The 288,358-nt window shown below is 37.4% G+C and overlaps 13 protein-coding genes across 23 annotated transcripts in view; 5 read left to right on the plus strand and 8 right to left on the minus strand.

The window, feature by feature from the left end:
* LOC112051963 (neurofibromin) overlaps positions 1 to 37,925 on the plus strand; it is a gene marked incomplete in the record, with an annotated part of 66,650 nt that extends 28,725 nt beyond the window's left edge. Inside the window, 43 exon segments of the mRNA XM_052882967.1 lie at positions 4,929 to 5,083; positions 5,513 to 5,670; positions 6,353 to 6,505; positions 6,839 to 7,017; positions 7,868 to 8,003; positions 8,507 to 8,597; positions 9,383 to 9,557; positions 10,037 to 10,223; positions 10,622 to 10,674; positions 10,816 to 11,016; positions 11,559 to 11,681; positions 12,567 to 12,705; positions 14,005 to 14,169; positions 14,590 to 14,691; positions 15,515 to 15,652; positions 16,487 to 16,667; positions 17,312 to 17,418; positions 17,488 to 17,564; positions 18,071 to 18,264; positions 19,223 to 19,326; positions 19,887 to 19,937; positions 20,502 to 20,588; positions 21,077 to 21,248; positions 22,183 to 22,330; positions 23,030 to 23,242; positions 23,769 to 23,848; positions 24,210 to 24,343; positions 25,092 to 25,232; positions 25,365 to 25,444; positions 26,098 to 26,273; positions 26,809 to 26,921; positions 27,581 to 27,686; positions 28,601 to 28,671; positions 30,409 to 30,486; positions 31,690 to 31,773; positions 32,357 to 32,452; positions 33,057 to 33,186; positions 33,783 to 33,858; positions 34,737 to 34,824; positions 35,399 to 35,497; positions 35,588 to 35,741; positions 36,432 to 36,484; positions 36,863 to 37,925. Coding sequence (XP_052738927.1) covers positions 4,929 to 5,083; positions 5,513 to 5,670; positions 6,353 to 6,505; positions 6,839 to 7,017; positions 7,868 to 8,003; positions 8,507 to 8,597; positions 9,383 to 9,557; positions 10,037 to 10,223; positions 10,622 to 10,674; positions 10,816 to 11,016; positions 11,559 to 11,681; positions 12,567 to 12,705; positions 14,005 to 14,169; positions 14,590 to 14,691; positions 15,515 to 15,652; positions 16,487 to 16,667; positions 17,312 to 17,418; positions 17,488 to 17,564; positions 18,071 to 18,264; positions 19,223 to 19,326; positions 19,887 to 19,937; positions 20,502 to 20,588; positions 21,077 to 21,248; positions 22,183 to 22,330; positions 23,030 to 23,242; positions 23,769 to 23,848; positions 24,210 to 24,343; positions 25,092 to 25,232; positions 25,365 to 25,444; positions 26,098 to 26,273; positions 26,809 to 26,921; positions 27,581 to 27,686; positions 28,601 to 28,671; positions 30,409 to 30,486; positions 31,690 to 31,773; positions 32,357 to 32,452; positions 33,057 to 33,186; positions 33,783 to 33,858; positions 34,737 to 34,824; positions 35,399 to 35,497; positions 35,588 to 35,741; positions 36,432 to 36,472 — 5,236 coding nt within the window.
* Positions 37,926 to 50,493: 12,568 nt separating this feature from the next.
* LOC112051964 (uncharacterized) lies at positions 50,494 to 56,228 on the minus strand. 2 transcript variants are annotated; one of them, XM_024090826.2, is made up of 6 exons: positions 55,883 to 56,228; positions 55,184 to 55,265; positions 54,223 to 54,338; positions 52,928 to 53,040; positions 51,535 to 51,619; positions 50,494 to 50,862 (listed from the first exon to the last, which is right to left on the minus strand). In XM_024090826.2, the coding sequence occupies exons 1-5, from the start codon at positions 56,004 to 56,006 to the stop codon at positions 51,560 to 51,562; spliced, it is 495 nt and encodes a 164-aa protein (XP_023946594.2). In that variant the 5' UTR covers positions 56,007 to 56,228; the 3' UTR covers positions 50,494 to 50,862; positions 51,535 to 51,559. The 2 variants fall into 2 exon arrangements, with proteins under 2 accessions (XP_023946594.2, XP_023946595.2); XM_024090827.2 differs by having other exon boundaries at positions 50,495 to 50,862; positions 51,535 to 51,608; positions 55,883 to 56,227.
* A 468-nt stretch (positions 56,229 to 56,696) lies between these two features.
* Positions 56,697 to 101,737, plus strand: LOC112051969 (kinesin-related protein 4). 2 transcript variants are annotated; one of them, XM_052882962.1, is made up of 34 exons: positions 56,697 to 59,840; positions 60,261 to 60,433; positions 60,785 to 60,850; positions 61,519 to 61,627; positions 61,759 to 61,863; positions 62,286 to 62,446; positions 66,269 to 66,353; positions 67,235 to 67,434; positions 68,512 to 68,666; positions 69,302 to 69,417; positions 70,356 to 70,495; positions 72,454 to 72,486; positions 72,696 to 72,725; positions 73,604 to 73,729; positions 74,807 to 74,851; positions 76,437 to 76,610; positions 77,691 to 77,811; positions 80,203 to 80,299; positions 81,199 to 81,398; positions 82,038 to 82,222; positions 83,989 to 84,069; positions 84,936 to 85,046; positions 87,166 to 87,311; positions 88,322 to 88,517; positions 91,157 to 91,324; positions 93,734 to 93,867; positions 94,703 to 94,766; positions 95,092 to 95,205; positions 95,895 to 96,011; positions 96,216 to 96,358; positions 96,886 to 97,001; positions 97,602 to 97,665; positions 99,445 to 99,529; positions 100,175 to 101,737. In XM_052882962.1, the coding sequence occupies exons 1-34, from the start codon at positions 56,927 to 56,929 to the stop codon at positions 100,379 to 100,381; spliced, it is 6,981 nt and encodes a 2,326-aa protein (XP_052738922.1). In that variant the 5' UTR covers positions 56,697 to 56,926; the 3' UTR covers positions 100,382 to 101,737. The 2 variants fall into 2 exon arrangements, with proteins under 2 accessions (XP_052738922.1, XP_052738923.1); XM_052882963.1 differs by having other exon boundaries at positions 67,238 to 67,434.
* Positions 101,738 to 102,891: 1,154 nt separating this feature from the next.
* LOC112051966 (HMG box-containing protein 4) lies at positions 102,892 to 110,165 on the minus strand. 2 transcript variants are annotated; one of them, XM_024090828.2, is made up of 8 exons: positions 110,057 to 110,165; positions 109,723 to 109,966; positions 108,580 to 108,725; positions 107,816 to 107,937; positions 107,460 to 107,565; positions 106,989 to 107,083; positions 106,278 to 106,421; positions 102,892 to 104,664 (listed from the first exon to the last, which is right to left on the minus strand). In XM_024090828.2, the coding sequence occupies exons 1-8, from the start codon at positions 110,064 to 110,066 to the stop codon at positions 104,500 to 104,502; spliced, it is 1,032 nt and encodes a 343-aa protein (XP_023946596.1). In that variant the 5' UTR covers positions 110,067 to 110,165; the 3' UTR covers positions 102,892 to 104,499. The 2 variants fall into 2 exon arrangements, with proteins under 2 accessions (XP_023946596.1, XP_052738926.1); XM_052882966.1 differs by having other exon boundaries at positions 104,641 to 104,769.
* An 802-nt stretch (positions 110,166 to 110,967) lies between these two features.
* On the minus strand, positions 110,968 to 123,052 carry LOC112052029 (uncharacterized). Its single transcript, XM_024090916.2, has 6 exons — positions 122,686 to 123,052; positions 121,817 to 121,966; positions 120,418 to 120,580; positions 115,094 to 115,272; positions 113,784 to 113,859; positions 110,968 to 112,993 (listed from the first exon to the last, which is right to left on the minus strand). The coding sequence occupies exons 1-6, from the start codon at positions 122,938 to 122,940 to the stop codon at positions 112,713 to 112,715; spliced, it is 1,104 nt and encodes a 367-aa protein (XP_023946684.1). The 5' UTR covers positions 122,941 to 123,052; the 3' UTR covers positions 110,968 to 112,712.
* A 2,973-nt stretch (positions 123,053 to 126,025) lies between these two features.
* Positions 126,026 to 159,929, plus strand: LOC112052027 (lysosome membrane protein 2). The gene is made up of 12 exons (XM_024090913.2): positions 126,026 to 126,293; positions 137,321 to 137,545; positions 146,671 to 146,781; positions 147,307 to 147,451; positions 150,872 to 151,013; positions 154,222 to 154,422; positions 155,165 to 155,284; positions 155,629 to 155,749; positions 157,009 to 157,152; positions 157,593 to 157,711; positions 158,156 to 158,287; positions 159,258 to 159,929. The coding sequence occupies exons 2-12, from the start codon at positions 137,329 to 137,331 to the stop codon at positions 159,519 to 159,521; spliced, it is 1,716 nt and encodes a 571-aa protein (XP_023946681.2). The 5' UTR covers positions 126,026 to 126,293; positions 137,321 to 137,328; the 3' UTR covers positions 159,522 to 159,929.
* A 2,360-nt stretch (positions 159,930 to 162,289) lies between these two features.
* On the minus strand, positions 162,290 to 166,756 carry LOC112052028 (coatomer subunit gamma). The gene is made up of 2 exons (XM_024090915.2): positions 166,131 to 166,756; positions 162,290 to 164,696 (listed from the first exon to the last, which is right to left on the minus strand). Exons 1-2 carry the CDS (start codon positions 166,674 to 166,676, stop codon positions 162,645 to 162,647), a joined length of 2,598 nt encoding a protein of 865 aa, XP_023946683.2. The 5' UTR covers positions 166,677 to 166,756; the 3' UTR covers positions 162,290 to 162,644.
* Positions 166,757 to 172,517: 5,761 nt separating this feature from the next.
* Positions 172,518 to 184,872, minus strand: LOC112052019 (transcriptional repressor protein YY1). Of its 6 annotated transcripts, none has more exons than XM_024090900.2 (12): positions 184,417 to 184,872; positions 182,994 to 183,111; positions 181,893 to 181,992; positions 180,742 to 180,847; positions 179,974 to 180,041; positions 179,600 to 179,731; positions 178,760 to 178,846; positions 177,596 to 177,712; positions 176,616 to 176,717; positions 175,641 to 175,761; positions 174,789 to 174,908; positions 172,518 to 173,724 (listed from the first exon to the last, which is right to left on the minus strand). In XM_024090900.2, the coding sequence occupies exons 2-12, from the start codon at positions 183,081 to 183,083 to the stop codon at positions 173,595 to 173,597; spliced, it is 1,173 nt and encodes a 390-aa protein (XP_023946668.2). In that variant the 5' UTR covers positions 183,084 to 183,111; positions 184,417 to 184,872; the 3' UTR covers positions 172,518 to 173,594. The 6 variants fall into 6 exon arrangements, with proteins under 6 accessions (XP_023946668.2, XP_023946669.2, XP_023946664.2 ...); XM_024090901.2 differs by having other exon boundaries at positions 177,596 to 177,697; positions 184,417 to 184,871; XM_024090896.2 differs by having other exon boundaries at positions 180,742 to 180,862; positions 184,417 to 184,864.
* A 2,853-nt stretch (positions 184,873 to 187,725) lies between these two features.
* On the plus strand, positions 187,726 to 197,346 carry LOC112052021 (isocitrate dehydrogenase [NAD] subunit gamma, mitochondrial). Its single transcript, XM_052882965.1, has 9 exons — positions 187,726 to 188,040; positions 189,053 to 189,167; positions 189,715 to 189,866; positions 190,313 to 190,457; positions 191,533 to 191,678; positions 192,250 to 192,401; positions 192,978 to 193,117; positions 193,763 to 193,823; positions 197,284 to 197,346. Exons 1-9 carry the CDS (start codon positions 187,811 to 187,813, stop codon positions 197,310 to 197,312), a joined length of 1,170 nt encoding a protein of 389 aa, XP_052738925.1. The 5' UTR covers positions 187,726 to 187,810; the 3' UTR covers positions 197,313 to 197,346.
* Positions 197,347 to 201,325: 3,979 nt separating this feature from the next.
* LOC112052037 (CUE domain-containing protein 2) lies at positions 201,326 to 212,262 on the minus strand. 2 transcript variants are annotated; one of them, XM_024090927.2, is made up of 8 exons: positions 212,137 to 212,262; positions 211,823 to 211,993; positions 210,132 to 210,263; positions 209,556 to 209,637; positions 207,678 to 207,807; positions 205,163 to 205,326; positions 203,843 to 203,972; positions 201,326 to 203,017 (listed from the first exon to the last, which is right to left on the minus strand). In XM_024090927.2, exons 2-8 carry the CDS (start codon positions 211,986 to 211,988, stop codon positions 202,955 to 202,957), a joined length of 867 nt encoding a protein of 288 aa, XP_023946695.1. In that variant the 5' UTR covers positions 211,989 to 211,993; positions 212,137 to 212,262; the 3' UTR covers positions 201,326 to 202,954. The 2 variants fall into 2 exon arrangements, with proteins under 2 accessions (XP_023946695.1, XP_023946697.1); XM_024090929.2 differs by having other exon boundaries at positions 212,131 to 212,250.
* A 631-nt stretch (positions 212,263 to 212,893) lies between these two features.
* On the minus strand, positions 212,894 to 227,989 carry LOC112052034 (43 kDa receptor-associated protein of the synapse homolog). Its single transcript, XM_052883146.1, has 14 exons — positions 227,800 to 227,989; positions 225,664 to 225,744; positions 224,015 to 224,129; positions 223,531 to 223,613; positions 222,971 to 223,128; positions 222,579 to 222,730; positions 221,885 to 222,007; positions 221,522 to 221,705; positions 220,569 to 220,769; positions 220,087 to 220,196; positions 219,332 to 219,512; positions 218,193 to 218,383; positions 217,308 to 217,440; positions 212,894 to 215,740 (listed from the first exon to the last, which is right to left on the minus strand). Exons 3-14 carry the CDS (start codon positions 224,050 to 224,052, stop codon positions 215,645 to 215,647), a joined length of 1,650 nt encoding a protein of 549 aa, XP_052739106.1. The 5' UTR covers positions 224,053 to 224,129; positions 225,664 to 225,744; positions 227,800 to 227,989; the 3' UTR covers positions 212,894 to 215,644.
* A 2,648-nt stretch (positions 227,990 to 230,637) lies between these two features.
* Positions 230,638 to 247,657, plus strand: LOC112052032 (transcription factor SUM-1). Of its 2 annotated transcripts, none has more exons than XM_052883150.1 (4): positions 230,638 to 230,943; positions 237,507 to 237,638; positions 246,579 to 246,681; positions 247,504 to 247,657. In XM_052883150.1, the coding sequence occupies exons 1-4, from the start codon at positions 230,707 to 230,709 to the stop codon at positions 247,581 to 247,583; spliced, it is 552 nt and encodes a 183-aa protein (XP_052739110.1). In that variant the 5' UTR covers positions 230,638 to 230,706; the 3' UTR covers positions 247,584 to 247,657. The 2 variants fall into 2 exon arrangements, 1 of the variants encoding a protein (XP_052739110.1); XR_008251053.1 differs by having other exon boundaries at positions 230,639 to 230,943; positions 237,507 to 237,760.
* Positions 247,658 to 257,691: 10,034 nt separating this feature from the next.
* The window catches only part of LOC112052023 (protein diaphanous), a 46,460-nt gene continuing 15,793 nt past the window's right edge, over positions 257,692 to 288,358 (minus strand). Inside the window, exons 3-27 of the mRNA XM_052882847.1 lie at positions 281,618 to 281,791; positions 281,078 to 281,179; positions 280,417 to 280,613; positions 279,370 to 279,535; positions 278,142 to 278,282; positions 277,340 to 277,448; positions 276,841 to 276,952; positions 275,959 to 276,087; positions 274,949 to 275,079; positions 273,787 to 273,968; positions 272,978 to 273,032; positions 271,718 to 271,759; positions 271,211 to 271,377; positions 270,586 to 270,714; positions 270,153 to 270,256; positions 268,773 to 268,950; positions 267,398 to 267,574; positions 266,398 to 266,550; positions 265,553 to 265,671; positions 264,460 to 264,595; positions 263,452 to 263,616; positions 262,778 to 262,935; positions 262,025 to 262,104; positions 258,597 to 258,675; positions 257,692 to 257,908 (exon numbers count right to left, since the gene is read on the minus strand). Of these exons, the coding sequence (XP_052738807.1) occupies positions 257,887 to 257,908; positions 258,597 to 258,675; positions 262,025 to 262,104; positions 262,778 to 262,935; positions 263,452 to 263,616; positions 264,460 to 264,595; positions 265,553 to 265,671; positions 266,398 to 266,550; positions 267,398 to 267,574; positions 268,773 to 268,950; positions 270,153 to 270,256; positions 270,586 to 270,714; positions 271,211 to 271,377; positions 271,718 to 271,759; positions 272,978 to 273,032; positions 273,787 to 273,968; positions 274,949 to 275,079; positions 275,959 to 276,087; positions 276,841 to 276,952; positions 277,340 to 277,448; positions 278,142 to 278,282; positions 279,370 to 279,535; positions 280,417 to 280,613; positions 281,078 to 281,179; positions 281,618 to 281,791 (3,207 nt within the window). The 3' untranslated portion in view covers positions 257,692 to 257,886. The remainder of the gene's footprint in view (positions 257,909 to 258,596; positions 258,676 to 262,024; positions 262,105 to 262,777; positions 262,936 to 263,451; positions 263,617 to 264,459; positions 264,596 to 265,552; positions 265,672 to 266,397; positions 266,551 to 267,397; positions 267,575 to 268,772; positions 268,951 to 270,152; positions 270,257 to 270,585; positions 270,715 to 271,210; positions 271,378 to 271,717; positions 271,760 to 272,977; positions 273,033 to 273,786; positions 273,969 to 274,948; positions 275,080 to 275,958; positions 276,088 to 276,840; positions 276,953 to 277,339; positions 277,449 to 278,141; positions 278,283 to 279,369; positions 279,536 to 280,416; positions 280,614 to 281,077; positions 281,180 to 281,617; positions 281,792 to 288,358) is intronic.

A 288,358-nucleotide genomic window follows, 5' to 3' on the forward strand; every position in this document is an offset into this window, starting at 1 on the left:
TTTGTAACGATGAGCAACGATTGATTAAATCTTCTAATAACAGAGGTTCTTTTTCTTCATTGGTTTGTGTTTTATCAGCAAATAAGGTGACCGACTTTCGCGCCTCCGTGTTAATTATGGCTCCTTCATGAGGAGATGGTGTACTTAAGCTTGAGGGCCAAGTGTCACGTTTCTTTGATAACCATTGTGGCCCCGCCCACCATAACGAATTATTTAATAGTTCATTCGGAAGTTGTCCACGGGAACAAATATCTGCAGGATTGTCGACTGACGAGACGTGCTGCCAACATTTTATAGGTGTGATGTCCTGTATGTGGCTAACGCGATTTGCAACAAATGTCGTCCATCGAGTGGAAGGAGAACGTAACCATGAAAGGACGACGGTTGAGTCTGACCAAAAATAAACTGCATCAAATGAAATGCGAGACAGATATGTATCACGAACCAGTGTGTATAAGTCTGATAAAAGTACTGCAGCACATAGTTCTAATCGAGGTAATGAGATGCGCTTTAGAGGCGCTACTCTAGCTTTTGAGCAAACTATGGATATCTGAACTTGATCTTTGTCGTCCGTGGCCCGCAAATAGATTACAGCACCATATGCTATTTCGGAGCTATCTGCAAACCCATGTAGTTCATATGATTTAACTTTTGCACATTTAAACTGCCGTGGAATTCGAAGTTTAGACAATTGCGATAGTTGAGTTTGATTTGCGTTCCAAAGACGAACTATATCATCAGGTGGTGGTTGGTCCCATTCAATACCGAGTATCCACAGTTTTTGGATGAACGATTTGGCCTGAATTGTTACCGGTGACAAAAAACCGAGAGGGTCGAAGATTCTTGCTAATTCGCTCAAAATTGTTCGTTTTGTACAAGTTAAATTCATAGATTTTATTTCAAAAAGAAATGTATCAGATATTGGATCCCATTTTAATCCAAGTACTTTCAAGATTGTTGAATCTGCCTCATCAAGTGACACGGGATCCGTCAAACAATCTTCCGATCGAAGGTCGGACAACAGTTCAGAATAGTTGCTAACCCATTTTCTGAGCTGGAAACCTCCTCTATTACAGAGAGCGATGACCTGTGTCTTTGCTTGTTGTGCGCTTTCAAACGAATCACATCCGGTTACAACATCGTCGACATAAACATCGGATGAAATGATCTGTTTCGCAATTGGATAGGAATCTCCTTCATCTTCAGCAAGCTGTTGCAAAGAACGACAAGCAAGAAAAGGAGATGAAGCGACACCATACGTAACTGTGTTTAAGCGATATTCCTTAATCGATTCGTTTGGTGAAGCTTTCCAAAAGATACGTTGATAGTCGCGATGCTCCGAAGCAATTGAAATTTGTCGGTACATTTGACGGACGTCAGCCATGAATACTATATTGTGTTCACGAAAGCGCAAAAGTATTTCGAATATATTGGACTGCAGTTTTGGACCAATGAGTTGTGTGTCATTTAACGAACGCCCATTATAATCCTTGGCCGATGCGTCAAAAACTACGCGCAGGCGTGTACTTTTAGATTCCGGGCGTAAAACACAGTGATGAGGGATATAGTATTTTCCCATTTCCATTTCGTCTGTGGGAACTAGTGACATATGTCCACTTTTTATGTAATCTGACATGAACTCGGCATATTGCTTGTGTAAATCAGGATCTTTTGAAAGTCTACGTTCTATTGAGTGAAATCTTCGAAGTGCAATGTCTCGCGACCCAACAAAAGAGGGTTCCAAATCCTTAAAGGGCAGACGAACTATGTATCGCCCATTGTTATCACGCGTGTGATCTGACATGAACTTTTGTTCACACAATTTTTCATCTGGGGTCATAAGCACTGCTTTGGGCAAATTTTCTATTTCCCAAAAACGCTGTACGAGTGAATTTAGTTTCGCATCTGTTTCTAAGGAAGAATGTAGCATTGTGGTAGATGCCAACCTTGTTTTTCCCAACAGCAGCCAACCAAAAATAGAATTCAGAGCTGTGGGTTGATTTGGACCTCCTGTAATACGTTGATTGAGTAAGGACTCAGCGAATACGTCAGCGGCAAATAAAAGATCAATAGGACCCGGAATGTCGAAACCAGGATCAGCTAAGTTTAATGATTTAATATGGGACCATCCAGATGTATTCAAGCTCGCAATAGGTTGATCACCGCATATTTTTGGTAATACGTGTAAATCTAGCACAAACGCTGTTTTGTTATGAGTTCCAATCTTACAAGTAACGTCCCCTAATATGGAAGTTGCTGTTTCTCCAAGTCCACTAACGCTGGCATTGGTATGAGACCATTTTAAATTTAAGCGATCTACTGCTGTTTGGGTGATGAAATTGCTTTGGCTACCTGTGTCAAATAAAGCACGAAAAGAATGCATTGTTCCTGAAATATCCTGAACTTGCACAATAGCAGTTGCCAGCAGCACAGTTGTATTGACCTGTGACCTTGAAACTAAAGTTGCTGTAGATTGATTAGTTTCAACAGGTGCTTCACGGTGAAGTAAGGAATGATGTTTCCGTTTACAAGTTCGACAACAAAAAATGCTTGTGCAGTGCTTGAGCTGATGGGAACTCTTTAAACAGTTGAAGCACCAGTTTTTGTCAGTGGCAATTTTCATACGTTCGTCGACTGTTTTATTCAAAAATTCTGGACAAGATGAGATGGTATGGGAATCATTACAGAAGGGGCAGATAGCCGGGCGTGGAATTGTAACACTGCTGGCTACTGGGTGCTTTTCTTTAGACGCTATTAGGGTATGGGCGTTAGTCACGTGCTTAGGTTGGACAGGGTTAAAGGACACTTTGTGGAATGACTTGTTTTGTTTGACTTCGAAACTTCGAGACTCCGAAAAATGAGTATCTCGTAACAACGCTTCACATTTAGAGTGCAAAAAATCCTTTAATTGCGCATACGTGGGTAGTTCGGTATTCGAATGTTTTTCCTCGAAATCTCGTCGTATAGTTGTATCTAATTTCGATAAAATATGATAAACTAATATGAAGTCCCACTGATTTACCGGTAAATTCACAGATTTTAAAATACATAAATTTTCATCAAATAAGTCAAGGGACTTACGAAATTCGTGAGCATTTTTAAAATTAAAATTTATATTTAAAATGTCCTTCCAGCAAGTAAAGGCCAAATCACGTTTACCTTTATAACGTGTAACAAGAGCGTCGTATGCATCGCGGTAGTATTCGCTGCTTAACGGAAAAGTTTTTACTACCGTCAATGCATCGCCGCTAAGTGAGGACACCAAATAATGAAATTTCTCAGTATTATTAAGAAATGTGGAATTGTGAATTAATGCATTAAAAGTGTCTAAATATTCAGGAAAACGCTTAAGATCACCAGCAAAGTTAGGTAGCTGTATTTTGGGTAATCGTACATTTGAAAATCCGCTACATTGTGAATGAGAAACAGGTGACTCACTACTGTTTAAGCTACGATAAATCGCTATAATCTTATAATAAATCTCATCGAAACGCTCTTGAAGCTCACAATCATCGCTGTCTGAGTCGTCTAAAATTTCTAAAATCATAAAATGTGCGCTTTCGAAATCAGACGAAATTTTTTTTATATCCTGGTGGTAGGAATAAAAAATGTCTTTTTGAGATGGATCGCTAGTCGCCGCGAGACCGATCTCCAATGTTTTACATATCCGCTTATAAGCAATCGTTCGTTGTCTGCGTAAAGATGGCAAGTCCTGGGATGTGTATCCGATATCGACAGACCTTGAACGCGATTTCTTAGAGGTGCTTCCCTTCCGAGCTGAATGTTTTGTTAAAAGAGACATTTTTGTACGTTGGATTGTGTTATGATTTTAACTCAAGCTACAATTTATATCTAATTCGAATATAAAACAAAATAATATTAAATATGCTCGCAAAGGGTGTTTGTGTTTGTTAGTGTTTGCATTCAAATGAACAGTACACCACACAAGTTTTGCTTCATTTGTATGAACAATGTAATTGATTTAGGGACAAACCTTGTGGTGAACTGTACTTACCAGAATAACTGAGACACGTATATAACCGCTATGTTATACACCGTAAGGTTGAATTTCGGCCTATTTAGTGATGAACGATAACGGTATAGACAGGCGGTTCACTACAACGCAACAACAACTTACCCGATGTTTTTAGTAAAATTAATTTCGGCTAAATACCTATGGCGCGTTACCGTGAATTATTATTACGTAAAGTGACTATTATGTTGAAGTTATGTGCCAATTATCGACTAATTACATTAAGATACTGAAAGTTTGATAAAATTAATTATGAATTTTCTTATTGTGACGATTCTGTTTTAGCTTTATGTGAAATATAAATATATCCCTGTTCGATTGCGTTAATTTATGTAGGTACCATCGACGTTTATAGAAACTGAATGGAACAATGTGAGATACGCTTAGCAGAAAATACCATACACAAACTTTGATAGTGGAGGTCCCGGGTTTCGGCACCATATAATGTAGCAACTCGCATTAGATGGCCTGCTACTACATTGGGAAAATTCAAACTCCGCCTTGGGTGTTTGACGATATCGATGTTTTGCTGAGTTCTGTACAACAACAATTATAATGCACGTACGTACCTTTAATTGTGATGTACTCGTTGACTTCCACTACGCGTAGGGACAGGGAAATTTCGTAGTATAATTTGTAGTCTCGGTGATTGATGGTGATTTTCAAAGTTCAAAAAAGGTCCACGCGACGCGGTCGATCCTTTTCGGCGGTTGATTTCGTTGACAGTATCTGTCACTGCGTTGAGTACCGTTCTTTCAAAAAACTTGAATACGACGCGCATGACAGCTGATTTAAGCTGCGTGTTGCCATTGTACAAAATCAGTGCCAACATCGATCATCGAATTGAGCGGAGATTGAATTTATTCTGACGTAACGAAACACTGTTTATTTCCAGATATTTCACCCTGTTCATGAATCTCCTGAATGACTGCAACGAAGTGGAACTAACCGAAGGCCCCGGCCGCCTGGAGGCGTTAAGAAATGCTACAATACAAGCCATGTCCAATTTGCTCTCGGCTAACATCGACTCTGGATTGATGCATAGTATTGGTAAGTTTTTAAATACACTTGCAAATGGGTGAATGTTCTTATGTTAACGAATTTTTGAAATTGTTTTTTATTTTGACAATTTATCTGTAGTAGGTTGACTGTTCAAATAACAGGCAATCATAATTTGATTTTATTTCCCATTCATCAACATGTCTTAACCAAGGAAATTCTTCCTATAGGAGTATTTATTATATAGTTATCAATTGTCAAGAGAATTAGGATCGACTATTAGATCTTTCGGTTAAGCCTGGATTCAATTAATCCACGCTTAACCGAGAAGATACTAAGTTTTCAGCCATTAGCTCATCATAATCAGTCTATTTGAAAGGCCACTACTATCTCCTTACGAGAGAAGAGATATGGATCTTAGACCTTCCAAGCCACTTGTATTGGGATACCCATAGCATCAGCAAGTCCATTTGTCCACAGATCTAGGCTATCATCGTGACCTGCAAACCCGCGCCGCGTTCATGGAGGTTCTGACCAAGATCCTGCAGCAAGGCACGGAGTTCGATACCTTGGCAGAGACTGTGTTGGCTGATCGCTTCGAACAACTTGTGCAACTTGTTACCATGATATCTGATAAGGTTAGTGAGTGTTGCTTGAAATTATTGTGGTCGATCAAACTAGAGGAATGCCAGGCTAACATTGTCGAAGTTGTTCTTTGTTTTTTAACTTTTTGAATTGTTGGATCATGCCTTTTTGGACGTTTGGAATTTATTAAAAATGTTATTCAGGGCACATCACGGGTACTCTATTTTGTATAATAGTTAATATATTTCTTAATTATCATCATCATCATCTACTGTCGTTGTTTTTTAGTATTGGAACGGTATTTGGTTTTGGAGTATTTGGTTTTAAGTCCAATTAAGAAAATAATTTTTGCCAAATCTTTTAGGTATGACCAATGTGCATTTTCCCCTCCAATTAAACGTTTTTAAATTAAAGAGTCTCTGACTCTCCAATTAAAGAGTATTTTAGGATTGGATGCAACAATAGTTCAATGGGCGTGTAGCGAACCTATGACCTCAATTTCATTGAGTCCGACCCCATAACTGTGGAGCTATTGGCAGTTGGGACATTTTCACAAGCTTCTGATTAGTATACGATAGTTTTGTCCAATTGATATTAAGGTGACAAAAGTCAAGTTAATTGGAACTTAACTTGACTTATCTGAAGAAGTGGTGAACCAGTCCAAAATTAATTAAACTACGTTCATTATATATTCCTTATCTAAAATCTTCGTAATCTTATGTCTTTGGTTCCCAGGGTGAGTTGCCAATAGCTATGGCATTGGCCCACGTGGTTGGATCAGCTCAGATGGACGAGCTAGCGCGCGTGCTTGTCTCCTTGTTCGACGCCAAGCACTTGTTAGCGCCGCTACTGTGGAATATATTTTACCGAGAAGTTGAGGTTTGTGCGGTGAGTAATTGTGAACTATTTAATATAATGTACTAGAAATATGCAAGATATAATTTACTTATTCGTTATGAGTTTATAATTTGAATTTCAATGGTAATCCTAATACATTTTTAAGTTTTTGAAGCGTTTATTAGCATTTTCAGAAAGAGAAATAACGTGTAACTTGGGTAACGACCAAGGTTTGCTAAATATATTATAATAGAGTAAGAAAGGGAAAATGACGTCAAAATTATCGATGCTCCATGGCGAACAATATTTTTGTATCTACTTTAATATAAATACGAAGAATATGTACAAAATATGGAAAATAAAACAATTATTTCTCTTACATAGGTATCGGATTGTATGCAGACGCTTTTCCGTGGCAACTCTTTGGGCAGTAAAATCATGGCATTTTGTTTCAAGATATACGGTTATGGCTATCTGCACAACTTGTTAGAACCGTTAATAAGTGCGCTGCTGGATCAGACTGATTGTAATCCCAGTTTGAGCTTCGAGGTAGATCCGGCTAGGTGAGTGCTTACTATATTGATTCTTCATTTTGTTTTAATGTAATTCCGTGCCATACATTCAAAACTATTAAAATTAAATTTGCATTTCTACAAAGCAAAAAATTAAAAAGCCTAGTCAAAAACAAGAACAAGAAAAGCGATGGTCAATTATTATATCATTGGTCGGAAAAGCAAGTATAGATTATAAGGTTATCATGGCAAGGCACCTACCCCCTCTAGATAAATAATGTATATAGTATGTAACGTTAATGACGGACAAGAGTTAATCTTAAAATGCCCAGCTTGTTTCCAATTGAAGTACCTAGGCGTAGACCTCAGAGATAGAAAGATTGTGATTACACCACATCGCGCCACAGACAACCAATTGTAATCGCTAATATTTAATACTGATCATTATCGACCGCAAACCTGTATTAGTTGACATCTACTATATAAAAATAAGTCGGGTTTTTCTTCCTGACGCTATAACTCCAGAACGCACGAACCGATTTCCACGGTTTTGCATTCGTTGGAAAGGTCTCAGGCTCCGTGAGGTTTATAGCAAAGAAAATTCAGGAAAAATTTCAACGTAAGGTAGAGGTAGGGTAGGGTAGGGGTAGGGTAGGGGTAGGGTAGGTGTAGGGTAGAGGTAGGGTAGGGGTAGGGTAGGGGTAGGGTAGGGTAGGGGTAGGGTAGAGGTAGGGTAGGGTAGGGGTAGGGTGGGGGTAGGGTAGAGGTATTTGAAAGTTTACATCGAGTTTCACGCGAACGAAGTCGCGGGCATCCGCTAGTACACTTCTAAATACCTCTTCGTTTAAGGAGAGGAAAATACGTGGTGGGCAAATCAAATAAATTAATCAAATGGTTTTAGATTGGACCCTGGTCAAGACATAGAAATAAACAGGAACAACCTCAGGGACCTCACGCGAGAGGTGTTCGACCGCATCGTCAGCTCAGCGGACAAGTTTCCCTCGCAGCTACGGAGCATGTGCCACTGCTTGTATCAGGTAAGCGTGCTCTTGCGAGTAAGTCGCTTCTGTCTCCGAGAGCCTGTGATGACCAGCACATCTAGCATGCGTCAATGACAGATCTCGTTACAAGTACAAGACATATATCAGCCATATATGTACATATATATTTTTTTTATTGGGAAATAATACAATAAGAATCTTCTTATCCTAATAACTATACACATTATGGCAAACAGCCAGGCTGATACTTTGCGCAAAAAAATGAGTCAACCCTTCTGTCACCAGTCGAGGCAACTAGTCGCGGTAAAATGATTCGGTGAATTTTTTTGGCATTGTGACTCCATGACCCAAAAATCTCCAGCGGAATCGAAAATATATCTCTCCTTTCAGTAGGTCTAACATGCGCAGCACGATATATCTCGAGACTAGAGATAGACAAATGTCGACTGAAGCTGAAGCTTAATCGAAAATCGTTTGGTGCCAAAAAATCTTTTAAACTTAACAAGAAATACACATTAAATAATAATAATTTGTTGTAGGTACTCAGCAAAAGGTTCGTGCAGTTCCCACAAACAAGTGTTGGTGCGGTAGGAACCGTTCTGTTCCTACGATACATTAATCCAGCTATAGGTAAGTAGAGTTAATAAATGCATTTGACACAAGTTCTTCTAGGTGAGTGTCGGAGAGTTTAGCCATAGGTTTTGTCACTTTTTTGAGCCACTTCGTCGACGTGAAATTCACAATTGGAAACAAGCTAGGCATTTTAAGATTAACTCTTGTCCGTCATCAAAGTTATATACTACATTATTTATCTCACTAGAAGGGGTAGGTGCTGACCCATTGCCCTGATAAACTTACTTGTAACTTGAGATTTTACATTAGAAAGCAAGCTTTTCCGACTGTGGGAATCATGGATTTTTCCAGGTTAAAAAGTCTATGTTGCTTAATAACCTCTGTCTACCATTTAAAGTTTGAATTGGTTCAGCCTTTCCAGAGATTAGCCCAGACAAACAAACTGACAGAAATTTTATACAGGTTCAGGATCGTGTAACACATAATATAATATAAGCACTTAAAAAATAATTATTTTGAAATCACAAAGAGACACTTCAATTTTATTTATATGTATTGATGACAAAGACAACTGCTTTAGAACAATAATCAGAACGTGGAATGTGAATTTCACAGAACAAAGCTAAAGTTGTGATGAAACCTAAGCCTTCATGAAGTAAACTAAAAAACTGATTGTGTTTTAGTATCGTGGTAATCACAGATATACACTTCAATCTTATTTATATGTAGTGATGAGAAAGACAAAACTTGTGAATAAGCTATCCGACATTTAAAAAAAGGGTGGTGAAACCGTCCTCAAAACTACTAGAAATGTACTATATTTGTGTTTTATATGCATGTAGTGTCCCCTCAAGAAATGGGCATAGTGAGCCGTCCCATACCGCCGCACATAAAGCGCGGGCTGATGCTCATGTCCAAGATCCTGCAAAACATCGCCAACCACGTGGAGTTCTCGAAGGAACAGCACATGTTGCCGTTCAATGACTTCCTGAGGGAACATTTTGAGGCTGGACGAAAGTGAGTATCTTCTTCTTTCTTCAGGGCCTTTTCAACACTTGGCCAAGTGATTGGCAGTGTGTTATGATACAGTAGGTAAATAATCGATTTCCACAAAGTGATTTCCAAAATTTCCATCACTAATTTATCGTGTTTTCAAAGTCAAAGTCAAAATTCATTTATTTCAAATAGGCTTAGTTTACAAGCTCTTTCGAAACGTCAGGTAATTTAAGTTGAGTGTGTGTAAATTGATGAAAATTGTTCTACATCCTAGGAATGTTCAATTTGTACAATATTCCCGATTAAAATGTGCAAAAAAACGTATGAAAAAAAAGTAAATGCTTCATTCTATCGATTGGCCTCAGCAAAATTCTATACAAGAATTTACATAGTGTTATTTCATGAAGACTCGTGTCAGCCATTAGATCGACTTCAGAGCGGCAAACATTTAAAGCGAACTGTTCTCTGTATCTCTTAATAAATAGTTCTTCTGCTTACAGATTCTTCATAGAAATAGCTTCAGATTGCGAAACAGCCGACCAAACGTCCGCACACAACTTATCCTTCATTAGCGACGCGAACGTGCTCGCGTTGCACAGGCTGCTCTGGAACCATCAGGAGAAGATCGGCGACTATCTGTCATGCAGTCGGGACCATAAGGCTGTTGGCAGACGACCCTTTGATAAGGTATGTCGCGAAGTCATAAGCCTTGTACTTCGGCATATCGCCGAAAAGTTGGCTGTTTTTGGTTTTTTTATAAGATATATTTCGGATAAAGTACTCAGGAATAGTTCCTTCCTGTTCTAATACCTGCCTCACCGCGCTAAAATACAACTGCCAGACATCTGGAATGTTGCTTCGTAGATATCCCTTGTACGCTTACTAAACGGTTTGGGTTCTCACTCCTTATACTCATTGCAAAGTTTTGACAGGCCTTGCCTGCTTCTATTTTCTTACCACCTACAATTTGGGACTTTATAGACATGATCAAGGCAAGCGCGGTATTTTCACAATAGGCGGCTTATTTTTTTTTAATACATAATTCAAGTTTTGGTACATTATATAACTTAACAACTCGATTACAGATGGCAACACTTCTTGCATACTTAGGTCCGCCTGAACACAAGCCGGTTGAATCGTGAGTAAACTAACTATTTGAATAACTATTTGAATATTTTCTAACTAAGAATTTTCTAAGAATTTATACAGAAGAAGGATGTGGAATTCGTTTAAGAGAATCATCAAGTTATAGAACTTTGTTCTGTATAAAAAATTTCAGAGCATCAAGTCTCCTCTTCTCCTCATACGCCCGTTGGTCGTCCATCGACATGTCCTCAACCAACTTCGAGGAGTTCATCGTTAAGCATAACATGCATCAGAAAGAAGAGTTTAAGAGCATCAAGAGTCTGAATATCTTCTATCAGGCCGGTACAAGTAAAATTGGCAATCCCGTGTTCTATTTTATTTCTAGGAGATACAAGTGAGTGATTTTTTGGTAATTTTAGATTTCTTGAGAGTGTATTGTATACTTTATACCTTTTCCGTTTAGCTAGGGTATATTTCTCTTTCAACCTTAAAATGCAGGACCAGTTGCATTTCTACAAGATTCATCAATCAATTACGAATAGTGTAACAAAAGATAAATGGCCGTTTTACCAAACCAAATGTTACTTTTTCATCAGAAGAGTATTTAGTAACATAGCGTGCTTTGTCAGTGATACGGCTACTTTAATTTTTACTTATTCCAGTAATAATTCTTCCTCTAATTCTGTAGGCAGTAGTGATTCACGACTGTCAAATACAAGTTCGTCAATATTATGACATTAAACACGACGTAACAAATGAAAATATATTTTAATTTTCAATTGATGCATTCATATACACAAAATAGGAGAAAACATACATCAAGAAACCGGAAGTAATTGAAGTCAGTGTACCTAAACTTTTCACTTTACTTTTTAGACTTTCCTCTCTCGTATCTATGTCCAAGACGAGTGTAATAAGTTGTCTGTCTTATTTCAGGATAAGTGAAGTGAACGCTGATTTACTGATATACCATGTTATTCTAACACTCAAGCCGTTTTGCCAGCAAGCGTTCGAATTGGTGGTCGATTTCACGCACACAAATTCTGATAACCGTTTTAGGTAAGTTTAGTTTTCCTACTACTTTCAAATAGATAATTTATAACAGTGTGCCGTTAATAGTTTAGTAAAAGTGAAATCCAAAAATGAATTGATCAATATTCTCAACAATGCAATTCTTTTCATTTGTCATGATAGATGATAGAGATTTTAGGTGAACGCACTTACTTATCGGACCCGACCGCTGAAACTTAAATAACGTTAGTAAGTTAAGTAGCGTTTAGTAGCGCCATCTCTTGGGCTATGTCGTAGTTTAGCAGTGTTACTACAGATGGCACTTTGTCACACATATCATCCACCGTGACACAGGACGCCCTCCGTGGAGGAGTTCGTCCGAGGTCTAGCGCGCTGAATGTTTGCACGAGCGGATAACGCATAGATGATACATTATATATGGATAACGGACCGCACATTCATCACCATGGTATCGCACCGCACTGCGAAAGACCACCAAACGGGCGTCCTCTTCCTCGTGAGCTTCTACAAATGGCCATCTCTGAAGGCGTAGGCACCGGAGGCAACGGATACGACTATATCAATGACGCAAGCACCAGACAAGACATCGCCGCGCTGAGGGACAATAATAAATAAAAAAAAGACAAAATTCAACTCATAGGCCATGCCTCAGCCCCGAAAGGGGCTGGAAGAAATCACCTGGGGAGCAAGTTCTCCTGCGTCTTACTCGGGCAAGAGGCCAAGCCTCGGGGGCCTCGACACTCTCGGGGAGGGAGATGACCCAACTGCTGATGGCACTTTGTATGTCATTTTGATTAAATTTTGTGTAACACAATCACCAGATTACTCCCGAAGTTCAGTGTGCGTAAAGAAGTTTTGTAAAAAAAAAATGGCCGATAATAATGAATTTTGTAACTTGAGTGTGCTTCTCAGGACGGATTTCCTCCAGAAGTGGTTCAGCGTACTCCCAGAAGTGGCCTACAGCAACGTTCACGCGTGCTACATATACAACTGCAACAGTTGGGTGCGCGAGTACACCAAGTTCCACGAGGCCATACTGACTCCGTTGCGGGTAGATTTATTAATTATTCTTTTTAACACCTTTGTCCATTATTTTTTTTTTAAATAACCCGCGATTTCTCCAAGATCCCAGCATCAGGTTCTGACATTATGACAATGAGACCTTAGGAGTATACCCTTATAATCAACAAAAGAATTATCCAAATCAGTTTAGGCCTCATCAAGTAATTGCGTAACATCTGCCGTAAGGGTTATTTTTAGTAGAGCTTTAGTGTCTGACAAAAGTTCTGGCAAATGAAAAGTGTCTGACACTTTTGATACTGCTTCAGAATAATGTTCTTCAAAATATATATACCTACCGCTACCCTACCCCTACCCTACCCCTACCCTACCCCTACCCTACCCCTACCCTACCCCTACCCTACCCCTACCCTACCCCTACCCTACCCCTACCCTACCCCTACCCTACCCCTACCCTACCCCTACCCTACCCCTACCCTACCCCTACCCTACCCCTACCCTACCCCTACCCTACCCCTACCCTACCCCTACCCTACCCCTACCCTACCCCTACCCTACCCCTACCCCTACCCTACCCCTACCCCTACCCTACCCCTACCCTACCTCTACCCTACTCCTACCCAACCCTACCCCTACCCTACCCCTACCCCGTTTTCTAATTATTATTAATATGAACTTTATACAATAACAATAAAGCTCAAATTGACTACGTTTTAGTTACAAATCATTTGTATGTATAGTTTTTAATTAACAAATAAAATATAAGGGTTGATCGTAGAGGGGTGAAAATTTAGGGTTGTATGTATTTTTGTATGCTGTGTCATAAAAAAATCAAAACAAAAAATTTTGCCTAAAAAATAAAAAAAAAATTTAGGGGTGGACTACCCTTAACATTTAGGGGTTTGAAAAATAGATGTTGGCCGATTCTCAGACCTACTAAATATGCACAAAAAATTTCATCAAAATCGGTCGAGCCGTTTCGGAGGAGTTCAATGTCGAACACCGCGACACGAGAATTTTATATATTAGATATCAGCTATTGTGAATTTAAGCTTTGTAATATTTTTTTTTAGTTAACGTTTTCATCTAGCAATCAGTATCAGCAAGTCATCAGGTATTAAAAGCACATAAGACGCTACTGAAGACCTAAGGTTTTATCTTTCTGTTGATGAAAATAAGCTGTGTCAAATCGCTCTGGGATCTTTGTCTATTTCTTTAAGGAAACTTTAGTTTACACACAGATGCCCTTGGTACCACTACATGCAAAATCAAACGTACTTCCCAAAATAGATTGACTATAGTTACTAAAACAACGCTTTAACTTTTGTAGGGTAACAGAAAAATAGTGTTCATAGACACAAACTGTCGACTCAGCGATTTCATCGACCCCGAACAGCAAAAGCTTCCTGGAGCGACTTTGTCCCTCGAAGAGGACCTCAAAGTATTTAACAATGCTCTCAAATTGTCGCATAAGGATACCAAAGTTGCCATAAAGGTAAAATTCTTCTCCTATCCGAGATCATTGAAACTCCATAATAGGCTAGGCATTATTTTGAAAATAGTGCTTAATTGATAATTAGCGTTCTACAAAATTGAAAAAAAAAAACAATTATATTTTTGAGACATGTATGAAATTTCAGTTTTTAAATATGTTATTAAACAACAAGAGCCAAAACGCTGTCCTTAACCAAAGATTTTAATGTTTGGAATTTGAAATCCTTAACTTTTATTAATTGATATTGATATAATATATTCTGACCCTTATTCCATATACTCGTATTACAGGACATTTAAATTGTTTATATTGTGTTTTAATATGAGTCAACGGCCTACAAGTCATTTTATACCATCTTTTTCTAATTAACTATGTTTTTTATTGAACCCTTTCAAAAATTTGATTTTTGATTTTTTGTAGGTTGGACCAACAGCCCTTCAAATAACGTCTATAGAGAAAAGCAAAGTTTTGGGCTTACCAGTGCTATTAAATGATGTTTATTATGCTTCAGAAATCGACGAGGTAAGTTAATTATTTTTATTTCGACTAATTTAACTAAATTCAATATAATTTTCTATTAAAAATTACTTGATTGGTTTAATTTTTACTCTCATGTTATAATATAAAACCTTAATTATTAATTAAAGAAAAATTTTATAATGACATTACATAAGTATTTTATTAGTAATTCGTAATTAATTTAAATATTTTTTTTCTTAACAAATAGTGCTACAAAACAACTCTTTTGCTATTATAGTATAGTTAGAGTTCCATAGACGCATGGTTTTTTAAAGAAATTTTGCAGTATTTATGCACAATACAATCTTATACTTTGGCACACGACTTAAATTCTGAAAGCATATGCATGTGCGACACGCCATTTTGAAATTAGAGTTTCGTCACCGTTGGAATTTTGCTCAAGTTTTTTAATTAATTATTAAAATTTTTTCCTGCATGAAATTAGATTAAACGGCATATAAATTGTTTAAAGTATAATTTACGAAACAATTTCATAAAAAACTTACTAATTTAATGTAAACATTCGAATGAAATGATACGCTGTTTACCATCTTAGCATTATCACTTATCATCAGGTGAGATTCTAGTCAAGGGCTAACTTGTAAAGAATAAGAAAATAAAATAAAATCGCCCGTTACTTCATCTCCGTCGAATGCAGTTATTGGATAACTTGTTCTTACAATACAACTAATGAAACAAAGCGTATCAATCTAAATATATGTTGCTCCAGATGTCCCAGGTAAGCGAAGTAGTCAAGATCGCCTGCTAGCGTATAATAATAATAGTTGGCAAGAGGAGAGTTTTAATGAATCAAGAATATTTTTAGGTGTGTCTAGTAGATGACAATCAATTTTCTTTGTCAATAATCAACGAACCGACGCCTCTGAGTTTCATACACAACGACTGCGACAATATTGTGCAGTCCATCATACACATTCGGAACCGATGGGAGCTGAGCCAACCTGTAAGTGTTTGCGCTTTTACTAACATTCCACAACTTTTTCTATCTTGTCTGTTCTACATTCAAAACTAGAGAAGTAAGTAAGAAAGAAATAAATCGAAATTACGCCACACATCACAATTTCTCCAGTACAACAGGTCATCTAGGACAATACCCTGCGATGTGTGGCATAACCCAGAAAATGGCCCAGCTCAGCATAATGCTACATTACCATTTGAATTAGGACATGTAGCGCTGAAAGTACACAGTATCTCTTGATTTTGTTACTAACAGGCCCTCCGCGGGTTTTACCCGCGTAGTTCTTGTTTCTGTAAGAAAATATAGCTTATGACTCTCACAAATAACGTGGTTTTCTATTGGCAAAAACAATTTCAAAATCCGTTCAGTAGTTTCAGAGATAAACCCCTACAATTTCACAAATTTTACCTGTATGATTATTAGAATTCAAGGTAATTATTTATAAGCACTTACAACTTTTTCTGCAATCATTGTTCTACTCGTGATATTTGAATAAAGATCTCTTAATCACACTAATATTATAAAGGCGAAAGTGTGTGTGTAAGTGTGTATGTTTGTATCAGAGAATACGTTTCCAAGTGCCTCTTTGGGAAGGCTAATCTTTAAATTTCCCTTTCGAAATCTGGTCTTCTTTTCTGATAACATTTTACAAATCACAATATAGTTTAAATAGTACTTTGCTAATAAAACAAAGTTTTGGGATTGTAAAATGAGAACTGGACCAAAAAATATTGCATACCAACCTTAGAATACTTGAAATAATAATTAATGTATCATAATAACATTTTATTATTGTACCTTTAGAAATTATTTTTTAAGGATTCCGTGACTGTACATCAAAAAATTAGACCGAAAGACGTACCCGGAACACTTCTCAACATGGCTTTACTGAATCTTGGGTCGTGTGACCCCACTCTGCGCACTGCGGCCTACAACCAACTCTGTGCGCTAACGGCGACTTTCCATTTGAAGATTGAGGGAACCCTATTAGAAACTTCTGGTAAGTTCCCTTGATAAAGTAATCACATGATAAAGTTTGTTTCACTATAAAAAATAGCACCCCCACCATTTAGTAAAAAAAATTAAATAAAAAATTAAAAAGTAAGGTAATGTTTAAAATAAGTTATATAACAAATATAGAATGGATGGAATAATAAGTTAGAAATATAGAACCTATTAGTTTGATAGCTGTCTAACTTTGCTACTTTTGAAACTCATTCTATGTATTAGGATTTTGCCGCAAAAAATTGCAGACTTTTACATAATTCTGTGGCTGCCAAATAATTAGGTTATACTTTCGGAAACCTGATTGGGTTTATGCTGGCCAGTGAAAACGAGTGCTATACGGACTAATGCTCCGGAAAAAAATGATGAGAGGGGAAGAAAAGGAAAAGGAAGAAAATAAAAGAAAAAAAATAATAATCTAGAGGCACTTAGCACGAACTTTGAACTAAAATAAGTAATGACGTTATAGCATCGTCGTATTTAATTATTTTTCTGCATAAAACATACCAGTATGTAGAGTTTTTGACAAATGTTAATTGCTTTTTAATTAACATTTGTCTAACTTTTAACCAAAATTATTTATGAACTAGAGTTTATATCACACATTAATGAGATTAAACTATTGTACTAATTCCACAGGCCTATGTATACCGTCCAATAACACTATCTTCATCAAATCTGTGAGCGAAAAGTTGGCTCACAATGAACCACATTTGACACTGGAATTTTTGGAAGAATCTATTCAGGTAATGATAGTAAAAAATATATATTTTGGAAATTTTCAAATCGTTTAACCGAACATATTTATTTTACAGGGATTCAAAGTTTCAACCATAGAACTCAAACATTTATGCTTGGAATATATGACACCGTGGTTGGCGAATTTAGTGAGGTGCGTAAAATAACAACACTAACTTATCGAGATCAAGTTGCTATTAAGTGTTTTCTGGATAGAAAATCTCTATAAATAACTTTTACCCGGCAGACCTAATAATGTTCGGATTTTAGGGCATTGGTGTTTTCTTAATAGGAAAATCTATAGATTAGTTTTTACTCAAGACATCAAAAAATCCAACCAAAAACTAAGTTCCTATTAATCATTCCATTTAATAAAATTGAAGTGTCTGTCTGTGATTTTAAATCAAACTATGTTAAGTGCTTATAGTTATTTACACGATACCAAAACATACAATCAAGCTTATTTAAAATTTTTGTCTGTCTCTGTGTCGGTCTGCCGGGCTTTGAAAGACTGGACCGAATTTTGTGGGAATCTCAGTGGAAGATAGCGGAGGTTATTGAACAATATATAGACTATTTTTATCCCAGAAATTTCATGGTTCTCGCGTTTGAAGTAGCGGACGTCGGGTAGTTACTAATACAAGTGCATATATTTCAAAGGTTCTGCAGACCCTCAGAAGAATCCCGCCGCAAAAATCAAGTAGCACAAATTCTAGAGAAGTTGATAACCCTTACCATCGAGGAGACGGAGATGTACCCATCAGTGCAAGCCAAGATCTGGGGCTCCATAGGGCAGGTGCCGGAACTGATTGATATGGTGCTGGACAGCTTTATACACAGAAGCGTTAATTCTGGTAATTAATTTATCATCACAAGTCTATTTAAACGGCCTACCACAAGGCCAGCTGGCCTATTCACTAATTTGCTCTTTATTAACAATCTATTAAAATAAACATCAAATCAACTGAAAAACGTCATCTACCTACTGTATGATATTCACAAAGAGTTGTTAGTAGGCACCAGATGAAATTTGTTTACACATAATATCAATTTTTTATGTCAACTAACATAGGTCATAGTAATTGAATTAGCCTGCTGGTTTCCCTCCGTATAGGAGAGGGCATATAGGGCTTAGATCCACCATGCAGCTTGGTGAGATTAGGTTGGTAATGTAAAATTAACAGCTACTAACTATTGAATATTGACTATTGACTATCCAACTCCGGGCTGAAATTTTTTGCTGTATATCTCTTTGAAGAAAGAAATACTTAATAGGTATTCTGTGACCTGATCCAAGATCCTAAGCCACATAGGTTAATCACTGAACCAACAAAGTAGTTAAGTTAATTTATCCTTAAAAAGTCATCCATAATAAGTTATCATTGACAATATTGAAAATGATATATTAATATTTTTTTTCGACATGTTTACACCCAAGTTCAACTATTTCCTTTACGGATTTGTCTCGAATTCATGTAGTTGTTAGTGACTGCAATAATATCAACTATCAAATTTTCCGTTCCTGATCTTGGTTAAATTAACTGAAAGTTATAAAACGTTAACATTGATATCAAAAGCTTAGTTACTTGCAGGGTCTTTTTGAGGTAAAGACACAGTCACTTCAAGTATTTACAAAAGACAAGTATTTACGAAAGCCTACACTAGAAATAAATAATTTTGATTTCATTTATTCATTGACTCTAACAATTTCACACAAATCACATACATATAATTTACAACAATGACAACATCTAGAAGCCTCTCTGAAAAAATAATGTGACAGATTTTTTGTATCGGCAATGATGTATACAGGTCTCGGATCGCCAATGATCGAGATAATGGCCGACACAGCGGTAGCGCTCGCGTCTGCCAACGTGCAGCTCGTCTCTAAGAAAGTTATTGGAAGAATGTGCAGAGTAAGTAAAACTTTTACCAGGGGGGAGTGAAAGGAGCCTTTTTAACCCTTCTAGTGTCTTGACATTCGACCTTTATAGTCTGTGCAATGTGCATGTATCTCTTGCTCGAAACGGCACTCGGGCGGACTGGCAGAAGTTAACTATTTAAAATATTTATTGGTGGCCCGAAAAGCTTTTTAAATTAATACGAGACCTGGTGCATTTAACTTGCACTTTAATCCTTGACATAATAAGTACCTAATTTAGATCCCGTTTCACCACTTTCTGTCTAAACGTACCTAAATTTTGACACTTTCATACTTTTTGTCAACTGACAAAGACAAAACTTGTGAATCTAGCACTTATCAAAAAGTGGTGTAAACCAGACTTTAGACTAGGTCGACGATACTATGCACATTGCATAGTTATTGATGAGTTTCAGGAACCAGTCCATTATAAATCCCTATTTTATGAGTTTTGTAACATCAAAATATTTTGTATAGCTATTATACGATCTCATTTTAAAGCATTATGTTATTTTTATGTTTGAGTTTTTTTTTCTTTATTTTTATTTTCTGCAGGCGCTATCTAAACTGCCTAGTAATGTTTTGGGTCCCGTAACAGCGGCATCTGTAAGTTATGTAATATTTTATTTGTTTTTTATGTTATTTGTATTTTGTATTACTATAGGTCTAGGATGGGCACCACGAGACATTTCGTTACTAAAGTGTTATATTATCGACAAATAGCGACGAAATCTGAAATATCTCTCTTTCGTTACGTTAGGATGAAAGAGAGACTTATATTTTCAGTTCCGCTGCTATTGGTCGGTTCTTTCTCTCGTCAAGAGTATGTTGTTGGCATCCTAGGCCTACAGGTATATTTACTTTTATTTTCTTTCTTCTTTGGTTTAAAACTGTTAAATTATTCAATATTAAAAATTACTCGACACAAGAGGAGAGGAAGTCCAAAATAAAAGATGTTGTGTTTAAAAGAGGAAATATGTGTAAAAGTAGTAGATGATAAGTTGACAAATGATAAAAGCGAGTGGAAGAGATTGATTTATTATCGACTCCACTTAATTGGCACAAGAAAAAGGAGATGATGATGATTACTCATCATTAAGTCTATACTTAAGTACTCATTTAAAAGAAAGTACTCATTAAGTTACTAAATTATAACTTTTAAATTGATAGGTGGTGGACAAAACGTGCCATTCGCCGACAGCTATGCTCGAGCAACACATGATGTGGGATGACATCGCGATACTCGCTAGATACTTGGTAAGTCTCAACCGGGGAAGTACTACCACCAGGAATATTACTGCTGCGAAACAGCATTGCTGTTATAGGGTCTAAAGGGCATAGGTTCCGGTGTAATTGCAGACTCTTAACACCTACGATTATGTCTCTAAACTAGGCTTGATGGACGCAGGACGGCACTTCGTAGGACGCGTTCTTTGCTTGCCCTGCGAAGTGTTTATCTGCTTATAGACAATGGTTTTTACCACCAGGTGGGCCATCTGTTTCGTTCATTAATTTTTGCTATAAAAATCTAAATAGAAAAAGTTTCCTTTGTCCTAATTGCACTAATAATCTCGGTTTTTTTCAAAACGGTTATCACGTAAAATTATCGTACGTAAACCGACTTTTTTAGACAACCAATTTTTTTGTCTAAACGTTATGTTAAATGTGTTGACAGTTTTATTACATATATTACTTATATTTATATTACTTATAGACGTTAATTAACTGTAATATTTGTTTGACAGTTGATGCTTTCATTCAACAACTGTCTCGACGTGACTCGTCACCTCCCGTACTTGTTCCACACGGTCACGTTCCTGGTATGCTCCGGTACGGTGTCGATGCGCGCCGCCACCCACGGCCTGGTCATAAACATCATTCATTCCTTGTGTACGTGCAGCTCGCCTACATTCGCTGGTAAGTCATTTAGCAAATAAATTGTATCCTACAAGCTCGCCTACATTTACTGGTAAGATATTATCACCAAAGTAATAATTGTATCCTGCCAGCCTAAGATGCACAACAAGATATAGACAATTTTGACGACATATTGCTCTCCCTTTCGTCATATAGCAAATTTGAGCCTCAATAGTATAACAGTAAGAGCGGTCGGACACATCACCGAGGGTTGGTGGTTCGATCCCCTTTCCGTTGGTATATTGTCGTACCCACTCCTAATACAGTCTTTCTCGACTAGTTCGAGGGGAATGGAAATATTGGTCATATTTAAAAAAGATATCAATTGTTGGCTTGAGGCCAAAATTATCACGATATCTTTTGGCACGCATCTTAAGTTTGCTGGTAATTCTTTTGCATGGTTGTATGGAATTGTGAAAATTTTGACGCTTTCGTTTTTAAAAATTTAAAATACCCAAACCCAAATTTTCTTGATAAATTGACGTAACTGGGTGATACAAAAACTTTTAGTCGCTTAGAAAAAATATCTTATTTTTACACGTTTACACTTTATTGGTAAAGCCAATTGTCCAAGTTTTTAGCATCTAATCAACAGCGTTTTAAGTTATGTCTTCATAGATTACTCAACCAGATCAAGGAATCAAATCAAAAAGGAAGACTTAATAGTGAACAAAATAAGGGGAGAATAATTGACTTCTGATTTTAAACTTATTTCGTGGTTGTTCATAATGAATATTATTTAAACAGGTACATACCACGATAAAAAGACGAGATTTTTAATGTCGATATTTCGACCCAGTTGCATGAATCGTGGTCACGACGGGACTGAAAAATCTCATCTTTTTATCGTGGTACCCGTTTAAATAACATTCATAATTAACTTTACTGTTTTGCAAACAACTAACGTGTTTCATTAATGTCGGGTGTTAAAAAGGTTTCACAGAGGAGACGCAACGATTACTGATGCTATCACTCGATGAATTCGCTCTGCCCAAGTTCTACCAAATGTTCGGAATATCGAAGGTCAAGTCGGCCGCGGTCACTGCTTTCAGGAGCCCTTACAACCGGCATACAGCTGACTGGTAAGTTCTTAATGAATAGTACGAAACATTGGATAATTTGCCTAGATTTAGCGAGTTCACGAATAAAAATGAACTAATACTTTTACATTAGATTAACAAAACTAGTTAACAACTAGTTAAGTTTAAAACAATAAAAAAGGTTTTTACTACGCATAGATTATCTTCACTTGTAACTATGTATGTAAGAAAATCCAATCTTGGAATCTGACCCACTTCCCGGTCTTCGATTAGGATGAAATATTGAGTTCTGATGACAATACATGACTAACTAACATTACATCCAATATGGCGGCCTCTCCACAATGGCGGACTGGCTGTTTGAAATCCACCCCCATGATATGGATATCCAATGAAAGGGTTTGCTGTCAGGAATACGAAAAAAATAATCACGTGACTTAAATTCAATATTTGTAATTTTTAGTGGGTGCTAAAATGCGTGTCTTTTTTAGTTTTTATGCCGGCATTAAATAAATTTAAATCAGCTTAATTAAAACTAAAACTTTGGACGTGTTTTGCATATTTTGCTTTACATTTGTCTTCTTTTAATTCTTGTATTTTGGAAGAGTAGTCCTATTTTTATGTTGTGTGGAATTTTTTATAATTACCGAATACAGTAATAACTCATTAGGGATGCGTAAAGAGCTGCTCAAATAACCATATCTCTTTGAACAAATAACAAGAGATCCGTGGTCCTACCAGGTACATAGACTCGTACAACTGTTCGGAGACCAGCGTCGGGCCCAACGGTGCGCCCAGTAGCTCTGGAGTGAGTCACATCAGCCTGGCGCCGGGCTCGCAGTCCGACCGTGAGCGTCTGCCCTTGCAGTCGCTGGAGATCATCGTGGACGCGTTGCTTGAGATCATGGAGGCGTGTATGCGTGACGTGCCGACTTGTGATTGGCTGGAAACATGGTGACTGCACTTTATTTCTTTCGTTTACTTAAACTTTCAAATGGCGTACCTGGGTACATTTGTTTCTGATTGGGCTTTTGTTGTTCTGAAGCTTCTTAAGAAGACAGCTTAACGGGCGTTATTAGGACCGCAGTAGCTTTTCAGAGAGAGGAGGGTTTAGGTGTACCAGCCCGACTGCTGAAAGAACGCAGGGAGACGTTTTTTAGGGGGTGTCCTCTGTGACCTTGGCTTAAAGGAAAGTTTGAGCCGATGTGGTTTGTGGAAGAGCAGACCCGACGTCCCAGTAACCATGGGCTTTTAACGACAGTGACCTAAGAAATTGCCGACCGAAAATAACAACGTTAAGATAAAACGTTAATGAAGAATGTGATTTTTTCACTGATGATACTAATCCAGGAAATCCGAAGGAGATTAAAATAAATAAAACATATAATATTGATATCTCTAACGATTGAAATTCTGTGTTATATTTTTTTAATGTTGGTTCAAAATTTGGTTTTACTATTATTTTGGCGTCAATTTCCAGGACTTCGTTGGCAAAGAGTTTCGCATTTTGCTTCAACCCAGCTCTGCAACCACGAGCACTCATAGTGTTTGGGTGCATAAGTAAGTTACTATTACTTATTTCATTAGCAAAAAATGGACTAAATTAATGCATTTCCTTAAATCTACCATCCAAAACGCATAAACTTTTTCTTTTACATTTGGAGTTTTGAATGAACTTGCACATTATTCAAAACTAAACTGCAAAGTTGGTATACTTTTTGAAGAAAATGAATTTTTACTTAAATCAATGATATTTTTTTTCATTTGTCTATCTAAAAAAGAGATGAACAAAAAATTGCATAATATCTACCCAACAAAATAAAACATGCTCTCTCGTTCATTGCAATGGTAAGGTCAGGTTTAAAATAAAAATCGTAACACAATACCTTGATGAAACCTGTCTCTTCCTGTTACTCTATAGGTAAAAACGTAACAGACGATGACATGAAACAGCTCCTGCGCATACTAGTAAAGGCGTTGGAATCATTGAACGATCTGGCACTATTGGAAGCTATTATCATGTGCTTGACCAGGCTTCAGCCGCTATTGTATCCCGTAAGTATTCTTACATAAGTTAAGAAATATAAAAGTAACAAAGACAAAACAAGTTATTTAACGAACGCGGCGAACTCTAGTATCAGAAATAAGTTATGGTTTTGTCATGAGACTCTGTAAATAAAAATACGAGTAACACAACCTCAAAACGACAACGCTTCACTTAAACCGCACAATATGCATTACGGTTCTCACTCACCGTAACTAATCTTTGATTTTAACTGTGTTTTATCGAGTAGTGTGTATTTTTTGGATGTAGAATGTAGATTATAGTTATGCAGGTTGTAGCTGTTTTACTAAGTAGTTTACTAATTACCAATTTTCTGCATTGTCTCCTGCTATTTCAACAAGAATTATGTATTTGTGTTAAAATACTCTGTTATTTAAAGGCCACTTTGAACTCTTTCGTGTAAAAAATCGGTGGAAAATGAGACTCATATCTTAGCATACTATGGATTCATCGTGCGGGCGCCGGGTCTATAGTGCGAGAGAGAAAATTTAAGAAGAGCACGGGATTTGTGACCCAGGTGCAAGTTACTTTATGACATGTCAGCACTCGACTTTTTTGCTCGTGTAGTTCTTTCTGTCGAGCCTAATTTGTTAGGATCCTACTAGAGCAGCTTTGGATACCCGTTCTAACACAGAACATGCTGTAACTGTAATAAGGCCAATAAAATAATTTATGTTACGACATATTCTGTGCGTCTGTACGAAAATGCATATTTTTATTAGACATTTGTGTTTATAGGAATCTCCAATCCATAAAGCTTTATTCTGGGTTGCATTGTCAGTACTGCAATTGGATGAGCCAACCTTATATGCGGCTGGTCTAGCTTTGATGGAACAAAACTTGCATACGTTGGATTCGCAAGGGGCTTTCGATGATAAGGTTAGTGCATATATAATATTGTGAATGTTGTGACTATTGTGTTGGTTCCGAGCGGTCTTTGTATTAAATAGATACCAGAATTTATTGGTTTTGTGGATTGAAAGTCTAAAAGTTAGATTTATCTATTTTCAGCCTTTTGAGCAAGTAATGTTGGAAACTAGAGAACCTTTGGAGTGGCATTTTAAGCAAATGGATCATGCTGTTGGTCTAAGGTACGGTTAACTTTGTATTACTAATTTATGTTACGTTAATTAGGTTATTCATTTTAATAACTTAAGCAAAAAAAATTGATGTAGTAAATTTTGGTGGGTAGTACTCGTAGTAGTACCGATACTAGAAGAATTGGTTTTAAATTTAACCATTTGCGAATATTTGCTTAATTCGTTAATTTGTGACTAAAATAAACACGAACAAGCCCAGAATATATATTTTTTGTTGTGGACCACCACAAAAAACACTTAAAGTATTTCGTGTATACCGGTCATTAGCCTGGAAGATTTTCACCCTAAATCCTCTAATCCGCATTGGAACAACGTGGACCTCTTTTTCATATCTCTTCCTCACCTATATAAAGGTAGCCTACCTTGTAGCAGACTGTTAAAATAGACATTAAATAATACAAGTATCATCATTATCGATGATACTTAAAGAAACTAGTAGTCATAATATTAGGGACACTTTACTTGCTAAAAATATTCCGAAATTTTCATACCTTTTAATAAAATAACAAATAAAAATAAGTTGTCGGTTCTTTGAATTTGTAAGATTTTAAAAAAAGCTATTGCAAACAATCCTGACTGGCTAATTTACAAGATACGACCATCAATAAATCAAGCGGATGATGATGATGATGATCACCTACCAGTTTCCGGTCCAACTTCCACTTCGCGCTGGTGGGGCACCTGCTGAAGGGCTTCCGGCACCCGGCGCCGGGCACGGTGTCGCGCACGTGTCGCGTGCTGGCGGCGCTGCTGTCGCTGGCGGCGCGCCCGCACCGCGACAAGTTCCAGCCCACCCCGCGCACTGTCGCCTATCTCACCGGTACTGTTTGACAAATATCATTTTTACACTCATCGGTGTGAAGTGTAAAAGGTGTGAAAAGTAAAGCTTGATCAACCTTCACTTTGACTTATATGCACTTACTTCTTCCCTGCCCCAACTCTGCTGCTCTGCTATTTCCTACCCAACCCCTACCCTATCCTTACTCTACCCCTAATCTACCCCTACCCTACTCCTAACCTATCCTATCTTTCAAGTTGGATCAAACTGCACACAGTGTGAAAATTTAATTAAGTAAGTTAAGTAGTTTAGGTGTCATTAAGGACAAACAATGTGACATATAATTGATATTATATTAAGATTTGCCCGCGTTTTAACTTTCTTTGGTTCTAACTTTCTACTTTGGTTGTAAGGGAAGGGAGGACTCCCAATGGAACGATACTGAATTTTCGGTCCTACCTTGTAGTAGGTATAAACTTCAGTCATGTCATGTTTTAATTGAGTCCATTAAATAGTTGCAACGTGATGCGCTGCCAACAGAAATACATACAACTTGTAAAACGCAACATGCTTACAGCGCTCGTGTGTGTCAGCGAGGAGGTCCGTTCCCGTTGCCACGTCAAACATTCCTTGCCAAAATGGCTGCCTGACGACTGCGATCACTACTGCCCCGCTGTTGAACATCACCAGGTAATTGTTTCTTCTGATAAAGAGTTTAATTTTACTATACCATTTATTAAGAGATTTAGACGAGTGTCAGAACTGTCAAAGTCAAGCCCAAGGGATGGTAGAATGTGAGAGACAGAAGACTCTGAGTGCATCTTCTGTGAGACTCGGTCTTTGGCTTAAGAAGACGTTCAGATGGGATAGAAAAGGCATTCATTTCTGGAATTGAGGGAGATCAGTCTCGACACCCCCGTGATCGTAGAATCCATGATCAGTAGGGCTACGATGCGCGCCACGACATTTTTCGTGAAGACAAATCGATTTATTAGCGCTGAACCGGAAATACAGCTCTTTCTTTTGTTGCATTGGGACGTAAGAGAGGGCGACATTCCCGATTCAGATATTTCCGGTTCTGTTCGTTCATCGGGGATGACGTATGAAATTGGGGATAATCATTAGATTTATAAAGATCTTACCACGCATTGAATTTAACATGTTTGTTGTCACATTCTTGCTCATGACAGAATGGTCGCGGTTGTCAGATCATAAGACAGTTGAAAATGAACTGTGTTTTCAGATGAATATATTATTTGATTATACAACAATAATTTTTGGCATCAATTTTTAAATATTATGCTTATTAGACATTGATCAAATAGACATGGTTATGGCTTCGTTTTCAGTCGTCGATGCTTATCCACCCGCAGTCATCACATTCATCGTGTCAGAGTCGACGACAGAAATCGTGGGACATTCTAGACCAATCTGCGTTGTCTTCAATGCACGGCGGTAAGTACTTGCTTACAAAGTATCATCATCATCTCCTTACCCTTATCCCACTTAAGTGGGATCGGAAAAATATGGCAATCTTTTCCTTTCGTCTCTATTACTCGTCAACTCATCATCCACTCCTTTTACACACATGTCCTCTTTCACACAATCCAACCATCTCTTCTTTGGCTTTCCTCTCCTCTTATGTCCTTCCACTTGCACATTGAACATTTTTCTAGTAATATGACTTTCCTCCCTACGCATTACATGTCCATACCAAGCTAACCATACTTGCTAACAAAGTATATAGTCTGTTTACTTTTAGAATTGGGGGGAATCCGTCGTGTAGTGGAGTCACAGCCCTAGAAGGGGGAGAGTGCGAAGAGTAAATAACTTGTAGGGAGCTAAGCATGCGGTCCGGGGAAAAACACGCAAAGAACCGGGCTCGCCCTTCCTTGTTTCGGCTCGAATGACTGTTGAGGACAGGGCATGGGAGGTTGTCTACTTTTTCTTCTGAATTTTTCTTCGGAATTCTGTTTGGCATTAAATGTAGTAGCAATGTATACAGAAAAGCGTTTGATAGACAGTGCTTTAACGAAACGAAACTTCAGAATAAAGGTGCAAACGCGATTGATCTGTCCTCTTACCACTATATGCAAAGCCAAATGTACTTCCTAAAATAGATCGAATATAATAAGTTATAGATTATCATTATATAGATTAACATCTCTGATTGATCAGTCTGTTAACTTGGTGAATCTAACCTCTAAATCCCCTGCTATAAAATAAATCAGACCCTACAGGATTTCACCACCCTTTGATGAGTTCTTACTTTATGTCAACAAACAAATGACAAAGACAAAACTTGTCAATAAGCTATCCGAGACTTGTCAAACTTTCCTTTAATGTCATGTACATACATAATTCCGTAGGTAAATCTCCAACGTCGCAACAATCGAGTAGCGGAGGCCACAGTCCGCATCTGATGAGCATTCCCCACCAGGTAACACCGACATACGCAGTAGCATACACTCGTAATATTTGTGATCGGTAATATTCGAATAATTGGTGTTTAGTTTGACTTCAAAAGTATGTATTTTTTATGCGGTGGAAAGACTATCTAAAATTTTCTTCAAATACATATTACATTTATATTTTTTTTGTGATTTACATGTCGCTATAACAAAAATATGTATTTAGTTTGATCAAACACTGAGGGATTTGATGAAACTACAAAGGGCATTAAAATGTGACTCTTGGGATCATTTCCTTAACAGAAATAAATGGATATAATCAAATGTATAAGCCATTTTACTGAAATAATAATGGACACGTTTATCACATACAGACGATCTAGCCATCTGAATTGTTTTGTATTAACATAACCTAACTTGGCTTAAGTTTATCGCAAGACTTGGTAAATTCTAAAAATTTGTACAGATTTATTTAAAAAAAATGGTGTAAATTTTTTTCGTGATTTCATCAAATACTTCTATTAGATTTGATCAAATACCTGTTTTGTGATTTTCTTGCGACATTAACGCGTTAACCGTTGAAGTCTTGAGAAATAAATTCGGTATTATCATTTAAATTTAATACGGCATTTAATCGGTATTTTTTAACACTTTCTTCATAAATTACGATATACGTCTTTCCTCCGCATTGTAAGAAGATTTGGCAAAGAAAATTGGCTTGTTGACGCCTTATTTTGAACAGTATACAAGTAACTAAGTAAAGCTTATGTGTTGGTACATTGATTGGAATCATGTATTCTCATTATTATTAAGCATATATGTACAGCCAAACGTTTCTTATATATAATCACACAGTACCTATTGAATTCCTATACTAAGAAATTGCATTGAAAGATATGTCTAAATTTATTTAACAATTGGCTGTACATTTAATTTTGGTTTATAGTTAGCAAGTGTTCTATAAAACTATTTGTGGTATTTCATCTGTATTCTTTATGGTTTATGGAAGAATGAAAACTTTATGTACTACTACCATGCTATAACTCGCTATTATGTATAGACAATACATATGTGAATAGTCTGCGCCTACTTTAATTCTCGTGAAGAGAAAAAACATGACCAATAGGGACCGAATAAATATCGCTCTCTTTCGTCCCAACATAATGAAAGAGAGCGATATATTCGATGCCGCTCCTATAGGTCGACATTTGTCTTTCTCTTGTCTCGAAAATTATTAAGGCCTACAGGTAACAATAGATATATAGGCCACAATCTTCCATAAATCATCACAATCTATAACTGTCTTTCTATTTTCAGTAAAGTAACTAACCATTCTGTCATGTTCTTTCATGCGACTTGTATGGACTTGTGCAATCGTTGCGTTCGTATGTTTGTCTCTCTCACACAATCACACATATTCGTTTCGTTCCACACGTAACGTATTTCCCGACGAAATAACTGTTATCGTTTAATAACGTTTTTATCGTTATTCATCTTCGCGCTTTGTGCATCGAGTAATTTCTCTTTTTTTCCATAAATAAAAACATTTCATTAAAAATGTAATTTTTCATGTAAAACATAATTTAATACTATTTAATAATAAATTTTAATAATTTACATTAATACACGATTAAAAATATATTATTATAATAAATTGTATATTTTCAAAAACGAATATGTATTCACTCCATCACACACGTACATGATGATAATCTCAATGGTTTGTGCATGAATGTAAAACCGCTTTGCACTGTGCTTCTAATTAGACCTCGGCCAGAATGCGGTTTAAGACCCAAAGGTCCTTTTCAGTGCCAACTTCTAAGGACACTATTGGACCACCTAGGGTAAAATATGTTATATATTTTTTCTAACCAGCATTATAATATTAACATAACTTTATATAAAACAGCAAATAAAATCTGCAAATGGAATAAAAAAGTATTAGTGAAAATATGTCAGCTAAATATTTTTTTTGATAGTTCTAGCTGATAATAATGAATACTGTATTTTATTGTTGAGGGTAAAATTTAACGGTAAAATGACTTAAAATATTCATCTTGACTCAACTACCTTTTTGACAAATTCAGAAATTCAGGTCAGGACGAAAATTATGTATGTATATAAATTCGTCACTAGCGGCGTGCACTCCATACTCGCATCAAAACCCTGCCTACGCCTTTTACCCCTATTGGTGTGATTTGTCTACCTTTTATAGTGTACCCCTGATTAGTACCTGCCCTGGTTAAAAAAAGATTATGCACGTCGCTGTTATTTAAGGTCTATTTTTCGAAAAGTCGGGTAAAAATGTTCTTAATGCTGAATACAAATGTGTTATCACCCCTAACCTATCACTGGGTGTGCCTAAAATAGATCATACATCAGATAAATACTGCTTTTCCCCTTGCATTGGCATAGTATAATTATTTAAAGACTAACTTACCTAATCTACTACTGAGATGACAACAATCCTAGGCATCCCTGCAGTAAAACACCCTTAAAACTATTTTTTCCCTCGCTAGCGTTATCCTACATGTATACATTAGCGTGGATCCAGATAATTTAATTGCTGCCGATAATTTCAGTAACGTAAAAAACTTTTGAGATTTATACGATTCGATTATCCATATCAGATCTATAAAATTCTTGGCATTCATTTAACTTTTTTGTTTTTATTATATTGCACGATGAAACATAAATTAAAGACGCGCGTGCCTGTACTGCGCAGGGGAGGATTGAGTTAAGCAGTTTGCCTACAGTAAATTTCTTTATTTAGTCCAGCAAAGGCCCACTTGTTAAAGACTGTCAAACTATGATAACGTAAAAAATTTCAAGTTTGTGTAAATAAAAAAATAACGTTAATTAATAATTTAAAACTATTACATTGCACCAAAAATTTAAAAAGATGTGTGAAATTGACGAATGAAGTTTTCCGTATACACTATATGTACGCACTTTGTAAATTCTGGATCTACACTTGTACGAGTAGAACACACGTAAATTGAAAAGATTTCATTATTTATGGTAACTTTGTGTCAAATGTAACACAGGACAGTGAGGGGCGCGCTCACAGCGTGCAACACGGCTCGGCCGGGGACGCGGCTCGGGACCTGGACTTGGACAGCGTTGTGGATGTACGTAATGTAATGATAGTCTACAATCTAGATTTTAGAAATAGACGTTATCTTGAATTTTTTTGGAGCCAATTATATTGGCTTTTGAATAAAAAAATTTACAAATGGATTCCCGTAATGAAGCTACGTACTCAAATGTGTATCAAACCCTAGGTGGGCGAATACGACTTGTACTTCTCCGATTTTTTAACATAAAGGCTATATATTTATCACTATCTGTGCATCATTGCACCGACGCACGGAAGAAAGGCACGGGGGTCATCGCCTCCACTCGGCATCACACTGTTGCAGTGGGCCCCTTTTTCTTTATTCGATATACATACAGTCTGTCTGTCAGTAAAGTGTTTCATTTATAATATTATTATCAAAAAAGCGTCAAGACGCCAATTGTGGTCCTTCGAGCCGGATTACTATACCATTACCACTGGATAAACTTTTACCATAAACGTGTAATTTATATTAAAATTAATAAACTAGTTCAGGAGATTTAAAAGAAAGAAAGAAAAATTAGAAAAAGAAAAAAGAACAGAAGTAAGAAGAAGTCGTTAAAAGAAATATTGAAATCTCTATTTTTTTTTAACAGAGCATAGATGACGAGGAAAAGGCCTCTTCCGGCAGTGTGGATGAAAGTGAACGACCTGCTTCCAAGTTGGTTGACTATCCTGATCACGCCACCAAGGTTAGTGTAGCACTGTATAAGACTCATCACAGTTATCCTTCTCTGTCAGTAGTAGATTTTAAGTTTGAGGAAAAAACCTGGAAGAACAAAGATCATGCTCTCATGTCCTGGACGTGGTCCTGCAGGACATGACAGCATGACGTTTGTCCTTATGATGTTACGCAATCTTGTCCTGTTATAGCTATTAGTAGTCCTTATGTTTAAGGAACATCGTATACACAACTCGAGTGTGGTGCGCATCTTGTCAGACCAATGTATCTGGTTCGCTCCCGTGAATGTTTCCCTACTATTTTTCCAGTTACAGATAGTTTTTCAAAAATAGCTCCGTCTTTTCTAGAAACTAAATATACTTGAAGCGGGTGGTAGAGAGCCCTGTTTTGATCCTAACTGGGCAAGTATAGATAAGTTGGTTGTCACCGAAATGCATTTTAATATTGTATCACCAATATTTTTTAGCCTAAATTGGTGTATGTGTTTGTTGTGTGTATGTTTATTACCCCTATTCGCCGCAAACTTGAAATAGAAGTAGATTAACACATGGGCTTTTATCCTGCAAAAAGTGTAAGGATGTTTGGTACAATCCCTTACAAGTTATAATTCCTAGCAAAACTCAACGGACAAGGAGACGAACAGTCCTGAATGCAACACACTGTTGGAGCCGTCGGTTCTGGTTGACTTCACGACGCAAGCCCTCGTGCTCACCGTGTTGGCCACTTTAGTCAAATATACTACAGGTAAACCCTCTGAGCTAAAAAATCATATTATACTAAATAGATCATAGATTAAACGAATCATTTTAAAAGAAAACAATTATGGAATCAAAATAAAGAAATATACAAATCCAAAAACTATAAACAAAGAGTAAAGGTCCGTTTATATCTACAGACAGTGCGTCACAGACAAGTAGCGTGGCAGACACCCATAGACACCGTCTATTCACACTGCCTACAGGTAGATAGAGATACTTAAAGTCCTTTTCATGAAAGAAGTCCCCCAGACGCGGCACTAATGCCTTAATGGCGCTCATTGTCATTTGGTAATGGTCTTATTGTCATTTGTTTAAGGCGCTGTCAATTTTAGTTCAGGTTTCATGAAACAGACTCTAGAGACATGAACCGTACAGACAAAATATTCGTTACGCTTGGTTACGATAGTTATAAATACGTTAATAAACACTGTATAGAAGAATATTATTTTGTCTGCCACGGCACGTGTCTGGCACGCTAAATGTCTGTAGATATAAACGAACCTTAAACGCTTGTGATATTTCATTCATATTGGTTAAGAGTGTTAATATTTAATTATTAAATTCATTTAATTCCATTTATAGATGAAGATGAAATCAGGATACTTTATCAGTACCTGGCTGAAGGATCGGTCGTGTTTCCGAGAGTGTTTCCGGTTATGTAAGTACACACTGTAATAGTCATATTTATAAACATGGTATGAGATTTAAACCTACATTTTCTGCTAAGTAAAGTGGACCTAATCACTATTTTTTAAAGTTCACTTTAAATTGTACGTAAAAGTTATGTTACTGTGGTTACTATGGATATATTCGTAGATATAGGTGTATAACTAGTTTCTAGACACCGCTCATAGTCGCACTAAGAATTGCATGTTTGATGCACTATCCTAAATCTTCAGTACAATTATTTGGACATGAGATTGCGGAAATAGAGAATACAGACAGTATGTAAATACAAGACAGTGAGCGTCCATTAATTTCAACAAATTTCTACATAGCTATTTGGACTAGTGGTGTATAACCAAGGTACGATATAATATTCCTGAGTTCTATCCCGGGTAACATTAGAAAAGCATTTTAGTCTTTATTTTTCGTTTTATGGAAAAAAAAAATCAAAACTGCGGACTGTAATTCAAAAATGTTTCGTTGCGGAAATAGTGTTGCTGCTCTGTCCAATGTTTTCGTGTATGTAGATTCACTTTTACTCCTTGGAGTATAGAGGTTCATGCTTGTGCATTCTCTTGGTCCTCTGGACTTGGAGGTTCGAAGTTACACTCCTTGTCCGGGTTAAACGCGAGTGATCTATGTATTACCGAGGAAGAAATATCTCCTGAAGCTCCTGCTGAAGCCGAAAGACAAGAAAAAGCACAGAAAGTGCTTGAAAGTATATTCTTCTTCTTGAATACTTTTATGTCTTGTACTAAATGTCTAAAATGGGGATTGTCCCCAAAAGTATTACGTATTAATGTAATACCCTCTAAGTGTCCCTTAATAAAGAGCCTTCCGATGTATTATTATGTACAATTTGCATTACAGTCACAGTCTGTTGGACATGAAAATAAACCACGTGTTGCTGCACTGCCACGACCAGGTCATACTGAGCGCCGTGCAGAGTATTATTCAGGTAAACAATTAATCCAGAAGACTGCAATATTGCCATTCTAAGATAATGCATTTTTTTAACCCTTATCTAAATAAGTACAATTTTTAGCAGTCAGAATTGGTTACAAAAATGAGAAAACTAATGTCGAACAAAGGTTATGATTCACAACATTTGTCAGGACAACTTAATTAGATAGGGTCTTATTTTGGCTACAGTTTGAATCAGAATGACCTTGAGTGAAGTCAAGCACTTGTGAACGTTGAGTGTAGGGTTAAAGGCGCCTTTGACAGATATCTAACACTCCCCTTTTCCACTCAAGTCACTCTCTTCGGCTATCCCAAGTAACCCATAAAGAATTACACAACAAGAGATGTGGACAGCTCGAACGTCACGAGCACACTGAAGCCGTCCATACCGCAAGTCGTTGCCACGCGGCGATAACACAATATTCATCACCAGTATTTAATTTTCAGCAAAATTGCCAACGACACCATTTGCTTTTAATGAATATATCTAAAATATCTAAAAGATACGAGTATACCAGTTTTAAAATAACTCTGGAACAAAATAATAAGTTCCAAATGATTGTGTACAGAATATGATAGCGTCAGAGGACGCGAGCCAGCAGCAGCTACACTACATGCAGAGCTGCGGCTTCGGTGGACTTTGGCGTTTCGCGGGGCCCTTTACTAAGGTGCGATTTATTTTAATGTTAAGGATTTTTTTCGGCAGGCCTTAATAGGCTCTCATAATATGAATTGACATAAAATATCATTTGTAATAGAACCAGTGCACAGCGGAGAGCAGCGAGCTGTTCGTGAACTGCCTGGAGGCGATGGTGGAGACGTGCCTGCCGGGCGGAGACCGCGCGCGCCCCCCGCCGCCCGACCCCGACCGGCCCGAGCGCGACCTGCACGAGCTCGACCACCTCTACTCCGGTACTCACTGTACACAGCCTGGAGCTGTTCGTGAACTGCTGCAGGCGATGGTGGAGACGTGCCTGCCGGGCGGAGACTGAGGACTGCCTCAAAAAGCCAAGAGAGAACTGAAGCCTTTGATGCGCATCACAACTATGACACGAAAAAGAGAGAAAATAATTCCGCTGCAATTGGTCGACATCACAGACCGAGGTCGACATATTTGTTTTTCTCTCGTTTTGAGATATGTCGTGGTGCGCATCATAGGCCAACTTGGGGCGATGACAATTATAACTTTCGGCGACATATTTCACATTCAACAACATTCGGTGCGGATAAAGGCTAAAAAATGGCACACGAATGATGTGCTTAGCGTCCTCTACTGCGAGTACGCAATATTAGACTACATTGCGCCTGTGCAGGTCATTGTAATACAGTTGACTCATGTCTTACTGAGCATTACCAAACGAATCTTAAAAACATAGTTTTGTGTTACGGTTTTAGGTTTTCTATTGAGGAAATTACAAAATGAGATTAGGATGATTACATGATGACAGTAATACTAAATTATAATTAGAGCTCTGGGTACATAGCTTTGAAAAAGATTTCCTTTTTGTTTTCACTCAATTAGACACTTTGGAACTTTGATTATTATCGTACATTGGAGGGAAAACAAAAACAAATTGTTTTACGTGACTTCAATTGTTTCAGGCGTTCACCGTCAGCCAACGATATATTGCGCGGATCCCTAGCAAAACCCTGAGGTATGTATAAACATTTCGAGGGTGACTTGAGTGGAAAAGGGAAGTGTTAGTTAACTGTCAAGGGCGTCCTTAACCCTACACACAACGTTCACGAGTGTGTTACTCCACTCAAGGTCATTCTCTGCCATTCTAGGGTATTATTTTGGTTACGGTTTGATTTGTTAACTGTGTTTTCCTGAAATGTTCTAAATCATAACCTTTCTTGGACATGTGACATTCTTATTTTTGCTACTTCATTCCTATAAAGAATCTATGGTTAAAAGAGGATTTTAGCTATCAATTTTAACAGTCAAAATACATACAAAATAATACTTAAAAAAGAATAAAACACGTTAGGTATATATTATTTTGCGTTTTAATGTTTTTTTTTTGTTCTAGCACATGACTGTTGCGTGCTGTCAAACTTGGTAGCACGAGATCTAGGCCAGCAGTCGCTGACAAAGAGTGTCAGCCAATGGTAGAAACACACTAGTAACACGCCACGCGTGTTTAGTATAGCGGAATTCCTAATTTAATTTTATTGAACACATTAGAAAAAAATATGCATTTTAATTAAGCGCTGAGAATAGAATGGATTGCGTTATACGGAATTAAAAAAAAAAAAATAGTAATTGGTGTAATATGGTCACTATTTTTTTCCCATTTAGTGTATCTTTGATAGCCTAGTGGTGTGACTTTTGAAGTTTAATATATGCTATTTATAGTACAGCTAGTGAAATTAATAAATAAGGGTTATTACACTCGTATCACAATCCATTCTACGCTTGAAGGCCTAAGATTATCGCACAACGTAATATATGTATAAGTATTTTTAACTAAAGTAATAATATAGTACTTGGGTCCAGGAACGAAATATTTATCAATGACCATACTGGTATTTTTCATATTCACTTTCACGGCAAGTTGGGCAAAACGTCCAATACCAAATATGCCTTAAAAAATCATTTAAATTGTAACTTTATAAGGCATACAGTGCTCGCCACGGACCTTTTTTGATTGTGAAGTTAGCTGCATTCGTTTAGACGCGAACACTCTCTGCCCGCGCCGTTTGTACCGTTATTGACTCATTGCGCAGTCATTTGTTGCTAACTTCACAAACACAATATCTTGTGACGGGCACTGTACCTACTAGCGGAAACGTCAAGCTTCCCTTTGACTTATGTGTACTTACTTCTTCTCTACCCCTATCCTAACCTTATGTGTACTTACTTCTTCTGTACCCGTATCCTACCCTACCCTACCCTACACTACCCTACATACACCAAAGTCTGGTAAATGTCTTGAAAGGCTCAAAAACGCTCCACCACAATGGTTTGCCTCGTTCATAGTTTTGTCCGACACACACATACACTAGTTTGAACAGTGTGGTCATGGATGAATATTCTGTTCCTGGGCGCGTATACTATTATTATTCTTTGATGATAATGGATCACATGTCTTTGTACTTATTAATTTTTCCACGTTCTTGTGTAGGATATAAAATATAAATTAATATTCACATAGTATGGCATATTGAATATTTTTACCTTGCCTTAACAAACTAAAAAACAATCTTTATTCAGTGAGATATTGGGATCATTTTGAATCGTCATTATACATTTGTTATTGATTTTTAAAAAAAATAATGTAATGGTGATAAGTAAAGTCGACATATTCAAACACTTTAAAATTTTAGTATTGTCTGAAACAAAATATATATTATATTATATCAAAATTAACATATATTGTAGATTTATACATATATGATATATAATTTATAGACTACGCAAATAGTGTGATGTTTTTGTCATGGGAAAAAAATAGATATACCTAAGTAGTATGTGACATGAAAATATGTATATTAATATACAGAAGATAAATCGTAATGTTTATGTTATAATAATTATATTAATTATCATGCCAAATTAAAATTTATAACAGAGAGATATCTTTTGTGATGTACAATTTTGAAATAAAATGAATAAATATGTATCGAAAACTAGCAATACACATTTGGATGCCACTAAATATTATTAATAGTACATTATGATATAAATGCGGTAAGTTGAAAATTACAGCCGATATTGCAGCTCGAGCCCAAGGCGAGAGATATAGTAAGGAAGCAGAGGCTGTAATTATCAAAGCGCATGTATGTCATACGACGTTTTATAACACATTTGCGAAGAAAAATCACTTTGAACACACTTCTGAACTTTCACACTTGCCAAGATTTAAAAAAGTACCGTTCGTTTTTAGACGGATGACAAAGGTTTTATATTACATTGTGTGGGCAAACTGTGGGTGCACGGGCCCATCAGACGGCGCTGCACCGCGAATCGAGAGCCTTCTAGTATTGGTCAGATCGTTAGGTAATGAACTACTTACGGGCAAAAGGTCGAGAGTTGACCTAGGTTGGTTGACCCTAGCTGGCGGGCTATATGAAGAGTAGGTTATGTGTCTAGTGAAAGTCGAGAATGGTATGTACTATGTATTACTCGCATTACACTGTGCACTTTAACACCACACCGCACTTTTACTCCGTACGCTGCCGGGCGGAGATTGACGTAAACATGCATTACGGCACATGTGCGTAATGAAATACTTTACGATATTGAAATTGGTGAAATAAGCGATACTTTACGAGCAAATGTGTCATAAAAATAAAAAATAAATGTTGTGATATTATGCCATGGTGTTAGCTAAACAATACCAGCAGGCTTATTCACTATCTTTGACTTATGCTAGTTGTCATATACGAAATTGAGATTCTATGTAACAAATGTCATCTGGTGCTTACTGGTGGATACTTTTTTATTTATTATATGTCAAGTATTTTTTGAAATATTTTATGCAGAATACCAAACCCTCTTTTATTTATTTAGTCTTATAATGTTAGTAATTTTCGCAAACGGAACTTGATTTTGTTCAAAAACGGTCATATTGATTCCATATTTTTTCGTGACTGCTAAAAAGACAGTTGCTCACTAAATCAAATAGCCATCTGGCCTATTCACTATTTGGTATTTATTATCAACCTATTGAAATCAACATCACATCAATTGACATCTGCCTACTGTGTGATATCCACCAATGAGCACCGGATGAAATTTGTTACTTGGAATCTCAATTTCTTATCTATATGTCAACTAGCATACCTCAAAGATAGTGAGCCTGCTGGATTTGGTTTGGCCGCAGTTTAGTATGGCTGTATGAATTTATGAAAAAAATAATCCTTATAGGATTAATTTTACATTTTATTCGTGCAACTGGAATGTCATCATCTTGACATGTGATTCATTGATTGTGAACGTATTAAACTTAAATGAGCACAAAATTTTGCTATCATATATTTATGTGTCGTGTTTTAGTGGGCTAGATATATAACTTTACGTCCATAATGTGCGATTAAGGCTACCTTCCACTAAACGATCACGCTCACGGCAGGGGCGTAGCTACCGCCTCGCCGTATCAATGATACGGGGTTTTTTACACGTATAAAATTAGTAAACTGTAGTCAACAATCTCACTTAATTCCTTGCTTTAAGCCTGCGCCTAAAAGTTGAAAACATGCGAGCGTCGCAAACTTAAAGTGAAATAGAATATAGAGCGTTATGAGCGTTGATGCTAGTAATACAGAATGGCAAGTATATAATAAAAGTATAAGCAAAACACTATTAAACTTAAATAAACCTTATGTTTATAAACTTTATGGTATGACGTTATTAATTTACCATCAAAGTACAGAAGGGCAGCAGTAGAATTTTGGATGTTCTAACCGCATAGTGGAAGGTAGCCTTAAGCTCAAAACTCATATCGTCGCGGACACGTAACGGCTACGTATCGCCTCGACGTCCATTGGGCGACCCTGCGTTTACTGCGAGAGCTGGTGGATATTTTTGAGTAGATATTTGAGTCTTGTTAAAAAGTTGTACTGTACCTCCTATCTCCTGTTTTCACACAGACTTCGAAACGTGACTGGAGAGTTCAAAAACATCATCATCATTTTAATCATCATTAAAGTCATCACCAATCGAGTCATTTTAATTTCGTGCAAAAAATATTTTTGAGACAATCTGATATATTTATAATATTATTAAATTTAATATTTTGTAATGACCTGGCAAAGTCAAAAGATCCGACTAATCTGAATTTATTTTTTTGCTATTTAAATGTACTTAAACTTAAACTACAGATTGCTTGAACAATATTTTCGAAACAAAATCCGCAATAATATTTTTTCCGAAAAATAATTCCCTCATATTTTCCCCAAGTTTCTGTTTCAGTGTTTATATTTCTGTGTTAGCTTAGCATAGTTACAGGAGAAGGTTTAACTTCAACTCAATAATACGAGCCAAAACTCTCCACCAGCTCTCAAACATCCGAAGTGATGTAAGCGCGTTGCCGGCGAGCGGTTGTCGAGGTGATACATTTCCGTTATGTGTCCGAGGCGTAATAATGAGCGAGACCTATAGTGAGATGTATATTATACGTATAGATTTTAGACTTTAAACTACAAGTACCTATCGTGATTGTTATTCATTTCATTCATTCAATTGTAATAATGAAATATAAAACACGGCTAAAACTCACGTGAGTAGGTCGTCACTCGAGTAGTAGGTATTGTCGAATATTGTCGAAATATACCCGACTATTTTCGTGTTCTTGCTGGGCCCTTAGTCATGAAGTTGTATATGCAACACGACTTGCGCCATTTGTTATATTTCATCATTATATTATGATTTATTATATATGATAGTATATTATTGCAATTGATTCATATTGCAGCTAAAATATGGAATGCTATTACCATTTCTATCACAAGTTTTGGGATTTACTGGAGGGGCAAGCGGAATATTTCTTTTTTAATTTTCAATGTATGAAAGTTATACCACTGGTATATACTACTTTAAACAACAGTTAACGGGCATCAAATTACAAACTTACACCGTTGTTTAAAATTACAAAAAGTTTCTAAGTACCTCTATACCTACCTAAAAATTAAATACGATAATAAGGTATTTAAATTTTATAACTAGTAATAGTCAACCAATGTGTCATGTAACTTTTCTGATTACGATGTGTAATTTTATTTTCTAATTGCGTATTTACCTACTGTATTTTTTCGAAGGAGCCGATAAAATCTCTGAAGCTCTGCCAGAGTCCGAGGCATAAAAGACAGTGGGTTAAAAAAGTCACAGGAGAAATTAATGTTAAATAATTAGGCCCCTAACGCACTACCTTCGGGTGCCCGATTATTTCATTCACTCATTACAGGAAACTTAGTATTGAAAATACGAAGCACAATGATGTTATTTATATAATTATGTGATGAAGTATTTTGCTAGTAAATTATTAGATATATTACTATATAAGAACGTACTTGAGTATGTTATAAGATGTACCTACACTAAAAATAACAATATGTTGTTTTTTGTCCGTAATTCTTACTTGCAGCTCAAGCAGGCAAACTGTCAAAATTACGTCAAAAACTGTTTAGTAGGCCTAGCAAGTAGCACGCGTCCATAACATATCTCGTGAGGAGAAATAGACAAATATTTACCAACTAGCGGACGCCCGCGACTTCGTCCGCGTGGAATTTAGTTTTTTAAAAATCCCTCGGGAACCATGGATTTTCCGGGATAAAAAGTAGCCCACGCTATAATATATCTCAATACCAAAGGACATGTCCCAAAATGGGCCTTATTATAATTTATAAGCAGGTCGATGGTATTTTTTACGGATACAAGATACAAATTGCTGTTGAGAAAATAGTTTTCAGGATTTTAGAAACCCGCATTAATTAAATAAATATTTTTTTTTGTGTCGCTTCCTTGTCTACAAATGAAACATAATACAGTAAGTATTCAAAACAGCTAATAAAAACACCTGGAATTAAATTCATATGCGGTGTAAGCTGTCAATATCATTGTCAATATTGTCAAATGTCAATTAGACACAAGTTAAAAGAAACATTAAATCGTAGACAGAGAAGCATTAAACAAAAAAAAATCCTTAAATTGCTTTCTACGATCTATAAGGGTGTGAGTTACAAGCGTGTTGCCATTATAGAAATTCTTAATTAATGTTGTTAATGAAAAAGTTGCTAATGAAAAAAATACATTATATTTCTTAAATAAAACGCGGGTTCCAATTTTTTTTTTAGTTTTAGCCCTATATTTTATGTTCTTTTAAGATGAAAACATTTTGCTCTACTTAGTTGAATAAAGGCTCAGCCGCAAAAACTTGGAACATGTCCTTTCAGCTAATTCGGTTCAGTAGTCGAGACGTTAAAGAGTAACAAACATCCAATCATCCATACAAACTCTCGCGTTTATAATATTAGTAGGATAGGATAGAGGCGGAGTTGTCCCAGTTCCAGTGTTCTTTCGTCACAACGCAATGTGAGAGAGGGATATTTCCTTTTGTACCGCTATTGGTCGACATTCATTTTCTCATCACGACATATGTAGTGGTGCATATCTTGGCCCTGTTTTTATTGCGTTATGCCGTGTAAAACAGAGAACTAAGCCTAATTTTATTTTTGATAGATATGTTTACCTACTAAGTGTGGCAGCTAAATATTATGTAATCTTATTACGTAATATTAGATTTTTCGGAGCCCAAAATGTTGTTATGACAATATTTGTTTAAGATATAGTAATCTCATAGTTCGGTTAAAGACCGTTTTCACTTTTAGTTCAGGCAAAATCTCAGATGCAAATCATTTAGCATGAAACTAAGCACAACATGAAAATGGGAACGGGCCTTTACAGTTTTTAATTTAACTTTATATCTATTACTTTCTATCGTGTTACAAAAATAGTGCCTATTTTACTTCCTATATATTTTAAGAAAGTACAGATTAATTAATTATTACATTCATATATCCGAGGGAAAAATTTGGCAAACCTCGAATCGTTTACTTAGTACATGCTGGATCAAATCAAATTTTGTATAAATACCTACTTGGTATTTTGCAGTTTGCACGCACAGTTTAAGACACATATTTTAAGTAGATAAAGTTGTGACGTGATATTGGATAGTTGTTCATCATTTTTTCTCGGCTCTCTTTTCTCAAGAGGCTACGCATATCATGGTCCAGTGTTTAAATGTCGCGTCAGCCCGTCAGGCAAACAAAATAAAGAGACGTCGGGTCTTCTACGACACGTGTAGCACGGGGCGGGGGTACGGGCCTCGAGGCAATGTCGCGGGGATCTTTCTCCCCCGGTGTTTTCTTTCAACCCCTCCCGGTGTTGAGGTCAATTGGCCTAAAGGTTTAGTGCTTCTTCAGCTACAAAAAATAATAAATTACTTCAAGATAATTGAGTTTTTTTTCAACAGCTGTCGTTGATGATACATCTCTTTAAAGTATCTATATATATATAGCTGTTGGTTCTACATAGTTCTCGATTTTCAACATCACCCGGGCGTCAATTTCATCTACGTTCACGGGGGCTTCAGGACTGATATACTCAAGCCAAATCTACGTTCAAGCTTAAACACTCTTCCCGAACGGTCTATCGAATCACAGAGGAGACGCCCTTAAAGAGTCGTTCCATCTCTTCTGCTTCTGCCTTCGACGATGGTTGCGCGCCACGGTGATGCCGCTGACGTTCCATTAAGGAATCTACAGTAGTCCGAGAGAAAAACCTTTACAGTGACTAAGTGCACTTATATTTGTTCAAAATATGCTTGTGCACTAAAATTTCTCCCGCATTGATGAGTTTAAAAATATTATTGTATTATATTTAATATAATCTTGAAAAATACAAAAATTTGATTTGATAAGTCAAGGCTTTATCGTTCCGCTGTGTATTATAGGTTGATTATTATCCTTTTACCCGCGTCTATGACATGCCTAGGCCGAAAACGAAAACAAAAGACATATTGTCGACCAATAGCCGCGGATCGAAAATATCGCTCTTATTCACGTCCCAACGCAACGAAAAAGAGAGTGATGTTTTTGAATCGGCTGCTATTGGTTGACAATATGCATTTTTCTCCTCGCGATAAGTATAGGTAGGTATGTCGTTGACAAAACTTAGACCAACTGGTATCTTCTTTAAGTGTAGGTATTAATGCTTTAAACTATTTAATAGGAATTGCAATAATAGTAGGTGCGTTGATATTGTATATCGTCGGCCTTTTTTATATATTTTAGGGTTAACATCAATATGTTATACTTGTAATATGCCAGGCCACTTGTGACATGCATGTTCAGTCAAACTGTACCTATAATGCCACGAACTTATATGACCCGGTGGCCAAAACTGGAACTAACGCAAAGATCCGTTTGGGCTGTAAGACCTGGTAAAGAAATGCCACCTACATACGCTTAAAAACCTTTACCCTCCCACCCTCCTTCTGACGTAGTCGGATAGGAGGGTGGACATTTTGACGCGGCGGTCGACATTTTGAAAAACATTATACTATAGCTTGGCAAGTTCGTTGATGACACTCCCATGATATGCGGGTGACAGGGGCGAAATGATAGCGCGGGTATGAAGTCGTGCGCGCGGTGAATCGCTACACCGGGAGTGTCACGAACGAATTTGCTATACAAACTCAATAGCGACACAGGGCCAGATAAGTTTGTAGCACTATAGGTACAGTTTGACTGAACATGCATGTCACAGTGGCCTGGCATATTACACTAATAACTAGTTTAGAGGCCTAATTAATGTGCGAATCTAGTATAGGTGCCACGCATTGTTAAATTATAATGAATACTATAATTTATAAACATGTTTCTGCATTGCTAACGTTCTTATTTCTCTTACGTAAATATTTCTGTCTGTACAACTTAAGGTAGCCTTCCGTTCTTGGTGACCGCGCGACCCACTGCTTAATATTAATCAATATGGACCACTAAACAAAGCCCAACACCGCGTCGCCCGACCACTTTTGTTTAGTGCTCCATATAAATTCATACTAAACAGTTGGTCGTGCGACCCTATCGCGGTCGCTAAGATCGGAATGCTACCGTTACTATTACAACCACACCGGAAATTCAATTAAATAATTGCAGCCCGCATCTCTTTCGTCATACCCGAACTTCTGTACGGCCGAGGTCTCATTTATTATGTCGATTGTCTATGTATGCCTGAAGTAAACATAAACAATCTTGGTAAAAACATTTTATTTGTAATAGGTATTCACATTAATCACTTCTTCGGGAACATTTTATTTTTAAGTGCAAAAGTATATGTATCTATAAAATAATAATCAATCAATCAATAACAATATTCAATATTATGTAATAGTGTAGGATACCAGTATATAAGACGAATTGAAATGTTTAAAGAAACGAATGTGTTGTAGAACACACCACTGAAGTAAAACTTCTTTCAAACATAAAAAACAAAACGCCATCTATGAGCCTCAGGCATAACTTCATCTCAACAATAATCTGAAAAGTGTTCAAAAGGGATTGTTTCAAAGTTCTCTCAGAACGCCATCTACCGGTAGTTTAAAATAACGAACGCTTTTTAAACGTTTCATTAGGCCTGTAAAAAAATAATGGCGGCACGCATCGTCTGATTACAATTTTCGTAACCAAATTGCTTCTCAAGTCGAGTCTGCTTTAAAGAAGTTTTACTTGAAAAAAATTATACTTACGTCTTATATTGGGATCCTCTGCTATGAGTTCCCACCGCTACTGCCTCAAATAGTTTATTAAGTATTTTGAATTACTGCCCTAAGAAATTGTAAAATGTTATAAAATTATAAAAAATATCTTAAATCTAGTCAAAAATCAACCATAAAACATGTCCACCTATCAAGATGCTTTCAACGCTCTATGGTTGGTTTTTTGCTATTATTTTTTTATATATGGTTTATTTATTAGGTATAAATCGCTTGCATAAATATAGAAAATAATAGTATTAAATATTTAGCTAATCGAATAAAACTTCATTTTTATAAATGCACTTTTAAGGCCAACTCCACCACATTCTGATGAGTTTGGATAGCTTATTCACAAGTTTATTTTTTTGTCATTCGACAAATTAGAAAGTGACAAAACTTATGTTTTAATAGACTACCCAACTCATCAGAAAGTGGTAAAAGCCCTAGTGTTTTATTTTTATGGATGTAAAGGTCAGTAACGTTAATAAATCTCATGTTTAAATCAACAATAGTGTTTTCTTTTAATTCGCTGGGAGTTGGGACGGGCAATAATAATAAGTAGGAAACAGAATGATGAGCTTATTTATAGAACGCCGAGTTGGATCACTGTAAAAAAATTGGTTCTATAATCTTTTAAACAAAAATATTGAACCGATTTCAAAGAAGTACGTATTTCAGTTATTTTGTAATTACTATACCTATTTTCATAAAAATTAAATAAGACCAATCTATACCTACTCTTTCAAACAGAAAAATGATTTTCAAAATTGGTTAATAAATGATGAAGTTATGAGGTAACAACTAAGACCATTAATGGTCTAAGGGTAACAAACATAACAAAATAATACATACGCATCGAAATGAGAACCTCCCGTTTTTTTTGAGTCGATTGAAAACTACATACATATACAGTTACTTATAATTATTAAGTTTTGGCCACGGATTTGCATGCGTAGGTAGTACCTTATACTTACCTAAATTGTATGCTCAAAACATCAGATAAGTACCTACCTATATTTTTTAAACTGAAGGTTGTAAAATTATTGTTTGCGACAACAGCATATTGAATACCGAGTAAGGATTTAAAGGGTCAAAAGTACAATCTACCCTGCTAACATATTTTTAACAACCTACACAAGTACATCGATCAATGTTTTAAGGAACAGTAGGTACCTATATGTCGATCAAGCATTCAATCCCAACCCATTAAAATGTCTATTCACAAAAGATCAATACAAAATAGAGTGGCTATATACGAAAATGGGATTCATAAAAAAACAACATATTAAAGAAAAGATTTATTTATTAACAAAATATAACCAACATGTTATTGTTCCAGCCTAATATTCCCAGAATATTTCTAAAAGATCATTTATATCAAGTTAAACTAAATATACTTCATATTTATACATAAAACATATTGATACATTTATTATGATGAACATTTGTTAACGAGAAAAAGAATCCCTACTAATTTGATTGAATTATATACAACATATCCGTCCAATATCATAATTTATTTTAATTCATTGTACACAATGTAATACAAAATTCGACATTAAATTCTACAGATTAAGGCAATTTTTGACTCGAGACTATAAATACTTATTAATTTAACATCTATGTTATTCAATAGATGTTAATTATTATTTATTATCATACAACCTTTTGTCACAAATTAAATAAAACATTTACAATCAATAAGCGAAAAAATATTTATAAAAGATATTTACCACCTATTTAACAAAATAATACACAATCTATTTTTTGAGCATACGTATATTAATATAAGATTATACAATACAATGTCATTTTGAAAAATATAGTAATAATCCAACACATTAGGTATGTCTAAAGGACGGCTATTGATAGTTAAAAAAAAATTGCTGATATTAAAAGAAAATATATAGAAATATGTCAACATTTAATTAAATATAAAGAAGTATAGTGGAAGGAAATTATGGACAAACCAAATGCCCATATAATTAGATGGCTAATAAAATATATATACACTATAAAGTTATACAATAACCAACTATTTAAGAAAAATATTAATCTATTTAATTAGCAACCACCTGTTAAAACTAGTACTAGATTCAGTATCAAGTCAAGATAATAAAACTGAGGAACTAAGTTACATGAGTTTACTTTTTTTTTTCTTTTTCTTTATTCTTTCCTGTATGGAAAAGGCAAAGGTACCGTACAGTCATGTCTTAAGTATCATGAGTTTACTATTTTATGTACGATACAATGGATACAGATCATAAATGCAGATCATTCAAATATTGTTAATTTATTTTAATCTGTTACATAAAACATCAAATTAATTTGGTATATCAGTTGTCAATTTGTGGTAATTAGTAGCATAAATAAATATAGAATATACAAGTAAATTCTAGCTTGCTTGAATGCCGTATTAAATATCCAAAAGGATCTCAATCAATCAAAAGCAAAAAATTCGAAACCGATTTAGTCCAATTTAATTGAAAATAACATATAACGGTATATTAAAATTCACACAATTAAATGTCATTTAAATACTATAAAATCTAGGATAAAATATTTTTATTGGCACAATAGTATGTACAACGAACAATTTTTTTTATTTAGATATATATTTTAATTAAAAAGAATATTAAAAAATACTTTAGAAATGCCGTGAAAATAAATGTTATATGAATTTATTACACATACATAAAAAGTGCTGGAAATTTGTGAAGAATCATAAAAGTTTCTTTGGAATCAACAACTTGTAAAGGTCTAATTTTAATAAAAAAAAAAAGAAATGACCGTTAAAAAGGTAATTTCGTATTATCTAAATACGTTAATAATTGGTGGGAAGAGATTTAATGTTCCAAGAGAATATATTTCATTAACTACATTATTCTTGATTATTACCTAAGCATACTCATTACTCATGTTACCATTATACAACAAGTATACAACTAGTGTGCCCTTCGTAAGTATCATAAGGAATGCACAATTATTAATAGACTCAGTACGTGACCACAAAAATTTTAATCGCAGACAAGTCCAAAAGACTAGAAAAAAAATTATAAAAAAAATGTATTTCAATTAACCCTCAAATACACTACTCGCTTCGACGAAGTCCTGAAGTAGCGAGACGCTTCGAGTCCATTGATAAGGCAGCCAACCGTCCCGTGTTCTGCGGGACCGTCCCGTAATGCTAGATGCAATCCCGCTTTGAAATAATTAGTAAAATAGTCCCGTAAAACGTTGGATGCGTCCCGCATTTCATACACAACACCCATATGCGCGCAAGAACTTCTCTCTACAGAACACTCGGGCGAGGCGCGCGCGCGACTGATTGAATAGTTTTGACTTTTAGAATTAATACAGAGGCATTTGACTTTTGTACCTAATTTTGGTAGGTATAGTATACCTACTAAACTTTTAAACCCCCCCCCCCCAACCCAACCTATCCACAAAAAGTCTTGCATTAAATTTTCAGAAAGTTGGCCTCCTTACCATTGACTCGGAACAAAAGCCGTCAATAATAATCGGATATGCATTATTTTTTTTCTATTTACCAAACACGCAGAAGCAAGAAATATAAAATAGAAGGCCTCCACGATTAAAATTTTTGCGTTCAATTCTCTTGAACCGCAAACAACATCGCATTACGAAAATCGTTCCAGGTATATCTTTTTGACAATCATCAAGTAATGCATTTATATATGAACCATTACTGTATATGGGGTTAAGCCTCATCTGCTAATGATTTTAGTAATGCTAAGTACCGAAGCGAATGCATATATCCAGGGTTAAGTTACACAAGGAGAGTGTGCCGAATGGAGTGCCAAGTACCATACAATTCTCGCATGGTTTTCTTTGTGACAAAAACTCGTACTTAACTATCAAACAATATATAGACGAGATTCATCTTTCCTTCAATGTACCTACTGTACATGCAGATGCAGTATAAGTCGTGTACGAATTCTAGATTTGTATAAACAATCCTCGAAGGACATTCGAACATATTCTGTAACGTTATCTTGTATCAAAAACAAAAATGTTTTTGTATCAAGACACGAGTGAGATTCACTATTCATATCTCTCTATCTATAGTATTGTGTGAGATAGACATAGATTATTTCGAGACACATCGGTGAATTACTTAGTTAACTCTTAATTGTTTCAAGGAGAACTTTCATTCGATAAACCTCCTTGTGTAACTTAGCCTTATAGATGCATTCAAATTGGTCACAATGTGCTTTTAACTATGATGCGAATAAATAACATACAATATTAAAAATACAAATATGAACGAATTATCATCATAATTACTTTCTCCATCGTTTATTTTTTTGAAGTAAAATTTCTACATGCACACTTGATTTGGAGAGTAAGCCGGTAAATACGTTACGAAAAATGTAATCGGGCGAGGCGAACAGATGTTCAGAGAGAGAGCGAAAGAAGTTTTACTTCCCTCACGCGGTCTAAAGCAAATAATTTTCTTTTCAAATATTTTTTTGTTTAGTTACTACTTTTTATTCAAATCTATTTTTATCTACACTCTTATCTGACTACCAAAAAAGGTAGGCATTAAATTGCATCTATTTGTGCAGTAAATTATTAAAACAAACATACAGCTTAGCACATTGTGACTCCGGTATCCATTATTCAAAAACCTTAACTACAAATCCGTATGTGAAATAATTAACGAGATACATACAGATATACATTAGCTACTAAGACCCTAAAACCTACATCTACCCGCACCCAGCTATAACCCAGTGTGACGTGTGTATCTGAAAATTTAAAGATTTTTTCATGAATTAATGATTATTAATGATTTTTATACACTAAAGATTATATAAATGACTAGCAGACGCCCGCGACTTCGTCCGTGTGAAACTCGATGTAAACTTTCAACCTACCCCTACCCTACCCCCTTACTCCTACCCCTACCCTACACCTACCTTTCTGGTTGATTTTTTACACCTTGTGTCCGAAAAACCCAAATATCGTACGAAACCCTATTTTTTCCAAAATAAAATTAAGCCCATGTTATAATATAGCTTTCGAATGGTGAAAGAATTTTTAAAATCGGTCCAGTAGTTTTTGAGCCTATTCATTACAAACACACATACAAACAAAGTTTTCCTCTTTATAATATTAGTATAGATAAAAAGTTTGGTGTTGAACTGCACTATATGACTGTGTACTTAATTCTAGATAAGTTTGTAAAATTGTACATTTATTTAAAAATGTGTATTTAAATATACAAAACGAATTAATAGTTTCGTGAGAAAACTATAGATATACAACCATATATTTATTAGATACGCCAACAATACATATTTTTAAGTTGGTTAAAAAAATATTTATATGCGAGGTAAACGACGATACAATTTATTTTAATAATGACGTTCTGCCTCTTTAGACCTTGAAAGTATTATAGGATAATAAAATATACTTACGTACGGATACAAGTGCGTGCCGTCTTCAGCTACGTGCTGCCGTCCTTCTCCGGTACATCGGAGTTTGACGAGTTCTGAAAGAGAACTATGAAACTTATCATAACGTATACAATTAATGTACGTACGTATACGTTCAGTACAAACAAACATGACGATACGGACGCTGGTATCTTCAGTAGGTTGCAACGCCAGCTATGCTCCAATACCCTGGTTTCCGCGACCTACCAAAGGCATATGCTCGCTCAGCACTCTACATCATACCCTACTAATATTGTAAGCGCGAAAGTTTGGATGAATGTTTGGATGCTTGTTTGGATGTTTGTTACTCTTTAACGCCCCTACTATTGAAGCGATTTGGCTGAAATTTGGAATGGAAATAGATTTTACTCTGGATTAACACCTAGGGTTTTTTTATACCGGAAAATCCATGATTCCCGCGGGATTCGTAAAAAACTAAATTTCACGCGAAGTCGCGGGCGTCCGCTAGTACATCGATAACTATACCTATGTGGAGTCACTTTATTTATATTTTGACGGCATCCGTGGCGCACTAGTGTGCGCGGTGGATTTACAAGACGAAGGTCCTGAGTTTGATCTCCAGCTGGGCTGATTGAGGTTTTCTTAATTGGTCTGGCTGGTGGTAGACTTCAGCCGTGGCTAGTTATCAACCTACCGGCAAAGACGTACCGCCAAGCGATTTAGTGTTCCGGTACGATGCCGTGTAGAAATCACAAGGGGTGTGGATTTTCATTCTCCTCCTAACAAGTTAGCCCGCTTCCTTCTTAGATTACATCATCACTTACCATCAGGTTAGATTGTAGTCAAGGGCTAACTTGTAAAGAATAAATAAAAAAAAAGTAAAAGCTTCGTTTGTGATGATCTCTGGATCTACTGAACTGATTTTGGAAATTCTTTTACCACTACAAAGCCACGCGTAGCCATAGACTATATTTTATTCCAGCATTTTATATATATTACGCAGGTAAATAAAACCACAGGGTATAGGCTAGTAATAAATATTACGTAACAATTTGAATTAAATTTATACAAATCTTTATATACATTTTTGTATGCTGCTGATCGAACTGCTGTGAATTGCTGTTCGACTGTTCATTAGTCTCGCTAAAACTCGAGAATGAATAATGTTCGTGGAAGTATAGGGTTAAAATGTAAAAATTAGAATAATTGCCGGGAAAAACATAAAAACTAGCCTTTTCTATTTCCCATACAAACGTTTAAGAGTCAAGGGGTAGGGGTAGGGTAGGGTAGGGTAGGGTAGGGGTAGGCTTAGGGTAGAGAAGTGCAGAGTATGGTTAGGGAAGAAGTGCACATAAGTCAAAGTGAAGCTTGACCGGGTCCGCTAGTTTATAATAATTAAATGAAACCTACTAACCTGATCGGCAGGTAAAGCCGCGTGGCCGTTGTGTAGCGGCTCTCGCAGCGTGTCGTCTTCCTCGTCTGAAGGCACGTCGTAGAACTCCTCGCTGTCCATTTCTATGTCTGTACCTACAACAGTAAAGCAGACATTTATTTTATACTAGCGGACGCCCGCGACTTCGTCCGCGTGAAACTCAATGTAAACTTTCAACTACCCCTATCCCATTTTCTAATTATTATTATAAATATGAACTTTATACAATACCAATAAAGCTCAAATTGACTACGTTTTAGCACAGTAGATATGTGGTTTTAGTTAGTAAGATTTGTATGGGAAAAAGAAAAGGGCTATTTTTATGGTTTCTCCGGCGAATTTTCCCTTTTTTCTCGCCATAAAAACCATCCCAGTACTTCAACGAACATTTAAAAAAAGAATTGGCCAAATTGGTCCAGGCGTTGTTGAGTTATGCGCTTACCAACGCATTTTGCGATTCATTTTTATATTTATTATCATTGAGTATAATGTCAATTAATGCATTATAAGTCGTGTAACAATACAACAATAGTAATTAAGGTATAATAATAGTAACTTTATTTACAACTAGCCGCCGCCCGCAACTTCATCCGCGTGAAATTTTCAAAAATCCCACAGGAATCATGGATTTTTGCGGTACAAAAAGTAGCTTATGTATGTCTCAATAATTTTCTGTGTCTTCCTGTGAAAGTCCCATTAAAGTCCGTCTAGCTGTTCCAAAAATTAACCTAGATAAACAGACTGTATGTCAGTTTGTTTAAGACAAAAAAGTTTAATTGTGTTTTAGTATTGTGTAAATAAAACGCATATGAAAAACACAGTTGTTTTTGAAAAACAGACAAGCACTTCAATTTATTTATATATAATGTAATTACTACTAATACATAATTATACACTAAATAATATTTTTCTGAGGTTTCTTAGGTCACAGTCAGTTAGATTCGTCAGTTTTTATATAGAATATTAAAAATATTAAATTTAGATTTAGATTATACTTTTCCACAGTTTAGGAAGAACGGGCCTTGAAATACTGAACTAGTCCTTAATTGAAAGTCCCAGACTAATCAGTTATGTAAACTTTGTAGAACAATTTTTAATTTCATCGTAATATATAAATGCGAAAAGTCAGTCATCACTAAATCACAAAAACCGCATGACATATAAAAATTAAATTTGGCAGGGAGGTAGTTTATTGATAGTAGAGGTCCACTAAGGGCAAATTTTGCGAGAGGGTCGGATTAAGGAGGTCTTAACGGGCGTCCGCTAGTTTAACATACCCACTAAGGACTGGCAGTCGGTAAAGTACTCAGAGTCGGTGGCGTCGCCTGCGGGCGCTGCTAGTGCCGGCGCCTCACGTCTCACTCTAGGCTTCTGTCGGGCTCGGCGAAGGTTTCTATAACACAATCACGAATTACAATATACAATCATCACCATCATATCAGCCGATGGACGTCCACTGCAAGACATAGGCCTTTTGTAGTGACTTCCAAACATCACGATACTGAGCCGCAACAATATACAAAAGTTACAATGAATCTACATATAAAAGGTCTACTTGTAATGTGTGCACCACAACATATCTCAAGATGAGAGAAAAACAAATTAGAGATTTGTCTTTTTTTTTATACTGTACTAGTTAGCCCTTCACTACGATCTAACCTGATTGTAAGTTATGATGCAGTCTAAGATGGAAGCGAGCTAAATAGGAGAAGGATGCAATTTACACCACTTTTCTACACAACATAATCCCAGAAAACTAAATTGCTTGGTGGTACACCTTTGCTGGTAGAGTGGTAACTAGCCACGGCCGTAGCGCTCCACCAGCCAGACCTGGACCAATTAAGAAAATCTCAATCAGCTCAGCCAGGGATCTAATCCAGGACCTGCACCTTCTAAAACCACAACTTGCATACCTTACACAACCTACCTTACATAACTTCACACAACTAACTTAATTTGTGAAGTTTTGTATTTTTTCATTACAAGTCAGAGTTAGATAAACATCACGACTACTTTACTATTGTGCTTAAAAACATTTTGAATTCATTTTAACTTTCCAATTGACTTTCAATTTGGACAACTGTATTTGCCATAAGTTTATGCCACAATTTGAAGAAGTTGTAACCTCCTCCTGACATCCTGACAATTGAAATTATGCTACTTACTTTGTAAGAATCATGCAAAATTGTGGCATTAAAATAAAATTCTGTGTCTGAATGAACAAAGCAAGTAACTTACGTTTCTTTCTGTAACTCTCTCAGTGCTTCTAGCTCAGATCTCATTGAGGCTACTTGTCTGTCCAATCGTGCAACTTCACTAACTGAAATCAATTTCAAAATATTTATAGTCACACTAATAGACTGCAAGCCCGTGAACAAAAATTACATGTGAAATGACCCAACGTGAATAACGCTTAGAAGGCTGTTACTGTATAAAAAAATAACTCTGAACACTGTGGCCTGCTTCTGTTTGCATGGGAACATAGGGATAACTTCCATTAACACTCAGTAGAGATATAGCTTACTATTGGTAAAATAATTTTCAAAATTGGTTCTGTAGGTTGAGATTTTACTCCCTGAAACCCCACTGAATTAATGGTTCTGAAACAGTTGCACTGTAACCTGACATTAAATTAATGAATTGAAATGAGAAATTAGATACAAGATCAACATATGTGTGTAGTCTGTTCCTTTACAAGGTAACAAATAATGTCAGAAACAATTTGCATAAACGTTTCAAATAAGAACTGCTGAGATTTGGAATGCCATTCCGGCGGGTGTTTCTTGACACATACAATTTTAGCATCTTAAAGGCAAGAATGAATAGGCATCTTCTAGGCAAGCGCGCTTCATTTTAGACCTCATCATTGCTCACCATCAGGCATGATTTTAGTCAAGCGCAAGCATAAACATGAAAAATAAAAAATAGAAATCTTACCCAACATGGCTCTCCTCTTCTCGGCGTACACCTGTTCGTAAATAAATACGCCAGCAGCGCCTACGAGCCCCACTATAGCGGCCCCGACCATTAGACGAGGTGATAAGTAACTGTTTACGTTCATTTTATATCCACCAAGTTTGTCTGGATGACACAAATAGTAGTCAAATGTTATGACGAATGAGACTAAGACTATTTAATGATTATGAATGAATTAATGCAAAAAGAATTTCAGAGTGTTCGATTTAAGCATAGTCTCTATAAATATGAAAAATTATAAAACAATCGAAATATATCGACACTTTTTATATGATATTTCGATACACTGAATTCTGTAAAATTCTTTGCCGATAACGTAATAAAACAACTTTTGTCAATTTGTTACAACTATTATTATTTAATAGTTAATTTTTCTGCAGATTTCCAAAATATTTTGCAACAAATCCATAAAAATTCTGTCAAGTTACACTGTCAAGTGTCAACATGTCATTGTCAAAAATGTCAATCACTGTCCATTTTTTTATAAGGCTTTACGGCTTTGATTCTAGCCTTTTTGAGTCCAATCCCTGTCCAATACACACATAATCACAGTGGACGCTACAATATTTTACAGCTTAGCATGATGATCGTTGTTGATTTAAGGTAAAATTCTGTGATATCTAATTCCTCTATGTAAAGACCAGTGATTTCAGATTGTGGACTATTCAGGATTATGGATTAACCGGTAAAATCGAAAGAAACCCTGACGATATTTTTTTTATCAATGTCAACCGTGAACCGTCATGTGCATGTGTCACTGTCAGTGTCATTCAAATTTCGGGTCGGACGCTGCTATTCAATTACTTCTGTTTTTGCGGTATTTATATTGAAAAAACGCCGTTTTGGATATTTTAGAGAGTGTAAAATAAGTTTAATTAAATAAGACATCAGAAGAATTAGCTGTAAATAGATTACAGAATATTGATAACTCGGTTCCCACAATTTACAAGTGTAAAATATTCAAATGAAAATATTATTTGTGAGGATCTGTTTTGAACGAAAAATATGAGTTTTTTACAAAGTACTCTAATTGAAAATGATAAATGTAGTCTAGACCAAGTTAGTTCGGAAGCAAAAGAAAGTGAGTCTATTTCAATGAAAATAACCCAATCTCCCAAAAGTGAATGTGCGAATAATGAGCAAACTGATTTAAGTGTATTAGAGGACTCCTTAGGTAAGAAAGAAGATATACCGGCATATGATGACGAAGATGATGACTTAGTGTTAAGATATGATGATGACGATGATTTAGACATTGTTGGTGGTGAAATACTAAATGAGGATGCTCTTCTGGAAGACAATACAGAGCTGGCAAAAGTACAACAGCATAAAACATGCAACTCTACTCAAATTCAAGAAGTCAATCTTGTGGAAGATGACACAGATTATGTTGAGTGTACTGAACCACAAACTAATATTCCTAAAAATAAAATAGAGTTAGAAAATCAATGTAATGAAAATTTAGCTATAGAACAAAGTCAAATCTGTGTGAAAAGTGACATGAATCCGAATGAAAATAAGAAAGGAGGTGTTGAACATGGTTTAAATAAACCAGATGTGATGTTAATAATACCATCACATGAATTAATTGAGTTTAGTGATGAAGATGATCAGGAATTAGATACCAGTCCTAAAATGTCTCCAGATATTGAAGATGTTATTGATTTAGATGAAAACAATATTGATAATTGTGTAGAAATGGATGAAGATATGATTGAGCAATCAAATGAAAATTTAAAAATTTCTAGTGAAATAGTTACTGTAGCGAATGCTGAAGATAGTACTATTGTGATGCAGCAAGTTGATATTCATGATTTTCCCAAAGATGTAGATGTGAATTTACCAGAAAATATTCAAACGAATATTACAACCAATGCATTAAGCCATGAAGCTGAGATAGCAGCTGCTATTATAACAAATGAAATGAATTATGTGGAAGATGAACCAACTTTTGTCAAAAACATGGAAATCTTTCAAGATAAAAGTGAATTGATAAATGTTTCATCTGAAAGTATAGAAGACGAAGAGGAAGAAGAAGAAGTTCATGATAAATTAGACGAAGATATTATAGAATTGTCTGATGAAGAGGAACCAAAACAAGTTGCCATGAAAACTTCTAAAATTGAAAATATAAAAGAAATGACAGACCTAGATAAAGATATATTGAACGATATAGATGAAATCGATAACATTATATTATCAAACAAAATGACTAAGACCAAATTAAAGAAAAATACTGTAAGAAAAAGTGAAGACAATGCTACAAAATTTGCTAAATCAAAACCAAAAATTATAAAAGTTCATGAAACTACTTTTGGTAATACAAATACTGATTTATTACAGGAACAAGATATTTCTACTGAAAGTACAAGACTCATAATTTCACCAAATAATATGCAAATATCACCACCTGAAATATTAACATCACAGCAAAATATAGTCAACCAGGATTTTTCTCTGCAGTCTAATATTGAATCATCATTAAACAGCAATTTAAAATCAGCACAGGAGAAACTTTGTGGACCAAATATGGCTGACTTAATACCAGCTCATTCTAAAATTGATGACCATAATATAATTTCTGAAGGTGAACCAGGAATATCCGAAACTTCAGAACCAGATCAGACTTCAAGTATACCTACATCATCAATATTAAATCTAGAGTCATCAGAAACTAAGACCATAGTAGTAACATCAGAAATAAATGCATTAAGAACTTCTAATGAAAGTTCACATGAGTCTAATCTTAAATTAACAAAGAACTCTGAACCCTCTACATGTAAAGATATACTAGAGACATCAGATAAGAATACAACAAAGGAATCGGTATTAAAAACTGCAATGAAATCCAATGAAGGAGGTGATCAACAACTATCTACGCCAGTAATTCAACCTAAAACATCTGACTTGGTTGAACCAGAACCGTCTACATCAAAGATTGAGCCCCAGCCAGAGATTGAAAATGAAACATCAGATATATATACACCACAATCACCAACATCAATGACTGAATCGAAAATAGCAGATATTGAACTACAAGCATCTTCATCAAAGACGGAACCCGATACATCAGATATTATTGAACCACAACCATCTTTATCAGACACTAAAACCAAAACATCAGATATTATTGAACTGCAACCATCTTCACCAAAGACAGATACCAAAACATCAGTCATTACTGAACTACAAGTATCTTCATCAAATACAGAACCAAAAACATCAGATAATATTGAACTACAACCATCTTCATCAAAGACTGAAACCAAAGCCCCAGATATTATTGAACCACAGCCATCTTTATCAAAGACTGAAACCATAATTTCAGATATTATTGAACCACAACCATCTTTATCAAAGACTGAAACCAAAACATCAGATATTATTGAACCACAACCAACTTTATTAAAGACTGAAACCAAAATATCAGATATTATTGAACCACAACCATCTTCATCAAATACAGAACCTGGAAAATCGGATATTATTGAACCACAATCACCTTTATCAAAGACTGAAACCAAAAGATCAAAAATAATTGAACCACAACCATCTTCATCAAAAACTAAAACCAAAACATCAGATGTAATTGAACCACAACCATCTTCATCAAAGATGGAACCTCAAACATCAGATATTTTTGAACCACAACCATCATCATCAATCACAGAACCCAAAACAGTTGATCCTAAACCATCTACATCAAAATGTGACTCAGAAAAATTGGACTCAAAACCAAACAGTCCAAAAATTCAGTCAGCATTTGATTCTTTAGTTCAGGATTCATCATCAAATGATGTTCCAGAAATGACAGATAGTTTAGGACTTCTAGCTGAGTGTTCAAGAGTGATGGAGGATGATGAAGAACATGATGACGATGATTATGGAGATGAAGAAGACGATTTTGATCCTGATGATGGTATGTTTAGTTTATTTTTAATTTTATGTATATCAAATCTAATATTTATAATATAAAATTCTAATAGAATAAAAATAAAATTCACGAGTGACAGTGTGTGTTACCAAACTCCTCCGAAACGGCTGGGGCAATTTTATAAAAGTATGTGTGTATTGGGTAGGTCTGAATATCGGTCGACAATTATTTTTCGTTATAAGCTTTAAGAGAGATCCAACTCGATTTTTTTTATTCCCTAGAGATAATTTATAAGGCTCAGCTGGTGGGTTCATAAAATTTTCAGTTTTGTTTTTACATACCTATTATTATTATTATTCACTGCTGAGCTCGAGTCTCCTCACAGAATTAGCCAGTAATCCACCACTCTGGCCCAATGCGATTTGCAACTGAAGATATGGTGTCTATAGAAGATAACTCTTTCAGAAAGCAGCAATCAGATGACAGCAGAACATTCTGAAGACTCAAACGCTCACCATTCAGAGTCAGATGGCCAGAAGGATCCAGAAACACCAACAACTGAAAAAGAGGAGATGGTCTTCCATATCACTGAAAGTAGCAATAAATACAAAGAACCAGAGAAGATGGAATGTGATGAGGTAATAGAACATATGCATATCAGTTATAAGTGTAGCATTTATTTTTACAATGTTATATACCTAAACATGATAAATGTTAATAAATAAATATGTACATAGTTAACCTGATAAGATGTTTGTTACCACTATGTCTTTCGTAGAATAAATAAATTTGTTATTAGTATTCTTATTGATACAAAAAAATATTTTGCAGTAAATGTTTAATGAAAAACCATTCAATGTCAAAAAGTTTAATGTTTTGAGGCTTTCCTTTTCTGAAAGTTTGATTAGCACTAATAGGCAAGTGGACTAAAATGGAATAGTTATTCAATGCAAACTGTGAGTTAAACAAACTGTTTTTTGTAATTTTAGGAAAAAATAGAAGAAGCAACCAAAGAAACAGAGAAAGAAGTAGAAGATGGTGCAGTTGATAAAACTGTATGTATAATAAATATTAAAACTTTTTTAAAGTAAGCCTAAGCCCTTCTAATTTTTGGTCACAACAGGAATCACATTTGAGTTTATCATGTACCTGCCTAATCAATTATAGTTTTCTTTTGCTAAAAAGATAGTTTGCTTTAAGCTAATGGCATGATTAGCTTTTTAAAATACTAGTACATTTTATAAAATGAATGAAGTGAGTTATGATTATCTCTCTACTTTATTAGATAAAGTCCCAAATCATACTCGTTTCTGACTTTACTTTATCAGAGTGTGAAAGGTGTATAATTTGGGATTAAAATAATCGTAACTCACTTCATTCATTTTCATCAAAAATCAATGCCACTTTTTGTTGTAATTTTATAACTCAACCGGCAAACCAAAGGCTTTGTTCGGACTATTTAGTAACTGGTTTATGTGAAGTTTGCATAAAATCGGTCGAGCGGTTCTTCATTTATCACATTTTTGTATCAAATGAATTCAGGGGTAGGAAAGAAGTACACATGAGTTAAAGCGATAAATATATAAATAAATAAAATTCACTCATATTTTAATAACTCATATTATGTAACAGTATCATAATCTAATACTTTATGTTCTTTTGTTTTTGTCATAGAACCTCAATATTTTTTTAATAGTTTCATAAGTTTCATGATTGTTTGCAGAAATCCGCAAGTGAAACAGATGCAATAGATGATGAAACTGTGAAACTTTCAGACACGGAAGACAATGAGAAAAATAAGAAAAAAGAAGAGGAAGAAAAAGATTTTGATAGTAAGTTACCATTGGTCGATTTATTTAAATCATTTTCTACTATTATGAGTTATAAACACTTTGTTGAAATTTCGTGGAAAATAGCAAAACTAATAATAATGCTTTTTATTATTCTTTTATTCGACATATAGAAACAGCAAATGACTTTGAACATGATTCAAGTATCCAGACGACAACAGCCGTTCGACAGAGTATAATGAGTTTTGTGGACTTAGAAGAAAGCTCTTCAGATGAAGGTGAAGTAATGTTCAAATTACAGCAGCTTAATGGACTTGGCAGCTTTATGTTACAATGTGGCCAGGACTGGCCTTGCCCATTCATATTACGCCAGCCACAGACAATCAAGTATACAGTCAAGTCTAGAGCGCGCTTAAGGATGTGGGCTGGGAAAAGAATATCATAACCATACACATAACCATATTTAGATATTTTTTTCAACTACCCACATTTCTAAACGTGCACCATACTTGACAGTATATTTGACCGTGTGTGGCTGCCGTTACACCGAGAGACCCACGGCACGTAAGAGCTTTATTCTAGTATGCTGAAAAAAACAATTACTATTTTTCTTTTTTGGCTGACTTAACCTTTAACCTAACCCCGAAAGCCATTGCATAACGATGAATATTTCTAATATCTTGTTATTTTTGCGTATCAGATAAAAACCAGCAGCAAACGGATGCAAGTGTTGAGACGAGCGAGCCGCAAGCAAACTTGCCCGCGGACACATCCAGCGATGTACCTCAGCCGACTGTGGACAGTGGGAAGAATAACAACGCTGTTAGAAGTGTCTCTCCCAATCCTGTGCCTGAGAAAAAGGTATGTAGTTCTTTTTAGTATATAGATAAACTAGCTGACGCCACGCGGTTTCGCCCGCGTGATTACAGTTCCCGTAGGAATACGGGGATAATATATAGCCTATAGCCTTCGTCGATAAATGGGTTATCTAACACTAAAATAATTTTTCAAATCGGACCAGTAGTTCCTGGGATTAGCGGGTTCAACCAAACAAACAAAATATTATTTGCATAGAAACATGTGTGTGTTCAAGATGTCAACAAATAAACGAAATCGTCTATACAACGTGTCCCAAAATTCAACGATAAGCGGGCGCCAAAAGATTGACCTGCTCATGAGCACTTAAGGAAAAATAATAAAAAAAATATACCTAAATTTTTTTTTTAGTTACAAAATAAATTTTAAAATTCTTTGAAAATTTACACCTTGTATGATATTTTGAACTACCGCAGCTACAATTTCTTAAATATGCTTAAGATTTTTTTTGTATCGGAACCTAAGTAGTACTACTATTCACCACAACTCTTAAAAACACCACAATGCCCGCAGTTTTTACACAAAAAAATATCAAAATATTTTTTTTCCCTCAAATTTTTAAAGATTTTTACTTTCAGTCTACTTTGACTCATGGTCTTGCAAAAAAAAGTATGAACACCGCTATGGCAAGTTATTTTCAAAGTTGACGCAACTAATCAAGATTTCAAAATAGTATAATACCCTAGGATAACTAGTCACAAAAAAAAATATGCGTACCATTTGTAAACAAGAACCAAATTTCTTAATTGTTCTTGTTGTTAGTAATAAATTTTACTATGTTCCAAAAATGTGTTTGTTATTTTAATTACACAACATTAAAGTAAATGTTCGAATTGTTTTCCACCGGCATTAATACAGGCACGACATCGCCTTAAAAACGACCGTTTTATTTTTCGCGCATATCTTCTAGCATTGATATGTGCCGCAGCCTGAGTGATTTTTTGCCGAAGCTCGTCCAATGTCGTAATCGGTTTTGCGTAGATCCTGTCTTTGAGACAACCCCAATAAAAGAAATCCAGGGGGTTTAGGTCGGGTGATCGGGGTGGCCATAGGATAGGACCAAGTCGCCCGATCCAACGCCCCGGATACTCGTGGTCTAGGTATTGTCTCACAGGACGAGCGTAGTGAGCTGGGCAACCATCATTTTGATACCACATATTTTGAAGGTCGCTTAGGGGGACGTCTTCTAGTAATTCTTGCAAATCATTTTGTAAAAAGTTCAAATAACTGTCCCCATCTAAGTTTCCTTGTAATTCAAAAGGCCCAATCACTTTTCCATTTAAAATGCCCGTCCATAAGTTGACCTTAAATTGATATTGGGATTTGTCTTCTCTCATCAGGTGCGGATTCTCATTGCTCCAGCTGTGTAGGTTGTGAAGATTTAAATAGCCATCTTTCTTGCAGGTTGTTTCATCCGACCATAGTACTTTATCCAAGAACTGAGGATCTTCCCGATGCTTTTGAAGCATCACTCGGCAAAATGCGATCCGCAGTGGATAGTCCCGTGATAGTAACGTTTGTACACGTCTGTAATGATATGGGTGTAGCCGATGACGTTTTAGTATTCGATGTGCTGAACTTTTTGGGATTCCCGTAGCTGCTTCTATGGCACGCACTGAGGTAGTTGAATCAATGTTTATTTCATTGAGAACTTCTTCATCGCATTCCGATCTAGGTCTTCCAGCGTTTCTTCTAGCTGACGGCAAACGACCCTCCGAAAACGCTTGATGCACATTCATAAATACCCGATAATCTGGATATCTTTGAGCGTTTGGGTACCTTTCTCGATACAATCTGCTAGCAGCGTTAGCATTGCACCGACATTCTCCATAAATGAGATGCATGTTAGCGTATTCCATCGGCGTGTATGGTTGCGGCATGATAACGCTAAACAGTCCAAAATACACCAAAAGTCCAATTCACAAAACACAGGCACAGTCCAAAATAATGCCAGGTCAGTTCAGTTTGCAGATCACTTAAGTCCAGTCCAAAATGCAAAGCCAAAAGTCGTTAGTACGAGAGCCACGTCAATTGAATACGGAAAGTTGCGCAGTAAACAAAGGAGCAGAGCGTACTGACTTGCTGGGAACAGGATTTTCTTTACCTGCATCATTGTCATTCAACAAAGAACATCTGTCTATCCCTCTCTAACGTATACTTATCGCTATCTTTCTCTCTCTCTCTCTCTCTTATTTTTAAATGTTATCGTTCGTTCCATTAAAATTCTAGGAAATTGCAACGTATGACTCACATCATTTTGTGCATAAAGTAAAAGTGATTTCTAGGAGCAAAAACATTTTAGAAATTTAGTTCTTGTTTACAAATGGTACGCATATTTTTTTTTTGCGACTAGTTATCTTAGGGTATTATACTATTTTGAAATCTTGATTAGTTGCGTCAACTTTGAAAATAACTTGCCATAGCGGTGTTCATACTTTTTTTTGCAAGACCATGAGTCAAAGTAGACTGAAAGTAAAAATCTTTAAAAATTTGAGGGAAAAAAAATATTTTGATATTTTTTTGTGTAAAAACTGCGGGCATTGTGGTGTTTTTAAGAGTTGTGGTGAATAGTAGTACTACTTAGGTTCCGATACAAAAAAAATCTTAAGCATATTTAAGAAATTGTAGCTGCGGTAGTTCAAAATATCATACAAGGTGTAAATTTTCAAAGAATTTTAAAATTTATTTTGTAACTAAAAAAAAAATTTAGGTATATTTTTTTTATTATTTTTCCTTAAGTGCTCATGAGCAGGTCAATCTTTTGGCGCCCGCTTATCGTTGAATTTTGGGACACGTTGTATATTTATTATATACTAGCGGACACCCGCGACTTCGTCCGCGTGATATTCAGTTTTTCACAAATCCGGCGGGAACAATATTTTTTCCGGAATTAAAATCTATTTCCATCCAAATCGCTTCAGTAACTGCAGCACAAAAGAGGAATAAACATACACACAAACTTTCGCTTTTATAATTATTTTAGTGTGATTAATTACTATGGGCCTCATAAGAAGGCTCAGAATCATGCAGCGGGCGATGGAACGAGCTATGCTCGGAGTATCTCTGATTGATCGAATCAGAAATGAGGAGATCCGCAGAAGGACCAACGACAAGACATAGCTTAACAAGTCGCGAAGCTGAAGTGGCAATGGGCGGGGCATATAGTTCTAAGAGCCGAAGGACGTCCGGGTCCCAAGGTGCTGGAATGGCGACCCCGCACTAGAGAGCGCAGAGTTGGTCGACCAGGTCCAGGTGGACTGACGACATCAAGGAGTCGCAGGGATTCGCTAGGTGCAGGCGGCTCAGGATCGTGATGTTTGGAAGTCCCTACAAAAAGTCTATGTCCTGCAGTGGACGTACATCGGCTGATATGATGATGATGATTATGTATATCTATCTCGATCTTTTATGCATATTTTAGTTTAAGATCGAAGAAGTATCAAATATTAGTTTAAGATTCGCGTAAGAACCGTGGTAGCCCAGTGGATGTGAGGGCGTGGATTCGAATCTGGTCGCGGCATTAACCTCGTGAAGATACCTGCATACCAGACAATTTTCTTAATTCTCCATGTGTGTTTTGAGTGGGCTGTCAGCTTAACCCCTCTCATTCTGAGAGGTGACTCGTGCTTAGCAGTGAGCCGAATATGGGTTGTTAATAATAGTATAATATCGAATTAGGAACCTTCGCTCATCTGGTCAAGCTATTAGCTATTATAATAACTATGGGTTTTATTATCCTTTTTTAATTAATTATTATTATGGATTTAAAATAACAAGTGACAATCAAAAAAGGAAATATATTTTCAGGCCCGCTTTCCCATGGGACTGGAAGTTTTTACTCTTGATTCTGATGAAGAAGATTCATCTGAGAAGCAACCCACTGATAGTACAGGTTAGTTTTAATTTCAAAAATATCTCTTAGTCTATCTTTTTCTTTATAATTTTTTCCATGTTTTTGTTATGTTGCATCTCCCCTTAACATCAGTGGGCGTAATATACGCACTACGAAATATCTTGATGACAGATAAGCAAATGCCAACCAATAGCAATCGACTCGAAAATATCGAGAAGTCATAAGTGAGATCCACTTCGCCGCCATTGGTCGACAATATGTCCTTTTCTCTTCAGGTGAGATCGCATTCAGAGGCTAACTTGTCATTGTAAAAATAATTACTCGATGTACTGTTTACCAACAAACAAATTAGAAATTAAGGTAGAAAACGTATGTCATTTCATAACTTATTCATTTTATTTTTTTTATAAAATGTTATTCAAAACAAACGGACGCCCGCGATTTCGTCCGCTCTTAAACCTCTTTAATTCAACCCTTACCTTTAGTGGTATCGCTGTAAAAACTTTCCCTTTTTCCCAACATTTTCCTTCACTGCTCTGCTAATATTGATTGTAGCGTGATGAAAAGTATACAATAACCTGCCTAAGAGTTTGATGAATAATTGTACCAAGTCTCATTAAAATCCGTCGAGTAGTTTTCGTTTCTATTACGAACATACAGACTCACAGACAAAAATTTTACTGATTGCATTTTTGGCATCAGTATCAATCACTAAGCACCCCCTGACAGTTATTTGGGAAATATATTTCATGTAGAGAATTGACCTCTCTACAGATTATAGATATAGTACTTAACTATATAGAAAAAATTGTTTTCAATAGATACCCTCTCTTACAAAGAAGATGCCTGACCTCGTAGTAGACCATTAGTCTGATGATGATAATAATGATTGTTAAATAACCATCTAAAATGAAACACAGCAGTGCCTATAGAGCCAGCTCCAGAGCCGGCCAAAAAGCGCAAACGCATCAAGTGCATCAACAAATCGTGCAACAGCAAAGACGTGGACATGACGTACTATGTAGCGGACGCGCGCACCGAGAAGTTCTTCGAGGTGGACTCCAAGAAACGCGCATACGTGTGCCAGAAGTGCGTAGATATCGTCGAGGCAAGGAGTCTGGTAAGACAATTTTTGATATGTAATCTTATTTCCCTTTCCTTTTAGGGTCATTTTAAAACAGGGTCCTATTACTGAGACTCCGCTGATCGTCCGTCCGCACCAGGTAACTCATGAACCGTGATAGCTAGACAGTTGAAATTTTCACTGATAATGTATTTTTGTTGCCGCTATAACAACATATACTGAAACAGAATGAAATAAATGTTTAAGGGAACTCCCATACAACAAACGATATACATTTTGTGATCATTTGATATGGTTGTACCCACAGAACAGACAACGCTAAAAGCTATTGCTTTTAGCTATAGAAGTAGCAAGGGGGCGTGGCCCGCGTACACCCGTGTGTGCGGAACAACGCAAGTGTGTACTAGCAGTCTTGTTTTGTACTGTGACAAAAGGAATAAATAATATTCAACTCTAAAAGAAGGGTGTCATATTTAATTTTTCACTAAATATTAAACGGCCATTAAGGCCACGCCCCTGGGTACGCTGGTTTCAATACAAAGAATTGATACTTTATAAATCTAGTTACCTTTTATATCTGTGGTTGTGTCAATGAAATGACATCAATAAGTCATCTATACTAGTAGTATATAGAGGAAAGATTTTGAATTAAATAGACTCTAAAACTACTCAACCATTTCTTTCACCATTAGAATCCTACATTATCCTAAATGAACATAGGCTATATTTTATCCCCATATTTCCACGGGAACGGAAACGACGCGAGTGAAGCGGCTGCTAGATAACATAAAATGGCAGTTATTATTAATTGCGAATATTATCGGACATGGTTGTTTCAACAAAATGGCGTTAAAAAAACACCGTAAATTAAAATGTATTATAAAGAGTTTAGTTTCCGTTCAGTTACAAATAACACACAACTACATTAGAAGTGTTGTTGTATCACCATGAAATAGGATAACTAATTGACTACTTTTATACTATGTAGTGATTAATAAATATATTATTTTTCACCCCTTCTTTAGTCGCCGAAAGGTCAATGTACGTTATTGCCAGCTCTTTTGATACGGAGTATAAGGAGTATTTGTTCTGAATACACTTTTTCGTTTTTAGGAGATCGTAGATAGGTTCAAGAACTTCATACCTCTGTTCCAACTGCACTCCGGTCGAGACCCTGAAGAGCTGGTGGAGATCTTCGACTCAGATTCCGATGAGGAACTGGAACCCGTACCCGTTCAGTTGCAGAATATTGGGCAAAAAGGAGCTGAGTAAGTGCACAATGCAAAATGTAACCTGTTATTGCCCAATTTGCACTGTTTGGTTTTAACCCAAATGCACAAACAAGGGTTATAAGTTGGTTGTGTGTGGAACTCTATTTGTCTGTCTACGTGCCTTCATAGCTGTCGATCTGATGAACTGATTTTCATTTAGTTGCTTTTGTTTAAAATATTTCTGTTTTAGGCTATGTTCAATGAAAATTGATTCAGCCGTTTAATAGTTATAGGAGAGTGGGTAAGTGAATGATAGTCAGCAAATATAACGAAATGGGGGCAAACCAATCAAATAAAAGGGTTTTATTTGTGTATTACAAAAATAGCTGTTTGTAGAGGTAGTTTTTGGGAAGGGATTGGATTTACTGAATTTAGCCGACATACTTGAGAGGGGTATGCATAATAAAAGGATTTGATTTGTAAATAAAAATAAATAAGTAAATAATTGTCTTTGATTCAGTTTGAATACTTCAATACCATTTAAAATTTTCTTTTTTATGGTGGAAAGAATTTGTCATGAAATTCGTTATTTTAGTTAAAAACCTTCGAGGGATTTCCAAAATTTTTAATTTCAAATTGTTATTTACAAATTTACTAATATTATTTTATAATTTTTCTATTCTGCTTTTTAGAATGCTGGAAGACAAATTGGAGGCCATGTTGAATGAGACGTGGGAGAAGTATCGCTTGGACGATCGCATCGTGGAAGCTCAGAAAGAGTTTCAGAAAGAAATTCAGAAAGTACGTGGTAAGTATCCACAATCTACGTCATCCAACCTATATCCTTAGCGCTTACTAACGCTTTTTGTACTACTGAATCGATTTTTTTTGATTACTGAAAATTTATTGGACCAATCTGGAATGCATTTTCCATCAAAAAAGAACTTCTTCAAAGTTGTTAAAAAAATGTACGGCGTTAAACAATCTCGGGAAACCACGGATTTTTTCGTGACAAAGTAATCGAGGGTATTATCTATTTAAATTTCAGCCAAATCGTTACAAACTCACGGCCTCCGTGGTGCAGTGGTATGCGTGGTGGATTTATAAAATGGAGGTCCTGGGTTTGATCCCAGGTCCAGGTCCAGGTCTAGGTTTGGCTGGTGGGAGGCGTCGGCCGTGGCTAGTTACCACCCTACCGACAAAGACGTACCGCCAAGTGATTTAGCGTTTCTGTACGATGTCGTGTAGAAACCGAAAAGGGGTGTGGATTTTCATCCTCCTAACAAGTTAGCCCGCTTCCATGACTGCATCATCTCTTACCATCTGGTGACAATGTAGTCAATAACTTGTAAAGAATAAAAAAAAACTTACGTTCATATAGTATTAGTTTATTATTAATTATTAATTATATACTCACGTTTATATTTGACGGCCGCGTGGCGCAGTGGGTGACCCTGCTTGTGTGATGAGCATGGGTGTTTTCCAGTGTCTGTGTGTATTTATACATTATATAAGTATTTAAGTATTTATATGTAGTATATAAATGTATATTAATATTATAATATCAACTATCTTAGTACCCATAACACCCATTAACATTACTCTGTATGCTTACTTTAGTTAGGGCTAGATAGTGATGTGTATTGTTTAAGTATATTTATTATTATTATTATTAGTAGAATCTAAGAACATGATGATTTTTACCAGTTCAAAGAACTTCGTTCTATCGATTATGTAAACTTCCAGAGGAGAAGGAAAGGATCGACGCCATGTTCAAGGAGTGCCAGGCGGCGACGGACAAGTTGCGCAACTCGCTGTACCTCACCTTCGAGCCCGAGACGCATGAGAAGCCCGCCATCATCGTGTATGACACGCCCACTTGCTCGGTGAGTCTTTTTTTCTTTACAAGTTAGCCCTTGACTAATCCGTCCGTGGTTTAGCTCAAAGACTATTAATACCTTGTCGTCATCAACCCATATTCGGCTCACTGCTGAGCTCGAGTCTCCTCTCAGAATGAGACGGGTAAGGCCAATAGTCCACCACGCTGGCCCAATGCGGATTGGCAGACTTCACACACGCAGAGAGTTAAGATAATTCTCTGGTATGCAGGTTTCCTCACGATGTTTTCCTTCACCGATTGAGACACGTGATATTTAATTTCTTAAAATGCACACAACTGAAATGATGGAGGTGCATGCCCCGGACCGGATTCGAACCCACACCCTAGAGTAGGTATCAATCCACTGGGCTATGAGCCGTGATAGCCCAGTGGATTAATACCTACTAGAACTATATTAATACTACACTATAAAAAAATGCGTGCGTACAAAGTACACATGTCAGAAGTGAAACTTCTTTGGCGAACTAATTTATAAATCTTTTTTATATTTATACAAATTTAAAACTTTAGATTTCCGAGACTAAGAGGAAGGGAAAAAGGAAGATAGGTTAGGAATTTAATTGTCATTAAAATACAATAAATAGATGAAAAATCTGCGTTTACTGCAAATGACTCTATGCGACAGAAATGCCATCTAAAGTTCTAATAATTAACTAGTAAACGAATACACAACCAATATGGCGTGTATTATTTCTCGATATCTCGTATTCTCTCTCTCATTCAATCTTTCTCACTATAGCTCTCTCCCACCTCTCACTCCATAGCACTGTGCGTGATACGACGTTCGCTCTGACTCACTTTTCCTCTCAATCTTTCTCACTTGCTTGCTCCCTACTCTCACTCCACGGCTAGTTGCTTCATGCTACGTTCGCCCTGTCTTACTCTCTCTCTCAATCGGTCTCGTTCGCTCTCTCTCTCTTTTTCGACACTTCCGTTGCATACCGGCGTGACGTTACATTTGTATTTTACCCTTAATTTTACCCTCATGCGCCTAAAGAAGTTTCACTTCAAAAATGACGAAAAATCTAATAAAATGTTAATTAATACTTTTTTAGTGGAGATATATTTTTTTACTTTTCATTTTTTTTCTGAGGTTTGAACTTGGAGCCAACAATGTTCCTAATACGCCTTTCGGCATTCGGGAAAGTGATTTATTTTTTATTATTTTATTGTACTAATAACTAATTTAATAAAGCGTTTTTTGAGGATGGTGAATTTATGAATTTATAAGTATGCTGATTATTATTATTATATTTATTAGGGACAGTTACACAAACATTTAGTAGGGGAAGTTTTCAAAAAATTGTTTGTCAATTATTTATTTACTGACCCTCACTTAGTCATCACAAAATGTCATTTGAACTGGCACAATTACATAAAAACTAGTATTTTATTACTTTCTAAACCGTTTAGATGTAAAACATAAAATTTGTTTGTTGTTGTAAAAAAACAAGCTTGTTGTTAGGTAAGGTTGTAGTGATAATATGACAGACCAAGAACGTTTTAGTAAAATACCTGTATTAGAAATGTTCTTCACTCATCTGTTTATTGCATGAAAAGTGTTTTATATCAACATTAGTATGCTATCTATGATCCGTATTAGAAACGACTTTCATCTAACTGTTTAATGGATAAAAAGTGACATTAATGATAGTTATTAATTGTTAATAATAGTTTGGGTAGGAAATTTTAAGGCAACCTGCTCACAATATATTTTTTTAACCTACTAAATTTGATATAAAACACTTCGTCATATAGACAGATGGGTGAGAACGTTTTTATTAAGGATCTTCTACTATTTGTGTGTATATCACAGTGGACACACATACAGACAATATTACAAATACAACCAAAGCTAAATGGAATTCCTGACTACATAAGTTTTAATACTTACAGTTCATCTTGACTGCTCGCTTTTATTTATATATTTCTTTTATTTTTCAGTATTCTTGCTTGGAATCGGCAGCTCCTCCAATTGTAAGTAAATTTATGCATTCAAGTTTAAAAAAAAAATGTATTTTTTTCAAATTTACACCAAACCATAAACGTTCACCTGTATAACATTAGTGTGATTTATGTGAACAAAATCAAAATTTTCGAGTTTGTCATAAAGAGTTACGTATTTTTTTTTAATTTATAAAAAATAAGACGATGTCAATAAATGAAAAACATATTTTTCTTTTCAGATAACTCAGGTGGAACCACCTTCAAGCACGGTAAGATAACTTTTATGTATCCAGTAGTTCCTGAGCCTATTCTTGACAAACATGAAAAAATAAAATATTACCTTTTTACAATGTTACTTTAGACAGAGGATAGTTACTTTAGAGGTTGGTTCGATATCCGCCCGCTGGATTATTTTCGCTGTGACAATTTTCGCTGCGACTATTGGACGCTGTGACAATTTTCGCTGCGACTATTGACGCTGTGACAATTTTCGCTGCGACTATTGACGCTGTGACAATTTTCGCTGCGACTATTGACGCTGTGACAATTTTCGCTGCGACTATTGACGCTGTGACAATTTTCGCTGCGACTATTGACGCTGTGACAATTTTCGCTGTGACTATTGACGCTGTGACAATTTTCGCTGTGACTATTGTCACTGTGACTATTGTCACTGTGACTATTGTCGCTGTGACTAGTGTCAATGTGACTATTGCCGACTATAATAATAATAATAATACTATTGCCGACTATTTTCAATAAAATAACATCCTAATCTGACCCAAGCTAGAAATCGAACTCTTTGTTAAGATCCACAGCACGACCAACTGCGTCAAAGAGTTTGTGAAAAAAAGGAATATTTACGAGCACTAACTTTTTTTTATTTTTAATTGTTTACAAGTTAGCCCTTGACTACAATCTCACTTGATGGTAAGTGATGCAATGAAGTGGTGCAATCTAAGATGCAAGCGGGCTAACTTGTTTGGAGGAGCATGAAAATCCACACCCCTTTCGGTTTCTTTACGACATCGTACTGGAACGCTAAATCGATGGCAATTAAGAAAACCTCAAACGGCCCAGCTTGGGATCGAACCCAGGACTTCCATCTTGTAAATCCTTCAAAAACTAAAAGCATTTTTTGTCCCAGAGTCGCCAGAACAAGCGTCGTCTATCGTCGCCCAAGGACAGTGGCGAGTCACCCGCGAAGAAGAACGCACCACCCACCCCCTTACCGGCTCCGGTACCACCCGCGCCGGAGGTTGTTGTTGAACAAGTTAGTATCCCATACCCATGGTCTCCTTCCTATTGCGTAGTTGCCGTTCCTGAGATAATCATCATCATCATATAAGCCGATGAACGTCCACTGCAGGACATGGGCCTTTTGTAGGGACTTCCAAACGTCACGACACCGAGCCGCCTGCATCCAGCGAATGCCTGCGACTCGCTTGATTTCGTCAGTCCTGGTGGGGGGTCGGTCAACACTGCGCTTACTAGTGCGGGGTCGCCATTCCAGCACTTTGGGACCCCAGCGTCCATCGGCTCTTCGAACTATGTGCCCCGCCCATTGCCACTTCAGCTTCGCAATTCGTTGAGCTATGTCGGTGACTTTGGTTCTTCTGCGGATCTCCTAATTTCTGATTCGATCACGCAGAGATACTCCTAACATAGCTCGTTCCATCGCCCGCTGTGTGACTCTGAGCCTTCTCATGAGGTTAGTATACCATACCCAATCCATACCCATAATCTCCTTCTATCTGGCGTAGTTTCCATTCCTGTGCTAATACTGGACTAAAATATAGCCTACTAGCATAAGTCCGCGACTTCGTCCGTCCTTAAACCTCCCTAAACTAGCCCTGTCGTAAAATCTGTTCTCAGAGGACGAGTACTAAATTAGAACTACGTCCCTGCCACGATGATTGAACAATCAAATTAACCAACATGATAAAAAAAGGGTTGACCCAGAATAACTAACAGTTCGCTTTTTGCTGTGTCTGCCTCGGAGAGCACGTGCCATTGACATCTGATAGTGATCTTTATGAAGTTGATAATTATCACGAAACTCGCTAAACTGAATTTGTGCAGTTCCAATTACTCTCTATTAGGATCTAGAGGAAATCAACCTTGCAGTATAATTTTAATTTTTATAGCTATTATGATAAGTTAGCTAAAGTTTGTTATTGTATTCCTTATAATGTATTTTAATTTCCGCAAAAAAAAAATATATTAATTTCTTATTCCATGTATTTAAACAGGTGTATGTATAAGACGAGTGACATAAGTGACAATTGAGTAATTTCACAGAGAAGCCGTATAGAAGTATACTCGTATGTAAAAGTTGTAATTTTTTCAGGAACCGAAGGCGTACCCGACAACTGTGGAGAGAATTGATGACGATGTGAGTGATTTAATGTTTCTTCATATGTGTTTAAGATAATAAGATTGTGTTTACGTGTATTAGATCAATCATGAGTGTATGGACCCTAGTTCTTAATGTAATAGAAGCAAATCACTGGCTCATCCCTACACTCGTATCGCAAGCAGCGAGAGCTCGAGTCTCCTGTCAGAATGAAAGGGGTTAGGTCAATAGTCCACCTCGCTGGCTCAATGCGGATTGGCAGACTTCACACACGCAGAGAATTAACAAAATTCTCAGGTATGCAGGTTTCCTCACGATGTTTTGTCCTTCACCGTTTGAGACACGTCATATTTAATTTCTTAAAATGCACACAACTGCAAACTTGGAGGTGAATTCCCCGGACCGGATTCGAACCCACACCCTCAGGAATCGGAGGCAGAGGTCATATCCACTGGGCTATCACGACTCTATGGTATCTATTTATTAGACACAAACACTACAATGAGTATTTTAAATGTACTGGCTGTAATAGAAACTTTCTAATCGTCTGCGAGAATACTAGGAGGTTTCGTTGACCGTAGAAAATGTTAGATTACTGGCAGAACCTCACAGTTTCACCGGCGTAGATCCCATCCTCTTGTAAATACGGGGATACAATATCCAGTTTTATAGCCTCAATAGCTCAACGGTAAGCGCGTTCGGACTCATCTTCGAAGGGTGGTGGTTCGATCCCCGCCGCGTTGGTCTATTGTCGTACCCACTCCTAGCACATTCTTTCCCTACTAGTTGGAGGAGAATGAATATATTGGTTATATTAAAAAAAACATGGCATATATTCTTTATATAATGTACCTACTCGTATTTATTTCGCTTTGTTTTGATGAAAGAATTTTTCAAATCGATATAGTTTATTTATTACATAGACACATACAACTAATTCATATTTATAATATGAGCAGGTTACCAGGCGTATCGAATTTTAAATTAAAATTAAATGTCCCGCTCGGGACAGGCTCAGTCCCACTTTTCGGAAATAGCGTACTGTGAAAGGGCGGGCGGTTGGCACACTTACTTAGCAGACTATTGTGTTATGTTGTTTGTACGACATATTTTTCTAATCAATAAAACTTTTTGATTTTGTTTACTTACTGTTTTTTTTTAAACGAATAAGACTCAACTATTTAACAGGGTAAATCTGATTTAAAATACATATCAGATTTTTATTATAATACATTTATACATTCCATGGATCTATTGTCACGAAAACGTAATTTGAACTCTTAAATTCAAATTATTCTAATAATAAATTATTCTAAAATTATAAAATCATAATTATTTAAAAAGTTTTGGTCATACACGTTTCTTTACGATGTCCCGCTTTCGACGTAAGAATCTCGTTTTCTAAATCCTGACTTATTTTGGCGCTTTTTGAGTCCCTAAATAAGTTAGGATTTAGGGATTTTTTGAGTGAAATAACCATAAAAAAGTTGTTGACTTGACTGACTTGGCAAAAAAAAAATCAAGCAACGCTGGTATTAACTTTTTTTTTTTAATAATAAGCTTTACGGCTCTGGGTTCTAGCCCTTTTGAGCCCCGCTGGTATTAACTGACAGTTTGTCGACAGAACACCGACATATCGGTGGTGCAGCTGTCGGTGGAGGCGGCGCCCGCGGACCTGCCGCCGCCGGGCGAGCTCACGCACCCGCCCGTCAAAGTCGGCATGACGGTGTACGCCATGAAGAACGCCTTCGGCACGTGGCTCAAGGCGAAGGTCGTGGAGATCACGCCCAAGGCGCATGTGAGTAGTTCACACCATGGAATCAAAATCAAAGTTCATTCACTTTAAGCCATAAATTAAAGAATATTAGGGAGATAGAGCGCACGGAACACGTCGGTTGTGTTTAGTATCCAAATACAAAAACGAATATATTCTAGAGTCAGTACGACACGAAGCGTCACATCAGTAACTTTCAATTATATTCAAGAAAATAGGGGTCTTATGTTTTTAAATATTTTAAAAACTTTTTACAAAAACTAAAAAAATAAGTTGGAGTATTTTTTTTTGGTAATTATTGAAATCTATTATGATATCAATATATCTAATTGTTGTTAGTGTTAAATCTTAAAAAACAAATTATGAAAACAGTTTCTATGTGCGGATGTTAAGGAGACGCGTGACTTTTGTTTTTTATGGGTTTCACCTGCTTTACCACGCTGCTTGTAAAGACTCATTCTGGATCATTCTTTATTCTGGGTTTCAAGAACTATTTAAAGAGCTAAATATTTACATCAAAACGTTTACTTAGTCGAAGTTCTTACACCATTGATGAACTCCTCGATGATAAAGGTGCTTGGAGACCATTGGATCAGCTTCCACCTTCACTTCTTTTTCTTCTTCTTTCCTGAACCTTTCCGCACTTGGCCACAAAATGACAAAAATGGTACGATTTGTTTGAAAGAGCAACTATTGAGTTTATTTACCGGCTCTTCTCAGCAGAACCTGCCTTCCGAACCGGTGGTAGAGTATGTACAAATAGTCGAAGTTGTCGTTTAAAAATGCTTATAAATTTAGCTTACTTGAAATAAATGTTTTTTTTTTTACTTGAACAAAATTCTGCCGAACTTTAAGTAACAACTTTATGGTATTACTAACTGACGCCGCGGGGTTTCACCCGCGTGTTTTCTTTCCCGTATGAATACTGGGATAATATACTTATAGCCTATAGCCTACCCCCGATAAATGGGCTATCTAACAGTGAAAGAATTTTTCAAATCGGACCATTAGTTCCTGAGATTAGCGCGTTCAAGCAAACAAACGAACTCTTCAGCTTTATAATATTAGTAGGTATAGATCATTATGAAATTGATCAAATTACAGAACAGACCGTTCACGATGGTGCGCGTAAGGTTCGAGCACAAAGTGACCAAGAATCCCTTCAAGACGTTACCAGCGCGCTGCATCGCTTACTTCGAGCCTTCGGAAGTTAGAATGACCATAGGTGAGCGTCCTGTTAAGTCTGGCAATTTCGTGGACGACACTCCCATGATATGCGGGCGACAAGGGGAAAGAGTGCGGGGAAGTGAAGTGCTTTGGTCGTGGGTTTTTCATTTATCGCTACACGTCCCCGGCCCGCTCTGCATCGGGAGTGTTACGAACAAAGTTGCCAAGCTATACATACTGCTATACGTACCTATTCTACAGCCTTTCTTGATGAGTACTGTTTACCAACAAACAAATTAAAAATGAGGGTATAAATCACTAGTCATTTCACACCTTATAATAATTACAATTAACTTGTTCTTAAATTTTTTTTTTTTTTTTTTTTTTTTTTTTTTTTTTATTGTAGGAGGAAATCCTCATGGATGACATCCAGGTACCCTGGATGACGATGTCCGACTTCACCGTTGGTATCGGCGCCCTACGGACTAAAACCTCCTACATTCGCAGACCGTCCTTCCCGGTACCGTTGGAAACATTACTTCGGGAAGGGGTTGTCTTTTTAGGCATCAATCCTTCTTTGTCGCTCCCATTCGTCCTGCACCCGTCTGCCTATAATGCAATGGATCATTTCTGCGGCCTTTCTCCACCCCTCTTCGCTCGCCAGCATATATGGCACCAAGTTATATTTTGACAGGAGTTCATTACTTCCGAGGACTCTACTTCTTAAGTTTTTAAACTCTACGCACTCAAAAATGGCGTGGTTCGGTGTGTCTTCTTCTCCGCAATAACAACAATCTTCGCTAGCTGCTTTACCTATAGCATAGAGGTAAGTATTAAAAACCCCATGCCCGCTCAGTGCCTGTGTTATTAGCTTGTCGACTTCACCATGCTTCCTGTTCAGCCATTTAGGGAGATCTTGAATGAGGTCTCGGGTCCATTGTCCTTTTCCTTTTTCGCTCCACTCTTTGCTCCATTCTAGTATTGTCCTTTGCCTTAGTTCTTTTGCAGTTATTTGGTCGACACTTTCGTATTGCCTAGTACGTTCTATAGCTAGCAAATCTAAGGGTATTATGCCCGCTATAACCAGGACAGCTTCTCTAGATATAGTTCGGTACGCGCCACAGATTTGGATAGCTAGGCGCCGCTGTATTTTGCCAAACATGTCACTGTATTTAGCCATTTTAAGAGCTTGGCTCCAGATCGGGGCCCCATACAGAATGACCGAGTGTGCAACTGATGCTAGGACTCTTCTTTTGCTAGCTCTTGGTCCTCCTTTCCTGGGCATTAGTTGGCTAAGTGCAGTTGTTAGTTTTTTCCTTAAATTAATGAAAATAAATTTGTGAAAATAATAAATTAATGAAAATAATGAAAATAAAAAAAAAAAAAAAAAAAAAATTTGACAAGCTTTTGCCCGCGACTTCGTTCGCGTGGACTTCAGGTTCGTCCCGTCTAGTCTAGGACACAACCGTCAACGTCGTCTGCCCTCACGCGTCTACCCGCGTTCGGGTCGCGCACTCAGCGATGAGCCACTTCTTCCCCACCGCACCTACCCCGCTCCCCCCACGCCCCGTTCGCCTGGCACCGCTGCCGGTATTTATCACCGAAACGGTATTTATCGCCGAAATTGCTATGACTCTGCATTTTAAATCTGTGATATCTTCGAAAATATTTATTTAATTTACATGCTGTAAAAAGCCATATTGATCTTTATTAAATGCACAATGTATTTAAGATACTTAATTGGATAAGGATTAATACTGTATTGCTTAAAATCGCTTCGTAAATAAGCCATTATTTCTCGTACAAAGTAAAGGATAAAAAACATATACCATCACGGACTTTTTTGTAGACCTTTTTAAGTTGTACAATACTGTAGTACATTGTTTTGATCTATCTTGTAGGATTCAGTCAGCGTTTGCAATGTAAGCGCAAAAAATGTGTTTTTTACGACCTCACATTCGAAACCTCAAAAATTGTAGCCTATGTGTTATTCTGATGTATAAGCTATAGCCTATGTGTTATTCTGATGTATAAGCTATATTGTGGTAAAGTTTCATTCAAATCCATTCAGTAGTTTTTACGTGAAAGAGTAACAAACATCCATACATCCATACTTACAAACTTTCGCCTTTATAATAGTAGTAGGATTAATAAGCTTAGAACAATTCGATATTTTAAATATATTTTATGTAACATTTATAAACAAACCATACATAATTTTAAATCAATAAGTTTTGAAATGACATGCGTTATTTATTTGTTGGTTAACAGTATTCATTAAGAAAGGCTGTATAGAAAGGAAATTCCCTGTACCTTGAGGACTCAATACGAAACTCTATTGGTGAAGTCATTTTCCATTTTGTATAATAAATGCATAAAGTGGCAAGTGTATACCCCACTTTTTAACCTTGTACACACCATTGGTCACCACTCACCACGTCATGTGTAGGTACTCGTGTGATAGCGCTGTTCAAGGACATCACTTCGCGCCAGGCGTACTACTCCGGCGTCGTCGCAGAGATACCTAATCCTGTCAATAACTATCGGTAAGAGAATACATTGATTATATTACTGTTATTTTTTTAATAATGCTATAGTTTTACGTTTCTTATTGTTGTGAATCTTTCTGGGGCAGAGTTATGACCAAGTTCATTAGATCGCTTTGACTTGGATCATCCATTTATAGCCTGGCAAAAAAGAATAAAAATTAATAGGGGCGCCATAATCGTTAATATGGCAACACGAATACAAAAAACGTAAACGTAACAATAACAACATAACCTTCAAAGCCAACAGAATAATCAGGAAAACACTTAAAAGCTTCAAAAATATGTAAATATTGTAAAATACTTCAGATCACAACATTTATAGTACTCTAAAATAAACATTGTCCAGATCCGACAACAACGTTTTAGCTACGAATTATGACAGACATCTCATATAAATCTATACTAATAATATAAAGTTGAAGAGTTTGTTTGTTTGATAGAACGCGCTAATCTCAGGAACTAGTTGACAGATTTGAAAAATTCTTTCAGTGTTAGATAACCCATTTATCGATGAAGGCTATATATTATTCTCGTATTTCTACGGGAACGGGAACAACGTGGGTGAAACCGCGCGACGTCAGATTGTGTGATATATAGCTTGGACAATGCCACTACGGATTGTCATATTCATCTTGTGCCACAATAATATTGGGTTACTGCCGATAATTTCCCACAATCGTATTAATAAAATATTAATTTCGTAAATAATCCTGAGCCTTTTGACAGATATACACTAACAACTGACAAGTTGAATTGTGTTCTGAGAGGGAAAAAATGTACACATTTTTGCCAAGCTGTATATGAATTTTTCTAAAATTACTTCCAAGTCAAATCAAGTTAACCGATATACGAAGGTATAACAAAATGTGTAAATACCTTCCGCTGGTATGACACAGGTACCTGATATTTTTCGACGACGGCTACGCACAGTACGCGCCGCACTCGCAGACGCGGCTGGTGTGCGAGTTCTCGTCGCTGGTGTGGGAGGAGGTGCACCCTTACTCGCGCGAGTTCGTGCGCGGCTACTTGCTCGCCTACCCCGAGCGGCCCATGGTGCGTTTGCACGCGGGACAGAACTTGAAGACCGAATGGAGAAGTAAGTCATTTAACTTGAGGAATTAAATGGTGAAGTAAATCATGACTTACTTCACAACTTATTCCTCATATATTGAATGAGGTAATAAATATTGCTCGCTTGCAAAATTAATGGTGAAGTAAGTCATAATTTGAAACTGAAAGAAAAAGTAAGTACTATATCAGTATATAAAATACATGTCGAAGTAAGTTATATAAGTTGCAGAATGAATGGAGAAGTAATGTATGTAACTTGAAGTCTTAACGGTGAAATAAGTCATATAAATTGTGTAATGAACGCAAAAGTAAGTCATATAACTTAAGGAATTAAAGGAGTAGTATGTCATATGACTTGAAGTATAAATGGAGAAGTAAATCATATAATTTTAAGACTACATTGCGAAGTAAGTCATATTATTTACTTGCAACTGAACAAAGAAGTAAATCATATAACTTAAACTCAACACTGAAAGGAGAAGTAAGTCATTTAACTTGAAGACTAAATGGAGAAGTTATATAACCTGAAAACAATATGTTTAAGTAAGTCATATAACTAAAGCTTTTGAATGGTGAAAAACTTAGTGATATAACCTGAAGACTGAATGGAGAACTGCGTCACATAGCTGAATGGCTAACTTAATGATTTTTTCTGTGTCGTTAGGCAAGTGGTGGTCCTCGCGAGTCATCAACGTAGACGCGTCGCTGGTGGAGGTCCAGTTCCTGCGCTGCGACCGGCGCGAGTGGATCTACCGCGGCTCCACGCGCCTGGCGCCGCTGTTCCTCGAGCTGCAGGCCGCGGGCCGCCACCGGCCGCGCGCGATGCCCCGCACGCAGCCGCAGGCCAGGGTGAGTGCACAACTCTCAGACTAAATACATAAGGACTAGTATCGCACCCAAATTCACGAACAAAATTTTCTGTCATTTTCTAAGGAAAACGAGCTTAGATTTCATACATATCTTATACTAAACTAACAGTTTTTGTTCGTTTTTTACACCATTTAACTACACAAGAAGGTATTTTTACGAAGGTTTTTACCGACGGACACGATTGTAAACTATGAAACATCGATTCTATACGGACAGTGTTTTATAATCGCATAAGATCGTTGATCATATACTTTGACAGAAAAATAATGTCTTGCGAGGCAAGTCTTTATCTAATTAGTCTGAGGCACAACTGCACAGTCCCAGGCAAACTTTGTGACGTCTCGGAAATTAGCACATCCTGCTGCCTGGAAGTTATCGTCCAATCACGCTGCTGTCAACCACCTCGAAGATCTTCGAGAAATTGCTCCTGCTGCCCATCACGCCCCATCTCCAGCCACGCGACGAACAGTTCGGATTCCGTGCCGAACATTCCATGACACTCCAAGTGACGAGAGTACTGCACCACCTCGCTGCCGCCTTTAACAAGCGAGAGCACTCCATCGCAGTATTCCTCGACATGGAGAAAGCGTTCGACCGCGTCTTGCACACCGGATTAGTGTACAAGCTGTCCACGTCTACTACTCCACGCCGAGTAGTTAAGACCGTGGCCACCTTCCTACAAAACAGACGTTTTCAAGTGGCGGTTGAAGACGTCTTATCCACAGTACGGCCCATTCGTGCCGGTGTGCCCCAGGGAAGCTGCCTGTCGCCCGTCTGCTATAGCAGATATACAGACGACATTCCAGTTGCTGGCGGCGCCTTACTCGCGCTGTACGCCGACGACGCCGCATTTATTACTTCTGCGTCTGCGTGGATGATCTCTCGTCTGAAATTAAAAAAGTACATAAAATTTATATAACACTAGCGGACGCCCGCGACTTCGTTCGCGTGTATTTCAGTTTTTCACAAATCCCGCGGGAACCATGGACTTTACCGCGATAAAAAACAGCCTATGTGTTAATCCATGCCATAATATATCTCAATACCAAATTTCAGCTAATTCGTTTAAGTAGTCGAGGCGTGAAAGAGTAACAAACATTCATATCATAAGAATCATCAATTTTCGCAAATCTCGGGAAACCATGGATTTTTCTGGGATAAAAAGTAGCCTATGTGTTAATCCAGAGTAAAATCCATTTCCATTCCAAATTTTAGCCAAATCGCTTTAGTAGTAGCGGCGTTAAAGAGTAACAAACATCCTAACATCCATACAAACATTCGCGTTTATAATATTAGTAGGATATAACGTAAAATGGAAAATTTTTAAAAACCCCCGAATGTCATGAAATTATTAATTACACTCACGATCAAGTCGTCAATATTCTCTTTCAGTGCGCTTTCATTTGAGACCCCACTCGAGTATATTTGCAGACATTCAGTTATTCTTCCCCATTTTCAACCCCCACAACTTTTAAACCCAACAGGCTCAACCGATTTTCATCAAATATATCTAAGAACACTCACCCGTAAGTCACCTTTGATACAAAAAAAACTAAATTGAAATCGCTTCATCCGTTCAGGAGCTGTGATGCTACAGACAGACCGACAGACCAAACCAAAAAGGGGTGTGGATTTCATCCTCCTCCTAACAAGTTAGCCTGCTTCCATCTTATGCTACATCATCACTTACCTGAGATTGTAGTCAAGGGCTAACTTGTAAATAATAAAAAAAAAACTTGTTCCAGGTAAACATGCCGTATGTGGAGTACACGAGATCAGACGAGCAAGCGAACAAACAACAGCAAATGCGCCAACAGCAGATTGAGGTACGTGACTTCCACAATACTTACATAATATAGCGCATCGTTGTATGTATTAATGACCAGTAGACGCCGCGCGGTTTCGCCCGCGTGGTTTCCGTTCCTGCAGGAATACGGGGATAAAATATAGCCTATAGCGTTCTTCGATAAATGGGCTGGATAATGGACACTGAAAGAATTTTTCAAATCGGACCAGTAGTTCCTGAGATTACCGCGTTCAATCAAACAAACAAACTCTTCAGCTGTATAATATTAGTATAGATTTTTGAAGTAAAACTTCTTTATGCACGCTTGACTTGATGAGTAAGTTGGTGAATGCGTTATGAAAGTGTAATCGAGGCTTTCAAGATGCGTGCTGCCATCTACTGACACAGTAAAACAGTGTTTGTTATATTTTTGAACTACCAGTAGATGGCGTTGTTAGAAAACTTTGAAACAAACCCATTTTCTACACATCACAATGCAGTTATGATTAAAGCTCATGAATTCAAAGAAATTTTTGACTTGTTTATTCAAAATTTCGATTCGTATCGAAATCAATGCCAACACAGTGATGCATTAACTAAAGCTGATTAAATCATAAACTTTTAGGGCTTAAAGACAGTTCTTTCCCGTGGTTCTTTCAAAAACGGCTTTAATTAATACGTCACTGGCTTGGCACAGCCTTCAAAGTGATCAGAAGGTAGCACATACGATGTTATTTTTCGCTTTTTAGTTTATTTTTGTGATTTTGAAGTCGGTTCAATACTTCGTAATGAGTGTTTTGCTGTTGTATATTATATAGAAGAAGAAGAGATAGAGATAAAAATGTAGAATAATATAGATATAATTTAACACCATGCTTTGAGCATCACACTTATCTGTCTTCGCAGGAAACCCGCCGACAGCGCGCGGTGGCCAAGAAGTCGACGACTCCAGCACAAGCAGCGCCGCAGGCGCCCAGCAGCGCTGCCAACCTCGACAATGTCACCAGCAGAGTTGTTGTGAGTATTGTGTATTTTGAATATTATTTAAACGGGTACATACCACGATAAAACGACGAGATTTTTTAATGTCGATATTTCGACCCAGTTGCATGGATCGTGGTCACGACGGGACTGAAGTTGCGAGATGCGTAGTTGACATCAGCTGTTAGGGGCAGAATCGATCTACCCTCTTTCTAGTTCTTTTTCTTTTTTTAACAACCTTGCGTTTTTGTTAAAAATCTCGTCGTTTTATCGTGGTATGTATCGGTTTAAATAATATTCATAATGAACAACCACGAAATAAGTCGATTCATATATTTAAACGTAGTCTTAAAGACTACTTTTTATCACAGTAATATATTTAGGTATGTAATATCAATTTAAGTAAGTTTATTTTATTGTATATATATACATATATATTATTAATGTTAATATTGGTATTTATGTATTTTAATTTTCTTAGTTTATGTAAGTATATTTCATTTATTTTTTATTGTACAGTATTTTAAGTCGATATTTGCGCACCAACCACTTCTCTTTGTAATCGTGAACTCCTCATAATAACGGTTGCCTGGAAGATATCACTTTAGAGATAAGGCCGCCGTTACACCATTGTTTGTATTTTACTTGGTTTGTTTTTGTAAAATTTCGTTATTTTGTTTTTGGTGTAATAAAGTGTTTTTTTATTATTATTATTATTAAGTTTAAAATCATTAGTACTGTGTATTTTTAACCGACTTCATAAAAGGAGGAAGTCCTCAATTCGACACGTATTCCGTAATTTCGTAGTAATTTTTTAATAATTCTACTAATTATTTGATGGCTAATTATACTATCATTTCTATTGTATCCTAGCATCCTAGCACTAATCCCTCGGGAACCATGTATTGTTCTGAATGAACAGGCAGCATATATGTTGTAAAATTCTTCAGTCCCATTAAAGTTGGTTCAGCCGTTACAGAGATTAGCCCAGAAAGACAGACAGACAAAAATTTTAAAAAGCTTGATTAGGTTTTAGTGTCGTATATATATATTGATAAAAGATAATCTTTTATTGGTTCACACTAGTGATTTATTTAGTTAGTTAGTGTAGTATGTCCCATACCATGGGTATAACTATCACTCCATTGACACCTTCACTATGCAGACATCTGTATCCGCCGCTCTTTTTTTCGACTTTTTAAAAGTGCTTGTAAACTAAGTATAATTGAAATAAATGAATTTTTATATATGTATTTATATCCATGACAATGTGGGTAGATCACAGACACTACATGTATTGTGAGGGTATTTGTAAAATAAATAAGTGATGTATGATGACAGTTGAGATAAAGTTAGTACAAGCTCAATGCGGATATGTGAGTTTTATATTGTTTTTTTTACTTTAAGTTTTTATATGGACCCCCTAAAGGCTTCCTCCTATGTTTTCCACTTTTCCTTATCTTTAGCTTGCCATTTTACACCCGTTGTCGCCTCTATTTCATCTGCTCATCTAGCAACCGGGCGGTCTCTCGCTCTTGTGTCTATTAGACCTACCCATTTCAGCACTCCTTCGGTCTATCTTCTATCGGTACATCTGGGCAGGTGAACTGTCTATTTCCTTTAAGGCGTCGGTTACTTTTGTTTCATTACTGATGTCCTCATTTCTCATTCGGTCAGTCAACAGTATGCCCAAGTAACTTCTTTCCATTTTTTTAATCTCATCATCATCATATCAGCCGATGGACGTCCACTGCTTGGACATAGGCCTTTTGTAGGGACTTTCAAACATCACGATACTGAGTCACCTACATCCAGCGAATCCCTGCGACTCACCTGATGTCGTCAGTCCACCTGGTGGGGGGTCGTCATTCCAGCACTTTGGGACCCGAACGTCCATCGGCTCTTCGAACTATGTGCCCCGCCCATTGTCACTTCAACTAGTTGAGCTATGTCGGTGACTTTGGTTCTTCTGCGGATCTCCTCATTTCTGATTCGATCACGCAGAGGTACTCCTAACATAGCTCGTTCCATCGCCTGCTGTGTGACTGAACCTTCTTATGAGGCCCATAGTTAGCGGCCTATATTATAGACAGGCAAAGTTTGTGAGGTTCTTGAGGTTAAACCTATTTTGAAAATTCCAATAACTGTGTCCCAGTACTACACGCCCAAGAACGCGGTGAAGCCGTACAAAATGCGGACCCACACTTGTTCGCCGACCTGCAAGCGGACCGACGTGCTGGCGCTCAAAGACCTGCGCACATACAACCCCCTGGCGAAACCCTTACTGAGTGGATGGGAAAGGTAAGCTTGCAATTTACTTCATGGACAAAATGTCAGTATCATCCATCATCATCATTATCAGCCGATCGACGTCCATTGATATACAGTCTATTTTTTCATGACGTTGGGGTCACAAGGTGCTGGAATGGTGACCCCGCACCGGAAAGCGCAGTGTTGGTCGACCCCCCACTAGTTCAACCAAGGATATCAAGCGGGTCGCAGGGAGCCGCTGAGTGCTGGCGGCTCGAGACCATTCTCTGCCAGTGGCTGGATGTCGTTGGTCTTTAGTGGAGAAGTCGACCAAAACCGCGGTTTTCGGTGTGGGTCCAGCGCCTTTATACCCCCAACGTCATAATGAAAAAAGTACATATTATTGTACAAGAGAGACAAATATCTTAGCATTCGATGGATTAACCGTGCGGGTGCCGGGTCCATCGCGTGATAGAGAAAACTCCGAGCAGTGGTCTGAACTTGTGACTACAGGATGTAGGGTTAAGGAATTCCTTGACGATCGATCAATACTCCCCGTTGTCTGTTCCATGAAATAAGTTTATAAAATAACTTAATATATAAAGGTCAAAATATTATTTTGTAAGTAGGTACATAAGTACTAGGTCGCAGGACTAATGACCTGACGTGTAGGTTTAAGGGATCCGTTTAGAATGCATCGACACTCACCTCCCCACCCGTTGCCATGATGATGTTCTTCGTGCCCACATTAAACATTTTATGATCAATAATTACAACATAAAACATTATCAATAATTACAACACATTATTAATAATTGCAACAAAACATTATTGCACAAAATCATTATAACGACTAGCAGCGTGACGGTGTTCACGCTGCCCAACAAAAACTGAGCTCAAATCATCAAATACCCTCTTATTTATACCATCACTGTTGCAACAACTTCGTACAAATACCTCCCCTCCAAGATATAAAACACTTTTGTAATGTTGATATAATACATTTTTTATTGAATATACATATGGGTGAAGGTCGTTTCTAATACGTATATTCTATACAGACAGGTGGCGCGCGGGCGCAGCGGCAAGGTGGTGCTGTACGTGGCGCCGTGCGGCCGTCGCCTGCGCAGCATGCGAGAGCTGCACCGCTACCTGCGCACCACCGACTCCGACATGCCCGTCGACCTGTTCGACTTCTCCGTCAGCACGCACTGCCTCGCCGAGTTCGTGCTCAACAAGTGCTTCGTGGGCAAGAAGGTGACTTGATCCACTGACTATACCTCGGACCAGGGTTTCTCAAAGTGGGGTACGCAAAACCTAGGCTTCGCCATTTGACGGCAGGCGGTTCGCGACAAGATTTACGTAATGGTGGCTAGATAACTGGTACCGAGTCAAAATTAAGATTAAAATTGTTCAAAAATATTCCTAACATTGAATCCATTTGCGACAAAAAACAAACGCACCCATCATATTAATATTACAAAGACATTTCTTTTGGTACTTTATGTGATAACTTTTATTCAAATTGGAAATTTTAATAGGGGTTCGTAGAGTGGAAAGTTTGAGAAACCCTACCTCAGACCAATTACCTTCAGGATCTGCCTCGCTAGAGGTTACCCGTCTATCAAAACTATGATCATGATCTAACATGCTCACACAGACTGACGTCTGTAGAATCGATGTTTCACTGTGTTGAAATTACGTGTGTAATTTATAGTTGTGTGTAGTGTAATAACACAGGTTATATTTATTGGTGTTAAATATTTTCGATGTGTGGGTGTACCTCTTCCCCCTCATAAAACGACAGATAATTTTGTTGGTGAGTTTGAGTGCGATGCAAGTCCATTAGAAGGTAATTTGGTCTAAGATCTACACAAATAATAACACCTGACGCCGCTGAGGTACCATTAAGGAGCCTACAGCACTACATCATCATCGTAATCATCATTACCAGCCGATGGATGTCCACTGCTGGACATAGGCCTCTTGCATGGACTACCAGGTCTCGAGCCGCTAGCATCCAGCAGTTCCCTGCAACCCGCTTGATGTCCTCGGTCCACCTAGTGGGTCGACCAACACTGCGCTTTTCAACATAAAGTACTTGCACAATCAGAATATAAAGGACGTCAGCAACTTCGTCCGACAATAGTTTTTCTACTTTTTTTCCCTTAAACTGGCAAGAACTTTTAGACCTCTTTAATCCGGCCCTGACATAAAATCCCTTCTAAGCGGACGTCTATAGATATCAAGCGGGTTTGCCGAAATTCCTCCCAGAGGACATTGTAGTTATGGATAAAACGCAAATGGGAGATACACCACCTAATTATCTAAAACTAATTTGAATAGTTTTCCAAAAATCCCTAGAGTGACAAAGTTATATTTTTACTTTGAATTTTTCAAAATTTTTTATTTTGAACATACTCTTGATCACCCTAGGGATTATTGATATTATTTTTGAGATAATTAAGTACTGTATCTAACATTTGCGTTTTATCTATTAATTTAGGTATTACCTGTATCAATATTATAATAGAATACGAGCAACAAACTGGCAATTCATATATAAAAAAAAAGTTATTGATTAGCTATTGATAATGATCTCTTTTCAATTGTATATAGATAAGAGGAGTCCGACTAAAAGACTAACCTAAAAATACTAGTAAGTTTGTGGATGTTATACTCTTGCATAGGAAACATTGATTTGTCCTGTTCGGTATAAATGTCATAAGTGCGATTTTTTCCACTTCTCTTTCTTTGCACACGGAGTTCCGAGATATGACCAGGGTAAGAATTATGTTTAAATAGATTTAATTAATTTGTTATTTAAAAGTGGAGTCACTTCAAAGTTATTTCTCCATTGCGCAGAACACACGTTGGCGTTCTAATTCCTGTACATTTCTATGTACATCACAGAATTAGAAGAATGTCAAATGAAGCATGTTAAATGATGTAATGAATTGAAAGTTAATAAGAGATTATCTCATGACACTCTCTGTCTCTAAATATCGGTAGATTTAGAATGGGAATATGTTTTTAAATTAGGAGACACAACAGTTTTGAAACGAAAGTTTTATGCTGTTATAAGTAACAGTGAAATTGAGTAAAAGTAAACAATTACAAATTTTCTCAATCACTTAAACGAAATTCTAGTGGTGTTGTAACTAAAACTTAGGTATATTAATTATTATTTATTAACTGCATCTGCAAATGGATTATTTGATCAAGTTACACATAAATTCTCTTTCTCTCGCATCGAAATCTTGAAAATGTATGGTGATGATGTTTGTTAATAGGTCACGTGATCAACCGATTAGAGCTTGCAAAAAGAAATTTATCTTTTGATATTGATCTCCTATTAAAAAGTGGATGCACAATAAGCGACCAAAAAACGTCCCTACTCAATGAGTGCCAAACACAACTTTTTGGCACTCAATTCAAGTAGTCGCATTTGCAAATTTAACGTTAAACTCAATCCTTATGGTTGAATTTGCTCTGAATTTGGGATTTTATTGAATATTGGACTATATTTAAAGGCCTATAGGTATAATTTTCTTTACCAATAATTCTAAAACTGTCAAAGCAAAATTGGCCAGTTTTTAAGTGACGTTCTGGTCAAAGAAAAAAAAATTATACACTGTTTCAATCACAGAGTAGAGGTCGTAAAACAAAGAAATGCGTTTCTTCAAAAGTGGATGCTATAGCTTGTCAAATTCGTTCGTAACACTTCCGATGGTCTGCGCGAGCGGTCTGTCCCCGCTCACACGACTTTATACCCGCACAGTCTTTCCCATCGTCGCCCGCATATCATGGAAGTGTCAACAACGGACTTGCCAAGCTATAGTAAGGTACAGTGTCACGGCACGGCAGCGAGTGGTGCAAAGGGCGCTTTGTTGCAGGACCTGTCGCACGGCAAGGAGGTGGTGCCGGTGCCGTGCGTCAACTACTACGACGACTCGCTGCCCGAGTTCTGCTCGTACAACACGGAGCGCACGCCCACCGCTGGCGTGCCGCTCAACCTGGACCCCGAGTTCCTGTGCGGCTGCGACTGTGAGGACGACTGCGAGGTGAACCTTTTGTCTGTAATCATCGTCATCGTCGTCATTGTCGTCATCGTCGCGTCACTATCATCATCACACACCGCTGGCGTGTCGCTCAACCTGGACCCCGAGTTCCTGTGCGGCTGCGACTGTGAGGACGACTGCGAGGTGAACCTTTTGTCTGTAATCATCGTCATCGTCGTCATTGTCGTCATCGTCGCGTCACTATCATCATCACACACCGCTGGCGTGCCGCTCAACCTGGACCCCGAGTTCCTGTGCGGCTGCGACTGTGAGGACGACTGCGAGGTGAGCCTTTTGTCTGTAATCATCATCATCATCACACACCGCTGGCGTGCCGCTCAACTTGGACCCCGAGTTCCTGTGCGGCTGCGACTGTAAGGACGACTGCGAGGTGAACCTTTTGTCTGTAATCATCATCATCATCACACACCGCTGGCGTGCCGCTCAACCTGGACCCCGAGTTCCTGTGCGGCTGCGACTGTGAGGACGACTGCGAGGTGAGCCTTTTGTCTGTAATCATCATCATCATCACACACCGCTGGCGTGCCGCTCAACCTGGACCCCGAGTTCCTGTGCGGCTGCGACTGTGAGGACGACTGCGAGGTGAGCCTTTTGTCTGTAATCATCATCATCATCACACACCGCTGGCGTGCCGCTCAACCTGGACCCCGAGTTCCTGTGCGGCTGCGACTGTGAGGACGACTGCGAGGTGAACCTTTTGTCTGTAATCATCGTCATCGTCGTCATTGTCGTCATCGTCGCGTCACTATCATCATCACACACCGCTGGCGTGCCGCTCAACCTGGACCCCGAGTTCCTGTGCGGCTGCGACTGTAAGGACGACTGCGAGGTGAACCTTTTGTCTGTAATCATCATCATCATCACACACCGCTGGCGTGCCGCTCAACCTGGACCCCGAGTTCCTGTGCGGCTGCGACTGTGAGGACGACTGCGAGGTGAGCCTTTTGTCTGTAATCATCATCATCATCACACACCGCTGGCGTGCCGCTCAACTTGGACCCCGAGTTCCTGTGCGGCTGCGACTGTAAGGACGACTGCGAGGTGAACCTTTTGTCTGTAATCATCATCATCATCACACACCGCTGGCGTGCCGCTCAACCTGGACCCCGAGTTCCTGTGCGGCTGCGACTGTGAGGACGACTGCGAGGTGAGCCTTTTGTCTGTAATCATCATCATCATCACACACCGCTGGCGTGCCGCTCAACCTGGACCCCGAGTTCCTGTGCGGCTGCGACTGTGAGGACGACTGCGAGGTGAGCCTTTTGCCTATAATCATCGTCATCGTCGTCATAGTTGTCGTCGTCGTTGTCATCGTCGCGTCACTATCATCATCACACACCGCTGGAGTGCTGCTCAACCTGGACCCCGAGTTTCTGTGCGGCTGCGACTGTGAGGACGACTGCGAGGTGAATATTTGTTCTATAGGGGAGACTGGGTATAGTTACCGTCAATAATTTTGCTTGTATAGCAGAAAAAAATATTTTTATAGTAAAGAGTACATCGTCCTACGTATTAATACTGAAATTGTATTCCTAAGTATAACGCTTTGAAAAAAAAGCACAGTAACAAGTTTGAAAAAAAAAATATTAAATCACAACTGACCAAATACCGGGAGCGGTTGAGGCTGTACATGGGTTAGAAAAATGTGTAAAATCGTATAATCAAACATAACATCAGCTTGAGACAATATAAATTTTTTGACGGCCTCCGTGGCGCAGTGGTATGCGCGGTGGATTTACAAAACGGAGGTCCTGGGTTCGATTCCCAGATGGGCAGATTGAGATTTTCTTAATTGGTCCAGATCTGGCTGGTGGGAGGCTTCGGCCGTGGCTAGTTACCACCCTACCGGCAAAGACGTACCGCCAAGCGATTTAGCGTTCCGGTACGATGTCGTGTAGAAACCGAAAGGAGTGTGGATTTTCATCCTCCTCCTAACAAGTTAGCCCGCTTCCATCTTAGACTGCATCATCACTTACCATCAGGTGAGATTGTAGTCAAGGGCTAACTTGTCAAGAATTTAAAAGAAAAAAAAATATTTTATAAACAACTAGCTGACGCCGCGCGTTTTCACCCGCGTGGTTCTCGTTCCCGTAGGAATATGGTGATAATATAAAGCCTATAATAGCCTTCCTCGATAAATGGGCTATCTAACACTGAGAGAATTTTTCAAATCTGACCAGTAATTTCTGAGATTAGCGCGTTCAATCAAACAAACAAACAAACAAACAAACAAACAAACAAACTCTTCAGCTTTATAATATTAGTATAGATAAAAAACAATACATACTATAAATAAGTTATAAAATGACGTGCATTATCTACCTTTATTTCTATTTTTTTTTTTGTTGTACATCGAGTACGGCTTTAGTATAATCAGTGTATTGGTCTCAGGACAAGGCGAAGTGCGCGTGTTGGAGGATGACGCTAGAGGGCGCGCGCACTATCGGCTGCGAGGGCGACGTGGGGTACGTCTACCGGCGCCTGCCTGAGGCGGTGCTCTCCGGCATCTACGAGTGCAACTCGCGGTGAGGACCGACATGCCTATAGTCTGGCAAGTTCGTTGATAACACTCCCATGATATGCGGGCGACAGGGGAAATACTGCGCGGGTGTGAAATCGTGTGTGTGGGGAAGTGACGTGGATCAGTCGTGGGTTTTCATTCATCGCTACACGGCCCTCGTCCCGCGCGCAACATCGAGAGTGTTACGACCGAAGTTTCCAAGCTATAACATACACGCCAATAACAATTATCTTTTCATATTGGTCGTGATAACCATTATGATATGACCTCTGACTTTAGTTCGGAGGGTGTAAGTTCGAATCCGGTGTATTTTTATTATTTTATGACAAATTAACAAACTGTGATAGCTCAGTGGATATGACCTCTGCTTTCGATTCCGGAGGGTGTGGGTTCGAATCCGTTCCAGGGCATGCACTTCCAACTTTTCAGTTGTGTGCATTTTAAGAAAATTAAATATCACGTGTCTCAAACGGTGAAGGAAAAACATCGTGAGGAAACCTGCACACCAGGGAATTTTCTTAATTATCTGCATTTGTAAAGTCTGCCAATCCGCATTGGGCCAGCGTGGTGGACTATAAGCCTAACCCCTCTCATTGAAAATGAGCTGAAAATGGTTTATATGGTATAAGGTTTACACGCGCGTTTGGTGAGAATTCTTTATTACTGTTTATTCTTGGAAGACAGAAAAGATATTGAGCATAACTACAGATAAACAGTTATAACAGACCCACATACCCCTTTCTATAGGAGATTGGGGCATTGATAAATTTTGTTTCTCTTTTAATGTATATATCTGTAGTAGTAAGTAATTTGTTAACAACAAACAAATATTTTTTCAGATGTAAATGTAAACAGACATGCTTAAACCGCGTCGTGCAACATCCTCTGCAGCTAAAGTTACAAGTGAGTGTTTGTAGTAAAACTTCTTAACGTACGCTTGACTTGGGGAGTAAGCTGGTGAATGAGTTACGAAAAGTGTAATAGAAATTACCGTATAGTTAAGTTTTAAAAGTGCTACTTACTCTCATAACTTACGTACTTCTCATAAATCTCATCATTGCATGATTATGTAAGTAGATTATGAATATGGAAAATACTCCCGAGCACCCTGTATAGTACTCATAGCTAATGCGTAAAAACAAAACAAACAAACGCACACTTTTAACGTTAATGACGCAGTACCTTTCGACTTTTGGCCCATTTGCAACGAAAGTTTTTTAATCTGTAGGTGTTCAAGACAATAAACCGCGGCTGGGGCATCCGCGCGCTGAACGACGTGCCGAAGGGCGCCTTCCTGTGCGTGTACGCCGGCAACCTGCTCACGGACGCCACGGCTAATTTGGTGAGGCTTTTACTTGTTTGTTCTATATTAACTGGTGCCCCACCGTTTCACCCGCGTGGTTCCAGTTCCCGTAGGAATACGGCGATAATATATATAGCTTCCCAACAGTGAAATAATTTTTCAAATCGGTTTATTAGTTTCGGAGCTTCAATATCCTTATTTAAACATCAGTAAGAACCCTTGTCCTTACTGTAATAGAAATAAATGACTGGCTCATCAACACAGTAGTATTTATTTATTTAATAAGGATAACCAACAGCTGATACAATGTCACATGTCAATAATTTATATTAATATACTAAGGTATTGCACAGCTAATTATAGGTTATCACAGCATTCACTAATCAAAATTACTTATGCCAAAACTACAGTTGTCAGCAATGAATCAATGTCAAAATATACAATGCAAAATAATATCTAAAAAATGGCGGACTACAATAAACTAATAAAATAAAAAATAAGTCACGTAAAATTTAATGAAAAAAAAAACAAGTAAATTTTATCTAAAAATTACAATACATTATTGAAGAAGTTTGGCATATAAGCAGCGCACGTCCGCTCTCGACCAACGACACTCACAGACTGTCCGCTTCTCCCCACTACCAGTATACATGAGACAATGTATATAGGTATTCCCCTTTGTATGTTAAGCCGCGTATATACAATACAATCTGTGAAACTGTTGTCAGGACGGTCTCACCGAAGGCGACGAGTACCTCGCCGAGCTGGACTACATCGAGGTGGTGGAACAGTTGAAGGAGGGCTACGAAGAAGACATCCCGGAGAACACTAAATCTAAAAACAAGGTATGTGGGTTCGAGTCCTGGATTGGACTATGAAGTAGTGGTTTTTCTTTCTAAGAAATTTTAAGTATAATTTCTCAGGCCGGAGTTGGTTAAGCCCGATCGCTGTCGTTACTTATCATGTCACTCTTTCTCAAGTTACTCTTTCTCTGTTTGGATTGAAGTTTACCCATCTCTCTACTCTCAATCTCACGTTAAATATTCTAGCCACAGTCACAGAAAAAAGACGAGGAAGAAGAAGAAGAAGAGGATGAGGAATCATCGGAAGAAGAGACCAACACTGACAAGAACGAGGAGAATGATGGCGATTTCGAGCCGGGCTACATAGCACATGGAGTTACTGAGTTCAGGTTAGTTAAATAAGAAAAGAAAGAAAAAAAAATTCATATCTAAAAGTTACAGACAATCAATACCCTATCCTTATGACAGCATGTCTGTCTGTAACCCTTTAAAAGAAAGGGTGTACAGCTCAGCATATGCCATGCACTACATACATATATTATGCATATGCTGAGCTGATTTTCAGCCGAGACCCGTGTGACGTCACAGCTAATATAATTATATGAATACATTCAAATAAACTAAATTAAAATTAAAATGAGCTGCACATATTTGAAATATCAGATCCATACAGGGTGCTCGGAAGTAATTCCCACAACTATAGGTTGGAACCTATGAATAGGTTCCGATACTACTGAACCGATTTGCAAAAATTCTTTCACTGTTGGGAAGCTACACTATCCCTGGGTGCTATAGGCTTCTTTATCCCCGTATTCCTACGGGAACGGGAACTACGCGGGTGCGCCTGTTAGTTTATTATAAAAATAAAAAATGGCTATTCTCAAATATTTACGTAGATACCTATGTTTTGTTTCAGCAAACGTTTAAGACGAAGGAACTCTAAAAAGGAAGAAGCCAAAAACGAAGTGAAGCAACAGGCGAAGGACACGAACGCTGAAGACGATTGCATCACCATCAGTGATGATGAAGAAAGTATGATGATTTTGATTTATGTCGATTGTCGTTGCATGTTTGTTAATATCGTTTTTTGCCTAATAATTCTCGCATTATTTATAAAAATAAAATTATGATCTGAATGCACGCAATATCTGTTGAATTTGTTAATTATTCTTAGTATTTTTTTTCTTAACTAGATTTTTAGAATGATATTTTTTGAATACCAGTGTAATAATTGAGTTATGATAATATGTATATCTATACTAATACTAGCGGACCCGGTCAAGCTTCGCTTTGACTAATGTGCGCTTCTTCCCTACCTCTCCCTACTCCAATCCTACCCTATCCCTACCCTAAACATACTCTAACCTTTCCCTACCGTACCCTACCCCTACCCCACCGTACCCTACCCCTACCCCTACCCAATCATACAATCCTGTGACAAACATATTAGTATATTAAATTATGCAATGCTAACTAAAAAACCCCGTTATCCGTGTTATATTATTTTAGATAAGTTAGAGAATTTAAAAGTACATAATTTATTGTAGTCATCTCGTGTTTTATTATGTAACTATTTCATAATCTACTAATATGAATTGACTGGTGTTTATGAATATGTGCAAACGTTCGCAGTACGCGAGCCGTCGTGTTTCACCGCCGCCGCCGGGATGGGCAAGAATCCAATCTCCAAATATAGGTAAATTCTCTTCTATATACGTTCTATTTATTTTAAATTATAAATATACATCGTTACCAATATTATAAATGCGAAAGTAAGCTTGTCTGTCTGCCTGACCTTTTCACGGCTAAATGGCTGAACCGATTAAGATGAATTTTGGTATAAAGGTAAATGGGACCTTAGAACACAACAAAGGGTACGTTTGACTGGCAATAAAAATAGAAGGGTGAAATAGAGGTTGAAAGTTTGTATGGAAAGTCCATTTGTTATAAACTTTGTTTTTTTTATTTAATTGTACGTTACACACTAAAATTGATAAAAACAAACTACTATAATTAACCTCGATATGGAATGTTTAACAACACACAAATAAAAAGTGAAGGTAGAAAACGCTTGTCATTTCATACCTAATTTATATAAAATTATGTATTAGTTTTTTATACATATAATGTTATTCCAAAGGTAATTTTTTTAACTTTATCTGATTTTTCCAAGCTTATTGATCAAATATTATTGTTGGTTATTTAAGAACAAGAGAATTAAAACAATTTTAATAAAAAAAATTTAACCGACTTCCAACTCAAAAATTAACCTAAACTAAAAAGCGAAAAATAACATCTTACCTATGTGCTACCTTCTGATCAGTTTGAAGGCGGTGCCAAGCCAGTGATGTTTTAATTCAAGCCGTTTAAATTACACAATTTCTGTGGTTCTTTCAGAAACGGCTAACACAAGGTAGCTACTGTGAACCGTTGAGTAGTTCTCTTAACTGCCCTTCGTCTTCATCATCAGACCCTTAATACAGTCACAACCCATCTAGGTGGAAAGTTCTCATCAATACAAATTTATCAAGTCCAAGCACAAGGTAGCCTCTGTGAACCGTTGAGGAGTTCTCTTAACTGTCCTTCGTCTTCATCATCAGACCCCTAATACAGTCACAACCCATCTAGGTGGAAAGTTCTCATCAATACAAATAAATCAAGCCCAAACAAAAGGTACCTGCTGTAAATCGTTGACGAGTTCCATCGTCTGTGTTTTGGCTCTATCATCAGACCAACTCCAGACCTTCATAAAGTTGTAGTGGTTTTAAATGCCTTATGGAAACACTAACAAACGCACTAGCCGTCCCTACGATTTTCGAAAGTTCCCCTCGATTTCTCCAGGATGCCATCATCAGATCCTGACATAAAAAAAATAGGACCACCCTGAAATCAAACCCTTCAAAACAAAAAAAGAATTTTCAAAATCGGTCCACAAATGACGGAATTATCGCTGGACATACATAAAAAAAAAAAAAAAAAACATACAGCCGAACGTAGAACCTCCTCCTTTTTGGAAGTCGGTTAAAAAGTACACCTAATAGTAGGTGTAAAAAGACGACCGATTTATACCCTATTTTTTTATTTTGTTTATTGATAAACATTCTACATCGAAATTGGCTTTAGTATATTTGGTTTATTGATGCAAAATAACATACCTATACTACAGCCTTTCTTAATGAGTACTGTTTACCAACAAACAAATTAAAAATAAGGGTATACATCACTAGTCATTTCACACTTAATAATTAACTTGTTCTTAAATTAATGAAAATAAATTTAAATAATAGCCTAGAACAATTAGTATGGTTAATATATTTTATAAACAAAGCATACAGAATTTAAAATAAATAAGTTATGAAATGACAAGCGTTTTCTACCTTCATTTCTAATTTCATTGTTTGTAAACAGTACTCATCAAGAAAGGCTGTAGCATACTTGATGTGATGTGATTGAATCAAACATGGTTGTTGTACAGATCGGTCCGCACGCTGTTCGGTGAGGACGAGGCGTGCTACATCATGGACGCTAAGGTTCAGGGCAACATTGGACGATATCTCAATGTGAGTGCTACTTGCAACTTTTGTTGCTAATGATCTAACAACAATAACAAACGTTGAATTATTTATTCAACTAGATTTACTTGTTCCAATTACTGTGTGATCCTGTGTACTTTCCCCGCCTGGGCCGATTGAAGTCTTATTAACTGGTCCAAGTCTGGCTGGTGGGAGGCCTCGACCGTACCTAGTTACCACCGTACCGGCAACGACGTACCGCCAAGCGATGTTGCGTTCCGATATGATGTCGTGTCGACGCAGGCAGAAATAACTAACATATGCCCGTGTCTAGTAAGACGGGGGTTTAAATCTCCTTTTCGTTTGTACAAATTAATATTTTGTCTTACATAGACTATACTGTTATATATACATTGACAGGCTACTGTTAGTATACCTATTTGTTTAAACTTTTGACGAAGGGACTCGCGTGAGTTTAATTGATATATTGCTCGAATTGCTCTTTTTGAAGTACAAATATAGATTGTATATCGGCAGCCTTGCCCCACAATGAAATACCATATATCCGATAATTTGGTACCTAAATAACAACTGTAATATAACACTAATTATAAAATTTAAAAAAAAATGAGATGTGGAAGCATCCAGTTGCCACCACACCTCCCCAACATCAGTTCGAGCGATTTGTTGCAGCACTCGTGCACGCCCAACGTGTTCGTGCAGAACGTGTTCGTAGACACGCACGACCCGCGCTTCCCGTGGGTGGCGTTCTTCGCGCTCAACCACATCCGCGCCGGCACCGAGCTCACGTGGAACTACAACTACGACGTGGGCTCTGTGCCCGGCAAGGTGCTGTACTGCTTCTGCGGCGCGCAGAACTGCAGGGGCCGGCTGCTGTGAGCGTTATACGTCATAGCAATGTCGCAAGGATATGATATAAACCTATGTATAAAGATAGCCTTCCGTATTTGGCGACCGCGACCTGCGACCGTGTCAGGGTCGCACGACCCACTTGTTATTATTATACGTATTAATTCATATGGAGCACTAAACAAAACTGGTCGCGCGATGCGATAAAATCATGGAACTAATTTTGTACACAGGTTTTGTTTTTGTAGCTACCTTGGGCTTTCCAACCATTTTCATGCCCTTAGGCTATTGACCTCTTATAATAACAGGACGCACAATCATATAAAAAAAATCACTTGAAAACTGGCCAATTTTACTTTAACAGTTAATTATTGGTAAAGAAAATCATACCTAAAGGCCTTTAAATATAGTCCAATATTCAACTAAGTCCAAATACAGAGCAAATTCAACCTTAAGGATGGTGTTTAAGGTTGAATTTGCAAATGCTACTACTTGAATTGAGTGCCAAGAAGTTATGTTTGGCACTCATTGAGTGTGGACGTTTTTTGGTCGCTGATTGTACATCTACTTTTTAATAGGAGATCGATGCCTTAGGCTCATTATTATTTTTGTTCTATCTGGAAAGATCTCAATCTATGTAATCTCATAGTATTTTGCTTAACTGGTAGCTTTTATATGATAGACTGCAAAAAACACGTCCCGTTGCGTTGAACCTTTTCGAACACGATAGTACGAAACGTCGTCAAAGAACGGAATATTTCTTATATATAAATTGACTAGCGGACGCCCGCTAGTTAATTTATTTGCGTGACTTTTTTTTTATTTGTTGTGTTATTCGAGGCGGAGACATTTGACAAAACAAAAATCATAAATCATACAGCTAACATAGAACCTCCTTATTTATTGGAATTTATTGAGCTATAAACTGTATAACTAGTCCAACTTTGTTTTATATAGATATTTGACATGACTTAGCCCCCATTCGCACGAGAGCTTTTTTAACGGACGTTAAAAAAACGTTCAAATATAGTATGAAGTTAAATGAAGGTCTATTTCGAACGCCCAAAATTGAAAATGCTGCTCGAAAAAAAACTCTCGTGCGAATAGGAGCTAATTCTTGTGATGTGACAATGTGAAATATAAAACAGACAAAAATCATATTAAATTACTTTCTAACTGATACTTACTTGGTAGAAATACGTAGGTAAGAAAATTTTGTAATTATTATGTAGTACATAACAGACTTGTTGACAAACTATTAATCTTACTTTAAATGTAGTAAATCAAACTAATTAATAAATTGGCTGTTTTTCCATTTTGTGTAATTCTTTTTTTTTACATTTGTGGATATTTGTGCTTGGACAGAATAAATGATTTTCGAATGTTGTTAAAGTTTTATTTCATATTCCTTAATTCCTGAATATCATGTGCCTAAACGCTTTAGTTTTTTTTACGCCACGTCGCATGAACAAAGTTATGATGAAGAAGCCCGAAGAAAGAAATTCAGGTGCTGATATCTATTTCATGATTATGCATACCACACGTTAGTTTGAATTTTCATTTGAAACTCTTGTTTGTTAAAAAATAACACTATTCTTACAAAATGTACTTCAGTTTTTATATGACTACCACGAGTATTTTACTTAATTTTACTCCTTTAGTACAGAAGCATTAAGTATATTACAAAATATGTTCAGTGTTTATTTATATTATTATTAATAGAAGGTAAAGTTTATGAAGAAACGTGATAGACCTCTGCCTTCGATTAAGTGGGCGTAGGTTCGAATCCCGTCCGGGCAGGCACCTCCAGCTTTTCAGTTATATGCATTTTAAGAAATTGAAGAAATTACGGAAAAAGAAAAACTAGATGTTTTTACTTGATTCTCCCAGCGTGGTGAACAAAGGCCTAACCTCTCCCATTCTGAGTGGAGACTCGTGAACAATAGTGAGCCGAACATGGAACCTCACTAACTTTCATCTATATATATAAAAATGAATTGCTGTTCGTTAGTCTCGCTAAAACTCGAGAACGGCTTAACGGATTTATCTTATCTTGCTCTTGAAATGTTCGTGAAGGTATAGAGAAGGTTTAAAAGGTGAGAAAATATCAAATAATTTCCGGGAAAACCCTAAAAGCTGCCCTTTTCTATTTCCCATACAAACGTTTAAGAGTCAAGCGGTAGGGGTAGGGTAGGGTAGGGGTAGGGGTAGGGTAGGGTAGGGGTAGGGGTAGGGTAGAGGTATAGAGGAAGAGTAGGGATAGAGAATAAGTGCACTTATGTCAAAACGAAGCTTGACCGGGTCTGCTAGTCATTAATAAATGATGAAAGTTAGTGAGGTTATAGGGAGTAATCTTTGGATCTACAGAACCGATTTTGATAACTCTTTCACCAATAGAAAGCCAGTGAAAATTTGCGAGTGTCAAAGGCTTATATGTTGCCATATGAAGGGGAATTCTGCTGAAACTTCAAAGTTTTGTCTAATGTCCAGGTGTAATACAAGATTTGTATCGGGTTTGGTTTAAATTAAAAACTTGTAAATTAAACATATTATTTAATTTATTGAGAAAAAACAACTAAGTAGGTTTATTTCTAGTTAGCTTAAAAATATTCTATATTGGTGCAAACTACAGTTCGGGCATTACAAATGTATCATAAATGTTACAATTAATTTTAGTGAAACTTTTTTCGTTATTCTATCCAATGTCGCTTGTCGAATTACAGCCGAGTAGAGGTAGGTGAAAAGGGCTCGGCATAGCAGCCCAGGCAAATATGGTGGCATACTTGCATCGTGGTTTCATAGAACCACACAATGTTTTTTATTAATAGTAGCTTGTATGGGGAAATTCTACCGTTATACTTCTGCCATAGCCGCAATAATATATTCCTATCTAAAGGATTATACATAAGGGTGACGTGTGTTCTTGATTAGGCTGCCTGTCCACTAGAACGGAACGAGGGAGCGTAGCCGAGAAACGGACTAATGCGGAGAGTTGTAGACTATGTTAAATAAATAAATGTTTTTAATTTATTTAACCCCGCTCCGATTCCCCACTCCGCTTACCGGTTTTATATTTTTTTTGAATAAATATACTTAAACAATACACATCACTATCTAGCCCCAAAGTAAGCATACAGAGTAGCTTGTGTTATGGGTACAAGATAGTTGATATTATAATATTCATATACATTTATATACTACATATAAATACTTATATAATGTATAAATACACACACTGGAAAAAGCCCATGCTCATCACACGAATATTTTCCAGTTGTGGGAATCGAAGCCACGGCCGTGGATGCAGAATGCAAAGTCACTACCCACTGCGCGGTTTTATATGAATTTTTAAAGTAGCGCGCAAGTCCCTGACTTCTTAAGAGGAGCGGAGGTTTTGTGCAATCCTATTGGTTAATATTACTCCGCTCCGCTGCCTCACTCCGCTTCGATGGACTGGCAGACATAGTTAGATGAGCGCTTTGTACTCAACGAGTGTTGTTGAATCTCTGTTATAGACGATGGGATTCCTTTACTCCGTTAACTATAACTATAAAAATAGCAATATTAAAGGCTGATTCTATATTTAAACTATTTAAGTGAATTCTCTCTTCTTCACTTCTACACTAATTATAATTACACAGAGGAAATATTTGTATTTTTGTACACAACGAATAAATTCAAAAACTACTATACTGATTTGAAAATCCTTTCACCAACAGGACATATATATAGATATATTCAAAAGCATTCTACATTTAACCCTGTTAAGCGAGTCCTCGCCTGCGCGGTACAGCAGTGCAACAAACGCATTAATTCGTTTCATTCTTAGAAATACGAATACCATAGCTTGACAAGTTTGTTGATTTGCAGGCGACGGGGGGGAAGGACTGCGCGGGACACCGCTACTCCCCACCCGGCCCGACCATTGGGAGTGTTGTTTGAATTACCATACCACCATTCTACGGATTCACCGTGCGCGTGCCGGGTCCATCGTGTGGCATAGAGAAAAACTCCGAGCAGGTCCCCCGGACTTGTGACCGATGCACTAGGGTTAACGACATCCTTGACAGTTGTAAGAAGTGTTGCTATCCGTAAGTCATCCCTTCACCCCTGTACCGTGCGGACGAGGAGTCCATCACACGGTGCACCTACAGGCCGGGCATGATGTAGGCGATGTTGTGCAGCGTGTCCTGCAGCAGGCGCTGCGGCGGCGCGATGGCGGGCACGGCGCGCGTCACCGACAGCAGCGGCACCAGCGAGCACAGCAGCGTGTCCAGCAGCACCGACACCGAGCCCGACACCGCGATCTGACCCTGACCAACAGATACATCTATCTAAATTATAGACAGCAGCGGCACCAGCGAGCACAGCAGCGTGTCCAGCAGCACCGACACCGAGCCCGACACCGCGATCTGACCCTGACCAACAGATACATCTATCTAAATTATAGACAGCAGCGGCACCGGCGAGCACAGCAGCGTTGTAGTATAAAAGCGAAATGGTGTCAGGGAGGTATTTTTTAGTGTTACGGAGAACCCTATTACTACAGACATTGGGTTCATAATCGCTCGCCCATGTCGGGTTGTTTACCATTTGAGTTAAGAAGTTTTATTGCCTTGACGCACCAGGCTGTTAACTTCGGAACGAAGTGGAGTGAACATTGAAGTGTTACCAGCGATACAAGTGAACAATAGTGAACACGGCTACGATTTTGGACAGCGATTTGCCTACGTTTGGAAGTGTATACTCGGCTTAAGGAGTGGAATAAATTAAAAAGTGGAATTCCAAATCCTCGGGCCCTAGTTCGTAACAATAGTTAATATAGGTCCGTTAAGTCTTTGTGAGAGGTGGTTAAGGGCAGATGAAAATCGTATTACTTGATAATGAAATTTGCTAGATATTGCTTAACCAGAAAAATTGCACACGAGTCCTGATAACAACGAGCGTAACGCATTAAAGGACATGAGACGAATATCTTAGCATTTCATGGATTCAACGTGCAGGTGCCGGGTCCATCGCGTGATAGAGAAAAACACCAAGCAAAATCCAGGACTTGTGACTACTGGATGTACGGTTAAGGAATTCCTTGACGATCGATCAACACTCCCCTTCTCTGCTCGTGTTGTTCCATGAGTTCCCTACCTATCCAAATTTAGTAAAAACCTGCAAACAGAGAAAAGCTGCAAACAGAGATACATGGAAAAGCCTAGGGGAGGTCTATGCCAAAAGGCAAATTGATAATTCTGATACCAATGTCGAAGAGTAGAATAAATTGATTTATAAAATAACTATGTAAAATAATATTAATAACATCAAAAGTAAATGCATGAAATAAGTATTAATTACATTATGGGTATTACTTTGCTAAATTATAAATTATGAATTATGAAATGATGATTATAATGAAATGTAAAAATGTAAAATAAACAGCAATAATTTACATAAACCTGTTTGTATTGTAATTCATGTGTAGATTAAGATGAAATGTAAATTATAAGATTGTTAATAAAGGCTTTATTATTATTATTATCTTATAATATAAAAATGAATCGCAAAATGCGTTGGTAAGCGCATAACTCAACAACGCCTGGACCAATTTAGCCAAATCTTTTTTTTAAATGTTCGTTGAAGTACTGGGATGGTTTTTATGGCGAGAAAAATTGGAATAAATGCCGGAAAAACCATAAGAATAGCCCTTTTCTTTTTCCCATACAAATGTTACTAACTAAAACGTAGTAAATTTGAGCTTTATTGTTATTATATAAAGTTCATATTTATAATAATAATTAGAAAACGGGATAGGGGTAGGGTAGGGTAGGGGTAGTTGAAAGTTTACATTGAGTTTCACGCGGACGAAGTCGCGGGCGTCTGCTAGTTATTAATATTAATTCACTTTTAAACTGCAACTCTATGGCACAAGTCTTACCTCGTGCTCCTTGAGACGCTCGCCGATGATGGCCAGGCTCTCACCCAGCAGGCGCAGGTGCGCCGCCACCTCCACCGACCCGCAGCCCGTCACGCGGTACATGCCCGCCCCGCTGCTGGCCGCGGGGGTGGCGCTCGACACCGGCTACAATACGAAAATCAGTCAGTTAAAGACAAGGTCCGTGCGTCAAGGAACCAAAGTAACTGACATAGCTCAGCGAGTCGCAAAGCTGAAGTGGCAATGGACAGGCCACATAGTTCGAAAAGCCGATGGAAAGAGCAGTGTTGGTCGACCCCCTTTTATATCTTTGGTGGACTGAGGATATTAAGCAAGTTGCAGGGAGCCGCTGGATACTGGCGGCTCGAGACTGTTGTGCTTGGAGGTCCATGCAAGAGGCCTATGTCCAGCAGTGGACGTCTATCGACTGATGACGTGGATGATCTACGTGGCTTGGTCGCTAAATATAACCCTCATAAGAAGGCTTCACTCAGCGAGCAATGGAGCGAGCTATACTCAGAGTATCTCTGAGTGCGTACGTACTTGCGTGTGCGTGTATGAGCGCGTATGTGCGTGCAAACGTCCACTTGTGTCTGTGTTTGTGTTGATACCACACATTTGTTGAACACAACATGACTTACAAACGAAAGTCTTTGAATTATTATATAGCGACAATGAAACTTGACACAACACAAGGTTGATGCAGATACATACGACGAGTGCTTGCTGCGGCGGCGTGGTGGGCGCAGGCTTGGGCGGCGCGCGGTTGGCGGGCGGGCGGCCCGGGCCCGCGTGCGTGGGTCGGATACCTGACAACAGACAAATCGTCATCATTATTCCATTTCCAGATATTGGATATGACCTCTGGCTCAGATTACGGGTGTGGGTATGAATCCGGTCTGGGTCATTCAACTTTTCAGTTGTTTTTTAAGAAATTAAATATCACGTGTCTCAAACGGTGAAGGAAAACATACACACACTGAGCCAGTTTTACATATCAGCACACCTGACAATTGTTTCTGTACACCTACCATTACATCAAAAGCCAAACAGGCTTTGTGTAATAGATTGACTATAGTTGTTATACCATTACACATTATTATTATTTTTACACTTATAGAAGTAGGGGTAGGGGGTAGGGGTAGAGAAGAAGTGCACTAGTTTGCTAGTCAGGTGTATACTCACTAGGGTTGGAGATGATCTTGTTGACGGTGGGCTGGTTGCTCTGCTCCTTCTGAATAGCGAAACGCTTCGCCTTGCGCTTCCACAAGTATCGCTCATTATAGTTCACCTGAAAACAACATTGTTGTATACAACAAGTACAAGAAAAAATCACAAAATGTACATTTGTAATTAAATCTTGAAAAAAAAAAAGAAAAGCTCTTGCAATTTGATTACTGAATGATTTTTAACGATTCTATGTACAGAACCCTCGGTGGGCGATTCAGACTCGCACTGGTCTGTTTTATTTTCCTATTCCCATATTATTTACTTGTCTTTTAAGATATGAATGATTATAATAAAAGCACATATTTGCTTACATTAGCCCACATCTCTCCAAGCCTCTTGGAAATTGCAGAGAAGTCCATGTCAGGGTGTTTGCGCAGCAAGTCGTTGCGAGCCTCTTTGGCCCACATCATGTAGGCTGTGATGCGAGTCTTGCCTGCAATAACGGCACTACCATTAGAGTCAAGGCCATTTAAGGTCATCAACACATTTTGAAATTTCTTTGTTCAGTGACAAAATTTGTTCTTTTGAACTGTTGTGATACATGTTCTTTAAATTATTATGTATAATTAAAAACTTAAAACTGAAACTTGAAATTTATTTCAATGAGTGATTATAGGTTTAAATTACACATGTGACTTGTATGTGAATGCATTTCTGTGATCAATCAGATGACAAAATTATTGAACAGAATGTTAAAGTTTTAGTCAGTACTAGCAGACGTCATATGGTTTTGCCAGCGTGGGTCCCGTTCCCGTAGGAATACGGGGTTACAATATGTCACACGGGGATAATGTAGCTTCCCAACAGTGAAATAATTTTTCAAATCAATTCAGTAGTTCCACAGCCTATTCAAAACCTACAAAAGAACAATCAAACCATTCCACTTTATAATATTAGTATAGATGAATCTAATATAACTTTCCCTCCCTTTTGCATAACAATGCCTGTTACAGATCTGTGACTTTATTCACATGCACTTACAAACCAAACCTTTATATCCCATTATCTGAAAATGATAAGACAAAAAACATTTACTAGGTAAAATTTTAAAGAGATTATTCTATTTTTGATATACCCTTATCCTTCCTCTGAGCCTTGGCCCTCCCGACAACTCTGCCGTCTTTGATGACCAGCTTCTTCTTACTCTTCTCCATCATGTACAGAGAGTTGGCGGGAGTTCGCGCCGAGCCTTCATCAGACGCTGAGCTGTCTGACTCCATACTGAAAATAATACAACTTCTGTGAACTTAAATCAAGGCATAAAATCTTCTAACTGAATCTTGAAATAACATTTATTTAATGTTAATGCAAAGTTTTAGGTACTACTCAATAAAATCAACTCAACAGCTGCTAGGAACATATTGTAGGGACATGTATATGTGTGTTAGTCACACACACCTACATATATTGCCAATACCGCACATAATATTGTTATAATCGAAGGCTCATACTTTTCATATTATATCTCCTATGACTGCAGGGAGTGTGTTTCTTGTTGAGTATAAATTATATTAACCTTTAATTAATTTGTGAAATGAAACAGTAGAGTCGGTGTTTCAATAGTATAACCTAAATAAGACACAAACCAGGCCCTAAAATATCAGCAAGATAAATTATGGTTTGAACTTTAGTATAAAGTCAAAGACAAAATTCATTTATCTGAATTAGGCTTAGTTTACATGCTTAATATTGTAGCTTTTATCCTGATACTTCCTTGGGCACAAGTTTATGCTAGTTTAAAGCATATAATATATTTTAAATATGTTATAATTATAATTTTAGCCAGTGCACTTCAACATATTGTAAAGATTGGAAATCAGTATAATATTTAAAACTATACAGCTATACAAAAGGTTACTGAGTACCACTGCTTATCAACACAACTCAAACTACTGGATTGGATTGCTCTGAAATTTGGCACTATTTATGATAGTTAAACGTAGGCATTCTATAGGAAAGAACTTTTGAAGAAAGTTCATCCATATAGACCTACTGCTGGATAGTAAAAATCCCAAATTCACATAGTTTGTCTTCGTAGTCACCTGCTAGAAGCGATTTGGCTGAAATTTAGAATGAATGTGAATAGATTTTACTCTAGATTAACACTTACTTTTCATCCCGGAAAAATCCATGGTTCCCACGGGATTTGTGAAAAACTGAATTCCACGCGGATGAAGTCGCGGGCATCCGCTAGTGAAGTAATTAATAATTAACATACCTTTCACCCTGATCCGCGTTATTCTCATAATAATCAGATTCACTAGACACAGTGCCGGACTCCTCAACCACCTTTTGTGGCTCCTGATACTCAACAGGCTCGTCATGTCTCACATTGGAGTACGTCTTCACCGGCGTTTGTCGTCGAAACCGGGTCTCGATATCGTCTGGAGACTCAAAATCCATCAGCTTCGAACTCTTTTTTCTGACTCTGCCGCTGCGCGATACCCCCGTCACTTCTAAATCTAACGATTATTGCGTTGTTAGTTATCTATCATTACTTTAATTTTAGTTAGATTATAATATATTTAATGGAATTATTAAGGTTTACATACCTTCCTGCATTTTTAAAGTGCGTATATTTTCCAATTTTGTTGGAAATTGGTATGGAAATTTAATGATATTCAGAATTTATCAACACAAGCAAAACACACGCAAAACACAACTGCAAGTGTCCACAGATTAACAGATGTCAGATACTACCACAGATTAATAGATACTACGTTTACGTAGTCCATAGAGGAATTAGAAAATGAAGATGCATCGCACACAAATTCACGAACAAAATTTTTTGAGAGGGGGGGTTATAATCGTTTTTAGGGAGCTCTTTACACGACGAAAACGATTACAACAATGAAATAAAACATTGATTCTATAGCAATATTATATAAATGCGTTATATCATAAATTTTTGATCTTTACCATACGGGTAACGGTTGCCTACTAATTATGGGTACCTACTAAGATAGCTGATTTCACGATATACATTTATTTTTAATATAAAAAAGGAGTAAATCTCATCCAAATAAATTATATTTATCGTAATTCGTCTGGTAATAAATATCCGAAATTCCAATATGATGACTGACAAAACTATTAACTATCAATAATAATTGGTTGCTCTATAATGACAGTAAGTGGTGCTGCCACACAGCGAATTTATTAGTACCATTTTATTTAATTTCTACTCTTGTACTATTCTAATTGAACAGAAAATTCTATTTCTTGTGAACTGTCAGTTATAGTTTGGAAAATGAAATCACTTGGCAAATTAATTGAAAAATATAGTGCAAATATTGGAATAACTTAGTTTGATACTTTTATACATAAATGCATTTTTTTAACAAATATTATACTTTTTTTCTTTTTCCAGACGGTATCAGTCTCTACTTTCAGTAGCCAAACTATAGAGTAGCAATCATAATTAATTAATGTCGTCCAAATAGGGTAAAATAAGGTATAACCATTGTAGAAAGTTAAATAATTTAATGCAAAACAACACCTGTTTAACAAAATATATCACCAATAATCCAGACCGACCAGCAGCATACAAATTATATGACTGTTAAAATACAATAACATTTTCAAGATAAAATTTAAGTATCAAGCTCAAGTTTGTTTTTGTACAAATTTGCATTATTTGTTGAAAATGAGAATTCAAAATAAAACATTGGTCTTGCGCTGCCACTGTATTATCATAGTTACCATAAGTAATTCTAATTAGTAATTAAATAAATCTGGTAAGCAAAAAGTACATGGCCATTTTTAGGGTTTCGTATCCAAAGGTTAAAACGGGACCATATTACAAAGACTTGTCATCAGGCCGTATCTCATGAACAGTGTTAAAGTGCGCGCAAGATATGTTTACGCCTGGCCAAAATCTAACTAATCAGAAGTGCTGCCATTTTGTAGTCTATCTCTATCTATCTCTTGGCGATAGATAGAGATCACTAAAGCTGGCAACGTAATTGCGCCGCCAGTCGCGCGAAGCGACTTATCTTGAGCGCACTCTAGTTGATATTTTCACAGATAATGTACAAACGTGATTTTCTTGCTTTTTTGAATATAGTAGTTGGAAATCGAGCGTAAGTCCGACTTGCACTTTGTCGGTTAATTGTTTGACTAGTTTTATCGGTACCTATTTGTGTTACATACTAATTTAAGTCATGATTCATCATAACAGTGATGGTTACTTAAAAAAATAACATTTTTTATTAACGGTCACTGACCTCTTATAATAAAAGGACGCACAATCACGTAGAAAATTTCACTTATAAACTGGCCAATTTTGCTTTGACAGTTTTAGAATTATTGGTAAAGAAAATTATACCTAAAGGCCTTTAAATATCCCAAATTCAGAGCAAATTCAACCTAAAGGATTGAGTTTAAGGTTGAATTTGCAAATGCGACTACTTGAATTGAATACTACATAATAATGATGAAGTTGTGTTTGGCACTCATTGAGTGGGGACGTTTTTAGATCGCTGATTGTGCATCCACTTTTTAATAGGAGATCGATGTTGACAGTGGTTACATTTTCCATATTTAAATCACAGAATAAAGAATGATACAGAATGAGTCTTTAAAAGCAGCGCGATGAGGCCGGTGAAACCCGTAAAAAAACAAACGTCACGCGTCTCCTTGACATCCGCATAAAGAAACTTTTTTCATAATTTGAATTAAATAAACAATAATTACGTAAATTTATATCATAAGAATAATAATAATCAATAATATTAAAATAATACTCCATCTTACTTTTTTAGTCTATGTAAAAGTTTTTAAAATATTCACAAGAGACACCATTTTTTTTAATAATATTGAAAATTACTGATGCGACGCTATGTGTCGTACTGAGTCGAGAATGTATTAGTTTTGAATTTGTTTTTAGAATGGCTGCATCACTGCCGTGTTCCGTACGCTCTATCTGCCTATAATTCTTTAATCTGTGATTTAAATAAAAATCTTGCATTTTTGTTTTACAAAGACGCTAATTTGGTATCTACTGCATAAATTAATCGTTTTCAATGACTACTTTAGCCTTTACTATTTCAATTTCGCAATAAACTTGCATAAAACATGTCATAGAAATTCGAAAAGAATACGCATGAATATATTGGAAAATGTACAGTATAAATGTTTTTTATATAACTTTTTCTTAAAATTATTATTATTAGTACAAAATTCATTCGAAAATTCTTATCGGACGAATCAACTAATGCGTCCGAAGATATTTCCGATGATAACAGCTGCACACATGACAATGCTGAGTCCGGTCAAGATTTGGTTAGCGTCTAAAGTGCCAGTGGGTTTATCCGGTTGTATTAGTTTATCCCGATCGCTGTCAGCTTCCTCCAGTTCGTGGTACACTTCGGATAAAGCTTTCGCTATTTGTGCGTCGGATTTCGCGCTGGTCTGCGAAGCGGCTACTATCAAACGCTTCAAATCGCGGATTTGTGTTTCCACTGCATGTTCCTGGTGGTTTATGTGGTCTGAAAAAAAAATGCAAATTTTTAGAAAGACACTGAAATATCTACTACTTAAGTATGAAATTAAATATCACGTGTCTCAAACGGTGAAGGAAAGACATCGTGAGGAAACCTGCATACCTGAGAATTTGCTTAATTCTCTGCGTATGTGAAGTCTGCCCTTTGCCAATCCGCATTGGGCCAGTGTGGTGGACTATTGGCCTAACCATACTCATTCTGAGAGGAGACTCGAGCTCAGCAGTGAGCCAAATATGGGTTGATAATGATGAAATGCTTGCCTAAGTGACGACAAAGAGTCACTTAAAAATAAAATATTGACTGGAAATGTTTTCTTCTATCTCATCAGCCTGTTTTTATCTGAGATCCACCATGCTGCTCCGATGTGGTTAGGTGGGCTTAGGGTTATTAAAGTTTGAATCTTTATCAATTACAAAATGACCTAGATGGACGGCTTTACATGCTCTCAGAAGTGGGACTGCTATTCAGAATTTTTACCCCATTATTTAATTATTTAATGGCCCAATAAACCCAAGTTATCATTCATAAACGCAGTCTAATGTCAGGCATAAATATTACCTATATTCTATACTAATATTATTAAAAGGTTGTGAGGGGTAATATCTAGATCTCCTGAACGAATTTTGATAATACTGTTACCAATTAGAAAACCACATTATTTGTGACAATTGAAGGCTATATTTTATCCCCGGGAACTACGCAGGTGCTACCAAAGGTACGAAAAATAACATTTTTACAATTAAATTATGATAGGTATTTTAAATAGTTCACTCACCTATTAGTGACGACTGTTTGCTTATTAAAGTGTTAATATTATCTTGCATTATACTTAAATTGTTGGCAAGTTGTTCCTGTAAAAAAAGGATATTTAGACATAAAGCAATTAGCATTAATTTACATATTAATATTCCTAAATTAATTTAAAATAACTTTTATTAATTTTAATTATACAAGTAGTTTAGGATGATGAAAAAGTTGAAGTTCTTTTGAAAAGGTTCATCATAATAGTCTTCATACTTGTTATATGAATTAATGTAATTATTAAAACTACCTTTGTATTCCTCATGAAGTATTTAAGTAAAGAAGCATTAGTATTCAATGATATATTTATTGACTTAGTTTAAAACTTTCGCAATTGAACTTTCGCCATCCCAAAGATTGATGTAACTGTACGCATTAGCGAGTTCTGGGAACTCTTTCGCTACGATGGAATGAAAGACAGTGATATTATTGATTCCGCCACTATTGGTTGATATTTGTTGTCTCGAGATATGAACTGGTGGACAAATTGGGCCTACAGAAATTTATCGACAGAGAAGAATACTTATTTCAATTATTCAATAAAACTTAATTACATAATTAAAATAAATAATAATTAATTACAAAAATATCCATCATCTCAAACTTAGCGTTTTTGTGAGATGGCGAGTACACAAATGAGTATGTTATTATAATATTTATTAGGGACATAATCAGACATGTCACTAGAGAGGTAGAGCCGTGATAGTCCAGTGGATAACCTCTGCCTCAGATTCCGGAGGGTGTGGGTTCGAGTCCATTCCGGAGGGTGTGGGTCCAAATCCGTTCCGGGGCATGCACCTCCAACTTTTCAGTTGTGTGCATTTTAAGAAATTAAATATCACGTGTCTCAAACTGTGAAGGAAAAACATCGTGAGGAAACCTGCACACCAGAGAATTTTCTTAATTCTCTGCTTGTGTGAAGTCTGACAATCCGATTGGGCCAGCGTGGTGGACTATTGGCCTAACCCCTCTCATTCTGAGAGGAGACACGAGGTCAACAGTGAGCCGAATATGGGTTAATAATGATGATGATGATAACCAGTTATTATTTTTGCAAAATACCTAATCATCCCTAAGCAAGTTAAGGTATAGCTTGGCAACTTCGTTCGTAACACTCTCCGATGTTGCGCGCGGGGCGGAGTGCGTGTAGCGATGAATGAAAAATACACAACTGATGCACGTCACTTCCTCGCACGCACGATTTCACACCCGCGGTCTTTCCGCCCGTCGCCCGCATATCATGGGAGTGTCATTAACAAACTTGCCAGACTATAGTTTAGGGACCTGATAAGCGAATTCCGTCTTCATAGCTTCCGCGATGTCGGCCCTGCTGGCTGTGCCGCCGCCCGCTATGGTGTACAGCACGCTGGCGCTGCGGGCCATCTGCTGCTCCATGAGATCCCTGAATTCAGCCATTTTGAGATGGTTGTTTATTGTGGAGCCGCCAATACCCAATAATGTACCTACAAATATAAATAAACCTGTGATAATCAGCCTTTTTTGAATCAATCATCCACATATATTAGGTTGATTGATTAAAAAATGGCATCCCAATCAAAAAAGGCATGTCTCCCATACATAGGGATATACAGGCTTGTCAAAGTCTAAGTCCATTTAATTCAATCATCAATCTCGTATTAAAAAGTGGATGCACAATCAGCGACCAAAAAACGTCCCCACTCAATGAGTGCGAAACACAACTTCTTGGCGCTCAATTCATCAGTCGTGTTTGCAAATTCAACCTTAAACTCAATCCTTGAGGTTGGATTTGCTCTAAATTTGGGATTTTACTGAATATTGGACTATATTTAAAGGCTTTTAGGTATAATAATAAAAAATGAGGGTTAAATCACTAGATGGGGGACGACATCGCTCGCGTCCGTAGGACTACCACCTTTACTTCTTAAAAGGCCCACCCTACACGTGTCCCCCGGGTGGTGCTAAACGAGCGACAACGCCGAGTCACAGGCGGCGGTTAACTAACCTGTTCAAGGTTACCACAAGCCCTGAGGACTTAAATACCCTCAAAAAGTGTGGCAGTAGTACCTTGGGAAAGTGCTACTGGTGATTTTCCCAACCCCTTTTAAAATGAAATGTCGTATAACAAGGAAAGTGATTTGTCATGCAATCCGGCCAACCCCCGGCGCTCTCTGGTACCCGGGCTAGAGAGTGTGAAATCTGTTACCGAAGACACCACTGGAGTGAGTAACCAGGCTCCAGTGCCTGTCAATGTTACTGGAAAGAAACTAATTCAGCAGGCTTTTCATCCCAGCCTATTTGTGAGAACAAGGAGCATGTCTACAGGTAGTGCACCATGCTCTAGTAGTAATGAACCACATACAGATCTCACGGAACGCAACAACGATCCAAAACCACATAAATCTGTTCATCATCCTGAGTGGCAGAGGGTACCTACAATCAGAAACCCAAAAAGAAAGAAAATGTCTGGCACACCATCACCAGAAGGGAACACTGTGATGTCAAATCAATTCGGATCATTGGACATTGATGTAGATGATGCAGAAGCTCTCCAATCTAACAATAAACAACATGTATTCAAACCACCACCCATCATGCTATACGGTATTGAAGATGTTGCGAAACTAACAGAACTAATCAGATTAAAATTAGATAAAGAAGAGTTTACAATCAAAGTTGTTACCCGAAACCAACTAAGACTTAGTTGCCCGACAATAGAGGCATACCACATACTTATGAAAATCGTAAGGGAAAACAATCTTATTGGTCACACTTTTTCTAGAAAGGACACAAGGCCTTATAGAATTGTTATAAAGAAGCTCCATCCGAGTACACCTATAGAGGCAATAAGGGAAGCCATTGAAGAGTCCGGAAACACAGTCTGTGGTGAAATAATAAATGCCCGATATGGACCAAATAAAATACCGCTTTCAACCTTCTTTGTCAATTTAGACCCACATCCAAACAATCCAGAGACTAAGAAAATTTCTCATATATTTAATACAAAAGTTATTATTGAAGATCCAATAAAGAGAACAAATGTGCCCCAATGCAAAAGGTGTCAGCAATATGGCCACACTAAAAATAACTGCCTTAGGCCATATAGATGTGTGAAATGTGCAGAGAGCCATAATACAACAGACTGCCCCAAAAAAGATCGAAACACCCCAGCTAAGTGCTGTCTATGTTTAGGTAATCACCCTGCAAACTATAAAGGCTGTGAAGTCTATGTTGAAATCAACAAAAGAAAAACTTCACGGAGAGATCATACAAAACAAAGAAAACTAACAGCGCACAAAGATCAACAACAGAGTACTGTAATACAAGAAAATGGTCAAAAATCGGATCCACCTTTAGGAGCAAAGGAGAAGGAACATTCATACACTAGACAGCACTCCTCAAACCAATTTAAAACTAGAACATATGCAGAAGCTACTAAAAATCAGAACAAAGATGAAATTTCAACAGACTCTAAATTAGAAATACTACTCACAAAACAAGCCGAAAAGCTAGACAAATTAATAGACCAAATGTCAATAATGATGAACTTATTGACCACAGTAATACAAAAGATCATCTAATGGCTACCCTAAGAGTGGCAACGTGGAATGTAAATGGTTTGATTTTACATAAGAGTGAAGTCGAACTATTATTGAACATTCACAACATAGATGTGCTGCTGGTGTCAGAGTCTCATCTTACTTCCAACCACAACTTTACTATAAAAGGCTACATTACATATGCAACACCACATCCTGACGGAACTGCCCATGCTGGAGCGGCCGTAATTGTAAGGAAAAGTTTGAAGCATGAAATCCTCGAGGATTATAAAACACCTTACTTACAAGCCACAACCATTATGTTGTATGATAAACACGGGTCACTTACTCTTTCAGCTGTTTACTGTCCCCCTAAACCAAACCCTAAGGAAACCCAATTCACTGAATATTTTAAAACTCTTGGACATAGATACATTTGTGGTGGTGACTGGAATGCCAAAAACGTGCATTGGGGATCGCGCCTGACACTACCTCGAGGCAGAGAACTTAACTCAAGTTTAATTAAAAATAACCTCAATATACTAAGCACTGGTGAACCAACTTACTGGCCCACAGATCCCAACAAATTACCGGACCTCTTAGACTTCTTTGTATAAAGGGTTATCAAATTTGTATGTAAGTGTAGACAGTTGCTATGACAGTTGCTCAGACCATACGCCAGTACTAGGTACGATTAGTACATCAATAATTTCAAGGCCGACAAAAGAATATCTATATAACAAACAAACAGATTGGCCAGCCTTCAGAAAGTATATTGATACTAATCTATCACTAAAAGTTCCACTCAAAACAAATGACGACATTGACGAAGCAGCCAAAACCATAACAGACATAATACAAACTGCTGCATGGATCTCTACTCCAGATTTAAACTTCACGCCAGGTAGTAACAACTTACCTATGGACATTAAAAATAAGGTGTTAGAGAAAAGAAGGCTCAGAAGAGTTTGGCACGATAGTCGTCATCCGTCGGATAAAAAGGCGCTTAAGCTGGCAGCAGTCAATCTGACATTGTATTTGAAAGAGGTAGAGAACGACACCTTAAAATATAAACTAGTAAACCTGTCTGCAACGAAAAGCAATGAATACTCACTCTATAGAGCTGTTAAAACAAGCAAAGCTGCACCCATAACCACAAAACACCCACTAAAACTGGAGAATGATACCTGGGCTAGAAAAGATGGTGAACGTGCAGAAGCCTTTGCCAAATTTCTAGGTGATGTTTTTACTCCTAATAACGGTAACCCAGACACTGATAGAGAAGTCGACGAGTTTTTGGATTGTGATCTTCAACTAAGCTTACCAATAAAAAGCTGCACTCCTAGAGAAGTCTGTAGAGTAATAAAAGAACTTGAACTTCACAAAGCACCGGGATACTGTTTAATAACGGCTGAAGTACTACTACAACTTCCAAGGAAAGCGATTGTGTTTTTGACTCAACTTTTTAATGGAATCTTGAGAACATCCCACTACCCGTCTATTTGGAAAATTGCCGAAATCATTATGATTCCAAAACCGGGGAAGCCACCGCATCTAGTTACATCCTATAGACCCATAAGCCTACTACCAACATTGTCCAAAGTATTTGAAAAAATAACTCTGTCCAGGCTTAAAACTATTATGCATGAAAGGGAAATTATTCCTCAGCATCAATTCGGATTCAGAAGCCAACATTCCACTGTGGAACAAGTACACAGAGTAGCAAAAAAAATTCGAGAAGCTTTGGAAAATAAACAATACTGCTCTGCAGTGTTTTTGGATGTGCAACAGGCTTTTGACAAAGTCTGGCATGATGGATTGCTATTTAAAGCCAAGCATTGTCTCCCACACAACTTTTTTACATTATTGAAATCATATGTAAAACAAAGAATATTCAGAGTAAAAATTAATGACGCGTACTCGAACTTTCATGATATCAAAGCAGGTGTTCCTCAGGGTTCCGTTTTGGGACCCACACTCTATCTATTATACACTGCTGATATTCCCGTCTCAAAAAATGTACTTACCGCTACATTCGCTGATGATACAGCGGTATTGTGTAACAACAAAGACGCACACATGGCTTCAAATATCTTGCAAGAACACCTGAATAAGATAAACTCATGGATGACTAAATGGCGTATCAAAGCTAGTTCTACCAAGTCAACACATGTGACCTTTACTTTGCGAGCAGACGAGTGTACTCCTGTAAAATTGGGACTAGATATCATCCCCCATAGCGACACTGCAAAATATCTTGGGATACACTTGGACAAAAAACAAACATGGAGAACACACATAGTAAAAAAACGCGATGAATTAAATCAAAGCTTTAGAAAACTCAACTGGCTTATGGGAAGACATTCGCATGTCTCGCTCAGTAATAAATTGCTCATTTACAAAACAGTAATAAAACCAGTATGGACCTATGGCATTGAGCTATGGGGCACAGCAAAAAACTCAAACCTGGAAATATTACAAAGATTCCAAAATAAAGTTCTAAAAACCATCACAAATGCTCCATGGTTCACCAAGATATCGGAATTGCATGAGTATCTAGACATAAAAACAATCAAGGAAGAGGTTGAACTCAGATCAATGAGCTATAAAAATCGCATCATTATCCATGAAAACAAACTTGCTACTGCCCTCAGTGTCCCAATGGATGTTCGAAGGCTAAAGCGCGCATACAAATGGGATTTCCTAAAAAAATAAATATATAAAAAAAAAATCAATAACAAAGTAAATTAGCCAGCATGACCCTCAATGGAAGGTCAGCTGCACATGCCATAAAGTACTCTCAAGCAATTTGCTTATAGCTGATGCAGCTGATTGCACAATAGAAATTAAATTAAAAAAAATAAAAAAAAAAAAAATCACTAGATATTTCACACCGAATACCTTATAATTATAATTAACTTGTTCTTAAATGAATGAAAATAAATTTCATTAATAAGCTTAGAACAAATAGATATGGTTAATATATAATATAACATTTTATAAACAAACCATACATAATTTAAAAAAAATAAGTTATGAACTGACATGCGTTTTCTACCTTCATTTCTAATTTCTTTGATTTTTACTTACCAAAAATTGAAGCGACAATGTACCAGTATTTGTTCCTCTCCGCATGCGCCCTTTCCCTCTCGTGGCCCAGTTTGACGGCGGCGGACATGGTGGCGAACAGCTCTCTCTCCTCTCTCTCCGCGTCGGAGAACAGCGTGCGTAGCGCCCGCTCTTGTATTATGAGCTACCAAAATTGTAGAGATTCTTAAGATAAAATTTTCATCATTGAGAAAAAAAAATATGAATCTTACATATAAAAATACTTAATTTTAGTCACAGCTTGGCTGTTTCTTTGATTTGCCACTCATTGTACCACCATCATTGTTCAGCATTTACAGTTAATCAAGTATCTATTAGAATATCACTACAAATTATAAAACAAAGTCGCTTTCTCTGTCCCTATGCATGCCTAAATCTTTAAAACTACGCAACAGATTGAAAATTTCTTCACTCAATTGATAGAAGAGTGATTTAAGGGGAAGGTTTATATGTATAATATGAAGCTGGAGCAGGCTGCTATGGTTTTATGTACAATGTTCACAGTTTCTGTAGTGTATTTAGTATCAGCATTGCACCCATGCAAAGCCAGGGCGGATCGCTATATTATATATTCTAACAGATACTTGATTAACTGTCAAGCCACTGTGACTAAAATATAGGATTTGTACAGAATTAGAAACTAGGATTACATATAGGTTAGTCTCTATTCCAGAAACATTTCCACAGGATTTGTGAAAAACTGAGTTTTATATAGACTAAAATATAGGTATCTAAAATATAGGTACTAATAATATAACTCCTATTTCAGTTTCAATGCTCTTGGTCAAAAGCTTCTACCAACACCTTAAGAATGTTTCGCTTAACAGCTGGATTTGATGGCGCAGAGGTATGCGCGGTGGATTTACAAAACGGAGGTCCTGGGTTCGATTCCCAGCTGGGCAGATTGAGATTTTCTTAATTTGTCCAGGTCTGGCTGGTGGGAGGCTTAGGCCGTGGCTAGTTACCACCCTACCGACAAAGATGTACCGCCAAGCGATTTAGCGTTCCGGTATGATGCCGTGTAGAAACCGAAAGAGGTGCAGATTTTTCATCCTCCTACTAACAAGTTAGCCCGCTTCCATCTTAGACTGCATCATCACTTACCATCAGGTGAGATTGTAGTCAAGGGCTAACTTGTAAAGAATAAAAAAGGGACAAATACAGAAGGCAGTGAGTGTTGAGACAGCACATATTGTAGGATGGCGTGTGTTGTTATGAGAAGGTTCCTTACTTTGAAGGAACATACAACCAGTTGCTTGGGCACTTAAATAACCTGCACTGGTTTTTTTTTTCAAAAATTGTTATTAGTGTTTTGTATTACATTAACATTGTTAAAAATTGAAAAAAAGGAGAAATTAATCAATGAGAAAAAATCAATTACCTTATGCTCTTCTGTACAAAGATGCAGATATTTCTCATCTCCTTTCATGGTATTCTGCATTTCTGCATGCAACTCTTTAAGTCTTGCCTCTATATATGCCAGTTCTTTACCCATCTCCCTCCTTCTGTCTTGTGCCGTCATAAACCGTTCCTGAAACATACAAAGTATTACTCACTTGTACTAAGAGTTTGCAACAGCCAAAGATACCTCAATTTATGAGGTGCACGCCTTCAACTATCTTCAATACTCTATTTTTTACAAATCCCATGGGAACCATAGACTTTTCCAGGATAAAAGTAGCCTGTGTTCTGCTCCAATGTCCAATTCTTCTCCATGCCAAATTTCATCCAAATCAGTTCAGTAATTTAGCTGTGTATATGTAACTAACAGACTGACCTATTTTTGCATTTATAATATTAATACTATTATTAGCAAATACGGATGCAGTGGCTTGCACAAGGTTTGCCTGTGCTTGCCATTGTATCCATGTCTAGCCTTTTTCAGCAGTCAATGTTTTTCAGTAGTAATCAAAGTTATGACTGTGGTGGCTTTGAAATGTAACAGGTTTCAAGGGCCCACACCCTCAACCATCTAAAAATAAAGCAAGTTTTTTTTATATTTTCCTCTGCATAATGTTAATAATCTCTATCTCTTGTACAATGATTGGAAACAAAAATATACAGCATTAAAAACTACCTGCTGTAATATTATAATAGTAGAAAAATGTTTTGGCAATTACAACAGTAATTATACATACTATATTAAGTTACAAAGTGTCATAAAACTTGGCAGGGTTTACTAATGAAATATTTCTCATGATGAAGTACCAATGATCGAATTAAATGTTAATTTTGGAGTCATAGACATACCTGCGCGTCAATGACAGTGTTTTGTATGGCCATAATCTCTTCTATACCTGTGAATTTCTCATACCTAGACACCAGCTCTTTGACCCTGTTAGTAATACCTTCTTGTTTGAACTTCTCCGCGATCTCTGTAACCCGAGTAGCTGGTACATACTTGGTTATCATCTGGTCGACTTTTTCACGGCCGATCACTTTCATTTGGGGAAAGTTAATTTTGTCTTTAACCTTTTGTGCGATCTGGCGGAGGCGGTCGGCCATGATTTCATATTAAAAAAAATGTTGTTAATACTGTAATTAATCTTTTATTATTTCTGTTTTGATGATATCATTTCTAAGGGCGAGCCGAGCCGACGACCGAAACGAAATGACAACTGACAGTGACAGTTGATAGTTGTTTGTGTCATTGTCACTTTTTGACGTAATTAATGTTTTTACCTGTGCAGATGCGATCATAGAATTTCGAAAAATCTTTAGCGTCAACCTAATAATCATTAAACTTCGTTGAATACAAACTGCATCCATATTATTTTCTTACATGATTATTTAATAACCATTATGTTGATGTAATTAAAATTGAATATAATGCAGATTAACCACCATAAGTATAACATTTTTTTGGTTTGATTGTATTTAAATTGAATGCAACTATGAATAACAAATTTTCGTTTACCCGCACGCAGTACTTGCGCTTATGCTTTGCTATCCCTACTATCTACCCGAACCATACTCTTTGCCCGGACCTCAACGACTAAAAACAAGGCTTCGCAGATAACACGATCACAAGCAACTTAGCGTCTTTGCCGGCGAAGAAGAGGTCTCCGATTTCATGGGACCAGGACATGGGTTCCATTTACGGTTACGGAGACGTCAGGACTGATAAACCCCATAATCTTCTGCCTTCGGGCTCCTTGGTGACTTAAAAACTTGGAAACTTAAAGTTCTTGTAACACCACCAATTCCCAACTCCAAGCTAGTGTTATTTATGCGATGAGACTTTCTTGGAAGAAAGCAAAACTTATTGTACATTAACCTACTTCAATATTTTTTTGTGACCCCCATCTTGCCCCCATCTCGTTATCAGGCAGTCTGTCTTATCTTTTCCATTGTCTCCGCACAATAAGGTTAAAAAGGGGTCGTGGTGCCTTTTACTGTTTATCATTCAGCTATTTCCTGTTTGTGTATATTTATATTTTGTCTTCTGGTTTATTTACTCGGCCAATGGTGGGCCATAGGTCATGTTTAAAAGTAGAAACTTATCAGTTATTGTATAGGTTGGTACCAACTACCAACCTACTTAACTACGCATTTCTATTTTTCAAATAGATTAAAATAGTAAATAAGTTTATTGTTCCAATTGTTTTTTATTAATACGGAGTCACTGTATATTTGTCGCGGCAACAAACGAATAACATCTTACATGCTGTATGTATTTACTATGTAGGTACCTCATAAGTAGCTAAGTAATTGGTCACTGCCTTATGTCTTAATAACTAGGTACTACCTAAACTTTCAACTACTCCTACCCTAGCCCTATACCCTACCCCAACCCTTACCCTACCTCTTACACTACACCTACCCTACCCCTTCCCTACCTCTACCCTACCCTTACCCTACCTTACCCTTACCCTACCCCTACCCTACCCTACTCAAGATCGGTGACCGCATACGATAACAACTGAACCAAGGGGACAATTTGAAGTTTGTTTACTGGTTTCATGAAGGACGAAGGAAGTTGTTTTACGAACTTATAAAACTTTTACGACTTATGTAGGTAAAAAAAAATACTTTGTTGACTAGATCACTGCGGAGTTTTTAATCTAACAGGTGAGAGTCGTTCACCAGTTAGATTAAAAACTCCGCAGAGATTCCCAAACTTTTTTCTCATTGACCACTTAAGGGGGTTAAGGTTGTATCACAGTTCCCCTTATGCCCCAGGAACCCAGATATATCCCTCTACACAAAAGTATATGCAGATGATATCATCTGCATATACTTTTGTGTGGTTATACCTAAATAATAATATTATTATTTAGGTATAACCACAGAAAACATATGTAGAGGTAATAATATAACTAAAACAAAAATAAACAAGCCTTTTATTTATGGATCTTTCTAACGGCCTCCGTGGCGCAGTGGTATGCGGTATGGATTTTCAAAACGGAGGTCCTGGGTTCGATTCCAGGCTTGGCCGATTGATATTTTCTTAATTGGTCTAGCTGGCGGGAGGCTTCGGTCGTGGCTAGTTACCACCCTACCGGCAAAGACATAGCGCCAACCGCTTGGCGCTATGCCAAGCGGTTTAGCGTTCCGGTACGATGTCGTGTAGAAACCGAAAAAGGGTGTGGATTTTCATCCTACTCCTAACAAGTAAGCCCGTTACCACCTTAGATTGAATCTACACTTAGCATTAGTAGTCAAGGGCTAACTTGTAAAGAATAAAAAAAAACTTACTGACAGAGCACACAAATTAAAAGCTTATAATAAAAAAAAGTCGTGAGTCGTGATAGCCCAGTGAATATGACCTCTGCCCCCGATTCCGGAGGGTGTGGGTTCGAATCCGGTACGGAGCATGCACCTCCAACTTTTCAGTTGTGTGCATTTTAAGAAATTAAATATCACGTGTCTCAAACGGTGAAGGAAAACATCGTGAGGAAACCTGCATACCAGAGAATTTCTTAATTCTCTGCGTGTGTGAAGTCTGCCAATCCGCATTGGGCCAGCGTGGTGGACTATTGGCCTAACCCCTCTCATTCTGAGAGGAGACTCGAGCTCAGCAGTGAGTCGTATATGGGTTGATAACGTAACGTAACGTAATAAAAAAAGATTAACTAGTAGATTGTATTTTTTCTTATATTCCTCGTAAAATTATGTATTAAAAATTCCGTGGTGGGATATATCGATCTTTTAAGGATAACTCAATGTACCGAATCAGCAAAATAAAAAACTCCATAGCGCTTAGATACAGCATAGCTGGTACGAGTAATTCAAATTTTATTTATTTAATTATGGCTTACTTTACAAGCAGTTTAAAAAACGGCAAGTTATGTCATGATTTAATGATGGTAATGAAAGTCGAAAACTTAAAATTAAAGTTGCGAGGGTTCCAAACGCGTGTGCAATATACACTATATTCAGTTAGACAGTAAGTAGTAATTATTCAAGGGGAACCTAGCTGTTGTCACTTACGTATATTCAGTAATTAGTAACTATTCAAGGGAAACCTAGCTGTTGTCAGGGCAAGCTTACGTATACCAAAAATATTGACTTGTAGACCGCATTGCGCATCTTCGCTCGGCTGCCAACCCTTAATGTATCCGCCAGATGAATGGCCTTTTAACCAAAAGTCGCAGCCTAGAACGTACAGTCGTACAGTATCGAGGTTTCGCAACTTCACATAACGCGCGAACGTTTGACCGCAAAGCGCGCGCGTATCGACGGTTCGAAATTTGAATTATTTTTTTTTAAACTGTAATTTATAATTAAGTTTGAAATATTTTTATTTTTTTTTTCGTCGAAAAACACGAACGAAGCTTTCTCGAAATTAATATCGGGCTGTAACTAAATATCGAAATTTTAGTGAGTGTTGTTGTTTGGATTAAAATATTATTGAGGTGAGTTTATTTGTTTTATTTAAAATATATATACTTTAAACCAACTCTTTCTCTTTCAAAACCAACACAACCACAACCATAGAACCAAACCAAAAATTACTTTTTAATGTTGAATTAAAAATCTAAACAACAACCGGCAGCCCCTAATTTTTGAATTGTGAGCTTAGTATGTTTGAAAACAGAACATTTGTATGTCATAACGGTTGCCGGGTATGTTATAGGGTACCTAGGTAAATTAAATAAGTAGTGATTTTTACTCTAGGATTAGTGTGCTCAAAATATATACTCTGTTTAAGGGCTTAAGGGCATTCACTTTAACTAAATATTCTAAACCAAATAAGTAGATCTAACTTAGACACTGATCACTCAGTGAACGTAAGTGCCAATTTTGGCCCAAGTTCACGGTGGATTTGGATATCCAGTTCTAAATTAGACAGGTGTATAGTTATTAGGTTGTGAAACTGGACAAGTTTTAGGTTTTAAAACTACATTCTTGCATATTTTATGGTTTAACTAATAAACTAATTATTATTAGGTAGGAACGTACTAAACCAAAAGTTGCGAACGCGATTAGAGTTGCCAACAAGAGCTGCCAACCTGGATTAAGGTAGATGCCTTTATATCGATTATCAAAGTATTATAATTTACAAAATTTATTATAAGCCCATTTCAATGGCCTATTACAAGGCCAGGCCTCTTTCCTTATAGGAGATGGATCCACATTGAAACAGCATGGTGGGTTTATAGAGGACGTAGTTCAAATATAGCCTCCAAGATTGACTTATATAATACACCTTGACGGCCTCCGTGGCGCAGTGGTATGCGTAGTGGATTTACAAGACGAAGGTCCTGGGTTCAATCCCCGGCTGAGCTGGTTGAGGTTTTCTTAATTGGTCCAGGTCTAGCTGGTGAGAGGCTTCGGCCGTAGCTAGTTACCACCCTACCGTCAAGCGATACAGCGTTATGGTACGATGTCGTGTAGTAGAAACCGAAAGAGGTGTGGATTTTCATCCTACTCCTAACAAGTAAGCTCGTTACTATCTTAGATTGCATCATCACTTACTATCAGGTGAGATTGTAGTCAAGGGCTAACTTGTACAGAATAAAAAAACCTACTGACAGAGCACATGCAATAAAAGCTTATAATAAAAAAACCAACTAGTTTGTATTTTTTCGTTTGCGCTATAATAGATTAAGCAGGAAGCTTAAATAAATGCACCAAAGTGGTTATTATAAAGCAATTTGCTGTATATGCCTCTAAGCCAACTAATTTAATATGACTCATTGGTTGACATCGGTGTGCTCTTCCGTGTTTTAATCCCAATAAGACTCAGTTTGGGTTTTTGTGAATGATATTATTTTAGACTTAGACTGAGAGCTGAGCTGAGAGATTGTGACCCCAAGAGCTGACGCTTAATTGAACCAAAAGCTTTGCCATCAAAAGGGTAATAGCGACAGCATGTTGGATACTATGTATTAGAATAAGAATAAGAACTTTTATTTGAAAAAACCTCGGTACACAAATTACAATAATATTGTAATTTGTGGCCCTTAAACTAGATAAGCCCGTGTCTTGGCCCTTAAGACACGGGCTTACCTAGTTTAAGGACACGGTAAATATTTTTTTTGTAAATTTTCATCATCACCTGTAGCTTATCCCACTTAAGTGGGGTCGGTAAAATACGTCAATTTCTTCCATTCCATTCCAATAACAAATGTCATCTGGTGCTTTCTGGTGGATAACATCTATCATCAAAATGTTATCTAGATGTACCTGGACATTTTGACAATGGTTTGGTTTGGTTGTTTAATAAGGACTAAAATAGGCCATCAGAGCACAGCAGTTGACAACCCTAACTACACACTTCGTGTCACCGTCTTACGCCTGTCACTCCAAGGATATTAATCCGTTAATAAATCACATCTTCTATAAATTTATTAACATATACTATAATACAATATTATAATGAATATTGAAAGATTTATTTGACGATGGTAATTTATCTACCTACCTATGATGGCCATGGGTTAAACTATGCACAAGATTCTTACCTACTGTTGCAATTAAAGTGAAACTTAAATGTGTTGCTGCCTTTTACAATATGTACAATAGTTATCTAATATAAACTAGTATTTTAAATGGTAAGATTTAATATTTTGTTTGCTTGTTACGATTTAGCTCAAAAACTAACCAACCGATTTTTAAAAATTCTTTCACGCACAAAGCTACACCTGTGCTAAGTAACATAGGCTTTATTTTATTCCCGTATTCCTGCGAGACGGGAACTACGTCGGTGAAACCGTGGAGCGTCTGCTACTGCATCTTTAATGTCCATGACCATGAGCAGAATAAAACCCTTGATAAGAGGTTATATATAGTTCTTAGTCTGTGCTCAATAGGGTCAATTCTGACCCATTCGATAAACTTGTCGTAGGCAGTAGAAAAACCTACACAACATTTACAACATCTACAACATTTAGTCCACCATAGTACCATAGGTACCTACTTACGGTTAACATTCATACAACATGCTTAAATAGATAAGTCAGATATAAGTAGGGAGGTACCTACCTATAATTCAAACTCAAACTTCATTTATTTCAATTAGTAGTATTAAGTATACGTAGTAGTTTATGTATAGTTAGTTGGATTATGTCAGGTTTTTGAAGTAACTTATCATTTCAACCACGAAAACTGAACCGAAATTAACTAAAGATCTCTAATTTGATAACACAAAACCTCTATATTTAGTGAATATGTTAGCAATTTCATCAGTGCCGTTAACTTTGAATTTAAAGGTCAAGTTTCATAATTATACCATCACTTTTTGTTCCGCTGTCCTCAACGCAGTCGTACATTAGATACTAGTAATATTCTGAATACATATACATCTATTCGATGATCAAGGTTTGTTTAATAATAAACAAACTGTAAGCTTATAACAAAACTGCTGCATTGGAACAGCGTCGAATCCTCGAAAGTAAAAGCACAGAAAACATAATTATGTGTAAAAGTCTAGCCAGACTTATCAGTATATTTTTAAACCCTGACCATTGACCCCGACTTTGGTGTTGTATTCGTAAGTTTGACGTCGATGTCTATCTGTGTGTATGTCTTAGGCATCGTAGCTCATAAACGAATCGACCGATTTTGTTTCTTTTTTTAGGGGAACTCTTAATAATCCCAAGAGCGGTTTCAGACTAGCTTTTTATACGCGAGTATGAGCTCGTTTTTGGAAGCGCATGTAGGCGCGTATAGGCGCGCCTTTTGGCACACTCTCAACTTATACAATCGTTAAAGCTCGTATGAGCGCGAGCCGCGAAATAAGTAACGCAAATAGTAATGTTTCTTCGTCTGAATTCATGTTGATACTGAAACGACACGAAATTGAGCTAACACGCCGAAATAAATATGTCCGTTTACGCGAGTCCGGTTTTTTGAAGCGCGTAACGTAGTGCGCGTGTAAGTACGTATATGCAGAAACGACCGTATACGCCCAAAAAAATACGCTAGTCTGAAATCACTCTAAGATCAACTATAGCGTTTAATTTTTTTCATTAAGCACTTTAAAACACTATGACTAACTTAATGAAGGTTTAGAGTCGATCTGATGATGGAATCGAAACACACTCTTGGGAACTCGTCAACAGTTTACAGCCGATACCTTGTGTTTGGATTTGATTTATTTGTATTGTTGAGAACTTTCCACCTAGATGGGTTGTGACTGTCATTAGGGGTCTTATGATGAAGACGAAGGATAGGTAAATTAACTGCTCAACGGTTTACAGTAGCTATCTTGGGATCGGGCTTATCCATTTATATTCATGAGGACTTTGCACCAAGATGGGTTGCGACTGTCATTTAGGAGTCTGATGATGAAGACAAGGGGCAGTTAATGGAACTCCACAACGGTTTACAGTATATACCCTGTGATTGGACTTGATTATTTTTTAAAGATGAGAACTTTCCACATAGGTGTGTTGCCACTGTCATTAAGCCACCATGGATTGGCATGCTATCTTTATTTAAAATCAACTTAAATTATGCAAAAAAGCATAGCTACTTTTAAACGTATATACCTATCTGGAAAAGCATTTAAATAATTTTTAAACTTAAATAGCTATATGTATAGTAGGTAGGTACCTATTTCATAATTATTTTATTGTTACTTAAGTAATATCATATTGTATGTTATCTCATATAAACTATAATAAGAGGGTAGTAACTCGCTGTCGGTCAGTCTGTTATAGAATTATTATCAAAAACTGCAAGAAAATCGTAAGCAAAGGAACACAAAAAATACTATATAATAATATAGAATATAAAAAAAATACATTTGATACTCAGACGGTTGAGACTCTGGATCCTTGAAACCTGTTCAAGGATCCAGAGTCTCAACCGTCTGAGTATCAAATGTATTTTTTTTATATTTTATCGGCTTAATATGAGAAATGATATCCCCATTCGCCAGACAATTGGTTTGAAAGCAAGCCTTGAGACTCTTGAAATTTCAAATAAAATAGTGTTTTTCAAAAGGTTGCCTCGAAGCTAAGTGACTGGCGACTGGGAATATAATTTCTCATATTATGCCGAGGAAAACATAAGAAAATTACACTATGTACTTTAACGGTTAAGGGTCTGGATCCTTAAAACCTGCTACCTCCCAAAGCCACCACGACCAAAATCTATAAATTGCTACTGTATACATGGTAGGAGCCTGAGCAGACAAACTTTCAACTTTAATAAAATAATGAAGGTCTGGTGTTTACGGGCTTTTAGACTATTAGTCACAAATACATAGTACAAGCTAAAGCCAAGACTGCCGAAAACAAACCTACCTATCCTTAAAATCTAGGGACACTTTGTGTTTGTTTTTGAAGTTTACTCCTTAAGAATCGATTTTTCATAAGCCCCCGGTATGATGAAAATATGGGCAGTAAAATTCTATGAACGAATGACAGCGTTACGTTTTTTGTGCGCAACCTATTCTGCGCGCCTTTCATCCTACGCTGCCGTGCCATATGCACACTGGTTAGCAAAGTTATGTTGAATAAATATTTACATATAGAGACGAATATTTTAGTAGAGTAGAGCCCGAGACTTGTGACAGGTTAAGGAGTTCCTAAGAATTTAAATAAAGTTATATAATTAAATATATCTTCAACTCAATTTACATTATAATAAGTGGAGTTTAAAGTACTTAATTAATTTTTCACGTCACCCCCAAATATTCAGAAGTTTAGAGCGCGGTTAAAGGTACAGTTCATTTAAACAAATGAAACTTGTACATTATGTATTCTGTGACCGTCCTTGGGAACTACACTCGAAACTCGACCGTAATTTCCTAGTCTACATAGACACAGGCCTTATAGGGTAATAGTATGTACCCACCGATACCAACTGACATAGTTGCAAGCTACGAGTTACAAGTCACAACTATAAGTTTGTAGATGCAGAAGGAATTTAGGTCGAAAATTTTACGTCTAAAGTCTATACATTGCACTGGACTGGACCTTAGCATTTAGGTCAATTCAGTATTTAGGTCGTATAATATTTGCCAATAAATTAATTGTTTGTTCAATAGGATCTGAAATTGCCGATGACCTAGATGGCTTAATGGTGAAATATGAATCGGAACTCTATAGGTTTGTTATATTATATGTATTTGTTGACCGTTTTCCATAACTGGAATACTTCTCTGACGTACCTATTTTTAATTACGGTTTGTACGTCCTTTCCTTTTTTTATTGAGAGAGAATTCAATAAGGAACTTAAGCTAAATTATCCTAATAACTATACAAATCATGCCCACGTGGAATGGTGGCAAGAATACTGGCTGCATTTCCGCGCTTGACATCCAGGCTGATCCTTTGCGCAAAAAATGAGCCAGCCCTTCTGTCATCAGTCGAGGCAACTAGCCGCGGTGAAATTATTCGGTAAAATTTTTTGGCACTGCGACTCCATGGCCCAAGGGTCTCCACGGCAAAAGATACAAATATGTAACTCTCTGTCAGAGAGGCATACTTGAGCCACTTACCGGTTTCAGCTTTTTCTGCTGCGGCTCCCGGTCTTGACTCTGTCTCGCTGACATAACACGGTGCTAATGTGTCAACGCAATTTTCTTTCAACTACTTTGCTATGTGAAGCTTCATCATATCACCTTCTGGATGTCACTGCTGGATATAGAACTCTTGTAGGAACTTCCAAATATAAAAGTCCTAAGCAGCCTGCAACCAGAGGCTTCTGCGACAATTCGTCGTCAATCCAGTTGGGAGTCCACCTAGTAGGGGTTCCAACTAGTGGGGGTTCCACCTAGAAGGGGTACCACCTAGTAGAGGGTCCCCCTAGTGGATGGACAATATTGGGACGGCTTCCCGCTTTTATGTGAAGCTTAGTCTCATCATATATCCGATGCTGCCCAGGATGTTGCTATATGGCTCCTGTAATCACATGTTTGTGACCATTATGTAAGGTTAGAGATAGGTAGTAGGTAGGTTTATCACGATTTTTATTTACTGAGCTTTTGCAAAGTAACACCTGTTTGACGGCCTCCGTGGCGCAGTGGTATGCGTGGTGGATTTACAAGACGGAGGTCCTGGGTTCGATCCCCGGCTGGGCAGAATGAGATTTTCTTAATTTGTCCAGGTCTGGCTGGTGGGAGGCTTCGGCCGTGGCTAGTTACCACCCTACCGGCAAAGACGTACCGCCAAGCGATTTAGCGTTCCGGTACGATGTCGTGTAGAAACCGGAAGGGTTGTGGATTTTCATCCTCCTCCTAACAAGTTAGCCCGCTTCCATCTTAGACTGCATCATCACTTACCATCAGGTGAGATTGTAGTCAAGGGCTAACTTGTAAAGAATAAAAAAAATAAAAAACCTATATTATTTACTAGCGGACGCCCGCGACTTTGTCCACGTTGAAATAAACTGGTATACTTTCAAGCCCTATTTCAAGGTTTCAAAGGTTAGGTTGAATTTTAAAAATCGTTGAATTACATTATATGTCGTATTTTTAATGATTTAAAAACAATTGAGTTGGTATATTTTTTTATTAAACTCCACTTAGGTATTACTCCAAATGTGACCTGCTCCAGCTTATTATCCAGAGAAAGATAAAGGGAAAAACGAAGGCCTAGTCGTAGAAGTATATCTTGATTTAAGAACTTTCGTCAATGGTTCAATATAAGTACCTGCCAGGGCAGTAGAAAATAAAGTAATTAGCCTTATTGATTGCTAACCTCCAATAGAAGGAGAGCAAAATATGGTTTGACACGAATTCGTCAGAACAAAGCCAAAACAGGAAGCTACACATTGAAGCACTATTCTAAATGTACTTTTTACTTTTACCAAAAACAATGTGTGCTAATATCAGTACTTACATGGATAAAATCACCTATAACAAGTAAAATAATATGGAGGTATCAGTTCTGCAATTTTGCGGTTAAAAGTGCATTGCCCCTAGATACGATATAATTACATATAAGTGAAGGTTGCAGGACTATGTATAATGTAGCACTAGCCGTCGTCCCACGGTTTCATCTGCATAGTTACCGTTCTTGTTAGAAGACGGGGATAAAAACTATGACACTCATAAATTACGTGGCTTAAAACAGTAAAAGAATTTTCAAAATCGGATCAGTAGATCCAGAGATTACCCCGTACAATAAATCCACAAACGTTACTCTTTATACTTACTACACTCTTCTTTAGAATATTAATTAAGTAAGCTAATTGCTTCGACTGGTGACAGAAGGGCTGGCTCATTTCTACGCAAAGGATCTTGCTGTCCAGTGCGGAAATGCTGCCAGTAGGTAATCTTGTCACCATTCCACGTGGGCCTGATTTGTATTATATAGTTAGGTATTGGAACAATTTTATAATTACTCTCATTTATTTATTACTTCTTTTTTTTAATTTTTAAAATACAAAACATTATTAAAAATTTATAAAAAAAATTCACCCTCCCGCTGCGGGACATTTGAGTGCCCAAGCAACCCGTGGTCAGAGCTCCAGAGTGAGGAACCTCCTCACAATACGCGCCGTCTCAAGAATCACTGCCTTTTGTATCCGACTCTTGATCCAACAGTTAAGCGAAAGCTTCTTAAGGTGTTGGTCGAAGCTTTTCGCTATAAGACCATTGACTGAAACAACTATCGGAACAATAATAGTTGACTCAACATTCCACATGGCGGTAATCTCGTGAGTAAGGTCCAAGTATTTTGATACTTTTTCCTTTTCAGCTTTAACCAGATTATCGTTGGAACAATTTTATTATTATTATATTTAGTATTGAAGAAAATATTTTCATTATGATTTGGCACTTATACTTTGCAATAATAGCGAACCGTAAAGATCGCAATAGGCATACGACTTGCAACACTGGTTACATTCGACCTTTGGTGTAATCTTTAAAGTGCACTACTTACCACAGGCGAGATTTGAACCGCGATTGTCCATTAGTGGTAGTAGAAAGTACAGGTGTATGGTCAGTAACGTGAACAAGGCTTTTAACTAGGGTAGGCTGTAGGCACTAGGTAGGTACCTGTACGTAGAAATTGCCAAAAATGGTAAAATAATTCTCCAATACATGTTCATAATGAGTCTTTAAAGTAGTGTATTTTTGCGTCTACGAACAGGGTTATGGTCTAAGATCTAAAAGGTAAATATAAAGATAAACTATAAAGATGGATTTTTTGAAATTCTTAAAGCATTTATGAATTATGCAAAGCAATTTATGTCTAAGTAAAGTGAACCTAATATTTTGGTTTAAAGTCCACTTTATTTACTTTGATCTAAATTAATGCCTAAATTTTAATCCATGTTTATTAATAAGGGTTGGAGTGTCTGGAAGGGTTGGGTTGTCGCGTAACTACGTATCATATACTTCTTTTAACGGCCAAGCAATACATTTTGACTAGGGGGTTGTTCAAGTATTATGTAAGCACTAGCCCCTAGTGCTTACATGCTGGTCTTTGCTTTGTTTATTTTTGATGACAAGAGGGATGGTGGGGAGTCTAGATGGTGGTTACGTCAGCAAAAGTTATTTCTTATTTTACGCATATTATGGCAACCCACACTAAAAAATATTTGAAAACGAAACGCATTTTCGGAGATTCCCCAAGTAAAAAAAATGCGTGTAAGAATGTTTATGTGATGAGGTGTTAGGATCTTGGTTCTCCGTGAGATCTTATGACTTTTTGTTGTGCATATACACACATAATTTCACCGAGGTGTGGTAACATTACCTATTCTACTTTTTGAAGAAATAGGTACCACTTTCATGATAACACATCGTCACATCCGAGTATGTGAGAGTGGAGATCCCCTTAGAGAATCGTTCTGCCCATCTCTGCTGCTTCTACCTTCGGTCCCATCACACGATGCTTCTGCGCTCGCCCAAACCCCCCAGGGAGGACACTGTGATCCAACTAAGGAGCCTACGGCACTTACACGATTACAAAAAAAAAACATCTTCATAGACGGCATTTGTACATACGCATACAATGGAAGGAATATTACGCATACAGTGTTACTTTACTTCAGTTAGAATGATTCTGTTGTTGAATAAGATAAGAGATAGATTAAGAATAAGGCACAGAGGCATCCATCAAACGGTTCACCTGTTGCAATCGCGACCCTGAGCCTCTCGGAGCAAGTCCAGGCTTACATTCAGTCACTTTAATGCGAAACTGTTTTTTTTAGTCGATAAGCCATGCATGACAGACAGAAATGTATTAAGAAATTAGGTGCTCATGAATGTTGGTATTCTTACTAAAGAAACGTTTTATATTTAAATTATTGTAGTATTGTATCAGTGAATGGTTGTTGAGCCACGGTATTTGTTAAACAGGTTTCAAAGCACACGTTAATTTTTTTAAGAGTTGGAGGCTCTGTGTCACTCCCTATAATTTAATTATGCGTTTCTGTTGTAATGACGGCCTGTTAATTAATATACCTAACGCGTTTTTGCTGTCATTTTAATATCAGGTACATCCAAACCCACACAATCTTCCGAAAGTAGAACTACTAAAAGGTATCCATGTCTAGTTTGGAACCAGGTCAAACGATATCGTGCAAAAAAAAAAATATAATGCCATTATCTTCCATTGGCTTCTATTTAAAAAGAAAATATAACTAAATTAACAGAACAGTAGATACTAAAAACATAATAATATAGTAAATAATTAAATATACATATACTCGTAATATACTTTTACATTTCTACTGCTAAATACAAACATCACCGCCATGTAAACCACATTTAATGATGGTTCAACCTTATGAAATATTCACTAATCAATAATTACGACAGAAACGATAAAATTAAGTAAGCTTTATTATCTGTTTGACCTGCTATAGAGAAATAAGTACCTACTTAAATATTTTTATAGGAAATCCCGGAGACAAGTTGTAAGGGAAAGTTTACTCAACATGAAAAGCTTTTTCATGTTAAAATCTCACTTAATTAGCTTTATTAACGTAAACGAACAAGTAGGGCACTGTAGAGATGTCTGTTAATTATTCGTGCTCTATAATGGTAGGTAGTTATTAGGTATATTGTGGTCTGAAGCATTTTATAAGCTTACACCAACCTCTTAGAAATTAGTTTTGCCCTCATTATATGTACCTACTGTTTGGTCAATTGCCTCGGTGTTCCAGTGATTATCCTGTGTGGTTTCGATTTACTAGATCCTGGGTTCAAATCCTGGCTCGAGCTGTGAAATATTGAGCTTTCTTCCAAGAACTTTTCAGTAAAATTTCTCAGCGCGGAGTGGGAAAGTTGGTTATGTTGCACCCTGTGCCTCGGAGAGCACGTAATCGGTTCCTGTCATTATTATTAACATCTGATTGTGACTAGAGACAAATCTGCTAAATGATGAATGGACCCAGCGAAGGCGGCCACCCAAATAATTGCCAAGTGTTTCCGCTAAACAACAAGGAGAAACAACTCTGCCAACAACGCTCGACTAAGAAGAATCTACTTTAAAGGGCTATAAATTAATTAATAATTAATTTTTTTTTTCAGTCTCCAATATGTCTGACACTCCAACGATGACGCTAAGCAGCGACTCCGACTCCACAAGCTGTACTCGTAGCAACAGCGAGTCGATCGAAAACAACTCCCTCAACAGTTTGATAGAAGGCCAGGAGAGTTTCGCCGGCGACTGTAGCAACGACTGTGGCAACCAATGCTCCATGTCCTGTGCAGATGATCCCAGCCAGCTGAAAAGGCGAAGATGTATATGCTTTAGTAAGTAAACACATTCGAGACTAACTCCTATATTAACAGACGTTACTTAAGTCTGATAGAAGGCCAGGAGAGTTTCGCCGGCGACTGCGGAAATGACTGTGGCAACCAATGCTCTTTGTCCTCTGCTGATGATCCCAGCCAACTGAAACGGTGAAGATTATTCTTCAGTAAGTAAACACATTCGAGACTGACGCCCGTATTAACAGACGTTACTCAACTGAAGTTGAGTTCCTCACCTTATAAATAAACATCACCTCAGGTTACTTGAAGTTCAAGTTCGATATTGAGGAACGTCCATTAATACAGACCTAATAACCTAAGCTCTTTGAACTATGTGCCCTTCCACTTCTTCTTCTATTGCCACTCCATCTTCGCGACTTGCTGAGCTATATCATTGATTTTGGTTCTTTTGCGGATCTCCTAAAGTAGTAGTAGTATTTCAAAGAGCCGATGGACGTTGGGGTCCCAAGATGCTGGAATGGCGACCCTGCACCGGGAAGCGCAGTGTAAGTCGACTTCGCACTAAGTGGACTGAGGACATTAAGCGGGTTGCAAGGAGCCGCTGGATGCTGGCATCTGGAGACGGTTTTGTTTAGAAGTCCAAGCATGAGGCCTACGTCCAGCAGTGGACGGCCATCGGCTGTTAATGATGATGATGATTTTGCAGTGTTTGCAGTGTCTAATAACCTACTTCAGAATTGTTTAATGCCAACGTAAAAGGATTGCCGATATATAATATTGTGCACTATAAGAGTTATCTTAATCTCCAGACTTCTGCTTTGAAAGGATAAATGCGGCTGGAAGTGAATAGGCAAGTTCAATCACTACCCATAAATATCATACTAACCGCGGGCGTCTAAACTTACGTAATAGAAATAATTACAATACAAATTAAAATCTTCGTGACAGCATGAGGTACCCTATAATACCAGCTGACAATGACTGACCTAGCTTCGATCGCGCGCTGTGCATACTAAAGCGCAGTCGATCTAATAATTCATGCAGAGAAACAAAACCGAACGCAATGACGATTAGCAGATTACTATATCACTATGCCTACTGGTAGTTGCTAGAATGTACGCAGTACGACCATTAGATTTCTTAAATGATTGACTCAGTATAGATGTTGTGATTTTTGAGATTTATTTCATTAATGGAAGCACTATCTAGGTTCCTGTTTAGGTTCTGTTTGGTTAGTGTAACTCCAAACTTACCTTTTCCATTTTCGTGCACTGACGATTTTAATAATCTTAGGAACTCCCATGGGCGTAGCCAGGATTCTATCTAGAAGGGGCTAGCTATACTTAAATTGAGTACTTTACATAACAAATTGATACTGCCCGACCGAAACTAGTTTCACGGCCGAAACCGACACCGAATTTCAGTTTCAGCCTCAGTTTCGTCCGAAACTGAAACATCTACATAAATAAGGTCTCTTTTTCGTATCGATGAAGCCCGATAGACCGACCGCTCATCTATGGGGGGGGGGGGGGGGCAGCAGCCCTGCCCATACCTCGCTACGCCCATGGGAACCCCTCGAACTCTTCTTTAATATATCGAATATATATGATGTAATCGCTAAATTACGCTCTTCTGGGCTAACAATGTTTACTGAAAATTTCTCAGAAAAAAGAATTCAGTATTTTTGGCTCGACCCAGCCCATACATTTTTCTAGTTTTCGAAGCGTTTGCGATCGTAGAAAGAGAATCGTCCTGCCACTTGGCTAAAGGAGCAGGACCTCCAGTGGCGGGCACTTCACAGATGCATACCCTGAGGTTTCATTAACAACCTGTATTGGAAGAGGATCTTTCCATTTTGTACAATTTGTATGTAGGTAGGTATATAGTTCAAAACCTACCCAAGTCAAAACCTTGTGCAGGCCACCTCGTGGTCTAAAGCCTCATAGATTAATCCTTAGACCAGCCAAGCAGTGAGTCAGTTAGGAATAAATAAAAACCTACCTACCTAATAAATATTTTCCTCAACGTCATAGGTAACAGAGCAATCATCTACTTCCCTATCGACGCCATAAACATTCAACAGCTGTTTTAGCGGTATTTTGTTTGGTGCGACTAATTTATTGGCTTAGCGGATTACGTGGCTCTTAATATGCGGATCGTGAATGTCTATATCGTGAGCTGCATTTGAACATTTTAAAGATAACAAAACTAAAAAAATAAATTTGAAGGGTTATTTGGAAAAACGGCCACTGTCAGTTCTGGTAAAATTTCTAGAAGCAAAAAACCATGTTGACCTTGGTTGTTTATCCAATATCAAAGAAAGTTTAACGACTAATACCGCTTGACTAAGGCGCTTTTACGAAAAAGTGTGATTTACGTTTGATAGGCAACATTACAATGAAACCTTAGTCAAAAAAAATTCATTTCGATTTTTTTGGACAATGGTTGTTCTTCCAAATGACCCTTCATAATTTTTTTTTAAAGATTGTTATGATAACTTCCTTTTGTTGTTATTGAAGCCACTTGCTGGTTTTGAGCTGAAACGCATTTTTTAAAAAAGCATTTTTGATATTTTCAACACCTTCTTCATGAATGAATGAATGGTGGAAACCATATGAAAATCCGTTCATAATTCGTTCGATCGAGAATAAAATAATTTTCAAAATTGTTAGATCCAGAAATTACCTTAAAAAACTTGTCAAGGTAGGTATTTGAGAGTTTTTAACATTTTATCTCAAACGGTGAAGGAAAAACATCGTGAGGAAACCTTTTGAGAATTCTTAATTCTCTACTTGTGTGAAGTCTGCCAATTCGCACTTGGCCAGCGTGGTAGACTAAAGAAGCGTAGAAGGTCTAAGGTCCCTTCTCATTCTGAGAGGAGACTAGTGCTCAGTGTTCAACAGTTAGCCGAATATGGGTTGTTAATGATGAATGATGATAGCACAATAGCTACAATGCTGAGCTGGAACCATTTCCAAGGTGTTTTGATGCTTAATACTTCTTGCTTGCCCAAGTGGTCAAGGTATGCGGCACTACAATAGTGTTAAGGTATTATATGTGGTATAATTGCAAAATAAATGTTTTTTCTTTCTTTACAACGGGTATGTACCAGTATGTACCTTATATGTACCCACGTATCTACTAGTTTTATGCAGCACTAACCGTGTGTGCTAATCTGTGGACACGCGGTCTTCACACAGAATAATAAATGGTGGCTATCAATTATAGCGAGGAAAATGTCCATTAGACTTAATTTCGCAATGGACATGCTATGTACATAATTAAATTCGGCAATGTACTGATGGGAATATGAAATGACTATGTAATCCTAGAATAGGTACCTCCTAGATAATCAAAGACAAATTACCAATTCTTTTTTCTGATTGAGTGTTCAAGTGTTGTCTGTTTTTTAGTGAAGTAGTAACTTTAAATGGGAGGATTAGCCGCTAACGTAACGTATGTTACGAGGCGCCAGAATTAGGTGACATGCAGATCGCGGCGACGGCGAATGGGAAGCGACCTGAGTTTCTGAGAAAATTCAGATACATGGTCATATTTGAGAAGGTTAAAAAATATAAAAACAGAATTGCAAGATTTTGCAGTCGCTCAAGTTTATTAAGATAGATCCTCAGACAAATTTGGAACGAATGTTGTTCTGATACATTTTTTACTTTTGAAAGCGTTTTTTTTAAACAAAAATAGGTATTTGCCACATATTTTAAACGAGCTGACGCCGCGTGGTTTCACCCGCGTGGTTCCCGTTCCCGGAATACGGGAATAATATATAGCCTATAGCCTTCCTCGATATATGGGCTATCTAACACTGAAAGAATTTTTCAAATCGGACCAGTAAATCCTGAGATTAGCGCGTTCAATCAAACAAACAAACAAACTCTTCAGCTTTATAATATTAGTATAGATATGACCAATACTCCTGTTCCAATCCAACTAGTTGGAAAAGACTGTGTTCGGAGTTACAATAATAGATCAACGGGAACCGAACCACGACCAGTCGGTGATTACGACTTCTTTACCTCGGGTCTATTAAGGCCTAGGTAACCGAGGCCCTGAACTGCGCCTATCTACAGCATCCGCTTCCAAACAAATAGTAAACACACGTATTATCTATGACCGGATGAGTTATATCATAACCTAGCAGTCACTCGTCACGCCACCTCGCCCTTGACCTGCTGCCGAGGTTGCATGACATTCGCTCAGGGTCTGAATCGACATAATCTTTATACAGGTAGAAATTAATTACTCTAAAATTACGACCGACGACATTGTTTCAAACAGATTTCGATCTGTAGAAATGTATGAGCGACTAACGCCCCGTGGAAATAGTTCACGCTTTCTGGCTGTTACATTTTATACCAGTTCTCAGACCAATTATTGAAGGACCAGTATCGCACCCAAATTCAAGAACAAAATTGTTTGTTTGAGCTTAGCGTATCGTTATCAACCCATAATCCACTGACTGTTGAGCTCGAGTCTCCTCTCAGAATGAGAGGGGTTAGTCCACAACGCTGGCCCAATGCGGATTGGCAGACTTCACACACTCAAAGAATTAAGAAAATTTTCTGATATGCATGTTTACTCACGATGTTTTCCTCCACCGTTTGAGGCACGTGATATTTAATTTCTTAAAATGCACACATCTGAAAAGTTGGAGGTGCATGACCGGATTCGAACCCACATCCTCCGAAATCGGAGGCAGAGGTCATATTCAACTGGGCTATAACGACTTAGCGTATATCTTATATTAAACTATAAAAGTTTTTGCCCGTTTTTTACGCCATTCAACTACACAAAGTGGTATTTTACGGAGCTCTTTAACCGATGAACATGATTACAACCAATGATAATGTTATACTATAGATCGGTTGCGTCTCTACAAAATCACCGCAAAAAGCGATCCGAAGTAGTTTAAGTGTATATTCAGAATATATTCAATCCAAACGAACAAACAATCTTTAAGTACTCATTTCATTTTAAACTTTAACGCTAGTTAACGCCGTGAATATAACTTGAAATGCGAAATATATTTCAGACTTTCATAACCAAACCTTCAAAATTCTTAGGACACATTGTGTTTTGTATTTAATTGATCGTCTTTTTAAAAATATGCCACTTTTAATTATTATTATATGTTAAATTAATTATTAGTGAAGCTGTGTCATACATATTATATAATGCGCTACATAATGGTAGGTAAGTAATTTAGTTTCTCATAGTGAATATTTTTTTAGAGCGAAATCTAAATATATGTATGCCTTTTCTTTCTCAATAAAAAAAAATTAACAAGTAAAAAAAAATACCTAAAAGCGAAAGTCACTCACTACGAAATCTTAAAAACCGCTAGGAGTTGAAAGATGAAATTTGACAGGGAGGTAGTTTACATTGAGTAAACGTCCACTGAGAACGGATTTCGCGTCAAGGACGGATGAAGGAGGTCTACAGGCGGACGAAGTCGCGGATGACCGCTAGTATTAGACAGAAATATAGATGCTACACTAAAAAGCGGAAAATATAACATATTAATTAGGTCTGATCGTTTTCCATTTTGTTGCCCCACGGAACCCTAAAAGAGGAGGGTGTCCTTTGAGTAAAGATTGCATAACAATATTCCTGTACAAACAAAATCTATTTTTATTATGTTTTGTTTATGCTTTGTATACAAAGCATAAACAAAACATAATAAAAATAGATTTTATTATGTTAAAAAACCATTAATTTATTATGAAAAAAATCGTGACTTATAAGTTACGATTTTTTTTATACTTCGGCAAATCAAATCAAATCAAATCAAAAATCATTTATTTCAAGTAGGCTCAGTTTACAAGCACTTTTGACACGTCAGTCGACTATTTGTAAAGATTCTACCACCGGTTCGGAAAGCAGGTTCTGCTGAGAAGATACTGGCAAGAAACTCAACAGTTGCTCTTTTGAAAAAGTCATACAGTATTATAATTTACAATTAATAACAATTACTGTTTACATTTCTTATAGTTTTACTTTCTGTGTGAAGGTGGAAGCTGATCCAACGGCCTCCAAGCATCTTTATCATTAAGTTTTTGAATGTCATCTCAAGAATAGAACAGTGTGCTACGCAAAAAATAACGCATGAATATTTCAAGATTTCAATTTGAATAAATTTTTTATACAAATTAAGTGTGGTTTTGTATTACATATTATTAATTTGCATGCTAGAGACTCGCTTCCACTGCAGTGAGAGAGATAATGGAACTATAAATATATCTTTCATCAACTATATAGGCTCTAAGTAGTTTTAGTGAGTGTCAAACGCGATGGTCCTTTGACTCTTTGTAACCAGCCCTGTGAATTGTTTAAATGTCGTAATTTTTCTGAAGACCTCACCGGCGCAGTTGGTGGTGATTTGCCTGAACAGATAGGCCGTGGGTTCGATTACCCCGGATCAGTTTAGGATTTTAGTTTTTCTTTTTTGACTCAGATCTAATCTGGTGGTAAGCTTCGGCCGTGACTAGTTACCACACAAAGCAGCCTTTTAATAAAGCCGGGCATACACGAATAGCTTGAAGCAGTTGCAATTGATTCCAGCAAATACCAATGGTAGTTTCAAGCGGTTGTCAACCTCTAACAATATCATAGCGTGTGTGTGGGCTCTCGTATAGTATCGCCCATCTGCACTAGCTTAACCAGTGGAAGGGCAGCCTAAGGTCTATGACACAGTGTCCTAGATATTATACGAGTGACGTAACCTTCATTCATGGCAGCTGCAAAATACGGATCCATAGATGGAGGTCGAGCAGTTCTTTGTGTAGCCGTCATATTGCTTTGACGATCCGATGTTTATTTATTTGTTGAGGTCCCGTAAATCATTATGAGACATCACTTGAGATTTTGCCATACCTACTATTGAATACCGTAGCGACTTCAGATCAAGAGGTTCTGGGTTCTGGTCCTATATCGACTGGGTTAGCAGGAAAACTGAGATTTAGACGTCAAGAATTGCTAACTATAGGTTTCGTAAGAAGGCCTAGAGTCACTCGATTGATTGAACAAGCTATGCTCAGAGTATCTTTTACGCCTGATGGAAAGCAACCATGCAGCCTTTAACGAAACACACTTGCCTAAAAGATGCCTATTGCCTATTCACTCTTGACTAAAAGCTACCCATGATGTAGGTAGGGAAAACGGAAGGTGGGAAGGCATTCCATTTTTGACAGCCTCCGTGGCGCAGTGGTATGCGCGGTGGATTTATAAGACATAGGTCCTGGGTTCGATCCCCCGCTGGGCTGATTGAGGTTTTCTTAATTGGTCCAGGCCGGCAAAGGCGTACCGCCAAGCGATTTAGTGCTCCGTTACGGTGTCATATAGAAACCGAAAGGGTGGTGGATTTTCATCCTCCTTCTAACAAGTTAGCCTGCTTACTTCTTAGATTGCATCATCACTTACCATCAGGTGAGATTGTAGTCAAGAGCTAACTTGTAAAGAATAAAAAAAATTAGATATACTACCTTTTTAATTCTAAATAACGTGAGATGGTGATAAAAAAATAACCAAATGTACACGTAAGTACTGACGATTCAAAATGAACTTTCCTGAGCTTAAGAGCGCGCAGCGCGTCGGTACGATATGGATAAAATTCGAAGCGCAAACGAGACGCCGAATTATGACTTTAACGTGAGTGAAAAGCACGGAGCGATTGACGCGCGACGCAAATTTTATGACGTGAGCGCCAAAACCATTTTTACCAAATTGCAACTAAATTAAACAACATAACGAAAAACAAAATGGCCATGTTCATATACCAAATTTTCTATACAAAACAAAAATTTAAGAAAATAAGTTTGCTTTTCCTGAGATTGAAAGCAAAATGTGAGCAAAACATATATTTTTCAAAACAATAAACTATCGAGAAAAGTTTTACAAATTGTGTATTTTGTATAGTCATAACGAAGCTAACACTTTGAAATATCATTTACCCAAATATCAGGCTCCTAACTTTTCCAGAATCTGAGATCCAGAAACATTTGTAACCACCAAATTACATATTGCACACTCTTAATGAGAAAAATGTTACTTTGATTATGTTTACAAGAAATGCTCGTTTATAGGTATTAGTCATACATAAAGGCATTTTAACAAACATTAACAAAACTTAAGGCTATACGCGCCGCTTAGTGCAGGTTATTGCGAAATGGCGGTCATTCAACCTTCCAGAAAATAATTAGTCCAAGGGAATCTAGATTTAAGCAAAGTTTTACTGGTCTCAATTTATGAGGGTAACGGTTATTTAATTACTAGTAGACGCCCATGACTTTGGCCTTAAAATAATTACATTTTCCTTATTTTTTAACAGTACAGAAAGTTGTTAAGTCGGAAACAAATAAACTCACTTTCGCTTTTTGATTTTCTATTTTCTAAGTGACAAGGTTTTCTATATTTTCTATACATAATACGGAGATAACATAGCTCACACAATAACAAATAACATGGCTTTCTAAAGGTAGATTTTCAAAATCGGTTCAGTAGATTCAGAGATTACCCCTTACAACACCGCAAACTTTACCTCTTTATGATATTAGTATACGAGTAGATAAAAATATAATTAAATAGATATTACATAATCTATCTTCTTTACGTCATACAATAAATATGTAGAGAGGTCAATTCTGTACATGAAATATATTTCCAAAATAACTATTAGGGGGTGATTAGTGATCGATACTGATGATGATTTTGTCTGTCTGTCTGTCTTTCTGTCTGTCTGTATGTTCGTTCTAGAAACAAAAACTACTTGTGAAAATGTTGGGAAAACGGGATCTCCATTTTTACAGCGATACTACTGTAAGGGCTGGATTAAAGAGGTCTAAGGGCAGACGAAGTCGCTGGCGTCCGCTGGTATATAATATAAATTAATAAATAATAGAATAAATACATAAATATTTTCAAGAAATATATGCTGTCCTACTGCTCTCCTCTAGACGGAAATAGCTTTTTCGAAAATTCTTTGGAAGAAAGCTAAGTAATAAAAGCTCGATATTTAAGAGTCCAACCGAGGCATCGAATCCAGGATCTCGAGATCCATAGCCGCAGCCAGTTACCCTACGAGGAGGTTGTAAGTTTGTAGGCAAATGTACATAGCCATAAAAAGTGAATAATCATGGGTTTTGTTTCAGATTCAATCGGCCAGTCTGTATGGGGGGTGATTCTGATTATTGCTTCCATCAGCGGCTTCATATTCCCCCCGCTCGACGTTATGCTGTGGGAGAAACTTAACATGAGGCCAGGTACTCTATTTTGTATTTGCATCATCTTTAGCCTGACAGGCATCACTGACATAAGGCTCCCTTTTGTATCATATACCGTCCTCTCGGCAGAGGCCAATGGATCAGCTTTCACAAGGGAGTAAAAGTGTAATGATATTAACAATTTGTTATTAATTTGCTTATCTGCTGTGGTTAATTAACAGTGCAGGTTGACGATCTAGTTTCAATGTTATTGATATTTTTAAAATTAAATCTTATAGTTTACTGTTTGTTAACCCAAATAAATAAAAAAAACAATATAAAATTTAAATTATAATAATGATATTTTAAAAGAGCAACTGTTGAGTTTATTGCTTGGTCTTTTCAGCAGAACCTGCCTATCGATCCTATATATAGAGTCTTTACAAGGTTCACATCAAGTCAAACTTGATGTGAACCTTGAACCTCCTTAAAATATATTAAATTATTTTAGTTTTTTTTTTAAATTTAACAAAATGAGATCATTTATTATTTGAAGTAAATTATTCTTTTATTGACATTGGGCAGGTTTTCCGCCCTATGATTGGTGGGCGGACCCCCCGGACGAGGTGAAGATGCGCGCCTACGTGTTCAACGTGACCAACCACGAGCGGTTCCTGCTGGGGCTCGACGATAAGATGCATGTTGAAGAGATCGGCCCCATAGTTTATCTGTGAGTGGTTTGTGTTCATATTTAATCGGCCCCCGCCCTACAAGTGGTGAGTGGACCCCCCGGACGAGGATGTGTGCATACGTATCCAAGAAGTTCCCGTTGGAGCTCGAAGACAAGATGCATGTTGAAGAGATCGGCACCATAGTTTATCTGTGAGTGGTTTGTGTTCTTATTTAATCGGCCCCCCACCCTACGAGTGCTGGGCAGACCCCTCAGATGAGGTGAAGATACGCGCGACGTATTCAACGTGACCAACCACGAGCGGTTCCTGCTGGGGCTCGACGACAAGATGCATGTTGAAGAGATCGGCCCCATAGTTTATCTGTGAGTGGTTTGTGTTCATATTTAATCGGCCCCCCGACCTACAAGTGGTGAGCGGACCACCCGGACGAGGTAAAGATGCGTGCATACTTATTCAATGTGACCAACCATGAGCGGTTCCTGTTGGGGCTTCAAGATGTATGTTGAAGAGAGCTCCCCCAGATTTTTAGGGTCCGATCTCTTCAACATGCATTCGGCCTCAAAAGGAAAAATCAGAACCCTTATTAGATCATTTTCTTGTCCGTCTAAATGTCTTTTAGGACCCGTTATTTTGGAATGATATTATGATGTTTAAATATCAATTATCAAGTTCAAAAAACCGTATACTTATCAGATCTACGGTCCCATGAACTTGTGAAAAGTCAAACTTATTAACGTTTACTTAAAAAAAATAGGAACTTTTTATTGTTTTTTAATTATTTTTTCATAAACTTAGAAGTTTGATTTTTATTATAAAATTTCAAAACCTTACATTTGTAATTATCTTAAAAAACATCAGGGTGTCTGAAATACGGGAAAAGCTCAACAAAACCTGCACAATTCGATTCCTGAACTATTTATAATGATCCTACGTACGGAACCCTCGGTGGGCGAGTCCGACTCGCACTTGTCCGGTTTTTTAAGTAGAAACTTCTTAGTTACGAATACCTCGTATCCTCCAGAGAGAGGAGCCTCATGTTTTCCTTACTTCGTAGAGGGAAATCGGAACATGTAGCACTACGTCGAAAAAATTTGCCCTCAATGCGTAGACTTTGGGATTTCCAAAGAACGCACCACTGTCTCGCATCTGTCTGTCTTGCACTACGTCTCTTGGGTAAGAAAGATTAATGTGGTAGCAGAAGGGTGGTTCATACCATAATACCTAAAATAATGCCTACTACATAAGATTAAGGTTTTATTGGATAAACCGTGAAAAGATGTCAGCATTTTTCCTAAAAAAATAGACTGTCAACCAACCTTACCTTAGAAATTAAAAATGATTTCTTCAAAATATCTTATTTTCAAAATATTTAACTCTAACATGTTTTGAACTTTTAGCTTTTCATTCTTTTTAATATACCTACCTACCCCATATAAAAATTAATACTACATATAGGACTAGGTATAACAATAACCCTCCTCCTCACGCAGTGGGGTAAAAACACCTGAACAGTGCAGCTATTCTCAAGTAAATCAGCATAATCTTCGTATTAGGATGGCTATAATTAACATTATCTTAATAACTCTGCTCATACCAACCGTTAGTATAAAACAAAGAACGACTTTGAGACATACAGGTTTTGTTCGCACAGCGTATCCCCTTCACTAAAAGTAACTCAGGGCCGAAAATGTAAAGCTTTGAAACCCATAAATTTGAATTCACATTTTAATCCACACTAATGCAAACGTGTATAATAAATTTGTATGTGTTTTTGTTATAATTTCACGGCTTTAGATGAAATTAAAAAATAAATGTAGACGGTACCTAAAGCCCCAATAGAACGAATACGAAAGCCTGCCTATCGCCCATCAAGATTACCTACGGCTTAGAATTAAAATGAAGGGAAAGCAATGGTGAATATTTTAAATTAAAAATTATTTTTAAAATATAATGACAGTCATACTGGGGGAAGTCCAGCTGTCTCTTCTCCGCCGTATTTGTTTTGTGACTTTTTTTGTTAAATTTTTTAGTGCTTGTCTTCGCTTCGACTTGCGATGAGTGATATAATCATAAGATGAAAGGACTCTATAATATAAGTATCTATTCCAACAATCTCTACTGAATTCCAGATTCCTTCATCTAGGATTTGTTTGAGGCGAATTCTTTTAATACAAAACTTGCAACGATGTTCTAATCGTCACTTTAAAAATTAAAATTATGATAACCATTGAAAAGATTGCAAGCCAGTAAAATTACACAATCCGCGAACGGAACGAAGACACCGGTCTTCCAAAAAAAAAAAAATCAACGTACATTTTACTAGTACATCAAAACTACATTGATATAAAGATAAATGCCCACCCGCCCATACAAGGTCGGTCCAAGGAACTCTGGTATACCCTGTTATACCCCCCATAAAAGTATATGGAGATGACAATATGATGTATAAATAAGGATTTGGTTAAATATATTTTTTTAATAAAAGTTTGCTTGTTGAAGAAAAAAATATTTTATTTTATCACTTTCAGTGCTCAAAAAGTTCGCCGGAGATGAAGTATGTTACTTCATCTCCTCTCCATAAAGCTTTAGAGGAAAAGAATTATTGTTTTATGTAATAAACAAGCTTAACGAATAAATCAACCAACCAACCAACAAAATTAATTAATTCCTAAATGTCAAATTAAACTGATGGCTTTCATTATCAAAAGAAACCGAATTAGCTAATAACCCACTACCAAGTTGAAAAGAGAAGCCTGTTAGAAAAGAGTCATACCACGGTTGGCAACAAGACATCTACCATTAATCCCGAGAGGAAATTATTCCGATCATGCATTGCTGGTTCATCCTTAGCTATTCCTAATTGGATGCGGAGGTCAGGCCATTCGTTTAGAAATTGGTAGCTGTCAAATGTGGAGCGGAATAATAAGCAGGCAAAACTGAATACGCAGTTCATGTGGATACAGTTAATTTACAACACTGCAAATTATTTGGAAATTAATCTGTTATTACCACAGAACAGACATCGCTAAAAGCTAACGCTTATATCTGTGGTTATTACAGAACGAGAGCAAAACCCAGACATGCCTAATTTTTACTTTAATACTTATTTTTGACAGTCAAGGGTCTAAACCCTTGAAACATGCTTTTTTCTAAAGCCACGACAGTCCAAACTAGATAATTAGTTACCGTACCGTATGGTATGCTAGGCTGACTTTATAAACTATGGTATGTCTGTCCAATAAAGTTCATTCATAAAACTGTTTAAACGTAGTTTACCTGCACGCGGTAAGAACATACGTGCGCTGAATGAAAAACGTGCCTGACGCTCGCTCCTTTCTCGCTACCCCCTTGTTGCCTTACCCCGCACCCCTGTCCCACGCGAGCGAAGACCCAGATACGTGGTTTGCCAATAGTGAGTATAATGCTTGAGAAACTTAAACCGTGACTTTTCATTCCAGAGAGAAACTGAAGCACAGCAACATGCGGTTCAACGAGAACAGCACGCTTACGTATACGGCGGAGCGGTTCCTCATCTACCTGCCCGACCACAACACCATTGACTTGAACCAGACGCTCGTCGTGCCCAATCTAGCCATACTGGTGAGTGCTGACACTGTTGCGTGACGATTAGAGCACGCTCACGTACACGGCGGAGCGGTTCCTAATCTACCTGCCTGACCACAACAGCATTGACTTGAACCAGACGCTGGTCGTGCCCAACCTGGCCATACAGGTGAGTGCTGACACTGTCGAGAGCGTAGAAGAGCACGTTCACGTACACGGTGGAGCGGTTCCTCATCTACCTGCCCGACCACAACACCATTGACTTGAACCAGACGCTCGTCGTGCCCAATCTAGCCATACTGGTGAGTGCTGACACTGTTGCGTGACGATTAGAGCACGCTCACGTACACGGCGGAGCGGTTCCTAATCTACCTGCCTGACCACAACAGCATTGACTTGAACCAGACGCTGGTCGTGCCCAACCTGGCCATACAGGTGAGTGCTGACACTGTCGAGAGCGTAGAAGAGCACGTTCACGTACACGGTGGAGCGGTTCCTCATCTACCTGCCCGACCACAACACCATTGACTTGAACCAGACGCTCGTCGTGCCCAATCTAGCCATACTGGTGAGTGCTGACACTGTTGCGTGACGATTAGAGCACGCTCACGTACACGGCGGAGCGGTTCCTAATCTACCTGCCTGACCACAACAGCATTGACTTGAACCAGACGCTGGTCGTGCCCAACCTGGCCATACAGGTGAGTGCTGACACTGTCGAGAGCGTAGAAGAGCACGTTCACGTACACGGTGGAGCGGTTCCTCATCTACCTGCCCGACCACAACACCATTGACTTGAACCAGACGCTCGTCGTGCCCAATCTAGCCATACTGGTGAGTGCTGACACTGTTGCGTGACGATTAGAGCACGCTCACGTACACGGCGGAGCGGTTCCTAATCTACCTGCCTGACCACAACAGCATTGACTTGAACCAGACGCTGGTCGTGCCCAACCTGGCCATACAGGTGAGTGCTGACACTGTCGAGAGCGTAGAAGAGCACGTTCACGTACACGGTGGAGCGGTTCCTCATCTACCTGCCCGACCACAACACCATTGACTTGAACCAGACGCTCATCGTGCCCAACGTGGCCATACTGGTGAGTGCTGACAGTGACACTGTCGCGAGCGGAGAAGAGCACGTTCACGTACACGGTGGAGCGGTTCCTCATCTACCTGCCCGACCACAACACCATTGACTTGAACCAGACGCTCATCGTGCCCAACGTGGCCATACTGGTGAGTGCTGACAGTGACACTGTCGCGAGCGGAGAAGAGCACGTTCACGTACACGGCGGAGCAGTTCCTCATCTACCTGCCCAACCACAACACCATTGATTTGAACCAGACGTTCGTCGTGCCCAACCTGGCCATACTGGTGAGTGCTGACACTGACACTGTCGCGAAACAAGAAGACGCTTTATTTCGAGCAGTGTTGTATCTTCAATTTTGGGCGTTGGAAACAGACCTTCATTTAACTTCATACTATATTTGAACCCTTTTTTAACGTCCGGTAAAAAAGCTCTCGTGCGAATGAGGGCTAACTCAATTTAGAAGGTAATTGATACAGCTATACCTATCCAAAGCCAAGGGATGTCGCAAACTTTAAGATCTAAATCTGACGAGTATGTGTAAGAATTAGTGCCTACCTATCCTAAGATTTCACAACTTACTAATTTTGAAAGGTTTTATCGCGTGGATTTCGTATTTGCTCAATTTAAAATCGATTTCGCGATTACAAAGGAATAATTCACCATTAGAGCGCCTTAGAATTAGAAGGCAATCATACATAATCATCAATTTAAAACATTAAGTACCACTGTACGGAGGTTCTGTGCATAATAATAAAAGTAAAGGGTCAGAATAAAGTACACAAGGTGTTCATTATCAAAATATCGTGCCAAGGCTGTACAATTACATTTAAGAGTGCACAGATTACTCTTCGTGATGATTGTGATGTGAACGCTGAATTTGACCCGTCATTGTCGCATTGGTATATTGTTATGTCGCCTACACACGTAACCAACGGAACCAACATCCGATTATAACGTTTGATCGCGTTGGCTCTTTTATTTTAGTCCTAATCCAGCCGTCCACCGAAGTCCAGGCTACATTGACGAAATAAAACTTTCTAACCTGTGGTCTGTGGTCCTTCAAAGTGCTTTTAAAACAATAAATTGAACTATTAGCTAACTTGATCGCTTTTGTAAAAGGAATCGTTTAATATATTAATGATGTTCCATTGAAAACAGTCCAGAAAATATTTTGATTCCATTAACGAACTTAAAATGTAAAACGTACCTATACATTTTAAACAGGCTTGGTTGACTTAATCCTGCAAATAAACGGCGGAGTGGTTTCTCATCTACCTGATTTTCATACAATTTTCGCCTTCGAATCTCTTTCAATCTCAATGAAACAAAGTTTGAATATATGAAGCTCCAGGCTTACCTTAAGCTAGCTGTGAAAACCACGTGAAAACGTATACTAATATTAAAAAGAGGTAAAGTTTGTGGTTTTGGAGGGGGTTATCTCTGGATCTAATGAATTTGAAAATTCTTTTACCACTAGAAAGCTTCATTATTTGTGAGTGTCGTAGGCTGTATTTTATCCTAACTACGCGAGCAAAACCGCGGTGCGTCGGCTAATTTCACTATAAAAACACGATTTGTTTGTCAAACACTAGGATACATTTTTACTTTGCGTTGGTCTGTCGTGTAAAGGACAATTAATAACAACAATAATTAAATAATTATTTAATTAGAAGTTCTGTGTCCAATTTAAGATATTAAAAAAATTAAAATATAATTTCTTGAATGTTTATGGATGACCCCTTTGTAATTAATGAGGTTTAAGGATGCTCATTCAATATTAATCCGTTATAGCCCAGTGGATATGACCACTGCTTCCGGTTCCGGAGGGCGTAGGTTCGAATCCGGTCCGGGGCATGCATCGCATTACTTTTCAGTTATGTGCATTTTAAGAAATTAAATATCACGTGTTTCAAAATGGTGAAGGAAAAACATCGTGAGGAAACCTGCATACCTGAGATTTTTTTTAATTCTCTACGTATGTGAAGTCGGCCAATCTGCATTGGGCCAGCGTGGTGGACTATTGGCATAACCCCTCTCATTCTGAGAGGAGATTTTTGCTCAGCAGTGAGCCGAATATTGTTTAAAGAAAAAATCTAGGATTATCCTAAAACTTCACACCAATTGTACTCATTTGAAAATAATTGTATCAGGGCTTGTCTTCGTATCTGCACAAAGCGAACTACTTCGTTCGCTCCGGTCTCAAGTTCCTGGTGAAAACACACGGCAGCAAATTTTTCGTGAAGAAAACAATATATGAATACTTGTGGGACAATAAGGACACCCTGCTCGACACCTCGCAGCACTTGGCGCCTGGACTCGTGCCCAGTACGAACATGGGCATGCTCAGTCGAGTAAGTAGCCTTTAAGTGAGTAAATATCAACTTATTATCCATATACATTATAAATGCCAGCCTGTCTTACCTACGAATATTTGAACCAAACCGACCAAAACAACCAAATCGGTTCACGGTTTGAAGATGAGGTCTAAAGATATGGCCAACTTAGGCTATCTTTCATCCCGAAAACATCCATCGTTTTGGCGGAATTAGTAAAACGGAATTTTACGTGAAAATTCGCGGGCGTCCGCTAGTTTTCCATAAGTAACGTTTATAGTTCATCATTCATCAACAGATTGTACAAGGTAAAGAAGAAGAATTTTAATATTTAACGAATGAGACGGTTCGTATTGCAAGCAGTGGGAGGTTTAATTGCAGGCTGGCAATTTAAGTGGGCTGAAGTCTAGGGCGGCAAATTTGGTCCAAAAGTTTTCATCTTACAGAAATAGAAAAAACATGATATGCATATAGCAAGTATTGGTTTTTGTGATACTCTGCATTGTTAGCACCTGTAAGTATATGAAAAATACTAAACCCTCTGTAAATATACCTTACATGGAAGTACTTCGAACATCAAACGGGTTGCAAGGAGCCGCTGCATGCTGGCGGCTCGATACCGCTGTGTTTGGAAGTACATGCAAGAGGCCTATGTCCAGCCGTGGACGTCCATCCACTGTTTATGATGATGAAAGAGGCCTGGTAATTAACACGGATTAATATAAAGCAATGAACTTACTCTTACACATATTTCTTACAGGTGTATGCAGACTTCGTAGATGAGATAACCGTGAAAATTGGTCCGCAGTGGGGCCATCACGACTTCTTCAAAACAGATAAAGTGCGCGGTTTATCGCAGTTTGCTGGATATGACAAGGACGTAAGTACTACGAGCATCTATCATCATCATCAGCATTAACAACCCATATACGGCACGTGAAAGCCCAGCCTCTGCCTTCGATTCAGAGGGCATAGGTTCGAATCCGGTCCGGGGCAAGCACCTCCAACTTTTCAGTTATGGCATTCTATGAAATTAAATATTACTTGTCTCAAACGGTGAAGGAAAAACGTCGTGAGAAAATATGCTTACCCGAAAATTTTCTTAATTATCCACTAGTGTGAAGTCTGCCAATCCCCACTGGGCCAGCGTGGTGGAGTATTAAGCCTCTCATTCTGAGATGAGACTCGTGCTCAACAGTCAGCTCAATATGGGTCTATTTTCAGTGTCCAGAGCGTATAACGGGGGCTACCGAAGGTGTGATGTACCACCAGCATCTGTCGAAGAGCGATGTCTTGTACTACCTGAGGAAGACCGTCTGCAAGCTTGTGACTTTATACTTCGATGGTGAGATATCTAGTCATTAACGGCACCAACATAGGAAAAGTTTTATTATTTTACATTAATCTACTTACCTATATTTTTTATTCGCGCCATTAATAGCACCAAAATACTAGGGAGACATTTTACGAGTGAGACGACGAATGGACGAAGTTAGGATTCTATCTGGGGGGAGGGGGTACAATGTCGTGTAGAAACCAAAAGGGGTGGGGATTTTCATCCTTCTCCTAACAAGTTAGCCCGCTTCCATCTTAGATTGCATCATCACTTACCATCAGGTGAGATTAATAGTCAAAGGCTAAATTGTAAAGAAAAAAAAAATCCACCCAACCCTCCCTTGGCGGACTGACAAAATTGAATTATTTAGCAACCACTAATCAAATGATAATGAATGAACTTTAATTATGAGACGAATATCTTAGCATTCCATGGATTCACCGTGCAGGTGCCGGGTCCATCGCGTGGTAGAGAGAAAAACTCCGAGCAGAGTCCTGAACTTGTGACTACAGGATGTAGGGTTAAGGAATTCCTTGACGATCGATCAACACTCCCCGTTCTCTCTCAGCCAAATTTGGTATGATCCTATTAGAGCAGTTTTAGTTATAGAACTCGTTCTAATATAGAACTAGCTGCACTTCTAGAGAGGCCAATGTCTTTAAGCATGAGAGAGATTTTGCTAGTAATCCTCTCGCACCTACTTCTACAGCGTACAGACTAACTATTTATTTATTTATTTATTTATTCGGAAACCAACGTTGTATACAAAAAACTTATGACTAATTAAACATAACATGCATAAAAAAGTAATATGCTACATTGTACACCCTACTTACAGGCTAACTCAACATGCGTTTATTTTAATACAATTCTTAATTTACCATTAAAAAAAAGAAACAAAAACTAAATCTACCTACCACTAAAAAAAAAAGAAACTAAAAGAAAGAAAAAAAAAAATGTAATTACAACAATAATAATGGGAATTAACAATAAGAAATTACATTTAAAACAAAAACAGAATGCATTTAAAGTACATTATTCATCGACATATGTTTTTTAACTTTACTTTTAACTACATAGGCATTGTTAGTTAGTTAATTTGTTAGGTCATAATATTTATTGACTTTTATACTGTGGTCCTTCGGAATGTTAGTCTCCCACGGCACATTAAGCTCTACAAGTACTATTCGCTTAGTTTGTTTGGCTAAAGGAAAAGTCTGGTCTAGATCTCGAATTTAATTTTAAATGAAATCTTGTAAATATTTCAGAGGAGGTCACAGTGGACGGAGTACCGCTGTACCGGTATAATCTGTCAGAGAGCGCGTTCGACAGAGTCAAGAACGGCACCGACTGCTACTCCATGGACAACACCTTGCCTGACGGGATCAGTGACACTTCTAAATGCTTCTATGGTAAATACCTACTCGTAGCTCTAGCAGCATTGTGTGCGAAAAAAAGAGAAGGTATGTAAGTACTTACTTACCTTTAAGAAATACCTACTAACATTTGCCTCTTAGATTTTACCTACATAAACTTAACAAGAGAATAGTTTATTTGTTTGTTTGTGAGGAATAAGCATGGCTACTGCACCAAATTACCAATTTTTCACCGGTAGTAAGCTACTTAATTTATCAGTAAGTAACATGGGCTTAGTGAGCACGGCTAGAAATAATTGATTTTAAAAAAATTTAGAAATCCGTTCGGGTGTCCGGTAGTTTATAATAAGTACCTACCTAAATATGTTTTTGGCTATTTCTCAAATTAACTTTAGGACTTTTTAATCTTCATCGCGGCATTTCCATCCAATATTCATATATTTAACTTACTGAGTAAAAATCAATTTTCTTTCCAGATTTCCCGATGGTAGCGTCCTACCCTCACTTCTACACCGGCTCGCCGCCGAAGGACACATACGTGACAGGAATGAAGCCGGACAGATACAAACATAACTCCTACATAATGGTGGAACCGGTAAGTATAAAATGGCATCCTTTTGTTGTTGATGTGTTCTGTCCAGTCCACTAGCACAAAACATTTCGCATCGACGTTTCCAATAAGAGGAAAAGCGAAGATGTGCCCTTGAACTTCAAGAAATCCCTTTCCGATTTCTTTTGTTTCCTAACACTTACGATTTGTGCACCTTCAAAGAAAGAGTCAAGATTGAACAGGCATTTTCTAGGCAAGCGCGCTCTAAGACCTTATCATTGTTTTCCACCAGGCATGATTGTAGTCAAGAGCAAATCTTATTTAACTAACAAAATCTTTACGACGTCTCCGAACTAAGTCAGGTGACTCTACGCGCAGGTAATACCTAAGTATCTGCATAGCCGGCGATACTTAAAATCTTGTACTGCCCAGCTGCCAACCGCCAACGTCAAAAAGATTGCATCCGACTATACCAAATAACATTTCCAGATGACCGGCATACCGTTCCGCGCAGTGGCGCGAATGCAGTGCAACATGCGAGTACACAACATGTCTGCCTTCTACTCACCGGAGTACCTCAGGTTCTCCAACACGGTGGTGCCTATCGGGTGGATCGAATATGTGAGTGAATCGCATTCTCTCTCCTTTGCCGGAATATCAGCACCACAGCTAGGAATGGCTTCGTACTACTTGCTGGAGTACCTCCGGTTCTCCAACACGCTGTTGCTTGGGTGGATCGAATATGTATATATGTATATGTAATATGGATCTCTTTATCAGTTCTTTGCCTGAATACCAGCACCACAGCTAGCTATTGCTTCGTATACAACTCGGCCGAGTACCTCAGGTTTTCCAACACGCTGTTGCCTATCACGATGTCGGGGGCGCCAGGACCAAAACACCCTTTCCGAACGCCCCTCTAAGCCGATAGTCCGAGTCTAAAAAGACACGCCCTTAGAGAGTCGTTCTGCCCATCTACTCTACTTCTGCCTTCGAGCCCCAACAGGCGTTGCTTCTGCGGGCTTCCAAACCCCCGGTTACGCCGCTGAGGTCCCAATTAAGGAGCCTACGCCACTTACATATTCTGAAAAAAAAACTGTTGCCTATCGGATGGATCGAAAATGTGAGTGGATTTCATTCTGTCTCCTTTGCCTGAATAGCCGCACCACAGCTAGCTATGGCTTCGTACTACTCGCCTGAATAGGTACCTCAGGTTCTCTAACACATAGGTGCCTATCGGCTGGATCGAATGTGTGAGTAGATTTAATTCTTCCTTCTTCTTCGTCTAAGTACCAGCACCTCAGCTAGCTATGACTTCTGTTGAGAAACGTATGCGCGCCACAAGTTTCTCAGTTTCTCCAACGGTTGTGCCTATAGGTTGGATCGAATCGGCAGGAACTCATGATGACAGATAAACAACTTAACAGATAACCACAAGACAAATGGGATAGTACCTACTAATGGTGTAATTCTAGAAGTTTCCTTAGCGTAGATGTAATCGAGCACAAAACGAAACCGTAGTTTAAATAAAAGCTAAATAATGTTTTGCTTAAAAGAGAAGCTATATAATTTTTTGCTCTTATTTTTCCAGAATCAAGAAGGTCTTCCAAAGCACGTCCGCTACACTATCTACTTCATGGTGAATGTGCTACCGCCGTTGTCAATTGTAATCTTCATCATCACCCTTTTGTTAGGATTTTATCTCATCACAAAACAAATATTCTCACACAAAATGAAGAAGTACGTTCTACCTACCATTTTGAATTTCAAAAAACAGAAAGCCGCCAATTTGACGAGCAATGGTATACTAGCGTATGAAAAAGAGAACTTCTTGAAGAAATCTAGCAAAAGTTAGTTCAATGTCTACTTGCTACATAATAAAGTGTAAGTACCTAACAACAATTAATTAGATAGTAAAAATTAAAGAGCATTATCGTTTAGTGTATTTGACTGTTACGTAATTATAGGCAAAATTCTTTAGAGCGCGCAGCGTGTCGGTACGATATGGATAAAATTCGAAGCGCAAACGAGACGCCGAATTATGACTTTCACGTGAGTGAAAAGCACGGAGCGATTGACGCGCGACGCAAATTTTATGACGTGAGCGCCAAAACCATTTTTACCTAATTGCAAGTAAATTAAACAACATAACGAAAAACAAAATGGCCATGTTCAAGATATTTACCCAATTTTTTATACAAAACAAAAATTTAAGTAAATAAGTTTGCTTTTCCTGAGATTGAAAGCAAAATGTGAGCAAAACATGTATTTTCCAAAAAAAAAATTATCGAGAAAAGTTTTACAAATTGTGTATTTTGTATAGTCATAACGAAGCTAACACTTTGGGCAATATCATTTGCCCAAATATCAGGCTCCTAACTTTTCCAGAATCTGAGATCCAGAACCATTTGTAACCACCAAATTATTGCACACTCTTAAGGTAGTCCTCGCCTTCGCGGGGCAGGGGTGCGGGGTATGACGTCAGAGGGGAACAAGAGGTGCGGTGTATGACGTCACGCAGGCTACGAATAAAGTAGGAATACGAATACCTCGCACCGCTACGTCGAGGACTCGTTATGAGATTTGCTTATAGTTCACATAACACTCCAATGGCCAAGCATATTGTACGAAAAGAACAACAACCCAACAAATACCAACAATGGTGTTGATTGACATAATATCTGAATCAGTTAATAGCATTTTGCTACTATGATGGAAAAAAATTCTGACATACTCGTATCTACTTAAGTCGTTTTTCTAGCTAAATTCAAGTTAAAGGATTTTCTAAATTTAATGTTTTGTTAAGATTTTCAATAACAAATTATGATCAATTCGTTTTCGCATTGTCGTAAAACATACTACATTTTTATACTGCCCCTGGATATAATTTTTGTATAGATATTATTATAAGTAATCAACAGGTCCAGGTTTTCTGTCTTGGGCTTACTCCAATCACAAATTCTTTGCACGCCATTGCTGTTATAGATATATATAGCTAATTACGTACATAATATGTATTAGGAATGTAACGTTGGAGATTATATTATTTAATAATTAGTTTAAATTGTAAAATTAGTACATTTTTATAGATAATAATTATTAACATAATAATTGTGTAACTACTTAAAAAGACTGAAATTAACCGAATCAGATCAAAGATTTTTTATTACTGTAGATGCCACATTATTCTTCAACCTACCTTTACCTATATGTACCTATAGTAGGATGATTATAATATGGGTATTGTAATAGGAACCTATACCTATTAAGTACTAGCATGTTTTGTTTAAAATTAAAATTGGACAGGGTATAGATTATTTACAAGATTAGAAAAATATCCTATAACCTAGCTGCAAAATTTGGGTTAGGTATGATAATAATTAGCCAATTTAAGATTTAATTTTTTTAATTTTTACTGACTTCCATCGCTTAAGGTAAAAATAAAAATCTATACGAATATTATAAAAAAGTACCTAAAGCTTGTGGAGTTGGGGGTAATCACTGGGCCTACTAAACCGATTTTGAATATTCTTTTACCAATAGATAATTATAATTATAGATAAATTCATTATGTCATAGGCTATATTTTATCCCTGTATTCCCACGGGGACGGAAACTAAGCGGGTGAAACCGTGAGGCGACTGCTAGTATAGAATAAAAGTAGGATGATCGATTTATAAGGGCCATCTCTGGAGTCCAATAATTATATTAAAAAAAAAAAAACAAAAACCGAAAAATAAGCATCATGATGTGATAATATCGTAAAATTGAGGGTAGGTACAATGTACCTATATACAATTCTAGACTTTCTCCTATTTGGAAGTCCGGTTAATAATAATTAACAGACTTAATTTTTGATCTATAGACTAAATTATTGTTTATTTAGTTACATGTGGGTTAATTTTATTATTTTGTTAGGTTCTCGCCAAATAGTTCTCTGAACACGTGGCATATAGAGATTGGCTAATGAAATCGCCCAGCAAATTAAAAAAAATGTCAAATGTGTGAAAACATTATTACATATTGAAAAAAAATGCAACTATCAAACTTGAGTTATTTAAATGAAAAGAATTTAAAAATCTTTATTCATCAACTAAGTCTTACACAAACAAGTAGCAAGAACCCCTGTACTAAGTGGAAAACCCGTATTGTTTGGGAACACCCTCCAATTTTAAATTTGCCGATAGATTTCAGTCTCTACTTTCATTAGCCAAACTCTAGCTGTACAATGTACAAATTGTACAAATGTAAAAAAATTGCAGAGGGGCTGCTATGTTTTTGTACATTGTACAAACTAGTATACCAGCACAGTTCGGCCTGTTGCAATTGCAGATACGACCATTTGTTTATTATTTGTGTATTTTTTATAAGTGCATATTTTTGTTTTCCTTTAATAACTTAAAATTGAATTTTAAATGTTAGTATAGCCATTAGTGTTTAGTTTTTCACTTGTTCCTATAATAATTGTAAGACCTGTAGTTGCTCATTTAGACAGCTTTATCATAAATAAAGATATATTAAAACATTTATGTCTTATTAATAGCATCCTTACCCTAAAATTTAAAATAGTTAAAAAAAAAATAGTAAAAGAATTGGATCAGGTTACAACTTAAACATATAAAACAGATAGATAAAATACTTTATTTTCTACAATTACAAATTTCAATTTCACAGTACTGTTATAAAGGAATGATTTTTGAATAATGTAAATTACAATAATTTCAAACATTTGAACTGCTTTAGATTGGCGTTTATAATAATTTACAACATATCCTTTGCACAGAAATCAGCGAACCTGCCTATAAATTGTTGATAAAAATTAAAATTAACACTCATAAAGAGTTGTTAGAGATATCGCATAGTTCGTGGGCTCGTATGAGCTCATTAACTTAACTGTAGCATATAACAATAAGATAATATATTATAGTAGTGTAAAGTGTTATCGACATAAATAATAGATGCTATAAATGAACCACAGCTATCCAACCGCAGCCAATAACAACTGTGCGACGTCTTCTCGTGGCGACCTAGCGGCTATTAACATGGTGACACCGACGTTGCTGGAAGCGATCCGAGCTTTGACCAGGAACGGAGCACCTCCTCGAAACACTCCCCCACCTCTTATTTCCTTCACAGCATCACCAACGATCGTAGCTTTCGGCAAACCCAAATATTCGCAAACAGATTTCGCAGCCGCGCCTGGATCTGTTTCGGGCAGCGCGTAAGTGTCCGAAATCTCTAAAATGTTCGCCGCTCTCTCCCAAGTTTGTTCCCAATCGTCTCCCATTGCCCGCGCGCGAATCTGGTCAGCACAGCCCATGTAAAACTCTTCCAAAGGATACGTATCCGCGTAACCTTCTCCAGGATCCGGAATTCCAGTATTCGGATCGCAGTCGCGCACAACGAACTCCAAAGTAGCCCCAAAAGTGCCCAGACTGTCTAAATACGCACTCGGGTAGTCGATTACCACGAATACGCTCGCAGGTTTGTCGTATGCGAGTTGCGGGCACGGCAGGATAAACCTCACCACGTATTCTGGCGGGCATTCCAGTCTCACGTGAACCTGTTCCAGCACTTGGTCGCTCAGTGTGTTGATGCACTCAAATTGCAGTATAGCGTGGCGAACGAAAACGTGCTTCAGCAAACGAACGCGATACTCCGTTTCCGGCTCCGTTAGTTCCACCGGAGGATTCGTCTTGAAGAGCGGCCCGAGCTTATCGATGCCAGGCACCCTAGCCAACTGTTCACTGTAGATTTCTTCCATGGACAACAGCTTAGGCTTATTGCGCACTTCGATTTCAACAACATCCTCTTTCGCCTCTTTCAATTCTTCGGTCGGAACCGTCAGAATGTCGAACGCTTCTTGCGACTGATTAGCCATATGATCCCGCAATGCTTTCTCCAATAGAACTGGATTCGGTTTCGGAACATCAATAATATAATCGTTGATCAGTTCTTGGTCTGCCGTGTCCAAAATAGCATTGTAGTAAATTGCTCGATCGCGGACCTCGTCCTCGTCATCCATTTCGCAGCGAGCGAGGAGGACTCTTATGTTCGGTAACAGCTCCGGTCTTTGAGCCCCGAACTGTGCTACCGCTGACACCGCTGCGGCACGCACTGGGCCTGACTCTAAAATAACTCTGTTGTAAATGAAGCGGATGTACCGAGAAGGCTGCCGAGACTTTGGTCCTTCACGTCCGAGCAAATGTAAGATGCGAACGGCCAAGGCAGTGTGTTCACAGTCCTCAATAAATTCACACAGATGTGCGAGTCCAGTTTCCTTGGCGTCTGGATTCTCTTCGACGAGTGCTATTATTGCGTCAGCAATCGCCGCTTTGTATTCCAGACCGCCTTCATCCCGAAGCATACCAGCCAAAAACGCTGCTAACGACTGATGCTTCCTAGGGAATTTCTGGCACAAACGCCGTATGGCTTTGACAACAACAATTTTGAATTCGTCAGAAATCTCAGAGACGAAACTGGATATTTGCTTCATGAGACGATCGACCGAGCTCTCTGCGCCTGTTGCTAGAAGTGTTGTTACAGCCAAAGTAGCAACTGACCTGTTAGGATCTGAAATTAGGTTTTCTAAATCAACAGCACAAGCTGCAACTGCAGTTGGATGTTTAGATGTGAGTCTAGCCAAAGTTCGTGCTCCAGCTAACCTCAGAGTGGCTTTAGAGGACCCACAGAACAACTGTAACACGGAGACAGCTGAAGAAGCTAAATCTCGGGGAGTCTTCTTCAAATTTAAAATTGCATGTGCAGCCTCATAGAGAATCATTTCAGATTTGTGACCCAAACAAGATTGAATGAACCTTATGTATGGTGTTGAGGCTTCGCTATCATCATCATCAATTAGCTGTGCTACCATACGAATCAAAAGGCAGAGTGCATATTGGGATTTCAATGTATATTTAGTCAGAGGTGTTATAAGCTTGACAGTAGAAAGTTTATCGTTCCTTCGAGTGCTTGCCAAAATACCCAATGCATGATATGAAACCATTGCATTGTCAGAGTTCACTGCTTCCTGAAACCAAAAGAAACAATACTTATAATTTTCCAATATGAACAAGCATGTAATGCTATGAAAAAGCAGGCATTAATTTTTGGGTGTTCAATAGGAACAAGCAGATTTTGTTATTTTCTAAAATTACTAAACAATTTTCGCAAATATATTATTTATTAAATAATTTTTACATAATACATATTACAAAATAAAGTACAAAATTTGTCTGTGTCTGATTGCAATAAACTTAATCTTGCAATAGACTTATTAACAGATTTTCATGCAGTTTTCACCGATAGATAATATTTATTAAATTTATGATAATTTATATTCATAGGTATATCTATTTATATGTTTTTGTTAAATAGAAGATGATATTATTTATTTTATTAAAATAATATTGCTCACTCTTTTGTTGCATTGGGAAGAAAGAAATAAAGTTTTAAATAAATCTTTATTATTACATCGTCATTTATTCTAGAGATACTAGACAAGACCCTATTACCAAGGGTCCTGCAATGCAAGGACCCAGCTCAGCATATTGTACATACTCCTGAACTGATTTCAGTTCTGTTCAGTTGGGACCACAGTCCAAGTGCACAGAAAGCAATACACCTATATCCACTGGTTTTTATTATTTTTTATTTAAAAAAAGAAGAATATTCGCCATACCTTTTTAAATATGACCAACATTCCCATTCCCTTACAACTAGTGGGGAAAGAATGTGTTAGGAGTGGGTACAACAATAATCCAATGGGGCGGGGATCAAACCTCTTAGCTTTGAGCTATTGAGACCAGTATTGGTCCACAATAGGTCTTTTTTAAGATATATGCCTGCTGAGTTAGTATCCCTATATCAATTAATCTAAGTCTTTGCTAATATTTTATAGAGCTAAACTATAGGAGGTTGTAGGTGTAATCACTGGATCTAACGAACTGATTTCGAAAATTGTTTTGTGCAGGGCGTCTGCCACAGCTATCTTAAACTAGGCTGGGGCCCTTGGGCACACAAGAATTTGGGGCCATTTAAAAAGTAAAAAAGTGAACAATACTAAATTGTTTTGAAGTAAGTTAAATGACCATTATTATAATGAACATTATTATAGCTAATCAAATACAGTAATGTCATTAATGATATTAGAATGATGTTGGTTTATTGTATACATTTAACTAAACAGTTTCTATATGGATTTTTGCACAGGAATAGGCACAGTCATCAATGGTATAGTATATCCTTGTAATATAAATATATACGTGTAAATACCTTCTGATAAGATGACTGAATTGTAAAAAAACTAATGTGCCCGACAAAAATATTATGAGAATGAATGTGTCAGTCCTTCGGGGCCCCCTGAGAATGACCCTGGGCACGAGCCCTGTGTGTTCTGAAGGTGTAGATGGTATTGGCATCTGCTAGGGTATTATGTTTATATTAATATAACAATTATTGTTACCTGAGCTTCGTTCGCCCAACGTCGCACCAAATCGGGAACACTAGTAGACAAGTGTAGCGCCGACACCAATGCGGCAGATCGCACCGCTGGGTTTTTATCAACAATCGCTTGCTTCATGTACCTCTCGATGGCTTGCAGCATCGTACTGTCGGTTATACTGCACAAAGCTCGTATCGCTGCCGCCCGATACAAATCCTCCTTGCCTGTCATGTCTTTAGTCAAGGAAGATGTTACTATGATCACATCTTGTGCCAGTTTGCTCAATTCCTTGATGCACAGATACACCATACGACGTAACATTACATCCTTAGATTGAAACAGCTTCGTTGTGGCAAAAAACACATCCGTCGCCTCCTGTGTAGACAATTTCTCTCCTTGATTGAGCAGAAATAATATTTTTGATAAAATATGAGAACATTTTCGTGGATTCACAGGCGTTTCGTTAAAGTATCGCGCTTCTTGCAATACGATCGTTTTGTCCAAATTCTGGTAGGGGCTCCCGCCGCCATCTTCTTCCTCCTTCTTTTCACGCTTAAAAGAGCTCATTTTGAGCTTCTTCTTTGAAATTATCAAAAAATTATGAGGTGCCGACGAATACAGCGTAATGACAATTACACGTCATATTAGTTTAGTTGTCATTTGTCAATGTCATTTGAGATACTTTTTTTTTTCTTTATTCTTTCTCATAGGGTAAAGGCAAAGATATTACACCATACAGACATTGATTGAGTTATTTAGTTACTTCTTAAAGTAAGTACTTTTCTGCTTGTTTTTATGTTACAATGGTGGAATTCAAACATTCAAATAATGTAAAAAAATTGTTAAATTTCTCAATTGTCGTATATCCGTATGACTACATAATACTATAACACAAATTGTCTTCTACGAGTATATCGTGACGAGTAGCAGCAATAGTGATTCTACCATCATTTTGTGGTAGAAGAAACAGTCCCAGGACTTGTGTCCATAAGTCTAGGTTTAAGGGACATGTTCCCCATGCCTACAAATCCACAATAAACAATAAAAATAATACACCACAAAATCAACGCGCAGCGTGACGGCGATCACGCTGCCTAACAAAGAACTGAACTCAAAACACATCATCATCATCAACGAGCAGGAGCCCATTCAACAAGAGTACCTATTTGAATGGGCTCGTGTTGCTCATCAGCTCGTGCAACCTGCTCCCAATAAAATCGCACTCGACACTATTCTATTGCCAATATTAATTGTGTTTCAATAAACGATACAGGTGCATTTCTGAATTGTATTTTTTAGAGTTGCAGCGGTTTTGATGAATCAAATTTTTAATAAAACGAATATAATAAAATTATAGTTGAGATGAGAACACCGTTTTTCTGGAAAGTTGAATAGACATTATTAAAAAGCCAATAATACTGTTGATTAATTAATTATTCCTGATTATTTATTCCCGTATTCTCACACGGGAACGGGCACTACCTACTGACAGATAGTTTGACTATGCCACAGAAAACATTGACTATGCAAAGATAGTTTGACTGTTAATGATAATCGAGGATAGCTATCTATCCGTAATCTTGGGTAGGTTATTGATAACGGCTGTTATTTATTTTTAATGCTTTTTATTTATTTTTGTATTTTGAATATAATAAAGTATTTCTTCCTAAGTAGACGTTTTGACGGCCTCCGTAGCGCAGTGGTATGCGCGGTGGATTTAATGACGGAGGTCCTGGGTTCGATCCCCAGCTGGGCCGATTGAGGTTTACTTAATTGGTCCAGGTCTAGCTGGTGGGAGGCTTCGGCCGTGGCTTGTTACCACCCTACCGACAAAGACGTACCGCCAAGCGATTTAGCGTTCCGGTACGATGTCGTGTAGAAACCGATAGGAGCGTGGATTTTCATCCTCCTCCTAACAAGTTAGCCCGCTTCCATCTTAGATTAAATCATCACTTACCATCAGGTGAGATTGTAGTCACGTGCTAACTTTGTAAAGAATAAAAAAAAAAGACGTCTGATTATAATCATTATCAGTTTTGGTTTGGTTGTATAAATGAAACTCCTCATTATATAAATTTTTACAGTTTATTTTCGCTTCCCAGATTGTTTTGTACAATCTTAAGAAATATTGCTATAAACGAAATTTTATAAACTCAACTTGTATATTAAAATACAAAATAAAAGTAAAATACGTTTGCATTTCTTCAAACAGCAATATTTCTTACATTATAATATTTTACCATATCTATGTACATCAGTCATTATAAACTTATCCCAACGAAAGACATCAAAACACAAAAAAAGAACTATTCATACTCTTATAAATACCGGATCTGACTATTTCTCACAGGATTATTTATATGTTTTGCTTAATGGTATTTGCAATGAGGATTGCCAGACTTCACACACGCAAAGAATTATGAAAATTTTCTGGTATGCAAAATGCACACAACTGAAAATTTGGAGGTGCGTGCCCCAGACCGGATTCGAACCTACATCTCCCGGAATCGGAGGCAGAGGTTATGTCCACTGGGCTATCTTTGTCTATCTCAGCTTTTTAGTGGTTTGTTAAAATAGGCTGATAATCATGAATAAATAAATTATAATTTCCTTTTACGACATAAATAACAATATTGCAAATGTTATTATGCAAGACATATAGATAAACAAGCATTATTATGCAATATACAGTAATGTTCCAAATTGAAAGATTTTTCACGATATCACATTGCTAAGTTCACCAATTGATTAAGAAAGCTAAGTTAGGGGGCGTTCATAAATTACGTGAGATGTTTTAGGGGGGAGGGGGTCGAGTCAAATCTCATCTAATCTTACGTTGGAGGGAGGGGGGGTCTCGGCAAATATCACGTAATTTTTTTTCTGAATGAAACCAAAAAAATTATACTATTTTGGTCAATTTAATCCAGATTGTACATGCTTAAGATTTAATCTTAAGCGTAATCGTAATACGATTAAGATCATTATCATCATCAAGATAAGATCAAGCTAATGAGTTACTGTGCGCAAGTGCCAACGGCTTAGAGTGGGTAGATCAGAACGAAGTTGAAGGAGCAGATGATTTTACTGAAAATCATATGGACATGTTGGTTCCAATTATTTTATTATTTATTTTATTAGTCTCTCTTGAGACCACGCATGATTCTCCATGGACAGAATTAGAATAGATATTCTTTTTTAAACCACAGTACTTACGATTTAAGTATTCTATTGTTAAATTTTTATTATACTTATAATTAAACTCTCAGCAATATTGATTACTAGTCTTAACTAGTCGTAAATAAAAACACGAAGCAAATTTTCTTTTCTTTTTACAATATTAATCTAACACATTTACGTAAGAAACCCACATTTTGAAAAATCTCACGTGAGATTGGGGGATGGGGGGAGGGGGTTGAAAAAAATCTCACGACATCTCAACAAGGGGGGGGGGTCAGAAATTTCGAAAAAACACTCACGTAATTTATGAACGCCCCCTTATTGATTTCATTCTAAAGAAAGACTATTCATCTTATTCCAGTAGTATTCAAGTTCTGAAATTACTTCAATAATTATTAACAGATATCTGCTAATTAATTGATTATGAAACGCGGCTAAAACTCAGGAGATATAAAGTCGGAGTATGCCCAATTAGTTTCAAACCCATACCGGACCCTTAGTCAATCTTGTAAAGCGGATCGCAGTTTATAGGTGAAAAAAATCAGTAATTTGTTCAACAACTTGTAGTAAGCATAAATAAATCCTTGAACAAAGTAAGACAATACCATCCATTCCTGTCCAGCATTTTGTTGGATCGGATGCAATCAATAAATAAATAAAATAATTTAATATGCAATTTGTTTTGGAATATTACTGTATATTGCATATAAATAAATTGTATTATAGTTCATCATATTCGTTTCAAATGCAAGTGGAAATTCATTTGATGTTTTTCTTTTACTAATATAATGCAATTGAAATGAACCCACACAGTTTTAAAGATTTAGATTTTTGAAGAATTTTGTAATAATAAAAAAAAAAATGCAAGTGATTTCATGAAACAAGACCTAAAGACAGCTGTAATAAAAGTGTTTGTTTAATTTATTTCATATCTTTATAAATAAACACGATGAACTATGAGTGAAATAAAATAAAAAATCATGCCAATATTACTATAAATCATCATCATATAAACCTTTCTTATACAAAACATTTCTCACTTCGATTTTAAAAAATATTTATCTATAATTTTAATCTATATTACAGAAATCTGTTATTTTTTTGGCATATCTATACACAATGTACAATGTTTTGCTGACAATCACTGTACAATAAAAATCACATTAATTTAATGGATTACATAACAATTGATACAATGATTTCAGCAACTCTAAATAATAATACTATGCAAGAATAATGCTAATACATTCGATAAGTATATTTTGTTAAATTAATCGTCAATTTTATAAAAGAAAACAAAAAAAAATATACTACTCTCACATAATATTGTTATTCATATTTTATTATAATATAAAAAAGCGTATTTTTATTCGTAAAATTATTATGCGATTGTGGAAAAATAACAAAGTAATACGTTCTTCCATGTTAAGGGTTAGTTTGGCAAACATTTGTGTTGTGATTTGATAACATTTTATATTCCCATGAATAACACAGATATCAAACATTTTTTTTTAATTTCATTCTTATTTTATTTATTATTTTATAAACAGCAAACCATATTAAAATATAAGCATATTAAAATGATATGTGCAAAAACATAACATGTTCAAAATATTGTTTTCAGAATAGAGAAATAATTTGATTTCTTTTACAATTCTCTGCAAAATACTCACTTATTCAAGCAATAGCACCCCAGACCCTACAGGAAATATTTAGGACATTTAGACACTACAATGTTCAAAATATCCATATGCAATGTTGTTCCGAACAACATTGCATATGGATATTTCAGTTTCTCGAGTGAACCATACATAGAGGATTTTCAATTGGATCTGGGTGCTACTATCTGTTTTTGTGGCGAGCAAAAAAATCAATTTACTTTTAATGAGCAACAAAGTAATCAATATTATTCTTTCAACTCTGTATACAAATATGTAAAAAGTACTTTAATTTTGAAATAATATGCAATGACTTCCAGTAAAATTCAAAACCGATATGTTGATTCTACATTTTTTAGCAACACATATAGTTTTACATAAAATTTGTATACAGTAATTGATTATTTGGACTTGGTTGTATGAATTGCTAAATGTGATGAATTTGACAATATTAAGCAGAAACTGTAGTCTGCCAATCTGCATTGGGCCAGCGTGGTGGACTATTCGCCTAACACCTCTCATTCTGAGAGGAGACTCGAGCTCAGCAGTGAGCCAAATATGGGTTGATGACAAGCAGAAACTGGAAATAGCTTGAAAAGGATGCAACAAAATTTCATAATACATTTAATAATATTGATTTTCGATTATCGCAATGCTTAATGACATCAATCCAGTTTTCTGTATGTTCCCTTTTTTTATCAATCACATATTCACTGATAACCATAAGGCCGGTTTCACCTTCAATTAAGTGTCAGTTGGCTGTACACAATTTTAGTCTTTCTCATCTATTTATTATATAAAAGAAAGTTGCTTAGTTACACTATTTATAACTCCAGAACGGCTGGACTGATTTGGTTGAAAATAGGTGGAGGTAATTCAGAAGCAGGAGACGGAATTAGGATACTTTTTATAGGGTAGAGTAGGGTAGGGTAGGATAGGGTTAGGGTAAGGGTAGGGTAGGTAAGGGTAAGGGCGGGGTGGGGGTAGAGTAGAGGAGACAGACATAGGATACTTTTTATAGGGTAGGGTAAGGTAGGATAGGGTTAGGGTAAGGGAGGGTAAGGTAAGGGTAAGGATAGGGTGGAGGTATAGTAGATAGTACATAGTGCACGTAAGTCACAGCGAAATTTAAACAGGTTAGTTTGACATAAAGTAACAAAGTGACGAAACTAAATAACAAAGTATAGTGTGATTAGACCATCCAACACTTACCAGCTGGTGAAACTCTTGGTTGTACAAAAAATTAATATTGTCCATAACAATTAAGTTTCTAGCTAACACTATCTACACATTATCAAAACTGATATATAAACATCTGTACATGTATTACTCACTTTTTAATCACATATGAGTCACTCTACATGCTTTTTAATAATTGTTTTTTTTAAATTCAATTGATTTTTAGTTTTTTATTTAAAACAGCCATGTTTGACAAGTTGTCTATGCAAATCTGTGGTGACACAGATTTGGGCAGTGTATTGAAAATTGTTCACCAGTAAAACATTTTTTTCATAGAATGTTTTTAAAATATTTATAATAACTATTCAAAATAGTTTTGCAAACCCCAAACCAATTTGAAGGCATTTGTCTTCTTTCGAAGTAGACAAATTATGGATGTACAGACAAGCATTTGACAGTAGATACAGACAGATAGCTGACACTGAGTGTGCAGACTCCATAGCCAAGTGGCACGTCGATTCTTTTTTTATGATCGCTAACGCTTTGATAACTAGAAGGCTGTTGTGTTATGGTAGGCGTCCACAGATCCGCATTGTGTGCATCGTATCAAACATATTTTAGTATTTTTTGTATACAAAGTCACACAAGTTCATCCACTGATCCACATCGTACATAACACATGTTTGATGCCATGCGGCCGGTGCAAATGATGCAGATAAGTGGACACCGATCATAAAACTGAAGAAAATATTACTCATACAAACTTGGACTGTTATGATCACTGCACACAAAACCAAATTCTGAATAGATTAGTCCATAAAGGTCCATTTAACACATTTGCTGCAGTACTAGGTCAATTGACCTCGTACGTCTAGCGTATTCAAAAGTTAGGTCGAAGAACCTCGTACCGGACCACATAAAGTTCTAGTATGAGGTCAAAAAACCTCATTTTGCACCAGAGGAAAGTACAGAAAAATATGCAGCGAACGTGTTAATTTAATTTGATGCCTCATGTTTACACTAAATAAAATTGTAATGTGTATAAATATACACATTACAATTTTATTTAACACATGTCACTATCTGATGATACATAAATCATAAAGTTAAATTGAGAAGAGTTTTGGGAGATATTTGTACTGATCATACATTGTTTAAAAAAAAAAATTCATTCATTTATTCATTGTTTGTGTTCATTAAATATTAATAATCTATAAAGTTATCTATAATGCTTTAGAGTTTTTCATGGGAATTGGGATATGTGAGAAATGACAAGCTATGAATAAGTGTCAGAGACATGAGAAATTGTCCCTGATACTTATACATACATACAGCTTATGCCAGTTATAAAAGTGTCACTGCATTGTCACTTTCAGACTCATTCACTTCACTTCACTGTGTCACTTTCACTTTTGTTCACTTAACACAAAGTCTGTTCTTGTTCACATATGCGCATGCACGCAAGCATGTTTCACTCGTGGGTGTAGAAAATTAGTTGTGGATTGGAGTCGTCCGGAGACACTTCCAGTTGTACATACTGTGGGGTAGTTCTCGCAGACTCGTAATTAGCACCAACATTGCGCGATAGGGAGTTTCTTGATCTGTGAAAATAATAAATCCTATTAATTGGCTAGTTACCACCCTACCGACAAAGACGTACCGCCAAGGTACGATGTCGTGTAGAAACCGAAAGGGGTGTGGATTTTCATCCTCCTCCTAACAAGTTAGCCTGCTTCCATCTTAGACTGCATCATCACTTACCATCAGATGAGATTGTAGTCAAGGGCTAACTTGGAAAGTATAAAAAAAAGTCTAGCTTTATTCTGTTGTAGGCACCAGCCCTGGCTTGTTACCACTCTACCGGCAAAGACCCACTGACAAGTGATTTAGCATTCCAGTAAAAGAGTCCTGTACAAACCGTAGTCCTGCAATCCGGATGGAAGCATGTTGCATGATGCAAGCAATGCAACCTCACGTGATGTTAAGTGCTGCTGGAAACAGCACTTAACATCAGGTAAGATTGCAGGCAAAGGCTAACTTGTCAAAGAATATAAATAAACAGTTTTATTTAACTTGCTCTGTCTGTAATAGGCTACTCGCCTGCTGTACAAAACTAAGAAGATTTTTTGCACAGAGGCAGTTTAAATGCCTAAAAACTCTAAAATCACATTTTTATTTGTCAAAATAATCTAGTAATATTTTTTTCGCTACAAGGCATCGGTTTGTGATTGGTGCTTGCGGTGACGTGATATAATCATATCACTGCAAACGCCAATCATGCTGTTATCTCTATGAATGACGTCACTTGCTAATATGTTGGGCGGCAAAATTTTTACGTAGATATTTTTTAATTTGTATTAAATTTTTTACTGGTTATTATTGACGGGACAAAATAAAATATAGCTTATAATACTTCCATAATTCAGTTTAAACACTGTTTACAAAAGAGGCAAGGAGCCTATTGAAATTTTACCTACTTCCTGTTGACAAAACAATCTAATATATTCAGTATGTAAGTCAAAGATGGCCGCCGCTACAAATGTTTTTTCTCAATATGGGTATCAAATAAAAGAGCTCAAAATGCAGAAGTATGCTATGAAAAAAAATATAGAACCGTAGTCGTGTCGGATGCGTATTCTGACGTGTGTACAGATAAGATACTCACTTAGCCTTAGCGTGCGTGAGTATGTGCGACTTGAGGTTAGTGCTCTGCGCGAACTTCTTGTTGCAGCCGTCAAACGGACACACATACGGCCGGTCGCCCGTGTGTATCCTGACGTGTGTTCTGAAAGAAAAAAAAACATTATGTTAATCCATTTTTTTTTTTATTCTTTACAAGTTAGCCCTTGACTACAATCTCACCTGATGGTAAGTGATGATGCAGTCTAAGATGGAATCGGGCTAACTTATTAGGAGGAGGATGAAAATCCACACAACTTTCGGTTTCTACACGGCATCGTACCGGAATCGCTTGGCGGTACGTCTTTGCCGGTAGGGTGGTAACTAGTTCACCGCGCATACCACTGCGCCACGGAGGTCGTCAGAATGACATTATGACATTTATTCATCTCAGTACATCAGGAAGCTTAAGATGCTTCCACGACTTAACATGAGACAATAAAAAGTCGTCATCATCATCGTCATCGTCATCGTCACCGTCACCGTCACCATCGTCAACGTCAATCAACTACACAAAAAGGTAGTTTTACGGCTCTTTTGTAAACAGTGTTTAAAACTGAAATATGGAAGTATGATAAGCTATATTTTATTTTGTCCCGTCAATAATAACCAGTAAAAAAAAAAATTTAATGTAAATGAAAAAGTCGATTAAGCGTTCCAGTACGATGTCGTGTAGAAACCGAAAGGAGTGTGGATTTTCATCCTCCTCCTAACAAGTTAGCCCGCTTCCATCTTAGATTGCATCATCACTTACCATCAGGTGAGATTGCAGTCAAGGGCTAACTTGTAAATAATAATAAAAAAAAAAAAAAATTTTACTACAAAAACACATGTTTACCTGAGATTAAAGTCCAATGAAAACCTCTTGCCGCAACCCTCAAACGTACACTGGAATGGTTTCTCTCCTGTGTGAACTAGCTGGTGTCGTTTTAACTTTGAACTTTCTACAAATGCTTTTCCTGAAAACAGAATAATTATATTCCTTAACATACATGCAAGAAAATTAGATAATACTCTTCTAAAGGTATGTGTAACAGAGATAAGTTAAGGAAGCTTTCTCTAGAGAAACTTTCGCTAGGCTGTTGCATCAGACTTAATATGTAGTAGTTCTTGCAATGGCTCACATTGTGAGAAGGTTCCTCACTCTGGAGTCCTGACCACAGGTTGTTAGAGCAAACAAAAGTCGGAATCAGAATAGAAATTTTTCTCATTTTTAGATTTTAAATCAACATTGTTAAAAAGAAAAAAGTAAAAAAAAAAACATACGAGTCGACTTGAGAACCTCCTCCTTTTTTTTAAAGTCAGCTAATATGTTATAGTTTTATCTTGTCATATTCAAAAGATATGAGAAAAACTTACTAAGCTATGCTATCCTATGGCATAAACCTCAGACCAATTGAATGGACATGTATCACACTCAAATTCACCAACAAAATTGCCTTTCTTTCTTTGTTCTTTGAGGGGGACAAGGTAAACTCACACATCGAAAATATTTAACACCAATATATAATTTGTCCTTACACTACAAAAAACTATAAATTTAAATCATAATAAACACATGTAATTTCAACACAGTGAAACATCAATTCTATAGACGCAGTTTGTATAAGCATGTTAGATTGTGACCATATACTTTAGACAGGTCCTATGGTAATTACTCTGAGGCATAAACCCATATTGCTCATTCTATAAACACAGTTTGTTTATGCATGTTAGATCGTGATCATATGCTTTTGACAGAGGAGTAACATCTAGTGAGGCAGGTCCTATGGTAATTGGTCTGAGGCGTAATACATATTGCTCTGAAACATACCACATTCTGCACACACATGCACTCTTGGGCCGTGCGTGTGTAGGTGTTTCCTCATCGCAGAGTTATCTCGAAACATTTTCGTACAGCCTTTGTGGGGACATGCTGGAAATAAAGTTTCATTGAAATTTATCAAAATACACAAGATTTTAAGTTGGTTTTATATATCTATATCACAGTATCAACATCACATCAGTTGATGGATGTCCACTGCAAGACATTGGACTTTTGTATGGTCCAGCATCTGTCATCATTCTACCTCGTACAATACTCTTTACAAGTTAGCCCTTGCAACTGCAAGGCGTGGGATAAAAATCCAAACCCATTTTGGTTTCTAAAGGACATCGTACCGGAACGCTAAATTACTATACTACAGCCTTTCTTGAGGAATACTGTTTACCAACAAATAAATTAGAAATGAAGGTAGAAAATGCATGTCATTTTATAACTTACTTATTTTAAATTATGTATGGTTTTTTTTATAAAATGTTATATATATATTTTATAAACCATATCTAATTGTTCTAAGCTTTAGCGTTCTTTGCTTTGTTTAAAGCAAATTTATTTTCATTATTTTATGAACAAGTTATTTACATTTTGAATTTCTTTGTTGGTAAACAGTACTCATTAAGAACGGCTGTAGTATAGGTGGTACTTCTCTGCTGGTAGGGTGCTAATTAGCCACGGCCGAAGCCACCCACCAGCCAGACCTGGGCCAATTAAGAAAACTTCAATCGGCCCAGCCGGGGATCGAACCCAAGACCGCCGTCTTGTAAATCCACCGCGCGTACCACTGCCATGCCATGCGTCGTGCCATGTCGCCATTCTAGCACCTAGAAACCCAATGTCTGTCGGTTTTTGGAACTATTTGCCAAGTAGTCAAGATAAGTGACCAACAATTAGCTTAAATAGTTGAATTCTGTATCATTATAATATTACATTATAAGCAAATCTCTTTATTATAAAAAATACCTATATATTACCTATTGTTCTATCAGAGGATTCTGGGGATGGTTTCTTTAGTCTAATCTTGTGGCCGGGTCGTGCGAATTCTGCTAACTGCTTTGGGTCGGACAAGTCTAAGCCTGGAACACAATTGACTATTATTGGCCTAATGAGAAATGTGCTAAGCTGGCAGAACACAAAACCAATAAGGTGCACAAAGCACCTTATAGGCTATCAACTAAATAAACAATAACCAAAAATCTATATCAGCTAAAAATTATCTTTTTGAGAATTAAGGTCATCACTAATCATAACTCTGGCACCTGTTCATTGGCAAAAATTAAACCAACTTCACAGATGCATCTAAAAAGTGAAAAATATTCTATTGATCTTTTTGAAGGCAGTGGCTATGCCAAACAGGCTATTTAGAGTAATGAATGTTTGATATCGGTTTAGCTTTTTTTGTTAAAAAGATTTTTTTTTTTCTGTTTTTAGTGCGTCATGGTGAACGTAAACGCCACATATCGGCAATTTCGTTTACTTATTTCAGTTATTTTGAGTTCGACACCAAAGCATTTTCGTGAAAACAAAATGGGACCAATCTGAAAGTACTCACTTTCTGACAAAAAAAAAACATTTTCAAATCTGGTTAATAAATGACGAAGTTATGAGGTAACAAACATGAAAAAAAACATACACGTCGTATATAGTAAGTTTACTTTCATAAAATATACTATACTATATAACTAAACGAAGTGAGGGCGTGCAGGTTGGGTGGCTTTAATGAGCTATGAACTTTCATATATATTATAAGTTTCATGTAATAAACTGAAGTTAAAAAATCTTTTGGAAGGAGTGGGTACAATAATAACCCAACCCAGACTTCATGAATATCTGAGTGCTTATTGGGAGTTTTCAATATTTTCATACTGTTACTATCGCGTTGACGAATTATTGAAACAGTTGTGCAGTAGTGCCACTAGATGGCGCTGTTTCAATTCCTTATAAATTCGCGTTTACGTTAACGCGATAGTATCAGTATCAAGCTGCCACTAGGCCGTCTGACCAAAGATTACAGTGTCGTCTGACCCTTTAACGATGGAGCTGAGGAAGCTAAAGTTTTCTTCCAAGCATCAGGTGAGACCACATTCAACCTCTAAAGTAACATTGGCTAGAAACTAAAATAACATAATAATATTTACCTGGCATAGATTCATTTCCCATTACACTTTTCTTTCCCGTCATATACTCTGTATAGTCGGGATCTGGTTCTGGATTTGACCTGTCATCTGGAAGTCAATAATTGTTCATTAGACTGTGACTAACTACTTTCTACTACTACTACTACTACTACCTTCTTCTAGAACTTTAATTAATTAATATCGATATATTTCGGACCCATATTCCATGTACTACACGAAATTAATATTGTTTATATTAAACTAGGGAATGCCCGCGACTTCCTACCCCTACCCTAAGTATCCTATGTCCCTCTCCTGTTTCTAAGCTATCCACCAAGTTTCAACCAAATCGATCTAGTCGTTCTTGAGTTATAAATAGTGTAACAACTTTCTTTTATACATATATACTAGCGGACCGGATCAAGCTTCGCTTTGACTCATTCCCTACCCCTATGCTATTCTACTTCCACCTTACCCCTACCCTACCATACTCCCACCCATCACCTACCCTACCATACCCCTACTCAACCCTACCCCTACCCTAAGTATCCTATGTGCATCTTCTGGTTCTCAGCTACCTCTTCACCAATTTTGAGCCAAATCGGCCCAGCAGATCTCGAGTTATAAGTGTTGTAATGTATATGAGTCGACTACCCTATTGTGTGGCTACTGCGTAAGAGTTAAAATGTTTTTCAGATAGCATGGTACGGTGACAGTTGCCTAATGGCGTTTATAATATGTACTATTATCGTGAATGGTGGCAAACTTTCAAGAGTGAAACAAACTGTCACCTCACCCATGCTATCTGAAAATTAAAATTTAATTAAATTAATTTAATTAATTAAATTAATTCAGTCTTACCATCATCTTCCCCCGAGGCCCACATGGTGACAGAGAACTCTCCCTCCATCGTCTTGATCTGGACCTGCTTCTGCTCCCAGCGGCGCGCCGCGCGGCCCGTATTGCCTTCCATCAGACCCATGGGGACTTCGCCTGAAAGACATTGCCATCCTATTTATGGGATATCCTAGAAATCTTAATCTTAGTAAAATCGCACTGGTCTTTCTGGTCTTAGGCTTAATATATAAAATTTTTAGATATTCACTTGTACTATTATGTAATCGGCGGTTTCCATAAGGAAAAACGGACCCTCTACACACTGATACAGTTGTCTATCCGCCTGTGTATGAACTCATGCAGATATGAATATGAGTTAAAATGTTTTATCAACATACCTATAGGCATAAGGTGTTGGATGTTGTTTGTGTGACCGACCGCCATGCGGGGTCTGCCGCGACCTCTTCTAGAACAAAGGAGAGTTAAAGGAAAACATTCATCACATGGCCAGACACAATCACATTGAAAACTGAAAACCAGTGAAATTAATTCCGTAAGATTGTTAATATCATATCAGACAGATCATATGGACTCCTCCGCATCAACTTTTCCATTTATAGAAGTCAATATTTTACAGATGAAAGATTTTTGTTTGTTTATAGTGAATAGTAAGATACATCATCAGTGAGTAAATATAATATTATATTGATTATAATTAATAATAATAAATGCTCCACAATCTGCTCAAGATGCATGAAGACATCATGACAATTTTAAGATACATAAAGAATAGCTTGCTTAAAGGGCTTGACCTCTCTAGAACTGCAGCAAGTCCTATATTAGAACGAATATCCAAAGCTGCTCTAATAGGATCTTGCCAAATTTGGCTAGGCAGAGAGCAACAAGTAGAGAAGGGGAGTGTTAATCGATTGTCAAGGATTTCCTTAACCCTACATCCATTTGTCACAAGTCCTGGACTTTGCTCTGAGTTTTTCTCTCTGCCATGCAATGGACCCCGCATATGAAAAATTGGAAATTCACGCCCCAGAGGACCAGATTCTAACCTACTCCTTCTGAATCGAATTCAGAAGTCATATCCACTGGGTTATTACATCTCTCTATGTTGTTTACCTAAAAGTTGTTATTATTTTAGACAATTATCATACCTGCTTGTGGAAGGTGGAGTGTGGTAAACAGGATCGTAGGGGTTCTCCTGGTGCATGATGGTCTCGTCCCCGGGCATGCCGGGCAGGATGACCTCCTCACTGCCCACTGCAATTTTAAAGTCTGTCAGCAGCGCCGACGATTGGCATGTTTAATAAAAATGATGTATGAGTATTTTGTACTTATATAGACTAATGATATAAATAAATTATAGATGTAGAGTTTGTGAGGTTGTATGTAGCGGATAAAATCCAAGGTTACCAATTTTGAAAAATTCTTTTGAAAATAGAAGGGTATGTCATAGGAATGAGGATTTCCATGGGAACGAGAACTACTCAGGTGAACACGTGGGACATGTACTAGTTGTTTTTTTAAAGTATATTTGCCATATCTTATAAATATGACCAATATTCCCATTCCCCTCCAACTAGTCGAGAAAGACTGTATTGAGTATTGAGAGAGAGAGAGTGGGTACGACAATAGACCAACGAGGCGGGGATTGAACCACCACCCCTCTGTGATGAGTCTGACTGCTCTTACCGTTGAGCGAGTTGACCGTAGTTCTAGTTAAATAATTAGTTTCGGTTTGTATGGGCACAAATGATGGTTATAATTTTAATCCTAAATTGTATAATTTTAACCCTAAATTGATGGGTGCAAAGCAGCACATCATACTATAGACCCCATGGAATGTATGTGTTTGTTTTATGAGAGAAATTAAGAGTTCTGAGACTTGGTCGCTAACTATGGGCCTCATAAGAAGGCTCAGAGTCACACAGCAGTCAATGGAACAAGCTATGTTAGGAGTATCTCTGCGTGATCGAATCAGAAATGAGGAGATCCACAGAAGAACCAAAGTCACCGACATAGCTCAACGAGTTGCAAAGCTGAAGTAGCAATGGGCGGGGCACCTAGTTCGAAGAGCCGATGGACGTTAGGGTCCCAAAGTGCTGGAATGGCGACCCCGCACTAGTAAGCGCAGTGTTGGCTGACCCCCCACCAGACTGACGACATCAAGCAAGTTGCATGGATTCACTAGATGCAGGTTTCTCAGTATTGTGATGTTTAGAAGTCCCTACAAAAGGCCTATGTCCGGCAGTGGACGTCCATCGGCTGATATGATGATGATGATGAATGACAGAAACTTCATTACCTTCCTCCAAATGCTGCATACCAATGACTTGTTCCTCAACTTCCTCATACTGATCGTCAGTTATGTACTCTTCATACTGCACTGTCTCTATTTCTTCATACTGAAACAAGGCACTATTATAAATATTATGACATATATTTGTATCCCCTATTAGAAGGGAGGCCTGGCCATGTATTGGACCATTTAAATAGGCTGAAAATCTATTACATATATTACTAAGCTCAAGAGTTTGTTTGTTTGCTTGAATGCAATAGTCTAAAGAACTACTGGTCCGATTCGAAATATATTGAGCCCATTTATTGAGGAAGGCTATAGGCTATATATTATCCTCGTATTCTTACGGGAACGGGAACCACGCTGATGAAACCACGCTGATGAAACCACGCGGCGTTATCTAGTGATGATATATTTATGTAGATCTTAATTTTTTTTTTCTTTTCTTGATATCTGCGATCAGTCATTAGACTATAAGCAGGTGAGTTCTGTGACTTAGGGACGGTTTCTGACAGGAGAGCCAGAGCTCTGCCATCAACTACTCATCGAGCACGTCAGCTCGCTTCAGGCGCTTGATTCGCGGCGCTACTACGAGGCGATTGGGATGTCGGGTTGGCCTTTCTTTATGCTTTCTAGTTGTTTTTGATTTCCTCAAAGATAGTTGGCTTTTCCAGGTGGGTTTCACCGTTGCGAGTAAACCAAGGGGTAGATCTTAATAAATTAGCTTTAAGGATATGAACAAAAAAATTAGTGGAGTTAAAAATGCCAAGTTCTAAGAAATTTTCACTCTCAAAGCATGTAAAATATATCCTAGTCACTTTACGCGGCACTGTAAATATTATCAAATCTTTATCATGAAATGTGCAGCAGCATTGGCTAATAAGACTGCTGTTAACAGCAATAAAATGATTGACACAGTATGTCTTTGAAGGGAACCAAAGATTTTTAAATTCATAATTTCTACTTGGCTCAGATCTCCTAATACTCCCCTCTCTCAATAACTACCTAAAATGTAGTCCTGGTGGGGGTCCAGTAGCCTATTTATAAAATATGAGATTCAAGTAAACTTTAATTTAGCCTACTGTGTAAATGAGGCCTATGACTCACCTTGACTCCGACCTGGTCATCTCCATCTATTTCCACCATACTGCCATGTGAGCCTATCTCCACCTCGCACATTATCTCCTGATTCATCATCTTGACCTCGCTCAATCCCTGGACCTATCTGTAAAATAAAAATGATGATTTACATTTTCATAATAATCTATTTTTATACTTAAAAATTAATTGTTGCATTTAAAAAATAATCAAAAATCATTATTTCAAAGAAATGCCTAAAAATGGCTCTACTGAAATATTCCAATAATTTTCCAGAAATTATACTTCAGACAAGAAAGTGATATAAGTCTTTTTATTTCTTCTGAAGTAGGGAATACTAAAAAGATAACAATTTTACCTACATATAAAAATATAATAAAGAGCAATTTGTATTTTTGTATGTAACAATTAAACTCAATTTTATTTCTGTTATTGAATCAAAATTCAAAAATCAAAAAGTTCTTTTACCAATAACAAGCTACATTATCAGGGAGTAACATAGATTATATTTTATCCTTATGTTCCAGTGCGAATGGGAAATAAACAAGTGAAATTGCAAGATATTATTTAAGATTTGATATCTCAACCAGTATGCAATAATACAATTAAATTCATTAACTTTACAAGTTTTTCCTCACCCTAAGAATGTTAAAATTGACATAGGCAGGTAATTAACTAATTAATCTTTTTCATGACTAAAATAGGTACAATTATACAGTAATAATTAAAGATTAACGTGTATTATAAAACTACTTAATGTATTGTTTATCACAGATGTTAAGTGATGAAGTGATTGATAACAATAATTATTGCATTCCAAATAATCCAAATGGCAAGTATGCATGCATAGGGAATTAAAAAAAATACTGTCAGTTTTTGTTTACAGTAACTGAAGTTGACATTAAATTAACTTCACAGTTCACAATAAATTATCGCTAATGAACTTTATTACGAGTTAATTCCAGTTATTTATAGATTACTGCAGCAAATAACGGAAAACAGCTATACAGTATGTTTTTGGATGTCGATAAGCTAAGCGCGTATGGGCGTCATACATTCCGAACTCGTTTGGCTGAAACAAGTGTTTATATCAAGTTACGAATCGGCCCACATGCTTAATTAATTTACAAAGCCTGGCGTCGCGCTCTACTACTGCTTAAATTAAGTAAGATAAATGATAAAACGCCAAATTGTAGTGTTTATAATCAAGTTGGACGGTTGTTTGACATCGAGACCGGCCGGGTTCACGGAACGATTTTTTCAACAATTATATAAAACGACCACGCCAATCTTTCACAAGACCAACCTCCGTTGTATGACCTTCATTTCCACCGTACCTCGGACCCACCTTTCGGTGTAAATACATAGAAATTTATAAACACTTGTTACAATGTGTCAAAAAGTACGATTGTTTTTGGTGGAAATAGTTTACCTTTATTTAGATTATAACAAAAGCTGCACAGTCCCCTGGAGACATATATGGAATGTTGCGTAGGCACGATTTTTTTCCTTGTAATTTTTACCGCAATCTATGGCACTCACTTCAGTGAAAAAAAGTTTTTTATTTAGTGTTCAAAAATATTTGAAATTTACGCGAAAATGTTTATAAAATATGTCCGACTAAACATGGCGTCCAAAGATGTCCGACCAATTTCAATATGGCGATGCAAAATGGACGCCCGCTCCCATTGCCGAAACTCCGTCAAAGAAAAACTAAAAAGCAGCAACACAAGAAACGTCAAACAAAAATTATAGAATGTTGCCATTAGATATGCCAATCATAATTTCGGATATCCCAAGAAAACTTAATATCTCAAATTATTAATTTCAAACTTAGTTTATTTCTTGAAGCAAAATTTTATGTTCTAAATAAATGTCTGCTTATCCAAAGGTATATCGCCATTTTTAAAAAATTAAAACTTACAGTCGGGGTAAAAGCAGACTGTGTTGCTAGCTATAGTATATACATTTTACTGATTATAAGATAATTCGGCAAAAATATAAGCCGCATAAAAAAGCAATATGAAATAGTAATTGTTAAAGTGTTCTGTATATAAAGATATTGTTTCTCTGACTCAATAGCCTCTTTAATTGGAAGTTCCAATTTTCGACTCTACTCAATTTAAATGAGTTTAGAAACGTATATAATAAGTTTTCCTACTGGTTGAAATACACGGCTTAACTTTAAAATATTATCTTAAAAACTACCCGATTTCGATAGTACTTGCACTATTCCCTAAGTTTGATTATATCTAGTCCAACTAAAAAAATGTAATGTGGCCTAATGTGGCCAAACATACTTACACACTTAACTGTCTTGTATTAAAGCCACATTAATATTTAGTTAGTAGCTTATCCATAAGTTGATAATGCATTCGTGACACCACTTGGCATATTACATATCACATCACATAATTATGTTGTTTAATTTTTGTGTTGATCCAACCTTTTACGGTGGTGGAACTCTGGAAGCGCTTCTGTTTGTTGCTCCGTAGATGCTGGCTGGTAGGTCGTTTTGTATGTTGAATCTATACTAATATTATAAAGAGGTAAAGTTTGTAAGTTTGTAAGTTTGTCACATTTTTTAAATGGGGTAATCTTCGGAACTACTGGTCCGATTTCAAAAATTCTTTCACCAGTAGAATGCTATATTATTGGGGAGTGCTATAGGCTATATTTTATATTGGTATCATATATATTAGCCGAGTTATCACAGTTTTTGTCATACAGGTCGGACTGAAAATCCTCTTAAGCAGACTTATTCGCATGCGCTGCCTTAACTATTGTGTAAAATTAAAATTAATGTATGGAGACTTTATGTATCTTTAAAAGTTCTACAAAAAAGTCCGCGACACCATATATCTATCTTCTATATATTAGCAGATATAGTACCTTTTGTGTTTTAAAAATTATAAATTTTATATACTTAGGTTTGCGTCATTATTTATGCTACTTAACTTAAATCCTTATCAAAATAAATTATTTAACAATCACAAGGATATTATGGAGATAAGATTTGCCCTTTACAGTATGTTAATTACTTAAATAGTTTCGGAGATAATACAAAATTTCTAAAAGACGCAGAAATTCCGCTATATGACGCCCGGCGCTTTCATTTACGTAGTTCCCGTTCCCGTGTGAATATGGGGATCAAACATAGCCTATGACACTCGCAATTAACGTAGCTTTCTATTAGTAAAACAATTTTCCAAATCGGTCCAGTAGATCCAGAGATTACCTCCTACAACCACACGAACTTTACCTCTTTAAGAGAAGTTACAGGGTAGGGTAGGGTACGAGTAGGATAGGGAAGTGGTAGGGTAGGGATAGGATAGGCGTGAGAAAGGGGTACGGATGGGATAGGGGTAGGGTAGGAGTAGGGTGGGGGTAGGGGTAGGGTAGGGTAGGGGTAGGGTAGGGTAGGGGTAGGGTAGATGTAGGGGTTCGGTAGGGTAGGGTTGGGTTAGTGGTAGGGTAGGAGTAGGGTGGGGGTAGGGGTAGGGTAGGGTAGGGGTAGGGTAGGGTAGGGGTAGGGTAGATGTAGGGGTTCGGTAGGGTAGGGTTGAGTTAGTGGTAGTAGTAAAGTTGACATCGAAATTTACGCGGACGAAGTCGCGGGCGTCCGCTAGTATTGGTATAATATGGTTTACACGCGCGCGTGTTTACTTTGGGAAGATCATTACATTTTGTATTGCGTCGGGTGCACCAATTTGCCATGTTTGGTGGACAAAATATAAAAACAATAATAATCTTTATTTCAGACTGTACACCCGTATTAAAATATATAGAGAGCAAATAAATATAAATAATACGGAGACATAATACATAATTAATTAATGAATCTATGATATTAATAGCAATTCATTAGGAACATTCAAACTAAAAATTCTCTAAGAAAGCAAACATTTATATTCCCATATCTGTTTCCCGTTCTTGTCGTGCTGCTCGCTAAGCCAATACTTCAGGATTAAATTTTCAAGGCACTCGGAACACATTGAGGAAACACAAACGAAATACATTTTTATCGATCTTCGTTTAATGTGTAAAACAAATAGTTAAGCAAGACACTAAATATTAGCTAAGGCAGCTACATTACACACATATGAAACTTGGTACACATGCTTAGAAGTTAATGTAAGCTAATATATAAAAAAACTGTACAATGGGGATGATGACTAGGTTTGAATATATTGATTTTTATGATACATTCGGGTAAATAGGGTCAATGTTAACTAATTTATACATAAAAAGCAAAGATTGTCTGGATATTTGCAAAATAAATGAGATTATAAAATTTCAAAAACTACTAAAATTTTTTTATCGTAATTAGATGAAAATTCATACAGTTTTAGCTTCCTTACATTAAATGTGTCATTTTTTAATATATGAATTATAAAGATAAACGCACAAATAACAAAGATATTAGTAATTTTGTTTGAACAGCAGCGGCAGCGGCGCGGCAGCGCCGCAAATCTGACTCTTTAAATCCCTGTAGCTCCGAAAGTAATGATCGCAGATACCCTGTTCCTTTTACAAAATTGCTTTACTATTAGTATACTCTTAATTTATATACAATTTAAAAAACTGTCATCATCCCTATTATGACAATAATTTTCGGGTTGGGTTGTTAACGTACGTTTTTGAAGTCAAAAAAGGAAAAAGTTGTAAGCCTGGCAATACTAATTTACAGCTGACATTTGACATTGACAGACGCCAAAGCGCGCCCTCTGTAGTGAAAACCTATAGAACTGTCATTTCATTTTACTTCCTGTGATTATCCAATACCTATTTGAAATTTTTTATCAAGATTTTCATAAATAAAAAGGATGGCAGTGAGGTTGTTATCGAAAATTCGGCTCGTGCCGGAGTTGCGAGGCGCGGCGTATAGCTCTGCAGCTGCCCAGCTCTCCGATTTTGAAGTGCAACACAAAACCCCTGTAATTCGCAAGCAGAAAATCATCCCTGTGGCTCAGTATGGAGGACGGCATGCTGTTACGATGTTACCTGGAGGAGGAATCGGTCCAGAGGTCATGGGTTACGTGAGGGAGATTTTCAAGTAAACCTTTTCCTATTTGATTACTTAGTTATATTGTAATCTGATACAGCGTCTAATTAAAGCTGAGACGTATTTGATCACGTGAAATAAATACTACTATTGACTGAATTATGAACTTGGCTGTTATTGCTTTTGATAATGAGAAGGTGTCATATTTTATGCTCATATGTTAAGTGCATTCTAATATTATTTCTATGCAGGTACAAAAAAGCTATTATGTATAGTCTATTCTTGCAACTTTCAAAGAACTTTCCTCTTTTTCATCTATACTGCCGTTTAAATTTAGGATATCATAATCGTGGTTACAGTTCAAGATTTATTTTTTCAGCAAGTATTTTCTATTTTACATACATTTATACTATTCTGATTATGTTTTTGAATTTGATAGCGTTTTCCACCCACAAAGCACTTCATTCCTGTGAAAATGCAGGATTATAAATGCCTATAACACTTACAAATAGCTGTGATAGCCCAGTGGATATGACCTCTGCCTCTGATTCCTGAGGGTGTGGGTTAAAATCCAGTCCAGGGCATGTACCTCCAACTATTCAAATGTGTGCATTTTAGGAAATTAAATATCATGTGTCTCAAACTGTGAAGGAAAAAATTGTGAGGAAATCTGCATACTAGAGAATTTTCTTAATTCTCTGCATGTGTGAAGTTTGCCAATCCGCATTTGGCCTGCGTGGTAGACTAAGGCCTAAACTGGTGTGCTCTATCATTTTTAGATAAGACTTGAGCTTAGCAGTGAGCCAAATATGGGTTGATAATGACACAAATAACGTGGATTTCTATTTTTCAAAGATTTTTTTTTAATTGGTTCAGGAGATATAAAGATTACACATCTTCAACCTCACAACCTGACAAACTTTGCCTCTATAATACGAGTAGAGAAAAATAGTTGATGAAACTTGCACTACAGTTTCTGTACTCCTGAGGATTGGTGTGCTGTTATGTTTTGAGTGCAATTTTTTTTTATTAAATCATTATTCTATTTTCTATCATGTTTTAGGTACATTGGGGCACCCATAGACTTTGAAGTTGTAGACATTGACCCAACTGTGGACAATGATGAGGATGTACAGTATGCTATTACAACTATTAAGAGGAATGGTGTTGGACTTAAGGTACATTGCATGTGAACTATATTATATACTAAAAGTAATTAATTTTCATTAAGATTAATTCAGAAACTTAATTGGCATATGAGAAGGTGTTCGCACCTCTCGCTTAGTAATAAATTGCTCATTTATAAAACAGTAATAAAAACATTGTGGACCTATGGCATTGAACAGCCAAAAACTGAAACTTGCAAATACTACAAGGATTTCAGAACAAATTTTTAGAAACTATCACAAATGCTCCATGGTTCACTAAGATATCCAAACTACATGAGTATCTAGACATAAAATCAGTAAAAGAAGAGGATGAACTCAGATATAAATATATCTGAGGTGCGTTGGGAACCCTCGTAAATTTAAGTTTTCGACTAATTGTTATCACCATTATCTTACAATATTAATACCTGACGTTTCAAAAGTGCTTATAAACTAAGCCTAATTAAAATAAATGAATATTGACTATTGATAACTAGGACATTTAATTTACAGACATATAGAAATGTTATTATACTATCTGCACCAGACATGAGAAAACTACATTTATAACTTGCAGGGTAATATAGAGACAAAGAGCGAGGCAGCATATGTAACATCGCGTAACGTGGCTCTGCGTAACGAACTGGACATGTACGCTTACGTCCTGAACTGCAAATCCTTCCCCGGCGTACCCACCAGGCATAAGGATATTGATGTTGTCATTATTAGGTACTTAAACAAAAATATTTAATAATTTTTTTAGCAACTGAGTCTAAATGAAACTTCATTTGTTGATTAGGTGAAAACATGAGCCCAAAAAACCATACTCCTTTGGTAGTTTGGTAATTATTTAATAAATAAGCAGACCCTGCGGCTTAACCAGCATAGTTCACTTCTCAATGGAATATAGCGATAAAAATATAACATAATATGTTACTAGTTACGCTGACAATGTGGCTTTCCACTGGTGAAAGAATTTTTCAAATCAGTTCAGTAGTGCAAATTCAAACAAACAATCAAACCTGGTTATAATATAGATGTATATTGTATGTAGGCAAATAAGTTGGCTAAGTTTTAGCAAAACTAAAAAAAATACATTGTTCTATTTCTTAAAGCAAAAAAATTTCTTAAGTTTCTTTTACAATATTTGAGAGACATTATCGTTTTTGTCACAGACAAAACACAGAAGGTGAATATGCTATGCTGGAGCACGAGTCTGTCTATGGTGTGATCGAGTCTATGAAAGTAGTGACGGCGACCAATTCTGAACGAGTATGCCGTTTCGCCTTCGAGTTTGCTAAGAGAAACGGAAGAAAGAAGGTTAGTATATTTACCAAGAGTTTTTGAAATGGGTATCAGGTATTGCATAGGGTATTCATCGAAATAACTAGAATTTAATTTTTTCATGTTGTACGTGTTACTGTGACTGAGACCTTATTTATTGTGAGTTCCAAACATGATCACAGGGGCTTCAGGACATATACATTCAACCATTAAAACCTATTGGACCAAATGTCCCGCAGACCTGATGTCTGTCTCACAGGAGATGCCTTTAAACTTTAGACTGTCCTTACTCAGGTCTCTGGGTCCTAGCAGAGTCATCAGGAAAAGCAAAGCTTCTGTTCCTGGTGACTTTGCTCTGGTCTCCTTGATTATAAATGTGCGTAAGTTTTTTTTTTTTTTTTTGTGTTCAGTTACATCTATCAGTGATCAGTCGCTTGACTATAAACTGAATTTTTCATAGCATATAATGTTTCTAGTTAAAGGTCACTCCATTAAGCAACTCTTCGTGTTGTGGTCCTTTTTTGGGTGGGTATTACTGTCCACCACATAATTTATCCACAGTGGATCGCTTTAGCCTTTTGGTGTTACCAGGCGTGATAAGCAATTTGGCAAGACTATTTGTGTGTTCTTGTAGTCTGCTTTTGTGTTTTATGGCGTTCTTTGTTATTTCTTTCTTGACAGTCGGCATTTCAAGATACTCATGCATGTCTGCTGTTTTGGTGAACCAGGGGGCGTTTAGTATTGTGCGGAATACTAGGTTCTGGTATCTCTGGAGTATTTCAATATTGGAGTGACTGGCTGTGCCCCACAGTTCCAAGGCAGATTGGCTTTAGAACACTTTTGTACACAAGTAACTTGTTGTTGAGTGACAGTCTAGAGTGGCGGCCGAGTAACCACATTAAGGATGTAGTGCGAATACGGAGCTCCATGTATGTAGGTGTATCATAATCATCATGTCCGCACCGTCCTCGGCTGTGCGGCACGGTACGGTCCACACTATCGGCCAACACTGCGATTTCCGGTGCAGGGTTGCTATTCACCTTGGCACCCCAACGTCTATATGAGGGTGTATATTTGGAATATCAGAAAAAAATATATATTTGTTTTACAGGTAACCACAGTCCACAAAGCCAACATAATGAAGCTGTCGGACGGGTTGTTCCTGGAGACGTCGCGCCGGCTCGCCAGAGACGAGTACCCCGAGATCGAGCACAACGACATGATCATCGACAACTGCTGCATGCAACTGGTTGCCAAGTGAGTTCCCACCTTATGAGGCTGGCTGCATACACTCGATTTCCGTGTTGGGAAAACCAAATGCATGAAATCAATATAAAATACTGTTAGCAGACTCAGAAGTGAATCACAAAAATAAGAAAACCAATGTCGAACAAAGGTTTGAAGAACACAACATTTGTCAGGACAACTTAATTAACAAATCAAACTGTAACCAAAATAAGACCCTAGAATGGCAGAGAATGGCCTTGAGTGAGTCACGCACTTGTGAACGTGAATGGAACATGTACCTCCACTTTTTCAGTTATGTGCAATTATATTTTAAGATATTAAATATCACGTGTCTCAAACAGCGAAGGAAAAACATCACGAAGAAATCTGCATATTTGAGAATTTTCTTATATGTATGTGAAGTCTGCCAATTGGGCCAGCGTAGTGGATTAGTCTAACCCCTCTCATTCTCAGAGACTTGTGCTCAACCAAATACGGGTTGTTAATGCACTTGTTGTTTGGTAGGATTTACAAAAAGCATATGCTCTGTAGTAGCGGATAATGGTGATGATGGATGATGATGATGGTGATGAATTTCCAGGCCGCACCAGTTCGACGTGATGCTGATGACGAACCTGTACGGCTCCATCGTGTCCAACGTGGTGTGCGGACTGCTGGGCGGCGCTGGACTGCTGTCGGGCAGGAACTACGGCGACCACTACGCGGTGTTCGAACCCGGCACCAGAAACACCGGTACGTACTTATAACGAGACGGAATTGTACCTGATCATGTGGTAGAGGAAACATCTCGAGCAGGTCCCAGGACTTGTGACCTAGGGTGTAGGTTTAAAGGATCCTTTTAGAATGCATGCATGATTGAGCAGCGTGACGGCGTGCACGCTGCTCAATACAAATCTGAAGGCAAATCAACAAATATCCTCTTAATATACTGTCGATGTCATAATAACTTTATGTAAATACCACCTTTTTTATAATAATGTAAATAAGAATGTTGTAGCTACATACATTCTGACCGAAATATATTCAATACATTCGATACAATTCGATACAAACCAAGTCTTTCATTACATCTCTCCACACGGCTAAAATGTTAACACCACTGACTCTCGTAACATTATAATATCGAAATCAGTTCCAAGCAAAAATGCCCAGTACTACTACATGACTCGTAATCTCTTTCGTTCCAACGCAGCGAAAGATACCGTTAGTTTAGATTTCGCCGCTATTCTCTTTGGTCGACATTTCTCTTTCACTCGTAACTACACTAAACTGTCCACATACTAAACCGTCAAAATATGTCTCTCCCAGGCACAGCCATAGCGGGCAAGAACATCGCTAACCCCATAGCGATGATCAACGCGTCGGTCGACATGCTGGAGCACCTGGGCCACCACTACCACGCCGACCTCATCAGGCGAGCGGTCAACAAGACCATCAATGTGGACAAGGTGAGTTACATTGCGTTTGACCCCCTCTTGTACATCGCCAACACAACCAAAAATGAAAAAAGTGCTACATTAATTAAATGTGCTTGTGTCGGAAACGGGCTGACATCAGAAGCAGGTTTAAAGAGTAAAACTTTATTCAATGAAAGTCGTGTTAGGACTAACAATTCCCATTAAGAATGTTGAAAATAAACCCTCGAGTGGCAGAGAATGACCTTGAGTGGAGTGGAGTCCCGGACTTGTGACCGTTGTATGTAGGGTTAAAGACGTCTTTCAAAACTAGTTAACACTCCGCTTCTCCACTCAAGTCATTCTCCCCACCTGTCCCAAAATATTCCATGAAGAATTATCCAACCTGTGTATGGTGTGGACGGATCGAACGCCACGACAAAAATGAACTCGTCGCCTATATAGCCAGCACCCACTACTCACCACCTAACTTACGAAACACTTCGTGGTATCGTGACGACAAAAGGCGTTTGATCTAACGACTCACTCGCGCCGACACATGCATAAAATCTAATACACACTTTCCACTTACTACATAAAATGTCACTTGGAACATTTTGACAATTTTTTGCATGCATTTGTAGGTATTGTACCTATGGTTTTTTTAAATGAAACTGTATAATTTTTTTGTTGTTTTAGATTGTGACCCCAGACGTCGGTGGTACAGCTTCCTCCACCGAGGTTGTGAACAATATTATGGGTAATATTGGTCGTTGTTAAACTTTGTACTGTCCATAGTTGTTTGTTGAATATAGACGCCGATTTATCAGGGTTCTATACTTTGCCCATTACTGATATTTCCTATTTGACCTCTATATATTTCTGGGAACTGTCAAATTGGTGACACGTATAATTAATTTTTTTTTGTGTCACCTTAATTAGAAAAAAATCTGAAATGAACCATTTATCTGTCAAATAGAAAATATCATAATGGGAAAGAATTCTAACGACTATTGTTAAATATTTAAAACGCTGTCAAAATAACACAAAGTCTGACTGACAGACTAAAATGAATCTACAAAAAAATGTGTTCAAAATTAATTTCGTTAATATAGGTAATTGTTAACAATGGTCGATAGGCAAGTATTTTTTCTGCATACAAAATTGTCTTTCATAATGTTTAACATAAAAAAGAGAATCAATTTTGTGTACAGAAAAAATGTTTTCTATTTAATAAAGTGTTTAATAGTTTCGAATATTACACGAAAATCTTACGATACATCGTTTTTTGTCCTATTTATTATTGTAGTTTTAACATACATTATGTTAGCTAATTATTTGCCTACATAAAGTACATTAATTTAATCAAGGTGTCACGTAAATTTAGTATTAAGTGCCATTTGGCGAGTTTTTACTTATATTTACAATTTTTCGATTTTATCGAATGTCTTTTTTACGTGACACCTACAATCGCTGTAGTGACATTTATTTTTTGCCAGTATTCTTTACCATAGAGTCGAATCTAGACAGTAAATAGTGCTTTTGTTACCATTATTTTTTGTATAACTAGGTAATTTTACTGTAACTTTGTCTTTTCTTATCTGATGAGTAGGGAAGTTCAATAATAAAAAAAGATCGACAATATCGATAGTTTCATTGTTGCTATACAACACTATTTATTACAATTATTGTAAAAAAACAGTTCAATACATGCTTAATTTGTTGTAAAGGAACTACATATACAAATATGTGTTTTGGTTAACCTTTAAGTGAAAAAATATACAAATACTTACATTGAAATATTACCAAATCCCTTATTTGAGCTGGAAAAATTCCCACGCCCTGGAAATGCTTAATAACTACTAAACTAACACAAAAAGTTAATAAAAAGGTACCTTCTGGTAATATAATATTAAATTTTAATAATTTCTCCCATGAATCACATGGGAATCATTTAAATTATTTAGTTATTGCATCTTATTATTTGAAACATTGACATTAAAGTTACTTATTCACGTATATTAAATAAAATGTCTGCTCACTCAGCCTTCTATATTTTAGCAAAACGCTTTTTTATTGTAAGCTTTTTCTACTTATCTATTTTCTCATGTGGTATAACCACCCTACATATCTTTCTTCTTATTTCATTTATATTTGAAATTTTCAATCAAGAAAAATATGTATTTACCAATATAAAAATTGTTGAAACATCAAATGTGATATAGGTTTGTTTCAATAGATAATAATAGTAATCTTAGCATACTAACCAACAATAAGCAAACGAAAAAAATGTAGGTACATTTCAATAATTTACCTATAAAAAAAATCAAGTTTTAAAACTTTTTCTTGAAGGAGCATACAATAAATACACTATCAGAAAAAAATACACTAATGTTAATTGTGACATCAAGATTGCTGTAATAATTATAACACAACATAAAGAAAATTAACATTAAAAAAAATATATATATTATTTTCGATTTTATTTCGACTTTTCGATTATTATTTATTGTGACAAACCGATTTAATGTAATAAGTAATGTCTCTAGGAAAGAACTATGTATTACCCTGTAATGTACTAGTAGTTCGATTATTAATATTATTTATTTTAGTTTTTATAAAAATTAAATAAAATCCTTAACATGTAGATTGTTGTTTCATTTTTGGTGCTACAAGCCTTCATTAGGTATAGATAGATTAATTATTTTCACTTGACGTCCACATAAATGTTGCACTCTAGATGTCGAGTGTGTCAACACTAATCCTCATATTTGGTGTTATTATTAATTTTATTTTTCACACGTCGATAAAATTGTCGACATGACTGGTGTACATCACTATAATTTGTAACTGTAAGGGAGTGCGCTATATATTTCGCGCTCCTTACACTTCATTGCAATTCCTGCAACGATATATTGTCCAAATCATAAAAATCTAACAAATTGGATTGATTTTAATGTTATAGAAATGTTTTTTTTAATCATTGACAATAAATTACTTGGTTCTTAGATTGTAACCATTTTGAAAATGAAGCGTGCTAAAACTGTAGTTGATGCGCTATCCTGTAACTATATTTTGTACCACTCACCTCCTAAAAAAATCCTTCCTTACTAAACTACTGACACCCTTAAATATCATAATGCTTTTGCAAAAGGTTTTAGTAAACACCCCGTAATTAGGGATAGTAAACATAGTAAAGATAGTCCGTGGTGCTAACATGCGACTAAGTGAAGAGAAATAGGCAAAATGTTGTCCAATGGCGGCGAAGCTGTCCCAGACCCATCTCCTTCGTCCCAAGACAAGAAAGAGCGGTATTTCCGCGTTTTATTATAGAGCTGATTGCAGAATCGTAGGAATCACATGTAGAGTTTGGCTAACGAAAGTGAGACGGAAATCACCCAAATTTTAAAAATTATTTAAACATATTAAAAAAAACATGCGATTTCATAATTTGTTTATATTATTTTTTTGTTTGCGAATACAAACTACCTAAACTATAATTATTAAACACAGTTTTTCCAATATTTGCACTATAATTTTGAGAATTTACTCCGATTCATTTAAATTTGGCAGGCGATTTTAGTCTACTTTCATTAGCCAAACTCTAGCTCTTGTTTTATTTTCATCATTGATTTGTTGCATTTTAGAGTTTTATTGCTTAAAGTAGAATGCATTTTAGTTAATATACGAGTAGTTCTGTAAAATGCACAAGTGGAGTGGACGTCGTGTTTTATGTGATTAATTATATTTTCTCAGTGGACTCGATCAAGTGTTGGTGGTTGCCTTCGCCCTATAGCATGTCTTGACTGACAACACCGGGCTATATTTGACCCATAAAGTATAATATATGTATATGGAAAGCCATATTTAAAAAAAAAATCGTGGGGCACAGGTGACAGGTATAATAGTTCATGCAATCTTTATGACGTTTCCGAACATCGTGCATTAAGCTGCGCAATACAAGATTTTAGGTATCTCCGGTTACGCAGGAGCGCGGCGGCATCACCCCGCGCGCGCCTCCCGCCCCCCGAAGTCGTCCTACACACGTCTTGATTTTAGCGTACTTTATGTATGACCTGCGCGTAGACACATTTGAGTCTTATTTCGGCGACGTCATAAAGATTGCGTCCGACTATAAATAGGTCTTGTTTGGTTGTTTTGATATAAGGATGAATAAGTTTGCTGAGATGGTAATAATAGCTTTATGCTTTCTTTTTCAGTAAATATTGGCAAAATGGCAAGAGGATGAAGCAGTTCTTTTTTTTTATAAATATACAACTATACAATAGTATTACATGTGTAGATACTAAATATTTTTTTTTCGAAAATATATTTCATTATAATGTTTAATTACTGACCGAGTACTTTAATTTACTAAAATTGGTCCAAATTAAGTCCCAGGCATGGCTGTGAAAATAATATTTATTTCTTGAAATCAGTATGTACGAGTTCCTCGAGTACCTACGGGTGGTATTTACATTCATTATTTATTTTATTATAAAAAGGAGGTATTTCTATAAAGTTGCTACAACAGCGATAGTATAAATAAAAGGGTATTTGGTGATTTTGGAGTCCAGTTTTTTGTTAGGCAGCGTGAACGCCGTCACGCTGCTAGTCGCGTTAGTAATTTTGTGCAAATAAATAATGTTATTATTATCCAAAGGAGGAAGCTCGAATACCTGGGTCATATAATGCGAAACTCCAAATATCACCTGCTCCAACTTATTATCCAGGGAAAGATAAAGGGGAAACGAAGGCCTGGTCGTAGACGTACATCTTGGCTCAAGAACTTACGCCAATGGTTTAATATGAGTACCAGATCACTCTTTCGGGCAGCAGTGAACAAAGTTAAATTAGCCTTAATGATTGCTGACCTTCGATAGGAGATGGCACTATAAGAAGAAAGAATTAATGTTCATCATAAATTGTTTAGTGTAGGCATGGAGAAGATTCTAAAGGGATCCCTTAAACTTAACCTAACCTAACCAATGTCACAAGTCCTGTTACCTGCTCGAGGTGTTTCCTCTACTACAAAATGATGGTACACTGTCGCTGCTACCCGTCACGTAACCACATCCCATAATAATTGCTGAATAGTGCGGGTCTGAAATCTAAACTCCTACAAAAAACACGTCTGTTGTCTTTGGTAAGTGTGGGACACAAGTGAAACAAAATGTCAGGGTTACTCAACGATATATTGATACATTGTATTGTTCACATCGGATTAGATATGACATCAAATGCGCGATCCTCGCATAACTACACTTACAATTAATAATTAACTTAATAATTAAATTAATACAAAAAATATTACATTACAAAAAAATAAGTAGAAAATAAATGCGGCGATATTAATGCTTTTAGCTCCTTTTTAATTTTCATCTGTGATTTTAACGCCGATTCTGGCAACACTGGTAAGTAATTTCCATCAGATTGGTAGTACAATAGTAGATCAGTACAAACTTTCAATATAAAAATACCATCGGTAAATACACTTAAAGATAAAAATGCTAATAAGCCTGTCAATAAATAAGAATGTTTAATAAGTCATTAAATATATTATGATGTTTCTAAAATTACCGCCAGTGTTGCCACCCCCTATATGAATGTCATTTTCATTTTTAAAAATTTCAACATTCATCGGGTGTTCGCGGATTAAAAAGGCACGAAAAAATCAGATCAAATTAAGCAATTTTAAAGAAACATTAAAATTATAATAAAATTGTTTCGAGTCATATGAATTGTGGACATTATTTCTCGTGATAACACATAGACAATATAATAAAAAACAAATACTTGAACATTAAAGGCTCTCGACCCTTGAAACCTGCTACCTCCGAATGCAACCACGAACGCCAGTCAACGTACTTAGCTATTGTAGAAGCTCATTGTTCATTGGTCCTCATTCGTCCCGTGGTTAGCTGGTTGGGCTAAGGACAATGAGGTCCAGGCTTCGAATCCCGGGTCAGGCCAACAGAAAAAAAAATACTTTATTGGAATTTTTCTGGGACAAAATATTTTATATATTAACGAAATTGGTCCAATACTTTTGAAGAAATTTGCAATGTCAACAGACAATACATAATATGATTTATTTACAAATAAAACTAAATTTCATATAACTCGAAACAACACATTTAAAAACTATGACAAAAATAAGGCAAGAGAAAAATAGAGATTCAATTTATTTATAAATTACCTAATGTACCGTTTTGGCATTTAATTTTTTAATATTAAAGCACCAATTTTGGCTTCGCTTTTTAAAATTATTGTCAAATCAAATAAAAAATACGAGAAATTACAATTTCAAAATCATATTTATGAACCCCTGCTGTTATAGATACACATTTTTAATAACTTTAAAAAATATGTTATTTTGTATAAATGTATACGTTTTGTAATATATTTAATATTATATAGGTTCTTGAAGGTTATAAATAACGTAACGGTAACTTATAAAATCGGCATTCTGTCCAATTATGGCACCACATTATAGGAAATATGGATTTCTCACAAAATAAAACTATGATATCAGTAAAATCCCGAGATAATACACAATTATTTTTTGCAAATAAAAAAATATATCTAAATCATTTAAAACACCGCAATTTATGGGCGCTATGTGTCAATAGACACCTATTTTGGTTACCAGCTGGCTCATTCACTATCTTTGACGTATGCTAGTTGACATATACGAAGTTGGGATTCTACGAGTATGTAACAAATGTCATCCGGTGCTTACTTGTAGATATGACACAATAGGTAAATGACTTTGTCAATTGATTTGATGTTTATTTTAATAGCTTGATATTATAGACCAAAATAGTGAATAGGCCAGCTGAACCTGTCAACGTGGAAAATAATGTCAAACGTTTCACTATTATAGATTTCCCAGGGATTTTGCACATTTTTTTTAAATTCAGTTTGAACTAAACTAACTAAAAATATTTTTGCGTGTCTCAATGCAAATAAGGAATACAAAGAAAAATATCTGGCCTTAATTCGAATAACATGCATATTCCCTACTGCAAACTTTTTCTTTATCTTGAGTGCCTAAATAACATTTCCGTTTTATTTTTTTAACAGCAGAGGTATTAGACAAGAGTAAAAATATTAATTTAAATAGAGATTATAAACCCAGCTGCGCCGAGAAGAAATAATAGAGATTAAATAGAAAAAATAATACTATCTATTTTCATTGACGTAAAATACACCACATAAAAACTCTTTACCATACACACAACACAAATACCCATTATAACACATGTTCATACTCTATACGTTCTTAAACCATTCCAAGAAACTTTATCATCACGAGTACCACACACACAAATGAAAAAAAAACCCGATTTCAGCGGCGCTTACTTGTAATTTGGCCTATGAGATTTTTGATTCTTTATGACCCACCAAATTTAAAAAATTAAAATTAAAAACTTATAATACGGATGTTCATAAAAACGGTTGTTAATTTATAATTATCAAAATAATGACAAATTCATTACATCACTAACCTTACTTGAGTGTAGCAACACTAACATAAGATAAAGTTATAATAATCTTTCAAACTAATAAAGACATAAATGACAGGTTTGAAATGTTTCGTTTGCAATAAACTTGGCCATGCTAATGTGTGTTGTGTACTAACAAATTTCAAGGCTTAGTTAAACCGGCGATTTCGATAGGTGGAATGTAGACATTTTATACTATTAGATATAGGCTAAGAGCCCGTGAACCCCAGACATTCCTCATTTTATAAAAGCTGAAAGTTTGCAGCTCATGCTCCTACCATAAGTAAGTAGCCAATTATGGAGTTTGGACAGTCAGTCACTTAGCTTCGCGGCAACCCTTCGAAAAACACTATTTAATTTAAAACTTCAAGGGTCTCTAGCTAAGGGTTGCCATGAAGCCAAGTGCCTGGAAAATGGGGATATCATTTCTCATATTATGCCGATAAAAATATAAGGAAATTATACTTTATACTTGGCTTAAAACCTGCTACCTCCCAAAGCCACCACGGTCCAAACACAAAATATTTCATCTGGATCAAAAAGATTTTGCGTTTCAGTTTTTATGTTTATTTTACGTCAATGATTGAACCCTCATTCAATGAGATCGTCTTAATAGATCAGTCTATTCAAAAAGTCTAGAATTTTTTGGGATATATGTTAGTGATTTTTTAAAATTAGCTTGAATTATTTTTAGGACTAGGCGTGCGTTCAAGTCATTGTTCAACGTAGATAAAAAATAATCAGAACGGTGAGAATATTACTTAACACGCAAATTTGACGCGCAAGCAATAAATTATAAATATTCGAGGAATATCAGTTTCTTTTAACTTATGATAAAATTATATTATTGAGATTTCGTAATTAACTTTCAGTACAACAATAAAGCTTAAAATACACATTTTTCATTACGTCATTAAGAACGAAATCAAAAGTCAAAGTCAAAATTAATTTTATGTCAATATGTACTTACTTATTATATTAATTAATTAATTAATGAAATTTTATTAAATCACTAACAAATATCGGAAACCTACAAAAAAAATCATCACAGTTTAGCGCGCACACGCGCACTGGTAACAAAGAATAATAAAATCTATTATGAATATAATAATATAGTAATAAAAACCTAAAATTAAAAATTCAACCGCTTATAGGGTAAACTATATATAATAGTCAATGGCATCAAAATCACAGACGAGTATAAAAACGACGAAACTATTATACAAATCACATTTTCAATAAAATTATAACAGTTAAAAATCACAGGTGTAAAGGTTCCACTTAAAACTATAGTGAATAGATTGATTGGTGCGCCGGAGTGCCCCGGGGCACAGCGGCGCGCCTCGGGGCACTGCGGCGGCTCGCTATCTAAGTCGCTTGCAATACACATATCACTATCTATGGCATCCACCTCACTCGAAAAATTTGTTCCTATTATTTCCCTATCAAATTGAACACATTTTTTCATTCCTATAACGTTACAATAATATGATGCCATAGTGTTGCTAGTGTAAATAATACTGAGCTGCCTTAAAGAGTGTCTAAACTTAACAATAAATACGCGAACTAAATTAAATAACTGACTACAAACACACCCGTGTACGGGGGAGCCGATAAACTCATTAAAAAAATCAGTACTGGAAAAAGCGGTTAAAAAAATCGCCGCGTAAAAAATTTGCGAATCACGCGCGGTAACTACACTAACACTAACACGACAAATTGCGCGCCCGCGAACGCTGCAACGGAGACACGCGCGCGAAACTTGCGCGAAATCACTTTTGACCCACGTCAATGGGCGAATATTTATATCCCTAAAATTGGAAACGTTTGTAACGCGCGCGTTAGTTAGGTGTTCGCGCGTACAATTCGTTATACTTAAACCTATTTCAGTTAGGTATTTACGCGTATATGCGAAAATCACGTTAATCCTACATAGGTGGGCACGCGAAGTTGACACATTTGCGTGAAAATTATCTAAGTATTTATGCGAATGTGACACATTTGCGCGTATTTTGAAAACGTATTCGCAAACGCACTTCACTAAGTAGTGTAAACACCGAAAGCGTGTGCTTCGCGAATGATTTCGCAGAGTATACGCGTTCGTTATTTTAATGTATACACACAGGTTTGCGCGTATTATACTAGCTAGATATTCGTACACATTCGTTGGTTTATCTAAATAAATTCGCACACAATCATCAGTTTCACGTATTCTAGTTGAGTATTCGCGCGTATTCGCAGAGCGAACGTGTGAGAATTCGCGCGTATGTTTCGGTTGGTCGCGAGTGCGGGGCCGCGCGGGGGAGGGGACGAGTGGGGCGAGAAGGGAGACGTGAGCGGCGCGCGGGTCCGCTTTTCCACCGTACTGACGTGGTTTTAATGGTTAAGGGCAATGCTGTTTTTTCGGCTTCTTTAAATGCTCCTCGTCGATTCCAGACTTTGGCACCTATGGAAAGAATTTAAGTATACAGGGCTGTCCCGTTAATAATGAAATAATGGTAGCACTTAATTATTATCAGAAACCAACTTGAATAGTTTTGAAAAAAATCCTAGGGTGACCAAGTGACATATTTTTTTCGGAATTTAGTAGCTGTTGTAATTAAGGCTTTAAAGGTCTGATTTTCGTAACCTCGATAAGAGTACAAGTTTTTAAAATGATCATCATCATCATCCTCAGATCTTTAAAATTTTAATTACAGCAGCTGATGAAAAAACTGATTCAGATAGAAAAAAATTAAAAATCCGAAAAGAAGAGTTATAAATTGGTCACCCTAGGGATTATTTTGAAAACTATCCAAATTAGTTTTAGTTAATTAGATGGTGTATGGTGTATCATTTGCGTTTAATTCATTAATTACGGGACACTGTATAAGGCCGGTTTCACCATCTATAGCTTATTAACAAGTTTTGTCTTTAACATTTGGCATAAAGTAAGAAAATGACAAAACCAGTTTGACGGTAGTGTGGTAACTAGCCACGGCTGAAGTGTCCCACCAGCCCGAACTGGGAATCGAACCCAGGATCTCTGTTTGTATTAAGTTAGTCAAGCGGTTTTTGAGATTTCGTGATGAGATCTTTCGCATTTTTTATATTTGAATGAATAGAAAACTTATAAGTTTTCTATTCATCTAAATATAAATCCAAATAAACTGCTTGACGTACAAAGTTCAAATTTAGTAGAGAGATAGTTTATAGTTAGTAGACACCCGCTAAGAACTGATTTTGCGAAGGCCCGATTAAGGAGGTCTAGTGTATTATTCCCAGTGCTCACCTCAGTGTACCGCTCCCCCTTGAGCGACACGATCTTGTTGTCCCGGTAGCGCACCAACTTCTTGGGCTCGATCTTCGGCGCCAGCGGCCGGTGCTCCTTCGCCTGCGAATTCTTGTCCACGTACGAGTATCTGGAAACAACATCATCAACTTATTTAACTCATTCTTAGGGTTATGCATGTATATTTTCTATATATGAAAGCAAAAGGTCACTCTCATCACGAAATCTCGAAAACCGTAGAAAGAGGAAATGAGGCAGGGAGGTTTTTGCGACAGAGAAGGATTAAGGAGGTCTAAGTGCGGTCACTCATCAAGAAATCTCGAAAACCGTAGAAAGAAATGTGGGAAGGAGGTTTTTGCGACAGGGAAGGATTAAGGAGGTCTAAGTGCGGATAAAGTCGCGGGCGTCCGCTGATTAAATTAAATGTCGATTTAAAGAGCAAACACAATTATTGAATGAAAGACCATCAGGTCTCACTTTCTTGGTAGGACTTCCCACCAATAATGTAACCAATAAAGCCTCGACTTGCAGCGAATTTTGAGCAGCGTTTGAGGCTTCTTGGCGGCGGCGTGCAGCGTGACCCACACGTGTGTCACTCACCGCGCGATGATGCGGCTCTTGAGCTCCTGGTCGTCGCAGGTGGGCTGCTTGGAGGCGGCGTGCAGCGTGACCCGCACGTGTGTCACTCACCGCGCGATGATGCGGCTCTTGAGCTCCTGGTCGTCGCAGGTGGGCTGCTTGGCGGCGGCGTGCAGCGTGACCCGCACGTGTGTCACTCACCGCGCGATGATGCGGCTCTTGAGCTCCTGGTCGTCGCAGGTGGGCTGCTTGGCGGCGGCGTGCAGCGTGACCCGCACGTGTGTCACTCACCGCGCGATGATGCGGCTCTTGAGCTCCTGGTCGTCGCAGGTGGGCTGCTTGGCGGCGGCGTGCAGCGTGACCCGCACGTGTGTCACTCACCGCGCGATGATGCGGCTCTTGAGCTCCTGGTCGTCGCAGGTGGGCTGCTTGGAGGCGGCGTGCAGCGTGACCCGCACGTGTGTCACTCACCGCGCGATGATGCGGCTCTTGAGCTCCTGGTCGTCGCAGGTGGGCTGCTTGGCGGCGGCGTGCAGCGTGACCCGCACGTGTGTCACTCACCGCGCGATGATGCGGCTCTTGAGCTCCTGGTCGTCGCAGGTGGGCTGCTTGGCGGCGGCGTGCAGCGTGACCCGCACGTGTGTCACTCACCGCGCGATGATGCGGCTCTTGAGCTCCTGGTCGTCGCAGGTGGGCTGCTTGGCGGCGGCGTGCAGCGTGACCCGCACGTGTGTCACTCACCGCGCGATGATGCGGCTCTTGAGCTCCTGGTCGTCGCAGGTGGGCTGCTTGGCGGCGGCGTGCAGCGCGGCGGCCGACAGCGCCTGGCCCTGCTCGCGCCGGTGCAGCAGCGTCGCCGCCGCACGCTCTGCGTCGCCGCACGCGATCGACACGCAGTGCTTGATCTGGACACAACATACTCCATAGTTATGATTATTATTTAAACGGTTACATACCACGATAAAACGACGACATTTTTAATGTCGATATTTCGACCCAGTTGCATAGACCGTGGTCACGACGGGACTGAAGTTGCGAGATGCGTTGATGAGATGACATCAGCTGTTAGGGGCAGAATCGATCTACACTATTTTTAGTTCTTTTTCTTTTTTCAACAAACTCGCGTTTTTGGCTGTTTAGCAACCACGAAATAAGTTTAAAATCATTACTCCATAGTTATCCATCTACGGTCTGTCCAAGGCGTGAACTACAAAGTTAAAATATCGGCGGTTTTTCAGCTTTGAGTACTAGGATCTCAACTGATTTGAATTCCTCTATTGCAAAATCTGCTTCTTTGTTAGGTGTTTAAAATTTCCGGGACAGTTAGTATAGGTAAAGGAGACTCCAAGTAATAAGAATGATAGATATTGAGAAGAGATTTTGTCAAAGAGACTACACATATGGATGCTTCCATGTTAGTTCTTGGTCGGGAGGGGTGCAGTGTATTACAGTGTACCGTCTATATCGCTACACCTGCTAAAATAGTCAGAGGTCCCGTAATTTTTAATTAAATTGAAATTCCCTATTCCAAGTTACTAGGTTTTAAGGTCTCTTGCACTAGAACAATATCAACTTGGAGACCTGATAAGACGTGGGGCAAAAGACAAAGAAATAGTTTTGTCTACATATCGCTCTGTTTTTCCCATCGCAACTATATTTATGCTATCTCTGTCGTTCCGAAAGGATGTAAGAGAGAGCAATATGTAAATAAATTTTCTCGTTATCTCTTAGTGCGCAACTTAGGCCTATTTGGTTTGCGCATACGGCATACATTCGCTCACTTTGAATACTGCTCGTTACTAAATATTGTTAAGTAGTATTCCAAGTAATCTGGACCATCCTCAGGAGATGTTGACTCTACAACGTGCAATTGCAAAGTAAATTGCACATTTTAGTAAATTATTCTCTACTACCGTTTTCGTTTAAAAACGTGACAGAGAATCTCCCAAAGCAAACCACGCACTAGTTTCCATTCTTTAGTACAATTTAGACTATCATTTTACACATATTATGCTGGTACATCGAATGGAACATATCCAAGGAAAATATCAACAAAAAACACAAGTAAGTACTTATTTATAAAAACGCTCGCCCAATATATTCCACGTGTCACTAAGTTTATTCATGGATTCGGAATCCTAGGTCGGCGCGGTGCACGTTTCTCCTTGAGAACAAAAATATATTTTTGTCCCTTTGTTATGGAAATATTGGAACATGCTAACATATATACCACACTAACACGTTTTTAACGGCCCACTCCCTTCTTGTAAGAGAAAGGATAAGGAGTTTGATCCCAGCACACTTTACTAATGCTCGACATATACAGGATGCTCGGGAGTATATCCCATAACGCCTAGGGTTATATTATTTAAGGAATATTAATTAAAAATGTCTAAGGAACATGTGTTCTAAAATGAATACGTTCCGAGTAAAAAATTGTAAATAGATCTTAAATTGTCTCCCTCATCACATCCTTCTATTATGACCTAGCCAAACTGATCCATTGATAAATATCATGAAGTAGCTTACTAGTGAAATCCGGAGTGCCAGTGCCGATATCGACAGTCTTACCACTACGATTACGTGTTTTAAAATGCAAGGCTAGATAAAGTCGTGTATTACATGGATAGTCTGAATTATTTGAATTACTTTGTATGAAAATATAAAAAGTTTTGTTTTTAGTTTAAAAAAAAAATATTTTTAGTTACACAGTTTGGCTCCTATAAGTTGACTTATCAACACCCTGAAGGTATAGGAAATACTCCTTTTTAACAGACTTCAAAAAGAAGGAGGTTCTCAAGTTGACCAGTATCTTTTTTTTTAAATGTATGTATATTGATTACTCGATTTACATTTTGAAAAATTATTTTTTGTTTTAAAGGGTATAACTCCCCATGTGGTCCCATATTATACATAACATATTAAACTAAAAAATGAAAAATAATATAATATTATTATGTTCTACCTGCTGATCAGTTTGAAGACGGTACTAAGCCGATAATGTATTAATTCAAGCCATGAATATTGAAAATTTTTCAGACAGTGCTCTTTCTTATAAAAACGGCTTAAATTAATACGACACCGGCTTAGCACCGTCTTCGAACTGATCAGCAGGTAGAACATAATAAAATTATATTATTTTTCACTTTTTAGTTTAGTAGGTACGTTTTTAGGTTTTGAACTCGGTTGTATTTTTTTTTATTAAAATGAAGCAAGCCTGGCTTTTAATTTAATAGCAGTAATAAATATTACATACCTCCATTGCGCAAGTGTTGGGAAACATCTCGTTGAGCGCCTTGCACTGCTCCGAGTACTCTTCGCCGTCGATGAGAGATCGGCGCTCCGTAGTCTCCGAACATTCAGAGTTCTCCGAATTCGAGTGTGAACTAGAAACGGGAAATTAGGTTCTTGTAAAGTTTTATTATAGACAGAGTTTAAGTATGACTTGAAACTTAAATAAATATGACGAGATGGCTAAAATTAGGTAATTGACTTTTGAAAGTACTGATTTTAGTGAAACATTCTGAAAAATTAAGTCAATAGTAACTAATTCATACAGCAGAGATTGTCTGGATGTTTGTAAAATATTTATGACTCAATCAAAATCTTTTTATGTATTTACCTAATCAGATGAAAAATCGCACATGTTTAGCTGCCATTATATTCCTTGTCTTAAAAGTTACAACCTTGTCAGCCAATTTTTGGGGCATGTTTCTTATAAGACGCACCATAGCTTTAGAAGAAAAATGCCTCACCACTATTATCATACGCCGTAGTTCATTTATAGTTTTGTCCCACTCGCCATTAATATTAATGGGCCCAAGGGCTGTAGAAATAGCTCACCGATTGTTCTTTGTGACGGATGGAAGCATTTCATTCAATTTTATTTAATACTCTTACATTTTATCTAAAATGATAGATAAACACAACGCCATAATCACAACTACATGTTTTATATATAACAATTTCTTTGGTTTTTTTTTTATGTGGCGGACTTAGTAAGTAAATACTTAATTTATCATCTATTTTTAATTAATAACATGATTTATAAAGTAAAGTAAAGTATTTAAGGTAAGTTCTTATTCTCATGTAGATAATTATCTCTTTGTGTATCTATTCTTTAACGACAGTGGTATAAAATAAGTATTTTATAATTATTAAAGTACTTTTTAATTAAGCGTCATCTTTTGAAACAACAATAAACTTTATGGGAAGAACGCTGTGTTCATAAATATTCAATTAATCAGAAATGTTAATGAAATTAACATGTTAAGGAATACAAACATGACATTGGTGCAAACTACAACACATATACAGTGCGAAATATATATTTAGACATCTTAAGAGGCGGCAAAGCTTTTCCAGGTGGTAAACATAAAACATAATACACCTATTAGAAACTAAACTACCTACGTTTTCAAGTGGTGCTTTTTAGTAACTAAAATAGTATCTAATGAAAATTTGTTTTTCAGGTACATAATAAATAATATATATTAAGGTATATAGAAGGAATTTAAACTATATTTACAGTTTAATTTTACTATTAAATAGTATATTTTGTTTCTAGAATTTAGATTTATTAGAGTAACGTTGAGATAGATTTTATTTTTAAACGATAAATGTAAAAGTTACTTAAAATAAATATATATATTTAAAAATTTAAAAATGTAAATATTTTTTATTTAGTTTTCATTTAAGTAAAAGCAACAGCACCAAGGCAGTTGCATTGCCGAATGCAAAAAGTTTAAAATGAAAAGATTATCGATTTATTATTATGTATTTTACACATTTTAATACACATAAATAAGAAATATTCTCAAGTGTTTTCATTTTAGAACATTTTATCAAACTAAAACAAAAGAAAGACAGAAAATAACTACTACTATGAGGTATCTATTTTCTTTTATTGAAAATAAAACAGATGAAAAATCGCACATGTTTAGCTGCCATTATATTCCTTGTCTTAAAAGTTACAACCTTGTCAGCCAATTTTTGGGGCATGTTTCTTATAAGACGCACCATAGCTTTAGAAGAAAAATGCCTCACCACTATTATCATACGCCGTAGTTCATTTATAGTTTTGTCCCACTCGCCATTAATATTAATGGGCCCAAGGGCTGTAGAAATAGCTCACCGATTGTTCTTTGTGACGGATGGAAGCATTTCATTCAGACTCTGCAGGGTGAGGGTGATCTTGTCATTTTCGGCAGATTCATCTGTAACAAACAGTTTACATATTAAATACAGATAAAAACTTAACATTCACAAATGGTTTTTTGAAGCCTACAATAACTGATGTGAGTTCCAAAAATTAAAATTTTACGATTATAGTCTTGCTGCTAAACATTTTCATACAGCATGCCCGCGACTTCGACCGCCTTTAGACCTTCTTAATCCACCCACGTCCCAAAATCTGTTCTTAGCGTCTACTAACTATAAACTCCCTGCCAAGTATGATTTTGGTATGTTCAACTATTTTTGATATTTTATGATAAGTGCTTTTATAATGAAGATACAAAACAGTTGAAAACAGAAACTCCTTATGTATTGATGTTGGTTAAAAGTTACAAGTTGATAACTGAGCAAACATTAATACAATAATTTACCAAGTTGTTTCATCCAAATCAGTCCAGCCATGTAGTTAGTTTACAAATAGACATACAGAAGAATTATGAAATTAGCTATTTATTTAGTTGACTTTTTAACTTACCATGATTGGACATGGTGTCGGAAACATCTCTCCTCGACAGCTCAGCTTCTAGTTCCAGAACCCATGAGCAAACCAGGGTTGAATCAATGGTCGCAAACTTAGGTATGTAGGCTGACATCATTTCGATAAAACCTACATTAACAATTCTTTATAGAAATCACATTGACAAACAATCTTTCTTGAAGTAATCTTGATGTTGTTGATTGTTAAAGAATAAAAAGAGAGATGGATATCTTACAGTAGAATTCATTGATGTTGCAGGGGCACCCACAGGGGACCATTCACCTGCTGTGTGTTGAATTTTCAAATGCATAGAAAATAAATAAAAATTTAAATTCACCCCACAACGTCTATGAATTCCACTGTTAGCTATCCATGGATTCACCATATGGGTGCTGGGTCCATCCTGTGACAGAGAGAACACAGAGCAGAGTCCAGGACTTGTAACCAGGGTGTAGGGTCAAGGAGCTCCTTCATAACATGTCAACACTCCCCCTCTGTGTTGTCCCCTTCTGTCTCCTTACCCAGCCAAATTTGGTAAGATCCTACTAGAGCAGCTTTGGATATCCTTCTAATATCTATTATATCTTATATATCTTATAATATCTATTATAGAATTTGCTGCAATTCTAGTGAATCAAAGGTCATTAAGCAGTTTAATAAGAGACATAAGTTGATTAAATATAATTTTTATTATATTCCAATTCCAATTGGAATATAATAAGAATTGTAAATAAGACGAATATCTTAGCATTCCATGGATTCACTGTGCAGGTACCGGGTCCATCGCGTGGTGGGGAGAAAAACTCCAAGCAGAGTCCTGGACTTGTGACTACAGGATTTAGGGTTAAGGAATTCCTTGACAATTGATTAACACTCCCCTCCTCCGCTCGTGTTGTTCTCCCTGCCTAGTCAAATTTGGTAAGATCCTATTAGAGCAGCTTTGGATACCCATTGCTGCAGTTCTAGAGAGGCCAAGGTCTTTAAGCAAGCAGAGAGATTTTGCTGGTAATCCTCTCGCACCTACTTCTATGGTGTACAGACTAACTACATAGCCATTTTCAGTTAGTTTATTTGTTAGGTCATAATATTTATTCACATTTATACTGTGGTCATTTGGTATGTTAGTAATCATAAGGTGAGGCGTTAGGCTAATTGTCAACCAAGCTGGATTGGCAGTCTTCACATAAAGAGCATTGAGAAAATTCTCAGGTATGGCTTCCTCACTGTGCTTTTTCTTCATTGCTTTTTTTTGATTTCCATTTGAAGCAAAAAAATATGATAAATAATTAAAATTGTAGAATAAGTTAAATCTTTGAAGTTTTAAGGTACACATTTACAGTTAAATACTCAACTGCATACATTTTCTGTGTACTCCTCTATAAGCTTGCATTTGACAAAAGCTTTGTACTTATTGTGTAGGTACATGTATTTAGTGTTTCAACTTATTTAATATGAAAAGGTATTAACTCAAGTATATATCATAATTAAAGAACAGTGACTTAATAGGAGAGGATTCGAAGAATTTTAAATTACAAGAGATTAAAACTTTTATTTGCGAAACTAATCCGAAATATGTAAAGTAAAAGAACTATTGTTGACATCTAAATAAATTTCGAACCCTAAACACTAAATATGGACGCAACTGGGTGGAACATATGTATGATCTGAACCTAAATATTATATATTACCGTCTAAGTCGAAGCACGGGTCCTGGGAAGCTTCCTCCAGGATGGAAATCACGTATGAGAGTACAATGTCGTCTATAACACTCACGTCCGCAGAAGGGATGTTTTTATTAATAAACTGAAATAAACTCTCCTTAACATGGCACTCTTGCTGCGCTATGGCACTCATTTTACCTGAAAATCACGATCTTATTTAGTAAAAACTGCAAAATATAACTTAAAAATCACAATTTCTTTCACTCCGTTACGGGTCGATAAACAAAGTAAAATGTATACTAAAAATATTTTAAAAGCAAATATAACTTGGTCACCTATACCTATAAGCTATATTTAGTATTATGAAATAGGTTTAATAATAAAATAATTGATTTTCAGTAGAGAAACTCAATAGCGAGAAAAGCGACGGAAAATCAATACAAATGATGGTTTTTTTTTATAAACAACTGTAGTAATTTTCTAGTATGGCAATTTCTTACCTTATGTCAAAACCTAATTACATAGAAATGTTGTCATTTTAATGCACATTTACAAAAAACATTGATTCTCAAGAATTTATGAAAACTAATTATTAAATTAAAAATAATAGTTAATTAAAAAAATTACAGATTATTATCACAAGAATTGTTCTCATAAACTAGTAAGCAACACGTCATGCGTAGAAAGGAGTGTGAAAGTAACGTATAGCGCCTTTTTTTAAAATTATCAAATATTCATGATCTCTGTCTACGATTTATTCTTCTGTGTATGCTGTACATTGTACAATCGCGTAGCAAAATCTTGAAATATTTTTTTGCTAAATGTTTATGGTCTGCGATTTCCAAGCCATCTTATAAAATGTGCAAGTCAGCCCTTATTCCTACAATAAACATAAACTTGGTAGGTAGTAAGTACCGTAGACAACTATGGAGTTTAGAAAAAAAACGGTGTCTTTAGAAGATCTTTTGAATCTGAATTTTGAGGGCTGCAAAATCTGGATTTATTATTATTCTGATTATACCAAAGAACTATTACACAATGTACACGTCTTTTTGATAATATCAGAAAGCATATAAGGCAGAGAAATAAAACTCATGATAGTTGTCGTTTTTCTATTCATATATTTCCAATTAAAATTTAAAATATAACGAACAATTTTATTTAATACTCTTACATTTTATCTAAAATGATAGATAAACACAACGCCATAATCACAACTACATGTTTTATATATAACAATTTCTTTGGTTTTTTTTTTATGTGGCGGACTTAGTAAGTAAATACTTAATTTATCATCTATTTTTAATTAATAACATAATTTATAAAGTAAATAATATTTATTTAAGGTAAGTTCTTATTCTCATGTAGATTATCTCTTTGTGTATCTATTCTTTAACGACAGTGGTATAAAATAAGTATTTTATAATTATTAAAGTACTTTTTAATTAAGCGTCATCTTTTGAAACAACAATAAACTTTATGGGAAGAACGCTGTGTTCATAAATATTCAATTAATCAGAAATGTTAATGAAATTAAACGAAAAAGGAATACAAACATGACATTGGTGCAAACTACAACACATATACAGTGCGAGATATATATTTAGACATCTTAAGAGGCGGCAAAGCTTTTTCAGGTGGTAAACATAAAACATAATACACCTATTACAAACTAAACTACCTACGTTTTCAAGTGGTGCTTTTTAGTAACTAAAATAGTATCTAATGAAAATTTGTTTTTTCAGGTACATAATAAATAATATATATTAAGGTATATAGAAGGAATTTAAACTATATTTACAGTTTAATTTTACTATTAAATAGTATATTTTGTTTCTAGAATTTAGATTTATTAGAGTAACATTGAGATAGATTTTATTTTTAAACGATAAATGTAAAAGTTACTTAAAATAAATATATATAAATTTAAAAATGTAAATATTTTTTATTTAGTTTTCATTTAAGCAACAGCAACAGCACCAAGGCAGTTGCATTGCCGAATGCAAAAACTTTAAAATGAAAAGATTATTGATTTATTATTATGTATTTTACACATTTCAATACACATAAATAAGAAATATTCTCAAGTGTTTTCATTTTAGAAAATTTTATCAAACTAAAACAAAAGAAAGACAGAAAATAACTACTACTATGAGGTATCTATTTTCTTTTATTGCTTTACCTTTTTAAGTCGCAATTTGCAATTGCTTTATGTCACATATACCTATAGACATTTTAACTAACTAAGTTTACAGCAGTAAAAGATTTAAGGAATATTGTTTTAAAAATAATATACTATATAGAAGATATTTAGTATAGTATATTTTTTTACAAGAATAAATTAAATTCAATATTGCCTTCTATCTATATCTCTTACTAATATTATTATTTAATTCAAATATTTATTAAATGTAACATTCATATTCAACTTGAGTATTTTTATATATTTTATAGCTTTGTCTTAATTTATTTATAAGTTTTTAAAAAATTAAATTATAACACTTGTACAAAAAAATAATACGAAAAAAATTGCCTCGTCCGTATATTGAGTTACAATATATAACTCAATTATATTGAAATAATTGTAACTATCAGTATAGGAAATATAACGAAATATAATATATTGAAAGTAGGTTTCAGTAGATTTCTAAATTCCAACATTTTTTTTATTTTTCAAGGTGTTTACAAATTTGCTAATTTGCTAATAGGCATTGCTTTTCCTTTTTCAGGTAATTAATTTGTAAAGCAAATATTTTATCAAGCGCTCAAAGCTTCACAAAAATGTGTTCGAGAGGCAACTAATATAATAAACGTAGTGTTAAGCCAAACGAGTGGTACACTGTAAAAATAAGGTCCTAGTACTTGATCACATAGTTTAGTTTCTACCATACATAAAAAGTTCCGCTTCTGTAGGGTTTGGTAAATCCATGATAAATTTTACTTCATATCTAAATTTACCACAAGAAGTTAATTGGCAGTTCGTGGTTTTAATGTATATAAATTGTAGGTACTAGTTATATTTCAACTACCGTTGTAATAATGTATTATGAGATCTTAATGATTTACTTTATTTAAACAGTTCATTATTGTTTTAAAAATAGAAAGCTTGTTGGCTTACTATTCAACAACTACAACATAATTTAATAATTATTAATATTTATGTGTAGCAACAAATATATGTATATCACGATACAAGCGTCATTAAGTTTCACAAAACTTAATAAATAGGTATGAATTATTATCTTAAATTACGACATGTATAATTACGACAAATACATAATTTATTTATGAGATCATATTTACCCGCTGGAATTAAATATTTAATTCGATAAAGCGTATTTTAAAATATTTTATTTCCTAAGTACACATTTAAGAAATAATTAATAGATATGGACTTTTCCTTCTTGTTTTTTTATATCTATACGAGTTCCATTTTAGTCACCATTTTTCTCAAATTTTCGCAAAAACATACAATATTAAGTAATAAACAACAATTATTTCAAAATAGTTTTTTTTTCATTTAAAAATATTCTAACATTGCAAATCCATTCAGGCGTCCGATATTCACTTTTGTTGACGATTGTCAACGGGAAATTTTTGACACAGATTATATCCAATAAACTCTTTGACATACAAGTAAATAGAAGGAGAAATATCGCAAGTAGAGACGGCTAACTTACTAAAACATAAAAAAATAAGTAGTATTCTTCGAAACACTTTGATTTCTCTAACATTTTAAGCGTACTTTGAATTTGTATAGAGTAGCTAACTATTGTGAAAATTTATACGAGAAATAGTAAGTAAAAAAAATAAGATCTTTGTGAGTATAAAAATAGAGTTAAAATTAAATTAAACGCTGGACGTGGCTTGCTGGCTGCTGTGATCAGAGAGGACAGAGTTCAAATCCGACTCGCGGAGAGTTGGCGGTGTACCGAATGGGAAATCCTGAAAATTATAAGGTTTCTTTCATGTTGTATAATAGAATCTCAGTATCATTAACAACCTCAGACCAATTATCTTTGGACTTGTATCGCACTTAAATTCACCAACAAAATTGTATGTCGTTTTTTGAGGGCGACCAGGTAAACACACAAATCGAAAATATATAACAGCAATAAATATATCCTCTGTCCTTATACTACACACTACTTTAAATTTAAATCTTAATACACACACGTGTAATTTTAACACAAAGAAACATCGTATCTAGAGACGCAGTTTGTTTACACACGTTAGATCCTGACTAAATACTTTTGGCAGAGGTAACATCTAGCGAGGCAGGTTCTATGGTAATTGGTCTTAGTTAGCTACATATATTCGGCTTACTGTTGAGTACGAGTGTCTTCTCAGAATGAGAGGGATGAGAGAGGTTAGGCCTATAATCCACCACTCTGGCACAAAGCGGATTACCAGACTTCACACACGTAGAGAATTCAGCAATTATTCTCAAGTATGCAGGTTTCCTCACGATGTTTGTCCTTCACTTTTTGAGACACGTTCTATTTAATTTCTTTAAATGCATATAGCTGAAAAGTTGGATGTGCATGCCCCGGACAGAGGTCATATCCACTGAGCTATCACAGCTAATAAAAATTTATATTTAATAATATAAATTATATTATATATTTAATAATATATATAGTCTAATGTTTAAATTCTTCAAGATTCTTACATCAGTTTCTCGTTTATTTATGCCCGTCCGACCATATCTATTTGGTCTATGCATTAGACGCATAGTCTAATCTATTTATCTGAGAATTAGTCTGCATTAAACACTTTTGCTAGCTGGCTGCGGAACCCCCTCATGGGCTAACTAATCTTGCCACTGCAAAGGCCTAAGTCCCTGTAATTTCTAATCGGAAGGCACTATCAGAATAGAGGTTATGCCGGAGTCACACAATGCTCTACTCGGGCAAGTAGTCGCAACGCCCCTTTGCAAGTCTGATTCGCGCTCAAAACCGACAAAATTGGGAGCAATGGGCAGGAGTGGCATGCAATGCGGCAGGTAGAGTAAGCCCTTGTCCACAAGAGGCGAATTTGTCGCGAATCGTAGCGCGCGAATTCATACGCGTGTTGTTGAAGTACTAGACATCAATACATCGCGTCCACAAGCATCGCGCGAATTCAAAATACTCGCGTAAATCGCGCACTACGCCAGACTCTCGAAACGCGCTTGGTTCGCGCGTATTGCGCGCGAGTCGAGATACTAGGGACGCCTTGTTGCGTCCAGTTAACGCGCGAACCAAAGAGTTTAATAAGTATGGCGCGAACTCTATAGTGAGTGCACGTTCAACTCCATGTTTCGTACTGAATTCCTCCCCAAATGTTCGCGCGTTGGTTCGCACCTTGTGGACGCAACGGTCGCGCATAATACGCGCGAGAGAATCGCGGCGAATTCGCCCTTTCTGGACTAAGCCTAACCCTCGCTGCTTCCTACACCACTAGTGCAGTGTGGAGGGCCCGTTACAAATACGACTATATTCAAAGTACTCTATGTACGAGTACTTACCACCTGCGACGGTAAGCTTCTAGGCGCAGGCGGCGCCGGCGGAGGGACGCGCGGCGCGCGGGGCGAGGCGCACTCCAGGCACTCAGCGCCACCGGAGCTGCGAGTTGATCGCCTCGACCAGGACTCGGGCATGCAACTGAGTTTCAAAATATCATAAAAATCTTAAGAACACGGCAATCGAAATGGCATCCATTCCCAGAGAGGAGTAGGTACTTATTGTGGAGGGATCTAAAGAAGTGTTTAGCTCAATTCAAATTTTATGACTTCGCGCGTCGCGCGTGACTGGGTACCTATGTACCCAGCAATTACACTTGGCGACAAAGATTGTAAGTTAACACTACTGGTTGTCTTCAGTAACGCTCACGGGTCACGAGGTGACAGTAATGGGGGCGAGGCGGGCGGGGCGGGTTCCTTCTCACTGTTACCCCCTGCTCTGTATTGGTCAACGCCTTCTGTACAAGAGCGTAGTACACTCACGCGTGGTGCACTATGTGCGCGCAGGGCACCGAGGCGAGCGGCTCGGCGCGCTCGGCCAGCGGCTCCCGGCAGCGCGCGCAGGTGGGCGCGTCCCAGGCGGACGCGCTCGCTTCTGTACAAGAGTGTAGTACACTCACGTGTGGTGCACTATGTGCGCGCAGGGAAGCGAGGCGAGCGGCTCGGCGCGCTCGGCCAGCGGCTCCCGGCAGCGCGCGCAGGTGGGCGCGGCCCAGGCGGACGCGCTCGCTTCTGTACAAGAGTGTAGTACACTCACGTGTGGTGCACTATGTGCGCGCAGGGAAGCGAGGCGAGCGGCTCGGCGCGCTCGGCCAGCGGCTCCCGGCAGCGCGCGCAGGTGGGCGCGGCCCAGGCGGACGCGCTCGCTTCTGTACAAGAGTGTAGTACACTCACGCGTGGTGCACTATGTGCGCGCAGGGCAGCGAGGCGAGCGGCTCGGCGCGCTCGGCCAGAGGCTCCCGGCAGCGCGCGCAGGTGGGCGCGGCCCAGGCGGACGCCGCTCGCTTCTGGCGCGCAGCCGCGTTGTTGTCGCCCAGCGCCGTGTAGATCTCTGCCAGCCGGAGCCTCACGCGACGTACTAGCATCTATGATCATTCGTCATACTTTTTGAAGTAAAGCTTCAAAGCTTGGGGAGTAAACTGCGTATCTAAATTGTAAATAGGGCGAGCTATTTGTACGTTAAGAGGGAGAGCTTGAGAAGTTTTACTGCAGTTAAGTTTTTTGTACAAGTGGTATAGGTGTAGGCTTCAGAATCGGACCGCACCGATGTCACCGCGAGCGCGAAAACTTGACCTAATGAGACTTAATGCCTGAAGCAGAAGGAAAATAGGCGGAACTAATCTCTAAGGGCGTCTCTTTTAGATTCCGACTGACTACAGCATAGAGGGCTGTTTGAGAAGAAACAGAAACAGAAACGGCCTATTTAACGGCTTACTGCAAGGCCACCCCCTGTAGTCAAGTGGCACGTCGATTCTCGTTTTACGATCGCAAACGCTTCGAAAAGTAGGAAAATGTATGTGTTATTTGACGTAACACCAACAACTTCCCAACTCTGGGCTGAGAAGTTTTAGTAAGAACTTCTTGGAAGAAAGAAATCTCAAGGCCAGGTTGCGATCTCAGAGTCTTGTGTTTCGAAGCCATATAGGTTAGCCACTGTATCAACGGACACCTCTCGAGCAACAAGCAAAAAGGATTGCTTTAATAGAAATAGTTGACGGAACAAATAGATGAGCCATCTGATGTACTACTTTGCGTTTGTCAGCCTCAGCCTGAGGCATATGCGTTTAGTCTCGTTAACCTCTAATTTCAGCAGCATAAGGAAATGGTGGTCTTCCTTGAAGACAACAACGAAGAACTTCTTCGAAGACGTATTTTCAAAGTTTTCCTTCCAATGAAAGCCTTGAAAATACGTTAAATTGTCAATCCACAAATCTAGAGTTCAAAATTGCTCTACTCGTAGCTAAATATATATTGAAGAAAGGAATCCAGCTGTCTTTTGAAATCAGGATAAAGCTGATTTGAATGTGTATTACCTTCGAGCCAACAGAAGTGGCGACCTCCAACAGACGCGTGTTGAACTCCAGCGGGCGACAGTTACAGATCCGACCTTGCAGCCTCAACGCCTCTAAGCACCGCGCGGCTCCGTCCATGGCCTCCATTTGAGCTAGACGATCACCCAAAGTCTGTGTCGCCCCCATAGCTACCTCGTAATTCCTGGAACATTTTGGAAACAGTGTGACCCTCGTTCTTTGGAAATAGGACAAGTCGCTTTAACTTTTGGACACGACTTATATTATAGTTGCGTTTCATATCGATGTGATTTGTGGCAGACGATGTGCTTAGGGATACACCTGCGGAGCGGAACGTTCGGTTAAATACGTTTGTATATTTAACCGAACTATTCTATGCAATAGTTTCGAGCGTATAGTTGAATACTCCATTGCGCCCAGACTGACAGTTTAGCGTGTAATCATCATCATCATTAGCAACCCAAAACAAGCTCTCAGAGTGAGAAGGGCCAATAGTCCACCACGCTGCATAATTCCGTCGCGTTAGTTTCAGCGTCGAAACGTTCGGCAGGTGTTAATATGCTAAAGGCATATTATGAAAACCATAATGATTGGTTGTGCCTTATGGTGTAGAGGCCCAGGAAAACATGTTTCATAGCGTCCTACCATACATAAGGTACAGGCTGACTTGCTTTCTTGACTTGCTTTTCAGCTTTTGTAAAATGACGTTCCATCACAGATCTTGAAAAATCACAAACGAAATCAAAACGATGACTTACCTAAGTGCCTTCCCGTAATCACATTTCCTTCTGTACACATCGCCAGCTATCCTCACGGCTCGCACATAGCATCCCTGGTCACCGGCGACTGCAGCCAAACGCAGAGCTTCCTGAAAAATGTACGTTATTTAATAGACTTTGACCCAAAACAAGGATACAAAAAGTGGGTTACTTACAAATACTTGGAAGATTAGTATTAGGAACGATCCTTGTTCGAAAGCCACCACATCTCAAATTTCATAATTGTCTACCGTAGATACCGTAGCATGGGGCTGATATATTTTACCTTGATAAAACAAGGCTATCCCAGGCTATCTCAGGCTCTCGTTTTATTAATTGCTAATTGTTACCTAAGTTACCAAAAACTGCAATTCGGTTTGTTGTCATCAGAACCATGAACCTTCATGCTTCTCTCAAGGGGATCAACCACCTCTGGAACTACAAATCCAAAGTTTATTATTAGGCAACATACGAGTACTTACATTACAATAATCATGTGCGTCCCCCAGCTCGCCCCTCGCGCGCAATGCTGCAGCCATTTGCAATAACGCGGTACGATGATGCCGCGTGTTGAGGTCAGTCGACCGCGGACCGCGGCCAAGATCACAGGCACGAGCAGCACACGCCACAGCACGCTCAGTATCTCGGAGACGTCGCCATAGTTCAGATAAACCAACATACACCTGAAAATGGTTCATTAATTCTAAGAAATTTGAAGATGTTCGAAACTTTATCCTGTAAACAGGATTTACCCCGATTATATAATGATTTATTTATTTTGCTATCATCCGCGAAAATTCGGCGAACCCATGCGACAACGTCACCCAGGTCCGACAAAATACTCTCTACGTACGTTTCACCCCGAAACCGTTGTTGACTAGATGTTGACTCTACAACGTGCAATCTTTGCGATTGCACGTTGTAGAGTCAACATCTCCTGAGGATGCTCCGGTTTCGGGGTGAAACGTACGTAGAGAGTATTTTGTCGGACCTGGGTGACGTTGTCGCATGGGTTCGCCGAATTTTCGCGGATGATAGCAAAATAAATAAATCATTATATAATCATGATGAACTTCCGCAAAGTAACGCCTGCTTCTATCCAGGATTTACCCCATTTCGTCTGTGGTAGACATGTTGTGAGTGAATTGATCTTGGTAACTATTGCATATCAATCATAAGCAGGTCGTAGGAAATCTAGACATAGATCGAATAACCTGCTTTTCTCAGTCTTCTCAGTTGTTTCTGTCTCCTGCATCGTTCTCTTCTGAAGTTACCACAAAGTAACTGCTGCCGCTTCAGAAGATACACACAAAAAGTGCTTGTAGCCCAAGATGAAAATGTTATCTCTGTACCAAAACATGTAAATGTGTACATACCACTTATAATATATACCCTCAATACAATCAAAAGGACAATGTTTCGTGCCAATAGGTACCTGTAATAAAAGCGTGTTGTCATTTTGCGCCTGAGCTACGGCCAGTGCCTTCTGAAAGCCATCCATTGCCTTAGAGAAGGCGCCCAGCTCGAGGCTCACAGCAGCAACAGTGAGATGGACACATCCCGCCGTGGAGCCGCCGCCGCAGTCGTTGTATAAAGCGTGGCGAGCGTAGGAGAGAGCCCTGGACAAATATTTTGTTGTAGTGAGTTCTTTGGATATTCAAAGGCTTTGGAAAACTTGCCTGCAGTTCAGCCCTACGAATCGAAGGCAGACCACTGCTCTGCCTTCGAATCCGCTACCACAAGCTAATTCAGTAGAACTAGATTATGGTAGGTACTAAGTTCTAGGAAAGTAAAATACCTGTCAAGTCCACCTAAAGTTTGATGAGTGCGTGCAAGGTTCAGATATGCCTCGGCCCTCATGGGAGCCGAGTCCAGCTCCTCTGATATGCCCAGCTGTCTGTTTGCGAATTCCAGAGATTCTCTAGAATCATAAAGAAGATGATGACATAAGGAAGATGTTCCAAGAAAAGCTTTCTTTGAGACGTATTTTTCGATGATGGTTTCTATGTTCTAACCTCCAAGCATTCTAAATAGGCTTGCGCTTAGTTAGAATCATGCCTGGTGCAATTCATTGATGAGGTCTAGGTCTGAAAAGGTGCTTATTTACTCCTGTGCACAAATCATACCCAAGTGTCAAGAAGGTTGCCAGAGTGCATTAGCTATTATAGTTAAAAACGTTTCATGTAAGTCAACAATATAAGGATCCTTAGAGCGTCTCCATGTTATGTAGTGGACTGAAGGAACTACTGTAACTGTAAAGTTCTCAAGCATGATCTCCTGTAATAGTTAGTAAAAAGCTTTGTGGAAAACTTTGCAGTGCCCTACGTCAACGATCATTTAATTCGCTTAGCGCGACGGTTGACCGAGTCAAGTTAAGGTGATATTCAGCAGAGCCATCCTAAAGGTGACTATAGTTATTTCCTTGCATGCAGTACTACATCTTATTGGTACTTCGAATATTGTATCACTCGTCCCTTAGCCCTTAAAGGTACCTGTATTTTCCAAAGTCCATATAAGCCTGATAGAGATGACCCAGTAGTGCAAACTTGTCGCTCCGATGTCGCACGCCGCGCAGAGCCGAAAGCCATACCTTCACCGCCAGGCGTTGCTCGTTCTGTCCGTACAAACGTACTCCGCGTTCGATCTGGATACATAAAATTTAATAAGCTTTTAAATTACAAAAAGCCAGTGATAAAACCCCTCTTGATTTAACATATCACACGCACGTCAAGGATCATGCGTACTGCTGATATTTTGCTTGTGGGCGATTTTGTGTCCACGTAAAGTTAAAGGCGAGTCAGAATTGCGGTGTTTGGAAGTAAAGGCTTATGTCCTGCAGTGGACATCTATGAGTCCATCACATGATCTGATAATGATGAATTACCTTTCGCCTTGCAAGATACTGGTCGATACGTGATCTGCAGACGCGGAAGCACTCGAGCACGCCGGCCGACGGTCGGTGCGCCGGGCCGAAGCGTGAGCCCCAGCGGATCGCTCCATTGCGCGCTTCCGTAGGATACTCCTCTGAGAACGGAAACAGTTCTGGAAAAATTCGAGGATATTTTGGACGAAGAAGACATAGATCAAGGAAGAATATTAGATAATAGAATGTTACCGTATCATTAAACAGAAATTCTTTGATCTGAAATCTTTAGTGCGCTTTTTAGACGGTGAGGATATTTTATTTCAATACAATTGAAGTTGTATCGATTCGATTATTTTTGTATCAGGTACCCTTGGTGGCATTTGTCCAATTTTGAATAGAAAAGTATATCTTTCAATCCGGAATAAGTAGATTCTGAATTTCATGAGAATAAGAGAACAAGTACTACAAAGACTATCCTCTAGGATAGCATTTCTGCAAATCGTTCCGTTGGTTGGTTGGTGGATTCATTCTTCAAGTAGGTATTATATGAAATGAAAAGTGTATCATTTGCATCTCACCAGGTGGATCTTCGATGTGATGTCGCGACGGATCAGGTGAGCTGAGCAGTCGCGTAGCCGACAGTTGGTGCGCCGGCACCCCGCTGGGGAATGAGAAATAACCAAAAATAACGCATGTTTTTTATGATGAACCCTGCGTCTAAGATAACAAGGTAATGTCTATAGGTATGTCGCTCTCCGTAGGTCATCACTGGCCTACGGATGACCTACGGCTCTAAGACTACGTAGCTAACTATGGATTTCCAGGGCAAAAGGGTCAAATTCACTCAGGCGGTGAAGTGAGCTAAGCTCGGAGTATTTCTGGGTATTTCTACTCAGGAGATCAAGAGATCCGCAGGAGAATCAAATCAAAGTCACTGATACCTCAACGAGTCGCGAAGCTAAGGTGGCGATGAGCGGTGCACGTAGTTCGAAGAGCCGATGGTTATTAGAATCCTAAGGTGTTGAAACGGCAGGGTCACCTGGTGGATCTACGTAAACTCACCCTAGGAAGTCGCGCGACTCGATTGAGTCCCATGACATGTTCCGCGGGTGTAAGCGGCAGGGTCACCTGGCGGATGGGTGCATCGCGTCCTCTTCTTCGCACACCACGGAACTATCTGTTGGCACATAACTAAAATATAGATCTATGTTAACGCTAAATACCTGTAGGCTTAGCCAAGTCAGCCCTAATGGAAAGCAATTATGAGGTATAAGTTGGATCACGCTTGCCTAGAAGATGGTTATTGGCTCTTGCTTTGCAGGTTCAATAACATAACTTAGTCCAGGAAATACAGAAGCTGGAAGGATATTCCACACCTTTGCTGTTCTTTTGCGAAACGAATCTATCTGCTAGATACTGTCGGCTAGAGACTGTGGTAGTTGAACGTCTTAACAAGCGGCATATGTCCAGCAGTGGATGTCCATCGGCTGATGAAAGATTTTATCACAATAGAACTGGGAAGGGCAATGACTTTCTTCCATGAAACTTTCAGTAAAAATTCTCATCGCGGAGTGGAGAAATTGGTGGCGCAAACCTAGTGTTTCGGAGAGCACGTTATGGTAATTATCATTAAGATAGTAATCGTTGAAGAAGAAGAATAATATTTTTATTTTTAAAAGGTCATCTATCCTCCACGCCGGCCAAGATCCCATCTACTTTAAAGAGGCAGGGCTAACTCTGAATGAAGAGCTTCGGAAGTACGTACCTACTTAGTACCTACGTAGCGCTGCAGCTTTAAGCTGAGTAGGAGACCTTTATTTGGTCAGTGCGCTTTTACTTTCACTTTTCTTGTTCTTTGTAAAATATAAAAGCTTAGTTTTAAGTTGCTGACCAAATTAAAAAAAATCTTTCTTTTCTTTCTTACTTATACGATTGGAAGAAGCTAGTCGTATGACTACCCGTACGAATTAAAACAAACCAATTCGTACGGTTTGCCTGTAATTAGTCACTTCCTATACAATTTTACAATTTATTGGATTCTTGTTCTTAACAGAGTCATTTGAATTGAACGGTTTCCGGGTAAAGAAAATTCTTTTACAAAAATAACTGTTCATAAATATTTTGGAGATGTTTAATTTGTAATAGTCGATTTTCATGGATTTAGTTGGTCGTAGGAGTTCTAATTCGAGATTCGATCACAAATAATGGAAGGGAGCAAAGCTATCTATAGGTATAGTAATATTATAAAGAGGAAAGCTTAGACCATTAACTAAGGAGGAAAGATTTGATTGTTTGTTTGTATGTTTTGAATCTCTGGACTGGAACTACTGAACTGATTTGAAAAATCTTTCACTGTTGGGAAGCTACACCAACCTCGAGTATACTATTCCGTAGGAACTAATATTATAAAGCTGAAGAGTTTGTTTGTTTGTTTGATTGAACGCGCTAATCTCAGAAACTACTGGACCGATTTGAAAAATTCTTTCAGTGTTAGATAGCCCATTTATAGGCTATTTTATCCCCGTATTTTTACGGGAACGGGAACCACGCGGGTGAAACCGCGCAGTCGTCTACTTGTACAAGGATATGTTTTATCCTGTTTTATTAGTCTAACCCCTCTTGAGAGAGACTTGTACGGGTACGGCCGTATACGGGTCTCTAATGATGAAGGAGACCACACATCATGTAAGTAGATACTCTCAAGTACTCACCCAACTCAAACAATTTCGAAATGGTATGCGTCTTCTAGTGGCATTTTAGATGTGTTCTCGTCCATTATTTAAGATGCCATTCTGAAAATTAAATCATTAGTATAATAAATAAAAAAATAACTGACTTCATAAAACACGAAAAATGTGGTTGTTCACTATAAGTAGGTACTTACATAATAAGTACCTATATATTTTATGTATCTCAATAAGTTCAAAGTACAAAAAAATCCTATTATAGTGTTAAAGATTATAATATGATGAAAAGCTTGGTTTTGAACTGCGTTTTCTAGATTAATTCGTAAAATAATGATAAACAAAAAATACACCCTGGCTGAGTTTGTTGTGGGCTCTTCTCGGACCAAGGCCAGTTTGGAACCCTCGTAACTTTTCGTTTCGTTCGTTAAGTTTTTGACCAATTATTATCACCATTATCTAATAATATTATTACCTGACGTTTCAGAAGTATAAGCACTTTCTATGCTAACGATGAAACTAAGCCTTATTCTTAATTATAAATGCGAAAGGTCATTCATCACGAAATCTCAAATCCCGCTTGACGTAGGTACAAAGATGAAATTTAGCAGGGAGGTAGTTTAAAAATAGTAGAGGTCCACTAAGAACGGATTTTGTGAGAGGGCCGGTTTAAGGAGGTCTAAAGACGAGCGAAGTCGCGGACGTTCGCTAGTGTACTGTACGCATGCCTCGGAGCGCAGGCTTACCCGTCGGTCCCGGGATTTATCATTAGCATCTGTCAATGATCGTTAAATATTGACATATTATCATCCTAAGCCCGCCAACCCACATTGAAACAGCGTGGTTCTCCATAAGACCCTGTATTCGGCTTCGCGGCAATGCACAAAAATCACTCTTACTACAACGGCCCATTACCTGACAGACTAGCCCTAGAGATTGCCCTATCTATTTAAAGCTACATACAGATACGTTTACATACTCAAGCTCAATATGCAAACATAAAAGAGTATAGCTTGGCAACTTAGTTCGTAACACTCTCTATGGTCCGCGCGGGCCGGGGGGCGAGTAGCGATGAATGAAAAACCCACGACTGATACCTCACTTCTTCGCACGCACGATTTTACACCCGCGCTGTCTTTTTCCCCCGTCGCCCGCATATCATGGGAGTGTCATCAACGAAATTACACTACACAGTACATTTTTTTGCGTTTGGGTTAAAAACAGTTGTTAGGGTCTGCAAAAAATGCATCGCTACGAGTAGAATATTTCTTTTACTTTTTTATTAGGAATTATTTTACATTTTCTATATAACTGCTTTCAGGAATTTTCATGGGTTAAAAGGTTAAAGTTTACACGCAGACGAAGTCATGATTTTCTTGTCTGACGCTGTGGTAATCATTATTAATATATTTGAATTTTATTGTTATAGTATACGCTATGATTTGTTTTAGTTATTAGGATAAGTTAGCCTAAATTCCTTATTCTTTCTTAAAAAAAAAGTATACGCAGTCATATTAGTAGTCGAGTAGATACATATTGCTTAGGATTTCATTATTCCATTACGTACGTAATACTTCGTAATTCTATTAAAATTACCCCGGACTAGTCTCCACTCTCCTGACCTAGGTCACCCGGTACAAATCTACTAGGTAAATGTCATCTTGCACGGAATTAGGTCAACTTCGATTTTTACCCAATAAATCTTAAAATAAATACTTTCGTTAATGTAATAATAAAAATAATAGTTTAAACTATTTCATTCAACAAAAAAAAATAGTAAATGCATCTCGTTTAGTAAGGTATAAGTATATTTACTATTTTTGTGTAATAACTTAGTAATTTACTCTTGAAGTAAATAATTTTGACTTGTAACATGAAGTAATTTAAGTAATTCACATAATTTTAATTATTATGTAACTGAAACATGTTTTAAATATTATTATGGAACAGAAAACCTTACTTACTGACTCTATCGAAAATGTCTGTAATTTTATAGCTTATTTTAATGCCCTAGTTTTCTTTTTTAATATAAATACTTAGCATTTTATAATAACGTGTTCTTAAATAAGATTGTGAAATATAATTTTAATGTTAAACTCACTGCACCAAGTTATAAATAGAATTATAATGGTTTTAAAAAGGTTACGAAAAATCGTTACTCACTTGCATCCGAGGGAAAGGAGGTTCTGTATGTTTCTGATCACTGAAACATTTGTCTGCGGTTTTCACAATATCTCACCGGGTTTTTTGGACACTTGTCGGTTTTACGAGGTTGTTTTTCGAGATTTTATTGTTAATTTTATAGCGCAAGTGTCCTTTGTGGATCACACCCCGGTTGGTATGTTGTGTAGGGGAACAGAGAAATGCACGGGGAAGACGAAACTTAAATATTATTATAGAGGACGCCCTGTGGTTTCACCCGCGTAGTTCCTGTGAGAATACATATAAAATATAATAAAAGATTAAATAGATAATAAAGAGAGGATAAATATAGTCTATTTTCACCAGGGATAATGTAGGATTCTAATGGTGAAAGAATTTTTCTAATATGTCCACAGTTTCAAAGCCTATTCAGTTCTAATAACACAACATACGAACAAATGATGAAATCTTTCTTCTTTAAAATATTTACATTTTTGATGATATATTCTATGTTTTCAAGCAAGCTTTATTAGCCGTCGCCATTTATACCGTGCTGCAATGCCACAAGATAAGTTAAAATGATTATTCACTTTATCAATTTGATTTCTTCTGGGTGCTTTATACTTTAAAACTAAAAATTTTAATTTGCTTCAAAATTAATCAAATATATTTTAAATACAAAGTTAAATCTTAATAGTTATCTTAAATTAACGTATATAATATTATGCACAAGCAAATAAGGCGCTTTATTGATGATATTTTTTTATAACTTTTTTATTCACTCAGAGGTACTCAAACCTACTTGTAAAATCAAGATTGTAAATCTACTTGTAGATAACAAAATACATATTTTATCAAGAACACTGTAAAATTATTTAAAATTACGCCAAACGAATAGCAGAATCCTCTCTATACCATTTCCTATTCCTCCACAGCATCCCTCCATCTCATTTCCAATCCTGCAACGCGCATGCGTCGATCTCAAATCGACACCGCGCCGGTTTTCCAACTGTTGGAATTCCAACACCGTGTACGTAACATTCGTATGGTGTTGTTACAAAATTGTCACACAGAGATTGACACAGCACAAGTTTTTGGTGCTCAAGTGTTGACTATATTTGTTTCTTATTAGCTCAAAAGGCTTATTATCGCTACTAAGTTAGTGAAGAATTCTTTAACTCGTTTTCCAATAAGTAGCTGTTTAATCAGAAATCGGTTGTTATTTATGAAACATGGCTGAAATTACAAAGCTGTTATTATTTTTCAATTTTCGTATTTTATTTATGAAACATATATACTTAAGTATTATGATTAACTTTCCCAATTTCCAATGCATTAAGTGGATATGATTTTATAGTCCAACGTACGAGTATCTACTAGAACTATTACTGTATTGTCGTTATTCTACGTACCTATGAATCAAGACTTTTGTGTTTTCTAGACTCTTTAATAAAATACTTTTTTCCCTAGGGCTAAATATGTCAACTAAATATGCTGTTTGTACGCTACGAGTACAATAATGGAATTATCAAACAAGATAAGAAAAGTAGAAAGTACATGGTCCTAAAAACCTTGGTCTACGAGGTAATTTTAGCACCTTGTAGATAACTATCAACTGTTATACTTAGGTACTTATCTCAAAGTGTAACAGAACAAATTGCACGTTCATCGTACTAAATTACCCGTATACGTAATAAATGGCTGCAATATCGCTTATTTATTAATCAATTTAGTCAGTTCTAATTAATTATTATTATTATATTGTGATGTAAGATATAAATCAAAATAACGTTTTGACGAGTTTTTGGCGCATGCTAACGTATATGTTGTGGAAAGTCTCCAGTTCGATTCACTCCTGTTTATGGAATGTAAGGCTAGCTTTAAATTGTCTTCAGTACACTGTACAGGGCCAGACTCATTACCGTTGGACTATTGTCGTACCAGACGTCGAGGGAAATGGGAATATTGGTCATATTTACCTAAAACGTATGGTAAATATTCTTATTAAAAAAAATGCTTCAATTTCAATTCAGTTTTATCAGTTTCCAGCACCTTGGGACCCCAACATCTATCGGCTCTTCGAACTGTGTGACCTGCCCATTGCCACTTCAGCTTCGCGGCTCGTTGAGCTATGTCAGTGACTTTAGTTCGTCTGCGGATCTCTTAATTTCTGATTCGATCACGTTGGGGTCCCAAGGTGCTGGAATGGCGACTCAGCATCGGAAAACGCAGTGTTGGACGACCCCCCACTAGGTGGACCGAAGACATCAAGCACGGAGCCGCTGGATGCTAACGGGTCGAGACCGATGTGCTTGAAAGTCCACGCAAGAGGTCCAGCGGTGGACGTCCATCGGCTGATGATGATGACGATGATGATTGATCAGTTTCAGTTCGGTACAGATTCGGCTTAGTTTCAGTAAGTACAGTTTCAGTTAAATTTAATTTCAGTTTCTGTTCAGTTTAAATTCAGCTTTAGTACAGTTTCAGTTGAGCTGCACTTCAGTTTCAATTTAGTTTCAGTTTAAAAAACCTATTTATTATCTTAAATTCAAATAAATTTTCGTTGTGCAAGTATTAAATGGAATTATGAATCCAAATTCATTTGTCATGCACTCAAGTTATATGTTTAAAAAATAAGTTGTAATTTTTCATACTTTGAATAGTGGACGTAAAAAATGATCGTCGAGACCGACATGGCATAACGTCGGAAAGCTTTCAACGCAAATTCAAAGGAAAAATATCACCCGCATCAATTTCAATCCAAACACCAATAAATTGGCATCTCTCAACGACGTCGCTAGACAGTTTATTACTGAGGTTTATTAATAGACATATTTTGTAAATCCGAAGACACCCCTCTAAAATCAGTATGGCGCGAATCGTTGCGCGCGGCGCTCGGGGTTTAAAAAAACAACTGTCAATGTCAAAATGAGCTATAGTGTCTATGATTGCGGATTCGATTTTCAAAAAGTGAACGACAAAGAGTGCTTTGATGGAATGAAAAAGGAAAAGAATGACAGTGAGGCAAAGGAAGAACACATTCAGCATGTGCTAGGACCCAGTAGGCGGTGCTTAGCGTGGGCTTGCAAAGCCTGCAAAAGGAAAACTGCGGCCGTGGACAGAAGAAAAGCGGCGACGTTGCGCGAAAGGCGGAGATTACGAAAAGTAGGTTGTTAATAGACGTCTGAGAATTTTAATCACTCTAAATTAGAGGTAGAGTGCTTTCTATTAAGTAATATATAACGTACCTAACGTACCTAATACGAGTAGGTACCTACATATATCCACAGAAAACATATGTATCTACAAGTATGGTATAACCTACTAAAGATTTGCGAATAAAGATATTATGCATTATCTTTTTGTTCTTATACAGTTTGTGATAAAATTCTCTGGACTTTGTTTAATTTTTTACAAGAAGCCCTTGACTACAATCTCACCTGATGGTGATAATGCACCATTAATCTAAGATGGAAGCAGGCTTATTTGTTAGGAAGAGGATGAAAATCCACACCCCTTTCGGTTTCTACAGGACATCGTATAAGAACCCTACATCGCTTGGCGGTAGGTAACTAGCCACGGCCGAAGCCTCCTGCCAGCCACAATACTCATAAGTATAGGCTACTTTTTATACCCGAAAATTTCTTGTGAGACAGTGAAATCCTATAATTTTTTTATAGAATTGTATATCTTGATATGTCATCATAATCAGACTATTTTAACGACCTACTACATGATTTTAGAGGGTATATGGAGCTTAGACCCACCACGCTGCTCGAATGTGGCTTGGCGAGCTTAGGGTGATAATGTTAAAGTAGATTATGACGGTCATTAAAGCTCGAGTTGCGTTTTATAAAACGAACGAAGTGAGGGTTGAACTTTTGAAGTTAAATTTGCGGCCCTTTCTAATAAAAACAACTTTCAAAATCAGACTACATTATAAAAAGTTATGCGTGGTTTTACTTTACGATTATTGAGTATACAATCAATCATCCCTTGTTTTTCTACCCTTACGATTGGATTTTTTTTTAAATTCATATGGATTTAAATTCAAAATAGGTATATCCTTTCCAATAACAAAAAAATATTACAATCGGACCACTAAAAACGTGTTCATACATAAAAAAATATACAGAATTGATTGACCTTCTCTCCGTTTTTCGTCGATTGAAAATAAAAAAGAGACCAATCATAGTAGAATAATAACTAATAATTTAATTATTAAATATTATAATTAATTATTGCGTATCGTTTACCTTTTATGCAGTGCACGAAAGCTCTCACAAAGGCAGTTTTTATCGGTTTACAAAACTGACCAACAAACTTAGTAAAAAATAGATATTATACTATACTACACATCCTTTGATGTACTTGAACACAATATGTGGCTTACTCTAAAAAAAAAAAAAAAAACAGAAAAACAAAAGGGTATACGCGAATAGCAACGGATACTAGTACATCTTAGCTTAGTCTAAAGGGTGTCTAAAAGTCTAGTAGGGTGGTAACTTGCCACGGCCGAAGCCTCCCACCAGCCAGATCTGGACTAATTAAGAAAAGCCGGGGATCGAACCCAGGAAAAAAAACGCATCAATCCGTTGCGTAGTTTTAAATATTGATGGACAGCTACATTATCTGTGAGTAACATAGGCTACATTTTATCCCCATATTCCCACTGAAATTGGAACGACACGGGTGCAACCGCGGAGTTCTGCTAGTACCTATTAATAATTATTAGGTATACCAGCTAGTTGCATATAAATTACATTTGAGAACATTGAGAGATGGTTCATTGAAAAGCATACATAGAGACAGGAAAAAGCGACTTTGTTTTATACTATGTAGTGAAGTAATAACTAGTATAAGCAGATAAAGAGGTAGATAAGTATATTATTACTAGCTGACGCCGCGCGGTTTCACACGCGTGGTCCCCGTTCCCGTAGGAATATGGGGATAATATATAACATGTAGCCTTCCTCGATAAATGGGCTATCTAACACGAAAGAATTTTTCAAATCGGGCCAGTAGTTCCTGAGATTAACGCATTCAATCAAACAAATAAACAAACAAACTCTTCAGTTTTATAATATTAGTATAGATTAACATCCCATATCCAGCTTGAGCACAATTCTCCTCTCAGAATAAGAGGAGTGGATTGGCATACTACACACACGTAGAGAATCACGAAAATTCACAGGTATGCAAGAATAGAGCATACCTACCTGTGCATACCTGTGATGTCACGATGTTTTTCCTTCGCCGTTTAAAACACGTGTTTAATTTCTTGAAATGCATTTAACTGAAAAATTTAAGTTGCACCGGATCGGATTCGAGCCTACTCTCTCTGAATCTAAGGCAGAGGTCATATCCACTGGGCTATTACCTCTCATGCTATATATATTTTCTGAAAATGAACCAAAACATTAAACTTCAGTGTCTCAAAGTGCAACGAACGTATATCCTAATACCTTTCAAGTGTTAATCCTTTCAGAGCGCGATCCGAACGCTTCCCCGAGCATCTTTTGATCCTGTAATCCCAAATACGTGATGTAAATACCGTTTCTTCACTTAAATTAGTCTTGTATTATTGTGACAAATTAGACGGATACCATCGATTCGTGGTGTATTTATATTTAGTACTAGTGGATGCCAGCGACTTCGTCCGCCCTTAGACTTTTTAATCCAGCCCTTACAGTAGTATCGCTGTCAAAATTGCTCCCGTTTTCCCAAGAATTCCCTTTACTCCTCTGCTCCTATTAATCGTAGCGTCATGAAAACCAAGTTACCAAGTTTCGTTAAAATCGTCGAGTAGTTTTTAGTCCTATAAGGAACATACAGACAGACAGACAGACAAGAAGCAGATCATAACTGCTTCAATTTCATCTAAATCGGTTAAAGTAGCCTATATGTTGTGCAATAACATCTTCTTTCATCCAGTGAAAGTACGAAAATTTTTGAAAACCGATTTTCATGATTCTTTTACCTCTAGAAAGCCACGTTATTTGTGAATATCATAGGCTATATTTTAACCCCTTATTCTCAAGGGAACGGGTACTACGAGGAAGAAACCGCGGGGCGTCTACCTAGCATTAATCATTCGATACCTAGATTAAAAATGGTACCTATGGGTTAAATTCCTTAATTTATAAGCGTTTAACGTTTCAAAAATTGTAACCAAATAAGAACACACTAAAAGCAAGATAAAAATAAAACCAAATAGTTTTCCCTAAAGCGGTACAGTTAATTTGTGGAGACAGATTCCTCTCGAGGTGACAGGAGTGTTTAAAATACCATTAAGTGGAGTGACACGCGATCGAAAAGTGTACTTACACTTACGAGTACCAGCTTCTGTTTGATATGATATCCAGTGACAGAGAGTATAGAAGAGCGGCAAATCCCGAAAAATCTCTTTAGTTTTTGATTTACTTTATTCTAGTCCCTATCTTTTTCAACACAATGTTATTGGACTGCAACTCGATGTAATTTGGTTAATTTTATATAGAGTCGTGCCTGCGTGATTAAGCTAACCTCTTTTAAATATTGGATAGAAGCAGGCGTTACTTTGCGGAAGTTCATCATGATTATATAATGATTTATTTATTTTGCTATCATCCGCGAAAAGTCGACGAACCCATGCGACAACGTCACCCAGGTCCGACAAAATACTCTCTACGTACGTTTCACCCCGAAACCGGAGAACCCTCAGGAGATGTTGACTCTACAACGTGCAATTGCAAAGTCAACAATGTTATTGCTTTTTTGACTTTTTCAGCAGTTTTTTTGTTTTCCTTAGAAGCACAGGATTAGATTATTTATTGTAGGTTACTTTTACAAATTTTTGCTTTAACACGTTGTTTTCCAGGGGCTCCGTAAAAATTGATACGGATAATTTTGTATTTTTATAAGTAACGACTAAACTCAAACCCAACTCACTACAGGATTTTTTTGAAAAATCATTTCACCAATAAAAAGCTTCATCATCAAGGAGGATCACGCTACGACTAATAGGCGTACGATCAATGGTGACTATCGTACAGGTAGGGCTATTTCCTCTTATAATATTAGTGTTTATTAACAGTACATATAAAAATATATAATGTTATTAAGTTTGACCTATAGGTACTGTTAATAAACACTAATATTATAACAGGACATATTGGTAATTTTGTATTTTTATAAGTAACGACTAAACTCAAACACTACAGGATTTTTTTGAAAAATTATTTCACGAATAAAAATCTTCATCAGGGAGGATCACGTACGACTAATAGGCGCGAAGCATCAATGAAAATAAAACCAATAACTACGTAGGTACATCACTATTCTTTAAATTTGATTATAAAGTTTACATAGCATAATTAATTTATTAGCACAGTAAATCAATAAAATCCCTGTAACATTAACTGGAAACGCGGAATCCACTGATTCCCTTACAATAAATTAGCCCCCATTCTGCTCGTCTAGTACGAACTTTGACAGATTTATTTCAAACGATCATAATATTTGAAGAGGCTTACAAAACGGTACAAGAGTTTCAGAATAAAAATAAATTGTATCGCTTTGAACAGCGCGATAAATTTATTTTTATGTGAAATTAAGATGTCCCCCATATATTTTACGCTTTATTGGACGCTATTTTTAAAGTTAGGGCGATGTCACATGCAAGTTTTATGGGAGTTTGACATACATTTAGTATCGCGCGGTAATGTGTCCTGCACATTTTTTTCAACATCTTCTAAACATATAAAATCCATTTATTTCAATTAGGCTTAGTTTACAAGCACTTTTGAGACGTCAAGGTCATGATTTAGGTACTTATTGGTGGTAAGTAAAGTCGAAAACTTAAAATTAAAGTTACGTGGGTTCTAAATTCACCTTGGTCCGAGAAGAGCCCTCAACATACTCAAACAAGTTTTGTATTTTTTTTTGTTTACCACCATTTTACAAACTTATCTAGAACTAAGTACACAATCGTACAGTGCAGTTTTTTCACCAAGCTTTTTCATTATTTATATAAATAATCATTAACACTTTATTACGCTTTTAATAAACACTTTGAACTTTTTCAGAGAAAAACAATCGGAGGCATTCTCAAAACTATAGTGCAAATATTAGAATAACTCAGTTTGATACTTGCAATTTTTTTTTAGATAGGTAGGAATGTTTTCACATAATTTTGATGAAAAATGCGGTTTATAACGTACACATATACCGTAGACATACTTACCTACGTTAATAATTAAAAAAAAAAAAAATAACCAGATTGGGTAACCTGCTCGCCAGATTGGCTAATCTAGTCATCCGCCTCGCGTATTTTGTATAGCGATTAATAAAATAACGTTTTTGTAATAGGTTTTTTTTTAAATAAGATATTTTTTTTTAAATAATAAGATAAGATACGAGCGAAAAACATAACCCTTCTTGCAGTCGGGTAAAAAACGTACAGTACAACGCAGTGTCAACCTAGCCTTAGTCGTACTTAGATTTGAAGAGAATCTAATGTTAAGTTCAGGTAGTTAATTTTTTTCCTGCCTGACTGTACTGCCCATTGCTCCAGTGGTAAGGTTATGTCAGGCTTCGGATCACGCAGTCCTAGTATCTAAGGTCGGTATGTGAAGCACTCGGCGCTTCTTTCTTCTGAAAAAAATTCAAATATTTCAGTCCGAAGTTGGAAAAGGGGTGGTGTTATACCCCCGTACCTCGAGGCCGTTAGTTAGAAAGCATAGACCTCCCTGTCAAATTTAATCTTTGTACCTACGTCAAGCGTCAAGATTTCGTGACCTTTCATTTTAGGGTTTTATTTTTTATTACCTATCAGCACTTAATTAAAATGAAATTGAAAATATAATAAAGTTACCAGATCAATTTACTCGTACCTACATTTAATTAAATTGGTAGTAGTTTGTTTTCAAATTTCGCGACAAGCTTTTGTTATCATATAAATTGTTTATAATGAGGTTTAAAAGTTGATAGATAGAATTTTGAAAGAAAAAAAAAATATTTTCTTCTTTTTAGAGCGTTTAAACAAAAGCTTTTATTAAAAAAGTTTTTGCTTTTAATTTATTTTTTATTTTTTAGTTATTGCTGGCAAGGTCTATGGGTTTGTTCATATTTTCAAGTTACTCTTGACTCAACTCGACCGCAAGAAATGCCTCAATCCCGAATAAAAATGGAAGAAAACCACACTGCTGGGTCATTTTTAGGGCACTGTAACCAAAGGGTAAAACGGGGTCTTATTATAAATTTTCTCCTTTCACAAGGGTGCGTCGTCCTTCAGTCTATACTTTGTCAAAACAATTTTTATTTGATCTCGCTCGTGTCTGCGTTTAATGGCTCGGAACTAATAAGTGTGCGTTAATTTCGTGAATGCGGCGAGTTATTTTCATTAAGAATTTCGTCTTTTATTTTACCGACATAACTATTTATAAAGTCAAGTCAACTCTGAAGTCTTTTCTAAATAATACTCTTCTTTAACTTGACGTGCCTCTACGGTTGTAATATGGGAAATACTTGTATTTTTGTATGTATCTACCTAATGAACAAACTGAAACACGACGAATAATTTGAAAAATTCTTTTACCAATAGAAAACTATATTATCAGTAACACAGGCTATATTTTGTCACCGTATACACCCACGGGAATATGTGGGAATTGGGAATTTCGGTGCTAAAATCGCGCTAACCTGTTCTGCTAGTATGTAAGTATAATAATGGAAAATGTTTGTTTCAGGTAAACGCAGCATTCGAAGAGCTCCGGATACGGGCTCGCGCCGGCAGCGGGCGGCTGCCCAAGCTGGAGATCCTCCGCGCCGCCATACAACACATAGAGAGACTGCAAGCTGCCCTCAGAGCTGCCGCCGCGGTACGTGCTAGCTATAGATACGAGCGCGCGCCGGCAGCGGGCGGCTGCCCAAGCTGGAGATCCTCCGCGCCGCCATACAACACATAGAGAGACTGCAAGCTGCCCTCAGAGCTGCCGCCGCGGTACGTGCTAGCTATAGATACGAGCGCGCGCCGGCAGCGGGCGGCTGCCCAAGCTGGAGATCCTCCGCGCCGCCATACAACACATAGAGAGACCTATTGTTACGAGTTCCTGAAGTACGGGTAGTATTAACATTCATTGTTTATATTATTTATCTATATATATAAAAATGAATTGCTGTTCGTTAGTCTCACTAAAACTCGAGAACTGCTTAACGGATTTATCTTATCTTGGTCTTGAAATGTTCGTGGAGGTATAGGGAAGGTTTAAAAGGTGAGAAAAAATCAAATAATTTCCGGGAAAACCCTAAAAACTGCCCTTTTCTATTTCACATACAAACGTTTAAGAGTCAAGCGGTAGGGGTAGGGGTAGGGTAGGGTAGGGGTAGAGGTATAGAAGGGTAGAGTAGGGATAGAGAATAAGTGCACTTATGTCAAAACGAAGCTTGACCGGGTCCGCTAGTATTATTATAAAAAGGAGGTATTTGTACGAAGTTGTTGCAACAGTTGCAATAAATAAAAGGGTATTTGAAGACTTGAGTTCAGTTCTTTGATAGGCAGCGTGAACACCGTCACGCTGCTAGCCGCGTTAATTATTTTGTGTAGTTTTGTGTGTAATCATTGATAAATTGTTTAGAGTGGGTATGGAGAACATCCCGAGCAGGGGAGGTGGGTGTTAATGTATTCTAAAGGGATTCCTTTCCTACCTAAAGAGAAACCTACAACCAAGGTCACGAGTCCTGGGACCCTGCTGGAGGTGTTTCCTCTAACACTAAATGATGGTACAATTACTGGTGCTGGTACCTGTCAAATCACACTATGTCTAGCAATAGTCATCCATGGGTCGATCTGATTCGAATTATTAAAGTCAACTTACCGCAACATGGTTGTGCACCAAACAAGAAGTGTACAAAATGTGGAGCCAATTAAAATAATCCGATCTTAGGTCCGTTCTCCGTATTCTATTTCTCGTCGGCACGTGTACAGATAAATAATGCCCGACGTGAATTAATGGCGATTTAACATCGCGACATGCCGTTTTCCGCGGTTACAAACTATATTTAAACCGAATGACGGTATTTTTTTTTCACTTTTCTTTCTGAACTCTCGCGAAATAACTTTCTATAAATATGGACTTACTAGTATTATAAATGCGATGTGAGTACAGCTGTATTAAAATATGTTTTGAGGTGTCTGTTACTCGTATTTTAGTTTGGACGCCCGCGATTTCGTCCACGTGTAAACTTTCTACCCTCTATTTATAATTTCGCATGTTTATATATTACTAGCGGACGCCCGCAACTTTGTTCGCGTGAAATCTGTTTTTTTAGTCTGTGGATTATTCCGGGAAAAAAGTAGCTTAGTTCTGCTTCAAGGTGCACTTTATCTCTATACCAAACGTACAAATCGGTTTAGCCGTGACAAGGTAACAGACAGACAGATAGACAGATCATAATATTAGTAGTATAGATAAAAAATAGCCCACAAATCATTTTACAAAAATATAACTTAAACATGAACGATACAACTCAAAAAATTTTAACCCCTTTTTATCCCTTTAGGAGCCTACAATTTTGTAAAACCTTGAATGCCATTATTTTTTGTATTTTTCTGGAACCAATACCCTACCAATTTTTACAAATGTAACTTGTATAATGAAGGCCTTTTATTTTATACTAGCAAACGCCCGCGACTTCGTCCGCGTGGAATTCAGTTTTTTACAAATCCCACGGGAACAAAGGATTTTTCCGGGATAAAACGTGCCTATGCGTTTATCCAGAGTGAAATATATTTCTATTCCAAATTTCAGCCAAATCGCCTCAGCGTAAAGGAGGAACAAACATACACACACACTTACAAACAAACTTTCGCTTATAGATTAGTGTGATACCCGTGCGAAGCCGGAGCGGGCCGCTATGTTTTTATATACAATATTCACAGTTTTTCTGTAGTGTAGGTACCTATCTAGTATCAGCATTGCACCCGCGCGAAGGTGGGGCGCATCTCTAAAAAAAAACGCATCAAAATCCGTTGCGTAGTTTTAAAGATTTAAGCATACTTAAAGGGATATATCTATACTTCTATACTAATATTATAAAGAGGTAAAGTTTGTAAGTTTGTAAGTTTGTCACATTTTTTAAATGGGGTAATCTTCGGAACTACTGGTCCGATTTTAAAAATTCTTTCACCAGTAGAATGCTACATTATCGGGGAGTGCTATAGGCTATATTTTATATTGGTATCATATATATTAGCCGAGTTATCACAGTTTTTGCTATACAGGTCGGACTGAAAATCCTCTTAAACAGACTTATTCGCATGCGCTGCCTTAACTATTGTGTAAAATTGAAATTAATGTATGAAGACTTTATGTATCTTTAAAATTTCTACAAAAAAGTCCGCGACACCATATATCTATCTTCTATATATAAGCAGATATAGTACCTTTTGTGTTTTAAAAATTATTAATTTTATATACTTAGGTTTACGTCATTATTTATACAACTAAACTTTAATCCTTATTAAAATAAATTATTTAATAATCACAAGGATATTATGGAGATAAGATTTGCCATTTACAGTATGTTAATTAGTTAAATAGTTTCGGAGATAATACAAAATTTCTAAAAGACGCAGAAATTCCGCCCTGAGAAATGACGCCCGGCGCTTTCATTTACGTAGTTCCCGTTCCAATGTGAATATGGGGATCAAACATAGCCTATGACACTCGCAAATAACGTAGCTTTCTATTGGTAAAACAATTTTCCAAATCGGTCCAGTAGATCCAGAGATTACCTCCTACAACCACACGAACTTTACCTCTTTATATTATTTGCATAGAAGTCTCTATTTCTCTTGGTCATACCACCATTCTCGAAGGACTGGACCGATTTTGCTAAGGGTAGGAGTAAGACAGAGAAGTTACAGGGTAGGGTAGGGTACGGGTAGGGAAGCGTAGGGGTAGTGTAGGGGTAGTGTAGGGGTAGGGTAGGTTTAGGACCGGGTTTAGGGTAGTGGTAGGGTAGGGGTAGAGGTAGGGCAGTGGTAGGGTAGAGGTACGGGTAGGATAGGGAAGTGGTAGGGTAGGGGTAGGATAGGCGTGAGATAGGGGTACGGGTGGGATAGGGGTGGAAAGGGATAGGGTACGGGGAGGGTAGGGGTAGGATAGAGGTAGGGGTAGGATGTGGGTAGGGGTAGGATGGGGGTAGCGTGTAGGTAAGGTAGGGGTAGGGTAGGGGTAGGTTTGGGGTAGGGTAAGGGTAGGGTAGGGTAGGGTAGGGGTAGGGTAGGGTAGGGTAGGGGTAGGGTAGATGTAGGGGTTGGGTAGGGTAGGGTTGGGGTAATGGTAGGGTAGGGGTAGGGTAGGGTAGGGGTAGTAGTAAAGTTGACATCGAAATTTACGCGGACGAAGTCGCGGGCGTCCGCTAGTATCATAATAAAATAGGGATATATATCATATAAAGGGATAGATATAATCGGTGAAGGAGAACATCGTGAGGAAACCTGCATACCAGAGAATTTCTTAATTCTCTGCGTGTGTGAAGTCTGCCAATCCGCGTTGGGCCAGCGTGGTGGACTATTGGCCTAACCCCTCTCATTCTGCATTCTGAGAGGAGACTTGAGCTCAGCAGTGAGCCGTATATGGGTTGATAACGACGAAAGGGATATAGGAACAGAGAAAGCGACTTTGTTTTATACTATTATTTTATATTTACGCTAAGAAAAGCAAATCCTTGTTTTTACTACACTGCTCATAAGGTGTTATGGACTAAGGAAGATAGATAGATATAGCTTGATATCACCAATTTTTTTCCGCTCCCCGTAATTTTGCCGCCCTAAGCTTCAGCCTTTTCAGCTATGGTAAATCCGGCACTGGTGACCGTAGGTAACATAGACATATAGGAATATAGGGACAGAGAAAGCGACTTTGCGAGCGTCTGTTTTATACTATTATTTTATTTATGCTAAGAAAAGCAAATCTTTGTTTTTACTGCACTACTCATAAAGTGTGGTGGACTAAGGAAGATAGATAGGTATAGCCTGATATCACCAAAGTTTTTCCGCTCCCCTAATTTTGCCGCCCTAAGCGCTTTATATGTTAAATCCGGCACTGGTGACCGTACATTCGTTGCACACCGTCGCGCGTATACACGTCGCGGCAACGGCGCGCGACGGACAAGTGCGAGACGCGACACGAGTAGGTACTGGGTACAGCGGGATTAGGAGCCCTAGAAATAAACCGGTGTCGCATTTGATACCTCGATGGAACTGAAACAAAACGACATACGAGCGATTAAGTTTACTAGTTATATTAGTTTTACTAGCTGACGCCGCGCGGTTTTACCCGCGTGGTTCCTGTTACCGTAGGAATACGGGGATAATATATAGCCTATAGCCTTCCTCTATAAATGGGCTATCTAACACTGAAATATTTTTTCAAATCGGACCAGTTCCTGTTATAACGCGTTCAATCAAACAAACAAACCTTCAGCTTTATAATATTAGTATAGATTAAAGTAAATAAAAGAAAGGACACATTTCGTTTTATTAATATTATAAATTTTAAAAAAATCACCCCTTCCGTTGCAGGAATTTTGAGTGCTCAAGTAACCGATCAAGGTTTCAAACCACAATACGAGCACCTACATCGCCGTCTTATGTTTTCCCTTTGTCTTGATTCAACAATTGAGCGAATACTTCTCAAGATGTTGTTCAAACCTTTGGCAAAAAAATAAACAAAACTATCAGAATCAAAAAAGTTGAAGCCTAAATCTCAATGCGTTTAGCTGGCCTATTCTCTAACTTTGAGTAACTTAAGTGGATATACACGAGAATTACCAACTAGCTATTGTTAGTGAATTTTAGGTCATGTGATTTCGTATTCAATTATAACGGAGGTGGTAGTTCGATCCCTGCCCTGTTGATCTATTGTCGTCCTTACCTACCTTACCTTACCTTATCAGCCGATAGACGTCCACTGCTGGACATAGGCCTCTTGCATGGACCTCCAAGCACAACGATCTCGAGCCGCCAGCATCCAGCGGCTCCCTGCAACCCGCTTGATATCCTCGGTCCACCTAGTGGGGGGTCGCCCAACACTGCGCTTTCCGGTGCGGGGTCGCCATTCCAGCACCTTGGGGCCCCAACGTCCATCGGCTCTTCGAACTATGTGACCCGCCCATTGCCACTTCAGCTTCGCGACTCGCTGAGCTATGTCAGTGACTTTGGTTCATTTGCGGATCTCCTCATTCCTGATTCGATCACGCAGAGAAACTCCAAGCATAGCTCGCTCCATCGCCCGCTGAGTGACTTTGAGCCTTCTAATAAGGCCCATAGTCAGCGACTAAGTCTCGGATCCGTATGTCATCACTGGCAACACGCACTGATCGAAGACTTTCGTCGTCAAGCACTGAGGAATTTCGGACGAAAAGATGTCGCGAAGTTTCCCGAACGCTGCCCAGCCGAGCTGGATTCGGCGATTCACCTCTTTCTCAAAATTGGACCTACCTAACTGGACTGTGTGTCCTAGGTATATATATTCGTCTACAATTTCGAGAGCAGAGTCCTCAACAATAACTGGGTGGAGCGGTACATGAGTATTAGTCATGATCTTCGTCTTGCTCATGTTCATTTTTAGGCCCACACGTTGAGAAACCCTGCTGAGGTCGTTGAGCATGGTACTAAGGTCCTCCAGAGTCTCTGCCAGAATGACTACATCATCGGCAAAACGTAGTTGAGTGATGTACTCACCATTGATGTTGATGCCAAATCCGTTCCAGTCCAGAAGCTTAAAGACATCTTCCAATGCAGCGGTAAATAGCTTTGGGGAGATCACTTCATCATCATTCGTCATCATTGTCGTACCCACTCCTAATACAGTATTTCCCGACTAGTTGGAAGGGAATGGGAATATTGGTCATATTTAAAAAAGATATGTCAAATATTAAAAAAAAAAACAGGACTCACTATTCCATGTGACGGTTATCTTGTTAGTAAGTAGGTACTCGACTAATCAATCGTGTAGCACTTATTAGTCAGGTTGATTTTATTGTCAGCTTTTTTCAGCAGAAACTGCCTTCCGAACCATTGGATATAGAATTTGATTTTCTCCGTTCGCTAATTTACAATAAAGTAGTTTAGAAACCTATATTTAGTTATAAGTTATTCCTTCACAACTCATGTTTACAATTACATAATTTATTTTGTCTAACTGGCTAACTGCCCTTAGTCGTAAAATGAGAAACCTGTCATCAATACCTAACACAAAAAGTAATAAAAGTACAAACGTACATACATACTCGTATAATATATCAATCATTCACCACTGCCCAATAAAATACCAATCTTCATTTGATAGTATCTCGTTGTTCTTTTCTCGGGTTAAAGCTGATCACACATTAACCACACCTCTATAGTACCGTTTTGTTGGTCGTATGATAAGACTTTTGCTTTGTTCTCAGAAACGCGAAAGTTGAAATTTATTACAATTATTCATGCAGAAATGAAAAGAATCATTTAGTCAAAGTTATCTCAGTCTTTTAATACGGTACAAAGAGCCCATACAGGCCATACCCGTCGGTTACCTTTTAAAAATTCTTACACATACATTATTGTAGTAAATATGTATGGATTCCGGATGAATAATATGTATTGGACAGAAACCAGAGTCTGTATCAAGCGATTTAAATTTCCTGTTTCAAAATTGCAATCTTTGCCACTGCTTATTTAGCAGTGTAGTTATTTTTTTCAATTTATTTTCTGTGCACATGAATAAAATATGCGAGTTCAATTTATTTTTTTAAAATAAATTGAACTAAGACTAACTAAAATTGAACTAAACTAAATTGAATAAATTTAAGTAAAGTGTATGCCACACTTTACTTTTATTGAGAATAAAATACAATAAGACACTTACCTAAACTAACTAATCTTAGGTATACAAATCATGCTCACATGGAATGGTGGCAGCTTTTCCGACGTAGTCAGTTAGGCTGATCCTTTCGACAAAAAGTAAGCCAGCCCGACCAACCAACCAACTTATCACTTTTTTTACATAGACATCCGTGCTTTAAGCATAGTAAGTTCCCAGTCTGAGGCATAGAGCCACATAAATTCCGCTACCTATCTAATAAAGTGCCAAGATAACTAGTTAGATTTTAAATTATATCCAGCTGAGGTCTTTATGTGATAGTACATAAAACATTCAAAAGACAAAATATCACAATTATCTAATAACATTAACGTTTCATGAGTGTTAGTAAACTTGACTTGTAATTTTGACTTTGAAAAGATGTGTTACAAATGCATCACGGTTACGTGCGGCGTTTTGCGGGTTTGAGCGTGTTACGTTACAATGTGCCTGCTACATTACAACTGCAGCATGAACACTATCAAATAAAGTGCTAAGATACTTAATTAGATATTAAATTATATCCAGCTGAGGTTTATATGAGAGTACATACATTCAAAAGGCAAAATATCACCATTATCTAATAACATTAACGTTTCAAGAGTGTTAGTAAACTTGACTTTGAAAGAATGTGTTACATGCTCTAATTTGGCATGGGGGCAGATAGACAATAAATCTTCTTCTTGAGCTTGAATCACATTTATGTCTTATTATTTAACATTTATAAAATATAACAATTATTGTAATGTATAATTTAGTGAAAATATGAGCTAAGACATGTCGATGACAAAAAAGGTAAAAGAGTAAGGAATGACATCTCAACAGAGAGTTGCCAGGGTGCAAAAATAAACAGTGTTATCACATTTAATAGTAGCAATAATTTAGGGTGTACATACACACAATTCAACATTACAAATGCATCATGTTACGTGCGGCGTTTTGCGGGTTTGCGCGTGTTACATTCATTACAATGTGCGAGCTACATTACAATGCAAGTCACGCGACGTATGTCCGCGCGCTCGTCACACTCCGCCGCCGCGGCTTTGCCGTTTGAAACGCATTTGATATTCCGATCGAGAATAACTACAAATTACAAATAAACTAACACTAACACAGCTAATGCATTAAATAATACCTAGCTGAGTTTGTTGTGGGCTTCTCTCTGAGTAAGACGCTCCCTTGGGAAAGGGGATAAAATCAAAATGTTTATTCTTTTTATGGTAGCATTTTAGCAAGAAGATAGTTTAAAGAATGTACCTACGTATTTAAAGTCATAGAGTAGGATGTTTAAAGTAAGGATTTGTATTTCAGAAACATATTTTATATTATTTGGCCTATGTTTAGAGATTCAGGTCAATGGTCCCATCTTGTACCTACCTATGTTTTCTGTGCCCGTGTACAATAAAATAATCTAATGCCGTCATCGTTCAACGTATTAGAACTCTTTATATTAGGTAAGAGCAGCGTAGCCAGATTTTCTTTTTGCCGAGTCGGGATTTAGGAGCTTTTTGAATGAAAAAGCGGGATTCATTTGCCGAAAGCGGGATATCGTAAAAAAACGTATATAATCATACGTTTTTGAATATTGCTTGCTATTTGAGTTCAAATTACATTTACGTTACGTTCGACAATAGACTGTAATAATATGCATAGAAAATGAGAAAATGTATAGTATTGTTAAAAAGTTGAGTCCTCTAAATAATAAAAACAGAAATCAAAATTTAAAAAAAAAATATCTATTAGAAAAAATTTGACGTTTCAAATAATAGTCTGAGAAGTGAGTGTGACACACAAGCTCGCGCTTTCTCAGTACGCACGCACGGTCGAGTTATTTCCTAAAAACCGGGACTGATAATTTAGATTTAAAAATCTGAACGTCCCGCCAAACTAACTATAATTAAAATCCTACAGTTGGAGTCTGACAGTTGCAAGAGCTACGTGGAGCCGCCGCCGACAAAACCGCAGAGCGACTTGCGAGACACAAGGACAGACAGAGAGAAACCATTTGTGAACGGTAAGCACCCTTCTGTTCACCCAACGCCTAGTCTCACTAATGGTGCTGATAGATTTGAGCATTTACTTGTAATGAGCATTCGTGTGAATGTTACATCACAGAAAAATACGAGAACATTTATTGAGCAATCTATCAAGCGTTCCTGCATGCTAGCGAGCAGATTTGCTTGGAATGGTAACATCGAATAGAGCGTTCGCTAGACCTTATCAAGATGTTCGTAGCTATATTTGGCTCTAATGTGTGCTTGGCTCGGCTCGTTGTTTAGTTCGACAAATATAAAAACGGCGAATGCTCGATGTTCTGTTATAAGAGATTGTTCAAGTCTATAGTCTATAGTCTAGGACATTTTATAAAACCTTTGACTAAAATAATATTAATTTTACCATGAATAAATGAAAAATCCATGTTCATATACATATTTAATTTCTTAAAATGCACACAACTATAAAGTTGGAAGTGCATACCTCGGCCGGATTGGAACCCACACCCTCCGGAATAGGAGGCAGAGGTCATATCCTGGCTATCACGGCTCTAAAGTAAAAAAATACCAACCTATTATTATTATTACTATGTATTCACTCTTGAGTTCGAAGAGCAGATGGACGTTGGGATCCCAAAGTGCTGGAGTGGCTACCCTGCACTAGAAAGTGCAGTGTTGGTCGACCCCTCACCACTGACGACATCAAGCGAGTCGCAGGGATTCGCCGGATGCAGGCGGCTCAGGATCGTGATGTTTGGAAGGCCCTACAAAAGGCCTATGTCTTGCAGTGGATGTCCATCGGTTGATTTGATGATGATGAAGATGATGATGTTTTGTTTCAGGTGAATCTACGTCCTGTGGACTCAACAGTCTAGCTCGCTTGCGGTGTATAGTGCAAGCATTGGCGAAGGACGCCCCCTAGCTCGCTGTAGCTACCTAGATAGATCTCACAATTTAGGTTACTCGTGCTCAATTATAATTAATATTTATTTATAATTGCACTTGTTTTATTTATCATCCTTGGGCCTAACTCTAGCCCAAATACGAAGCAAAGCTTTTCTACATAACAGTTGTATGTTTTTGTTTGCAAATGTAGGTACTCGTAAGTACGTATCTACCTACTGCTAACGTACTTAGTACATTGTGTAGGTACATATTCGCAGTCTTTTTTATTTTTTTTTAAATATGATCTATATTCTCATTCTCCTCCTACTAGTCGGGAAAGACTGTGTTTTAAGAGTGAGTACGACAATAGACCAACGGGGCGGGGACAGAACTACCACCCCGTGAGTGAGCGGTGATGAGTCCGACCGCTCTTACCGTTGAGCTATTGAGGCTCTAAATTCTGGACGGCCTGTATGGTTTGGTAAACTGTAGTGTTTCACCCGCTTGTTCACTCAGATTAAACTCGGCTCTGCTTGGCGTTCGTCTTTTATACCTTTGTACTGTGCATACTGTGGGTATTCAATTATCTGACGGATGTCAACATAGCCACGTATTTTGTCTTTGGTATGTACTGCATCCATAGACTCTTTGTTTACTCATTCTTACTCTTACTCTACTACTCTTACTATTTACTCATAGTCTTATGATTGCATTCTACATAAACTAATGTTTAAAACTGCAAAACCGATTTCCATGATTGTTATTTTTACAGATGGATTGGCTTTAGTTTGAAGAAATATATTCGGTAGATACTGTTAAATTTGTTTCACTGAAATGAAAGAGGTGATTAATTTAAAACTCGAGTTCCACGTAAACAGAGTCGCAGACCTCCTCTAGAAATATAATAAGTACCTAATCATAGATTTATTCATAAATGTAATTTAAATACATCGTACGTTCGTTCGTAACCCATATTCGGCTCACTGCTGAGCTCGAGTCGCCTCTCAGAATAAGAAGGATTAGGCCAATAGTCCACCACGATGACCCAATGCGGATTGGCAGACTTCACACACGCAAAGAATTAAGAAAATTCTCTTGTATGCAGGTTTCCTCACGAAGTTTTCCTTCACCGTTTGAGACACGTGATACTTAATTTCTTAAAATGCACATAATTGAAAAGTTGGAGGTGCATGCCCCGGACCGAATTCGAACCTACACCCTCCGGAATCACAGGCAGAAATCATATCCACTGAGCTATCACGGCTCAAATAATATAAGTAAATAAATATTGAGACACCATAAAATGCATAATCTGAAGCTTATTAGAATAAGAACATATCTGACCACAACAGTTTGTACAACAATTATGTCCTGAAAATCAGAGCAGTTTCATCACTGGGAATCGAACCCGAAACCTTGTAACCACAAGACTACACACCGCTGCGCCGGAGTGGTGCGGTGGGCGGCACGAGAATAGACCACGTCCAATGCAAATAAATCAAAACCAACGGCAGCTTCTACACGATTTGGCACCGACATGAAATAGGAGGGGTTATCTTCTATTTCACAAGTGAATGATGCTTAGGTAAGTAGTTACTTTCATATATTTGAGATTCTTATAATGATTTATAAGCTATAAAATACCTACCTACAAAATCTAAATTAATATTACCTAAGACAAGTGGCGTAACGTGCCTTGGAGCGGGAATTATGTCAGCCACTCTCAAGTGAATCAAAGATCAAATAAGCTAGATAGATATCGGAAAGTAGAACCACGGTCATTCATCATCATCACCATCACCATCATCATCATCATCGTCATCGTCGTCGTCGCGTGAGGCCTTTGAAAGAGCGAGGCCCCGGGCAACAGCCCCGTTCGACATCCCCCAAAAGCCACTGCTCTTGCATGGACTTCCAAACAAAACGATCTCAAGTCGAGAGTATCCAGCGGCTCTCTGCACCTTGGGACCCCAACGTCCATCGGCTTTTTAAACTATGTGGCCTGCCCATTGCCTCTTGAGCTTCGCGACTCGCTGAGCTACATCAGTGACTTTGTTTCTACTGCGGATCTCCTCATTTCTGATTCGATCACGGAAAGAAACCCCAAGCATAGCTCGCTCCATCGCCCGCTGATCTTTACGTTCATTCAACATACGCATAAATAGTTGCGAATGAATCGAGGGCGGGACGCAGCGGCTGCCAAACCCCGCCTTCCGTCGTACGCGCACCAGCGTCCGGCGCGCGAAAGGTGGACAAATTGCCTCAGGTTATTGATAGTCCTAAATGCCGACCGATCGTGTTACGCGCTTCGTTTGCGCGGACGAAATACCTACCGTTGTTGCACTTGTGTTAAACTTAATCCATTTGCTGCCCGCGAGTATTTTATCGAAAAGCCCGTCTGCGTTGAAGAAGCCGACAATCAGGGAATGCGGTTTTAATCTATTAATATTTTAATATATTTAATATTGCCTTTAGTTTACTTTATATTTTTTTACATGTCACGTAACGGATACGATGGGCGACCGGTCGTCCATTTAGGAGTCAAGTGGATATTTGGCGACGAGTACCAACAACAAAACACGAGGATGGAAGGGTTTCGTTTTTCGTATATAATCTTTGAGCCCTTGACTTATTCATGACAATTCTGCACATAGTGTAGTTATTTTGTCCCGGATCTCCCGGGTGCCCCTTAACCATAACCTTACGAACGAGAGCCATAACCTTGGAGCCCCAATGTCCATCAGCTCTACGAACTATATCGGTGGTAAGGGCTCCAGAGTGAGGAACCTCCTCACAATACGCGCCGTTTCAAAAATCACTGCCTTTTGTATCCGACTTTTGATCCAGCAGTTAAGAGAAAGCTTCTTAAGGTGTTGGTCGAAGCTTTTCGCTATAAGACCATTGACTGAAACAACTATCGAAACAATAATAGTTGACTCAACATTCCACATGGCGGTAATCTCGTGAGCAAGGTCCAAGTATTTTGATACTTTTTCCTTTTCGGGTTAAACCAGATTATCGTCATGTGGAACTGTAATATCAACAATTACTGCACGAGACACTGACCGATCGACTAGCACTATATCAGGTCTATTGTCAGTCTATTATTAGTATGTCACTTAAGCAGGTACGGTCCGATACAAACTTTAGGGCGTCTCGGAAATTAGCTGCGGGTATCGCTACCTAGATACATAAAGTACGCTAAACTCAAGACACATGAGGCGACGGCTGGATGCCCTGCCGCTCCGTCGCAACGTTCCCGCTGATACCTAAATTTTGCATTTCTCATCTTCACGCACGATAGTCCAAAACGTCGTAAAGTTTGCAACCTTAATACTGTTTGATACTCAGGGATACTCACCTCAAACACTCTGTAGCGAAAGCGCCCAAATTTTTCAGCACCAGAAGCAGCCTTGAATACCATTTAAGCCTGGGTTAGATCTTTCCAGTCTCATTGGATTATGAGAGAGACAGAGACAAAGAGAAACATACCTAATTATTATGTTGACGGGAATGCCCACCGGCCCATACAACGTCGACCCAGGGAACCTTGGTACAAATAAAAGTATATGGAGATGATAACATGATGTATAAATAAGGATCTGGTTAAATAATTGGCTTAAAAAAGTATGTTTCTTTAAGTAAAATACACTTTTTTATAACTCTTCTAGGACAAAATTTTCGCCGGTGTACCAAAGCGACGAAGTAGTTTTTGAAGCTATATTATATTTTTGTGTTACCAACAACCTTAACAAACAAGAAAACAAACAAACAAATCAATCTAATGTTTCTCTATGTCTCTATGTAATGAACTCAGGCTGTATGGTCAACGATTTAAGCTTGTCCCCATTGTGGGCAAATTAAAGCTGTATTAAAAATGTCATAAAACGTTGTAGCAAAATTTTTTGATAAAGTAATGATTTCATTAATAAAATAGAATTATCAAGATTTTTTAAATATAAGTAATTTACCGGGTGGTTAGGGTAGGCCTAGGCCGGGGATGGGCAATTCTTTTTCTCCTGCATAGAGAACTAAATTCACGATGAGATTGACCATTTACGTAATCGTGATGATCAATTCAGAAGGCTATTTAATTTGTGATTCAACTATATGGAGGGAGATTCAAATTGATTGGCTACGATCATGTAGTCAAATGATCTATAAAGCATCTTCTAGGAAAGCGCGATCCACCACTTAATACTGCATCAATGCTTTCAATCAGGCGTCATGTCATTCAAGCACTTGAGATTTCTCATTACTCAGTTGAAAAGTTTACCAATACAATACCTGATATAGTTTTTAAAGAAATTATGCACACGAAATAGTCGTTGTCGTGTAGAGTAGATAATTAAAAATGAAACATGTGAAAAATTTAAAAAACATTGTAATTAATCAAAATGTAACATTTTACAAAAATATATTTACATTTATAGCAATATTATGTATATCGACGTTAACACTAAAATCCCAATATATAAAAAAAAACTTAATTTCAAATGGAAACTAATAAAATCTATACATTTCTCATATACTTGTATTTCAATGGAAGTATGCTTAAATACAATATTGTTTAAGTATTTATAAGTAGATAAAATTGTAGAATCTTTTTTCAAGCCAGACACAAAATTTTACACTACATATTATTTGTGATACAATCGCGTAAAAGTGCTATTTGAAGGCTATACTTTGGGCCTTAATAAACTCCTGGAGTTACTATTGAAAAGCGTATAATACTATTTTTTTAATTGTCCTAGTGTGTTCCAAATCAGAAACTGCAGATAGCTATATATATGCAGACATTATATGTATATAGGTAAATAAATAAAATAAAAAGGGTACCTATAGACAAAGATTGTATACTTACTATAGATATGCCACTAGCGACTCGAAACTGTCTTAACTTCATTTAGTGGCATTGTAAACTACCAAAGTCATTAAAACAAATAATACCTAAATATTGTCTATCTACAATGTCGAGTTTTGTGTTCAGGATGTGTAAAAACTATACTATGCATAAAAATTAAGGGAGCAGAAAAAAATCCAAATTTTTGGGGGATTTTCAACAGGCTGTAACTTATACAAAAATGGTCGTACAGCAAAAAAATAAAAAGCAAATTGTAGCTCCAAGTGTTTAATTTTTGGATCTGAGTTTGAAAATTTTTTTTAAAAAATATTTTTCGAGTAATCATAAGAAAACCACCGAAAAAAAAATTTTCGAAATTTTTTTGGTTTTCTTTTTAATCTACGGACGTGGAAAAAATTTTTTCGACTCAACCTCCATATGGACCGGATAGCTTGTTTATTCAGATTTAATTTAGTTTTTTTTAAATCTCGATACGAGCATTTCTCGCTGAGATATCGATGTTTGAATGGAAAAAAATCATTTTGTCTTTGATTACCAATATCTCAGCAACCAATGATCGCATAGAAATTTTGAGGTTGGTTTTAAAAACTTGAATAAGTTCTCTACAAGGATTGGCAATTGAATTTTGAAAAAAAAAATTTTTTTCAATCATTACATGAATTTGAAAAAGCATCCAAAAAAGGGCTTTTTGTCATTTTTTGGAAAATCAAGCGCCCAATCAAAAATATTGCGGAAACCACTGACGTTAAGTGTGCCTTTTACTGTTCAATATACCCACAAAAACCCTACAAAGTTTCAATTCAATCCAGCCAACCGTTTTTTTTCCCACTTTTTTTGAAAAAATTAAAGGAGCAAGAATTTCGCTCTGAAAATGTCATAATTATTTTTTCTTTAATTTTTCAAGTCACTAATACAGAATTGAGAGAAAAATTAAAAAAAAAAAAATTTTTCATTTTTGATAAAAATTATGACATTTTCAGAGCGAAATTCTTAATTTTCGTAATCAAAGACAAAATGATCTTTTTCCATTCAAACATCGATATCTCAGCGAGAAATGCTCGTATCGAGATTTAAAAAAAACGAAATTAAATCTGAATAAACAAGCTATCCGGTCCATATGGAGGTTGAGTCGAAAAAATATTTTCCACGTCCGTAGATTAAAAAAAAAACCCAAAAAAATTTCGAAATTTTTTTTTTCGGTGGTTTTCTTATGATTACTCGAAAAATACTTTCAAAAAAAAAATTTCTAACTCAGATCCAAAAACTATACACTTAGAGCTACAATTTGCTTTTTATTTTTTTGCTGTACGACCATTTTTGTATAAGTTACAGCCTGTTGAAAATCCCCCAAAAATTTGGATTTTTTTTCTGCTCCCTTAATTTTTGTGCATAGTATACAGGAAGAAAATTTTTTTAGTGCGGATATTTTTATATTTTGTACATAAACAAAATTTAATGATCACGTATTTTTTCTTTTTTTTTTAACTCAAAAATAACAAAATTATCGTTAGCTAAAGTTATTTACTTTTGAACAGAATTTTAGGGTCACCCTATTGTGCGTTTATTTTATTTTCGTTTGATACCTAAAGAACGTCACCAGATCACTTTTAAGCTGAATATATCTTGTTTAGTAATAATATGTACATTATTTTGTTATTTTAGAGACATAAATTAAAAAAAAAAATTACATAAAATGTATCGAACTGTTTGTAGATTTATATTCTATTAATGATACAGAACCACGAAAAAAAATATCCGCACTAAAGACCGAATCACCCTGTATATATACATAAGTAATAAGTATATACCTAATGTAAGTAACCACAAAATTAAGCATATGTGCACTCAGTGGAGTAGCTTAAGAGCGCGCAGCACGTCGGTACGATATGGATAAAATTCGAAGCGCAAACGAGACGCCGAATTATGACTTTCACGTGAGTGAAAAGCACGGAGCGATTGACGCGCGACGCAAATTTTATGACGTGAGCGCCAAAACCATTTTTACCTAATTGAAAGTAAATTAAACAACATCACAAAAAACAAAATGGCCATGTTCAAGATATACACCTAATTTTCTATACAAAACAAAAATTTAAGAAAATAAGTTTGCTTTTCCTGAGATTGAAAGCAAAATGTGAGCAAAACATGTATTTTTCAAAAAAATAAACTATCGAGAAAAGTTTTACAAATTGTGTATTTTGTATAGTCATAACGAAGCTAACACTTTGAAATATCATTTGCCCAAATATCAGGCTCCTAACTTTTCCAGAATCTGAGATCCAGAACCATTTGTAACCACCAAATTACATATTGCACACTCTTAATTCTGATTCCGAACTTTATGCGGTGATTTTGTAGATAACATATCTAATAGTAGGAAATCTATGCCTATATACGTATTACATTAACATGTCGTCATTTAACATCAGGGGAGATGTTAAGCGATAGCTATTCGTCGTTATATTAAAAAAAAAATTTTTTTTATTACAACTTCCTTATAAAATTTCAGATTTGGTTCACACTGAGACATACATATGAAATACATTTTAGAATTATTTGCCTACATTACAGTAAGTACTTTTCTTTATAATTCGCATATAAAAATGTGCCCAGCTTTTAATTGTGCGTGCATACGAAGAGGTAATATGTGGACGCTTTCTATTTTGAACTCTACAGATATGACGATTAAAGTTACATTTGTAATGGCTAGTTAACTGAAACAACTAATAACTAGTTAATGCCCGCGGCTTCACCAGCATGTAAACATTTGAGTAGTTGAAACGTATAGGCGTAACAAATATCGCATTTAAATATTACGAGTAGACAGTGGCGTAGCGTGCTTTGGAGGGGTCTGTATCAAAATTAGTTGGGAGGTCCAGGATGAAGATTTCTCACAAAAGAAACAAAAATTCTTGCTTTAAATAAAATATGTAGGATTTTTCCGTTTTTAGGCTGCATGCTTAATCCGGGAAAAAGTATTGCTTTTTTGAAACTAAAACTTTTATAGGCAGTTTTTTATATGATTTTTTTTCCAGGGGCTTCTGTCTACGCCCCTGCGAGTAGTTGGGATAGACATTTGTTGTCTATAGGTATTTTGTCACTAACAGCCAGTTTCTTCATGTAAAGCTAAAGTAACAGTAAAAGTAGTAAGTAGTAAAGAAGAGACTTTATTTTTCAGTGAATAAGACCGTCACTTTTGATTTATGACGTCACTTTGACTGTTACTTGCGATGAAGAAACTGGCCGTTAGATAGGTAACTTTTCTTCAGTTTAACAGTCAACGGAACATTTTATATTGTGCAGGATTACGATATAGTATGTATTAGTAGAAAATAGTAGTAGTGTAGTAGTAAATTAGTATGTAGTACTGGTATTGCAATATGTAACTTGTTTATGTAAAATAATGTAAGTGTTAGAAAATAAAATATAATAGTTCAAAACGCACTAAAAATTACAAATGGAGTTTTCTAGTATATCTGACAGCAACACCTTTCATTTGATACCCGTATCATGGGGATGGATTTCAAACTCCATCTTGGGGAGGCCGCCATATTGGATTTGTAATGACGTTTCTTAGCTGGTCATGTTTGTCATCAGAACTCAGAGCTTGTGCAAAATTTCATCCTAATCGAAGACCGGGAAGTGGGTCAAATTAAGATTCCTAGATTTTCCTCACATACATAGTTAGTTAGAAGCTTATAGTTATTTGTAAACTATAAGCGTGTTAAATAACCTGAAAAAAAAATACCTTTTATTCCGTTGACTGTCAAACTTTTACACAAAATCAAAGTTACACCTGATTGGCAGTAAATCGTAAAAACCATTACATCAAAGAATTAATGTGTGTCTATTTGCATTATTACCAAATGAATAGCTCACTAAAATTTATTACAGACAGATGTAATTTAGAACAATACATTTTTTTTTGTATTCGTTAAAGTTTCCGTACTCCCTTTTGAATACTGTAAATTAAAATATAATTATTAAAATAATTTAGAAACAAATCAAAATACTGCTTGTGTATAGTCAAATTGAAATGTTTCTTGTTTCGGAGATTTGCAACCTCGTAATAAGTAGTTAAAAAAAAGTTTGTGCAAAAAACAACATTAAAAATCTGTTATTTGTACAAATAAAAATATAAATTAGCAAATAACAAAATCATCCTATCGACACATAGTTTTCTATACAAAATAATTGTTATTAATTTCACAATAATAATGGACTTTTAAGGTGTTCGCACATCACCCACGCACCGCAAGAGCCGCACGTGCCGCAAATAAAATATTAAAAATTATTATGAACAAATAGAACCTCGCGATATCGTCCGCATAATTCCCATTTCAGCGGGAACATAGGCATAAAATAGACTAATGATAATGTATCCCTGATAATGTAGCTTTTTATTGGTCTTGGAATTTTTCAAATCGGTCTAGTAGTCTTTGAGTTTATTAATTACATACACAAATAAAAATCTTTCCCTTTTTATAATATTAGCGTAGTTATCAACAATTTTAAATTAGAAAATTTACAATAATTAAAGCATAAAGCAAAATAAATAAGCGAAATAATAATAAATACACATGTTCCCGCAAATATTAACAATATGTCATTGTGTCATTTTTACTTTAACAGTAATTGATTCAACTTGTACAATTCGTGTTTGTGTGCCAAAATATACTTTACCAACTATACAGTTTTACAAACGCAATTTTTGTTTCGTTATTCCTTTCTAGACACGGTGCTTCACTTTGAGTCAGGTTAAGTTCCCATAAAGTTACTGCAGCGTGTGCGGCTCTACCGGTATGCCACGCTTTCGAAGCAGGTCTAATGTGCAACCACTTCATGTATTGGTTTAGTCAAGGGCGTTTATATACGAAGTTTATTTTTCGTGAAATATTGAATGGGAACTTCATGGGACACGCCTATTAAGTTAAAAGTAAATGAATTTATTTAAATTGATCTTTAATAAATTTGTATAAATATAGGCTAAAGCTCTGTGTCAATAAAGCTTCGTATATAGACGCCCATATTTAATTCAGTTTATACAAATCACGAAATAGGCCGTATATTTTATATCTCGTATACATACGAGTACAAGGCGACTTTTCTATAGTCTTAGATCAGCTACTTCATTCTCTGTTATTTTTTAGTGTAAATGATTTAGAGTATTTCTAGAGAATATATAAAATATTCTTATTGAATTACGAAAAAAAAACAAATAATTTCAAAATAAACCGTTGTTTTTCGTGTTTAGACTAATTCAAATAATAGTTTTTTTTTACCGATATAACAATATCGTCACTTTATAATTTTCGACTCTATTTCAATGCCAGCAATATGAATAGTAGTTTGATATGGACGCTGCGTAACGCAAGATGTGCGCCCACCCTAAGACGATGAAAAGTCGCCGCGCATAACATAATACACAATAACTTACAGACTATAGTATATCGCACTAATATCACTGTTAAAGCCATCACGCGTTACTCAGCAACTCGCTAAAAAAAAAACAATATTAGGTCATTTTCCAATTATTTTCATTCATATACTAAATAATGTATTTTTGACGTTAAATATCATGCCGATCTATCAAATGCCTGTCTGTCTGTAATGTATATTCAGGGGCCACCAACTCAAGGGCGCTAGTAAGAATTTCTTGAAAGAAAGAAAAACATTGTAGAGCTCTACAACTTTCATACTTTCAGAACTTCTGATCACAACCAATCTCAAGGGAGCAGAACCGTTCTAGCCATGTTGCAATAGACGATTCTCTTTCTACAGACGCGAACACTTCGAAAACTAAAAAAATAAGGGAATGACATTCGTTATCGATAAAGTGATTAATAATATATACTAGCAAACGCCCGCGACTTCGTGCGCGTGGAATTCAGTTTTTGACAAATCCCGCGGGGACCATAGATATGCGGGATAAAAAGTAGCCTATGTGTTAATCCAGAGTAATATCTATTTCCATTCCAAATTTCAGCCAAATCGCTTTAGTTGTAGCGACGTTAAAGAATAATAAATATCCATTTAAACTTTTGCGTTTATAATATCAATAGGACATAAATAAGATAGATAGATTTTAGCGATTGTAGAAAGAAAGTGTATTTAACAAGGGCCTCTAGCCAAGTTACACGTCAATTCTTTTTCTACAAACGCAGTAGCTAATAAATTAGTTCTTACTTGGTCAGTTCTCTCGTGGTGAGTAGTCCGGTCAGTCCGGACCGCGACCGGGACCGGTTCAGCTGTGCTCTCCGTTCAGCTGAAACATAACACAATTATTATCGGGTATCCAAAGATACTTTAATAGGATCTTACCAAATTTGGCTAGGCAGGGAAAACAACACGCGACCACGCGATGGAATGGCACCTGCACGGTGAATCCATGGAATGCTAAGATATTCGTTTCTCTAGATGAAAGCGTATATGTATCTACTGCTACTCCTAAGTGTTGTTTGAATCATGCTCTTGAAAGTAAACGAATCCTGTAGTAGGCCTGAGATAAATTTCTCTACACATCGCTATCTCTTTTACTCCATTGCAACGAACGAGATAAATATCGCTTTTCCATTCATTGCTTTGGGATGAAAGAGATAGCGAAGTGTAGAGAAATTTATCTCAGGCCTACAGGATTCGTTTACTATGAAGAGCAAAGGGTTGTAGACAAATATCTCTTGGTGCCCAATTGTGCATCTTAAGTCGACAAATATTAAGACGAATGTTAGAAGAGTTCTCGTTGAAGACTTCTTCGTGGAAGTTGGAACACGAATTGACACTTCTATCTTAATAAGTTTTATTTAAATGTAGTTTTTAACATTTCTGTAGTTTTTTTACAAATATTAGGCCTACTTTTATCGACTCTGACAAGAAAGTATCTCTAGCCCAATAGTGGGATGAACAGATGAAAGCACGAGGGACAGAAGTGTATAAATATATGAACATACAGGTTGTCGTCGATAGTTATTAATTATTGTTGCAATTGTTAAACTACACCAAATCAGACAACATAAATGACGTGACAACATCAAAAGCGTAAATCAGGATGCAGCTTAATGCTATGGATACATAAGTTGCGGTTGCACATAATCATAAAAGTAATTCTATATATGGAAGACGGTTTAGCTGGATGTAGAAGGATCATAACACAAACGCCTTTGTGTGTGGAAAGCTAAAGGAACGTTAACACAGCAAAAATGCATTGTTTAAATATTTCTCTTTAAATAGTAGTCATCAACCCATTCGGCTCACTGCTGAACACGAGACTTCTCTCAGAATGAGAGGGGTTAAGCCAATACTCACAACACAACACAACACGCTGACCCAACACGAATTGGCAGACTTAACACACGTAAAGAATTAAGAAAATTCTCAGATATGCAGGTTATCTCACGATGTTTTTCCTTCACCGTTTGAGACACCTGATATTTAACTTTTTAAAATACACACAACTGAAAGTTGGAGGTGCATGCCTGGACTGGATTCGAACATATGCTCTCCGGAACCGGAGGTAGAGGTCATATCCACTGGGCTATCACGGCTCTATATATGAATAACATAATATATAACGTTCATCAATATATAAAACGTTATTATATAATAATACAAAGGGAAGTGTGACATAAAAATCTGTTTAACCCTTGTTTGGCAACCACTCACAGACAAATGATAATTTATAAACAGATTTCTGCTTTGTTTAGGGTCCTTCAATTTCACATACAATCGCGCCAGTCTGTATACAACCAAAGCCATACCATCTTCCGAGAATAGAAGATCTAAAGCTATATTGACAGCATCGATCACCTATTAAAAGGTGGATGCACAATCAACGACCAAAAAACGTCTCCACTCAATGAGTGCCAAACACAACTTCTTGGCACTCAATTCAAGTAGTCGCATTTGCAAATTCAACCTTAAACTCAATCCTTAAAGTTGAATTTGCTCTGAATTTGGGATTTTATTGGATACTAGCTGACCGCGCGCGGTTTCACCCGCGTGGTTCCCGTTCCCTTAGGAATGCGGGGATAAAATATAGCCTATAGCCTTCCTCGATAAATGGGCTATCTAACAGTGAAAGAATCGGATCAGTAGTTCCTGAGATTAGCGCGTTCAATCAAACAAACAAACAAACTCTTCAGCTTTATAATATTAGTATAGATTGGACTATATTTAAGGCCTTTAGGTATAATTTTCTTTGCCAATAATTCTAAAACTATCAAAGCAAAATTGGCCCGTTGTTAAGTGAAATTTTCTATATGATTGTGCATCCTTTTATTATAAGAGGCCAATGATTGACAGTCCTAAAATTCATAGTGTCTCTATGGTATACAAAAAAAATAGAGTTAGTCTCGCGACTATCAGCTAGTTAACTAAGTATGTTTCGTACATCAAAAGCTCTACAAAAATAATAATTATTATGAAAGTAAAAACTTGTCTATAGTGTTCTAGTTTCGGAGACGAAGAGCGTCGGGCGCGGCGTCGACCGCAGCGCATAGACGAAGCCGACACTGTTTTTCAAAAAATTTTGAGTTGTGCTTTGAGTTGTGTCATAAAACAGCAAACAAACAAAGGTACAGTGTACAAAATAAGGTACAGTAAAAATACATTTATAAAGTGTCTCTAAATACGTATACATTGTGCATTCGCTTTACATTGTGATATCGTACCTGCGATACGGTGCAAAATCGCTTGCACCAAACCCTGGTCTTCCTCATTATCCTCTAAATGATGTGCGTGCAAAAATGAACCTTATGAGTGCAACGATACAAAAGAAATGAAGTGATTGACAGCTCATAGATTAGTTCAACTAAAGTGTTTTTCAGATAGCGTGGGTACGGTAACAGTAGCCTGTTTGACGTTCAATATATGTACTATTATCGTGACCCGTTGCAAACTTTCAAGAGTGAAACGAACTGTCACCCGCACCATCCTACATGAAACGAACTGTAAACACTATGAACTGTGTCATTGGCCGCTTGTATCGCGCAGACGAGGTGTCAATTATGTGGGTTGCTTATACTAGCGCAGTAACTGCCTATATTTTATCTGTGAAATCTACGGTCTATAATGTTTATTATAGTTATCATTTACTGTTATTAGTCAAAACTGCATTTTTTTTTATATTCTTTACAAGTTAGCCCTTGACTACAATCTCACCTGATGGTAAGTGATGATGCAGTCTAAGATGGAAGCGGGCTACCTTGTTAGGAGGAGGATGAAAATCCACACCCCTTTTTGGTTTCTACACGACATCGTACCGGAACGCTAAATCGCTTGGCGGCACGTCTTTGTCGGTAGGGTGCCACGGCCGAAGCCTCCCACCAGCCAGACCTGGACCAATTAAGAAAATCTCAATCGGCCCAGCCGGGGATCGAACCCAGGACCTCCGTCTTGTAAATCCACCGCGCATACCACTGCGCCACGTAGGTCGTCAAAATTGATTAATCAAGATTGATGATTGAAAAATGATTGATTGGCATTGATATATTATGTCACTTATATAAAAGTTATATCTTTCTGTGATCGAATTTGTTGGATTCATCAAAATCAGTCTGCAAAATACAAAATGACACCATCCATTATAACATTAGTATAGAAGTATAGTATGGACTCACCTCCCGCTACTCTAGGGTTAGCCTTTTTCCGCGGACGCTCTCGACTGAACGCCGAACCGCTTTGTAGCGCCTCCATTAAACTGAAAACAAACAGAACATTATCATTTGTAACATATATTTATGGGCTTTGATATGGGTACAATAGACAAATACAAAATACGTTGTGCACCTCTGCACTAAACCGACATTTCATTTAGCATATTATATACTACATATAACTTCTTATATTATAATGTTAAATACACGCAGACTAAAAAAAAGAAGAAGATAGATCTATGAAAGGTTGCGAACCTCTGCACTAGAATAGACGATGTAACATTTATTACAGGTGTAATAAATCTATACTACACACTGTACCTGTCCATATAACCGTCCTGCAACTGATCCATTTCATCAAAATAAATAGTACATAAGGCAGGCAGGTCTCCAGAAAAGGTTGCGAACCTCTACATTAAGCGGACGAGGCAGGTGTACTAAATAATTACGCAGTCCGTACCTGTCTATGACACCGTCATACGCCTGAACCATTTCGACAAACAAATCAGTCAGTCAGATCCAAAAAAGGATACAAATCTCTGCACTAAACCTATGACAGGGGTACTAAACCTTTACAAAGTCCGTACCTTGTACATGACACCCTCATGCACCTGATCCATTTCAACAAACAGATCAGTCAGTCATATCCAGAAAAGGTTGCGGAACTCTGCACTAAACCTATGAGGCAGGGGTACTAAACAGTTACACAGTCCATACCTGTCCATGACACCGTCCTGCGCCTGCTCCATGTCGACGAACTGCTTGTACCGATGCTGTCGGTCGCGTCGCTCGCGCTCAGCAGCCGCGCGCGCGTCTCGCGCCCGCCGCGCTCGTTCCTCCGTCTCTCTCGCCACCACATTCTCTTGGTGAGCGGTCTAGAACATAAGTGTATAGGTCAAAGATTTCACACTATTAGATATGTCACTAGCGCGTCGAAACTGCGGCGAACAAAGGTGGCTAATAGTCAATAGGGTAGTTAACTTATATCAAATTTAATATAAACAATATTAGTTTCGTGGAGTACAAGGAATAAGGGTCCGAAATATATCGATATCAATTAATGAAAGGATTTTTCTTTCTTATAAAACTTAATTTAAAAATCATGTATTTTTTTCAAATTTTTCCAACGTCAAAAACGGTGTCGTCACTATTTTACTTGATGTATTAAACGTCAAACTAATCGTTATTGTTAACTAATCTTTTTGTCAAACGCTCCGTTTGTAAGGGATTTGTTAACGTGACGTTATGAAACAGTTGAAATATAGACCATCATGGCGGACAGGAATATGATTTTTATTTTTCAATCTAGTAGAACATACTAATAAACAATTTAAGACCATTAAAAAAAAGTGACAACTAGCCTATTGCTAAGTTAAACTAAAGTAACTCACCGCAAAAGCGTCCTTGAAAGTTTTGATATCCGAGAAGAACTCCTCGAGCGTATACTTGTGCGGGTCGAACACGTAGTACTCGGCCAGCTCCGAGTACAGAGCCTCCATCTTACGGAACATCGAGTGGAGGAGGTCGCATTGTTCTCGCGCCTCTTTGGCGAAGTTCTGTGCTTTTGTTAAGGATTACATACTGATGACTGCCTACAACCCCCCTCTTCGGTAGGAAACTGGGTTTGTATGATTTTGTGACGATATTTCTAACCGCCTATAAAAAAAAAAGAAGTTCTCAGTTGAATTTTTTTTTAATTTTTTATGTTTGTTACCATAAAAGTTCGTCATTTATTAACCAATTTTGAATTTTTTTTTGTTTAAAAGAGTATACCTACTTCCAGATTGGTCCCATTTAATTTTCATGAAAATCGGTTTAGTAATTTTGTGTTAAAATCAAAATCACTGAAATACGTCTTTGATTGAAGTCGGTTAAATTTTTATGTTAAAAAGATCATAGAGTCATAATGACTCGACCGAGTGAGACTCGATTTCGTCTCTATCTCTCTCTATTATATCGTGTTAGAAAAAGATAAACGGATATGAATTTGAAAGTGACACTATCGAGGCGTGAAAACTTCGTTACAGAATAGCACTGCTGTGCCCTGTAGAAGGCGATTGAAATATGATTATGATGATCATTTTTAACCTTATAGTGTGGGGCAAAAATATATGGGATGTTTAATAAATGACAAGTTAGCCTCATTAGATGTTAAGTGAGGATGCAGTCTCAGATGGTCGCGGGATTACTCGGAAGAGGTACAAGTTTATGCTATCCACATCTCTGACGGTTTTTAATCGGCACCATACCAAAACGCTTAACCGCTTGGCGGTACGTCTTTGTCGGTAGGGTGGTAACTAGCCACAGCCGAAACCTACCACAGACAAAATAACGCGGAGAAAGTGGGCATAAAAAAGAATCTACTTCTTGATCAGAGTTGGTTAATGTTAAAAGGATACACTCATGGTCTCGTGGAACAGGTCGTCGGGACCTTGAGGTACGCGCGAGTTGTTGAGGTCCGTCTCCAGAGCCTTGATGTCGTTGTCCATCTTCTTCAGAGCCTTCTGCAGGTTCTCCATCGACACGCGGGCTGCTCTGTGGATATAAGTTATTTTTGTAAAATTTTTAGGCTTAAGAGAACCCAGAGACGTAAAAGCTAGTTGTGAAATAGTTATTACGTGATCGTTATTTCCCGTAAATATTAGTTGTATTTTTAGACTGCTCTGCTTTGTCTGTGGTTAGGCTTCTCAGGATTATTGTATTGAATCAGATTTACACGCTTGACAAACCTCACTAACCAATTATGTAAATATAGCGTTTGACTTGGTTTGTGTAGTTTCGCAAACCCTTGCAGCTGATACATCGACTGTCGGTCGTTTGTCACAAATCAAAGAAGTTTGTGGTGTACGCTATTCTTGTATCTTTTTATGTAGTATTTTTCGTTTCTTCTGTCACTAAATGTCTTGTTTATATGTTTTAAATTACATAAGCCATATATTATTGCCTACTCAAGTTCCTACATCCATCACATTCAGAATACACTTACGCACTGATTGGCAAACGTGTGGATAGCAGAACGCAAAACTCAGAACGTCTCGTCAATCCTATCCTACTAATATATTATAAACGCGAAAGTTTGTATGGATGTTTGGATATTTGTTACTCTATAACGCCGCTACTACTGAAGCGGCGTTATAGAGTAACAAACATCTACTGAACATACTACTTAATTTAGCTGAAATTTGGAATGGAATTAGATTTTACTCTGGATTAACACATAGGCTACTTTTTTAATCCCGAAAAAGTCCATGATTTTCCGAGATTTGCGAAAACTGATGATTTTGATGATATGAATGTTTGTTACCGAATTAACTGACATTTGGTATTGAGATATATTATAACATTCATTAACACATAGGCTACTTTTTATACCGAAAAAATCCATGTTTCCCGAGGGATTTCTGAAAAAATAAATTCCACGTGGACGAAGTCACGAGCGTCCGCTAGTAGGCTAATAATGGGGGAAATATTTACTTACTGAAGATGACGTACCTGTCTATGTGCGGCATCTCCTCAGCAAAGGCCAGCACGTCAGGGAACTTGCCTTCTATCGTATCCACCAAGTAGTGCAACAGGGTTTGTTTGTTCTCCAGATCTTTCGTTGACGTCAACTGTAACAATTTGAAATTGATATATATAATTACGAGAGCCGTTATAGCCCTCTGCCTCCGATTCCGGAGGGTGTGGGTTCAATCCGGTCCGGGGCATGCACCTCCAACTTTTCAGTTGCGTGCATTTTAAGAAATTAAATATCACGTGTCTCACGGCTCATAGCTAAGCTCGAGTCTCCTCTCAGAATGAGATGGCTTAGGTTAAGTCCACCACGCTGACCCAATGTGAATTGGCAGACTTCACACACACAGAGAATTAAGAAAACTCTCAGATTTGCTGGTTTTCTCAGTTTTTTTCCTTTACCGTTTGAAACACGTAACATTATGCACATATCTAAAAAGTTGGAGGTGCATGCCCCGGACCAGTTCGATCTACGCCCTTTGAATCGAAGGCAGAGGTTATGTCCGCGGCTCTAAATGAATCAGCTTTTTTGCACGAAGTATCCTAATTTGATTCTACTGATAATATTCTATATACTCAAGACGCACAATTATCTACCCACTTTAATATGACTCGAGTAGATTAAAATGGGCGGATAATTGTGCCTATTGAGTAAATTTTTCGTAAATAGAATAAATAAAGAACATCGTTCCCTCTTTCGCTGTGATGGAACAAACGATAGACCAACATTTTTGATATATTATTGGTCGACAATACATCTTTTTGTCTTCACGAGATATCTTTTACGTCCTTTTATACGATGATAGTCAATAGCAAAGTCCCACCTTGGTTAGGAAACTGATTTCGAAACCAAACGCCCCCGCGTTGTTGGAGCCCGTGTTCATGTAGTTGCCCAGCAACAGCAGGAGTTCGAGAATCTTCGCGAACTTCCGACTCGTCTTCACTTCCTCGCACGCAGCTGTTCCAGACACTATGTCCTGGGGGGAAATAAACGAACATTAACAAAGGTTACTGTAAGGACCCTCGTCCTTACTGTTATAGAAGCAAATCGCAAGCAGCGCACGTCCGCTCTCGACGGGCGACTCTCACAGACTGCCCGCTTACCCCCACTACCAGTGTACATGAGACAATGTTTCATCATCATCATCATATCAGCCGATGGACGTTCACTGCATAGGCCATAGGACATAGGCCTTTTGTAGGGACTTCCAAACATCACGATACTGAGCCACCTTCATCCAGCGAATCCCTGCGACTCGCCTGATGTCGTCAGTCCACCTGGTGGGGGGTCGGCCAACACTGCGCTTACTAGTGCGGGGTCGCCATTCCAGCACTTTGGGACCCCAACGTCCCATTGCCACTTGAGCTTCGCAACTCGTTGAGCTATGTCGGTGACTTTGGTTCTTCTGCGGATCCTCATTTCTGATTCGATTTCGATTACTAAGTTAGCCCTTGATTACAATCTCACCTGATGGTAAGTGATGATGCAATCTAAGATGGAAGCGGGCTAACTTGTTAGGAGGAGGATGAAAATCTACACCCCTTTCGGTTTCTACACGACATCGTACCGGAACGCTAAATCGCTTGGCGATACGTTTTTGTCGGTAACCACCCTACCGACAAAGACGTACCGCCATACACGATTACAACTATTTAACATGGATTCTATAGACACTGTTTTTATAATCGCATTAGATCGTTGATCATTCACTTTGACAGAAAAGTAACGTCTAGCGAGGCAGGTCCTATACAATAATTGGTCTGAGGGCCCATAGTTAGCGATTCCCTTTTACCTCTTTACAATATGAAGTACAGATAACATACCGGTTTAAGTTCAGATATCATCTCGCTGTAATGCTCCCGGAAGGCGAGACTCCTCAGCCGCGGCACCAAGCGCTTGATGTCGGCCACCGTCGCGGCGAACTGCTCCGCTGCCGTCAACTCTTCGCTCTTGCACTTCAGGTCCGCCAGCTTCTTCAGCTGGTCCGCCGGCGGCAGGTACTGCGGACAGACATCCACTCATGATTAACCATCTCGGACTCTTTTGAAACTAGTCTGCCGTAACCCGACAAATTCGCAAGGCTAGACGTTGCGCTGTTTTTTAGTGTGATTATTATCCCATCATACGTTAATTTAAATTGTAAAGAAGAATGGTCATCTGTGACCCAGGCCCGACAGAAACGAGACATATCTCATTTTTTTATATATATATTTTATATTCGAAATCAATGGCTAACACCAAAAAATATTGCCGTATGTTTTTGTTCAGGCGATACACTAAAAATACAAAACGCCTATATTATGTATAAAATTCGTATATGTATGTAATTAAACGACGATACAATAGCTATGGGATGTATCTAGATGCAGCTGGATATATGTAATTGAATTCTTAATACAACAGTTAACTTATAGGATTCATTATAGGAGTCCTTTTATTTATAAGGAAAACAAGACTGCACTTATGTACTCATGTACGTACTTGAGTTGAGTAACGTCGATTGATACAGGCCTAAGTGACTCAATCCTGACGCCACCCTGACCATGTGTGACGTAACAGGTGTAGCAGCAACAGTGATTGAACCATTATTTTGTGGTAGAGGAAACACCTCGAGAAGGTCCCAGGACTTGTAACGTTAGGAGTAGGTTTAAAGGATCCTTTTAGAATGCATAAACACTCACCTTCTCCATGCCCACATCTAGCAATTTACGATAAACAATAATTGAAACACAAAACACTATTGCACAAAATCACTAACGCGACTGGCAGCGTGACGGTGTCTATGCTGCCTAACAAACAACTGAGCTCAAGTCATCAAATGCCCTCTTATTTATACCAACACTGATACCTCCACAATAACATACATAATTAATATTAATACTACCTGTAATCCAGGAACTTGTAACACATGTTTCTTATTTATTTAGGGCGTTCATTAGTAGAATATAACACTAACAAGCACACACAAGTCATAGAATACAACAAATTCGGTTAATAATTCCGTTATAACGCGCTTACGGGTGACCGATCGGCGAAGACCGTATGGCAGTGTTATAAGGAGATGAAGATCATGACATCTCTTAAAAGCACGCACGAGCGAGCTTAAGCTTAAGCTGAAGCAAGCGATCTTCAGGTCTTTCACCTTCTTTAGCAAATGGAGATGAAGATGATAAGATTCTCTTAATGAAAAGACCTCACCTGTATCAACAGATCCAGCACGTTGGCAGTGAGCACGGTGGTGTCGCAGCGCAGCACGCACGAGCGGATGTGCTCGTACGACATGTGCTTGAGCGAGCCGCCCAGCAGGATGGACAGGTTCTGCGCCGCCTTGCTGTCGAGGACCTTCAGGTCTTTCACCTTCTTTAGTGTGTGAACTCTGAAACAATCAAAATTATAAATATACTTTTTTGTTTCACCTGCGTAGTTCCCTTATTCGCTGCCTCCAAAATGGGGATAAAAATTTAGCCTTTTATGTTACTGTAACTTTTCAGTGGTGAAAGAATTTTTCAAAAATCGGTCAGTTTCATACCTTAATCAATGCAAACAAACAACTAAATATTTTCTCTAAAATAGAGATGATGACAGTTTTTCAATGGGGATGATGACAAGGTTTGAATATATTGATTTTTATGATACATTCGGGTAAATAGGGTCAATGTTAACTAATTTATACATGAAAAGCAAAGATAGTCAATCTTTGCTTTTCATGTATAAATTTTATATTTCATGGATATTTGCAAAATAAATGAGATTATAAAATTTCAAAATCTATTAATCGTAATTAGATGAAAATTCATACAGTTCTAGCTTCCTTACATAAAATGTGACATTTTTTAATATATGAGCTATAAACATAAACGCACAAATAACAAAGATATTAGTAATTTTGTTTGAACGCACATACAAATCTAACGATCATTACATTACCTACGACGTCATTAGTTCGTGCCATTTTGTATGGGGCGTTTTTCAGGGATCCGCGGCAGCGCCGCAAATGTGACCCTTTAAATCCCTGTAGCTCCGAAAGTAATGATCGCAGATACCCTGTTCCTTTTACAAAATTGCTTTACTATTAGCATATACAATTTAAAAAACTGTCATCATCCCTATTGTACATAAATTATGAATATGCTAATAGTAAAGCAAGGGTATCTGCGGTTTGCGGTGCTGCCGCGGATCCCTAAAAAACGCCCCATATAAAATGGTACGATTTAATGACGTCTTAAGTCATAATGATCGTTAAATTTGTATGGGCGTTCAAACAATATTACTAATTAATATCTTTGTTATTTGTGCGTTTATGTTTATAGTTCTTGTATTGAAAAATGTCACATTTAATGTAAGGAAGCTAAAACTGTATGAATTTTCATCTAATTACGATAAAAGTTTTTTAATCCTCGCACCGCCTTCATACTGATCAGCAGGTAGAACATATTATGATGTTATTTTTCGCTTTTTAGTTTAGTAGGTACGTTTTTAGGTTTTGAAGTCGTTTGTATTTTTTTTATTAAAATTTTTATTATTTATGTATTACGAAATCGTAATACAAGAGGAAAAGCTGTAAATGATAAATCTTACTTATCGACATTATCCTCATTCTTCCTCTTTGCGACAGGTTTACTTGAGAATTTCGCCGCAAGCCCTGTGAGTATATCCGGGGACGCTAGCTTGTCTTCTTGCACCTGAGAAATTGTCATATTTTAATATAGAGTAACGTCGAAAAATTGTATAAATAATAATTTAATAAAAACCGGCCAAGGCCGAGTCAGACTCGTGCTTGTAGGGATCCGTATCATTATTTTTTAGTATTTTGTTTTGCAACAGAAGTACATCACCTGAAAAGATTTCATCTGTCTAACTATCACGGTTCATGAGATACTGCCTGGTGATAAACGGACTGACAAATAGACAGTGGAGTCTTAGTAACAGGGTCCTGGTGTTACCCTTTTTGTACAGAACCCTAAAGAGTAATCTTTTAAGGCACAAGATATGTACAATAAGTTAGTCTCACCGTAAGCCAAAACGCTTTCTCCGACATCTTCTGTGGCACAATGGTCTTCCAGTTGGCACGTTTGAGTGGTCCCTCCACTTCCCATTTCTTTTTGGGCTTCAGACCGTGTGGCAGGATGTCTGGCTGAGGCTGGAAGCAAGAACATTGTATATTTGCTTGAAGAAAAACATTTTTTTTGCCATATTTTTTTAATATTTATTTATTTATTCGCGACGCGGCGCGACTTGTTTCCGTAAAAAGTAGGGAGTTAGAGAGGGCGAGAACGACTTGTCAAATAAGGCGCTCGCCTTACGGTCGAAGACGACCGTAAGGCGAGCGCCGTATGCTCGAGGCGTTCGAGCTGTCCACAATTCTTGTTGTGTAATTCTTTTTGGGTTACTTGGGATAGGCGGGGAGAGTGACTTGAGTGGAAAAGGGGAATGTTAGTTAACTGTTAAAGACGTCTTTAACCCTACACACAACGTTCACTAGTGCGTGACTCAACTCAAGGTAATTCTCTTTCATTCTAGGGTTTGTTTTGGTTACAACTTGATTTGTAAATTAAGTTTTCTTGCCAAATATAGAGAATCATAACCTTTGTTAGACGTTGGTTTTCTTATTTTCTGTTAAAACTTTTTATGCTTACCATCCTGGGCGCCATAGGGCCCATCATGCCCGGGGGTGGAGGCGGCCGAGGGCCCATGCCCATCATAGGCGGCGGAGGTGGCGGTCCCATGCCGGGCATGGGAGGCGGCGGCGGTCCCATTGGGCCTCCTGGCATAGGCGGTGGAGGGGGCACTGGTAGGCCCCCACCTGTACATAAACAATAACCATAAATATAGCTATTTAAAGTATAACGTTACTTAAGTAATAATTTTACACTTACATCTTTATTTGAGACTCGAAAATGTATCTAAAGAACGTAAATACTACAGACTTATAATTATTTATTTAATTTAAAAAAAATTTGCAAAAATTGATGCTCTTTTCTAGATTGTGTTTCACTAAATAACAAAACTAATTTTCAAAATAGACGACTTAATATCAAAATCGAAAAGATAGATTTTTTTTATAAGTGATAAGCGAAGTAAGCAAAGTTCCATATTACAAAAAGAATTAAAAAAAGTTAAGAGGAAAGTAAAACAAGACCCACCTGGCATCATAGGCGGCGGGGGCGGTGGAGGGGGGCCTCCTCCTGGAAACACACACCAAGACAGATTTGTAGTGCCTCATGCAGTTATAGTGTATATTGTTAGCTTTAAATTAATGATGACCACCTTTTGTATTGACCAATAAATTTCACCATATAAAATATATACTATAGTCCCAGTTTCCATGTTAAATTTTAATAATATCAGGTCGAGGAGCCTATATAAGCCGCATTTGTATATTTCTGACGTGTTGTTTCGTGACGCATCAAAACCTCAGACCAATATATATTCGTCTGAGATCAGAACGTTCATTATGGAAGCGTTCAAACTTATCTTGCGCTACGTATTGTGAATGGCATCTGACGAGTCGCATCAGAAACGATTCCGATTCGCGTCAAATTGACGAGGTTAAAGGGGCGGAAGACGATCAACACAACACGTCTGGTAAATGTGTAAGCGGCTCCTGACGCTTCTCCACTTTAAAGGAGGACGGCGAAAGTGGGAGTCACACTCAGAAGTTTCGTACAATCATACATTTGTTTTAATTAAAACTATTTTTATATAAGAAGCTTGTAAAAAAAAATATTGATAATTTACAGAACGGGAATCAAGATTACTAATATACTTAGCATAGTAAAATTTTCTACTTGTTGCCTGAGACCGAAACGCCTTGTCGTATTTATAAAGCAATCACGCAGTTGTATGTCAGCGGCGGTGTTTGTTCAGTATAAAATTCACATCATTCATCATTCATCAGTATGCATAGATAGGATACCTTCTAATTTTAAGGTATATCTTTTTTCTTCCTGCTTTTCAAGATTGGTTACCATTTGCTTTTTTCTTAGTTTAATCACGATTGACAATTATTAATGAGTTTCCATTATGTACGCTACTTCTATCTGCTAGTCCCAAAATACATGCAACCTCGCCATTCTCCTTTTATTGATGTTTCGTGATTTTTTTGGCTTTATTTCGTTTAGCGTTTCGAGCAGGCCAAATTAACACTACCATCATCTTCATAATCTACTATTCAAATATATGAGTATATGTTAAACCTGAGACCCAAAATACTATCAGGAGGCGTCAGGACACGTGTAGACACGACTACCTTTATTTGATAGTTAATAACTTATCGTTGTTTTATACATAGGTAGCAGAGCGTGGTACTCAATATAAATGCTACAGATTAGCATGAAAAGTTATATTGAACATGCTGTTATAAGAGTGTACTTTCTTTACACATAATATTAGGTGCGACTTACCTCCAGGCATCGGTGGTGGTGGAGGTGGCGGTGGGCCGCCTGGACTACCTATCGACTGTGAATAAACAAAATATAACAATTTAAGCCAGTGACAGATGGATTTCTACTCAGTGGCTAATGGGTGGCTGATAATTAACTAGAGAAACATGCATATTATTGTTTCGCATGTAACTTGTATTTGTAATGTGTAGTATAAATGTTATTGTGACGCTTTTGGTAACAACTAAAATTGATAAATCAAAGTCAACACTAATCCTAATAATGTTTAAGTGCCACTTCATCAATAGCTTTAGGAGTTAATTTAAACAAGCAAGGTCTGTTCATTCAAAGCCAAACTGACTTTTCAGAATAGATTGACTACAACAAAAAACTTAATAAATAAATGCGAGGAAACAAAACAGAATGTCATCTAATAGTGATTATGCAAAAGCAAAAATATTCATCATCTCCCTATATTATAGTATACAGGGTGTTTTCTTCAGGGTTATACGGGGTATTTTCCATAACATCAAGGTGTTGACACTTATAGGAGATGTAACACACGCCTTTATCAACGAGATATTGCATGGCACTCCGCACTTCACAAGTAAGCTACTTCATGATATGATGCGATTTATGACACAATTTAAGACCTATTTACAAAAGAAATATTTTTAGACCTTTTTAAATTAATTTTCCTTAAAGAATATAACCCTAGAGTTATGGAAAATACTCCCGAGCACCCTGTATATTTCCTTGAATTTACATACGAATACACTTGTCAATCGAAACAAACCTCTCATCATAAAATTGAATGTAGTACTAAATACCTTAGCAATAGCAGCTATATTGCCATGCGTGACCCCCCCAGGGCCGGTGGGTGCGCTGGCCTGCTTCAGCCGGTCCTCGAGGTGGGCCGCCCGCGCCTCTGCTTCTTGCCTCGCCGCTATAGCAGCCTCCAACTTCGCGTTCAGATCTTCCACTTTGCGCTCTTCTTCGGCGCGTGATTTTTCTGGAAAATTCAATTTTAACATCATTTTTACATTCGTCATATTATCGGTGCGAACCTTGAAAATATATTCGATCGTTTTGCCATTTCAACTTGCGACGTTTTCACATAAAATCATATAAGAAATCAAACCAAACCTAATTTATTCGCGCCGTCTAACTCTCTGTTACCTGCGAGGTGGTTTAAAATTAAATGCGTTGTGAAATCGTAGAACTCAGTACGCTTTAGCTTTAAGTCTTTCTTTCTACAGAGATTCTTGTGTAGGGATGTACATATTTCTGTATGTTTATAAAATATTTTCTAAATAGCCTCTATCACCTTACACTATAAGTCGACATCCAGTGAAACGGCAAATCAAAAGCAAATATAGGCGAACAACATAGTTTGATAAATAAAGATTTATTATTATTAAAAAAAACGTAGTTGAGAATTCAGGGAGGGAGGGAGGAAGGTGCACGCCACGTACACCCCTAAACGAACAAAATGTGTTGCAACAAACAACCCGAGTACGGGTGGTATTAATATTAATTATTTATATTATTATAAAAAAGGAGGTATTGGTACGAAGTTCTTGCAACAGTGAGGGTATAAATAAGAGGGTATTTGATGACTTCAATTCAGTTCATTGCTAGGCAGCGTGAACACCGTCACGCTACCAGTCGCGTTAGTGATTTTGTGCAATAATGTTTTGTGTTGTAATTATTGATAATGTTTAATAATGTTATTGATCATAAATTGTCGAGTCTGGGCATGGAAAACATGTCGAGCAGGGGAAATGAGTGTTGATGCATTCTAAAGGCTTACCTTAGATCTACACCCAAGGGCACAAGTCCTGAGACCTACTCGAGGTGTTTCCTCTAACCGCAAGTCACACATGCGCCTGCCACCCGCTCCCGTGTCATCGTACCCCCACAACAGTATATCGCGCGGTCGAGGGCTTAGTTATGTAGTTACGCTATAGCGATTAATTAAATTAAACTTACCTATTAACCCATCTATGAGCGGCTGCACGTCAATATTGAACCGCTGCGTGTATCTAAAGTCCGGGTCGTAGCCGTTTTTATGTAACACAATTTGTGTTATACATTCTTCTATCAACTTGTAATACGCTGGCCTGCAAATAACATTTGATTACACAGTTTAAAAATATTATGAAAATATTTTCCATTCCACTTTCATCAACTTCTACTCTTTTATTTTGCACTGTATCCATAGCCTGTAAATATCTCTGGATGGTCGAATCAAAAATAAGGATATCTGCAGAAGAACCAAAGTTTACGACAAAGCTTAGCAAGTCGCAAAATTAATGGGCAGGGCATCAAAAGGCAATGGCGTTTCAAAGTTATTGAATAATGACCCAGAGTTGGAAAGTGCATTGAGAGATTCGAATATCTTAGCATTCCATGGATTCACCGTGCGAGCGCCGGGTTCATCGCATGGCAGAGAGAAAAACTCCGAGCAGAGTCCTGGCCTTGACCTGGCCTAGCCTGACCAATGGATGATGCTTTACAGAATTCCTTGGCAATCATTAACACTTTTCTACTCCGCTCGTGTTGTTCTCCCTGTCTAATCAAATTCAGTAAGATCCTATTAGGGCAGCATTGGTTAGCTTTATTTTTCAATATCCTATACTACTCATATTATAGACGCGAAAGTTTGTATGGATTTTTGGATGTTTGTTATTCTTTAACGCACCTACGAATGGAAATAGATTTTACTCTATATCTTTTATCCCGAAAAAATCCATGGTTTCCCGAGATTTGCGAAAACTGACGATTTTGATGATATGAATGTTTGTTACGCCTCGACTACTGAACCGAATTAGCTGAAATTTAGTATTAAGATATATTATAGCTTGGCATACATAGGCTATAGGCATAAAATCCATGGTTCTCGAGGGATTTGTGAAAAACTAAATTCCACGCCGACGAAGTCGCGGACGTCCGCTAGTTTTTAAAATAAATCATATGTTTATTATTTACATAAAAGTTACCTGATCTCCTCGTCGTCTCTAATAAACAACAGATGTTGCATTATCGACAGCAGGTAAGGCTCGGCCGGCGAGTCAACCACGACATTCTTAACTAGCTCGAAGCACTCGTTAACATCGTTGAAATCGGCTCTGAAAAATAATAAAAGCGTATTGAAAAATGTACATACATAGATCATCATCACCGACTTAATTTGTTTCTCTTACACATACATTATTATTATTACTAGCGGACCCGGTCAAGCTTCTCTTTGACTTTTTTGCACTTCTTCCCGAGATGTTAGATGAGTTACTAGCACATGAAAAATGAGGGCCTCGAAAGAGGAAATTTATAGTCAACTCAATGTTAGTTGTGGTCAACAACGAACGTTATTTAAACAAATAATACCTAAATATCGTCTACAATGTCGAGTTGTGTTTAGGAAGCGTAAAAAATATATATATTCATAAATTGCATAAATATATAGGTAATGGAATTAAAGACGAAATTGTGCATGTGTGCGCTCAGTGTTGTAGCCTATTATTCGGTTCACTTTTTTCGGTAACATACAAATAATAATATAGGTCATTAATAAATTTTTACGAAATCCATTTTTTTGATATTTCGAAGATAATATCCGATTATACTGAAACTTTTTATTAACTTCATATAATCATGTAACACACATCTCAATCACATTGTTATTGCTATTAGAAATCAAAACAAAACTATTTTTTTTTCTCATACAAATGTGACCCACCCTAATACTCATACTAAATTACAGCGTTCTAGTTGTAATAGTCTCTACGCTACTACACCGCTGACGAACGGAAGGACAGACAGACGGACTATAAGGGTTCCTTGTGGACTACGGAATCTTAAAAATTGTAGTTTTCAATTCTCACCTGACGTCATCGAATTTGGCCAAGTATTCGTCTTGGTCGGCCGCCGCGTGACTGTCGAATACATTCATTTGTATTTTACGGCCGGCATCTTCCGCGCCCGCTCGCAGGTCATCTGTTCAACAATACATATTGAAATACTGATTTGAAAAAGCGTTACTTTGAAGTCTAATTTTATTTTATTTTATTTAGATTCTAAACTTATTTCGTGGTTGTTCATTATGAATATTATTTAAACGGGAACCTGGTAGAATTGTGCAAACCAAGAGGGCGCCGCGAAAAACCTAATAACAAAAGCGATGTCGTGAGTGTGGTTTGCCTAAACAGACAAAAAAGCGAGGTTGTCGAAAAGAGAAAAAGAACTAGAAAGAGGGTAGATCGATTCTGCCCCTAACAGCTGTTTTCAACTTCGCATCTCGCAACTTCAGTCACGTCGTGACATTGTGAGAGCAATCTCATCATCAGCAGTGAGCCGAATATGGGTTGATAATGATGATATTACCTATTAAGTCACAAAGGCCCGTCCTCATGAACTCGCTACGCAAGTGTAACCGGAACTCCAGTTCCTCTGGTTCAGTGATTATTGCGTTCATCAGTTGCATACATCCATTCTGTAACACAGATTGAAGTTAAGGTTTTAGTGGCTATTTTTATTAATAATTTAAGTAAAAAGAGGGAATTGGCGGGAAAATCGTACTTTCGGTTTATTTTAAAACATTTGGTGCATTTTAGAGCTTTATTGCATAAAGTAGAATGCATTTTATTCAATATCACTTTTCCCGTTTTCCCAGCATGTGATGAAAAGTATACTATAAACTGCCCAGGAGTATAAAGAATAATTGTACCAAGTTTCGTTAAAATCCGTCGAGTTGTTTTTGTTTCTATAACGAACATACAGACACACAGACAAAAATTTTACTGATTGCATTTTTGGCATCAGTATCGATCACTAATCACCCCCTGATAGTTATTTTGGAAATGAATTTTATGTACAGAATTGACCTCTCTACAGATTTAATATAAGTATAGACTAGCGGACGCCTGCGACTTCCTCCACGTGGAATTCAGGGTTTTATAAATTCCGCGGGAACCATGGATGTTTCCGGGATGAAAGTAGCCTATGTGTAAAATTATTTCCATTATAAATTTCAGCCAAATTGCTTCAGTAAACGCAGCGTAAACACACACAGACAAACTTTTGGTAAGGTTGACTTACCAATAAAATATTTAAAAATTCAGCTACATGATTAGTAATAAACAAAACATTGTAAGTTAAACAAAGACTTGTCAAAAGTTTAACCTACTTTTAAACTCTCAGGCGCCTTAGCTTCCAACCCCTCGATGATGGGAAGCAACCTCGCTTTCCGACTCGATTCACCCGCCATTGTGATCGCTTCCAACACCTTCTCGTGTCCGTTCGGTATGAGACATATCGCTGCCAGCACCTGAAACATATTATATAATTTTTTTTTTTATAATATGACTAATATTCGCATTCCCCTCCAACTATTTGGGAAAGACTGTGTTAGGAGTGGATACGACAATAGACCAACGGGCTGAGGATTGAACCACCACCCTTCGGTGATGAGTCCAACCGCTCTTACCGTTGAGCTATTGAGGCTTTCAAAAAATTATATGTGGGACGCACACTACTACATCCGCGTAAAATTCAATTTAAAAAGTTGCCTATTTTTTGCACCAAAGTCCAATTTCTCTCTATATTTATCATATTAATCATATGATAATTAATCTTCCAATAGTGAATTGCTCGGAGATCGTTCCCTTCCTTCCAAGTAAGAAAAAGAAGACAATAAAACAGCGTCAGAAATCCCTATCTGAATGGCAAAATCCATCCCGGTCTGGAGTAGGAAAGGCATCAGAAGGGGTTCAGATTGGACGAGGGAACTAATCAATGTGATATATGTTCTTTTGTGAGGCACACTATCTTCAAATGCACATAGTAATGTTACGCAATTTTTTGGCCACTTCAGTCTCAAGAGGAGGTAGTTTTAGCAGCCAAACACTTAACTAAACACTGAAGGTAGTTTAAGTAGTTTCAGGGCGTTTCTGAGTTTCACGTACTAACTCTGGCACACTCTGCCAAATCCGCAAAAGTTCAGAAGGGGTTTACCTACGTAGGGTCATACGGGGGGTAATATTGCGCATGGGGTGACTCAGTATAATATCATACCTTAGCGGCTTCCTCCTGCACTCAAACATGGCGTGGATTGAAACCGTGGAAAGAGCGATATTTCCAGTTCGGTTGCTAGTGATCGACTATATCTTTTTTTCTTCACGAGATATGCCGTGGCGCGCATCGTAGGCATAGAGATGGCCCCCATTACGTAATATGCTTTGTCTATAATATCAAGGGACAAGGATCAAAAAGAGAAAATAACTTGTAGAGAGTCAAGAAGACGTCCCGGGAACACGCAAAGAGTAAGTACCGGGTTCGCCCTCCCTCGATTCGGCTCAAATTACCGAGAGGTTGAAAGGGCCATGGGAGGTGGTGGGTTGTCTATAGTATCATACCTTAGCGGCTTCTAGCGCGCAGTGCGGCTTCCTTGCGTCTAGGCTGCGAGCTAGCACGGGCAGCGCCTCCCTGCACTCGAACACGGCGCGGATGCCGACCGTGTTGTTGAGTATGGCGGACAGACATCGGATGCACTCGTACTGAACGCGGTCGTATCGGGAGTCGCTGGAAATAACGTTGAGTGTTACAGCTCTCAATTTTTTGAAATAAAACTTATTTACGCACGCTCAGAGTTCAAGTTGGTGAACGCGAGCGTTACGCAAAGTGTGATCGGGTGAGGAGAATTTTTCCCTCTCTCTTCACACCATTCTCCACCAATACTGAACAGATTTTTATTCGGTATGCATTGTTAAATTTAGGAAATGATGGAGCACGCCATAATTATGCTTTACTAACGGACGCCCGCAACTTCGTTAGCGTGAAATTCAGTTTTCCATTAACCGAGCGGGAAGCATGGATTTTTCCGGGATAAAAATTAGTCTATGTGTTAATCCAGGGTACTGTCTATCTTTGCGGCGTCAAAGAGTAACAAACATCCATACAAACTTTCGCGGTTATAATATTAGTAGGATTTTATAGAGATCAAAAGTTAATGTACACAATAGCAGTAATAAATCAAAAGCAGACATCAGCTAGTTTAATATGAACAACGAAAATCTTACCGATAAAATCCACTTCCACTGAGAGCATGTAAATTAAAATTACAATTTTTCATTGTTCAAATTAACTCGAAAGTAATTTCAAATAAATATAATTTGAAACCTTTAACTAAATTAAATATTATATATTTAATTCAAATACATTTTAATAGTTTAGTAAAAAAAAAAACATGAACATCTTTATTAAAATCGTGCCAAAATTACTTTCCTTTTCTGTCAATTAACTTATCCTATTTCCATTATTAAAAACTTTCTCCCAAAAAAATGTTCTTTTTTTATATGGCAGTAGTCCAATGGATACGAATCGAAACTTAATCCTATTGAATTGAGATAGGCCTTTGGAACAATTGAAACTTTGAAGAGAAATTAAAATCAAAAAGTACTTACTTGATATAACACACATTGAGGGTAGTCAGCAAACTCTCGATGCCTTTGGCGCCGAACTCCTCGATCCACGAGAGCGGGTTGTTCGTGAGAGATATCCTCAAGTTCTCCAGACAGCTGTGCAGTTTGCCCACCGAGAGCTCAGGCTGGTTGAGGTATGTAACGTAATCGGACGGCTTTTCGAATTTTGAGCGACCTTCCTGTGAATAAAATTGCTTTTTGAATCTCGTTAAGTTACCTATGGATTAAACCTTCCCTTAAGAATAATAACAATAACAATGAAAATGTCATCTAAATCGGATGCAAGTAGTTTTTGAGAAAATGCGAATGCGAATTAAACTTTTATATTAAAACTACTGTATAAATTAATAACAAGCTAGTTTTTAACATAACGAAAAACATTAAAAATTGCTAAATGTTACCAAAACGCGGACAGTCGGTGAGAGGTACGGGTGTCGAAGGGTCCAGGCTCCTTCTTGCCCAGACCTTTCCTCAATGGAAACTTTTGATCTCTGGCAGTCTTATCGGCTGATAATAATCGGTTAGAGGTACAGGTGTCAAGATGAATCCAGGCACCATCGTGCCAAGACCTTCCTTCGCGGGAAATCCTTGCTCGGGTAAATCGGGTAGACTTATTGTTTCTGATTCTAACTTAGGTACGCACCTGAGCATTAACAAATTTGTAGGCGACTAGCATCTTCTTCTTCTGATCTCTTGAGTATTTCCGTAGCGGCTCTTTCTTCTTCTCTCCGATGTTCATGTCAGTCTGAAATCAGTAAATTGTCTTCGGTACAGCATACAATTGAGATTTTGTATTTTTTGGTATGTTTAAAGGCAAGGGCTCAAAATGCCAGAATGGGGATTCCGCACATAAAAGGTGCGACGATGGTTCACTGGATACAGGCAGCTCATGACTGTAGTATTAAGAAGTCCTTACTTGAAATGTATGCCCAACAGTGGTCATCTGTCGGCTGATGACGATGGTATAGCGTTAGATGGGCCGACGATGGTTCACTGGCTGCAGGCAACTCCGTAGTATTAAGAAGTCGTTACTTGAAGTGTATGCCCAACAGTGGACATCTGTCGGCTAATGACGATGGTAGTGTGCGTCCTGGCCGTACTCCAGCCCCGTAATCAACTTCTGCGGGGACCGAACCATGTGATGATTGTGATGATGACATGACTAGTACAAGCAAAGCGTCACCAGCATCTCCTCAAAGCGCCGCTCGAGCTGTGCGTCGTCCAGAGCGTCGATCTTGCTGGTGTACTCGCGCGCGGGTTCGTCGTCGTCTGCGCGCGGCTCGGCGCGCGGCACCGTGTCGTAGCCGCGCTCCGGCCCCGCGCCCGCCTTCTTCGGCCGCCCGAACCATGTGTCCAGCTGAAACAACCAACAGAGGTTACTAAAAATGAATGAACAAAGAACCTTGTGTAAGTCAAAAATCGAGTGTGTGTGATCACATTACTGAAGTAAAACTTCATTCGACAATATAAAACAAAGCGCCATCTATGAGCCTCAGGCATAACTGCATTGCAACGAAGTTTGAATTGCATTGAATGAAGTGTATAAAAAAGGGATTGTTTCAAAGTTCTCTGAGAACGCCATCTACTGGTAGTTTAAAATACCAAACACCGTTTCACTATGCCTGTAGATGGTAGCACACATTACCTGAATACACTTTTCGATTTTTGTTTGTCAGCGTCAGTTTACTTTCTGAGCGAAGCGATGCAACAAAATATAAGTGAAACAAGTGACCAAGGTCACTCGGTAACCACCTGGACAACGACTGCCCTGCGTTGGGAGGTGTATTGAAGATTTGATTGATTGATTGTAAGAGCTAATTAAATAAATACTTACCTATGGGTAATTGTGTTTCTATATTATGTGAAAGTGGCTGGATGGGGAAGGCGGAAAATCGTATGTGGTGGCGCGCTCTAGGAAAGGCCTATGTTCAACAGAGGACGTATACAGACTGATGATTTGAATAAAAATTATTTGGGACGATAAAAGAAGAACAGCATCTAGCTTTGTTTTCCAGAAAAAATAAGTCATACAAATACAACAGAATTTCACGCAAACGGCCTTTTATTTTACAGTGTAAAAATGAAAAAAATGCATTTAAATTGTAACGCCAATTGGTTTATTCGAAGAAAGAGTTTGGAATTAAACTTACCGAGAAAGGGGATCTCTCTCTAACAAATTCACCTACAACTTTTATTGTGTCCATTTCAAAAACTTTTCGCTAATTCACATTCACTGGACAACAAACTACTACCTTATTCGTAAGGCATTTTCGCACTAAGTATCTATCTAAGTAATTATCTAATAAAATAGAAAAAGATCGTTATCACGAAATATTAATATTAAAATTGAAAACATAAAAATAATAAAGACACGAATACTTAAGATGCGGCACTTCTAAATGGATGCTTGCAACTGAATAAATAAGAAAACACTCATCTCGTATGAACCGAAAAGCTTATTTTAGTACGTAATGTTGTCACGTCTATTATTGTTTTTATATGCAAATTATTTTTGTATTTTCTTGGCAGAGTTAAATTGGGGACAATTTTTACATATAAATAGATTGGTGATATTTTATATGACGTGATTTTCATTGCTTGGTTATTTTTTCATAGGTAAGAGTCATCGCACTTTACGGTAATGAACCACGGACCAAACCGGCGATTGAGACCTTGATCCGACTATTTGCATTTGGCCCATTGTAGGGTCGGACGTTTAAGGAGAAAGGCTTTGTATCAGGAGTTTAACCCTAAAAAGCACCGATATAAATTAAACTTCGAAGGTATTTAAAGGAGCTGTCCACAGATCAGACGCACATTTTTTGGTAGATTCGTGCGATCCGTACGATGCGGATCTGTGGACGGCTTCCTTAAATACTTATCAGTGGAAGCCCTTATATGCTTACTATACAAAAAATACTACAATGCGTTTGATGCGATGCGTCCGATACGTACGATGCGGATCTGTGGACGCCTACCATTAGAGAATGGTTACCTAAGTGTCTGGCGATATGGTTCCTTATATTAGCCCGATTAAAATACCCTTAATAGTTGGACGATTGAATGTTTGAACCTATCAAATCTGCTAACTCCCAAAGCTACTATGGTCTAAACTATGGGAGATGGCTACAGTATTTTATTTAGTATTTATCTATCATGGCAGGAGCATGGGTCGATGATCAGGTTTTACTTTTTATAAAATGAACGAAAGTCAGCTTAACAAGTTTTATCACTTTCACATTAAAAATTTTTGAATGAGCCGTATTCATAGTCAGAGCTTTGAAAACTTGTCACTTTCCACCTTCAAGGAAAGTGAAACAAAATTAATAACACAAACGAAGAACATGTACGATATTATATTTTAACCCTTATTACAAACGAATAAGGATAACATCATACATGCTCAAACAACAAGCGCGTGTAGGAAAATTGGCGGTTAGATAGTCTGCAAACGTCCTTGCCAGAGAACATTGAGCCTTATGTATTTGTATTAAGCGTGTCGTAATTGTAGACTTAGTATTTTGTCATCGCTTTGTATGCTGAGCTGAATATATTTGATGATGACATCGATTTGAAGGTCGTTAACATTGACCCAAATGATGCGTAAAATACATATTGGAATTATTTTGGCGTGCACAGTTGACACAAACGGTATTGTTTGCAATGTGTCGCATACATTTAATTTTTATATAGATTCGTGATTCTTCGATTAAGTCCTAAGCGATATATGACCTCGAAATATCACATGACTCAAACGGTGCAGGAAAAACATCGTGAGGAAAGCTGCGTACCTAAGAATTTTCTTAATTCTCTTCGTATGTGAAGACTGCCAATCCTCATTGGGTTAGCGACTAGCGTGGTGGACTATTAGCACAACCCCTCTCATACTGAGAGGGAACTCGTGCTCAACAGTGAGCCGAATATGGGTTGTCAATGATGATGATTCAGAACTCAACGTATCTCTGGTAGTACACATATAGGATGAGTTCGATTGATTAAGGATATATTACGTCAAAATCCTTTTAGTATCTTATGTCGGAAGATAACACACAAAGAAAACTCACTTTCGTACTTAAGATACTCAAAAGAAGTTGACTGAGGCGATTATGGATAATGACCGTGTTACTCGTAAAGTTAATTTAGTAATTTTATCTGCCTTGTTGATGGTTCAGTGGTTTAGCCTATTTGCCTTATAAACATAAGGCGTTAGGTTAGAGGCCAGGAGAAGATATGAAATATTAAAATTTATGTTGCGAGAAATTTTCAGTAGCAACCTGGAGTTCAAAAGTTAGTGTTGATGCATCCAATGTTTCGGAGAGCAAGTTAATCCGACCCTCGTCTACTCGTAGTAAGATGTCAACAATAAAAACCGAGTCGGCGTTACAGAGTCAAACAATATCGCCAACCCGCATTGATGCAGCAAGGTGGGTCTCAGTTTAAGTAAGCAATCAAAAATAGGCTGAAGGTGACGATGATATAAGTAATGCTAGTATACTTTTAGTATTGTTCAGATTTCTTTTTCCTGTTTATCAACAAAACAGTTCCTTGTTTGTATAGATCATTCACATAATGACAAGTTTGGAATGTATCCAAAGAGCATAGATACGGCAATGCACGTGTTTTTCGCTTGACGTAATAGCCGCTATTGTTGAGATATTGACAAAAGACTTTTACTCTACACGGGCAGCGGGCCATTGTAGACTTTTCTATTACTAATCAATAAGGACGTAAGTTACGTCAGCGTCAAAATAAGTCACGTCATATTACAATATATATTCAATTTATAGCGTAGCTAATGATACAGCAAGAGGCTATACCTTTCACAGTCACTCAGCGGGCGATAGGTATGCTATAGACATAGAGTACATCTGATCGAATTAGAAATGAGAAGATATGATAGAACCAAAATTACTGACATAGCTCAATGAGTCGGAAATTTGAAACGACAATGGTAGAGTGAAATCGTAAAGATCTGAACGTTGGGGTCCCAAGATGCTGCAAGTGCGAATCCGTGGACCTCCCATAGGTTTTTTTTTTATTCTTTACAAGTTAGCCCTTGACTACAGTCTCACCTGATGGTAAGTGATGATGCAGTCTAAGATGGAAGCGGGCTAACTTGTTAGGAGGAGGATGAAAATCCACACCCCTTTCGGTTTCTACACGGCATCGTACCGGAACGCTAAATCGCTTGGCGGTACGTCTTTGCCGGTAGGGTGGTAACTAGCCACGGCCGAAGCCTCCCACCAGCCAGACCTGGACAAATTAAGAAAATCTCAATCAGGTGGACCGACTATATTATGCGGGTTGCTGGATGTACCCGGATCAAGACAGTGGTGTTTGGAATTTCATACAGGGAATCTACGTCCAAAAAATAAATTGACTCTTGAGTAATCTTGACAGGTAGGATTCGGCCGTTGCTAAACCCTTCCAACCAAACGATTTAGCGGTGCATAGAAAATGGTTTTGGGTATGGGTTGAATAACTGACCCTTCTGCAAGTTTATTTTGTAGAGAAAACTTCTTTTGACATGTTGGGCTCTTTCAAAATAGGGAATAAGAACTGATATTGCGCCTCCTGGCATGACTTTTCCCTCCAACTGAATAAACGAATTGCTTGTGCTTTTCCCTCCAACTGAATAAACGAATTGCTTGTGCTAAGAGTCGATATAGAAATTATCCAACGGATAGTCCGAACTCTAGACCACTCGAATTAGAGTCTGTCTTTTATTTGAGGCTGCAAAATTAAATTTAGTTACCGCGCGCATCTAAGACTGTATCGTCAATTACCGATAGCTGAAACTGAAAATCTATACTATGATCTATATAAATGATATAATAGGTATTATAAGAGGTAATTTTTGTGAGATTGAGGGGGTAATTTCTGAATCTACTGAACCGATTTTTAAAATTCTTTTACTAATAGAAAGACAAGTTTTTTTATACACCCATATTCCCACAGAAAAAGGAACAACGCGGGTGAAATCGCGAGGTGTCTGCTAGTGTGAAATAAACTCACATAGCAGTCAAGAGATTACTTGTCACTTAATAAAAAAAACGATGCTCGAAAAGTTGCATAAAGAACCTTTAAAAGAATTTTTCTTTAATAACTTACAGTAAGCATGTCCCACATCGTATCCATACAGGTAAATGTACAACATAAGTCACTTTAGAACACTCATTCATTCAAGCATATATTTTTTCCAAGTTTTTCATACAAATATATACAAAAGCACGCGAGCGCCAATTGTAAGCAATAAAGTAGTACTGCTACATGGAAATTATTATGCGCTTGCGCCGATTATACGGTGCTATAGCCATAGTCAGATCCTCTCTTCAGGATAACTACGCAAAGCGATTTTTAGTCAATCAATTTTTAATGGCCCACTGGTACAAGCTTCCTTTCTTAGACGAAAGGGGTTTTAGAGATTGGACGTAGCCGGTTTGGGGAACGTTGCTCTAATCAGGATGGTGGACGTGATTTATATAAATATTACACAAGCGGAAGTGAGTTTATTGGTTTGTTTGTTACGCTATCAAGCCCCATCTACTTAAAAGTTTATCTTGTTTTTTGCATTCACAATGTCAGGTGGACAGAAAGGTACTTTATCAGAAATAGCGCTGGTAATAGAAAAAAAATATTAAACGGTGTGAAACCGCGACTAATAGCCTTATACTCGTATGCAGACAAGAATCGTTAAGCTTTGTTATTCGTGTTCACCTAATAAGTGAAAATTATGAAATACAAAAAAAATTGTGCACAGCATAATACGAGTGAGTATGTGACACTTGGCCCTTATTATGCAGATGCTGTTCAGATTATTTAAATATCAAATTTAAATTCTTTAATTACAAGTAACCATGTAAATTGTAAACCATGTGTTTTACAAGCACTTTTAAAAAGTCAAGTCACCAATATGACATCAAAGCAACAAGTAAGGATATGACTACACATTCCGCGCCGGCGCCATATGACTTCATACCACATAAATTGATCATGATGTTAATGACACAACCTCCCGCGTTTTCATCGAGGATCTGTGCGAGAGAGACACAAACATCTACGAATTGCTGGATAACAGGGACGCCTTGCTGATTGACCTACTCAAATAAAAAATCGGTCGTGACCTGTTTTTATATTATTCACACATTTAGGTTCACCCCCGTATTGTATATTATTATTAATACTACAGGCTATTGCCCGTGGTTTCGCCCACTTATAAAAGTTTTCTCTGGAAAATAGATAATAGACATCCAATTTTTAACCGACTTCAAAAAAAGGAGGAGGTTCTTCAATTTTTGTTACCGCATAAATTCGTCATTTCTTAACGAATTTTAAATTGGTCCCATTTAAGTTTCATGAAAATCGGTTGAGTGATTTTGTGTTAAAATGAAAATAACGAAATTGCCCGTAGTGTGGTGCTTTCGTCCACTGAACAAAAGCGCCCACAATGCGCCACGGAGGCCGTCAAAATGAATGACTGTATATAGTAGGTAAAAAGTTTAGAACAGAAAGGTGCGCGCCATTATGACGTAATTGCCGTAAACACCATAACCTATCGATTACTCACTCGCATTATATGGTCAATTCTAGCCGAGGTCGTCGGGTTGTCGTAATTATACAAAATACCTGTTACACTTCCAAATTGTAATATTAAGTAGGTATAGACCCCGGCAAGTTAGTTGAAACAAAATGACGGTCATCTGCGCACGTAAAAAACCAAAGTTAAATGCGTCCGTGGTGGTCCAGTACATTAAATATGATAAAATAGGGTACTTGACACATATAAAATTTAATATAAACAATATTAATTTCGTATAGTACCAACACGGAATAAGGGTCCGAAATATATGGATATATTAATAAAAGTAAAGGATTTCTTATAAAACTTAATTTAAAAATCATGTATTTTTCAAATTTTCCAAAC

This window comes from Bicyclus anynana, chromosome 8, assembly GCF_947172395.1.
Source record: "Bicyclus anynana chromosome 8, ilBicAnyn1.1, whole genome shotgun sequence".
NCBI lineage: Eukaryota > Metazoa > Arthropoda > Insecta > Lepidoptera > Nymphalidae > Bicyclus > Bicyclus anynana.

Coding starts and splice junctions, on each gene's coding strand:
- LOC112051964 (XM_024090826.2), bottom strand. CDS start 56,006: ATGAACGTAAACAGTTACTTATCACCTCGTCTAATGGTCGGGGCCGCT. Junction 54,339..55,183: donor AGAGAGTTACAGAAAGAAAC/GTAAGTTACTTG, acceptor ATTGTGTTATAG/AAACCTTCGCCGAGCCCGAC. Junction 53,041..54,222: donor CGACTGCCAGTCCTTAGTGG/GTATGTTAAACT, acceptor TTACTGTTGTAG/GTACAGACATAGAAATGGAC.
- LOC112051969 (XM_052882962.1), top strand. CDS start 56,927: ATGAGTTTTTTACAAAGTACTCTAATTGAAAATGATAAATGTAGTCTA. Junction 59,841..60,260: donor CGATTTTGATCCTGATGATG/GTATGTTTAGTT, acceptor TAACTCTTTCAG/AAAGCAGCAATCAGATGACA. Junction 97,002..97,601: donor CATCAGTGATGATGAAGAAA/GTATGATGATTT, acceptor AAACGTTCGCAG/TACGCGAGCCGTCGTGTTTC.
- LOC112051966 (XM_024090828.2), bottom strand. Junction 108,726..109,722: donor AACGCGGATCAGGGTGAAAG/GTATGTTAATTA, acceptor TATTATTTTCAG/TATGGAGTCAGACAGCTCAG. Junction 107,084..107,459: donor CAAGATCATCTCCAACCCTA/GTGAGTATACAC, acceptor GTCTGTTGTCAG/GTATCCGACCCACGCACGCG.
- LOC112052029 (XM_024090916.2), bottom strand. CDS start 122,940: ATGGCCGACCGCCTCCGCCAGATCGCACAAAAGGTTAAAGACAAAATT. Junction 115,273..120,417: donor CATTGTCGCTTCAATTTTTG/GTAAGTAAAAAT, acceptor TTATATTTGTAG/GTACATTATTGGGTATTGGC. Junction 112,994..113,783: donor CAAACAGTCGTCACTAATAG/GTGAGTGAACTA, acceptor TTTTTTTTTCAG/ACCACATAAACCACCAGGAA.
- LOC112052027 (XM_024090913.2), top strand. CDS start 137,329: ATGTCTGACACTCCAACGATGACGCTAAGCAGCGACTCCGACTCCACA. Junction 147,452..150,871: donor ATCGGCCCCATAGTTTATCT/GTGAGTGGTTTG, acceptor TTTTCATTCCAG/AGAGAAACTGAAGCACAGCA. Junction 154,423..155,164: donor ACATGGGCATGCTCAGTCGA/GTAAGTAGCCTT, acceptor TATTTCTTACAG/GTGTATGCAGACTTCGTAGA.
- LOC112052028 (XM_024090915.2), bottom strand. CDS start 166,676: ATGAGCTCTTTTAAGCGTGAAAAGAAGGAGGAAGAAGATGGCGGCGGG. Junction 164,697..166,130: donor GTTGGGCGAACGAAGCTCAG/GTAACAATAATT, acceptor TTTTGGTTTCAG/GAAGCAGTGAACTCTGACAA.
- LOC112052019 (XM_024090896.2), bottom strand. CDS start 183,083: ATGATGAATCAGGAGATAATGTGCGAGGTGGAGATAGGCTCACATGGC. Junction 177,713..178,759: donor GGGAAATGAATCTATGCCAG/GTAAATATTATT, acceptor GGCCAATAATAG/TCAATTGTGTTCCAGGCTTA. Junction 173,725..174,788: donor CTCACGCACGCTAAGGCTAA/GTGAGTATCTTA, acceptor TTATTTTCACAG/ATCAAGAAACTCCCTATCGC.
- LOC112052021 (XM_052882965.1), top strand. CDS start 187,811: ATGGCAGTGAGGTTGTTATCGAAAATTCGGCTCGTGCCGGAGTTGCGA. Junction 188,041..189,052: donor TACGTGAGGGAGATTTTCAA/GTAAACCTTTTC, acceptor ATCATGTTTTAG/GTACATTGGGGCACCCATAG. Junction 190,458..191,532: donor AGAGAAACGGAAGAAAGAAG/GTTAGTATATTT, acceptor TTTGTTTTACAG/GTAACCACAGTCCACAAAGC.
- LOC112052037 (XM_024090927.2), bottom strand. CDS start 211,988: ATGAGTGCCATAGCGCAGCAAGAGTGCCATGTTAAGGAGAGTTTATTT. Junction 210,264..211,822: donor CCCGTGCTTCGACTTAGACG/GTAATATATAAT, acceptor TTGTTAATGTAG/GTTTTATCGAAATGATGTCA. Junction 207,808..209,555: donor TCCGTCACAAAGAACAATCG/GTGAGCTATTTC, acceptor TCCCGTTTCTAG/TTCACACTCGAATTCGGAGA.
- LOC112052034 (XM_052883146.1), bottom strand. CDS start 224,052: ATGTCATGGGACTCAATCGAGTCGCGCGACTTCCTAGG. Junction 223,129..223,530: donor TCACATCGAAGATCCACCTG/GTGAGATGCAAA, acceptor GAATTTTTCCAG/AACTGTTTCCGTTCTCAGAG. Junction 215,741..217,307: donor CTAGAAGCTTACCGTCGCAG/GTGGTAAGTACT, acceptor TATAATTTTCAG/GATTTCCCATTCGGTACACC.
- LOC112052032 (XM_052883150.1), top strand. CDS start 230,707: ATGAGCTATAGTGTCTATGATTGCGGATTCGATTTTCAAAAAGTGAAC. Junction 230,944..237,506: donor AAAGGCGGAGATTACGAAAA/GTAGGTTGTTAA, acceptor TGTTTGTTTCAG/GTAAACGCAGCATTCGAAGA. Junction 237,639..246,578: donor CCCTCAGAGCTGCCGCCGCG/GTACGTGCTAGC, acceptor AAAATCCTACAG/TTGGAGTCTGACAGTTGCAA.